The sequence below is a fragment of the Anastrepha ludens genome, chromosome 2 (assembly GCF_028408465.1).
Source record: "Anastrepha ludens isolate Willacy chromosome 2, idAnaLude1.1, whole genome shotgun sequence".
Taxonomy (NCBI): Eukaryota; Metazoa; Arthropoda; class Insecta; order Diptera; family Tephritidae; genus Anastrepha; species Anastrepha ludens.
The window spans coordinates 24,859,243-25,099,973 of record NC_071498.1 but is presented as its reverse complement, the minus strand read 5'-3'; the positions used below and the strand labels follow the sequence as shown (position 1 = coordinate 25,099,973).

General features: G+C 36.9%; 9 protein-coding genes across 33 annotated transcripts; 4 read left to right on the top strand and 5 right to left on the bottom strand.

The window, feature by feature from the left end:
- Window positions 1-8,493: 8,493 nt before the first annotated feature.
- Window positions 8,494-14,846, bottom strand: LOC128865745 (ER membrane protein complex subunit 1). Of its 2 annotated transcripts, XM_054106065.1 has the most exons (13): window positions 14,529-14,846; window positions 13,809-14,460; window positions 13,596-13,742; window positions 13,237-13,537; window positions 13,036-13,056; window positions 12,401-12,735; window positions 12,132-12,326; window positions 11,983-12,060; window positions 11,718-11,919; window positions 11,333-11,485; window positions 11,088-11,258; window positions 10,777-11,010; window positions 8,494-8,987 (listed from the first exon to the last, which is right to left on the bottom strand). In XM_054106065.1, exons 1-13 carry the CDS (start codon window positions 14,633-14,635, stop codon window positions 8,827-8,829), a joined length of 2,757 nt encoding a protein of 918 aa, XP_053962040.1. In that variant the 5' UTR covers window positions 14,636-14,846; the 3' UTR covers window positions 8,494-8,826. The 2 variants fall into 2 exon arrangements, with proteins under 2 accessions (XP_053962040.1, XP_053962047.1); XM_054106072.1 differs by lacking the exon at window positions 13,036-13,056.
- Window positions 14,847-15,745: 899 nt separating this feature from the next.
- On the top strand, window positions 15,746-17,794 carry LOC128856867 (transcription initiation factor TFIID subunit 7). The gene is made up of 3 exons (XM_054092285.1): window positions 15,746-15,941; window positions 16,016-16,225; window positions 16,291-17,794. Exons 1-3 carry the CDS (start codon window positions 15,846-15,848, stop codon window positions 17,359-17,361), a joined length of 1,377 nt encoding a protein of 458 aa, XP_053948260.1. The 5' UTR covers window positions 15,746-15,845; the 3' UTR covers window positions 17,362-17,794.
- Window positions 17,795-19,371: 1,577 nt separating this feature from the next.
- Window positions 19,372-76,060, top strand: LOC128865736 (28S ribosomal protein S9, mitochondrial). 2 transcript variants are annotated; one of them, XM_054106053.1, is made up of 8 exons: window positions 19,372-19,510; window positions 19,594-19,809; window positions 19,868-20,041; window positions 20,097-20,182; window positions 20,251-20,495; window positions 20,572-20,687; window positions 75,546-75,708; window positions 75,799-76,060. In XM_054106053.1, the coding sequence occupies exons 1-8, from the start codon at window positions 19,412-19,414 to the stop codon at window positions 75,888-75,890; spliced, it is 1,191 nt and encodes a 396-aa protein (XP_053962028.1). In that variant the 5' UTR covers window positions 19,372-19,411; the 3' UTR covers window positions 75,891-76,060. The 2 variants fall into 2 exon arrangements, with proteins under 2 accessions (XP_053962028.1, XP_053962020.1); XM_054106045.1 differs by having other exon boundaries at window positions 19,591-19,809.
- On the bottom strand, window positions 23,015-61,641 carry LOC128865703 (transient receptor potential channel pyrexia). 5 transcript variants are annotated; one of them, XM_054105985.1, is made up of 3 exons: window positions 61,205-61,641; window positions 35,602-35,882; window positions 23,015-28,932 (listed from the first exon to the last, which is right to left on the bottom strand). In XM_054105985.1, exons 2-3 carry the CDS (start codon window positions 35,712-35,714, stop codon window positions 26,100-26,102), a joined length of 2,946 nt encoding a protein of 981 aa, XP_053961960.1. In that variant the 5' UTR covers window positions 35,715-35,882; window positions 61,205-61,641; the 3' UTR covers window positions 23,015-26,099. The 5 variants fall into 5 exon arrangements, with proteins under 5 accessions (XP_053961960.1, XP_053961968.1, XP_053961976.1 ...); XM_054105993.1 differs by lacking the exon at window positions 61,205-61,641 and having other exon boundaries at window positions 35,602-36,353; XM_054106001.1 differs by lacking the exons at window positions 35,602-35,882; window positions 61,205-61,641 and adding an exon at window positions 34,124-34,652.
- On the bottom strand, window positions 75,925-78,066 carry LOC128865730 (probable arginine--tRNA ligase, mitochondrial). Its single transcript, XM_054106033.1, has 4 exons — window positions 78,006-78,066; window positions 76,758-77,913; window positions 76,302-76,671; window positions 75,925-76,240 (listed from the first exon to the last, which is right to left on the bottom strand). The coding sequence occupies exons 1-4, from the start codon at window positions 78,039-78,041 to the stop codon at window positions 76,087-76,089; spliced, it is 1,716 nt and encodes a 571-aa protein (XP_053962008.1). The 5' UTR covers window positions 78,042-78,066; the 3' UTR covers window positions 75,925-76,086.
- Window positions 78,067-80,377: 2,311 nt separating this feature from the next.
- LOC128865583 (phosphatidylinositol-binding clathrin assembly protein LAP) lies at window positions 80,378-187,445 on the top strand. Of its 19 annotated transcripts, XM_054105864.1 has the most exons (18): window positions 80,382-80,490; window positions 80,584-80,707; window positions 87,007-87,367; window positions 107,666-107,808; window positions 118,700-118,775; window positions 125,890-125,919; window positions 132,339-132,441; window positions 137,115-137,236; window positions 137,385-137,578; window positions 137,661-137,797; window positions 145,065-145,227; window positions 145,323-145,665; window positions 145,865-145,957; window positions 151,305-151,532; window positions 155,754-156,021; window positions 163,747-163,846; window positions 169,477-169,569; window positions 174,197-187,445. In XM_054105864.1, the coding sequence occupies exons 3-18, from the start codon at window positions 87,232-87,234 to the stop codon at window positions 174,392-174,394; spliced, it is 2,427 nt and encodes an 808-aa protein (XP_053961839.1). In that variant the 5' UTR covers window positions 80,382-80,490; window positions 80,584-80,707; window positions 87,007-87,231; the 3' UTR covers window positions 174,395-187,445. The 19 variants fall into 19 exon arrangements, with proteins under 19 accessions (XP_053961896.1, XP_053961913.1, XP_053961949.1 ...); XM_054105974.1 differs by having other exon boundaries at window positions 80,379-80,707; window positions 145,323-145,623; window positions 174,200-187,445; XM_054105882.1 differs by having other exon boundaries at window positions 80,379-80,707; window positions 174,200-187,445.
- Window positions 187,446-199,973: 12,528 nt separating this feature from the next.
- On the top strand, window positions 199,974-214,772 carry LOC128856859 (uncharacterized). Its single transcript, XM_054092274.1, has 8 exons — window positions 199,974-200,321; window positions 200,397-200,704; window positions 204,958-205,263; window positions 206,646-206,896; window positions 209,211-209,357; window positions 209,422-209,532; window positions 214,201-214,358; window positions 214,435-214,772. Exons 1-8 carry the CDS (start codon window positions 200,111-200,113, stop codon window positions 214,719-214,721), a joined length of 1,779 nt encoding a protein of 592 aa, XP_053948249.1. The 5' UTR covers window positions 199,974-200,110; the 3' UTR covers window positions 214,722-214,772.
- A 4,243-nt stretch (window positions 214,773-219,015) lies between these two features.
- Window positions 219,016-220,158, bottom strand: LOC128854914 (uncharacterized). The gene has a single exon (XM_054089417.1). It carries the CDS (start codon window positions 220,156-220,158, stop codon window positions 219,016-219,018), a length of 1,143 nt encoding a protein of 380 aa, XP_053945392.1.
- Window positions 220,159-222,934: 2,776 nt separating this feature from the next.
- On the bottom strand, window positions 222,935-227,725 carry LOC128856851 (monocarboxylate transporter 9). The gene is made up of 5 exons (XM_054092262.1): window positions 227,542-227,725; window positions 226,420-227,475; window positions 226,195-226,339; window positions 223,278-223,398; window positions 222,935-223,183 (listed from the first exon to the last, which is right to left on the bottom strand). Exons 1-5 carry the CDS (start codon window positions 227,623-227,625, stop codon window positions 222,970-222,972), a joined length of 1,620 nt encoding a protein of 539 aa, XP_053948237.1. The 5' UTR covers window positions 227,626-227,725; the 3' UTR covers window positions 222,935-222,969.
- Window positions 227,726-240,731: the final 13,006 nt, after the last annotated feature.

The window sequence follows — 240,731 nt, the reverse complement described above, 5'->3', positions numbered from 1 at the left end:
AACTGACTTTCGTGGTAACTTATTTTATTCTTATCCGTATTAATATGAACAGCAAAGGAAGGAGAATATATCCTGTTCAAGGTAAGTTGGTACAGAAATCGATTCAATAATCACGCTCACCTCTCATATAACGATAATTGTAAAGAAAGAAAAAAATGTGATATCCCTTATAAATAAAGCAAAACAATAAATGGTGAACCCGAAAAAAATATGACGCAAGTAAAATTTTGGTAAATGGGCGATAGGGCATGGTAGGGCTTTCGTGTAAATGATAATTGATAACTCGCTCCAACTTGGTACACATTTTGCCTCCACCTCATTTAGATCGGACATAAATATTATTGTACAAAGCCTAGTAAAACTTTTGATCAAACAGCTTTAAAAGATGCGGCATTTTATTTCCCGAGAAAATTGCATTTGCCTTGAAATTCAGCAATATGATTCTTGAATAGCTAGCTGTATGGCACACTTAAATAAACACAACTCGGAAATGGCGATTCTCTGACTGTGTGTCTGCTATGAAAAGACTCATCATAAGAAACCATCTACCGTTCGGAGACAGAATAAAACCGTAGGCCCATCTATTTATGGAAAAACATCAAGACGCATTAACAAATTGGAGAAGAAGCTCAGTTAAATTCCCAACAAAGGGTTGGCGCCGTATTTGAATTGTTATGTTTATTTAGTATTAAAAAATATTTCAATTTTCTTTGCTTAGTATTTATATTGGTTTTACATTTTGGAAAATAAATTCTGCATTTCTATTATTCCAAGGACAGACGTAGAGACAATTGACTTACTGATATTCATTTCTCTGTTTCCTTTTATTTCACATCTTTTTGCGGTCGTACTTTGCTTTTAACGAGAAGGACGTTTTTCTTAATGTTCGGTTAATTATTTCGAGTTTATAAGTGTAAATTTTTAAACACAAACGCAACTATGAAAGTACTTTGAAAAAAAGCCGATCACAATTAAAAAGATAAAGAAATACTTGAAAAGCTGCCAGATATAGGATAACTAAGAAGCAGTCGAATAAAATGTTGGCCTTATCTTTTGTGAATGAAATCAATTTTCGGTTCGCTTTACGTAAATAAAATATCGATTTTGCATAGAAACGTTGTTCGTATTAACCGGAAAAGTACGTTCACATATGCTGTGATTAGCAATAAATCCAGAAAAATTAATCGCCCTGGTCACATAAGGGGTTAAGGGTAGTTAGAATTAAAAAAAAAATTCAATTTTTTTTTTGCGTTTTCTTAACACGTTGGCTGCCACGTCGCACGTTTTCATGCGCCACCTAAATGTTACCCTAAGGCCACGTCGCACAATTTCATGCGACACGTAAATGTTACCCTGAGGCCACGTCACACATTTTTGTACATTTTAATATGGAATTTTACATAGAATTTGGATTCTCTGGCCTATGGTGAGCATTTTGGTGTATTTCCCATGGCCGTTGTGTATTTTTAATGGTATTTTTTTGGATAATAAAAAGTTGTAAATTAATTCATTTATGAACAAAACAAATATAAAAATATATATCTATGTAAATTCAAATGGAAATCAGTAGAAAAACAATAAACTTAAAATTAAAAACTCAATTTTTTAATGGAGATCAGTGCAAAAATTAATTCTTCTGGTGGGAATATTTAGGAAAACATTCTACACATAGTTGCGATTTATTGGGGCATATAGGGCAGTAGGTGGTGGTCCTTTTCAAGCTCTTTCTGGCTGTTACTCTATCAGCAGATTTTTTTGACCTGGCATAACACAATACACAAACACGCCTTATTGTTTTTCCGTTGTTGTCCTTTCTTTTTTTCTATAAAATGTTTTCCTTTTGTTATGGGTTCTGGAGACATGAAGGCCAACAAAGCATACCGAAACTTGGTTATTGAAATTTGTTTGTTTGTAGCCTTTTTATATACAATATTATAAAGGCATTTACGACAGACATTCCTAGTAACAGTTCAAAAGCCATTTTGCGGTACCACTTAACACCTCTTCTGAGAGTGGTGGCGTAGACGGTCATTTGATCGGATATATCAACACCTAATTTGGCTTTGTTGTAATCAATAACAGCAAGAGGTTTTTCAAAAGCTCGTTGCCTTCGCTTTCTGGTGGATGGTGGGTTGTTGGTACTGGTGGATGGTTCATTACTGTCTACATTTTGATGGCTCGACGTGGCTACAATTACAGGGGAAATTGGAAACCTAAGTAAAATAAACCAAAAATATCAAATACAACTCAAAAACTACAAAAAATTACTGTCGCAAATTTTCGTGCGACGTGGCCCCACAACATGTTTTATGATCTCCCAGGCCATGTCGCACGAAAATGTGCGACACAAAAAAACCATTATAACTGCATAATTAGCGACCAAAATAAAGTCGCGAGTAGTCAAAACTTATTTTTAGGCACTAAGAAACAAAAAATAACATAAATAAGTTGTTGGCCTCAGGTGACCAAAATTGTTAAATGACACTGCTACTGAACGATCAAAATTCTAAAAAGGCTTTGGCAGCCAACGTGTTAAAGTATAATATCTTAAAAATATTGTGCGAAAATTTGAAGTGAATCCGAGTTATTCAACAATTAACAAAGGACGCCCGGGCAAAAACAAACAAAAACTTTAATTGCGTTTTTCTCAAAACTATTGTATGTTTTTCGAACTAGTGATCACTGTAACTTAAAAACCGCTTGGTAGATTTCAATAAAATTTATACTGCTTTTGAAAAACATAAAAATCTCGTGCCTGATCGATGGATTTTTTCTTTCAAAAATTTCGATTTTTTTTACAATAAATTGTCGGTTTTTTCTCGAAAATCTGAAAAAATATTTCCATATTGTTAATTTTGAAAAAAAAGCTTCGGCCAGGAACAAGATTATCTTTCTTTCTCTTGTCCGATTGATTTTAGATTTTTCTCCAAGGACTTGTGATGATCACCGCAAAGGCCTTCTGGAGAAACGGGGTCCACACAAACAGCGACAACTTTTACAATTATTAATGTTCAAAGGTGCAATGTCGTTCCCACGAAGTCGGTTCTACGTTACCGGAAGGACCCGGATTTATATTCTGCCAAGAACTGTCACTCCAGCAGCATTCTTCGTACGTATATGTGGAATGTTTATGATGTTACAACAACAACAATTATTAATTTTTTTTTTTTTAATTTTGCTAAAGTCAAGCCGAAACCTGATGAATTAATGCTATGTTTTAATTTTTGTAAAATAAAGCAACTGACTAGCAATCATAATTTTTTCGACCCTCTGACTACCCCTAACCCCATAGGGTAGATAAGCTGCAAAATTGACAATCAGCCAAGACTGTTTTAAAAGGTTTTTCTTCATAGAAATTGGTTTTGTGGATTATTTTATTGTTTTTGGTTTGTTTAATTATTATTAATGATATAAAGAAAAGGCAAAGAGAAGCAATAGTTAATTTAAATGCGTAATTTGCTGCTAGTAATAAACAGTTGGAGGAAATCTGTAAACGACGTCTACTGAGGTTGCAAAAAATTATGACAGCAATACGCATGCGTAATTCGATATTACATTCTATAATAGGCATTAACAGGCCAAAGCGTCGATGGACACACGCTTTATTCTGTAACATGAAAGCATAATTAATAATATATAGCAAAAAATGTTATAAGAATTATGTCTGAAAAGCTCTTTTCCTTGCCGCCGTCCATTTTATTTAGTTTTCACATTGACGTTTCACCTTATATTCGTAATAATAATTATCGATAACACAGAAAACACATGGTTGTACCGAAAAATATATATTTATTGTATAATCTAAGATTATTTTATAATCTCGGATTTCGGGAGGGAAATTTTGTATGGGTAATCTCGTTTTTTAATTTCGGATTGGAAGTTAAGCTCGAAAAAGCAGATAATCTAGTTATATGTGAACCTTTTATAAGTCTCGTTTTAAGCGACGAAATAGTAAACTACTGCAACAACAACAATGTATGTTTTCTCAAAATTTGGCCCGTACTTTTTGATTTGGTTTGCCGTCGCTGCAAGTTTTTCTCAACCCGAGTACGTTTTAAGCGGAAAGTACTGTAAATATAATTAAATATATATTTATATATATTCCTTTATGTTTATTTAATAAAGCTTACATATCAACTGTGGCATAAGATTTTTTTCTTGTGATTTGCTTCTTTGAATTATAGATCCGCCCAGATTAGCGAAGTAGTACTGTGCTTCATTTGAATGTGGCACATTTTTCCCATGAGTGTGTACGTATGTGTGTATGCACACAATGGTATGATTTACGACTTCGCATTCATCGAACTTGAAACTGGATTTAATTAACGCGATGCGAAATTGTTTACTGAATAATAAGAAACTAAAGAGAGGCTGTAGTGTAAAAGGAAATATACTTGATTGGACTTCTGTGTAAACATTATTTATCATTCGAAGAACTACTGACAATTTCTGCAAATATGTTTTTTTTTTTTTGGTATTTAACATATCGTTTGTATCTTTGTAGAAACCAAAACAAACCAGTTAGCGAAAGACAAGTGCTAAGCTTGAGACTGCAAATGGTCAAAAATTTCCCCGAATAGAGGCAAAAAAAATAATAATAATAACAAACATTTTTCATATCTGTTTAATACAAATAGAGTGTAAATTTACTTTTTTCAGAAACCGCAAAATACACACAACAGGAATGAAGCTTTTTGAAAAATACATTTATATATGTATGTATATATATTTGTGTATTTCAAGCTAGACAACTGACGAAATAATGATTTTTTTTTTGGTTGTTTACATTAATCTAATTTAACTCTTAAGTTTTTGTTTACAAATCCCCGCGATTTTGATACTTTCTTTTAAGGCTTGTCACCAACCTCATCTAGAATTACGTAACGGCAAAGTTGGACTCATTTTGCCACTTCACACTGGATAATCTTTTATTCTATCATTCTTGAAATAGTTTCGAATGTTCTTTGCCGTTAACTACTTCCGCCAATCCCTTTGGAAATAGTGTGCAAGACTACTACCACCAAACTAATTTAAAGGAGACAGAAGAGTACAACTGGATGTGCTATGGAGATTCGCCCTGCACATACCGTAAGCTGTGAAGGCGCGTTTGGATGTCAGTAAAAAGTCAAGGGAAAGGAAAACTAACGATTTTCTTAATTTCCGTGACGAATTTTTTACATCACCTTCGTAGAAAGTTGCACTTGAATTATTATTAATTAATTTTTCACCACCACCAGCACGGTGGTATGGGTATGAAAGGTCTAATTTTCCGTTACTCTGCTGCATACATAGATACGACAGAATTTAAACAATTACCTCGGTTGTTTTGACTTTGAAAGCTTCGGTCGATTGTGGCTTATTGACTTATAGACCCTTGCCTTCAAAAAACCACTGAAGAAAAAATGTTGCGGGATCAAATTGCTCTGTCGCATCGCCTCTGACATAACCTCAAATTGTTCGCGAAATACTCTCACGGTTGTCGTAATCTTGTAATCTATCATTCTTGGTCAGGACCCATGGTGGAATAACAGCTGCGCGAAATGCCCTACTCAAACTCAATCTTTTTTAAGGGCGAAATATACTACATAAGCGCCTTGCAAAATCTTTTTTAAACCTTTCTTTATTTCCTCGCACACGACAAAAGCTTGACTCCTTCAAACACAAATCTTTTGTTTACTTCTGGTAAGCGTTGATTGCGCACAGCGACTGTGCAGTGGAAGTCGCTGGCTTTCTTTCGCTAAATTCTTATTTCACGTTCATAATTTAAAAGACTTTTCGGTATTAAAGGCCCTTAAAATATTATTATCCTTCATAAAATATTTCTTAAGTTCGCCGTTCGCCTTTTCAGTTCTGATTAATCCGTAACCTCATACCATTCTTGTCTATTGCTCATAATTCTTAAATCATATTTCTATGGCTCGATCTATTCATGAGTTCAATGCAATTAGTTGTACAGCCTCTCTCGATTTTTCTGTTTCTAGGCCAGTTTTTTGAATCTTTCGAATTCTGCTATTTAGTTTTTGAAATTCTTGCATATACATAATTAGTTTGAAGTCATTTTTTTATTCGCAGTAATTACTTACCTTTTTAACACACTTTTATTAGGTCGGGTTGTATGTATGTATGTAACGGAATCTTTGAGCTTAATTTTCTAAAAATCTGATCGACTTGAAATTTTGCACACCTATCAAGGACCGATGACAATGCAATAATTTGATAAAAGTTTTCCATTATCCTTATTAGGATTGCCAGGATTGATATTTTCTTTTTTTACCTGTCGGCAAAAAGTAAGGTGAATTTGGTTGTAAAATGAAAAATCTTTATTTATTCTTGTAAATCAATTTCATCCCCTTCAAAACAATCCCCTCTCGATGAAATACACTTATGCCAACGATTTTTCCAATCCCCGAAACATGCCAAATAGTCCATTTCCGGTATAGCCATCAGCACCTTCTTCGAATCAGCTATTAGCTCCTCAATCGACTCGAAACGCGTTCCCCGGAGTGGTCTCTTGAGTTTTGGGAATAGCCAGAAGTCACACGGAGCCAAATCAGGCGAATACGGTGGTTGCGCAACGATATGCGTGCAATTTTTGGCGAAATGGTCACGAAGAACGAGTGCAGTGTGAGACGGTGCATTATCGTGATGCAAAAACCAAGAGTTGTTGGCCCATAATTCTGGTCTTTTTAGACGAATTTCTTCACGTAACGCATAACGCTCAAATAATATTCCTTATTAACAGTTTGGCCAGGTGGAAGGAATTCATAGTGCACCACACCACGAAAATCGAAAAAAACTGACCAATGGAGTTGGGTAGCCGTTTCTCAGGCTCCCTCCACGAAATAAATTCTTCATCCCGATTACTTCTTTATCACGGCCGATAACTGCATAGCTTTAGACTCACAGTCGATAAGAAAGGAATGAAATATAACACGAACTGACTGCAATGATAACAATAATTTTCATTCATAATAAAAAATAGTTTAAAAAAAACTAAAAAACATGCTTTTTTGCTAATCGAACTAAAAAGTAGAAAATAAAAAATGGTTTAAAAAAACTAAAAAACACGCTTTTATTGCCAATCGAACTAAAAAGTAGAAAATAAATTTTAATGACAAAGAGACCTATAATGAAGTAATAGCAAATCGAACGATCAGTCATAGTCAACTACCTCAGAACAGAATTATAACAAAAATTAAGATACAAATAGAGTAATTCAAATTAGAGTTAAAAGCGTGGGATGCTTGATATAGTAAATATTACAATCATTCTGTTGGCAACTACCTATGTACAGAGGGTTATGAAAGTGAAGCAAAATGCATCCCACGCTTTTAACTCTAATTTGAATTACTCTATTTGTATCTTAATTTTTGTTATAATTCTGTTCTGAGGTAGTTGACTATGACTGATCGTTCGATTTGCTATTACTTCATTATAGGTCTCTTTGTCATTAAAATTTATTTTCTACTTTTTACTTCGATTGGCAATAAAAGCGTGTTTTTTTAGTTTTTTTAAACTATTTTTTATTTTGGCTTCTGCTGCGGCATGTACCTTGACGCGGTGCAGAGGCTTAATAGAATCTCAAACCGGATCCAGGCACCGGGAGGAATCGGCGTTTTGTTGGGTGATGCCTCACCATGATATTGTTATTGTAGCAACTTACTAAACCCTGTGAGTGCAGTGTAGTCATCGGTCATCTTCGTCTAACTCACCTAACGGTAGGCCCAGAAAATGTGCTCTTTCAACAGGTTGGGTCCAGAGGGAGAGTGGTGTTAGGTGAGTACGTTTGTTAGGGCATGTGAATAGGTGGCTAGCGTCGTGCGGTGTGCCTTCACATGCTGGACATATATTGGGTATGTCGGGGTCGATTCTGGATAAGTAGTAGTTTCATATAAACTTTAACCAGTTTATACGTTCATCCCATTGGACGATTTTTAGCCAGGAGACTAATTCGGCTGCATTAGAACGGCGCTTCCTCAACACCGGGCCAACTTGAGGCGTAACGGTGGCCTTACCACTCTTTACTATGAGAACGTGGAGACAAAAGACTACCGGAACAAAGTAATACAGCCGGAGGCCATGCTTAGTAAGGATGGCAAGGATATCGGTGGTCCAAATGATCCCAGCGTCAACCATGCCCTCTATTGTAGCAATCTCTGCAGACGGCGAACCCAGACAGGTTGTTGTTATTGTTGCAGCAGCATAAGCATTCCCCATGCATATACGAGGAATGCTGCTGAAGTGACAGTCCTTGGCCATATATAACTCCGGGTCGTTCCGGTTACTTAGAACCGACTGTTGTGGGAACTGGTCAGACGGGTCACTGGGTCTACATAATCAGCGCAAGTTACAGGTGTATATGAATACGTACCTGCATAGGTATTCTTAACCGTTTGTATGTCTAGCTCTGATACACAAACTCTGGTAGCATTTTAAGAAAAAAATTGAGCTCCCAAAAGTAGAGAAGCACATTCAAAATCATAATTGTTCCGCTTTTTCTATTATAGGAAATACAATTAAATACTTTATTTATTTGTGTACTATTCACCCGCTTTATACATATTAAATTTTTCGCTTTAGAGTATAAAAACAGAATAAATATAACTAAAGTCAATGAAATAAACATACTAAGCAAGAAACAAGAATATAACAGTAGTCATCACTTCATTTTTAGATTTTGTATTATTTCACTAAATTTGTTTTTGGTATATCATTAATGCTATACCTTCAATTGTCTATAGATATTAAATTTGATTGATTAAAGTCGCTAACTTATTACGATGCAGCATTGTTGCATTTAGATCCCTGCACGCTAAACAACTTAATTTATTTCCAGGCCTGCTTCAAGAGTTTGCGTGAAGCCAAATGTTTCACCACTAATGAACCGCTTGTTAGGGCCAATAACACAACAGTAATTAAAATATAGTCAAAATCTTCTTTAAGCAAATCAAATGTTTTCGATGGAGCAACGCGGGTAACGAACATATCTGAAAAGGAAATGGATGTTGACATTTTTAGATACTTCTAAATATATTCCTCATTTACTTCAATAGTATCATAGCCAAAAAACCACAAAATGTAGAGAAAACGGATTGCAGGTTTCCAATTTGCTATGCCTCCTAAAGTAAAAGTAAGCACATACGAGTATTTTCATCTCATACTATTAATAGACATCGCCGCACATTTCACACATTTTTTACACAGCATAAAAGACGAGCTTGTGATTTTTCGGATTATGACACTGTTGAACTAAATGATCGATATTGTAATTCTTTAATTTAACAATAGGTCTGTTCATGTAAAAATTATCCAGTAACTTGTCAGTAATTTAATTTTCAAGAATTCACTCTTAAAGAAAAAATTTCAAAAAAACTACATGAACGTAAAACTAGTACTAATTTGCAAATTTACGAACACCTGATTAAATTGTTGGATGGGGTTGGCACCTCGTATTAAATTAAAAAAAAAATAAAAATAAATAAAACAAATAAAATGACTTACTACCCAGATGTTTTTTTTTATTTACAAGAAAAATTACCTGCCTACTTAAAATTCGACAGAACTTTCCCTCCAACCTAATATATTGCCAAATTAGATAATAAGTACATATACAGTAGATTCTGTTTTTATGCGGTAGATACGTTTCGCAAGAAACAGCATAAAAAAAGCTACCAGTTCTATAGTAAAACTATAGATCCGTTTCAAAAGTGCTAAGAACCGCATAAATCCGAAATAATGTAATAAAATCGCATAAAAAGGGCACTAGTCCCATATTATAACTATAGATACGTTCCATAGACCGCATGAATCTGAAATAATTAAATAAAATCGCATAAACAAAAAATTGTATTTTTGAAAATTATATCTTTATTTAAGAAACGTCAGAATCGAAAAATAAATTTACGTCTGAAATAGAATCAGACAATACCCACATGTTGCGCATTCGTTTAGGATTTGGCATAAAATCACTTTCGTCACTTGAGGAAATGTACACGTCTGATCAAGATGGTGATGCAGGCGGTTCCATACTTGTAGGGTTAGCATTTCTGATGTAATCTGTGATGAGTTTTTGCTTAGCTGGTCTAGAATCTTGTTTATATGTACAATTCCCGATAGGTCGACATGCATTTTTTAATTAAAAAAAAAACCGCATTATTTCAAAACCGCATAAAAACAGAACCTACTGTATACCATTGGTCGATTCCTATTTAATAACATATATGACTTCAAATAAACTTTATAAATTTTACCTAAAATGTATTTACTTACATTCTTCATTTTTATCACCATTTTTATTTAAACTTATAACTTTGACTCAATTCGCAAATTTTAATTCGTGTTTATTTTTACATTGCGATCACCTCTTTTTCTCACTTGCAAATTCTTCTTCCTCTTTCATAGCGTTACAACGCGGGGTGCGTCAAAGCTTCCTTCAAAATGATCCTCCAAAGCGGTCTATCTTGAGCTGTTGCTTCGTAGTTACGTATTCCCAGTTTCTTAAGATCGTGTTCCACTGCGTCTATCCAACAGTTCCTCGGTCTGCCTTTGGCCTTCCTGCACTTGCAAATTCTTACAAGTAAAAATTTATCCAGTAAAAACTTGCAACTTCCCCTCAAAACGAAATGTCATTTTTCTTTCTCACTTTCCCCTACATTGCAATTTTTGTGCATCGATGCACACCAAAACTTGATAATTTGTACCAATTGTTCATGAACAGACCTAATAGCTACCTCTTAAGTCTATTAAAATTTAACGAAATTGTGTACGTGCACTCACCTAAACCAGTCGCCAAAACCAAGCATGTGCTTTCCAATCCGCTAGGTGCAGTGAAGATATTACTTAAGCGTGCAATTGTCTGATTGTAGTTGATAATATTTTCTGTTGGCAATGGCAATTCCGGTATGTAAGGTATTGCACCCTCTTCACGGCCCTGTGTGTTCGATGTGATCGGGCGACGTGGATCGAGTAGAATCCAAGGCATTTCAACAATGGCACCACTCGCCGTACCGACTATAGAAGACAAAAGCAATTTTTTTTAGTGTTCAATAAATAGTTGAATGCCAGCTGATAGCGAACTATGTACATACTCAACACATGCTTATTTGTAATGCCACGCTCGGTAATAGTTTCACGCATCGACTCCACAATAGTGGGCACAATGTAGGATTGACGTTCAACCATAGGCATTGGTGGTGCATTCAGTGAGCTCCAGACAGTGCTGTTGGCCTGCGTTTTACCTTCATATAATTCAATTGTTGCTATACAAAAAAAATAAAAATGATTGAAAAACATTAGCCTCACAGTGCATATATACATAAACACAAATATTTACTTAATTCAGTGCGTCGCACTTTGTCGTTATAGTACGAATATACGAGCCAATTTTCCGAATGGACAATGTGCAGCGGCACGCGCGCCCGGCGATGTGTCATGGAGAAAACAATCAAGCCAGAAACAGCATCGATAAGATAGATGTTCAGCAGGTCTGTGAAAGCGGAACACGGAGACAAATAATTTAATTAGTGTATGTATATTATTCCACCAATTCAGCCAGCGTAGCTGAATGAGGTTGTGCATGACAACCATTCGGTAGACCACGGATTCTAAACCCAAATAACGCAACACCAAATGAAAGCGAAGATTTTTCTACTAGCAACCACACCACAAATACGAGGAGGAACTCGGCTAAATTATATGTATATAGCATCAACACTTACATTTGTGCACAGGATCGGGGGCTTGTGTTACTACAGCCACCAAATTTGGATTGATATACTTGTAAAGCACCGAACGATCACCCAGCACACGTCCTTGTGAGTGCACATGCTCTAAGGGGTTTTTGGCAGCTACAGCAATTAGCTGGTGGTCTTCGTTATGGCCATCAAGGCGTACATTCCAAATCGGTAGACAACTCAAAGCCTATAAAAGCAACCAGTTAAAAACTACAATGGTAACCAAAGCAGTATAAGGTTTGGAGCTTACGCCATCAATAAATTGTACATAGAAACCATCAAGTGTTGCAGTCGCTTTGTCCGCTGTAAACAAGTACATTCCATGTGCCTAGAAAGTTAAATTTACCAAGTAGTTTAGATGGCATTTTAATGTTAAACTAAAATTATGTAATATTTTACCATTTCTTGCACGTATTGCGGATACACGGCGACATTGTTTTGAGAATCGAGTAGCAATAATCCTTTTATAGAGTCCTTTTCCGATTCAGCGAGCAACGTTAATTGCTTAATTTTGTAATTTAGCTTCAGTAGGCCACCTTCGGAATGTTTACCATTAATAGGATTGAAGCGAAAGAGCATGCCATTGCCCGTTGACTGAATCAGGGAGAGAAAAAAGACACTTAACTCTAAATCAAAAACTAAAAAATATATATCATAGTTTCACTTACCTTATCCTTAGCAACAACAGTGCAGAGTGGCTGCAGTGGGAAGTGTTTGGATGTGCGCTGTACTAGCAAACGCATTGGCTCCTGATTTACAAAATTTTCCACATCTCGCAAATACTGTTGCCAATGATGTTTACCATTTATGTTGTCTATGCCAAAGATTTTGCCACTACGTGTCAACACAACCATCATTTTGTGCAATCCAAAGGAGTCTCGTACTAGACCGGCTTTTTGCGAGTCACTAGGTGGTTGACCCAAACCGATGACATGCAGGAAAATGCTTTTCATCTGCATTGCTTGTGTAGCGATGCGGCGCAAAAGGGCGCCGGTAATATCACCTTATGAATAAAATTCAAATTATTTTGTTATAGATACTTATTAACAAATGCACACCAATAATATTGCGTAAAGAAACAAAATTCAATGAAAAGCTTAACGGCACACAAACCAGTTCAAATCGTATTTGAGCATGTAGATAAAAATTGGATAAAAAATAAAGACCAAAAAATAAGCAAGCAAAGGGTAAAAACAAACAGCTTCAGAATTAAAAAAAAGAAATAAGATTACAGCCAAATGAAAAGCACGAAAATCATTAAATTGCGAATATTTAAATTTTTTTGATAGTTATGCTTACTCACTTTCAAATCCCCTTGCATCCTCTTATAATCCCAAATGACAGCGGAAAAATGTTTGATAATTAATCAAAAATTTAATTAACTAAAGTGTTATTAAATAGGACTATTAAATACCCACACTTACAACTCTGAATCTCTATACTTAAACACCTTAAAACCGTTTTTCTTTTTGTATAATTGTTTTAATTATATTATTTAACTCACCAGTATTGCCTTTCATTTCATTCTCCAAGGTGCCTTCCGCATCAGCCAGCGGTAAATCAATGAATTCGCTTGCCACTATGTTCGCCAAGGACTCCTGACGCACCCAGCGTAGTTTCCCCTGTTGCACAGCCAAAATAGCCTCATCTTCTGTGGCCAGCACATACAAGCAACCTTCATCTTTCGATGTACAGGCGAAAGTTTTCAGCGTTGGAGTGCCATAGTAATCTGGATAGACCATATTGATTGTCATCTTTGGCACTGGCTCACAGCTATCCACATAGTGTCCCCGAATTTGTAAAACCTTCAAAAATTTTTTAATCATTTTTACTTTAATGTTTGCTTATATTTGTCTCACATACACCGTTAACGACATCAGCTTGTGCTAAAACGCGTCGCTGTTGGAATTTTCCTAATAAGAAGCTATTGCTTCTGTAATTATTACAAACAGCAGTGGCTTCATGTATGCTGACTAGTGTGTTATCAATCACATATGCGCCGCTTATAGCCTAAACAATAATAATAAAAAAAATTCAATGCATTTACAAAAACAAAAGAAAACATGTATTTCCCACCTCGACAGCGCGTAGTTTGTCTTTCGGAATTTCCGCTAGAGTTTTTCGCAGTACCTGCGGTTGGCTTGCTGTCAAATCTAGCCCAATTAACTGGTTGCCATCCAAACAGGTGTAATAAACACCACTTAGTACACATTTGTCGGCATTAATCCATGCAGCGGATATTCTACCGGTTGTCTCTGTAGCATGGCCAGTAGTTGCAAAATAAGGAGTCACTTCAATGTGACTGCGCCATGTGGGGATAACATGATACAGTAAACCGTTCTTATAAAACCAAAATGCCGACTCTGCACGATCTGACTGTAAGGGCATCAAGGACCACTCCCACTCTAAATTTCCGTTGGCTACATTCCAGCCACGCACCAAAGCAGGTGCATGACCTTGCACGGTGAGTGCATCGAAGCCATGCTTTGAATTGGTGGGCGCTGCAGCTGTGCTCTCTGGTTCATTTATATTCACCGAGGAAGTTCCCACTTGCATTAATTTCAACTCACCGCGCGGGGAGTTCTCGAGCACTTGCCGCCACAATATTTTTCCTGTTTTTGGCTCCAATACAGCCACAACATTTTCATGCGTACTAACCAACAAACGCGGGCTAAGCGAATTCAATTCCAATTGGGCCTGTCGAAGAGCTCCAATGTGTTGAACTCTCCTAAAGAAAGTATTTATTAAACATTAATTACGATAACTGAATAAATCTTACGTGTTTCACACACTTACCAATCAAATTTCTTTATTTGGTCCTCATATAGGGCATTGACACAATTTGACAGGAACAACAAAACCGCAATTAGGGCTACAGAGCAGATAGCGCTTCGCGAACGCATTGTGTACCGAATATCGTGTGCACTTTGATCAATAACTTTGTCTTTTATTAACGCCTAATTGAAGCTAAGTTGATAGAGATGTTCAATTGCGAATATGTAACAAATTCGCACTCATTACCGGCCAAAGCTGGGCGAAAAAAGAAAAAGGTATAATTGACTAAATAAGAAAAATCAAGTGACAGACAAATTTTTTAGACTTCTTCTTCTTCGTCATCACATTGTAAATAGACATGGTGAAGAGATAAGGTTACGATAAATTTTATACGTGAAAAAAGAAACGAAGGAATAGGTGATTCTTCTGAGGTCATCCGTACCAATCATGATCCGTACCATCCGTAAAAATTATCTGTTACTGAATATCTCCTCTTCAACGAGGGTGGATGAATTCAAATAGTGGTATGTTATAATACAAACCAGAACTCCTTGTGAAAATAAAATCATTGAGGTTATTTCTGCACGTATACAGTAAATACACAGTATGCAAAAACGACTAAATTGAAACGCATTTACACATAACTTCAAATATATTTATGTCTACAGATGATTTTAATTCAAATGATATTGAGCTTTAGCAAGAATGGGTTAATCTGCTCAAAGGATTAATCTGCTTATTTATACTTTTTTGACATAATAGTCAGGTATAACAGAGCTCGACTGTGTTGCCACTTCTACGATGTACAGAAGGCAAAGGCCCAGTTTGCTATGTCTTAACAATGAAATTCTTAGTCTCAACATGACATTTCTGTTTTAACATTAGCGACATGTGCTATCCAGTTAAGTACCAGCAGTGATATAAAATTGTGCTGCTTGGAACATTACAGCACAAATTACTTTGTTGTTGCCTTGTTTGTGCGCCTACCGAAATGTCATGACGTCAGTACAGAAAATAAACAAAAGAAAAGAGAGGAAGATTGAGCAAAAATGTGTAGAAAGCACCGTGCAAATATACAACTGCATCTACATACATTTGTACACGAAGCTTTGTGTATTTTCGATACTGACGTGACCAATTGTGAAATTCGTCAAAAGTAAAAGCGGTTTTCGGAAGGCACTGCCTCCTGTGTTCTCTGTATTGTTATATTTCACGACAGCAGCAGCCCTGTTTGCTACTACTATTGTGACTGCGTAGTGACAAGAAGAAGCGTAAATAAAATAAAATACATTATTTATGTACATTTTAATTTTTTACAATAAAAATTAAGAGGAAAGTATGATTGAAAAGAAAGCGGAGAAGGTGAAACATGAAACAAAACCTCGCGATGATGGCGTAGATTTGGAAAATCAATTTATACTTCGATTACCAGAGGTGAGACTTATTTAAAGCATTCCGTAGAATGTGTTTATTCTAAAAAGTTACCTTCTCGTTGTTGTACATTACAGGAGCCTGCAAAAGCATTACACGAAGCACTGCAAACGGGTAATCTTAAGGATCGGATGACAATTAAATTGGACAACGAGCTTCGCTATGGCGAGTTACGTTTTGATCATTGGCTATTACATGCGAAAGTGGTGGATTTGCCAACAATCATTGAATGCCTCAAGACCATAGATAACAAGAACTTCTACAAATCTGCTGATATTTGTCAACTGGTACCAAAGTACAATTATAACTTTTCTTATTTATTAAGATTTTATGTTCTCCCCATTTCATACAGGTGATATGTAAAGAAGAGCCTGATGCTTTAGATACAGAAAAAGAATCGCCCAACAAGGGCAAAAAGAAGGATCCTAATAAGGTGGACAAGAAATATTTGTGGCCTCATGGTATTACGCCACCATGCAAAAATGTAAGGAAACGACGTTTTCGTAAAACGTTAAAAAAGAAGAATGTTGAGGCACCTGAAATTGAGAAGGAAGTAAAACGACTTTTACGCATAGATAATGATGCCGTAAAAGTGGACTTCGAAATTATTAATGAAGATTTAGACAAACGATCTTTAGAGCAACAATCCAAGGAATATAATGAAGGCGAGGAAGAATACAACGACGAAACTATGATTGAAGGTGATAAGAACAACGACTCTTCTTCACAAAAAGACATAAACGTGGAATCGGATGGTGATTATGAAGATGGACCTTCTGGTTCAGCACCTATTGGTGGTGTAGGTGAACATGATATCTTTGGTGAAGAGGTATCTTCATCCGATGATGACGAAGATATGCGACGCGACACATCTCGTATGCGAGAGCTCGAGGAAATATCAAGACTATCGGCGGATGACTCGCGTATGTCTGACTTTTCGATTGGTGGCAATGGAGGTGGCGATATTGCTGGCACCTCAACCAGTATAATTGGTGGAGCTGGTGCCGATAATGCGAACAGTATAAATAACTTGAAAGAAAACTCAAATGTATTCGACAAATCTATGTTTGGTAGTCCAACGGCCGATGCAGAGGACATAGTATCGAAATTCAGTGGTTCCAATTCGAATTTAGCAGCAACAAGCGGTTATTATGAAGAACAAAAGCGTAACGACTACGATGACGACTACTCAAGTGAAACTAATACAACACCACATATGAGCGCGGAACAAATTCAGAGTAGAATATCGGAATTGCGTAGGCAATACGAAGATTTCAAAACTCAACACACACAGAAAGCTCAAGAAATTTCATCCATACAAAATCCTACATTGAAACAACGCTTGCAAGAGACCTTGGACAATTTGCAAAATCAAATGGACGAAAAGGACGCGGAAATTAAGGACTATGAAAGCATGTTGTAGGGGAGAGTAAAAAGAAGAAATGATGATCATTTAAAATATGAAATTAATTTTAGAAGAATATGTAGGCTTATTTGATTTGATTGAAAATACATATGTAGGTATATGTGCATACACATGTTTAACAAAACAAAGGTTTTTATTTCTTTAGAAGCGGGCGTAGTAAATCTTTTGGAAATATTTATTGACGTGATAACGTCTTATAATTCGATTTAACAGGCTGCACGCACGAAAAAATGTGTCGTTACCTTGCTCATTAGTGTTACCTTGCTCATTGCCGTTAAATTGCTCATTTGTCGTTACCTTGCTCATTGCCGGTACCTTGAATGAACTGCAAGCGAAAGCGCGGAACGAACGACAAAGCAAACAAAGCAAACGTGCGGCAACGTTCGACATCTTGCTCTCTCCTACTTAAGTGAGCATATATGTGTATGTATACGCGCGTATGTACATATATAAATTCACGTACTTGTATTTGCATATGCTTTCTTATTGATTATTATTAATTTGATTTACTTGAAGAATTTAAAATAAAACCAAGTTTGTTAATAATACCTGTTGTCTTAATGTTATTATTATTACTTAACTTGAGTGAGCACATATATGTATGTATATGTATCTATATGCGCATTTGTATATAAATTCATATTTGTATTTGCATATGCCTTCTTCCTGTGTGCATGGTAATGAACCATTTCTCTGTTGAGAATAGGACGATGATAGAAAAAGTAGGAAATGAAAGGGAGTGTTTCGAGTGTAAAGTGTCTTGAAAGTGTCTCTTAGTGTTGTTGACTTATTAACGTCTGATGCACAATCGAAATTGAACATATCTTTCATGAATTTGATAAATATTTCGTCATTTTTCACGTTTGTGTAAATGTAACTGGACCTATTCCATTGCAATTCCATTTACCTCCTCCTCAATATCCATACAAAATATATATCAAACAAATAAAATTAAAATTTTGTTTTGAAAATTGCAACCATTCCATCAATATTTTCTTATGACGTTGTCACGTTAAACTATCGTCAGTAAACCGACTTTACAGACAACCTCTTTTTTTTAGTGAGTTTTGTATTCTTGAAGCCTCTGTTATGTTATTGATGCGTTTGTCTAAAATGGCCAAAACATTACTCAATCCTACAAAGTTTTAACTTTTTCCCCCTTTCAATATTTGCAATTTTTTGTTATACCTGGGAATGTTTAATTCAAATACAGATTTTTCGCATGTACTTCGAGATTTATTTTTATTGATGAAATGCATATTTTAGAATTTCTAACAAAAACCAAATTAATTAATTTATAACTAAATTTTTACCCAAACAGTTATTTTCCTTTAATCTTGAAGAAGATTGAGATCTCTTTCCATATCATTTAATTCACATTGAAAAAATGGTCCACGTGTTGAAGTATTTTCTACAGCTTCTTGAGGTCGTGCTCATGCCCGTAACTGTTACGGTTATTGATTATTACGGCATTGATGTGTTGTAAAATCACAAAACGAACCCTAGGCTACGATAATTCCTTTTCACTTTTAGTTTTAAAGAGTTTTATGTTTGTAGAGAAAAGTAACAATCGTCTGTATGAATTGCGTTTATACCTAAACCATTGAAGTTTTCACAATAACAAAATATTTTTCTCTCCGTAACCAATTACGTAGTGAACGAGTTTCTTTCATGACATTGTTTCTTATTTTCATTTAAAGTACTCTTCGTACAATTATGCGATATGTTTATTGCCAGTTCATCAATACCAGTTTAACTGCGCTTTCCAGTTACACTAAGCTTAAAAGTCCAATTAAACTAAGCTTAAACTTCCCCATATGTAACAGTTGTTATCTAGAGAACTAATAAATTTTCAATAAGCCTATTGCCTTATTTATTACCACATAAAAATATATAATTCTTGCATCTTGCAAAAGTTTGTAAGACATAGAGAACCCTCCTAATGTAAATAACAGCTCTGGTTTTCTTCGCATGTTTTTCTCTACTTGCAATCAGCTGTTTACAAACTAGCCTGTCAATTTATTATTCATATTGCAATAAGTTCGATATGGCTGCGAGCTTACGTTTTGGTGTTAATTTATTAAAAATTAACAGAAATTCTCTGCAAAGTGTTTGCCGAATTGCCGACAGCTATGGAACTCAAATGGTAAATACCGTAAAAAGTGGATAACACATCTTTTTGTGCATTGTGTGCTAGTTGTAACCTAACCTCCATCTGATTTGTAGCAGCCAAGTAGTGGCTATTGCACCCAGGTGACAATTAAAGCCGCACCATTGGCTGTAAAAAAACAAAAAGTAAGTAAAGCTATGAAGGCATATTTGGAACGGGCGCGGGAGCACGATGAATTTATGAAAACCCAAAAACTAGAGTACCAAATTGGGAAACGGCATTTAGCGAATATGATGGGAGAAGATCCAGAAACGTTTACGCAAGAGGATATCGATGTAACTAAAAATATTTTGTTTGCTTAGTCATAAAAAATTTAAATTATCTTCATTTCAGAATGCCATCGAATACTTATTTCCCTCGGGTTTGTTTGACGAACGTGCGCGCCCGCTAATGAAAAGTCCCGAAGAGGTGTTTCCAATGCGTAAAGCTGCGGAATTTGATGAGACTGGTCGGCCATTCCACAGTATGTTCTATACAGGACGACCAAATTTCTTTAAGTTATTACACGTAAGTACAAATTGTGCTTAATTACTAGGTTTTATGAATTATTATTTCTATTTAGGACATTGTCGAAGAGGTGAACAAATTAAATGACCTCGAAGAGCGTATGTTGCGTCGCGGCACACGCGCTGATCCAAATCAGAAAGTGTAAGTTTTAAATTTCGCTAATATTTTGTATAATTTATTAAAGAAAATTAAAATCTGTTTCCATTAAGTGACTTCACCGGCTTCGAGTGGTTGCCCAAGGATCAACTTGAAAAAATATTAGTCGAACAGATTAATGATTTAGAGTATATAAATTTCACAAATGCCATGGATCGCTTAGTATCGCTGCCGTTTTCATATAAAAGCCGTGATTTTATAAACAAATTCGCTAAGCCATTGATGGATCAAACAAATCAATTAGAAATACCTAAACCCAAATTCGATACAGATGGTCGTCAATTTGTTACCACATACGGTATGTGTTTTTTATGTAGTTGAGCTGACGTCTGGATTTGAATAGCTAATTATTTTTACTTCTTCTTTTCACATAGAGTGTTTACGTAAGACTGCTCGTGGCGATGTCACTGTACGCCTGCCTGGTTCAGGAAAAATTACAATTAATGGCCAGGATATAACATATTTCGAAGAATTACAGAGTCGAGAGCAGGTGAGTTTTCAAGCAAAAACTTTTTTTTTAATTTTCTTGAAAAGCTTAAAACAATGCCTCAATGCCAGAGAATTTTTTGAAATGAAAACGATTCTGTCCGGATATGTGGAAATATCTAAGTTGTGATACTAAAAGTTTCGCATTTTTAAAATTAACTAATTCTAACAGGACCGATTAGGTTAGGTTATAATGGTTGCCCAGAAAACGAGCATGACCGGTACTGATGCTTAAATTTTATCATTGGCACCATTTACGAATTTCGTCACGAAGAGTCTCCATATTTTGATATTTTCTCGGCAGGCAATGGCAAATCGCCAAGTGTATTTCTTCCATGAAAGGCTCCTCATAAAAAAATATCTGCCTTTCGGAGTTGGCTTAAAACTGTAGGCCCTCCATTTGTGGATCAACATCCAAACGCACGCCACAAATAGCAGGATGACTTGACTCAGTTTTTGAAGATCACAGAGATAAATTCTCATGTTTATTAATCTCAATGGAGCTGGGATCTGATCCTGGATTTGGTTATGAAGAACATCAGTGCCAAAATGGCAACACGAGTTTCTGGTAAAATGGCGAGGAGTTCGCCTTTGGCGATAGTAAACCCTTCTGCCAGGAAAACACTCGGAAAATCAGGCAGACAGAGGGACATTTTTTTTTGGAGGTAGTAAGAGAAAATGCTAACTCTAAGCATTCGATCCATCATTTGGTCGTATTAGTAAATATATCGTAGTTCTAGACAGACATGCCCAATTCCCTGTCCCGGTTAGATCTCAACGGGGGAAAAACACCAAAATGGTCTGCGCAATTCTGTTTCTGGAGGAAGAAAAAAATAAAAAAAGAATTTTACCATTCAAACTTAAACTCAAACTTTGACTTGTGTCTTGATGAAGCCTATGTGACATACTCTCTTCATTGTCGGATCTGCACTACTGGAATGAAAGAACTTTTAACCGACCAAAATACTCTTATTTCGACAGAATTTCCCGCAAGTTGTTTGGCAAATGTTGTTTTTATTGTCACACAACCAACAATTCACGCTAATACATTTATTCTCTTAAAAATACGCAGTAATGATTCCAGGGTACGATATTATAGATGAAATTTGATTTGGAAGACCAGATTTAGAAGTTGTTTTAGAATTTTGCAAAAATCCCAAACAAATTTGCTTTGTAGCATAGAGTTTTTCATTGACTGAAACAGTATTTCGTACCATTTTTGAAGTTGTTGTTGCATCAGAATAAACATTCCCTATGCGATTGCGCTGAACAACAGCTTCACAACGAGGCTTCCATGCTCTCGGTCAAGGAGCACAGTCAAATGCAAGCAATTTCTGCTTGGGTCTACCGTAGGAATAAACCCTGCAGACATTTGCTAGAGTCTGAGCCATCTCCTAGGAGAGTCAGGAGTCTTCGACTAAACCGACGAGTCCCAGAAAGAAACACAACTGTAACTACTGAACCGGACAGTATATAGATAGATATTAAGTGACATTCATCGGAAGACTCTTACCACCTTCCTAAACTCCCGACCCCCGAATGGCGTTATCGGAGTCCAACCACCATCCATTGCAGACGAAAAGCTCCAGCTGCCTTTTGAGACCCGCGTAACTATGGCACAATTACGTTATGGATATTATGGCAAGTTAAACGACCATTTATCCTGTGACACAACTACCTTCTGGATACTGTAGCAGGTTAAACTCCTACATATCCAGAATCGACCCCGACATACCAAACACATGTCCGGTATGTGAAGGTACCCCGCACGACACTAACCACCTCTTCACATGCCCCCTTAAACCGACTCATCTAACCCCCCTCTCCCTCTGGACCCAACCTGTCGAAACAGCATATTTCCTGGGCCTACCCCTAGATGAGCTAGACGAAGACGACCGATGATATGCCTACACTGACAGGGCTACCTATGCTGTTAACAACAACAACAACCACTTATCCTGAATTGACCCCGACTGACCACCTATTCACATGTCCTCCTAAACCCACTAGCCTAACACCCCTCTCTCTCTGAACCCAACCTGTCGAAACAGCACATTTTCTGAGCTTATCGTTAGATGAGTTAGACTATGACGAACAGTAACTGCACCGCACTGGCAGGGCGTAGTTAACTGCTACAACAACAACAACAACATGCAATTACGGGCAATGCTGCTGGAGTGACAGTATGTGGCCGATTATAAATTCGAGTCTTTTCGGTAACTTCCGTAGAAACCGTTTTTGGAAGTTGCCTTTAGACATCCTTTTAAAAATTTTATCACTTACCTGCGTTGTTGAAGTAAACAAATTTTTCAACCAATAAAATTTGTATATAAACTTTATTAAGAATACCTAAATATACAAATAATTATGTATGCATGCGTCTATATTAAAATTTTCAGTTTGTTATTGGCAATTGCAATTCTACTAGTTAACTATTTCATTTTTATTGACAAATATACTTATACGAATAATATAGCAATCCATATTGCAAACACATTTTGTGAAAATATGCACGTACACAGTTCTGATATGTTCGATTTTGGCTAATACACGTTTTATTCTTCTTCTGTTGCCTATCCTTCCTTGCCGACCGCCATAGTAATTCAATATTTGGTTAAAGAGAGAAACTAATGAAAAAATAATAATATTTATTGTTTTTCCGAGCTAGCAATTCAAATATTTAAACTAATTACTATTTATGGGTCGCTGTCAGCTTTTTGTTTAATTTTTTAAACAACTAATTAACATATAATTATCTGCGAGTTGATACAATTTTATTAGATCAAATCACTTAGATATGAATAAAGCAAAATTTTTGCGCACGTTAATTATTTTGCGGAAATGCGTAACCAAAATCGCTGCAGTCATTACAAACTAAATATAAGTGATTTTGCGAGTTTACTCAATCTAATTTGGATAAATAAAAATATACTCGTCTCGTTCATTCACCATATCAGCAGCATCTGCGCTCAGCTTTGTTGTTTTTCGCATTCCGCTTCGTGGTGTTGGTTGTTCGGGTAAACAGATTTGCATATAATTCCATTTTCTTTGATGTGATGGGAGTTGCGGTTCGTTAAAGTAATCTAAATACTACTGGACCCATAATACGTTTAGGTATTCTACTAAATTTAAATATTGAAATTAAGAATTAAAATATAGAAAAAATGCTTAAGACAAAATGTTTAATACATATATGAGATATCATCACTTAATTGGTTTCAATAGTTTTGTTGGGTCTTCGTACTACTTTGTCTTATTTGTCTTGATTTCACTTTTGTATAAAATATTCTATATGTTTAAATGTACATATATACTTTTTTATTAAATTATTATATATTTTATTAATAGTCGTATGCTTTTAAACCGAATTATTCATACCTACTGTCTGGTTTTAATACATATTATGCCGTTTAAAATTCGGGTCTTACTCATTATTTGAAACTGAAATGGTTGAGTGTTTTTTGTTAGCTAAATGCATCTAAAATTTTAATGTTATAAAAAAATAGTTAGGTAAAGTTCTCTCTTAAAATCAGCTTCAAAATAAAATTTGGCAAAAACTTAACTGCTACTACTTCCACCGAGAGCTTAACTAAAGTTGTGAGCTCTGTTGAGTTGCAGAGGTATATAACATAGATGGAAGGAGAGCACTTCTATTGCAAAAGAGTTAACATAGGCAACTGATTTTTGTCATGACTACCAGAGCTGTTGGCTGTATTGCTATGTAAAGAAGATTCCTTGTGTAAGTTTCATACAGTGAACTTTGTTGCGCTCCTTCCCAATAGTGTTTAGTTAATTTCATTTCCTAACAAAACAAAAAAACAAGGTGTTGTAATTTGCAAAGTAGAAAAGACTTTTAGAAACGAGTTTTTTTAATAATAGTTTCGTAGGTTTTTGGCATAAATATAGTTTTTCAATATTATTTTAAAATCACAATAAAATTTTTAACTAATTTTAATACGTATTTTTGTTTAACTAAAAACTACTAACATTAAAGTTTGCATATTTTCAACAGTATTTCATATAGCCAGGTGATTTCAAATTACACTTAAACTGAAATTAAACTACATTTGTTTCAAGGTATTAGAATTATGTATATTAATGTAATGTGAAATGAGAATGTGAAATCTGCCTCCTTAAAATTCTGAATTTCAACTGTTGTTGCTGTTTTAGCTTAAAATACTCCCTAAAAACTTTTGGGAACCCCGTTTGATGTATCAGCCTTTTATTCAAATACAAATCCAGAATATTTCGGTTAAAAAAATTTTTTGGTTAACTTTTTGTTTTTAAGCTTGTCAGAAAATAATTGTAATTTGACATACAATTTCTTTTGCTAATTTTTTTTAACTCATATTTGTCTTTTGGGCCCATACCAGCGACTAATTTTAATAATAAAAACTATTAAATAAAAATTAAATTAAATTTAAATCAAAGCTAAAAAATTAAAATCGAAATTAAAAAAAAAAAAATGAAAGGAAATTGAAAAAATTGTACAACAGAAATCCTGCAACAGTGAATTTTATGAAGTTTAGTAAAACACGCTAAAAAACAAAACATGATTTTTATTTATTAGTTTTTCGAGATTTTTCAGTTTGGCAATTTTAGAATATTTTTTTCAATAAAAAATTATTTAAATTACCAAATTATAATACAAAAATGACCTCTAACTCTTAGTTTATTTCGAATTTTAAACTTTGTCATAGACTTCATGTCGCCATCACATATTTAATATTAAAAATGGACTTGAAAAAGAAAATGGCGAGCTTATAAAAGGGATAATCAGCTTTTAATTTATTTTTAATAAGATTTTAATTTATTTGTAAATGTACATATGTATGAGGAAAATAGTTAACCTAAAGACAATTTTCACTTGACATCAAATAATGCAAGCTTTGAATCCACTAGAGAACTTTGCCGTTTAGATCGTTTAGATTTTTTGTTTTACCACTTTTCATTAAATACTGAATTGGTATATGTTTTTAGTGAGAATACAATTTTATCAGTAATAGAAGTTAAATTTCTTAAGAGGCATTATTGTATTGAAGCTTTACACAAATTTTGTAAGAAAATAAATAAATCAAAATAAAATATATTTGTCTCATAAATTTTATATATAAATAATATTTACTATACTACCAAATATGCGGCTCACTTTGTATGCAACAGCGAACTAACTTAACTTTAAAAGCGAAATAAATTCAATACGAGTTTCTCCCCAAACTTTCCTTTATAAATTTTCGATTTTTTGCTTAAAATAAGGCGATTATTTGCTATTTATAGTATACTGATCCTTTTTTAAAGCCCACAACATCTCACCTAACACTAGCATACTTTTACATACATATACAATATTCATCTAAATAATACTTCATATTTTTTTTTTTTTTTGTTTGTGTTATGAAAGTTTTTCCATCGTTACTCATTTTCTTAAATTATTCTTTTGTTGATTTGAAATCACTATCAATAGCTTATCGATCACTTTGCTCGCCTGTTGCTGTTGTGTAATCAACACCTGCTTTAGCTCTTGAATTTCCTGCGTGAGGAACTCAATGCGCTCCGCATTGTCGTCGATCTTTGACGTTAGCGTATTAAAATGTGCTGTTTCCAAATCATCTGTCGCATAGCTTTGCGTCTGATTGTCATTGTATTTGTTTTTGTATTGCAAATAGGTAGCTGCAGTGCCCTTTGCCGATATGGTATGACCAAAATGTTTACGCATTTTTCCAACTTCGTAGGCCTTCATGAGTATCTCGCGTGGTAAACGTTTTTCGCTGGGATTTAGTGGTTTTACACACAATACAACTCGATAGGCTTGTGGCGAGACTAGTGCCGTGTAGTGTAAGAGATTACGTAGCCAAGGTGGTAGATAACCGTTAAAGAGTGCCGACTCTATATAAGATATGAGTTTGGTTTGACGCACCAATTTCGATAGACCTGCAGTCTTCTTCAAGCCCTGTATGTCGTGTACGGCAATACCGACTAGCAGGTTCATCAGTATGATGGTGACGAAGAGCAGAAAAAGCACAAAAGTGATTTGCGCGCTCACCTCCAACAAGAAGGGTGGATCTTTGCCGTCTGGGTCGTTGATTAGTAGCGAAAGATCTTGCTCGCCGATCATCATTACCAGCACAGTGATGAAACCCATGAAGGGATTTGCGAAAGACGAAGATGATGGAAAGATCACACAAAAGCTGATGGTGAAACCAATTAACATGCACGAGTAGGCCATGAAAAGTTTCGCGAATTCACCTTGCACACGTGTATACATTGCCACATAGACATCGAAGACTGGCAACTGACCGATCATCAACATTAAATTTGTCCAACCCAGCAGCACCGCAAATGCGCCTATATGATTTTGAAAAGTGTATGTCTGTTTTGTGTATATGTAGGAGATTATAAAGACACTCGTGATCACGAACCACTCCATAATGTTTTCCACCTGCGTCACATAATGCTTGAATGTTGAATAGCCGGTAATGCCATAGAGCTTGCGAAATATCTCGACGATTGTAATGGCGACCAACACCCACCACTGCATCTCCATTACGAATGGATTATTGCGTAGCATGTCGCCGAGTATGGATTGCTTTTGGCACAGCTCCTGCGCCTGTATGGTCGTATTGTCGTCCTTGCTGCCGTTGTAGCAGTTGTGCGCGAGTGCCGTCAGTACGTAGAGTGTGAGAAAGAGCACGAAGGTGAAACAGAAAATAAGGCGTCCTATATAGTATTTGCGTATCTTGCCCCACTTGATGTAGAGAAAGGAAGAGCACAATGGATGCTCGAGTATTTCTTTTTGTCCTTCGTCCACGAATGTATTCAGATAGCTAATCTCACGTGGATGACAGTGTTGCAGCAGTTGACGAAAGTCCAATTCCAATTCCACCTCACGATTGACCGGGTCCTGTGAGTGATGTAATGTGATGGCGGCATCCAGTTTTTGCCTAATCATCGCTACTGAAGCGGGTGTCTTACGCGTGATCACATTCAATGCTGAAGTGCCCTTTTTCGATTTCGTAGTCACATCTGCGCCGTGAAAGATCAGCATTTCAACGCATTGCGCCAAACCGTCAAGCGCGGCCAAATGCAGTGCTGTGAAGCCGTAAATGTCCTTATGATTGACATTGGCGCCCCACTGTATGAGCGTCTCGAGTATGTCAAAAGCATTTTCTGACTTGCCGATCGCCGCATGCAATGGCGTGCGATGATCAAAGTCTTCGGCATTCGGATCAGCATTGCCGTTGCGCAGCAGCGACTCCACACATTCTAAACTGGAGGTGCGCGCCGCCAAATGCAAAGCTGTAAAGCCACGATGATTCTTCAGTTTTGCGTCGGCACCCTTTGCCAGCAGCAAATCGACGCACTCCACATTGCCTTCATCCGCGGCCAAATGCAACGCTGTCGATTCCTTCTCCCGTATGCAAATGCGCACATTCGGATCGGCGCCAGGCGCGTTCAGCAGTGCTTCCAAGCACTGCGCATTACCCAGATCTGCGGCAAGGTGTATCGCATTGGTGCCATTTGGTTTTAGCGAATTCACATCTGCACCTTCAACTATGAACAGCTGCACGCACTCGAGCGCATTTGCACGCACTGCACAGTGCAGTAGACTCTCCTCGCAGTTGGGTTTGGTGGTGTCGATTGTGATGAGTGCGTTATTGTTGATTAGAAATTTGGCCGCTTCGGCCGAATTGCCAAATGCCGCACAGTGCAATGGCGTATAGCATTTCGGTTGCAAGTTCACATTCATACACTTACCGACTAGAAAGCTCAACGTCGATAGGCAACCGCTAAAGGCGCCCAAATGCAACGCTGAAATGCCATTCTGATCACAGAAATTCAATTCGGCGCCAATATCTAGAAAACTTTGTAATAAGTCCCAACGTTTTAAGAATGCCGCCCACAAGTAACTGAGATTCTTTTCGATTTTCGATGCTGATTCGAAATGTGTTTTCATATTATCCGCAATCACATTGCCTTGTTCGATATCCTCTAGAAAACGCACACGTCCGGCGGCGCTCTTCATTTGATCGATCAGACTGATGCGTAAAGTGTCGTTACATATTTGTACACTCAGCTCGCTTGTGGGCTCCTCGAAGCTATCATACATGCTGGGTGCACTTTCAGCGGGCGGCGAGGGTCCACATTCCATGTACTCGAATTCACCGGGTGTCGGATATTGTGCCTCAATCATGGCGTCCGCATTATTGTTGCGCCATCGTACCATTAAATTTGGTGGTATCGATTTGAATCTGTGGGGGTACCAAAAAAATATAATAATTGAAAAATATAAGAAAATGAAGGGGAGGTAAAACAGGCATATGGTTAAGCATTTGAAAAGTAAAAACATAAAAAAGTGCAAAAGTGTTATGAAACAAATAAATGAAAAAATTCAAATGGTTGCAAATGTGGCAGATAATAATAATTTTGTAACAGTAGTGTGCCAAATGGCCGACACTTCGGCCTAAAAGATATTTTGTGCTCTAAAACAGAAATGTGGCAAATGAGGCAACATTGAATAAAGCAAAAAATATGGTGGTAGTAACCCTGTGCTAAATTTGCAAAAAAAAAAAACAAAAATTAATTGTTTCAAGTTCCATTTCGATTGCCGCGGAAACTAAAGATTGGCTGTATTCACAGTGAACTGGTTTGTTTGTCAAACACTTTTAATTATGAATGCCTTTTTTCATGCCGCCTGCTTTAGCCTGACAAGTGGCATTTTATAACAGCTGATACCACTTGGCACTTGTACGCTTCGGTTAATGCTTTATGCTTTTTCTGCATTTTTTAGATATTGTAGAGGGCTTTTCAGTTTTCAAAGGATTACAAAATTTCTGTGATACTTGAATGTAGGTACTTGAATGCAAATACTTTATAAAATATTACAAATCTATTATAAATACGCTTTAATGTTTTTTTTTTGTAATTTAATTTCTGCTGCAGAAACATTGCGAATTTTGCAGCAGACCTTCAGTGACCAGGTTATGAAAAAAAATTTTTTTTAAGTTAGTATTTTTGATTATTTCTTTGCCATAGGAGTTTAATTTATTTTATAAAGCTATTAAAATCAAGTCTCGGATTTTCAAAAAACAAAAAAAAAAAATAAAGGGTTTTCCAATAAAAGGCGTTATTTTGAATAGCTGTCATTTTTTGATATTTGACAAGTAGAAACTACGCCATTAATAAAAATGGAACGATACACGCTTAAACAACGCATTGAAATTATTAAAATTCACTATAAAAATGGTGAAAATTTGGCAGAGACGGTTCGTAAAACTCGAATATTTTTGGGTCATCGTGAAGCACCTTGTCGGGCCGCAATACAGAAATTGGTGAACAATTCGAGCTGTTGGGAGAAGTTAGTGATGTGAAGAATAAAGCCCGTGCACGTCGCTCAAGAACAGCCGAAAATATTGCTGTTGTAGCCGAAAGTGTTGCAGAACACCCAGGTTTGTTCATTCCTCGTCGTTCTTTGGAATTAGGCATTCCACAAACGTCATTAAACCGTATTTTGCATAAACATTTGGGCTTATAAAGTCCAGTTAACAGAAGAACTCAAGCCGGCCGATCATCAACAACGTCGTGTCTTTGCTGATTGGGTCGGCGAAATGCATGAAAATGATCCGGAATTCCATGGAATTCCTCGGTAGCTTCGTCAACAAGCAAAATTGTCGGATATGGAGCTCAGAAAATCCAAGAGTTATTGTTGAAAAGCCTCTCTATCCTCAACGTGTGACTGTTTGGTGCGGTTTATGGTCCGGCGGAGTCATTGGACCTTACTTTTTCGAAAATGAAGCTGGAGCAACAGTTACGATGAATGGAGTGCGCTATCGAGAGATAATTAAAGATGATAGCGATGGCCGGAATTGGATGGTATTGATCTGGACCACGTTTATTTTCAACAAGACGGCGCTAGGTGCCACACAAGAAATGAAACAATTGATCTGTTATCAAAATAACACCTCTTATTGGAAAACCCATTATTTTTGAAGTTTGTTTGAAAATAGAAAAAAGTAGCGATTTCTAAAAACTTACACTCGAATTTTGCAGAAAACATTCATAGTATTTTACAGTTTGAAAAAAATCTAAGTTTGCAACAAAAACAAATTACAAGTTTTCTATGCTTTCAATTTTTATAAATTTTATTCAAATCCATCGACTGATCCTTGAATTTCGAGAACAGAGGTTCAAGAAAAACGCATATAAAGTTTTTATCTTAGACTCTCGGCGAGCTTCCCATTAATTGTCGGATATCTCAAGAGCCACTCATTCGATTGACTTGAAATTTCCAGAGAATATTTTCGAAATATACGTACTACAAGAAACTTTTTTTAATAACAAAATATTTGACGTCAATTTAAATATCTCTATTTTCACTATTTTCTTAGGAGAGAAGTGTTTCAAATAATAACTTTTTAAAATCCAATTAGATGTGTTGTTGCATTAATTTACACTTTATCAACGAAGTATCGGAAATTAGTGAATAAAAAACCAAATATTTATTATTCATTACACATTTTCCGGAATCGACTTCAATTCTTGCCGCGAATTCTCTTTTATGTTTTCTATCGACTGGAAGCAGATGCTTCGTAGTGACGATTTGAGTTTTATAAAGTGAAAAAAGTCGGGTGATTAGCTGTGGTTGTTTCGATAATTTTTTTGAATTTTCCTGACCTGAATATGTTCACAATGATAGCCTTGTGAGAGGTTGCAAAGTCCATTAGCCCACAAATCTGGTCTTTTACAACGAATTTACTCTTCCAAATGCTTTTAAACGGTACTTTTCAACGTTTCTAGCACTTTTTTGACAGAATGTATTTTTAGTTTCAGAAATAGCAAATCCTCCGCCTTGTTCACTGATTAATTTCATATACGAGTCTGCCCATTAGGACGAATCCATGAGGTCATTAACGAAATATGGACAAATGATTATTTTATTTTTATTTTTTTATAAACAAAGAAGTACAAAACTGTATAGAAACAAGATTTTTAACGTTATGCCTAAATATTTTTTCAACGGAATATGCCTAAATTGAGGATGACAAAATCTCATCTCTCAAATTTCGTGGGCATCCTCACGGGGCACTGTCCGCGGGGTATACATGCCGTGAGACTCGGAATTACTTGGAGTCCTTTTTGCGTCAGCTGTATGGAGGATAAGGTGGAATCATCTCAGCACCTGCTCCTCAGCTGCCCAGCTCTCGCGGGACTAACATTCAAGCATCTTGGGTCTTACTTCTTTTTTTCTGCGCCTGCTGATATAGCAGGTATTGAAAAGAAAAATCTAATGAACTTCATCAGCAGCATAAAGAGGTTAACACAACCGCAGACTAGTCACCGTTCGTAGTCCACAAACACTCAACGTTCCCCATTCCTTTCCCTTTCGTCCTCTGGTTTCCTTCACCTCTTTTCCCCCTCTTGCAATGGTATCACAAAGGATGAACCAAACTTCTTCGGCCAAGAGGGCCCACTCTCTGGGCAACCATCACTACCTACCTATGCCTAAATCAAAACTTTTGTGAAACGTACCGAAAGTTGCAGAAATTTTTAAAATCCAACAATTGAATTGAAAATACTAAGTTAAGTTGTATTCTATTTCTATATGGTTTTGGTTTTCCTAATTGTTTGTCAAACTACGAGCTTTTGGATTTGATTTATTCAGCTTTCTAAAACCAGAAAAAGGTCAAAGAAAATTTGGGAAACATTACTTAATTAGTCATTGCCATAAACTTCAGAAATCGAAGTATTTAAGAGATTTGCCAATTATAAAATATTGCCCGTAAAAGTTTACTTGTAGGAAGAACAAGCAAAACTACTGATTTGAAAAGATTGGGTTGCAAAAATCGTTGTTGAGAAAAGAATCAGCTCTTGATTTTTTCTTTTCAATTGAAAAACTCATGTTGCGCAACGCAGCCAATTTTATTATCTGCTAATTTTTTTTCTTTCGCCGGTTACATCCCGATGTCAGCATAAAAGGAAATGACCAAAAGCCATTCCATTTGCTCCATCGTCGTATGCTTCTAACCTCAACTTCATGTCGGCTGTGCAACATAGTTCGTCCTTTTCTTCTTCTTTCTGCTCGTGTAATTTCTAATGTACAAAACGTTGTTGTTGGTCTAGTGCCGCCACCACATTCAACCCTTTTGCATCACCGTTCGAAATGCGCGATGTACTCAAAATATTTTGCGTCCATAATAGCTCGCGTCGGCAAGTATTTTATTGTTAGTTTTTAGTTGTAATGAAAAAGAATGTTACAGGATTACCAAAATTATTTATTTTCCGCAAACTTTAACAAAAAAAAAAAAAATAATTTATTGCGGATTGTTCCATTGCTGGTGATAAGAGAGAGCTTTTGTTCGCGGATTATGCCGTCGAATGATGCAAAAGGGTGAATGAATGCGCCTTTCGAGAGTTTTTTTTTCAAGTGGGTATGACAAGATGGAATATCAGGATCGTTTTTCATGCTTCCATTTTTATTATTTCTTTGGTTGAACGTTGTTCAGCGCTTTAAAACACTCATATGCACACAAAAAAAAGGAATAAAAAAACAAATGGAACAAAATGTCTGCCTAGTTAGCAGCTGTTTTCTTTTTCCTTCTTGTCATCTCAAAAATGCGCTTATTGCTCCACTAATGCGTGTGTTTTGCCAGTAAAATGCTATACTACAATAAATAATTTTGCCGCTTCATAAATTATTTTAATAGGAATTTCCGTCAGTAAAAAACTTGAGCAGCCCACTCAAACGCGTAATTTTTTGTAACGTTTGTTAATGAGTTATTTTTAATATTTTTAAGAATACATTTTTATACATGACAGATTCAGACAAATTCAATTAGTTGCGACACATTCCAAGTGTTTTGTTTTTTTGTCCACACTTTCTTTTGTTTCTATTAATTGAAGAGCGCAAGTCATAAAATAATATTTTCGCTCATAAACAGAATTTTGCGCTACATAATTTATTTTCAATATTTGTTTCAACTAAACTTTATTTTTTGTTATATTTCTGTTATTATTTAATTAATTTGCTCTAAAAGTAAATTCGATTAATTTTACACACACACATATAGATATTTAGTATAAACTCAACCTCTAACACCACAACACTAAAGCTGAAAAAACATAAAGCAGAAAAATTTCCAAAGCGTTCATGTTGATTAATCACTTTTTTTGTCCATTTCTCGTTTTCTACTTTGATATTTCTATGCCACTTTGTCACTGCTGCTTTCTGCTTAAAGCAAAGCCAAGTAAATTCAAAGCCTTGAAATTTGCACAATTTTGATTTATTAGCGGCGAAATAGCGAGAAGTACTTTTTTTATTAGCGTATCAACTAAACACTAATTGAATTGAAGCTTTTGCTTAATCTGAGTTTAGTAGCAACTACAAAAGAATTGGCATGAAATGAACAAATAAAAAGAAAAATAAGATTTTGAAGAAAACTCTACACTTTACGTAGCCAGATCCACGCATGCCGCCAGCTTGTGTGTAAATTTTCAAATCGCATTTCAACTCGACATAAATTTTTCCACGCCAAAGACTTTACATCGATGAAAATACACGAATAGCATATAATGTACGAGTATTAGTAAGCCTGTGTCCTGTAAGAGTGTATGTGTGTGGGTCGCTGTAATGCGCACACTTCCTTCCAGGCGCGTGCTCGCAAACCGGCGAACGCGACTTGCCGAACGTTTGTGTTAAAGCGTGGAATTTACGCGAAGCTGCACAACTCGCTTTGTTTCGTTTCGCTACGGATAGAACAATTTTGACGACGAAAATAGTTCGAACTAAACGCTTTTCCGTGATTATACGCATGCAAATATTTCGTGTGCTCGTGTTTTCTATTAATTTCTTCTGTGGTTGCTGTTAATAGATTTATTTTTGCATTTTACTGTATTGAAGTAATGCGCGCTACCGGCTCCAACGCCACTCGCTCACCGACTAACTGACTGTTGCTGCTGCTGCTACTAAGTCCAGATTGTGGAAATAAACTGAAAACGAGCGCCGCCACATCGATGTTATTATATGTACGTAGCGGGCACGAGTGCTGGACCTGTCCACGGTGCGATTGTATGGTTGTTGACTAGTTGGCGCAGGTGAGCAAGCGGCCAAGAGGGCCGGTTGTCGAGTGGTTGATCGGCATGTCTACTAGTTGGGCTTGTTTCGTGTAGTGCGGAGTCTGCGGAAGAATGGCTTGGCACTTGACGCTGGCTACAGGTGATGATGACGTTTAATTTAAAACGCTGGCTTTATCACAGCGACTGCCAACCACCGCAACTACCGGCTTGGCGGAGTGGTGGGTGAGCGAAGAGCTGTTGTTTGACGCTGATTTGTAATTTCGCCGGCGGGCCTTTTAGTGCCGTAGAGTGTTTTTGTTTTGTTTTGTTGCTGGCTGAAAGCATTAGCGTGAATTTTTGTGTAAGCAAACGCAAAATTAACTTTTCCTAATAAATATTTTTTTTTATCACAATTTTTTATTTATTGCATGAGTTGGCTAAATTAACAAGTAAAACAAAACAAAAAAAAATCCTATTTTGCTGGTACTTTCAATGCCCTTATGAAATTGATTTGTCAATATACAGAGCAGCCAGCAGTGCAAAGTTTAGGGTCACCTATTTATTGCTGGGTGATTAAAAAAAAATGTTCATTGAACGAATTTTTAAGTTATCCCAATATGTTGGCTGCATACTGTATGCTCGATTCTGCAGTCAAAAACTTTGAAAATGTTCTTTAACGCGTAATTTAATGCTGAAATGTTTGTGTAAAAACGGTAAAAAAGTCTACAGGGGTTTGTGATTACAGATACATATATATCTACATACGCACATATATGCATATAAAATATTTTAATAAGTTTCCATAAATTCATAAAACTCAAATGTACACATTATTTATGTCTTCTCTTCCATCCACTATACACACTTACCTCGCATTGTTACCCGTCAATGGTTGTTCCAGCTCACTCTTTGTCACCACGCTGATGGAGCGTGCCATACGTCGCGGCTTTGCAGTGCCTTCCTTGTAACCGAGATTCTCCATCTTTGTTTTGTTTTTGCTTTTTGCTTTTTTCAATGGCTATTTGTTGTTTAATAATTCACGAAAAGCTGTTATTTTTGTAAATCTTCTTTACGCTTTTTGCCCTGTTTCGTTTCTGTTTCTCGGGAACTCATTCAGTTCTGTTTTTTTTTGTGTGTTTATTTCACTTGTCTGTTCAAAAAATGTTGTATTAATGGTATTGTTTTGTTCTCGACGCCAAATAAATTGAGATATATTCGTTAGCGTTTTTTTTTTACTATTTTTTGCACAATTATTATTATTCTATTTTTTTATAACAGCTCAGTGTTTGGAATATGCACTGGCTTACAATTAGGTAGTAAGCAGTGGTTTGGCAATTACTGCTTATTAAGTTTGCCGTTTAACGTGTGGCAAATTTTCCATTTTACTTTTGAGTCAATATTAGGGGTGCTTTTTATATTTTAAGATCGATCAGGGCTGCCTTATACAAGTACATATATGTAGTTTGGGGAAAAAGAAATCCATTATTTTCTCGGTAGAAGATGGCTGTAGTGATCGATATCTCGTGACGTATCGACCAAACAATTTAAAGTTTATGTTCTTTGGCAAGGTGAACAACAATTATTTTGCTGTTTTTGGTTTGTTCCATCAATAGAAGTCAACAAAGAGAAAATTCGGTAAATTTTACAGTTTTTCTTTGATCAAGGCGAAAATGCGACCCAGTGCAAGGCCGCTGAAATTGTGAGTGGTGTTTATGGAGCCGATACTGCAACAGCTAATTACGTAATTACAATTTTGGTTTCCTCGATTCCGTTCAGGCATTTTTGATGTTAAAGGAAATGTCGATAAAATCACAGAAATAATCGAATTGCAGTTACTAGTCGTAGCATCGCACAGGAGCTAAAGATCGACCATAACATAGTTTTAAACCATTTACGCAAAAATTATGGTTTTCTTTTTCCCCAAACTATCAGGTCAGTTCATAAGTTCGTGCGTATTTTACCCAGAATTTCACTTTTACTATTCACTATTTATATTTTCTTGGATATATTGTGCACTCAACAAGTGATTTTAATGGCGGATAGAAGCCCGTGTTGTTAAAAAATAAAATGGAATCTTCGAACGCGTATAAGAGGCATATTTTGTATTTTTTTTATAAAAGTGGTAAAAATGCAACAAGTGCTGCTGCAGAAATAAACACTGTTCACGGAGAGGATACCGTGAGTGTAAGGACTGCGCAAAAGTGGTTTTCAAAATTCCGAAGTGGTAACTGCGACGTGGAGGATGCCCCGCGCGCTGGTCGTCCTGAAGTCTTTAACTCCGACGCCTTGCTCGTACTTGTGGAAGCTGAGCCAAATTTGACAGTCGATATGATAGCTCAGAGGTTAAATTCATCGCATGGAACAGTTCACAGGCACCTGGATCAGTTGGGAAAGGTTTCACTGCTGGGAAAATGGGTTCCGCATAGACTTTCCGTCGCCAACCTTCAGCAGAGAGTGAATGTGTGTTCTCAGCTGCTGCAACGGCTTGAATATGAAAGTTTTTTGAACCGTATCGTTACTGGTGATGAAAATGGGTCCTTTACAATAATCCTGTTCGCAAACGCCAATGGTTAGATAAAGATGAAACACCAGAACCGACCCCTAGAGATGGTCTTCATCCCAAGAAGATTCTTCTGTCTATTTGGTGGGATATGGCCGGTATTGTTTATTATGAACTTCTGGAACCAAACCGGACGATAACTGCTGATTATTATTCTCATCAGCTATCAAACCTGAATAAGGCACTTAACAAAAATCGACCGTCTTTAGTGAATAGACGCAAAGTTTTGTTTCACCACGCCAACGCAAGACCTCATACCGCAAGGCAAATATTAGGCAAGCTGAACGAGCTCGGATGGGAGCTAATGCTGCATCCACTTCCGGATATTGCACCTTGTGATTATCACCTTTTCCTTGGACTTCAATCCCATATGAGTAACAAGAACTACTGCTCAAAAGAAGCTATAAAAAGGGATATCGAAGCGTATTTTGGCTCCAAGAACAAACAATTTTTTGAACAGGGAATTAAAAATTTGCCTAAATGTTACGAAGACATTGTAAATAATGAAGGAAAATATATTATTGATTAATAAATAATTTAAACATCTTTTTTATTGATTTTAAAACCACCTTTAAAAAACGCCCGAACTTACGGACTGACCGATAATAATTATAATTTGACTTCTGTCACGCCGTTTTGGCTATTTTGTTAGAGTAAACGCGCCGAGTATTGTGTTTCTTAACACGTTGGCTGCCACGTCGCACGTTTTCATACGACACCTAAATGTTACCCTGAGGCCACGTCGCACAATTTCATGCGACACGTAAATGTTACCCTGAGGCCACGTCACACATTTTTGTATATTTTAATATGGAATTTTACATAGAATTTGGATTCTCTGGCCTGTGGTGAACATTTTGGTGTATTTCCCATGGTTGTTGTGTATTTTTAATGGTATTTTTTTGGATAATAAAAAAGTTGTTAATTAAAATTTGTCTTATTATTAATTCTTTTAAATTTTAATGAACAAAACAAATATAAAAATATATATGTATGTAAATTCAAATGGAAATCAGTAGAAAAACAATAAACTTAAAATTAAAAATTCAATTTTTTAATGGAGATCAGAGCAAAAATTAATTTTTCTGGTGGGAATATTTAGGAAAGCATTCTACACATAGTTGCGGTTTATTAGGTGGTGGCCCTTTTCAAGCTCTTTCTGGCTGTTACTCTATCAGCAGATTTTTTTGACCTGGCATAACACAATACACAAGCACGCCTTATTGTTTTTCCGTTGTTGTCCTTTCTTTTTTTCTATAAAATGTTTTCCTTTTGTTATGGGTTCTGGAGACATGAAGGCCAACAAAGCATGCCGAAACTTGGTTATTGAAATTTGTTTGTTTGTAGCCTTTTTATATACAATATTATAAAGGCATTTACGAAAGACATTCCTAGTAACAGTTCAAAAGCCACTTTGCGGTACCACTTAACACCTCTTCTGAGAGTGGTGGCGTAGGCGGTCATTTGATCGGATATATCAACACCTAATTTGGCTTTGTTGTAATCAATAACAGCAAGAGGTTTTTCAAAAGCTCGTTGCCTTCGCTTCCTGGTGGAAAACTAAGTAAAATAAACCAAAAATATCAAATACAATTCAAAAACTACAAAACATGTTTTATGATTTCCCAGGCCATGTCGCACGAAAATGTGCGACACAAAAAAACCATTATAACTGCAAAATTAGCGACCAAAATAAAGTCGCGAGTAGTCAAAACTTATTTTTAGGTACTAAGAAACAAAAAAGAACATGAATAAGTTGTTGGCCTCAGGTGACCAAAATTGTTAAATGACACTGCTACTGAACGATCAAAATTCTAATATAAAAAGACTTTGGCAGCCAACGTGTTAAATTGACTGGAAAAATAAATAGTGAGCAAAATTTTATATAAAATGAATTTTCTTAAAACAAATTATTTAATTTTGCAATTAAAATGTTTTTCAAAAAATCAAAATCTGTGTATGTAGGTATGTATTTATGAGTTGGACGTACAGACCGACTACCACCATAGCCTAACCTAACCTATAACAGCCTGTTGACGTGCTCATGGTGGACATTTAAATGATGTAATTTTTCACCACAAAGCAAGCATGAGAACGTGTTGTTGTATCCAGATCCACGCACACGGTTCACAAATTGAAGCACAAATTGCAGGAAGGCGCTTGTATACTCGTAATTTCAAATATTACATGACCAACCCTTTTTATCGAAATTGCTGTCAGACCTATGGCACAATTCCAGTGTCAACAAAAATAAAGTTGGCCGATGGCTGAAAAATATACAATGATTTTAGTGTGAGCTGGATGTGGACTGTTGATGCAATTCGTTTGTTTGTTTTTTACATATCGTGCCGGCTATTTTGAAGAATGCAATTTTGATAAAAACGGATTCGAAAGCTAAAGTATGAATGCTTATTTGAAAGTGTCGGCAATATCTACATTTGCAATACGAATAGCCAAAAACCATTTCACACCCAAAGTGTGGGAGTGCATTTTTTGGAAGTGTTTTGGGAGCGATTTATAAAAAAAAAAATTGTTAAAAAATGTTGAAAGGGTTTTGAGAGCGATTATGGAAAAACAAAATTGTTTAAATTTTTTGGAATTTTGCGATTTATGGAAAAAAATGTTTTAAATTTTTTTGGAAGTGTTTCGGGAGCAATTTACAAAAAAAGGTTTTTATATTTTTTGGAAGTGGTTTGGAAGTTATTTATGAAAAAAAATGTTGGTGTTTTTTTTTTTACTATGTTCATGAGAAATTTTAATATTCTAGCTTCGGTTAATGAAAGTTATTGTATACTCAAATGAATGCCTACACATATAATACAATATACAATAATATATAAATATTTTTTTTGTTAGTGATCGGGCTTTACTCGGTTTTTTTAGAGGTTATCGCAGAGTGCAAAACTATATCTAAATAACTACTTTCGCTAAAATAAATTCGATATTGCACTACAAATGAAGGACCTTAAAAATATATGCCGGCTGTGGCAGCAATGCACTCAGATCTTTATGTCTCTGCCTGAGAGGGGCAACTACTATTTAAAGAAAACGTTTTCTAATTTTTTTTTGTTTCAGCCATCCAAAAACACACTCGCAATGAATTCAAACTAATTTATTTACCTAACTCATGTTTATTTGCAAATTTGCTGTGAAAACGCCTTACGCTAACAAAAAGTTGCTCATACGCCCAGTGGAGTCCAAAGCGAAGGCACTGGCCCATACTTTTGCATTTGCGCTCAAGCATAAATAAATAAAACTTTCATCTTACAAATCTCAAATTCATTTCTGATATTTATATAGATCAAAATCTTTCTGAACAACTTTAATCGTAGAATGGAGCGCTAACGCATTTGATTCGATATGCGGCGAGCAATCGTTTTGCATTTTCACTCATATTCACTTTATTGTACTGAGCTGTACTGCGATTTGTTAACGTCTTCACATAAGCCAAACAAGTAAGCCTATAAACAAACATCAGATGTGCTCACGTTACATATATACAGAGGTATGCTTACGATGACTTGAAAACAGATGTTTACACCGATCAGCGAATCAATTTACTGTATGTGTGTTTGTTTCACATACTTCAAATGCGTCTACAAAATGAAATTGCAGCAATAGCTTGGGAGTGGAAACCCTTTTGTATTTTTTTCCACCACGTAATAATCAGTTTATTATTTCTTGTAATTTATATGGCGTCGCGTTGTTTGGTTATTCATTTCCTACTAAATTCGATTAAGTTGAGTGCGCCTTGGGAGCACTGCTCTATTCTTACTAGAAATTCGTCTGGCCAACTACGAAAGTACTGCAAACTTGTATAAGTAAGAACCTTCAGCTATAAACTGAATAAGACAGCATTGTGTGTTGAATTTATACTCATTAAAAATATATATTAAAACCTATTTTGCTTATCAGTTAGCAGTAGCTGGAGTTATAAAAAAAGTTACGTCACTTTTTATCAGAAGTCGGATGCAAAAACAAAATTAGCGACAGCATCGCTGAAATTCCAACTCTTGCTCATCCCACATCTAAACATTTCTGTGTTGATCAACAAACCAATAACAAATGTGAGGAGCGGCGTTTATACAGAGTCGTTCCAGCTTGAGTTTCCTTTGTCAGGTTGTCAGTGTTTTGATATAGTCTCTTTTAATAGATGTTAAAGTGAAATTTTTGATGTTAAAGAAAATGTCAATAATGTCGATAAAGTCACAGAAATAATCAAAGTGGACCGGTATGTTAGTAGTCGTAGCTTCGTCCAGAAGCTAAAGATTGACCATAAAATAGTTTTAAACCATTTGCACAAAGATTTTCCACAAAATTAATGGACTTATTTTTCCCCAAACTAATATTGTAATATATAAAGTATTGTGCAAAACTTAAGTAGCTCCATTTGATACGCCACAGATGCCAATTTAATACACTCAGTTAAAAAAGGGATTTTTTTACATATTACAATGTTTTTCAAGCTAAATTTTTTTCATTAATTTTGTATGAAAATGTCGTTTTAAGTATATTAAATTGCACTGAAGTTTCAAATTGTGTTTAAAATTCAAAAAAATTCATAAAATTGTCATCAGAATTTTTAATTTTTACTAAAAAGAATATCATAGCTTCTTCATTTTGAGTACAACAAATTCGGCGAATTCCTCAGCTGAATGAGTTGGTGTGTGATTACCATTCGGCAGTGCGTAGGATCGAATCTCCGTGCATGCAGATCGAATAGCAGAAAAGGCTTTTTCTAATAGCGGTCGCCACTCCTCAGGCAGTGGCAAACATCCGAGTGTATTTCTGTCAAGAAAAGCTTCTCATAAAAACCATTTGCCGTTCGGAGTCGGCTTAAAACCGTAAATCCCTCCATTTGTGGAACAACTAGGAGGAGGAACTCGGCGAAACACAACAGCAGTGTACGCTTCAATTATTATTATTTTTTTTGTAAACAAAGTACAAGTCTTAAATTGCTGGAAATTTCTGTTGGTGGTTAATAATGTTTTTACTCTCTGCGCTCTTTGCATTTTCTTCCCTTCAAGAGTTCAAGCGTTATATGAAGGAATATGGACAAAAGCATCAGAAAAAACAAATATTAAAAATCCACGAGAATTCTCAGCAACTTAAAACTTGAATGCTCCACCTAGGAACCATAGAAAAATATGTAATATATATATATAAAACTTGCCCTTGGTTGGCTGGTTGGTTGTTGGTTTAAGGGTGACCCCGCATCGGAGTGCCACATAGACCGCAAGTTGGGTCCGTTGTGTTGCCCTAGAGCTCATTATATTGTATGATTTTCCCACCTAACCGAGATTTTTATCATAGATTTTGGTCAAAGATATTAATTCGTTTCGAGAATTTGATGACTGTTTTTCTTTGGAGTTAAAAAAAATTACACCAGCAAAAAAAATTACAAATTTTGAGTAAAAAGTTCGACATTTTGAAATTAATTTTTTATTTTTTTTCTAAATATTCATTCCATGTTGATCAATACACTTTTGCATTTGTGTGAACCAATTTGAAGAACTTTGCACAGTTGCGTTTCCAGGGCGTTATTTAAATTGTGAGGGATCCAACGCGAGCACACCTTTTTGATGGTCATGGAAACACTTATTGATGCTCATCATACCAATACCCAAGGATGCCTCGATCTGTCGCTATGTGACATGACGATCTTCCTCAATTGTTTCGTGCAATTTATCGACATTTTCTGCGACAACTGATTTTCAACGAACTTCACGAAATGCGTCGGTGAGCAAACAGCGATCACGAGAAAATTCTTTGTACCAGTTTTTTTTGGTGCTAAAGATTAGTGCTTCCTCGCCATATAATGATTTTAGTTCATCGATGCATTCTTGACTTGTTAACTCACGTCGAAAATTGTGAAAAATAATCGCACGAAATGTTCACGTTTTGAATTTATTTTTTTGCTGAGTTGCATTTTTAAAGCTGCTGTAAAAAACATTAATATGGCTCAAACATTAAAACGTTAGAGTGCGTTTATGGTGAAATTTGTCAAACTTTCCAATGGAAAGGTCAGATAACGCCTGACAATACTAGAAGTGCCCAAGACCAGAAATATAAATAGCAACCCTCGTATGGTAATATATATTTTGCGTATTTTTTCGCTCACGTCTATGGATTAAACATTTAAAATACCACAGTTTTGCTTTGCAATAGCTAAAGGACCAGTTACTCGAAAAATGCTTGCGCAAAATATAGTCAATTTTTCCTTGTAATAAAATTCCTCACACTATAACCGTATTTTCGCGTACTAGATCTCGCTCTTCGAATTTAGAATCTTTTCCGAACTAGCAAATAATGGTTGCATATGTGGAAAATAGACGAAATGTAAACTTCTTTCGAATTCGCAGAAAATCGCGTTACACCTCAATTGCCGTACCCCTACGTCATTAAAACATCAGACTGCTGTTGCCTTTATCCATACTCTACTGTACTTGAGTACCTGTGTTATTTTAGCAAAAATCAACGATATGCCTACCGTTTTATTACCTGTCTGGTGTCTCAATTGATGTGCTCGTAATCTTCATTATTCATACCTGTGTACATATCTATATATTCGTATGTTTCTATAGTTGTTGTTTGTATGTACATACATACGAGTAGATATGCCGTTAAGTTCATACGTAAGCGTGCATGTGTTTTGGCCAACTGTGGCGTAGCATTAATGCGTCTTTAATTTATCTCAACCGCATTGGCATCGCATATTTGCTCAGCATATTTGCGCATCCGTCAACCAACTTAAATCAGTGTTGTGGTGGCTGGTTTTGTGGGCTCACAAATGTGTTTGTAAGTTTAGTTAAAAATTATGAGCCTATCTACAATAAATACTTGGTAAGGGATGTCCCAAAACTCATTTAAGAAGTGGTTTCGGTAGAAAGTATATAGAGACCTGCATTAAAAATTTATAACTTTTATATTGAAATACAAAGTTTACTGTATATGTAGGAATACACGTGGAAAAGAATATCAATTCTGCTAGAATTGAACGAAATCCAGGAAATATTCAAACATTTCGCGTTGCGTAATTTACGCTTGTCGTATTCTATCCCTACTTATGAAACGCGATGCTTAGTGATCAGCTTAAAATCATTGCAGAAGAGGATAATAATCTTATATTTGTCTGTCATTTCGATTTGATCCGTGGTGCTGTTCACTTCTTAATGAGAGGATTTTCTTTAATATTCCAGCGAGAGCTCTTCATAGTTCGGAATTTTTCTATGCTGGTCTCTCAAAATCTTGTTTATGCTCGAAATGCTACTCTTTCTAGAGCCCTAATTGAGTTTAATAAAATCTCTAAATTTATTGAGATAGATTTTTCATGTTCAAAAGATCGCCTACTAAATTCTTTGTTGTTGTTTCTTTGAGTATTTATTATAAATAGTTTATTTGCCTATTAAACTTAAAATATCTCTACTTAGCCTATCAAAATAAATTTTTATTCATTGGCTTAATAAATGAATAAAATACCTCCAGTGCTTTGCTGCCAATTAGCACTTTCTGGGGTACTTAATAGGACTATGAATAAGTTCGTGCGGTTTTTTTCGAAATTTGAAACTTTATTGACGTAAAATGGTTAATGGTAAAATGGTAATTTAATATTCAAAATATTGTCCATCGCTTACTACTACTTTTTCCCATCTTTCTGGCAATTCACGGATTCCCTTTGTGAAAAATTCGGTCGGTTTTGCCGCAATCCACGAATCGATCCATTTTTTGACTTCATCGTAATTACGGAAGTGCTGGTCAGCCAGGCCATGTTGCATCGATCGGAAGAGATAGTAATCGGATGGCGCAAGGTCTGGACTATACGGCGGGTGGGGTAGGACATCCCATTTGAGCGTTTCTAAGTATGTTTTGACCACTTGTGCAACATGTGGCCGAGCATTGTCATGTTGCAAAATAACTTTGTCGTGTCTATCGGCGTATTGCGGCCGTTTTTCTCGCAGTGCTCGGCTCAAACGCATCAATTGTCGTCGGTAGACATCCCCCGTAATCGTTTCATTCGGTTTCAGTAGCTCATAATACACAACACCCAGCTGGTCCCACCAGATACACAGCATAACCTTCAGGCCATGAATATTCTGCGCCGACGTCGATGTTGAAGCATGGCCAGGGTATCCATACGTTGCCCGACGTTTTGGATTGTCGTAATGGACCCACTTTTCATCGCCAGTCACAATTCGATGCAAAAAACCCTTTCTTTTGTGCCGTTGAAGCAGTTGTTCGCATGCCATAAAACGGCGTTCAACGTCTCTTGGCTTCAATTCATACGGCACCCAATGGCCTACCTTTCGGATCATTCCCATGGCTTTTAAACGTTTGGAAATGGTTGATTGATCAACTCCCAAAGTTTTTGCAACCTCTTCTTGCGTTTGAGCCGGATCTTGATCGAGCAATTCCTCCAATTCGGTATCCATGAACTTTGGCGGCGCACCCTCGCGTTCTTCGTCTTCCAAGCCAAAATCACCACTTTTAAAGCGTGCAAACCACTTCTGGCACGTTCGCTCAGATAGAGCATGCTCACCATAAACTTCCACCAAGATACGATGACTTTCGGCTGCTTTTTTCTTCATATTAAAATAATGAAGAAGAATTCCCCGCAAAAACACATTATTTGGCACGAAATTCGACATTTTCAAGTGTGGTAAAAATATTGTTGTTTACGCTTCAAATAAAAAACTTATAGACGTTTGTGCCTTACGACAGTAGCTCTCCAATGAATGTTTGGAAATGTGGATCGATGGAATAATAATCAAGTTACGCCATCTGTTGTAAAACCGCACGAACTTATAAATAGACCTATTAGTTTTCTCATTGAAGCCGTGAGTAGTTTCGAGCTTATTGGCACACAGCTTAGATCTCAAAATGCTTTGAAAAAAATCTTCAATGTCGCTAAATCATATGAGCTGGTTGGACATTTCTGATTACTAGATTGGAAATTTATTCCGCCTAGACTTATTATTCGGCTTGACTTAGTCAGTAATTGAAATGCAAATTCAGAGGCTCCGTTGGTTACGTCATATCGTACGAATTGGTGCAAACTATCAACTCAATCGGCCAGACACAGCCATTAGCTTCTGAAGATAACTACTAATTGAGGTCAATAATACAACAACGACTGCCGTAGCCGAATGGGTTGGTGCACCATTCAGAATTCAGAGAGAACGTAGGTTCGAATCTCGTTGGAAGATCAAAATAAAGAAAAACGTGTTTTCTAATAGCGGTCGCTACTCGGCTGGCAATGGCAACCTCCTCATAAAAAAATATCTGCTGTTCGGAGTCGGCTTGAAACTGTAGGACCCTCCATTTCTGGAACAACATCAAGACGCACACCACAATTAGGAGGAGGAGCTCGGCCAAACACCCAAAATGGGTGTATGCGCCAATTATATATATATATATAAAACAACAAAAAATAAATATACCAATAATTTAATTCATTTTTTTATTGGTAAATTGGCTTTGAGACTACCAAAACTGGTAAATATTAGAAGGCTATTAAAAAATTTAAAGCAATTTAGAAAATATTCAATACGGTACTTGCTGGTGATGGCATTTGAAGAGGAAGATCTCATTTGCGTAGAAAACCTTAGCTTGTGTATTTTATCGCCTTGTTAAATCGCTTATTATTGTAAATGCAATTCTAATGCACCTTGATCGCTACTTCCTGAACAACCGCATTTTCAAATTTACATACATTCCTAAGAACTCTGAATGATTAGCTGTCACGCAGTCCTTTTCCTTGACAACGTTTTATCACTCGAATAGCGCGTACTTATTGGGGCACCCTTTATACACATAGATGTTTACTTATACCGAGCTGCTTCATTAAGCCTGTAGGATTTATCTAATAAAGTAACTACTATAGTTTCTAAATGTGTGAAGTACATCGAGGTACGGAAATATATATAAAAAAAAATATTTGGTTGCAAGAAAGTACCATTCACTTCAAACACTCTTGAAAAATGTCGCATGTCTGAGCTGTTCCTATATTTCATTTTCTATGATGTCGTGACATGTACGTATTTTCTACATCATGCAATACACTATCTTCTTCTCTTCTTGACTGGCGCGATAACCGTTTACGCGATTCTGGCCGCGTTTAGCAAAGCGCACCAGTCGTTTCTTTCTCGTGCTAACCGGCGCCAGTTGAAACCAGGACCTTCTCCGACTGATATTTCCAACGCAGAGGTGGTCTTCTTCTTCCTCTGCTACCACAAGTTGGTACCGCATCGAATACTTTCAGAGTCGGAGCGTTTGTATCCACTCGAACGACATAACCCCGCCAACGGAGTTGCTGGATTTTTATTCGCTGCGCAATGTCTATGTCGCCGTACAGTTCATACAGCTCAATGTTTTATCGCCTACGATACTCGCCGTAACCAACGTGCAAAGGTCCAAAAATCTTTCGCAGAATCTTTCTCTTAAACACTTTAAGGGACACCTCATCGGATATTGTTAGCGTCCACGTTTCTGCGCCGTACGTTAGAACGGGCATGATGAGAGTCTTGTAGAGTGTTTGTTTTGTTCGTCGAGAGAGGACTTTCTACTCAATTGCTTATTTAGTCCAAAGTAGCACTTGTTGGCAAGAGGGAGAATCTCTCTTGGATTTCAAAGCCAACATTGTTATCGGTGTTAATGTTGGTCCCTAAATCAACGAAGTTTTTTACAACCTCGCAAACATAACTGTCAACAGTGACGGGAGTGCCGATACGCGAGTGCGCCAACTATTTGTTTGATGACAGGAGGTACCTCGTTTTGCCCTCATTCACCACCAGACTCATTCGCTTTGCCTTTCGTGGCATATAGGTCCAATCAGTTGGTTGATGGTTGGTTTATTATAAATATTCTCATAAAAGAGCCTTTGAATTCTTCCATTCTCATGCCATTCATAGCCAATTTCCATGGTATTCTACTACACGCCAGTAAAATGAGTGAGAATTCGTGTTTACCTTTATTGAGGTTATATTGAACAATGCTGTGCAACGGAGCGTAATTTGCAAATACAAGTATATTGACACATTGCGCACGTTTGAGCTGTCGTCATTGTTATTTATTTATTGATTTTTTATTTCTTTTTCAAAAGCATTCATCGCGACATGCTAATCAATCAAATTATTAAAATTATCTGTTTGCCAAGTGCTTTGTTTGGATTTGCTGTTTTTGGTTTAATGCAATTATTTATAAATCATAAAAATAAAACAACAAATTTGACCATAATTTCACAAATAAATTTTAAATGCGGCTATTTTAACCGAAATAAACGGCAGAGAGAAATGCCACACATTTAGCCCAGTTCCCTTTCCTTTAAATACAGCTGCCCTAAGGAAGGCCTTAAGTTCAACGCTTGCCACGCTATTATGTTGTTGGAATAGATAAAATGAGTTATAATTTAATTCTATAAATTAGTTGAACCAATTTTTCATCGTTCTCGTGAATCTTTCTGCTTTTTTAATATTTAAAAAAATGCGAATAAACTAGCCGTTACACGTGTCGTGTGATCATGGAATCATGGAGATGTTCACCTCTACTTAAGATGCACACCTACCATATGTCATGCGATTTTCTTCAATCTCTTTTCTTCTGCGTTTACCTAAATTTTTGATATGTTTATGTTTTCATCTTTAACGAAATTTCACACAACGAGTTTTTACTCTAAGCTAAATGAGGTCTATTCGATGAAGACACTGCCTGTGGCACTAGACGACTATATAACACAAGTTTATAGGTTGCTTATTATACTATTTATTTATTTAATACATAGACTACAAAGTCCCGGGCCTAACACATAGATGACACCAGTTTTATTGCATTTCAGTTCGTACTAACCTTAAAATGCAGCTGTCAAAATTTCATGATATTCCATTCATTAGAGTGACGCTACTTTTGTTATTTTCAAAAGGGTTGGGTACGTAATGCTGTATGATACAATATTCTGTTTACAAAATGCTGTATACAAAATTCTGTATTTCAGAATTCTGTATTTCAAAATTCTGTAAAAAATATTCTGTATTGCCGAAATGCTGTATTGACGAAATTCTGTATTGACGAAATTTTGTATTGACAAAATTCTGTATTGACGAAATGCTGTAAGTAAATGATAAGAAATTCAACAAATTTTATAAAAAAGTGCGCACTTTTTTTCTTCAGTTTCGATAGAATCCACTGTATTTTTGCGTAGAACTCCTTTTCGCGTGGGCGGCCTTCGGCCTCGCTTCAAAAAAATAACCCTCATCAGTCCAACTCCGGCTACGCAATCCACCGTATCTTTGCGTAAAACTCCTTTTTGCGTGGGCGGCCTTCGGCCGCGCTTCAAAAAAATAACCTTCATCAGTCCAACTCCGGCTACGCAATCCACCGTATTTTTGCGTAGAACTCCTTTTCGCATGGGCGGCCTTCGGCCGCGCTTCAAAAAAATAACCCTCATTAGTTCAACTCCGGCTACGCAATCCACCGTATTTTTACGTAGAACTCCTTTTCGCGTGGGCGGCCTTCGGTCGCGCTTCAAAAAAATAACCCTCATCAGTCCGACTCCGGCTACACAATCCACCGTATTTTTACGTAGAACTCCTTTTTTCGTTGACTTTTGTCAACACAAAATTTTTTCAATACAGAATTTTGTTCATACAGAATTTCGCCAGTACAGAATTTTGTCAGTACGGAATTTCGTCAATACACAATTTTGTCAATACATAATTTTTTTAAGACAGTACAGAATTTTGTTTTTACAGAATTTTGTAAATACAGAATTTTGTCACTGCAGAATTTTGTTACGTTAATTTACAGTATTTCGTACGAAAAGAATTTTGATATACAAAAAAAGAAATAAAATAAAATGATTTTGTAGGGATCCCTTTTCAAAACAATGGATCAAAAAGAATTTTGTGTTTTAATTTTACACTACTTCTTGGTGGGAAAAAATACCGTTCAAGCGAAGCAATGGCTTGAAAAGTGTTATGGGGACTCCACTCCATCAGAAACAACAAAGAGAGAGGTTGTGGTCGTAGAGACACCGATGATGCGCCACGCAGTCGACGTCGAAATGAGGCTGTAACGCCAGAAAACATAAAAAAAGTGCGTGTAGCGGACCGCACATAACAGAAGTAAAACTTTCAAGGCAGAAAGGAAGAGGGAGAGACCCGAGAGAGAATGAGAGAGAGAGAGAGAGAAAGAATATATATCTAAATAAATTCACAACATTTGCAGAGAATACAAATAGGCAAAATTAAAAAAAAAACGGAGAAGGGTCGACCGGTGTAGGTAAACGCCGGACACAAACCGTGGCAACAACGCGCACTACTCCGAGCGTTTATCACCCGCACAAACGCAGCGATTCCAGGACCGCAGCAACGGCACAAATTACCGCAAGGCAATACCAATAAATCCGACGCCGGAATGACGCCAAAAAAATAGGACCATACCAAACTTTAGGCTCCAAGGAAATATAACGCCAAAAAGTAGGGACCAAAAATATATTTTCTACAAGTTTGCCCAACAAACAAGCGCCAAAAAAAAAGCCAGTGTTATTTCTCACTAGAAAAATAGCCTAAAGTGAATCTAAGATATATATAAGATACAGGTTATATCTTTTTTCTCTCTCGCAGAACGAAAAAGCCCAAAACGTTGCATGGCCTTGAAATTTTACTCTCCATTCTCGCTCGTCCATCGACGCCTAAAAAGCTTCACTTCAAAAATCCACAAAAGTGTTTTGAATGATCGAATAGTGAGATTGTGTGAGTTAGCTGACATCGTAAAGATATCAAAAGAACGTCTTGGCTTTATATTGCATGAGCATTTGTCTATGAGAAAGCTTTCTTCAAAGGGGGTGCCGCGTTTGCTCACTGTTGGCCAAAAATAAGAACGTGTTGATGATTCTGAACAGTGTTTGGCCATGTTGTTGCCATCGATCTGTGACAATGGATGAAATATGAATCCATCACTTCACTCCGGAATCAAAAAGATCGTCATCTGAGTGGACAGCAACTGGTGAACTTCGTCCAAAGCGCCCGAAAGCACAACAATCGGCTAGAAAGGTTATGCCTTCGGTATTTTCAGATGTGCGTAGTGTAATGATTATCTTGAGGAGGGAAATACCATCAACAGTGAATATTATATAGCGTTACTGGAGCGTTTGAAGGTCGAAATTACAAAGTGTAACGTCCACGTGTGGCAAAGAAAAAAATTGTGTTTCATCAAGACAACGCACCGTGTCACAAGTCAATCGAAACAATGGAAAAACCACATGAATTGAACTTCAAATTGCTCCCACATCGACCGTGTTCGCCAGATTTGACTCCCAGCGACTACTGGCTGTTGTGGCAGATCTAAAAATGCTCGCCGGTAAGAAATTTTGCTCGAATGAAGAGGTTATCGCTGAAACGAAGGCCTGTTTTGAGGCAAAAGATAAATCGCTCTAAAAAAGTGGTATTGAACTGTTAGAGCGGCGCTGAAGTGATTACGTTGTTCTTGATGGAAATTACTCTGATGAATAAAGTTAATTTTGAACAATTTTTTTGTTGGGCCCGGGACTTTTCAGCCCATGTGTGAACTATTTTGCCGTTCGAAGGTGCAGTAATTTATTTCTATGAAAATACAATTTTAAATGTTTTTTTCTAAGTACATGAGAAGTTAATAAAGATATCAATTGTTATTTTTTCGAAATAAACAAAATCAATAAAATGGTTTAGAATGAATTGAATATTTGTGTACTGATTTTTCTTTAAAGTTATTTTTCTTAAATTTATTTTAGTTGTTGGCGTAGCAACGCGCGCCGGGTACAGCTAGTTTTTTATAAAAATGTCTCTCCAAGTTTTAAAAACTATCCACTTAATTTTATTGCTTACTATGTTTTCGAATTAATATGAAAAAATCGTAAGGATCACATGAAATATTGCAAAAGGTATAAAAGTCTGCATAAAAATGGGTTTACAAATAACTCGGCGAAAAATTTTAATTAGCGCAAATGCTTTCGTGACAATATTGCACAACCCGGTTAGCCATTAAAATCAGCAAAAAAATCTAAAAGCAAACTTTTGGTGGCCCACCTGGGAAAACTTTACTCATATTAAAAAATGCTTTACTTTTAATGCATTAAAACTGTTGCATAGTAAAATTTGTGTAGGTAAATTGTTTGAAACTTATCTGCTGCTATATACATACATCCGTACATAGACACGCCTGTACACCAACAATCACCGGCTTCAAACATGATCAATTCGCATTAGAAATATACTATTTGTAATACAAAATTTTTTCCCTACAATTTTCATTCATTGTTTCAAAAAGTATTGCAATTTTCCCAAATAACAACAATTCCTCTCTAAATTCAATAAAACGATCACTTCAATGGCAACACAAGTGTAGTTCGGCAACAAATGAGTGGCTTTATGATCAAAGTAGTAGTCAGAACCGTTATTATTTTATATACTAGAGGCTTCATTATTTATTTATTTACAGTAGACGTACGTATGCGTCAATGCCTTTCGGCAACGAAAGCCGTGAGAGTGTGTGCATACACATATATGCATACGATATAAGTATGTGCATGTGTGGAGCTCTGCGAACAACCGAGGCTCGAGTGAAATGTTTTTTTTTGCGCAAAATCTTCTGCGCCGAATAAAGCGTAGAGTATATTTTAACTAAATTAAATCACGGCAAACTTCTGGCAGATCCGAGTTCATACTCGTAATAAATAAATTTGTTAAAAGTGCACGAAAGCGTCGTCAACCATGCCACTTCATCAATGGTCGTGATCTTTCTCGTGTCAGTTCGCGCACAAACACAATTGTCACATCAATCTTCATCTAAATCAGTTTTTCGTCTTACATTTCATTTAAACTGTGTATTTGTTTTTTGTTATTTTTTCCTTCCATATGCATACAACAGCAATGTAAATTCTGCAAATTATAGCAGGCGCTTAAATGCAAACTGTAAGTAAGCGCAGCTGCAAATGCAACTCTGCTGACCGTATGCGAAATGGTGTGAGTATCGCCGCGTGTAGCAGAACAGTGCTTAGCTACTTAAGTCACCGTTATTTTTATCTGCTCTTCCTCAGAAATATTAGCAGACATCACCATTTCTGAATGCATTTTCATTTATTAGCAGAACTAGGTTTTATTCAACTCTTTTCATTAACTGAAAAAATAAATAAAACATTAAAACAAAGAAAAAAACTATATATATAGCCCGAAAAATGTTGTCTTTGGTATCTGCTTCTGCAGCGTGATCACTCCTCGAACGCATGAATGGCGGCAGCGAGTGGCAAAGTATTTGTAGCGACCGGTACGCGTATATGGCGGCTTGTTTTCAGCAAATGCTTTTAACTATTAATTATTTCTAGTGATCGACATTTAAGTACGCAAGGCTTGCTTTAACGAAGCGTGTGAACTAATTATTATATATCGCTCGCTCTCTCTCTCTCTCTTTCTCTTACTCCTCCTCGGCGCTTTTGCAGTTGTTGATCTTAGAATTTCGTTGGCGCCGGAAGTGTCGGCATTTTCCACTTATACACGAACTAACAGTATAAGAGGCATGCCACATAATTTGTTGCTACTCTGAAATTGTTGTTTGACTCTTAGGTATACATACGAGGGGCGTTCAATATATTCTCGGCATCAGTATGAGAAACAACTCGTATTAAATTGCATATACAATATTTTTGTTTTCCAATATAATCCGCCATAACCTCAATATATTCGTTAGATCTGAAAATTAGGTTTTGAATGCTCTCTAAAAAATAGTTATCCTCGTACGAAATGTGTGCGTTTACTGCAACCTTGAGTTTTTCATTGTTAGAAGAATTTTTCCAGGAAGTATTTTTTTTTTTCAAATTTGGGAGCAAAATGTAATCACCAGTAAACTAAATTTGGGCTTCAAAGCCACAAATTTTCGCATCAGTCATTACAATCTTTTTTCACCGAGAATCACTACATAACTAGTGATCGTAATTCCGTTGAGGCGAGTAAAGTAGGCGTTGAGTCAATTCGCTTTACGACGACGTAGACATAGTACAGCAATTAAAGGTCAAGCAGCTTCGTTGTCTGGGTCATGTCGTCCGAATGGATGCAAATTCTCGGGCTCTGAAAGCATTCGATGCGGTACCAGCTGGAAGAGGAAAGCCTCCTCTGCGTTGGAAAGATCAGGTGTAGTAAAATTTGGCATAATTTAGTGTGTCCAACCGGCGCCGGTTAGCACGAGAAAGAAACGGCTGGTGCGCTTTGTTAAACTCCGCCAAAATCGCGTAAGCCAATCAAGAAGCAGAAAAAGAATGACCGTAATTATATGAAATTTTGTATTTCAAGTAAATTTATTGCATTTATTAAATTACCCACCTCCCTATAACGAGAATTTATTGCACACTTCTCGTAGTTACCCTGACTTTGACATTCAGCCCATTTTTTAACTTTACACCCTTCATTGCTTCAGAAGAATGTGGCTGCCCATCTGAATATCTTCGCATACATTTTATGCAGCTACTTTGCGCCGACAAAGCGTTTACGTTTTTATTTTGCTCTTTCCTGCTTGTTTATCCATTTGCGTCAGTTTGCCATTTTGTTGTTGTATGCACCTTAGCTATTGTTATTTTCTTTTGTAGTTGTTGTTACGGCCACTTATTGCTCCTATTCAATTATAATTTAAATCAATTGTAGCCTTTTTGAACCACGCACGCACACATATGCACATACATCTACATACACAATGTGTGGCTTCTTGCCTTTCGGCGCGTCTCTACTTAAATATGTTGATATTTTTATAGTCGCATTTGTTATTTGCCGCCAAGTTTAGTTAGTTTAAGCTCTACATACATCGGAAACTATGATCGCTCCGCGCTGTTCTGGCAACTTCTTTAATATGCGTTTAGCCATTGACTTATTTTATCAATTTGTGCTCCCCAGCCTTTCTTTCTCACTTCCGCAATTTGCTGCTGATGTCGCCGCCCTTGAACCTGAGTCATTAGGCGCATGGGTTTGGAAGAGTAGAGCCAACTATAAACATATCATCGGGTCTATTTTGAATAATCATACTTATTTATATATGTGTGTATGTATGTACCCTCAGCTAGTTTTATCCATAAGATTTGTATTTGTAACGACTATCTGCTTTTCCTTCAATCCTCCATGGCCCGCAACGCACCTCAATCGGACTCAATTGCACCCTATTATACTTCGATAGCCTCGTAACTAAAATTTTTCACACTTCAACACACATCAACCACTCGCGCCAAATTAAAGGATAATGCAATTGCATGGAATTCCAACTCATTGCTCTTCTGCCGACTTGATTGTAGTTGTCGAGAACTATCTTTGTATTGTATTGTGATTCTAGAATAGGTTTATTGGGTTAAAATCTCACCCAATTGTATTTGTATTTGCCTTCGCGTAGCTCTTTTCAAATGGGTCAAAATGTTGCATTTATTTAAACTGCCTGCACTCATTCGTGTATTGTTATTTGTTTTGCTGGCGATGCAACTTGTGGTCTATGAACCAATTCAATGACGAACCTATTTGCCGTTAGATGGCAACAGTCGAATAATGTCGATTAATAGAGTATGCGACTGGGACTAATATGCAATTGCAGTGCAAAAAATGTATACATTTTTTCTGGGTGATTTAAGTCTGAACTATTTAGATCTTCAATGAGCAGAATTTAGGCAAACGGCTTGAACAGATTGAATAGCGTTCCCATGACAGTCGGTTTTATGTTATGGGGACGGCCCGGACTTATGTCCTGCCAAGGACTGTCACTCCAGCAACACTCCCCGTGCATGTATGGGGAATGTTTACGCTGCTACAACAACAACAACAACAGATTGTGATAGTGAGTGACATTTCTCATCTTTCACGCATTTCCTGTATACTGTAAACAAAACAACAAAAAAATGTTTTTAATCGGAATTACTCGACAGGAAACCACACTCAGAATAGATACTCTCCATTTTATTTTTTTGTGCTCATTTTGATGTCTTCTAATAAAGGGTGATCAGATTGGAGACAGTTTTTCCAATAGGGGTATTTTGACAGATCACGAGTGACAACTGTCAAACTAAATACATAATTTATTTCAGCATTCATTGACATTTCCTCATGAAAAGACTTACGTCTCTGCAATGTTTGCAAATCGTACAATCGTCAAGAAGCAAAATGGCCGTATTTGGGCTAAGGAGCAACTCGAAGCCATTCAAGAACGGCCATTACATCCATTGAAAACAACAAAGAAACGTTTGGTGCGGTCTATGGGCTGGCGGAATCATCGGCCCATATTTCTTCAAAGACGAGGCTAGCGCCAATGTAAAAGTGATTGGCGAACGCTATCGCGCCATGACTGGCTGTTGAGCCACCGACTTTGCTGTACATTAAAGCCCGTGATCTCCACAAATGCTTTGTGAACAATCCCCCTTGGAAGCCAACATTACTAAAGTTATTCACGAGCTTCCAATCGAAGTCCTCCAACGAGTCATTCAAAATTGCTGTTAACGGATGGCCAAATTACGGCGCAGTTGCAACCAACATTTGAAAGGGTTTATCTTTAAAAAATAAATGTCATTGCCCAATCAATTTGAATTTTCGTTTTTTCGTATTTCAATTTAAAATTCGATACCTCTAAATGGATCACCCTTTATATGCCCTTTTTTAAATAGGCTAGACGAGCTGTTGTCTAAGAATTTACTCGACAACCACGGATATCCATTGCGATAGATAGAAAATAAAGATTTTCTTTCAGAAAGTGACATTGTCCAAGTCTTCAAAGAAGTTTTCTCACAAAAATCTAAAAGGCAATCTTGGCACAGGAATTGCTGAACGAATTCTGTATTTTCTTCAACTCAACTGCTTCTATGGCAATCTTTACATGTAGCTCTTTGGTACATTTGAACGCACTTTCGGCTAATCCTTTGAACCTAAGGAGCTTTATCGTGATCTAAAATGCTATAACGAAGAAGAGAAATCTATCACATCATACTCACTAGCCTTGGTTCCATATCAGCTGCGTAGATCTCGGCTTGAAAAACGTTACTATGATCGAGATGTATTTCAATTTCTATCAGTGCTAGGAGATGATGGCAGCCCTTCTGTGTGCCAATTATATCAGCAAAGTGTACCACAGTCTCGATCTCTGTGATATGATCAGTTTTTATATCTCGTGGCCGTTCTGTTAAAGATGTATGCACAGATTATCGGATACCCCAGCAAAATTTTTTCAAAAGCTCTACACTTTATTCTAGCAAAGGCAGAGCAGACGCGCACGAAAAGTATTTCGACGTCTCTTGATTCTGAAAGCTGATAGGACAAATGGAGTTTTAGTTATTTGAACTATGAAAAAAGTCTGTCCATAATCCCATTATTTGTCTTTGACCCTACCTCTTCAATGATGTTAGATACCTACTATATGTGGAATTAAGCTCAACCTAACTACAACTAATCACGGCATAAACTTCAATAGAATGGTGAATTCTTACCCCACTACCTTTCACTTTGACTACGGATCCTGACATAGAGCCAGTTTAATCGTCGTCACAACAAGGTCTTATGAGATCTACAACACATTGTTAGGTAACTCAAATCTGTGATATTTTATATTGTCGTATTTTTATGGATCATTAAGAAAATACAAGTTTCTAAGTGGCTTTCCGAATACTTAGAACTTGCGTTTCCTCTTATCCATCGTCCTGTTTAAGTCTTCTGCCTCGACATATCTAAGGTGACTATGTGCTGAGGAAGATGAAATCGTATACGATGCATAATTGATAGTTTGGGCGAGTAATCATTGCATATCATTTTTACTGGCTAATTTATGTCGAGACGAACTTTTGGGTGAATCACCTGAAGAAATTTCCATTATCCGCTATAGGTATGTATGCCAATTTACTAGTCCACGCCAATAACCCAGCTACGATAGATCATTTTTAAGCGATCTACCAGCCTTGGTTATGTTGAACAAAGTAGTGGAATATTTAACCGACCGCCTGGTATTCAATCTAAAAACCACATAACAAAAAACTGCAAGATAGTGAAGTCAAAATATTTCCCCAATTTTTTGTGTGTTTATTAAAAAAGTTCTATAATTCTAAAAGAACTCCTTTAAAATGTATGGAACTTCTAAAAAAATAAACTAGAAGAGCCATTAACATTGTTTTGTGTTCTCATTAAAAATATTATTAATGATTTCAGCTTTCTATTTTTTTTCATAATTTTTTGCTTACTACCACAGCTAATAAATAAACAAAAAGTCAAACTTGTTGAAGGGGAATTTTATCGGAATAATTTTTTCCCCTCATTCTTAGCTGTGAGCATTTTTTATTCGATAAGTTGTTGTGGAATTTGTGGGGGTCTTTTTTTTATGTTCGAAATGGTGGTGACGGTTTGTGTTATTGTCTTTTGAGTTATTGTGTATTTACTATTTTCACAGACATGATACGAGTTTTGGACATGATACGCTCTTTAACTTTTGCTGCCCTTCACCTTTCGAATAAGTATTTCGCTTTCTAAAAAAAATAATTGGCGCGCACACTTCTGGTGTTAGGTGTTTGACCGAGCTCCTCCTCCTATTTGTGGCGCGCGTCTTAATGTTGTTCCACAAATGCAGGGACCTACAGTTTTAAGCCGACTCCAAACAGCAAATGGTTTTTATGAGGAGCTTTTTCATGGCAGAAATACGCTCGAAGGTTTGCCATTGCCTGCCTAGGGGCAACCGCTATTAGAAAGACTTTTTCTATTATTTGACGTTCATGCAAGTTCTATAGCCAAATTTATTTAATTTCGTTTGATTTTGTTTCATACTTATTTTATTTATTTGTATTTGCTTTACTTTATTTTATCTTGTTTATTTCTATTTACTGTAGTTTAGTTTATGTTGTGTGGGTTTTAATTTTGTTTTTTATATATATATTTTTTTCTTTTATTTCTTTCTATATAATAAAGTTTAATTTATTTTTATAATTTCAGAAATAATAAATATTACATTTTATTTATTTCTAATACACTAATTTAATTTAATTTTTTTATTTTATAGGTTTTTTAAGTTTTGTTTATTTTACTTCATTTTATTTTAATATTTTATTTTATTTATTTTTATCTATATTTTCTGATTTATTTTGTTATCAGAATATAATAAATTTGATTTTATTATCGGAAACTGAAAGCCGGAGCAGCCAAAGCTTTCAAGTTAAATGAATTGTTTTATTTTATTTTGATGTATTTTTTATTGTTTGTTTTTTAATTTTTTGACTTTATTTAATTTATGTTATTTGAGTTTTATTTTACTTTATTATTTAATTTAATTTTTTTTCAGTTTATTATTTTATTTATTCCTATTTTATTTTATTTTATTTCCTTTACAAGGGTTGCTATTAATATTTTGGGCTTTGGGTACTTCTAGTATTTTCAGGAAAACGCTTTGATGTCTGAGCTTTATTAGTGTGGCTTACAGTGACTTGAAAAATTAATCTCGGCACAAAAAGAAAAGCAAAAAATGAAAAAATGGTTAACTTCATGAAACCGTGAATATTTTCGTGCAATTATTTTTAATAATTTTGGATTAATACGACAAAAATTCATCGATGAACTAAACTTATTATGTGGTGAGCAAGCAACATCCTTTACCACCATAAAAAACTGGTACAATGAATTTGCCCGTGGTTGCTGTTCGCTGACCAACAAACTCCGTGAAGGTCGTCCGAAATCAGTTGTTGTGCCAGAAACTATCGATGTTGTGCTCGAAATGATTGATCAAGATCGTGGTGTCGCCTACCGTAAGGTCGAGGTATCCTTGGGCATTAGTATGACAAGCATCAATGAGATTTTGCACGATCACCTTGTGGGAAAAAGGTGTGTGCGTGTTGTATCGCACACATTTTAAAAAATGTCCTGGAAAGGTGACTGGACAAAACCGTAAAGCCTTTTTTAACCATCAATATTCATTTTTCCACTGTTGGGCCAGAAATATAAAAAGCAGCCCTCGTATAATAAGTTTTTTTTTATCAAAACTGAAGAGTTTTTAAACTTAGCTTATAATTTATAATTGCACGCTTATTAATTTTTTTAAATTCCTTTTTTTTATGTTAATATTTTTTTTGTTTATTTTTTAACCCTATTTCATTTTATTTTGTTTAATTTCTGTTCATATTTTTTTCTAGAACAATTTTTAAAATTATTTTATTTTATTTTTTCTTTTAATTTATTTTGTTCTATCTTATTTCTTTTTTAATATTTATTTATTTGATTTTGTTTTATTTTTTCTTAATATTATAAAATTTTATTTCTTTTTAATATTTTTTTGATTTATTTTTATATTAATATTTTTTGCTTTTTTTAATTTATATTATTTCATTTCATTTTCTATCCATATGTTAACTAATTAATTTATTTTATTGTTTTCGTATTATGTAATATTTTTTCTTTATTTTTTAACCTTATTCCAATTTTCTTTATTTAATTTCTGCTCAAATGTTTTTTGTTGTATTTTTTTTATTATTAATATTATTATATTTTATTTTTTCATATTAATATTCTTTCATATTATATAATTTTCATATTATTTATTTAATTTAAGTTTTTGTTAATATTAAATTATTTAATTTTTTTAATATTATTTTATTTTATTTTTTCATATTAATATTTTTTCTTCATTTTTCAACCTTGTTTCGTTTTATTTTATATTATTTAATGTTTCTTTTTTTTAATATTATTTTATTTTATTTTTTCATGTTAAGATTTTTCCTTTATTTTTTAAACCTTTTTCCTTTTATTTTTTTTAATATCTGTTCATGTTATTGTAATTTATTTTGTTTTATTTTATTTTATTTAATTTATTTTTTAACTTAATTAAGTTTCCAACTTGGACAAATTTTTTTAAATTATACCATACGAGCATATTTATTCTAAACAAAACAAAAAAAGATAATTTACAAATATTTGTTCGTCTCAGCACGTAATCGCTCACATAATTTGTAAACAATTTTCACAGTTGTGTTGCATGTAATTTGCTGACGTTTACAGATTACAGATAATTTATAAATCACTTTGACGTTGTAGTACAAAATTACGCATTGTTGTGAAGCGACTGCGTTTATTTGCGACGAATTATCAAGCATTTTTTGTTTACAATCGAAAAGTTTTTTTTTTATTCGATGGTAGTATGCACTTTATTGTCCATACGATCACTAATCAAGACATTAAGCGAACCATTCGCACGCGCACCATTGTCCTTTCCTTTGTTGACATTCAAAGGATTTCGCTCCCTTTAATTTCTGGTAATCGCTCTCGTTTGTTGTACACGCCACGACTTGTCACTTCAGATAGTGACCTAACGTTTTGAGGCGTTTATCCGCAAGTCTACAATCAAGACGGTGATGATCCTCGTCGTCGATCAGCTCGTGTATCTTTCTTAGCTAACTAACTAACTACAAACACCAGCGCGTACAGCCACCCACTCACCGCCACACTAGTCGTCATTTACTAGTAGTAGATGTGTGTACTCATTCGCACGCATATATATACATACATATGTACTTAAGTATGTATAATATAAAGCATTTATTCTTTATCTTGTTGAATGTGTCAGCGTTGACTTATAACGGGCAACGCCGCCGCCATCGCTATCGTTTTTATCTCTAGTACCATCTTAAATGTGTGCGCTTTACTCTTTAGAAACCAATACTCATGCGATGTCGTGCAGTTGGTGGTAGCACTTAAAAACATTCATTTACTCGCAGGCGATCTTTTACTAAACTATATCATGTATTATTCGGAGCTTCGGCAAATCTGTACGCCTACCCCTGATAAAACAAAAAAATTTACTTTTACAACGCGCACGACAGTTACGGAAAATGTGGAGAATCAATCGTTTACCCCTCTTTAAACTGTTGGGTAGGTTATGAATTCACTTCCGAGTGAATTTCATTGACATTTTCTGGCGACTACTTTGAAATGCATTAGGAAGTGAATTACAGAGCCAGCCCGAGTATTTAATTTACCAAAAATTTAATTTTACAAGCTAAGTAATTGTTCCGACTTGTTAAAGTGATGCGAGACTGTTACTTATTGCTGAACCTAGTACACATGTCTACAATTTTCGACCGGGTTATGAAATACTTAATTTTCATACAGGGTGAACGAAACACCATAACTTTTTTGTGTGAAATTAGTTTTTATTGATTTCAAAGACAAAATTGTTCAAAAATGATTACAATTTTAACATATCGCACCCTAAATACAAAGGGGGTACAACTCAAAATTTTCCACACTCGAGCTTGACTTGTTTACAGTAGCACAGAAAACAAACTATGTGACATATCACGCTGAAATTTGCCATATAAGCTTATAACAGTCCTACCAAAAAACAAAAAATTATTTTTGCCATATGTCATCCGCGGACCGTTTTATTGATAACGTCTCGTTCATATTTGAGCAGAAGTACATTTTGAGTTGTGACCCTTTTGTATTTAGGGTGCGATATATTCACTTTAGCTCGATATAACCATCTTTTGTCTTGACTATAGCCTTCAAACGGTCAAAAAATGACTTGCATGAATAACTTGCATGCTGAACGAATGTGATCTTGAGGTATTTTGGTCGTTTTTTTCAGCGCATCCATACTAGCATATTTTTTAGATCTCACCTTGCTCTCCAAAATGGACCAGATGGAATAGTCCATCGGATTTGCGTCTGGCGAATTCGAAAGCCATTGTGTGGACGAAATGAAGTGTGGAACATGATTTTTTAACCATTCTTGGTTCACACGAGCTTTATGAGACGGTGCCGAGTTCTGTTGGAACGTCCATAGTCTACGACCGAAATGTTTGCGTGTCCCCGGCTCTAAAGCAGCTTCTAAAACATTTTCCCGATAATAAGTCGCATTCACTTCGACACCAGGCTCGATAAAAACGATTGGAGAGCGTCCATCAGCGGTCACTGCGGCCCAAACCATTACTTACGATGGAAATTGCTTCGCGTGGCCATACGTAGGCTCAAATTCTCGTATGAGCATTCGGTCAAGTAAACACGATCGTTTTGAGTGTTTCTGAACTGCTCAATTGGGAAATTTTTTTCATCAGAAAACAATTTTAGGAAATACGCCACGTTCGTGCAAGCGCAACAACTCCTTTGCTCTTTCGCACCGAACTTTTTTTGCTGGGGTGAAAGATCGAGTGCTTTTTGCAACTTGTAAGGCTGACCCTGAGCTCACTTTTCAATATGCGTCGAATGCTGTCTTGCGATATTCTCAGTTCTTTGGCCATTTTTCTTCCACTTCGACGTGGATTTCGTTCAAGTCGAGCCTTCACTTTCCGAACCATTTCTGGCGTTTTTGCGGTTTTTTTGGTCCACCTCCATAGCGTTTTTCAATGCTGCCAGTATCATTGTAGCGTTTTATGGTGCGATACACAAACACTTTATTCACTTTGAGGTGACTGAGTTCACGAACAATGGCTGGTTGTGATTTCCCAGCCAAATATAACGCAATCACACTATTACGTTTGAATTCCATCACAGAAAAAAAAAATTTAACAAAACTGAGACGCAAATGCTTTTGATGGCTTATAAACAATATATTGAACTGTCATTACAACAATTTTGAGCTGTTTTACAGATACAAGCAGTGTGAAGTTGGTAACACTTCATATCGTTCACCCTGTAGTATTGAGTAGTTTTTTAAGTGCTTGAGAACTTGAAATCATAATACAAAACAGGAATATTGTTGATAGATAATTTCGGGGCATTTATTTTTTGATTGTGATATGCGGCATATGTGCGCCCCGGCTACGAGTTGTATGGTCCATTCGATTAGTCTAATTTTTGACTACTTTTTCCAATAAATCTGGCCGTATGGCGTCAATGGTGGCTTGAATATTGCAATAAATCGATTGTCAAGCGCGCTATTTGGCAAGTTGCGCCGTCTTGTTGGAACCATCGACGTTTAGCTGATTATTTTTTAGCGATAATCGATAGCGATAGCGTTTGCCATTCACCGTAACGGCAGCTCCTTCTTCGTTTCGAAAGGTCCTTATTTCTTTTCCTCGAAAGAAATTCGCGAACAAATTTATTTATTTATTTTTAAGTAAATTTCCACAATTTGAAGGCGTTGTTCTGGTGTTAAACGGTTTATGATGACTTGCTAAACTTCACTGAACAAAAATGTCAACACAGTTTGCCATTCTCAGCTGTCAAACCATAGTTATCGATATCGATAGTTCTAATGCAGCTAAAAAACACCTGATATAAGTTTGTGACTCAAAACAGGCTTTTATCCCATTGACCTCCAACAATAGAGAGCATCACAATGAATAAATTGTTAACTAATAGGGGGCGCCGTAGCCGAATGGGTTGGTGCGTGACTATCATTCGGAATTCAGAGAGAATGTAGGTTCGAATCTCGGCGAAACACCAAAATGAAAAAAAAAGTTTTTTCGGTCGCCCCTCGGCAGGTAATGACTAACCTCCGAGTGTATTTCTGTCATGGAAAAGCTCCTCATAAAAAATATTTGCCGTTCGGAGTCGGCTTGAAACATCAAGACGCACACCACAAATAGGAGGAAGAGCTCGGCCAAACACCCAAAAAGGGTGTACGCGCCAATTATATATACATATATACATATATATATGTATAATAGGCGGTAAAATGCGCTTCAGTTTTATTTGCCAGCCGTTTTCTCTACAACCCTCATTAGGTTTATGAAACATGCGCATGTACAGCATACCTGGGCAAAACTTAAATTGAGTTCAAAAAGCGCTACATGAATAAACCCTGTGAACATGAACTCATCTAAGTTCAGCTTCCATGCATTTGCTCCAACACAAAAATTGTTTGTAAAAATTTTCTCACCTCTATTGGGCACAAAACTGTCATAGATGGTCCGATCGTAAAATATAAATTGCCTCCCTCGTATTTCCGCAAAAATAGCTATAGCTTTTGTTTATGCCTTACAGTGGCCACAAACATTTTTATGACTTTATTTATTGACTATTGAAGCGCATGAATTTATAAATCCTGTTTCTGCATACGACTTGGTTGGTTACCTATGACGTTTGTATCATACAACAACATTACTTGTAGAAAGCGATAAGCCATGGAGCTCTGAAATTTGTATCTTGCTCATCTCTTATAACGTTTATACGTATTTACATATTTCTTTATCTCCATACAATTTGTATGTGTGAATGTAGGAGTTACAGCTTTACAGCAGGGGAGTATTCACTTTTATAGCTTGGTGATTAGCTACCAAACACTTTGCGGCTGCACAACATAATCATTGAGTTTCTTAGCAGTATTGACAGCATCTGGAAGTCCAAAGTCCAACATTCAACCAGCTACAATTTATTCAATTTATGACCCAGGCAGGCGAAATTTATGTTTCAGTTACTATACAGATTTTTGCTATTCCTCTCGAATTTTTTTGCAAGCTCTTTGCTCTTTTTCTTTTTCTAGCTTCTTGTCATTGATTAATTATCTTTATAAGGTTTGGCTATGAATACATATGTATGTATATATTGTAGTATTTTGTTATCTGCTTTTTGTCGCTTATGGGTTTTTATCCAAATTTGAGTGGTCAGCCACTTTGACAAATTTTACAGCCAAATGTGCGCTGTATTTCAGTGTTTTTTTGATTAACTTTTTTGTATTTTGTGTTTTTTAATTTATTTTTTTGTATTTGTTTTTTATTTATTTTTTTTTCTTTATATATTTTTTTGTTTTTTATTTATTTTTTTTATTACTGGTACATATTCGTAATGCAATCGATAGATCAATGACTGCTTAGCACGTTCGCAGGTATGAGTATTTTCACGCTTGTTGATTAAGATAATTAAGCCAAAAAAAAATCTATTGATTAGTAGTTAATTAAATCGTATTGCACCTCACAGGTAAATTTTTGTTGTTGTTTTTTTAACAGAAATCATCGAAAGCCTTATTCCGCCAGTGTGTGACTTTAACCCGAACTACACCTCTTACTGCCTTGAGTGTCGATCCCCTCTCGGTTCTACCGTTAAGTGAATCGTCGGGAGGCGGTTTGACCAATAGGCTCTACGTTAGTTACTGTTCACATGACATCATCTTCCCACTGTTTTGTTTATTTTCAGAAACCACTCCAGTTGGGCCAGTCCGCCCCTCCCAACCTTACGGGTAGATGTGTACCTTGGTTTGGTTGTTGCTGCACCGCACTCTTAGGCCAAAAATAAACTTTCATTCTGATGCCAAAGTATAAGTCATAAGTGTCCTTTAAGAATTGCATTAGACATTTTAAATCGATGCCCGTAGGTCAGCTACTTACTTATAAAGGGCGACCACACATACCTGCTTCTGCATAGCGCAGAATATTTATGGAGGATATGGGTAGTCGGTTCTGTTACTTTCTACTTCTTCCAATGCCCTGATAAAGCTCCGCCGGCGATCGAAATATCCTTGTATATCCACACTTCTCAATTATTACCATTGCATTTCGTCCACGTTTATTTGTGGTCCATCTTTCTAGGGTTATCTATAGGGCAGACATATTCGCAATAAGTGAATTGCTATTCTGAGTCACAGACAGGCTGCACTTAAGAGCTTGAATGCGTAGAGAGACTAACCTACCATCTACAAAATGCGCAATCACATTCGACTCATATGGCTGCCGGGGCATATAATCATACCTGGCAACGAGCCAGAGAGGCTATCGCTTCGAAATTTATAGAATCCAAGCCCTTTCTTGCCATGTAAGGAGGAGTTTGGAGCGAAGGGCTAAGTCTGCGAGGCGTGAGCTGAGACGGAATTGTGGGGCTATGCCGAGCAAAGTGCTTATTAGTATAATATTATATAATCTTACAATGTTTTAAAAACGCGTAAACCTTCCTGAATATAAACTCATATTGCTTACAAGCATTCTTACTGGTGAATGCTAATTGCGAGGCCTTCTGCGCAGGTCGGCATATGGTCTAACCACTCCTGCCGCTTCTGCGAGCTACGGCCGGGTGGTGTTCCCGGATGATTCTCGAATGCGATGTCATAGCGAGAAGAAGGGTAGAGATCTCAGCCCGAAGAAAAACACATACCTTCTGCTCAAATATGAACGAGACGTTATCAATAAAACGGTCCGCGGATGACATATGGCAAAAATAAATTTTTTGTTTTTTGGTAGGACTGTTATAAGCTTACATGACAAATTTCAGCGTGATATGTCACATATTTTGTTTTCTGTGCTACTGTAAACAAGTCAAGCTCGAGTGTGTTCTTCGAATTCTCTTTTATGACTTCAATTGTCTCAAAATGTTTTCCACGGAGCGGCAACTTGAGCTTGGGAAACAGGAAAAAGTCACATGGAGCCATATTAGGCGAATACGGTGCTTGCGGAACGATATTAACATTATTTTTGTTCAAATAATCGCGAACAAGACGTGATGTGTGAGCTGGTGCATAATCGTGATGCAAGAACCATGACTTGTTGCCCCACAATTCCTTCCTTTTAAGACGAATGTTCTCGCGCAAACGGTTTAAAACGTCTAAATAATATTCAGCGTTAACCGATTTTGCGATTTGTGCGATTTGTGCGATTTTCAAGCACAATTTCCTTTACTTTTCCGATGTTTTCGTCGTTTACTGATGTTGCTAGACGACGTTCATGAGGCAAGTTTTCAACCGATGTACGGCCCTCTTTGAACGATTTGTACCACTGGAAAACACGTGCACGCGATAGAGGAGAGTCCCCATAGGTTGTCTGCAACATTTTTAAGGCGTCTGAAGCCGAAATTTTATTGGAATAACAAAATTTCAAACAAATTCTTTGTTCAACTTGAATTTCCATCGTTAAATTCGAAGAACACACTCGAGCTTGACTTGTTTACAGTAGCACAGAAAACAAACTATGTGGCATATCACGCTGAAATTTGCCATGTAAGCTTATAACAGTCCTACCAAAAAACAAAAAATTTATTTTTGCCATATGTCATCCGCGGACCGTTTTATTGATAACGTCTCGTTCATATTTGAGCAGAAGGTACGTTCAGTCCAACCCAGCTCCATTCTAGATTTACTGAAGGAACTGAGTTTGGATGAATTATTGTGATGAGTAGAAAGAACGAAAGTTCCTATCATTTCTTGCCACAAAATCGGAGTTTCGTATGGAATTTTGATAAAATTGGTTGTGTCTGTTTAATAATTTTCAGTAGAATTTTTTGCTCAACATTTTTGATGCCGTTGTAGGACGGGTTTTTTGGCTAGATTAATAACATCATTCGAGTGAGAATAGAACACTATGACTCGGATAAAATTTCCTTCTAATAACATATTGTTACACGGAACACAAATACTACTTGTCATAAAACATATGATTCTTCATAAAAATAATTATTAATTAAAAATCTGAATCTGAAACTGAAACTGAAACATGTAAAATTGTTTTATTTATTTCGAATTAATAATTAATACTCCTCCAAAGCACATTCCAATTTGCTGCCCTACATACAGTTTTACTTTACTATACTTCACTCAACTGGAGTATATTACCTGGTTTCCACAACAGTCGGGTCTACGTTACTGAATCGAGCCGGATTTATATTCGGCCAAGGACTGTCACTTCAGCAACATTCCCCGTATACCTGGCTTATGTTATTGCTTTACATCTACATGTAATTTGTTTTATCACTCAGTACCTAACGAATGCAGCTAATAATAATACGTAAGAATATTTCCTTGAAACTTCTCTTCCTTTAGTGTGTGAAGCGATCAAGAATAACGACAAAAGCTGTGCTGTTTCTCAGTAAGTCAGAATTACCAGTTTGCTCATTTGCATATTCCGCACATGAACGCAACATAAAAAACTCTAACTAACTGAATACCTGCGTCCCGCCCCCTGCTATGCAAGCAGTTATCTAATATTTTATTACGATGCTGAAAGCTAAAATTGACAATTGATTAAGTAAGTCTTCAGTGCGCTGTTAAGAGAATGTAAAGAATGCTGTCTGACAACTGCTGAGCTGCTTGTGCTCTGCTGGCAGAGCAAGCACTCACATATATGTACATATCCCAATATATGTATGTATGCACGACATATGTTATGTTATGCTCTGGTATCATTCTGGTAAATTCCAAGAATAAACTTACAAGTAATTATAAACTAAGTCCAGCTTGGCTGTTCGCATCAAGGGGAATAAAAAAGTGGAAATGTGCACGCCGCTGCTATTTTACATAAGACTAGCAGATTTTTTACATTTTATTTATACATTCATTTCACGCTGAGTGCATTACTCAATAACCGCTTCATTACTTCGTGTGCATCAGCTCCACGGTACGTATGAGCAACATTTAATTGTCGGCTGTCAATTCAATGCAAACACTTTCCATTAAATACGAAGATAATTGCTGACAAACACTGGCATTTAACAATGTACTACAGGCTTGTACATGTAAACATAGAATGGGAGTACATTTATTTCCTCTAAATTGTATATGACTTTTTTTAACTGTATTCAAATTCCCATCTAAAGGCATTAAAGTACAAATATGTACATATATACACTTTCTCACATGCACTGACGGACCTTTTGGGGAGACTTTGCGGCCAAAGCACCGCAAAACCTATAGAATAAGTAAAAAAGGAAGGAACTTTTAAGCATTTCAATTGGTGGCTAAACTTTAATGCTTTAAAGAAAATGCGAATACTGGTAGCATTTGAATACGAATCTCTACAGAATCTTCCCGACCATATCCTCTGCAGTCAACTCATCTTTTATCACCTGTGATGTTTGGTTTTAATACACTCTTTCGAAGTACTTCCCGACCTAATAATACAGTTTTTTCGTTCAATAGAGTAAGCTTTACTAGCCGATAAACTATACCTTACTTTAAAGTGCACTTTAACTTTTTTCGTTTCCGCAACTGCCGAATCGACATAGATTTGCTAGTTCCAGAAGCAATGCCAAGGGCGTAAAAGTTCATTTTTTTTGTTTGACTGCTTTCAGAGCTGCTAATTTTGGTAAACAACACCAGCCCTTCTTTTGCAACGAGTTAAATAATTTAACTCTCTCTTGGAAACCGACTACAAATTTTAAAAGGTCCATAAACTAACCGTTAAATATGTCGGCCGGACAGTTTACCAAGTTTTTGAGAGAACAAAAGTATGTTGACCGGCATGATACAGGCAGCTGTGTTGTTGTTGTTGTTTTAGCATCATAAAAATTTCACATACATATACGGGGAATGCTGCTGAAGTGACAACCTTTTGCCGGACATACATCCGGGTCATTCCGTTAGCGTAGAACCGCATGTTGTGCAAATGAGTGAGCTGTAAACTTAGAGGTTAGTTGAAAAGGGAGTTCTCAAAATATGAAGTTCATGGATATGATACAAGACTACTTTATACACATGTAAAGGGTCTTTCAAAAGACGCGCCTGTTCTTTTAAAATAAAAAAATGTAAAAATTTAGATTTTTCAATTTTTGTTCAAAATACAACTATAGGGTTATCTAATAAGAGTTGTTATTTTGATATTCAAAGAAAAATGCTATTTTTAAATATAAATGATGTTTAGTTCATTATAAAGAGGAAGGTATGCCGTTAATAGTGGAAAATAACATCAGGCAAATGACCACCACGACCACGCTTACCGGACAATATCCTGTTCCATAACCGAATTGCAAAGTGGCTGCCCTATGTCCTCGATAGCCTCACGAATCCCATCTTTGAGGTCTTGAATCGACCCTGGGCGGTTGGTGTCACGTAGCTCCAAAGAAAAAAGTCACAAGGTGTTAAATCACAAGATCTCGGTGGCCAATTGTGATCACCTCTTTGAGAGATTACATTGTCCAGAAACTTTTATCGTAAAAGATCTATGGTTTCGTTGCTTGTGCGGCACGTAGCGCCGTCTTGTTGAAAATAAACGTTGTCCAGATCAATACCATCCAAGTCCGGCCATAAAAAATCATTAATCACCTCTCGCCTTTTATATATTTAAATAACACCTGCTATTGAAAAACTCTATATATGTGAAAATTACATCATTTAAATGTCCACCTAGAACGCATCTACAGCTAAAATACGCCAAACAGTCGCATGAATGCCTAACTGTTAAGAACGTCAAGCGGTCGATGTTGAAAGTTGTTCAGCAACACTTTGCGCTAAAGCAGCAATAATCTCAACAGAATGTCCAATTTTTGATCCGCCAATCTATCTATCTTTTTCTATCCTCGACAGAACCAGTTTCTTGAAATTTTTTCACCAACCTTCGAATTGTCGACTCATTCGGACGATTATTTCCACCAAAAAAATCACAAATTGGTCCCTCCGCGCCAATTATTTTTTACTTTTATCTAGGAATTATTCACTACTGCCATCTGGACGTACCCTTTATATATTTTGTTTATGGTTTTTATAATCGCAGACATTTTTTTTCGAACATAACACAAAACCTTAAATTGGTTTTGATAGTATTTAATATATTAATTATATTAGTAATATTTTTCTTAGTCCAGGCCCCCTCCCCTCATTGAGTATTTAGATCCGCCAGTGCATACTTTTGTATGTATGTCCTCATGTAAATATTTGCACAGGAAATCGCATTTGAAGTGCAGCTTTTTCCAATTTTCACATTGCCATGAAATTGAAATTTCGATTGTTTTCGGGATTCAACTACTATTAATGCTGTTCAAGTCGAAATGCTCTCTCGAATTTCGACTAAGCTATTGTTCAATGTCAACCAAAAATATACTGCCAAGCATTGTTGTTGTTGGTGTGGAGCGTCAACGTGTGGATGATTTGTAGGTTATTTGCAACACTTGACTGGCTGTCTATATTTGCTATATATATTATACATATCTGTACGAGGGTATGTGTATGTATATATGTGTGTATGTGTATGCGTATGTAATCTAGTGTTGCTATTTGTGGCGCTTTGGAATTTTTAGTATTGCCGTTGTAATTATGTGACTGGCTTCTTTTGTTCCAAAATATACTAGACTAGACGAATTTTACAAATGCTCAATAGTTCTCGTGATTTTTTGTTTTTTGTTTTGATTTTACCTTATTTTACTTTTGTGTTTTTTTTTCCTTTTTTTTAATTTTTGATTGCATCAGTTCACTTTTTTCATTACTCTCCCACATTTAATTTGCAATAACAATTGAAGTAGTTGTACAGGTAAATTTTTTCAATTCCTATTGTTGTTACAAACACTTTACTTAGGTTTGCAATTTATTGTGGTTTTGAATTGTGCGAAAAATTAAGTCTACTTTATATTCATAAAAAATTTTCCTTTGCTATTTGATTATGTAAAAATAGAGAAGTGAGTTAATGAATGAATGCATTTTAATGCATCTTAAAATTGCGTTTTAGTAAATTGATTTTTTTTTTAATTTTTTTTATTCAGATTATGTCTGGTTGTTTTCAATATCCAACATATGCATTAATTTCTCCTGCTTCTCAATAGGCACCATAACCTTGTCATTGCTTTTTTTTCTCGTGCTAACACAAGCCTAGAAAGCTTACTTTTACCCTATTTGTTCTCCCAACGCGAAGGAGGCCACTTTTTATCTAATCGAGCTATACCGATAACTTCGTAAAGCTCAGCCTACAGCTGAGTGCTGCAGAAATTATTTGATCTAAAACCTAAACAAGCACAAGTTCCACTACTTTCTTTGATTTTTAATTAAGTTAGGCTAAGGATATGGAGAACATACTAATGATGTAAGTCCGTTGAGATAAGTATATTAGTAGAAAAGAGAAACATAATAACGCGAGAAAAAGAGATTGCAAACAGTAACGATTTAAGGCTAATTGGGGAAAATGCTAACTGGGGAAATGCTAATTGCGTAGCCGCCTGATATCCACTGTTGTTACATTAATAAGAGTGTTGCTGAAGTGAGAGCAAAGATGTTTACATGTGAGTTACAAAAAAGCCCGGCAACTAAGCAGAAAGACAATGCCACACCAATATCAACTGTAAATAACTTGAACGTTTTATGGTTATTTCCATTAATTTGCTCTTCCTCTCATCGCAAATTTATTATTAATTTTGATGTAATTATCTTCGATGTGAACTAAGAAACACATAAAATTCGAATTTTTGGGGAAGGTAGAAAAAAAAGTGGTTTTTCAAGGAAAAAAAAAACTCTTCAACTGGGTAAAAAAGTCGCTTAAAAAAGTTTTTGGATGTTTTCTAGTTCACAAAGAAGATAATTACATCAAAATTAATAATCTTTTTTTTTTTTTGTTTTCAGATGAAAATTGCAAGTTGTATCTTGTACAGAAGTTGGATACAGGCGCTCTGGGAATCTATTGATAACTCGGCTTACAATATATTGTTGGAGATTGTACAATTTTTTTTTTTTAGTTCAAATATATATTAAACTATCCCCAAAACTTCATTTGGCTAATTGTTTTTTTTCTCATCCTACAACGCTTCGCGAAAACTACTGAATTTAGGACATCTAATTGGCCCGCCGGCCTTAAATTGGCCTGTATTAAACTTTACGACACAAATCGGGTTGCTGGGTACTATTAGAGTTCAGTAGATGAAGGCCATACAGCAACGTGCTCAGGACAAACATGGGGTGTCTTCTGATATCGTCTGAACACTAACCCAAGAGAAATGCGCTTTTACTCCCTCACAACTATCATAATATTATATAACTCTCTGCCAGCTGACACTGGGTTACTGCGAAAGGTAGCCTATCAGACTCTTGATTTGTTGATATTCTATACTTTTACAGACTACTGCCCCATGAATGTCCTTATCGGAGACCAGACACCAGGGGATGGTGTTGAGGGACCTTCGGTGAGTGCCATTTAGGACATCGTCAATTTTTAGCAGATGTCTACTGCTACTTCTTCTTCTACTGTTACTACTATACTGTCTACTGCTACTACTATAGGGTGGGACATGTAAAATTTGCTTTGTGAATCGGCTATAAAAAAAAACTAATCAATATTTTTTCAAACTTTTTTTTTATTTTGAAGATTGAACATTGTCATTTATGAATGAAAAATAATGTTGTTCAAATGACTGCCACGACTGGCTTTACAGTAGGCCATTCGATCAACCCAATTTTTAAGCACATTTTCGATGGTTTGGGCTCCAATTTCATGAATGGCAACTTTGATTTCGTGTTTTTAAGCATCAATCGTCTCTGGGTGGTTCGCATAGCATTTGTCCTTAACGGCTCCCCACAAAAAATAGTCCAACGGGCTTAAATCACAGCTCCGAAGCGGCCAATTGATATCGGAATTTCGGCTGATTATTCGGTTTTCAAAAACGGTAGCCAAAAATTCGAGTGTAACTTTGGCAGTGTGACAAGTTGCACCGTCCTGTTGAAATCAAATGTCGTCCATGTCATCCTCTTCAATTTTTGGAAACAACTCGTTGAGCATGTCACGGTAACGCTCGCCATTTACTGTAACCGCGGCTCCTCGCGCATTTTCGAAAAACAAATGGCTCGATGATGCCGCCAGACCAAAAACCGCACCAAACAGTAACGTGTGGATTTTCTGAGTCCCAAATCCGACAATTTTGCTTATTGACGTAGCCACCGATGTGAAAATGAGCTTCATCAGAAAAGAAGAAGAAAACTCACCACTTTGGAAATAGGTTTTCAATATTTCCCAATTTTGTTCAAGCGTATAGCGTCCCATTTCGTAAATGTCAAACCTTTAAGTAAATTATGAACACTTTTGACATGTCATTTGTGTTACCATTCTCAAAAACATAGGTGGTTCAAAAAGCAAACGCAATATGGCCCACCCTGTACTTCCGTCTACTGCTACTACTATAAGATTATTGAGAGGGAAGAGAAAGTTCATTACTACTTTGTTTGCATTCGGCTTTCCGACCAGGGAATGTCACTTCAGCAGCAGTCCCTAAAAACAGGTTGAATTTTGTTTATGTTGCTACAACAACAAAAAGGCAGTGACCTGCTTCGTAGCATCGACTGAGTCACACTTTGTTTAAAAAATAAAGATGGTTTTTTATGAGAAACTTTTTTATGGCAGAAATTCACCTAGTGGTTTACCATTGCCTGCCGAGGGGCGACCGCCATTAGAAAAAACATTCTCCATCATTTGGTGTTTCATGTCCACAGCGGATTTTGAACCAGGGCATAAAAATAAAAAAACTTAAAAATATAAATTTTTTTTGGACGTGAAAATAAAAAGAGAATTAAATATATTACATTAAAAAAGAAACTATTTCGATTTGCTCTTGATTTTCTTTTTGGAAATAAAATTATATACTTATTATTTAAATTTACTTTCGATTTGATATCATAACTGAGTCCCTTTATCTCTTTTTTTAGGTGTTATTCCCCCTCATTTTCACCGAAATGCTTGGCAAAGTCGATATCGAGGCTAACGTGGAGGGCGGTGGTTCATCTGGACAAGCAGGCGCCATTCGCTGGGGTATAGCAATGAGTTTGCGTAGTTTCGTTGATCAGGAAATGATAGAATCGATGCGCTTAGGTATGTACAAATAATTTATTCCAGCATTTTCTAGACTTATACTAATTTACATTTTCTTTTTGTTTTTTTTTCTTGCATTAAAACGTACAGCCGGTCTGCTGCAACGTGACTATCGTCGTCGCGAACGCAAGAAGTTTGGACAAGAAGGCGCACGTCGCAAGTACACATGGAAGAAGCGTTAAAGTTTTTCAATTTTCTGTATTAAAAAAAAACAACTTTATAAGCATAAAATCTAATGTTATTCGTATTGTTATTCTAAATCGAGTTTGTATTTGCCAGTCACTTTTGTTGTACAAATTTTGTAGCGCAAACACGGAAATATATATTTACATAGATACGAACAAAAAATAAATTATGATTTTACAACTTAGTAAACGACTACATTTGGTCCAGCGGTCGTAGGCCGAGTATACGCATGCCTGTGTTTAAATTTCTCTTGGCGGCAGTGAAAAGGAGCAAGCGATTTTGTTGTCTGGCAAGGCACGCTTCATTCTTAACATTCAAACGTTTCAGAGCGCGACTGGTAGAGTTGCTGAAATGAATTAATGGTTGTAAAATACATATTTTCTTCAAACTTAGCCTAAATCTCTTACCATAATGCGAATAGATGATTCACCAAGATACACGCCTCTAGTTGCTGCTTGGATAGCCACACCATCTGCTCGAAGCGTGCTATTTCGTGAAGTAAATCTTGCGCTTCCGATTCTGCCAACTGCGCTACGTCCACTTTACTGTTACTAATATCAACGTGCGCCATATTTTTTAGCAAACTGTGCAGCCGGCAGTGTGTGTACTGCAATTTGATACCTGTGTCACCATTCACTTGCAATGCCTTCTGCCAATCGAAGTCATAGTCACGTTGGCGACGTTGCTTCAGATCATTTATAATAACCGCTGATACACCCAATACATCGGCAACGGTTTTGTAATCATTGGATGTGCTTGATAGTTCGACTTTAGTGGCTGCCAATAGATGCAAGTAAAGTGGTTTTTAGTTAATGGTAAAAGCAACTGACTTACATTATGAATTGAATATTTTACCAACTTACTTGTAGTGTTCAACTGCTTTTCCAGCATTATATTCCGCGCCTCGTCGAGTACATCGCGCAAGAAAACTACTTTGCCGCTACGCGTACTCATGCCATGTATGCGCCCGAATTTAACATGTACCATCCGGTCCAACGGTATATCAGCTGTCAGCGCTGCTGTCGTCTTAAAGAGCGCATTAAAATGATCTGCTTGACCATTTTCCACTACATAGTACATGCGCTCGAAGTTATACCGCCTAAAGCGATCCAGCACAGCTGCAATATCACGCGTCAAATACAAACTTGAGCCATCACTTTTCACAACCGGCACACGTCTCCCGTCCACATTTACCACCTTGCGTCCATCACTTTCGCCCAGTAAAAGCCCACGTTGCTGCAAATTATCCAGCACATCCCCGATTTGCCGTTGTGAGTACTGGGATTCCCAATCGTATTGGTCGTAGCACACCCCTAATCGCGCATATACTTGCTCCAACTCGGCAACGGTGTAATTGCGATAATGTTGCCATTGTCGCGCCATATCGGCATCAGTGCCTGCCTCGAGCTGTGTAAAGCACTCCCGCGCCTTTTCAACAACACTGGCATCCGTTTTAGCAGCTGTGTTGGCAGCGACATAAGCTCTGTAGAGAGTTTCAATGGGCTGGGCACGTATCTGTTCATCGGTGATGCCAAGCATTTGAACACCCACATGCAACATGCCAAATTGCGTACCCCAATCACCAAGATAGTTTATACGGGTTACACGATAACCTAAATGCTGGTGCAAATTAGCAAGTGTATTACCAATGATAGTGGAACGCAGATGGCCGACATGAAACGGCTTGGCGATGTTGGGTGAACTAAAATCGAATACCATATGCGCGTCCAGTTGTGGAGCAAGGTCGGCATTCTGCTGTAACAGTGACTCTGCAAACGATTGTGTTTGCAATTGAAATTCTAGACGTGCGGGAATTCTACCAGTGGCTGGCAGCAGTTTCACTTTTTCGATAATAGATTTATCGAATTGTAGGCGTGGTATTAGTTGAAGCAGCTCTTTGGCGACATTGTCTGGGAAGGGTGTCCAGTGTAGTATTGAAAGTGCTGGGCTTGTTTGCCGTTTTATAGGCACCTCCAACTCATGGTAGACATTGTGACCCAATTGTGTCGCCTGTGAAATCTGCAAGGCAGAGTAATTATTAAGAAATTTTATGCATTAAATTGTGATGTCACTTTCAGTCAAATAAAATAATTTAAGTTTAATTTACTTACTTTTTCACAAATCGCCCGACGAATTCGTGCACTCATTTTGACAGATCATCTTCGGAGTAATTCTTATCATTTCGAACAGGTAAACAGCTGCTTGACAGGGTTACTACGATGCGGAATTTTGATTGAAATTTGAGTGGCAGGTATTAACAAAAAGTATATATTTTTATAAAGTTTTGTTAGAGCTATGGTAAGAGCTATTTACAGAGCAGGCATGAAGAATGATAGAATACAAGATGTGCCTTTCTAATTCGTTGTGTCGTCAATATGTAAAAACAGTGAGAGAAATTACTTATTTGTGAATATTAAGTGAATGGATTGGTAATGATGTGCTTTTAAGATTTTAAATTCAATTACAAATTTTCCAAAACATCAATAATGAAGTAGCGGTTTTCGGAAGGTGCCACTTTCTGTATTCTGTACACCGTGATAGCATTCAAGACATTACTATTCTCTGCTAGCGGATCTTCAACTTAGAACTCGACAAAACAATTAAATTACTAATTAAGTGCTTGAAATTAGCAATTCGGTGTATGAAATTTAGCGATCTATAATTTATTCAAGCAGTGTAATATCTCCTAACGTTTAAAAAGCAAGTGAGTGCAGTCCCTGTGAAAAGTGTCATGCATACAAGTCTTTTATTCAGTTCAAATTAACAAATCATTTCAAATATTATTTATGATTAAACTAATAAAACTTGTATTTCAGTGTTGTTCAATTCAATTAAAACTAGTTATTTATTGTTTGTAGTTGTTATTTGTGGAATACCCTCTTCATTGCTGTAGTGAGTTTTAATAAACTACCTTAGGTGGGGCGATTTACTTATCAAAATTCCTCCTCCTCACATATATCTTTCTCCTTGATGTTGGGAGTCTGAAAGTGTAGCTTATGGAAGATGTATCCTGCAATATTTCTTAATGTGACCTAGAGCTACCTAGCCGGAAATAATAGGGTGCAAAACTATTCTCGACGTAACAGGTGCAGTTAGATTTATTTCACGTAGTACATAAAAAAAAAACTATTAAATAAATAGGCCAATAGTCGAAAATGTTGATCATGGAAAGCATTCGGTCGCGCCGGCATAGAAACACTTTTCCGTGGCTTGAAATATTTCCAAATTCAGCGGCGAAATAAAACTACGATATCAAGTAAAAATAATATATCATTGTTAATAAAAGTAAATTATTTTCAATACCTTAGTAATAGCATCATGATTTTATGTTGGTATGTTTTTGGGGATTATCGAAGTTTTATAATTCGAAAATTAAGTTTTGCTTTTGATAATTCTTTAACTTCATTTCAGTTTCCCAATGTAAGTATGCTTCTAATAAGCATAGAGGGAACTATCAAATTTCATCTGTGGTTTCCATAAATTCTATACAAGGTAGTTTTTACTTCAACGATTAGAAAATTAATTAAACATAATTTTATTTTAAAAAATGCTTACAAATGTGACAAAAAATATAAAAGATATAATCAAACATTCTTATTTATGTCGCCAACTTCTTGATTACATTATCTGTATGACTTGAGATATGAAGTTGCGATGTAATTTCTTAAATGATGTAAAGAAATGGAATATTTGTTTCTTATGAACACAATTCAGAGAACGTTAATGTATAGAGAAGTCTCGCGAGCCACGAATAGTGTGAATTGTCAAAAATGAAGTCTAACCACCGCCGGGGTATGGTGAAACTTTTAACAGAGCTGATAGCAGTGAATTCTCTCTTCCTATATTGGCTCTGCACAGTGGAAGAAGTTCCGCCCTGGCAATATGCACATTCTGCCTCCATTTTTCTGCTACTATGGTGTCCTGTAGAAAAGAAAAACAACTTCACTTAACTATTCCTCAAATTGCACCCGCGCACACGACACGTTCTACTCGTTTTGAATAAAATAAAGTTTAAAAAAATTCGGAAAATCGACAACGAATGAAAATTGTGCGACGCCAATCAAAAGTTTTTCTCAAACTAAAGTTCATTTGACTCCTTTTGTTTGACATTGACATTTTGGTGCAAATTACGCAAAATCAATTCAAATTCAAAAATTTCCATGCAAATAAAGCACCTGTAACCTAATTTTGCGCACAAAAGGGAAACTTTCCAAAGAAATGCTCTTAATTCTCAAAGGCTGTTAAATTACACCAGTTGAGCATATATCTGTTAACTTTGGTGAAATATGTGACTGTGGTGTACCTCGCGCGCAAAACGAGTACCCCTGAAAATTCCATACGTTCCTGTCATTGAGACTTCTCACAATTGCTCTTTTAGTAAAACGCACTGATCTGGCACCTTTAAAAAGCCAGAAATATCATGTGGCAGTACCGTCTAGCGCAAATGTCGTGCAAAACAGAAATCCAATTAGAAGTGGCAGCAGCGGCCAAAGCAGAGGCACCAAAATCGACGGCCAGAAAGTTTTTTTCTCCCAAACGATTGACACGAATCACACATACACAGCATACACGCCAAAAGAAAAGTGCGGAGAGAAGGTGAAACACAAATTGGGAAAATCGAAAGAGGAAAATTGTATCGCATGCAGAAGAATTCTGAAGAATAAATTTTGATTGCAATTGCTTTTGCAGGCAAACAAGTAATTCTAAACGAAAAAATTACGTGAATTTTGTGTGAAGAGCTTTTCGGCGAAAAGAAAAAACCAATTGTGCCGCTGTGCAAAAGCCGAAACCAGTTGGTTGGCAAAGATAAAAAGTGAGTGCAAAAGTGGATTAACAAGCAGTAAAGAAAGAATGTAGAAACGTCTTTGAAAAAAAGCATTAAAAAGAATTTTGTGACAAGAAAATTTATGTGCAAATACAAATTTAAGAATAAGAATAATTTCGGTTTGCTTTGGTGGCACTAAAGTTTTTGTCTGTCCGAAGCTAGCTGGTGTCGTATGAAGATGGACGATGAGGCAAGTGCGTTTAGTACGTGGCTGTAACTATTCAAACATTGTAGTCAAATAGAGACTGGAAATACTTCAACAACTATGTCGGTTAATATGCTCAACCACATTGAACTCGATAATTGGTATTTTGTCTCGTTGGCAAATTTGATTGCAGTGGACATTTGGCTGGACTTGGAGCTTAAGCAAAAAAAAAAAAATACACTCCAAATATACTGTTTTCCATGCCATCTCTTGGCTCTTGTGAACTCAGCACAGGTGCAGCTGACAAGCATTGATTTTTGTGGCGCCACTGCCACTGTCAACGTCAGCATCGACGCTTTCAGCAACGTCAACGCTGCGCTTTGAACTGCGCCAGTTACTCACGCGCCGTGTAGTATTGTCACTGTGAAAGTGTTTTCCAACAAAAAGGGGGTATTGTGGGGGAGTTTACTTGAACAATTGCTAGAGGGAAGAACCTACTCGAACGCTTGTAGCTTTTGGGGCGGTTGTAATATCGTAGCTACGCATCTGCTGCTAAATATGTGGTTTGGTTATGCGAATTTCGAGCAAAAGCAACATTTTGCCGTTTTCGTTCTTTTCAAGGATAATATACAATTCATACTATCCTTATGCTCGTTGACTGCCGCTTAGACCAAGTAGTGGTGGTGTTGGCCTTTGGTTCGGGCGTCAGTCAGGCAGGCGTCGAGTAGCTGTTAACATAAATCGATTTCATAGTGGGTTGGCATAGATTTCAAATGTTGTTAGTAAAGATTACGAGTTAATTTCCTGGTAATTTTAAGTACTTTTTAATTTCAATTTTGGCCGTTCTGCATAGTTGAACATTTAAAGAGGTCACGTAAATGTGAGGCGTTATTATTACAGCTGTAAATTTGGAACTGAATAAATTAATATGGTTTAATTAAAAACAAAAAAAAAAAATTAAATTCTTTAATTAATGTAAAAATTAACTCCATACTAGTCACCTAAATTTTCTGTATTTAATTCTTCAGTTTAAAAATACTTTGATGTTTTCAGCCATATATGTACATTTATTAAAGTGTTCGAAAAAATAGCAACTTCTTGGCTTAGAACTAGCCGATTTTTCGCATCTTGTCATAAAGCATTATTGGTAGACGTTTGTCGAAAGATTTAAGTATATTATGTATTTTCTCAAATCACAGGAAAACTTTTTCGAAATCTGTATTTTATTTAATTATCGGTATGAGCGTTCCGTTCGATAGCATTTTACAAATTGTATACAACATTCATATGTTGGTATGTGTGTGTACCATATGTATGTATCATATACATGAATGTACAAACCTTTTTTATCTACAATAGCAAAGAATATAATATCTTCTATTTCCTCTTACGCTTGAAAGAACAAGTCAGCTAAGCAAATACGTGATAAATAGTACAATGCGGTTGTCGTTTTCAATATTTTTACCTTTTCAGTTTGGTTTTAGTGCACGTCTGTTTAAATTTTTAGACTTTCCAATTCCATTTTTATACTTCAGAATACTTGCCCGAACGTGGCTAATCTGCAAATGCTATAAAAAATTAACGCCAACCAATTGGTCTTGGTGAATATAAGAATTCAACTAAGACATTAAGTTTATTAAATAAAAGTAACGCCCAAAAGTATGATAAACTTGAATATCAACTAACAAAGAATATTTAGTGAAGCTGGTTGAATATTCTTCAGCACTGACCAAGTGTTGTTGTTATACACTGAGCGGTGTAGAACCGATCGCCCAGGCTAATCGTTTATTCTAATGCCAAGTCCAAGAATTGCCTTAAACTTTTGTCAAGGGTCTGTGAAGAGATTTGAGGTGTTGTGTGGTAGTTTTTCCGTCTGCTGGAGAGAGCTTAGTTTCATAGGAGTTGAACTTACTGCCGCATCCGGATAGAACTTGAGCTGTGGTAGACTTTGTTTCTCGAAGAAGATCTGTTTCATTAGCTTCAAAATAGAAGCAATTATATATGTACATACGTGTGTGTAAAAATGTGATGTGTGCCAGAGCCGGCTCACAAACGCCCCTTTTTATTGACACATTTTCCACTAAACACAAAAACAATGAAAACAAAACACCAACAGCTCTTCATGCACAAGTACAAACGCCCCTCTCATACGTCACTCGCTGCCTTCAAAATATTATGCACCAGAACCGAAATGCGCGAAAATTAACTATTGCCTATTATCGAATTAAAAAAAAAAAGCTAAAAATATTAAAAATTAAAATTTATGAGTGATGTGATAAATTCTAAAATTCACAGTGCATTGAAAAATAGTACATAAAAAATAAAAAACGGAAAAAGAAAAAAAAAAACGGCAAAAATAAAAAAGTGTAGAGATGGTAGAATGAAAATAGGTGTGCAATAAGTGATAACTTCTCTCAACTACCTTTCGCAATAATTATAAATTGTATAAAAATGTATAAGTACATAAAACGGCACACAAAAGGAAATTATAAAAGAGTGTTTATAAAATATTTAAAAATTAAATTATGAAACTACAACAAACAAATAAACAATAATATTAATATAAAGTTTTTATATTAACGAACAAAAAAATTGTTGGAAAAATACCGTCTAAAAAAATATTATAAAAAGAATATTCTGAGTAGTCTGATTGCTTTCAAGGCAAAAGTAGTAGCCTGAATCGGGTTACATTCTACTTTCTAGGGTGGTTAGTTAGAATTTTTGATACCAAAAAATCAACTCAATGGGTTTAAAGATAACTTTTACACATAACTGTGCTTTCTGGCAAAAATTTATATCTTTGACTTTGAAATTACTGTAAATAATAAAATACACACTTGTGTACATATCATATGTATGTATGCTTGAACGCTAAATAATAAAATATGTGCCTACATGTATGTGTGCTTATGTATACGCACAGTGTAGGACACAACTTAAGTACATATGAGCTCCATGGAATACATAGACATTTAGTACGATTAAGGGAATTTGATATTTTTCACACTAAGAGTAGCTGAAAAATTATTTAGAAAATCTTTGCAACTTTTATCCAACTAAATTCATATAAAGTGGATTACGAGCTTTTAGGTTGACCGACACTGTGTATTTATACTCGTGTATATACATATGTATGTATATATGTTTGCGCATATGTACCATTGAATCTACATACATCATTCGTTTCAGTATACTCCCATAAGGTCTCCCTTTTTTAATGAATTTGTATTCCATAATTAATTCGAATACTAGTTTTTTCTATAAAGTCCTATATTACAAAAAAAAGTAGAGCGTTGTTAATGTTATTTAATTTGTAAAACTATTCTTGATAAATTCAGATCTAGCGTAGTTTTCTCAACACATTAAAATAAAATAAATAATTGGCGGTTACACCACTTCTGGTGGGTGTTTGGCCGAGCTCCTCCTCCCATTTGTGGCGCGTGTCTTGATGTTTTCCCACAAATGCAGGCGCCTACTGTTTTAAGCCCACTCCGAACAGCAAATTGTTTTTTAAGAGGAGCTGTTTCATGCACGGAGATTCTCACCTACGTGCTCTCGACTGGTAGTCACGCACCAACGCATTCGGCTATAGTAGACGCCGCCTTATCATGCCGCTTGTTTAACTGCTCGGGCCGATATACAGTTGTGTTCATAATAATAGTAAGCGGCAGCTGAAGTAGAGGACACGACCTCTCTGAAACTGAATTAAACTTGAAAAGGTCATCACTTTTTAATTGCTTGATAAAGTCAACATGAACTCAAAAAACAAAGGTAAAGCATTTTGGTTATATAGAGCTTATTCCGAATGGCTGTGACACATCCACACTGCATAGAGTTCACTAAAATACTTGCATCTTTCGTATGTGCGTCGTTATACTGTTGAAAGACCCATTTCAGCAACATTTCCCCTTCTGCATATGGCAGGATAACGTCTTCTATGATTTCAAACGACTTTTACTGATAATTTCTGAAGGCTGATCAATTTAGAGGTATTGGATTTTAAATTGAAATAAAACAACGAAAATTCAAATTGAGTGGACAATAATATTATTTTTGTGTAGAACCATCCATGACATTTATTTTTTAAAGATAATATCTGCGCCGTAATTAGGCCATCCGTTAACACCAATTTTGAATGATTTTAGTAATATTGGCTTTCAATACCTTAATCGAAGCTGGCTTATCCGCAAAGCATTTAGACTTTACATGCCTCCACAAATAAAAGTCCAACAGTGTGATATCACACCATCTTGGTGGCCAATCCACTTGCCCCACACGAGAGATAAATTGCTCACCGAAACAACGACGCAGTAAGTCCATTGTTTCACGGGCTATATAGCAAGTAGCGCCGTCTTGTTGGCACCAAATGTTGTGGAGATCACGGACTCAATTTCCGGCATCAAAAAGTCGTTTATCATGGCGTGTTAGCGTTCGCAATTCACTGTTACATTGGCGCCAGCCTCATATTTGAAGAAATATGGGCCAATGTTTCCTCCAGCCCATAGCCCGCACCAAACGGTTCTTTGTTGTTTTCAATGGATGTAATGGCTGTTCTTGAATGGCTGCGGGCTGCTCTTCAGCACAGATACGGCAAATTAGCTTATTAACGTAGCCATTAACCCAAGAAATGGGCCTCATCACTGAACACCATAAGTTGGCCTGAGCGCGATGAACACTTTTGATAGATCGTCGATATTCGTAATACAGTTGTACGATTTGCAAACGTTTTTGAGGCGTAAGTCTTTGTCAATGAATACTGAAAAAAGTTGTGTATTTAGTTTGACAGTAGTAACGCGTGAGCTGTCAAAACAACCCTATTGGAAAAAGTACTTCCAATTTAATTACCTTTCATATATTGGTCCTGTATCATTATTTTAGGCCCTCCATGCTTAATGGTCTTGATGGTGTATTTAGTAGATTACAAGCATTTTGCGGCTTTCTTCTGACGCTGAATTTTCGAGTCCAAAAGGACCGTTTTACTGCCGTTCATCCATAAAATATTTTACCATTTCGATAGCCTATTCTTGTGGTTCCTTTCATGTATTGTGGGCTTTCAGATTTACGCGCACTGTTACTACGTTATGTTTTATATTTTCCGAAATCTACTAGGCACTAATATCGGCTGTCATATCACTAAATGAACTATCTTGAAAATCCTTTTGGACGCCGAGTTTCAGAGCGATTCTTGGATTTTAAAGTCTTGGACAACAGGTTCGCTGAACAGCCAATTATTTTTTGTGTTTCATAGCAGGTTTTGTTTTCCTTCCGCAATTTTTCGATCAAGGCTCATTTCAATCACTCGAGAACCGTTAACTTACCAAAAACCATAAATAGTTTTTGTGCACAAATATTTCCGCTCGCTGGTTAATCAATGGCAGCACTGCTTTAATATGAACAAGTCAAATTCGAATTCAAATTCGCACTCATTTACTATATCGTTACCTTAAGCCAAAAACAAAATTTAAAAGGAAATTTCTTTTAAGGTTTGAGCAGAGTATTACGTTAGCGCGTTCCGCAGCTGGCAGTGCTATTATTATGAACACAAGTGTACAAAGGTGCATCTATTTAATGTTTAGTTGAAGTGCCCTTTAAAGTTTGTACTTACGGTTAAATTGAAGAGAAGTGACACGAAATTAATTAAGCTGATGCAAATTAAGATCAGCTTGCTTTGTTTACCTCCGTAAAAAATAGTACAATAAAATAACGGAATTTTGCTCTGACCTTGCCGTAGTTTTGATACTGACACATTTATACTTTCTTAGGCAGTTGAAAAAGGAAAAGAGGTTAATTAATAGTTTATATGCTCTATTACAGTGGGTGCATGTTTTTTTGTCTCGTTATAAATTTCTAAATCTGAAAAGCCTTCAACATTTAAAAAAAAATTATAAATTTATGAATAAGCTAAAAAAAAAGCTTCATAAAAACCCCAAAATTTCGCTAAGAATATCACTTTTCACTCTGCTCCGTATAGTTATTTAACTAAAAAATTTAAATCAAAATACGGGTTGTGTGATCTCAATACGAAATAACCCCACGAATAACAACAATAATTGCCAACAAACATTTACTCAATCATTCAATCAAGTCAATCGCAAAATAAATCAAACCACATTTAATTAAATTCACTTCCCATCTTCACCAGAATAGCATAAAAGTAAACCAAAAGGCAAATTGAAGAAAGGGAGAGAACTGCTATTGAGAAAACGGAATTTTAGACATACTGTAATAATAGCTATCGATCAGTGAGCACCAATACGAGAACGTTTTACAGCTCCAACCTCAAAGACGCAAACTCCAATTTCAGTTCCCCAACTTCGGCTAAGACAGCACCACCAAAGCGCACAGCAAATTAAAAACCGGCAGCATCATGACTATGGCTGGGCAGACCATCAACGATCGGCTATTGGCGGCGCGGCATAGCTTGGCCGGTCAAGGCCTGGCTAAGTCGGTGTGCAAGGCCACCACAGAGGAGTGCATCGGGCCTAAGAAGAAACATTTGGATTGTAAGTACATACTTAAAAATTTACTACTTTATATGCATTGAATACCCATATGTATGAATGTATATACATACTAAGCATATATGTATGTGTGTACGTAGTTATGTATCAACATGCAAAGCTGAATAAAAATTCATATCCACATGTAAATGCTGGCTACGCAAACACAGTCACATGCTGCTCTTGCTCAACTCGTTAACTGTATGTATGTATGTATGCAATGAGTGTTTCTTGACGTTTTATGCTCTTACCTACTCGCTTTGTATGCATATTTTCTATTTTGTTTTAGGTCTGATAATACGCCTCGGAATTTTTGTCAGCATGATTCATTCACATTTAACAGTGTTTTTTTTTGCTGTTGCTACGGCTGTTTTACTTTGTATTTTCTTGTGTTTGTATGCACAAGTGTTGTTGCCAGCTGTCAGCAAGCAACATGAATGCTGCTACAGCAGTTTTACTGTGATGTCGCGGATGAGCCGCGTTCTCTTTTTATTACATTTTGTCAACCAAAAACTGGTTACGGTTGCATGCACGAGTGCGTTCTATTTATTTATTTATTGAGTGCCTATAATTGAATTTGCTTGCTCTGAGTGATTTTTTGAAACGGATAGTCAGAAGTTGGCTTGGAAAAAGTACGTGCACTTACTTCTGCACGATCACATTTAACTCACATAAACAATACGTCAAACACTCACTAAATTCGTATGGTCCATTTTCTCCTTAATGCATTGTCCCGAATATCCACTAGAAGTTGTTGTAACAGTATATACATAAATATCGCAAATATCACGTACAAAGAAGGTGGCTTTCAATTGAATTTATTAAAATCCCAAGGGATGTACATATGTACATATATGTATATACTAATCTCGGTGACTCCATACATGTGCACATACATATTCAAACATATGTATGTATGGATGCGTAAAAGCCCTCAAAAAAGTCACAGTTATGTCAACGAGTTTTGTACTAAAATTGAAAATAATGCCGTACTTCATTAAGCTCAAGTTAGTGTTTATAGTTCAATGTCAGGGACTTGCTTTATTTTTAACAATAACAATAAGCATACAAAATTACTTTTCCGCTTTAAATTGGAATAAAGCCATTTCAATTTAATTTCCTAATGGGTGTTTACAGTTATTTGTCGCACTTTCAAGCGTATGCGTAGTCGTGCCTAATGAAAAACAATAACAGTGAACTCGCAAAACAAGAAATAATGGAGGAGAAATAGTGTAAAAAGGCCACTTGGGTGCATTGTGTTGTTGTCTTACGTACATAAGTACATATGTACAAATTTTCACTTTTCAAATCACTTTATGTATGTATTGCTACTGTTGCTGTTGTTGTTAATGTTGATGGTTTTGTTGCTTCTCTACATTGCAACTGCACAAGTTAGAAATTACAGTTGCCTGCGATACACTTTGTCAATTGTGTTTTTATTTTATTTTATTTTTTTTTTTTCTGGTTTTGCCTTTGATGCTGCAAATGTGACAGTTGCTGTGATTGTTATGACTCTTGTTGCTAGTGCATGTTGCGCTTTTACTACTTTTACTACATATGTATGTATTAAGAGGAGAGAATTATTACGTACGAAAACAACATTTAAAAGATTAAACGAAGTGGAATTGATAACGGACTACAAAATAGAAACAACAAATAAGAAATGCATTGAACCGAAACACTAGAGATATAAAAAAATAAAACAGAAAGTAAAATAAAATAATAAGAATAAAAAATAGTATAATAAAATTAAATTAAAATAATTAAAAGAATGGAATAAAATAAAGAAAAGGAAATGAAATGAAATCAGATGAAATTAAATCAAACTAAATAAAATAAAATAAATTAAAATAATAAATAAAAGTAATAAATAAAACTAGTAAATAAAACTAATAAATAAAAAATAATGAATTAAAATATGATAATATAAAACAAAAAATTTAATTAAATGAAATATGAAGTAATTTAATGCAATTTCTCTCTCTAAGGGGGGAGCCTCATGTAGAAGCCTCAAAATCGGTAATTTTTTAAACATATTTTTAAAGGTGTTAAAATAATTATATTATTTTGAAGCTTTAACACAACTTTATTTGACCTTTCGAGAGTACAAAAAAAATTTTTTTTTTCCAAAATGGCGGCGAGGTCGCAAACTGCTCTATTTATTACTCTTAATCTATCGATCTGAAACAAAAAAATGAATGAAAAAATGAAAGGATGAACCTATAAAATTAAAAAACAAGTATAAAATTAATTATAAAATAAGCCTTTGAAAAAAAGTCAGAATTTAGGGCTATTTTATTGAAACTTTTAACCCCCAAAAAGAAATTTATCAACGCGAAATATCTGAAATTTTAGATTTATCCTTTCGATAGTAATGTACAGAAAGGCCTCACCAAACTTCAAACAAATTGGTCGATAACTTTTTGAGTTACAACACGAGCAGTTTCTAAAAATATAGTTTTGAGATAAATGAGTTTAAAGGTTGAGGTACAGGAGCGCGCGGACCGCTCTCTACCTAGTTAGCGGGCTGTATAAGCTATAATCAGAATTTCGGCATGAAAATTTCACAGTATATTCATAAGATACTATATTTTCAGATTATAGAAAAAAATCGATTTTTTGAGGCTTCTACATGAAGCTCTTAATATAAAGTAAAATGAAATTAAAACAGAAAAAAATAATTATAACTGCGATAAATTTAAACTTTCTCAGACCTGTGTTTTTAATTTTTTGCTATCACGTCAGGATCTTCTTAAAGGATCTCAAAGTTTTAGTTTTTCTTAACAATCGTTGTTTGAATTCTCTTGAAATCTCTTAACATTCTGTTTTCAATTGATACCCATAAATATGTCGTATGTCCTACAGGAATACCGGGAAAGACGTTCTAGATACTTAATTATTATTATTTAGGTCATTTCAGGTCAATTTAATGATTTCAAAATTTAACCGTTTTAGATATGTTTGATTTTGAAGATTATTAAAAAAAAGTTTCTTTGCGTACGCCCACTTTTTTTAAATGTTCAAGGGTGCAATTTTTTCTGTTTTGTTTTTTAAGTGCATGGGTGTTTTCAGTGTGATTTTTGATATACTTGAAACTTGCATTTTATTATACAAGAATTCTATAAAGGTCTATAAAACTGCATACCCGGATTTAAAAAAAAAATATGAGTTAATAAAGTTTGCAATTTTGATGAAGATTTGGTGAATTTTTACAAATTTTATACAAAGTTCGAAACTTTACTTTATATGGTTGTTGTTGTAGTATGAGCTTCGTTGTATATGAACCAGAAAATAATTGAAATTACAAAATAATTAAATAGTCGAACTTTATCAATATGGGGTGTACACTCTCATTTGACCCTGACAACAATAAAAAAATAGGATAATAAAAACATATTAGGTGCGCAACTAAGTTCTCGTTTTTTGTTTTTATGAAAATACAACTTTATTCTGAAAAAATGGTTACAAGTAAATAATTGAAAGTATTGCCCATCGCTGGCTACTACTCTTTCCCATCTCAAATACCGTCACGATAAAACTGTTCATCTTTTGAGGCTAGCCACGGATCAAGCCATTTTTTGATGCCTTCATATGAATGGAACTGCAGGTCAGCTAGACCATGTGCCATCGATCGGAACAGGTGATAATCGGACAGCGCAATATCTGGAGAATATGGCGGGTGGGGTAGAATTTCCCATTTCAGTGTTTCCAGGTAGGTTTCAACGGATTTGGCAACGTGAGGCCGAGCGTTGTCATGCTGTAGAATCAGTTTTTCATGCCTCTCCGCGTATTGCGACCGCTTCTCGGCTCAATCGCATCAATTGAAGTCGATACCGATCCCCAGTGATGGTTTCGCTTGGTTTTAACAGTTCAAAATAAATAACACCAACCTGGTCCCACCAAATGCATAGCATAACCTTCGCAGCGTGAATATTCGTCCGAGCAGATGACGTAGAAGCATGACCGGACAGTCCTCATGACTTTCTTTTCTTTGGATTGCAGCAATGAATCCATTTTTCATCACCCGTCACGATGCGATGAAGAAAACCCTTCCGTTTTTGCCACTGGAGCAGTTGTTCTTCTTCTTCTTCTTCTTAATTGGCGCTATAACCGCTTACGCGATTTTGGCCGAGTTTAACAAGTGAAGCCAAGTCCTTCTCCACCTGATCTTTCCAACGCAGAGGAGGCCGCCCTCTTCCTCTGCTACCACCAGCTGGTACCGCATCGAATACTTTCAAAGCCGGAGCGTTTGTATCCATTCGGACGACATGTCCGAGCCAACGTAGCCGTTGGATCTTTATTCGCTCCGCTATGTCGATGTCGTCGTAAAGCTCATACAGCTCATCGTTCCATCGTCTGCGATATTCGCCATTGCCAACGTGCAAAGGTCCAAAAATCTTACGCAGAATCTTTCTCTCGAACACTCCAAGCGTCGCTTCATCGGATGTTGTCATCGTCCAAGCTTCTGCGCCATACGTTAGGACGGGCATGATGAGAGTCTTGTAGAGTGTTAGTTTTGTTCGTCGAGAGAGGAGGAGGAGGAGCAGTTGTTCACAGGCGAGAAAAAGACGTTCAACATCCCTTGGTTTTAACTCATAAGGAACCCAAGTCCCCTGTTTCTGAATCGTTCTTAACCCTTTGCACTCGGAGACCATTTTCACATTTCCTTCCAACAACTCGATAATGATATATGTATATATTTTATCATCAAAAATGTTGCTGTTGTTGTTGTTATCATCGAATGCGTTTTTAGTTAAAAAATGAAACATTAAAATATATAATTTTTACATGAATTTATTGAGAAAATTTATAAAATTTCACATCTTATAGTTTTCTAGAGTGTGCATTTCGAATTACTGAAATAAATGCTCATGCCAGCAGTGCTGGCATTCCGAGTTGCTGGAATAAAACTTCATGGCAGCAGTGCTGGCATTCCGAGTGCAAAGGGTTAAAGCATGCAATCGCTTGCAAATAGATTGGCGGGCAACAAATACTGAAGCAAGCTCTTCCTGCATTTGACACGGATGCTCATTGAGCAATGCCTCCAATTCAGCGTCTTCGAAGGTTTTTAGCCTTCCTTCACGCGGATGGTCGGCAACATTAAAATCACCGTCTTTGATGCGACGGAACCAATCTCGGCTCGTTGTTTCACTTAAAGCAGCATCTCCACTTTTTGTAGCTCTCGATGAGCTTTAGCCGGCGTTTTTTTCCAATTGAAAGAGCAAAATCAACACTTCCCGCAAATGACGATTATTCGGCACAAAATGAGACATTTTCACAAAACCAAAAGTATATGATACCAAAACAAAATCACTAATGTGTCGAGCAGTTTGTTTACTATATGTCTAAGCTTGGCTTTTGTCGTTTAGGTTATGTTAGAATCGACTAGCACACACTGCTGGCTGCATCTATTGACAAACAGCGGGAACTTAGTTGCGCACCTAATAATATAATAAAAAAATATTACAATAAAAAAATAAAATTAATAAAAAAATAGTATAATAAAAAATAGGATAATAAAAAAATAATACAAAAGTATAATAAAGCAAAATTAAGTGAAATTAAATAAGAATTAAAGTAAGGTAAATAAGCATGGAAAAATCGTGCCTTTACACAACAACACCAATAGCAAAAAAATTTTATAACCTTTCGCTGTTCTTTTCTGTTTTTTTCTCAGGTATAATACTTACACTCTCATGCTCTCTATTTCTCACCATCACCTCAATAACTATGTTTTCAATTCCTCTGTATATTTTTGTGAGCGCTCCAACATTTCTTCGCAATGGACTTTGTACATATGTTTGTTGTTATGTACTGGAATTAGAGCTGAAATTTCGCACACTTATAACTTAGTGCACTTGTTGTTGCTGTTCCAGTTAGGCATTACGTCACAATAAGCGATTGCATTAGAGATTGAATTAGGTGTTGTTAGTGGTGCTTTTATTGCGGTTTTTGTTGTTGCCGTTGGCGACGGTTGGCGTTTGGGGGTGTACAATAGTTTGCTCATAATACTTACTCACATACACACATACATACATTCATATAAACAAAAAGCAATGTGCGCAAGCTCGCTTTTCATTGTTCGTTGCTCATTATTTACGAAGAAGAGTGTTGGCCAACCTCGAATATACATACTTATACGTATATGTAAGAACATCCAGTGGCGTATCCAGAAACCCCCTTTGTGGAGGAGGGATTAATTTCGTTTTCATTTATATTAAATTATTTGAAACTGACCTCACTACTTCCAAAGGGATGCACATCTTTCATAGCTTTTGTTGTAGGCTGATTGAGTTCTCGCTATCGGCTCATTTAGCAAAATATTTTTTATGTGCTCGGTCGAATCAAATCACCTTTCTTGGTATGGTGTAGCTTCGGCAAGGGGAAAAAGTTAGTCGAAGCCATATCAGTACGATTTGCCTCTACGAATGGAATTCGTCGTACCACCACCGTAATCGAACAGAGCTATGATCTTCTTCGAGTTGTGAATTTTTTTTTCGGTTTTTGAGTTTGGTCTCGTTCCTGAGGCTTACTTACATGCCGGGGTCACAGAGAAATATCGCGTCACGCGCTCCCTTTCCTTAAAATAAATACATATGTATATGGACATAAACTCATAAGTACTTCTTGAAAAAATCCTCCCGAATGTCTCATCCCTATTACTGTGTTTTTATTACTGTTTTTACAGCCTCAAGACCAGAAATTCAAATATTTTTGTGAAAAATACCCCGAAAGATTAATTTATCTTTGAAGAAATCAGTGTGGTATGAAATTAGTGGTTTGAAGTTTGCAATAAAGTACACATTTTTTCACGAACTTCCCGGTAAAAATATAGTTTTATCAGCACTTGCAAAATTTGAGGTTAACTCTTTATTGAAGATACCATTTGATTTTGCGAAAACAGCAACGGAAGAAAGAATAGGAGTTGTCAATCCTAATGTGTCAAACTTAAAATATAGTTAGTCTAACCAAAAAAGAACTAAATAAATGGATGCCAAAGCGAGTTTTGAGTTTGTTGCCTATTTAAGGGTTAAGCATTGCGAAATTACTAAATCTTGACGCCATTTATGCAAATTTTAGTGCTCCAGGTTTACTAACTTTGCCGAAAACGTGACACACGTGCCCAGGTGCTTCTTATCAGTAGCAGCACTTACAGACTCACTCACTATGTGTAAAAATCGTTACGTGTTACTATATTAAAATGGCAAAGAAATTTTGCAAAAATGACCTAACGGTATTATAAACAAATTAAAATTTAGCTTCGAGATGTTTTCTGAAAATTGGTACTCTACAAGTTGACTCTCTGTGTAGAACTGCTTAAAAGTAGTTTCTATAATTTTAGATTTACTCCAATCCCTATCAAAGCTAATTACCCCATAGGTGGGTAAATTTTAAAGAAACCATTTTTACGTGCCTCTAATAAATGTTAGATGAGTTGGTTTAAGAGGGCATGTGAATAGGTGGTAAGTATCGTGTGGGGCACCTTCAGATGCCGGACATATATTGATGAGTATCGACCTCGACGATTCTGAATAGGTAAAAGTTTAACCTGCTATAATATCCAGAACGAAATTGAGCCAAAGTTACGCGGGCCTCTCAAGGCGGCTGAAGCTCTTCATCTGCGATGGGTGGTGGTAGCACTCCGATGACGATATTTGGGGTTCGGCAGTTTGGGAAGGTGATAAGAGACTCCCGGTGAATGTTGTTAATGGCTGTGTGTAAACTTTTGCTGGTTCTACGTACCGTAATGACTCGGATTTTTCTCGATCAAGGGTTGCCGCCCCAGTAATCTAGTCATGTCTAGTGCGCTGAACCCCACCCCTGTATTTGATAAGTCAACTTAGATGGTTATTATTTGGGACCAGAGAGATGCGTAGCTGTTGTTGTTGTAGCAGCATATACATTCCCCATACATGTACGGGAAATACTGCTGGAGTGACAGTCCTTGGCGGATATATGTATGTAAATCTGGGTCGTTCCGGTAATGTAAAACCGATCGTCGTGGGAACGCGTAGCCAATTTTATTTAGTGAAACTTTCCCTTTGAAACTGGTTACAATCTTGGCAATAAGAGGGCTAGTTCGCTTAATACAGATCCTCAATAGAGTGCTCCTTATCGCAAAAGTTTCTTGCATAACTTTACTTTATTAATCGTCCTCCTCTTGTTGCTCTGATGCAATTCAACTGTATCATTCATTCATTTCTTACTTCTTTAAGTCTTTTGTGAGGCTGTCACTTTTACTGCATTACAAGCGCCATCAGCATTCAATCCGTTCCTCTATACCGGCTCCCTAAATTCCCCAAACGGTCGCAATATGTTCACACTAACTTACATTCATTCATACCGAGAGTGCATTCCATTACATTATTCCAAAAATTTATGTACGTATGTATGTATTTCCGTGTTGAACTTACTTTCATTCACACCAGTTGATCTTTCTCCCTGGGGATGCAGATTTTATTTATTTTATTGTTTGGCGCCGCTGTTGCTTTTGGTTTTACTTTTTGGTCTTTTCCTTGGCTGGGTGTTATTTGGGGTTGCGGGGACATCGCTTGTAAATTTAATTTGTGTGCTGGGTTGTAAATATTACGAGTATTTTTATGCTTTCTAACGGTTTAATTGACTACTTGCCAAATTTATAGCTTAAGGATTATTCAATTGGAACACATTTTTTTTGTGGCGTTAGTGACATTCTGTGTACTCGTAAAGGGTTTTCCAATAGAATATGTTATTTTGATACTCAAAAAAAACGAAGTTATTTTTTAATATAAATGAACGGATCTTTATTTCATTATAAAGAGGAAGATATGCCGTTAATAGTGAACATAACATCAAACAAAGACCACCACGACCACGCTTACCGGACAATATCCTTTTAATGTAATTTTTCATAACTGAATTGCGAAGTGGCTGCCCTATGTCCTCGATAGTCTCACGAGTTCCATTTTTGAGGTCTTGAATCGACCCTGGGCTGTTGGCGTAAACCTTCTCTTTCACGTGGCTCCAAAGAAAAAAGTCACAAGGTGTTAAATTACAAGATCTCGGTGGCAAATTGTGATCACCTCTTCCAGAGATAACACGGTCCGGAAACTTTTCCCGTTAAAGATCAATGGTTTCGTTGCTTGTGTGGCACGTATCGCCGTCTTGTTGAAAATAAACGTTGTCCAGATCACCTGTTATTGGAAAACCCTATATAACAATCTATTGATTCTTAAATTTAATAAATATTAGTTTCGGGCAAAAGAAATCCATTATTTTTTCGGTAGATGGGTGTAGTGATCGATATCTCGTGAAGTGTCGACCGAGCGATTTAAATTTTATGTTCGTTGGCAAGGTGACATTTCACACTAAATAAATGCTTTTGATGTTTTTTATAAGTTTCATTCAGTTGGGAGTTACAGGGTGTTGAAAATGGAAGCCAACAAAGAAACAACTCGGTAAATTTTACAGTTTTTCTTTGATAGAGGCGAAAATGCAAGCCAGTGCAAGGCCGCTGAATTGGTAAGTGGTGTTTATGATCTTTATGGTGCTGATACGGTACGAGGGGTGCCTTTTATTTGGCAGGATTTGGCTGCTAGTGTTGCAATCTGGCAACTGACAGCTGTATCGCAAAGTTTGACATTTTTTGGCTTTTCCGTACTCAGAACGTTTTGAAATACCAGCGCTATTTGTGTTGTTTACAGTAACTTAAAAGATTCATCTTGGTCCAAAAGTGGAATTAAATCGTGAACATTTTCGTGCGATTATTTTTTACAACTTTCGACGTGGATTAACTCAGCAACATTGCATGGATGAACTTAATTCATTTTTTGGCGATAAAGCTCCATCAAGGACCAGTGTTTATCGATGGTATGGTGAAGTCAATCCTGGTCTTAGTTCACTCCAAGACGAATTTCGTGAAGGTCGTCCAAAATCAGTTGTTGTTCCGAAAACCATTGATGCTGTGCGCGAACTGATATTGCAAGATCGTCATGTGACCTATCGTGAGATTAAGACAATCTTAGGCATTAGTGGGACCAGCATACATTCAATTTTGCATAAACATTTGACTATCACACAAATTTGTTCGCGTTGGATCCCACACAATTTGTCAATCGCTCAAACAAAGGCTCGAGTCGATTGGTCGAAGGAAATGCTCAAAAAATACGATCGCGGGGCTTCGAAACACGTCTATGACATCGTGACAGGTGATGAATCATGGATTTACGCGTATGAGCCCGAAAGTAAACAGCAGTCGACTGTATGGGTGTTTCAAGATGAGCCAAACCCAACAAAAGTTGTTCGCGCACGAAGCACTTCCAAGCAAATGGTCGCCTGTTTTTTCGAAAAAACTGGACATGTCGCAACTAGAACAACGCAGAACAGTAAATTCTGAGTGATACACAACCATTTGTTTGCCAGTTGTCTTCCAAGAAATTAGGAAAACCAATCACCAAAGACGGATCACTCTTCACCAGGAAAATGCGAGCTCACACACATCGGCTCAAACAACTGCATTTTTGAGCACCCAAAACATCGAATTAATGGGTCATCCGCCGTATAGACCTGACTTGGCACCGAATGACTTCTTTTTATTCCCGTACGTAAAAAACAAACTGAGAGGTCAACGTTTTTCGACACCTGAAGAAGCGGTTGCGGCATTCAGAATGCATGTTTTGGAGGTACCTCATTCAGAGTGGCAAAAGTGCTTCGACAATTGGTTCAAACGCATGCAAAAGTGTATAGATCTTCATGGAGAATATTTTGAAAAACAATAAAGTGATTTTCGATGATTAAAATTTGTTTTTGTTCTCTAATCCCGAAATATAAAAGGCACCCCTCGTAACAGCTCATTAAGAGAAATTTTTCGTTCCCATGAAAATCGGTTCTACGTTACCGGAACGACCTGGATTTATATCCGGCCAAGGACTGTCGCTCCAGAAGCATTCCCCGTCATTGTCTGGGGAATGTTTATGATTCAGTTGAGTTTCAGTGATTCCGTTCTGGCGTTTTTGATGCTGAAGAAAAAATCAATAATGTCGATAAAATCATAGAATTAATCGAAGTTAACTGGCATCTTAGTAGTCGAAGTATCATCGAAGAGCTAAAGATCGATAAACCAGTTTTAAACCATTTGCGCAAAATTTCTATGGAAAAATAATCGATTTATTTTTCGCCAAACTAAAAACTATTAGAATGTTACAAAGCCTTGCCTTGGAAAACTCTTTTCCTAATCCATTAGAATGATATTATACCTAAGGTCTCAGGTACGCTAAAAATTTGAATGATTTTTCGAAATTTTCAATCTGGCGACAGCCAAGTAACCAAATATTCTATAGACTTTTGGTATTCCTGTGAATGGGAAAACTTGGCGAGTCTTACTAGATTACTTCACTTTACTAAAAAAAAAAGAAATTAAAAAAAAAAGAACTCCATCTCTTGATTTCCAAGCCTTTTTCGTTGAGTGTAATTATCCTGTTCTCTTTGCCCATCATAGAATTCCTCTGTGCATAAGCAATAAATTTATATTTGCATATTCGTATTACTTCATTTCTACAAATGCATTACATTTTTATGACATCAATTCGCTATTTGCATTTTCTGCATAAAAACAATTTTTCCACGTTTTCTTCATTTCATAACGCAGTAAAACTTTCTAGGAACTATGCGCATAATTGAAGCTATTCTCGGCACTCAACACTTTGCTTGGCTTTGTGGCATTGACTGCCATTGAACTTTTGATTGTTTTGTGTGGTAGTTATTATTGTTGTTTGTTGTTGCAGATCTATGTTTTGTACAAAAATGTTGTCCATATCGTGAAGCAATCGGCATATGACGCTTATATTCGTTGAAGTTATTATTTTTTTTTAAGTGACACAACTCAAAATTTTTATGCACGCGGACTTGCGGCCAAGGGTGTTGTAGTTTTGTTCGCATAATTATTGTACGTAACAGCATAAGGGAATCGTGATAGATATAGCCACATACATACATACGTATATACCAAATTGCTCTGTTCCCACGACAGTCGGTTTTACGTTATATCCGCTCAAGGACTGTCAGTCTAGCAGCTTTCCCCGTACATGCATGGGGAATGTTTATGCTGCTACAACAGCAACAACTATTCCCACAACAGTCGGTTCTGTGCGGCGACCGGGATTTATTTCCGGCTAAGGACTGCCCCTCCAGCAGCATTTCTCATACATGCATGGGGAATGTTCGTGTGGCTACAATAACAACAACAGGTGTGGCACTTTCTTGGCATTTTCTGCTTAAAGAAGTTCAAGTGAGTACCAGCTTGGCTTTGCTTGAGGAATCATTGATTGGAATCATTTTGCTTATGAAAATAATAGAAAAACTGCCGCATCAGTCCACATATCTGAACTTTACCCACTGGCTATCGCGTGCTCATGACAAAGAAATCTACGATATTAGCTAAGACCCAAAACTAGAGTGAATGAAGCTCTCATAGAAATATTGCATCGTATCTGTATTTGCGTAAACAGTTGTCTACTTCTGCTTCTCCTCAGATTTGAAAATTTTTGTGTCGTGACACCTTAGAGGTTAGCGCACGTTTTGTGTGTAGTTGTTTGTGGTTGGTGTCATTGCCTTCTAAATTTATGCAGATTCTCTTAATAATATTTGATTTGCTTCGTCAATGCCTCAACCTGCCCTCTGCTTTACTCTCCTGCCCCTCTGCTTCTTCTTCTTTTTCGCCAATTCAAGCTATTACCATAAAAACGGTTTGCATACGTATTTATTTTTCACTCAACTTTTTCCAATTTCCTTTTACATCGAGTTTTGCTTGGCCGTTGTATTTATCAATGGTTTTCATGTTTGCTGAAATTTGCATTTCACTTCACTTTACTATTCACGATCGAACGTGAAATGCTTTATGACAGTCATCACTCGCATTTTTACATTTCGAGCGCCAGTTGTCGTGCACGTTCAAACAAAAAATTTGATTCCCATCTCCACCTTCCACACGCAAAATACATACATATGTATGCGTGTACGAGTGTGTAGCTTTGTGGGTAAGGGGTGGAGTCCTTTTTTGTGGCATTTAGACTTGCAAGCATTACAATGCTGTATTCTATTGTTTGCACGTTTGCTGTCGCCCAGCAGAAATTGTCAATAGTTTGTAGCTCGCTGGAATGTTGGAATGGTATTGAGGTAGTGGCGCGGGTGTAAAGTATGGTGGCTTAGTCGCTCTGGCGTCGTTTGGCACAAAATATTATATGTGCGATTTTTCTTATCATTGATTTTTTCCGCTTTAGGTACGTTGCTGTTTGTACTACTCCATGCTTGTTGTTGCTGTTGTTTCGCTCTTATTGATTTTACAAACGTTGCGATTTTTGTCGATTTCTATGATTTCCGTATATTTCTAAGCAAAAATACCTTCATATGTATGCTTCTGTTGCCACTTGCCACTGGCTGTAGTTTGTCTTTTTTGAGTTCTTTGCCACCTCCGTTTGTAGTGGTTTCGAGCATCCATACATTCATTTATTCGCGCATAGGTATATACACACGTATGTATATACGATTCTCTGCATGTAGTTCGGACGACTACACAACTGTTTATAACCCCAAAGTATGGTTTCTCAACTTCATTAATATTTAATTGGATGTTTTACTGCCACCTGTTCGCGCTGAATGTTGATTTTTTACTATCCATTCATACATATGTGCATACATATATACAGGCAGATATACACATATACATATAAACGTTTATAAAACTTGTGTTATAGCTATACAATTTTGAATCAATGAAATTCTTGACGCCCATAGTCGCAGACGTCATTTGTACGTCGAGCAACGGCGGTTGGTCTGAAAGTTCTGGTTTCGGTCTCAACTGAAATATTGCATCAAAACTTACAGAAACCCAATTTTTCTAATGGCACTGCACGTTCTTAATAAAATTATAATAATATATATGGTGTTGACAGCTAAGTAATTGCGGATTTCACTAATAGATGGCTTCAGTTGAATTTTTAGGTTTGCAGACGTAGTACAAGTCCAAAACACATTTTGTTATTTAATAGCCATTCAGCTGTCAATCAGTAAAAAAAAGTTTTTTGATGGGTTGCGTAGTGTTCGTTTGGCGTTCGTTGAAAAATTGAAAAAAGCAAAAGGAACATTTTCGTCATATTTTGCTTTTTTATTTCCGCAAAGGAAAAACCGCATCGCAAGCTCATAAAAAGTTATGTGCTGTTTATGTTGACGAAGCCTTAAAAGAACGGCAGTGTCAAAATTGGTTTGCCAAATTTCGTTCTGGTGATTTTTCACTCAAAGATGAAAAACGCTCGGGTCGTCCAGTTGAAGTTGATGACGCCCTAATCAAAGCAATAATCGATTCGGATCGTCACAGTACAACACGTGAGATTGCAGAGAAGCTTCAGGGGTGACATACATGCATTGAAAATCACTTAAAACAACTTGACTATGTTCAAATACTCGATACATGGGTTCCTCACGAACCGAAAGATCGCATTAACAGCTGCGATTTGCTAAAAGAAACGTAATAAAAATGAATGAAAAAAAGAAAAAAATGATAAAACCATTGCTAACCGGCGTTGAAAAAGGGGTTGGTTTCAACAATACCAAGTGGAAAAGATCGTGGAGCAAATCAGGTGAACCAACCCAAACAACATCAAAAGCTGATATTCATCAAAAGAAGATTTTGTTATCAGTTTGGTGAGATTACAAAGGAATTGTCTACTTTGAACTCTTACCACCCAGCCGAACGATCAATTCTGATGTCTACATTGAACAACTAACGAAATTAAACAATGCAGTTGAAGAAAAGCGTCCCGAATTGACAAATCGATAAAGTATTGTATTTCATCATGACAATGCAAGGCCACACACATCTTTGGCCACTCGGCAAAAACTATTGGAGCTTGGTTGGGATGTTTTGCCACATCCACCATATAGTCCTGACCTTGCACCATCTGATTACTTTTTGTTTCGATCTTTACAGAACTCCTTGAATGGGAAAAATTTCAATAATGATGATGATGTCAAATCGTACCCGAGTCAGTATTTTGCTAATAAAAACCAAAAGTTTGATGATCGTGGGATTATGATGCTGCCTGAAAGATGGCAAAAGGTCATTGATCTAAATGGGCAATACATTACAGAATAAAGTTATTAAGTTCCATGAAAAAATTGTCTTTGATTTTCTAAAATTCGCAATTACTTAGTTGCCAACCCAATACATACACATCTATGGTAAATCTCAAGCGGTCGTAAGCGCCACATTATTCTAAAGAAATTTTAGGCGCATATGTTTTATAATAAATCTTTCCTCAACTCTTGTAGTGCGTATCAAAATTAAAATAAAAATAATTTAACCTTCCGTTGGACACCTTTTTTAAAACCTTCGGTTGGACACTCGGGTCTGGCCATTCTTCATCCTGTTCGGGGATCCTTTTTAAAAGGTTATATTCACAAATCGTTAGAAAATTACATTTTAGTAAGCTACCTGGAAGCTCAAGTCGTTAGCTATAATAGAAGTATGTTAAATTCACGTCCTAAGTCGAAAAAGTCTGGCCAGACCCGGCTGCTCAACGGCGGGCTAAGTAGCAAAGCGTATTCATAGAAGCAGTCTATAAAGTAGCCTAACCAAAAATTTGAGTTTGAAGAAGGTTACTACGCAATGGGGAATGAGAATGCAACCGAAGAACACAAGCAGAAACTACTTCATATTTCATTCGTACTGACTAAAGGCTGCCTGACTAATGTCACTGGAGCAGCGCTTGCCAAAAACGGCGCCACCCGAACTCCGTTTCGGTTAGATGTGATCAGTGCAACAGGTGGTTTCATCTTAAGACATGCCTAGACCTTAAGACCCACAGGGAGTGATCAACAAGGTTTGGGGTACTGTACAATAGACAAGGCTAGTTTAGACGAAGAGCTCCAACTTCCGCGAGAGTCCCGCGTAATTACGTTCTGTAGGTTAAACGCCTACCTATCCAGAATCGACCCCGACATACTCATCAATATATGCCCGACATGTGAAGGCACCCCGCACGACACTAACCACCTTTTCACATGCCCCATCAAACCCACTCATCTAACACCCCTCTCCCTCTGGACCCAACCTGTCGAAACAGTAAGTTTCCTAGGCCTACAATTAGATGAGCTACACTACACTGACAAAGCAAAGTTACTGCTATAACAACATCAACAAGGTTTGTGGCCAAGGTTGCGATACCTGCATTTTATTTCCATCCCCTGACTAAGTTGTTTGCAGCACTTAGGTCTTTTTAAGACGCTAATTAGTCCCTCCAGTGAGACACTTTGCACATTTCCCAGGTCTTCAAAGAAATAATCGCCGAGATATTTGGCATGGCTCTTTTGAAGTGCAAGACATTCACAGAAGAGTTGTTTTACCGACTCAATTTCTTCTTCATCTCCACAACTCCTGGCGACGCCTTTGTGAGGTACACCCATTCTACTGGCTAGGGCGCTAATATTGCGGTGGCTCGTTACAACACCTGTGAGGACGCTGGTGGTTGATCTGTTGAATCCAAGCAGACGTTTGTGCTTCTAAGATTCAGTTTTGGCTAGAGCGCTTTGGAGACCCTGCAGGAAGTAGTCAGGACCATTTTTATTGGTTTCTGCGATCATGCTCAAGTCAATCGCAGTGTACAATTCGTTTAGAGAAATGCTCTATATTTCTTCGAAATTTCCTATTTTAAATACCGCTTTTGCGGAAATGCAGTACTTAGGTCCTTGTGAAGATGTCTCTGTCTTCAAATGCTGCCAGAAAGATGGTGATGGCCATATAGGAGCTCGTAATGGAGAATTCGTTCAATGGTAAGTTGTGCATTAATTGTTTTTCTCGTGGAAAACAAGTAAAACAATAACAATATAGGAAGAACTCAGTCAAGCCGCTGGTAGCTTTTTATTGTGGAAAGTTTTCATTAATTAGCAATTCACAAGCTAAAAAGGCAACTGTAGTGCTCACTTTATCCTCTGCAGTTATAATGCGACTGTTTTTGTGACTTCCAATCGATGCATACATAATTTTTCTTTATTCCTTGAATAAATCCTATAATTTTTATATATTAAAATTGCATTTGCTCACTCGTCATCCCAGCCCCGAATGCACAGATTGTCCAAGGGTATGATAACAACGAAGTATACATACATACATGCATTTTAATTAATTAAAATATGTGCAGCTACTTAAATCGATTTGTGACAGTCGGCTGACTTAAAAATAAAACATCTGCAAACATTGGCGTCATTATGCTAATGAGCAACGCCCCTTAAAAGAGGAATCAGCGCAGCGTAGATTTCATGTTAGCAACGGAGCAGGGAGTTTCAATATTAATGCATTTATTTATATCACAGGCACATACCCTGTAGGAACAGAAATAGTACAGGAACGAAACAATTTAGGAAGCGATTTTCTGTTAGATATTTTTTCTAACTAATTGAACGTAGAGGCAAAACACTTTATGTATAAAACATTCATATGTGAGATCTGTTAGAGGAATGAATCAAAACTGGTGTTGGTGCATTGGGGCTTTTCCACACTTTTTCGAGAAAATACTCATGTATAGAAATTTGTTTTTGCGATGCTAATCTTACATAATGCCGGACGGCAAGGCATCTGCCGACGAGCCACCTCCCAGGCGAGCTAGGATACATCTCTTCGACTATACTGACGAGATCTAGGATTGAATACAATTACAGTTACTGGATCAGACAGTTCACTGACAAACACTAAACGACATTCATCGGAAGTCTCTTACCATCTTCGTAAACTCCCGGTGCCCAAATGCCGTCATTGGATTCCAACCATCACCCGTCGCAAACGAAGAGCTTCAACTGCCTCGTGAGACCCGCGCACCTTTTTACGAGGGGTGCCTTTTATATGTCGGGATTTGGCAACCCTGGTGTTGCAATCTGGCAACTGACAGCTGTATCGCTATTTGTGCTGTTTACAGTAACTTAAAAGATTCATCTTGGTCCAAAAGTGGAATTAAATCGTGAACATTTTCGTGCGATTATTTTTTACAACTTTCGACGTGGATTAACTCAGCAACATTGCATGGATGAACTTAATTCATTTTTTGGCGATAAAGCTCCATCAAGGACCAGTGTTTATCGATGGTATGGTGAAGTCAATCCTGGTCTTAGTTCACTCCAAGACGAATTTCGTGAAGGTCGTCCAAAATCAGTTGTTGTTCCGAAAACCATTGATGCTGTGCGCGAACTGATATTGCAAGATCGTCATGTGACCTATCGTGAGATTAAGACAATCTTAGGCATTAGTGGGACCAGCATACATTCAATTTTGCATAAACATTTGACTGTCAAAAAAATTTGTTCGCGTTGAATCCCACACAATTTGTCAATCGCTCAAACAAAGGCTCGAGTCGATTGGTCGAAGGAAATGTTCAAAAAATACGATCATGCGGGGCTTCGAAACACGTCTATGACATCGTGACAGGTGATGAATCATGGATTTACGCGTATGAGCCCGAAAGTAAACAGCAGTCGACTGTATGGGTGTTTCAAGATGAGCCAAACCCAACAAAAGTTGTTCGCGCACGAAGCGCTTCCAAGCAAATGGTCGCCTGTTTTTTCGGAAAAACTGGACATGTCGCAACCGTACCACTAGAACAACGCAGAACAGTAAATTCTGAGTGGTACACAACCATTTGTTTGCCAGTTGTCTTCCAAGAAATTAGGAAAACCAATCGCCAAAGACGGATCACTCTTCACCCGGACAATGCCAGCTCTCACACATCGGCTCAAACAACTGCATTTTTGAGCACCCAAAACATCGAATTAATGGGTCATCCGCCGTATAGTCCTGACTTGGCACCGAATGACTTCTTTTTATTCCCGTACGTAAAAAACAAACTGATAGGTCAACGTTTTTCGACACCTGAAGAAGCGGTTGCGGCATTCAGAATGCATGTTTTGGAGGTACCTCATTCAGAGTGGCAAAAATGCTTCGACAATTGGTTCAAACGCATGCAAAAGTGTATAGATCTTCATGGAGAATATTTTGAAAAACAACAAAGTGATTTTCGATGATTAAAATTTGTTTTTGTTCTCTAATCCCGACACATAAAAGGCACCCCTCGTATATATATATATATATATATAATTGGAGCGTACACTCTTTTTGGGTGTTTGGCCGAGCTCCTCCTCCTATTTATGGTGTGCGTCTTGATGTTGTTCCACAATGGAGGGAACGTTTAAGTGTACTATATAGAATTTATAGAATATAAACAGGCGAAAAAATTTATTATTCTATCCGTGAGACACTGTTGAGTCTGCTTCCGCCGCAGTAAACTGGGTCTTTCATAAATAATATAAGAAATAAGTTTCTGCCATTTTGTGAGATGGGCAATGAATTGCTGGAACACATTATCTTTGAATACCTCACTCTCGCTACGTGAATACGTTAATATGTACATAAAAATGTATGTGCATATGCAGCAAATGTGTACCCTGCTTAAGCATACAAATGTAGGCGAGTATTATCAATTTGTATAATATGTAGCTGCTTGTTTTCTTTTCGGTTGCTTGTTTTTTCTTTTATATTATTATTTTGCAAATATTTTTCTTACTAACGAAACACTGGGAGGCGTATTCTAGTTGACACGTTTTATTAGACTATATTGAATATGCATTTTCAGAGCGTAAGTCAAAGCTGTTGAGCTTACTTAGCACCTTTGGACGTTTTTATTAGTTGAACTTAAATATTCTGCTCAAGTACAGAAAACAGAAATTTAACTTTTTGATATTTATTTAAGGTTTAATGACTTGCCATATTAAGCTGGTAACTACAAATAAATTAAATGCATATTCACATAAGCGCCCGCAAGCACAAAGAAATTGATAAGCACTTAAAATACAACAAACACAAAATGGTTAAAAAATAATAATAAATGAATTGAGTGAAAGGAAGCTGTTGAAAAACACTTTTGCACTTTTATCAAATTCGTGTTGATAAGCTGGCAGTAAAGCATTACACAGTGGCCGCTTTATGATTTCAATTTTAAGAAATGAAATTCTTATGTTTTAAATGTACTAACATACAATTCTCTATATTTACTTAAAATATGTTTTTACCCGCGAACCAAAAAAAAAATAATTTTTAGTACTTTAAATGATTTACTTAAATGATAAGCGACAAAACGTTCGCTGGGTATCACTAGCCATTCTGCTGTGAATTCTTTGCCGAATTGCTATAAAAATTATATCTATGGAGTACATAACTTTTAGCTCATGACATTTAAAAATATTTATTAATTCTTTGTTTCCATTTTATTCTTTATTGCCTTGCAGATTTAGTACACTGCACAAACGAACCGAATGTCTCCATACCACATTTGGCCAATTTACTTATCGAACGCTCACAGAATACCAATTGGGTGGTGGTCTATAAAGCGCTGATAACCACTCATCACTTGATGGCATATGGCAATGAGGTGAGTACCGAAATAGCACATACCGTTTTTTTGCTAAAATTTTCAATTATTTCCACAGTTGCGTAAATAAAAATCCGGACACCAAAAATCTTTTTTACTTTTATGTTTATACAGAAATTGACAGAATTAGCTGTTGAGTTGAAGATATTCTAGAGTTTTTTTTTGCAAATAACTTTTCCTCCTTTTAATTTTTTTTATCTTCCTCGGTTAGATTAACTTACCCGGCCACTTTGACACTTTTCTTAATCACGCATCTCGTCTGCATTTACGTCACAGCAAAGTTACGCTCATTTTTCCAACTCAATCTGCGTAATCTTGTATCCTTTTATCGCTGAATAGCTTATTGGAAGAGATATTGTGTAATAAATATTTATGTATATATAGTTAAATATTTTGAAGTCTTTTCGAACGAGTTATTGAAATATTAAAAAGTCTTCGGCCTCCTCGTTGTTATCTTCATTTTTACGCTGGTCGTTCTTTATGTGGTTAAGGTGGGTGCTGTTACCACGTCAGTTGGCTGTGGAGAAAAATATTTCAGAGAAATAATTTTTTAATAGAAAAAGAAATACCATCTCGATGAAAAAGGTCCAGGAACAACTCTCAGGTGATACTCTAATTCAACTGATTTGAGTTCTGTTTTTGAAGTGAAACTTCTTAGGCGTCGGTCGACGAGCGAGAATGGAGAGTAAAATTTCAAGGCCATACAATGTTTTGGGCATTTTCGTTCCGCGAGAGAGAAAAAAGATATAACGTAGAGGAAAAGGAGAGAGAGAGCTGTATATATCTTGTGTGTATATCTTACATACACTTTAGGCTATTTTTCCTGAGTTTTTCCTTGTGGTTGCTAATTTCTAATGAGAAATAACACTGGCTTCTTTTTGGCGCTTATTTGATGGTGCAAACTTGTAGGATATATATTTTTGGTGCCTACTGTTTGGAGCGTTTTTTTGGTCTCAATTTTTGTGGCGTTTTTCTTTGGTGCCTTTATATTAAATGTTGCGTTAAAAATGAATTCAATGATGCGAAAACCTTAGAAATATTGGGAAACTGTTTCGGTAATGATACTTTAAGGGGTTATACGCAGTTATGAAGCAAATAAAAGACGGGTTGTCAAGGATTTATCCTGAAGAAACTTCAGAATATTTTAATTTGAAAATTTTTGGCGGTTATAAAAGCATCCTTCAAGAACGTAACAAAATTTTTTATTTATGAAAATGTTGATTATAGAGCGCGCTGCAGGCGATTTCTGGAACCTCCTTTAAAAAAAGACGATTTACGGTGTACATCGTAACTCAGGATTGGATTATCTGAAATCAAAAAACCAAACAAATTTTGTTATTGTAATATATTAGATTATCTAGTAATTAATCGTTCGGCTAATCAAAATAGTGAATTTTCACAAAATGACAGCTTTTAAAAGAAACGATTTCGATTTTTACGTTAAAATTTGGCCGTAAATTGATTATAAAATGGAAAATAAGTATCAGATTTACAAAAGGAACGATTAATTACTAGAAAATGTATCTTTAAAGATTGAGTTAAAACGGTTGACCGATCAAACAAGCCGTTTTCGAGATATCGTGTACACCGACTTGAAAAATGCCGTTTTGAAAAAAACACGTTTAAAGTTTCAATACCTACCTTAAAACGTGCCGAGGCATCTCTACATATTTAGGTATAACTCCGAAAGTATTGCTTAGATCTACTTCAAATTTCGTGCGTATACTTTTGAATATATGTACATTACAAAAATGCAATAAAAAAAATCGATTTTTTTGAAAGTCATAACTGCGTATAACCCCTTAAACAAAGCGGACGTTTACGAGTGGCATGGACGCTCCAGAAGAGATCGTGAGTCCATCCAGGATGAAGAAAACTGTTAAAATCAGCAATAAAATGAGAGAAAGTTGATCAAAAACCATCAGAGAATTGGCAGAGGACTTGAAAATAGCTTACGGGTCCATTCAGGACATTGTAGTTAATGATTCGAGCTTGCCCCGTGTTGCTGCAAAGTTGATCCCAAAGCAACTGAATTTCATACAAAAAAGGGACCGCGCTGACATCGCTAAAGAAATGATTTCCAAGGCTGAATCCAACTCAACATTTATGAAACGTGTCTTTACTGGAGACGAGACTTGGATTTATGTGTACGACATGCAAACCAGACATCAGGCGAGTAAGTGGAGAGCTCCGAATGAACCAAGTACAAAAAAAAACATGTCGTTTTTAGTCAAAAAAAAAAAAAAGCTTCGCTTACGGCTTTTATGGAATAAACAACGAGTATTGTACAGCACAAATTTTTGCCAAAATATTAGACAATTAATAAGAACTATTATTTATACGTTATGAGACGTTTGAGGAGGAAAAGGAAAGAATTTGTCGGAAAACAGCTCGTGGATAACGCACCGTCGCACAGTGCCTACATTATTCGTGAATTTTTGACCCAGAACGATACGAACACCATCCGACAGCCATCTAATTCACCTGATATGGCTACTTGCGATTTTTTCTCTCTGATCGAGTCGAAAAACCATTACGGGGAACGCGTTGCGTTTTAACAGCCGAAAGGAAGTACTGGAAAAATCCAAGACGGCTCTGATGGCTTTACCCCAAATAGAGTTCAAGCAATGTTTCGCGAGCTGGAACAAACGCTGGCATACGTGAATTGCTCTGGCTGGGGAGTACTTCGAAGGCGATAATATCACTTTTGAGGAAAAAAAACTTGTCTCTTGAATTATTTTAATATATTCCGCGAACTTTTTGATCAAGATATTCACTATATTCACTGCTACATACCATTTTGCCAAGATAATAGGGTGCAGAATTGTTTAGAAAGATAAGGTCAGTCATCTATTTATAGCACTCTTCAATCGATGGGGTCAAACTTTCCTCAAGCACCCGTCGATACTTCATGGCGTTCAGTGTTCGATCTATTAGGATCTGCTTTCTAACAATACGATCATTCAGCCACTACCACAGCCTACATTCGTCGCTATGGCGTTCCCCGGTTATATACAACAAACTCTCGGAAGCAAAAACAAATTCAATTAAATTAAATTTCTCTGTATGGTGGCGATTTTGGTACTCTTTCGTTGCCAGCAGTGGAGATATGATAGGATGCTGAGTGGTTAAAAAATATCTTGAAGACTTCGGCAAACTTTTCGCATACAAATTTCGGTATCGGCGTTTTTTATGAACTCTCTCCTAATGCCTTTGGCGGTTTTGAAACTTTTTTTGAAGTCTTTTGTTCCAAACAGCGATTCTCTGTCGAACTAATCTTCCTAACGCACACCTTGTCCTTTCATAATTATACGAATATTGCATGGTTTTATACCATTATTGTTGACTGATTCTAACTCTTATACCTGGACACCAGGATAATAGACGACGCGGTAACATGAGCGGAGACTGTCTTAATTTTTTCGTATATCACCAACACAATCTTAGTTTTTTTGTAAACGAACCGCTGTCGTGTTAAGTCGACCAATCAACTCATTCCTTCAAAATCGTTGAGAGCCGGTTAACGGCCTGATGTTGTGCACACCTCTGAATTCTTTTCACCATGCAAACTCACCACCTCTTCTAATTTCTATGCCCGCAACTGTACATATAAGTATATATACCTATGTACATATGCAAATATATTTATGTATATCAAAAACTTATTTATTTTATTTATTGCTTACAACCCTCAATCGACAATCGCTGTCATTTCTCCGCTTGATTGTTTTATTTGTGCTCATAGCTCATGGCATTGTGCGCGTAATTGTATATTATTGATGGCATGGAATTGGTATAGAAACAGGCGCTTCATATGTGAAAATACTGGGCGTTTCTATTGACGTCTGTATTATTCTATTTTTGTGGTTTCATTTTAGGTTATTTGCTATATTTCATTAGATTCCAATAAGCATTTACGGGTATGTTTGAGTGCAATTAAAGGTTAAGTTGACAACTAGCTGAAGAGAGTACCAACTTATCAGATCACCAACATTCAATCTGTGCTTAGGGTTCCAATTCAACAAATTCTCAATATAAACGACAATTGTTAGGCTGACAATAATTACGTTTATCCAGTGAAAAAAAGTTAGTTCTCAACGCGAACTTAAATATCATTCTGGAGCTGGACTCAAACTATACTCTTAATTTAGTCATGTTTCCCAATTTTGCTATGATTGTTTTCACGTTTTACAAAGATGAATATCCTAAATCCAAAAGCCCGTCGTTTGGCAAAAATTGCGATACCAAAACCATACAGAAATACATAAAATAGAACTTAACTCAGTATTTCCAACTTAATTGTTGTATCATATTTTACCCGCTTCTGTACTTTCGGTACGTCTCACCAAGGCTTTGACAACCTATAACTGAAAATTAGAAGTTTCCCACAAAAAAGATCTATGTCAAGACATGTTTTTTTTGTAATATGCTCCTCAGAAAGTATTTGACTAACAATGGATTTTAATTGATCCAGTTTCGCAAGTCGTTCTTTAAGATGGGCTCATTCTTTTCCCAGGAGAACTCATGGCACTCAATACTTACTTAGATGGCACTACAACCGTATGTCGGTTTTGGCCGAATCTAAAACATCGGTTCGCTGCTTGCTGCCACCAGTTGGGGCTGCCAGTTTATGCCTCGCTTGATCTTCCCAACGTAGATTTGGTCTTCCTCTTTCTCGTCGTTCCCTCCCGAAGGACAACAGTGTCGGAGCACTTTCGTTCATCCTCGAGACATGACCAGGACAATGTTCCATCGGATACGGAACTCATTCTTGCCTACGCGAAGAGGACCAACGATTTTTCGGAGAAATGCTGCCAATTCTCCCTCATTAGTTGTCGTCATTGCGCAAGCTTCTGCGCCATATACAACGACGGGGATGATTAGACTTTTGTACAACTATATTTTCGTTTTTTCTGAGAGAGCTCTACTTATCAATTGTCTACTGATCCCAAAGTAACGCCTTTTTGCCAAGAGTTATACTTCGTTTAATCTCTAGGCTGATGTCGTTCTGGCTGTTAACACTGGTACCTCGATAAACAAAGCCCTTCACCACTTCAAGTTCGCTGCTGCCAACAGTGACGAGTTGTCTAAGGCGCAGGAGTTTTTGCTTTACCCACTTTTTCTGCTTCCTTCTTCAAACTGGATTATCCTGTTCAAGCCGACAATATCAATACCGCCGCACCGTTCAATTAGTCCAATTTTTGACTACTTTTTTCAATAAATCTGATTGAGCCCAATTAGGAAAAATGCAACACAAAAGAAGGTCATTTGGCTTAAATTCTTGCACGAGATGTATTTTATAGGCACGTAAGCCAAGATCCTTGCGTAAAATTTTCCACGCAGTCAAAGGACAAAGGCCAACAAATTGAGAACGACGACGAATCGACATTTCGGCGTCTTCTTCTATGCTTTGGGAACATATTTTAATTTTTATTTTTTCAAAGTAAATTTTCACAATTTGAAAGCGTCGTTAAAGGATTATGAAGTTCTGCCAAACCTTACTGAACAAAAATGTCAACACAGTTGGACATTCTCAGCTGTCAAACCATAGTTATCGATATCGCAGCTAAAAAAACACCCGATAACTGATTTATACATTGTGAGATATGTCTTACTAACGATATGATGTAACTTTTAATTAGATCATATGGGTCAATCTCTGAGTTCCGCCTTGTACTTCACATTACGGACCGCCATATGGCAATGGTAATCTGGTTTATCACTACTAGTTTTAATGGGACATTAACTGCTTTCAGCAGCGCAATTGGGGTCTCAGTCCAGCACTAAAAAGCAAAAAGCTACCACCCACCACTTTACTCCACAATCCACACCCAACTCTCCACAAGGAAAATTCTCTCGAAATTTTGTCCATAAAGCTCTTAAACGCTTTGCTCAAAAGTTTCTCAGCCTCTTTATTTTTATTTATTTAATATTTAGGTCCCATATTTTCTTCGTGCTTAAATGTAGCAAATTTCAATGGAATTTAAATTAGAATATTGCCTTGCAAGGCAAGGTTACTTTGGTCTCTCCTCTCTTTGGTGTTTGGTCTTTCGTCTTCGTATATGAGTTTGTCACTGGCAGTTCTCTCACGAATAGTCGTTCACGTTTCATACGCGTTTTGTTAACAGCAGAAGATTGATGACTCTCTTCTGGTTCACTGGCTGTTGCCTAGCAATTTATTTGCCTATTCACATGTACATATGCACACACATATGTATGTACCTAACAATGCATAACTACATACATATTTATGTTACATATGTCGGTTGCCGTGGCTCAGCTTTCGTTGCGCGTGGCATATTGCTTGTTGGCTAAAAGGCCTTAGACTCGGTTCCACCTGGCCAGGAAAGAAATACAAAAAAACAATGGTAGCGATTGCCTTTGAGAGCACTTTTACCATGAAATAGCTTCTCTCAATGTCGGTATGCAACTTTGAACAAATCCGGATGCACATCACAAATTGGTACAGAAGTGCGCACTAAGGTTCAATATATTCTTATGTTATAGTCGCCAACTCAGTTTCGTGCTCACTTTCTATTACTTATTCCCTGAAAGTATTTTGTTTTTTACATTCCTTACTGCCTCAGTTGCCTGACATTTGCTGGCGTCAAATTGCTTTAGTCAACCCGATCGCATCGTTCGCTCTGTTTTTCCCTATGGAGGAGCGTGCCAGCACAACCTAATAAAAAGCCGCAAGGCCATTTGTTTGCAGCTCTGTTGCCCTTCGCTCTCCAATCAAGGATACGCAGTGAAAATGGCATTCTGTTTCAGCCACATGCGTACGCAATTTTCGTCTTTACTTTCTTTGATGCATATGCTACATAAGTATGTAGCTTGTTTCTGTATGTGTGTGTGACTGTTTTTCGGTTTCAAGTACCGCAATTAATTAAGCATTAAGCTTCTAAGATGGATCGGCTTGTTTGGTCCTCTTTTGTGAGTTGTTTTTTTTATTGGCCCCATTGGGCGGTGGGGAAATTTTCAGCTGCTCTGCACATTTCACCGTTACATCTATCAGAGCACTTTCGCTTTGCCTTGAAATGCAATAAATAAGCGAACTAACGTGCTTACTCATCCGTCATTGTTGTCACATCTTTTAACGGTTGTGTTCATACTTCTGGATTGTTGCTCTTTGTTTTCATTCTCCGTGTGAATACTTTGCGGTTTTTAATAATCACTCAAGCGCTGGGAGTAAACACATCTAATCTGCCACTTAGAATTGCTTGGGGGAAAATACCTCTACTTTTGCGGTTTTTCAATTAAGAATTTTTCGGTGTTTAGCTGAGTGGTTTTGGGATTGATGAAATTTTGGCAGGTAGTGATTACTAAAACTAGAGGTAGGAGTTAGCTATGCCTTTTTCAAATTCAATTATATGCTAGGATGATATTGCTTTCAACTACTATGGGGTGTATAATGGAAGGGATAAGGGAAGGGATTTCTGTAGTGACAAACTCACAAATATTGGTTATGTACAACACTGCAATCGTCACTCGAAATTACCTGTGCTAAAGGACACCACAACTGAGAAATTTGTGCCATACTACCATTCATTTGGTTCTGGGTTCCATGCTTAATCTGAGCATGAGTTTTTATTTTTTTTCCTTATTCACTCCTCTCGGGAGCATGGGGTCTCGACAAGATTCAGTCTTGCGTTGGTTTCGTTAATCTATTTGATTTCTGACAGGGTAGATGATTAGCCTGCTGCTACCAGTCCTAAATAGTGGGAATACCCACCTGTCGTTGCTTAGGAACAACGCCTTCGTGCTGCTTAGAGCGCCATCTGTGTGTCACATTTTTCTGCCAGAAGGATCGCACAGATGATTGAGGACTTCGCTAAATTTGGTCTGCTTGCGCTATTACCGCGATTGCCCACTTCCTCTTGCTGGCGTCACTAATGCAATGTGTAACTGTGTGTTTTTCTTTGCTTTTGCTTGTTTTAGCAGCCACAATGCAAATAATGCGCTGACTATTGTGCGGGAGTAAGGATGGAATGGATACGATTTTGAGGTTGAGGAGTGAGATTTTTTTAGAAACAGGGAAAGTAGGTAAATTTGGAAAAGTGCTAGGACCGTGCTTTACGTGTGATTCGAACCCGCAACCTCTTACCTCTTAATAACCCGTACGCGAACTAAGACTGTGGACGTACCGACTGTTTACAGAAGCGAGAGGTAACAGCTTCACAGTAAACAGCTGGGGAGTTTGTCACATGTTTACTTTTTCTACAGCAGCGTCAGTCTCGTTATTGTGGGACGTCGTATAGTGTCCTTTTGTTACTCATCATCTTTGGATGCATAGGAAGGGAATAGCACTAAAACGCCGTGATGATACCATTAGGAGACCTCCTTGGATGCATACTATACATTGAACTCTGTGCTGGGCCAGAACATATGTAAAGAAAGCAGCGCTATCATCGGGAGACGATCAAATTTCTAAATTGGTAGATTATGCCGCATCATATTTTCGCTCTTGCCAAAAATCGTTGGATTTGGATTTGGAAAGGGTTTTGCCCGTTCATAAAAGTAGAATGCAGGACTTGACGAGTATATTCGCCGTAGCCTAATGGGTTAGTGCGTGACTACCATTCGGAGGTCAGAGAGAACATAGGTTCGGATCTCGGTGAAAGACCAAAATGAAGAAAAACCTTTTTCTAATAGCGGTCGGTCCTCGGCAGGCAATGGCAAACTCCTCATAAAAAATATCTGACGTTTGGAGTCGGCTTGAAACTGTAGGTCCCTCCATTTGGGAAACAACATCAAGACGCACGCCACAAATAGGAGGAGGAGCTCGGCCAAACTACCAAAAAGGGTTTACGCCCCTAATTATATATAAATATAGGTATGTTTGGATAGTCAAACTGCAACAACCTCTAAACTGGCTGAACAAAACAGAAACAGCCTTAAGCGTAAACCATAACGTTGCCTTAATCTGCCTCGCGGGACCTCGGAACATTGAAGGAAACGAAAAAGCGGACGAACTGGCAAGAGATCCTCATCTGCCATGAATAACATACATGCAGAATCGATATTCACACCACAGGGTGCAATTAAGAATGCAATCTTCTCAAAATATCTGCGAATCGCGAATTTTAGATGAAGGGATCGGACAACCTGCAAAGTTAGCAGAACGTTATGGCCCACCTACAACCACAAACAAATGGCAACATTGACAAATATGAAATGAAGGGTTGCTTGTCGACTCACCACGCAGTGATAAGTGGCTTCTGGCCCATCGGAGAGCAGGCAGCCGAAATGGGCATCCCTTACAATATATACACACACGCCCATAGTTGTAATCAACCGGAGAAAAACCGAACTATCCTCCAATTCCTTTGTGAATGCCCTGCCGAGGGGATTAATCCTTGGCAAACCACTTTTGGAAAACCTCGAAGAGCTGGCCGATATAGACGTAAACAACTTTATAAGATTTCTCCACTTCAATCAACCAAACAACATGGAGCCAATAGCCGAACTACTTTTGATATTTATCGATGCTGTTTGAATTTCTCTCTGCTTCAAAATTCTATATGACCATCAGCTAGGTAGGAAGGTAGGTAGGGTGGCTGTCGCAATGATACACTTAGACCTTTCGTAGGTCCATTGTGATACCACTGGAACTTATCCTTACCCTATGTGTTCCTTTTCAAACCATCCGGTAGCTTTAACAAACAAGCAAAGCTTCGTTAGTTTTAGATGCGCTATGTCCGCTACATCAATTAAAAATGCCATGTCAGGAGTGAGGATCCTCCTTGTCGCTAAGCTTTCACACTCACCTAAAAGGTGTCTGACTGTTTCCTCTTCTTCTGTATTAAGACAGCTTCTACCGAAATCGAACTATGGGAGTCCTTACCTTCTAGCGTGGCTGCCTATCAGACAATACCCCTATCATTTTTCTTATATGTATGTACTTTCTCTCCTCAATCTTAACAAGCTGTTTGATCGACCGCTGTTCCATTTCGGCCATGTCTGTCTCCTTAGTTCGCATGTTGAGAGGTTTTGTCAACTTGAATTTACATTTTTGATGAATTCCCTGTCTATCAGTAGTTTACAAGTGGTTATAGGCATAGGTATCCGCGTCTTATCCATTTGTGGGTCGGGTGTTGTACCGGTTCAAACAAGTTAATCTGCCTTGCAGTTCTTTGCTATATTCCTGTGGCCTGTCACCCAAATAAGGTGTACTTTGTGGTATTTACATACGTCATTTAGAAGTTTATAACATTCTATGACTGTTTTTGACGATTGTGTTTTAGATTCTAGCGCTTTTATTGCTGCTTGACTGTCCGAGTATATGAAGACTTCATTTGTGGGCTAATACTCTCGTTTTTATTACTCTAAGTCCCTCTTTTATGGCAGTGACTTCCGCCTGAAATACACTGCAATGATCAGGTAGGCGAAAAGATTGGCTAACTCCGAGTTTATCGGAGTAAACCCCTTCACCTACGCGTTGTCTAGTTTGACCACCAGCTAACAGGGACGAATATCAATAGCACCGAACTTTAGTTCACCCAAAGCTCTTCGACAGAATCCATTTCTTGCAAGCGTTCATAATGATCAGCAATTGGATCGCATCGCTGCAATTCGATAGAACTCTGATCTTGGCTTACCCAGCAAATCACAGGTTCTCGTCCTAGAATAATAATAACTTAGTATCTGTAGTGTGCTAATGGCCGACGCTTCGACATAAAATATCTTTAGTGCCCCTCGTCCTACAATAGTGGGAAAAGATTATCGGATAAAGTAACTTCTCTATTTTTCTTAAAATGAGTCTCATGTTTTGTTTCATGTCGAGTTTTCGTAGAATATTTTTGAAATAATTTAAGCATTTTTCAATGTTCCACATTTTGCAATTCTAATAATTAAATTTTCTAAAATTTTCTCTCTCCCCTCTCTTCCACAGCGATTCATGCAGTATTTAGCATCCAGTAATTCAACATTTAATCTCAGCAATTTTCTGGACAAAGGCGGCGTACAAGGTAAACAAATTCATAAACAAAAACAAACAAGAAAAGAAGCATTTTTAATGAAAAATAAACAATTTTTGCAATTGTTCACGCACACGAGCAGACAATTATTACACTAACCTTATTGATTAAAAAAACAAAACGAAAAAAAAATGTAAATGCAAAGGAAAGAATCGCCTATGCATACATATACATACATACATATATACATAAATTCACACATCCATATATGCAAATTATATTCGTTGATTCGCTTTGTTTCAAATATTCATACGATTCCTTTCATATTCGCACTTTTAGTTGGCATTTTCCCACACACTTGCACATAAATACAATAAAATAGAATTAATTATTTCATATTCATAATTGCACAAATCCACACATACATGCATAAAAATAATTAGTGTGCACACTTACAATATCAAATAGAAATAATAATCGTAATCGGAAAATATTCAACAATATTAACACATTTTTCATGCATACGCACATGCATACAGTTGCGAACACGAAAAAAGCAGTACCAAAAATTATTAGATTTAAAAAAAAATATTAGATGAAAAAAAAAAATGGAATCTATGATGTGATTAGAAAGTTTTTATTATTATTTTGTAATTTTATTCTATTCTTTAACTCAACAAATCTATAACTGAACCTCGACGATGCGTAGATTAGTCTCTGGAGGTGAAATTGAAATTTGAACAGGTCGAGCCAAGGAGCACCAGGAGATTTGGTGGCTCTCAGGCTAAAACGCCCATTGCATTTAGAGCTCTGGAAAGGGGGTGGATAGTTAAGGAGGGAGGGAGAAAAGTATCAGAGAAAGAGATAGAAAAGAATAGAGACAGAGATAGAGATAGTTAGTCCTGTGAAAATTTTCCAGATTCTTTGGCAAATCTGTAAATATTCTCCTTACTCATTCTCACGACATTGGAACCCAAAACTCGTAGCCGTGCTCTAGCAAAAGCAGGACACTCACAGAGAAAGTGCTCAGTGCTATCCGCCTCCTCCAAGCACGACAGGCATACCGGGTCCTCGATGATTCCAATGGTGGTCATATGCTGACCCCATGGGTTGTGTCCTGTAATGATGCCGACCATCAACCGAATGTCTTTGCTTCTAAGTTTTAGTAGAAAGTTTGACAGTTTTCTGTTCGGACTTGTCACAAAACACTTTGCAGTTCTGCAGCGTTCTAGACCGGACCATCGCTCTTTATGTAGATTGCCTACATAATCGTTGATCCAGTTCTTGATTCCTGCGGGACTGATTCCGATTATTGGCTCTGGTCCCTGTGGGGGCACCGCTGATCCACGGTTGGCCAATTCGTCGGCAATTTCGTTTCCTTGAACACCGGAGTGTCCTGGAACCCATATAAGTACAAGCCTGTTCTGTCTTGCTACAGAATTCAGCTTCTTGAACAATCTTTGAGGTTTGCTTCGCGTTCTCCACGGTCTTCAGTGCAGCCTGACTGTCACTGAAAACTCCAATCTGTTTCCCGCTCCTTCTCCTCTTGATTATCCATTCGGCTACTTTCAAGATGGCAAAAACTTCTGTTTGGGAAACAGTTCCCATTTTCCTCATAGCATAGTGATACTTATTACTATCGTTTAAGTAACATCCGGCTCTCTGGAGGTACTCCTCAAGGTGGTGTGCTTTCCCCTCTATGGTGGAATATGATGATGAACGAGTTGTTGTTAGATCTAGAGAAGAGGAGGATTGAAGCTGTGCCCCACGATGTTGCTATATTATTGAGAGGGAAGTTTCCAGATACTCTCTGAAGTCTAATACGAGGTATTCTAAAAGTTCTATATACTTGGGCTTGTGGTTTCTTGTTCGCAAGAAACTGTAAAATTTCTACCTTGCGACCTCCGATATTGAACGGTACAGTTCTGTCAGTCGGTGATAGTGCTAGATACCTCAATTTAATCCTAGATAAGAAACTTTCTTAGAAGCTGATCGTTTAGGATAGGGCTGCAACAGTGGTTTACTCCTACAAAAGAACGGTCGGCTTAAAGTGTCGTCTATACGATTTTGGCGATAAAAGAAGACCTTTTAGCGCTAAATAAAGACTCAATTACACTCAGAAATATCTATATATATTCCGATCTAGGTCAGCTCTGGGTGCCGAGGCACAGTAACATTGAGGGTAGCTGTAAGGTGGACGAGTTAGTTAGACTGGGCACTACTATTACTCGAAGACAAAGTTGATATGCCTATGCCCTTGGCAACATCCATATAAGCTGCACTTTAAGTATCGCTCTAACAATCGCTGGAGCCAGTTACATCCCTGTGGCATTAGTAGGCAGGCCTGGCCAGAATGGAATATGGGTCGCACTAATATTCTACTTTAATTTAATAGGAAAGACTTAAGAATATTAGTAGGAGTCCTATCTGGCCACCGTTTTATAGGAAAGCATGCCAGTATAATTGGGACACCATATCTCGACTTTCGCAGAAGCTGTCAGCATGTAGAAGAGAAAGAGACAGTTGAACATCTTCTATGCGGGTGCATGGCTCTGTGCGAATGTCGGGATTGGCTCTTTTCTTTAATTCAGCTTCCCGTAGTCTTCTATGTACAGTCATGCCAGAAACATTTAAGTTCATATCTTTTTTAATTTGTCATATTTCATGGGATTCTCTTTGGAGAACTTAACAAGCTTTGAAGAAGCTTTTCCATCGATCGTCCAATGACAGGTGAACACAGCTACGAGTTTGGAAATTGAATAGCGTAGAGTTTCCAGGACTTTCTGCGTCCTCCGTCTGTTGCATTGGCGCCACAGCGTTTTCAAAATAGCACATGAAGAAATTGAGCTTCATCTCTTCTGCGCTTTCTTGATAGTGCAATTGCCCTTTAATATCAGTCAAGGGGATGCCGATGACCGGTTAGCAGGTCTCTGAGGCCAAACCAGTCTTCTTCCTGGCAAGCTCATGAGAAATTTCATTCCCCTCTATGTTGCTATGTGCTGGAACCCAGATCAAAGAAGCGCTACCTGCACATCCAAGAGATTTGATATCTTTCTTACAGGAGCTGACCAGTTTGGATCTGCACCATAGCGACGCCCGAGCCTTGATCGCGGCAGGATTATCGAAAAAAATGTTAATATCTCCCTAGCTCCCACGTTCTCTAAGCAATTTGCATGCTTGCAGGATCGCAAAGACTTTTGGCTGAAATACACTAGCAGTATGTGGCAATTTTAAATAAATAGATAAATTGGTTGATTTGGAGAAAACCCCTGCTCGACTCCTGATTCGATCTTGAAGCAGTTAGTGAAGACAGAGGTACGAGCTTCGATGCAGATTTTCCCCTCGTTCCAATCCTGCCCATTTGCAAAGATTGCTCTGGCCTCAAACTCCAGTTTGCGGATCTGTCCGAAGTTCGGTATGCGGTATTAACTGCAGTATTGCGGTATTAACTGCACAAAAATGCTATCATGTCCTTTGAGAGATTGCCTCCAGAGGCTAATCTCCCTTAACCTGATTGCACTTTGAGCTGTACTGAAAATAACATAAAAGTCGATGGAAAGTAACGATACAAAACGACATTCAGGTCAGCATTGGGGCAAGTTCTACTTACTACTTTGATGCCAATACAATCAGTCCTTTGCACCCTCCCCAGTTTAGAGATATTATAGTCCTTCCCTCCAAACCAGGCAACTATATGCTAAAATTGGTAGGACAACTACGTTGTACATCCAAAGCACGACCTGTGGCTTGAACCCCCATTTTCTGCCGAACATAGATTTGCAGGAGTAGAAAACTCGACTGGCCTTTACCCGATTTTCACTGTGTGGCTTCCAATGGAGTTTGGAGTCAAATATATTGTAGCTAACCTCCGATGAAAGCGGAAGAACTTGGTTGATTAATTTGGGAAGCCTAAGGTGCGGAGTTTTATATTTTCTGGCAAATAACACCAGCTCCCGCTGTAGTCAAAGCATAAGAAATATATGCATGATACTCCCCAAAATTAAAAAAAAATATGTATATATATGTATATTCCAATCTTCAAAAGGATCTCAAACTTCTTCAAGATTGGTGTACCATGAACCACCTACACTTGAATACCGACAAATGCTGCGTGGTTTCATACAGGAAGAAATCTAATCCGTTCATCTATAATTACTTTTTGAACAATACTATACTTAGTAGGAAAGAGGAAATCAAAGACTTGGGCATAATCTTCGATTCAGGACTTACGTTCTCGAAACATATTGATTATATTATTTCTAAAGCTTTTTCTATGATTGGATTTTTACGTTGTAATACGGAAGACTTTTCAGATCCCTTGACTTTGAAAGCACTCTACGTCTCCTTAATTCGAAGCCGACTAGTTTATTGTTCTCTAATATGGAACCCATTCTACCAATGTCATATAAATAAGATTGAAAGAGTCCAAAAAGTCTTTACCAAATATGCGTTGTGTAAGCTGCGCTGGCCTAAAGGGCTCCCTAGTTATATAGGCAGACGCAAATTAATTGAACTGCAAAGCCTTGAGGACAGACGAATCTACTTTTCGATTCTCTTCGTGTATAATCTTTTAAATTTCAATATAAATTGTTGTGAGTTACAGAGTTTAATTACATATCAAACTAAGCACCATGATTTAAGGCAGGTTCGTTTATTTGTAGATCAACGGTATAGAACTAACTATGCCCTCAATCAACAAATGGTGAGATGCATTCGATTCTGCAACAATTATCCTAGCCTCGACTTTCGACTAAGTTTATATAATTTTAGGCAACAATTGTTTATAATCTTTAACTAATAATTAAAAATTATCTAATATAGTCTGTAAGAATTATTTGTAGACTGAATAAATAAAAAAATAAATAAAAAGAGGTTGTCTGTAAAGTCGGTTTACTGACGATAGTTTAACGTGACAACGTCATAAGAAAATATTGATGGAATGGTTGCAATTTTCAAAACAAAATTTTAATTTTATTTGTTTGATAGATATTTTGTATGGATATAGAGGAGGAGGTAAATGGAATCGCAATGGAATAGGTCAAGTTACATTTACACAAACGTGAAAAATGACGAAACACTTATCAAATTCATGAAAGATATCTTCAATTTCGATTGTGCATCAGACGTTAATAAGTCAACAACACTAAGAGGCACCATCATCGATTTGCCTTTTTCAAGACACTTTAAACTCGAAACACTCCCTTTCATTTCCTACTTTTTCTATCATCGTCCTATTCTCAACAGAGAAATGGTTCATTACCATGCACACAGGAAGAAGCCATATGCAAATACAAGTGTGTGAATTTATATACAAATGCGCATATAAATACATACATATACATACATATATATGCTCAGTCAAGTAGGACAGAGCCAGATGTCGAACGTTGCCGAACGCGGGGGCCGATTGTGCTCTTTGTCGTTCGTTCCGCGCTCTCGCTTGCAGTTCAAGCACATTAGCTTACATTTGCTTGCGTACGGAATACATAGATTCGTATATTTGAAATGTCCATATGACTTGTATGCATCTTTACATACAGATTTGTTCTTTTTGAAAATTGCGCGAAATTGTATATGTATATGCATGTTTATATATAATACATATATTAGTATACAACATATCTTATAAGGTATGTGGTAAATATTACCATACATTTTTTCCTTCATATGTAATAAAAAAATTAATAATAATAACATTAAAACAACAGGTATTATTAACAAACTTGGTTTTATTTTAAATTCTTCAAGTGAATTAAATTAATAATAATCAATAAGAAGGCATATGCAAATACAAATATGTGAATTTATATATGTACATATGCGCAAATATTAGGCCGGGCCGATTTGTGGGGAGGCAAAAAAATCGCCCATTGCTCTGTGAAAATCATATTTTAGGGATCAAAATAAGAAAGTTTGCCGAAGGAACCATACCTCTAAAACGAATTCTGATGCCCCCCTATTTGGGTCGAACTTTTTAGTTTATTTTCTCATGTAAAGGCCAAAAATGGTGATATTTTGAAATGATTGTATGGGGAACCCCCCAGGGGAGTTCCAGGGGGTGTGCCACTGGCATGGGTGGGTCGGCCGTCCAAAGTTAGTGGGGGTCGGTCATACATTTGGACTCGATTGGACCACTCTAAATGGGTCAAAGTGGGATTTTTCGTTCGACCCAAATTGGGGGACATCAGAATTCGTTTTAGAGGTATGGTTCCTTCGGCAAAGTTTCTTATTTTGATCCCTAGAATACGATTTTCACAGAGCAATGAGCGATTTTTAAATCGACCCGCCCTAATGTATATATAAATAAAAAACGTACTTTTGTCTAAATCTGTGCAAAATTTTATTAGAATTTATTTTATAACCTCAAAAAACGGAAGGCATCGTTATTTCTATGATACGCTTAAAACGAACGACGCCAATAAAGCACCGTCATTTATGTAATTGCCAGATCTATTCAAAGAAATTCTGAACATCTGAAATCCCTTAACCTTTCGTAGATATTTTGAATTGAAATTTTTATTTGTATGATTTGTAGGGGAAAAATTGAATAAATAAATAAAAAAAAAATAATTTTAAGGGTACTGCTATTTCCATGTTCACAGCTGTACATTTATGAAAAATATTTTTTTTATAAAAATATCAAAACATGAATTTATTTACGTCAATAAGAAATTTATTAAAATCTGCATTTGGCTTGCGAGACTTTTCTGTTTGTGCTCACTTGCTAATGTTCAACTAAAAATACACACAATCACACACACATGCATATTAATTTCATAATTACTTATACTTACTATTGTTGAATTGAAAATAAAATTATTTATTAACACCAAACATGAAACTAATAACAAATCAACAAAGCAAAAAAAATAGTAACCTGTACTCTTTTCTTCTCTCTTCTCTTCATCTCTCTTTTTCTCCAACATAATTAATAACAAAATTGGTACTTTCCACAACTAAATACTGAATAACTGAAAAATATGCTAACTTTTCAAATGCCGGCTCTTATGTTTCATGAAAAATTGTATTTAATATCAAAAAACCAAAAAAAAAAAATTAACAAAATTCCGCAAATAACGCAAATAAAAAACGTTTTTCACACACGCACAATTGGTTCTTTGTTGTTGTAAAATAAATAAAAATAATTAAATGTTAATTTGTTAAGATGGCTTATCGGCACCGGGTGGCAGAATGGGTGAGTACATCGCTGTTTATAATTAGCTTTTAATATCTCTAATTGTTCATAATTGGTAGAGTTGCTTGGTAATATTCGTAGATAAAGAAATTAATTTTTGGTTTTTCGCTTTAATCTCTGTAAATATTTTTTCAGATACGTAGTATATTTTGAAGCTTGATTTTTACACTAATCTGAGTTCTTTCTTGTAAATACGAGCAATTTTCCTTAACTTACTTTATTTTAGAGTTGAGTGCCCAGCGCACTCTCATTTTCTCTTAACTTCTCGGTAGTGCTCTTATGGAATTCGCTGTCACTTAACTTTCTCTCTCTCTCTCTCAAAGCTCGAGGGTAGTGTGGCCGAACATCTGGAGATCTCTTTCAGTTTTCGGCTCCCCGACTACTGTAGTGTCTTTCAGGCTGAACTGATGGCAATAAGGAAAGCCGCGACACTGATACAGTCTGATGCGATATCCGGAAATGATATCTACATTTTCACTGATAGCCAAGCGACGATAAAATCCTTTACAAAACAGTCGACAACCTCCAAGGTAGCCATGAAATGCCGCACATCTCTTAACGAGATGGCTGAGTCATTTCACCTAAAGGTAACATGAGTTCCTGGCCATCGCGGCATTGAGGGTAACTGTAGAGCCGATGAACTAGCGAGACTCGGCACCAAATTGACCGATGAGTACATAGACAATGGCATAGGGATAGCCTTACAAACATGTAAGCTACTCATCCTTGAAGAAATTGTAAGGAAAGCAAACGAAGATGGCGTAATGAAGTCACCTGCAAAATCGCCCGTCAACTGGGGCCGTGGACTCTAAATGCTAAACACACAGAGTCTCTGCTAAGCCAAAATAAACACAGTCTTAGCACACTGATCGCAGTCATAACGGGGAACTGCCTAATAGGTAGGCACGCCCAAAGCATGGGTGTGCAAACACATGACTTCTGTAGAAGTTGTCTAGATGAGGATGAGGAAGAGACAATCTCGCACCTACTGTGCCACTGTCCTGCTCTATCCAGACGCAGGTTTACTATTCTGGGTAAACAATTTTTTAATGAGTTGGAAGATCTCAGTTCTGCAGAAATCAGAGATATTTTAAAATTTTTGAAAAGCACAAACTGGTTTAGGAGAGATAGGGCTTCCCAGCATCCCAGCTCCCCACGTGGCATCACAATGGGTCATGAGCCTGAGTGTATCCCACAGGACAACCGCTTCAACCTAACCTAATCCAACTTTCCAACTCTCCCTTTAAATATAGTAAAAAAAGGGCAGTTCGAAATATAGGATGCCTTTATTTTTCTTCTAACGGGTATATTCTATATAGAAAGGTCTGCCTTTTATGCGTATATCGTCGAAAAACACTAACAGTTCGTGCACCGATTTCCATTAATCGCTACGACAGCGCCATCTGTGTTGTTTGTCAACACAAAACAGCTGTTTTATTGCTTCACATTTTTTTTGCCAGAGTTTTAATATAGCGAATTCTGATGGCATCTCTTTATGCTCCTAAACTAAATCCGGTTCACTCAAGGCTGGCTAAACTTCGCTAATTGCCGGTGAAAGGATGTGCAATCGTGCAGACTATCTTGGAGCCTATGACCTCACTGCTGCGCCAACCGATCTCCGATAGACATTACAATGAACAGAAATAATATACTCCTACGGTTACGCTCTTCTCCTAGGGCACTGGCCATGCAACCAGACTGGGGCTCTATCACATAATCTGTGGGAATTGCAACTCTCTTGGGGCGGAAGCAACCTGGCGCATACCTCTGCATGTTTACCGCGTTGTGTAGACCTATCTTGAGATGTTTGCCAAAAACAGAGTTTGTGTTGGTGATATAAGAAAAGAATGAACGTGGTGAATTTGATAGTTTTTCTCTATAATTCTCAGCGGTGCTGCCACGTGTTGATATCGAACGAAAATTATATTGAATTTATCGCTTCAGAAATTGATCTGCCCGATTAATAAAACCCATCATGATTTATGTCGAGAACTGGGAACTAAAGTATATTAGTTCATGTACTTTGCGCTCATCTGGTCTAATGATAACTAGATTTTTATTTCTATCAAATGTAAGAACTTTTATTTAGCAGTCCTCAAGCGCCGCTGTCGAGCTTTGAATATTTTAATCTCTATACGCCAATTATTAAAAAAAGTACGCAGATAGCTGAATTGTGAGCACTACCACGAGACGATAAGAGTATTTATTCGCATTCTATTGAAAATGAAAGTAAAATTAGTTGCGCTGTAAATAAAAAAGCCGGTTTTCATTTCGCATCATTACTAAAAAAATTTCGCTAAAAAGTATCATAAAATGCCTCAAATTTCCACATTTGAAATCTATTAATAAATTTAGTGTAGTATCGCTATGTAGCGCTTTAAAATATGATATGAGTTTCTTAATATAAAATATAAGTATTTAGCTATTCTTCTTATTTCTATTTTTATTTCATTTTTTCTGTTTTCCTATTGCAAAGAATTGCATTGTAGAGTAAGAATTTGCTTATATGCTGCCTATTGGTATTTTTACGAGTATTTATAGAACGAAATCTTTATAAAACTAGTCGCTTTAGGTCTAAAAAACGTTGGGAAATATGAAAAAGTTATATCACAATTTAATGCCAAAAAAGTGAGTTTATTGAAAATAAGTTTTTAATTTTCCACTTAGTTCTCGGACTAATCATTTATAAGACTCAGTTGACACAACCTTTAAAGGGGAATAACAATTCACTTGACCTCCCTACTAAGCCCTTAAACCACTCGAATTTGACGAATCGCCCTTCATTCGCAAATCGTTAGTGGGTAGCGAAGTGTTGAAGCTACTGCTAAACGAGTACTTTAACATATGCTGACAGCACTGGAGAACAGCTGCCAAAAGTTACATTTGTTTGGAAGCACTTAATAAGTATTAGCAAATCCGCGGTCATACAGGAAAACATTTGTTGCTTCAACTCGTCACTTGTGATGCTCGTACTCCGTCAACACCCTTGGCGTACTCGTTCTTCTCAATATTGTTATTGACTGTAGACCATACACTAACAAAATGCAAGGTGTGTGAACACGACGGGCACACCAAAAGAGAACTTGAAAAAGTTGAGGCGAAAAAACCCGAAAGCATCGATGCATAAACGCGGTTTAATGAAACTTGCCATATATCAGTAAATATAATAGAATTGGGAGCATAGGAAATAGTGAGTTAACCAGTTTTATGAAGCATAAAACTGAAACGAACTTTGATTTCAGCAGAATGAGTTTCCTTGTTCCACGACCTATTAAACAATAGATTTTTAGCGCGTCAAATTCGTAAATAATATGAAATATCATAATATGATTCTGCGGCGCCCCGACTCTGGGGCCTACGTAGAATCCAGCGGGACAAAACTGCACTTTGCTCTTGGAATGCATACATCTGTGTTTCAAGCGGAGGTGTATGCTGTTCAAGAAGTGAGGAACTTTGTTGTGGAAAACAGATGAAGAGGCAGATCTATATGTTCCGCAGCGACTGCCAAGCTGCGCTCATGGCCTTAGACAGCTCCCCAACCACATCAGAGGTAGTCGAGTCCTGTAAATCCAGCCTGAACTATGTCGGTAGACATAATAGCCTGATGCTAACATGGGTCCAGGGACACGTGGGTATCGTGGGTAACGAAACCATTGACTCCTTAGCTAGGATGAGCTCTGAAGCCTACTTCTTTCGCCAGTAGCCCGTTCTGCCACACTCTTGGCAGGCTAAGAGAGGCTGCATATGGACTAAACTGATGTTATCTGTCATGTCCTACCGGCTGTCACAAATCCTCCTGTCATATAGCAGAAGGGACTGTAGACAGCTGGTTGGACTGATGATGTCCTACTTTCTGTGGGCGAAGCACATGGAAAAGGTAGGCATTTCAGACAGTGTACTCTGCCTAGCTTGTGAATAGGAGGATGAGACGGCGGACCACTTCCAGTGCGTCGCTTGAGGTCTTTTTCACTGATGTGTTGATGCGACCACCTTGGCTCCTTGGCACCACAAGATCTACTCAAATTTCTTCGGAGTTCGAGTAGATTTAAAGAAAATTAAAAGGGAATCCGAGTGCAGTACCATACACTTAATTGTGTCTGAGAGCTGTACTTGCTAGTTGTCCCGACAAAAAAAAAGAAACAGAAGCACTATCTAGCGTCTCAATGCAGCTAATTTTATAAACAAGGTTTCAATCACATCGATAGATATTCACTAATACACTAAGTCGTGGAAAAGGCCCATGAAAGGAGAATCGACAAATAGAAGGGTCGATCTTAAAGCTGGATTCGACAGTACGAAAAGTAGTTTCCTATATGCCGCGATGTTTAAATTTGGTATCTCCGCAAAACTAATGCGGCTATGCAAAATGAATCATCAGATTCACAGTTATCAAGCCAATCAAGAAGAAGAAGAATCAGAAAATTGAGTTTCGTGTCTTTATTAAGTTCCTTACTTAGGACTTAAGAAAGAAAACGCACCAGAGGTCATTATGGGAGAGATACTGTTAGTTTTCGGAGACTCTTGACCAGGAAAAATTATGATCATAAACAGTCTATTTTACTTAAGCAATATCGAAAATCAATTGAAGAAGATTAGCGCCCAGGTCGATCGATTCAGTTAACGTCCTTAGACATTGGTGAAAGAGTCTGAAAACTTATTCTAGACGATGCACGTTTGAAAAGGAAATAAACCGCAAAAATGGTTTAGGTTTGATGCGGTGAGTTTCTGAATCTTTAAAACTTGGGCTCATGATTGTGTACCTAAATGGATACAAGAGTTTATGGAGTGGGACATGAAATGTGCATTACCGGTGAAAAAGGTCATGGAGTCATACTCGGGTGGTAATACTCTAATATTTCTTCCGATTCGTAGTGGTCTAGTATAAAGAAAAAATGCCAATATTAAGGGAGAATGTCGCGCTACATTTTTAGAAAGAAAAAAAGAATGACGTTGAGCAAAGAATAAGAGAAAAATGTGCTCGAGGTGGAATTGGGTTAATAACTACGAACCTGGGTAGGTAGTATACGAGGTTTGTTAAAAAAATAGGGTGAATTTTCAAATTTCGCGGGCTACGTTCATTCGGTTTTCGATTATTACTTTTTTTATATTGGTTCACTCGTCTCAAAGATATGTTCACGGTTTTGGCAATATAGCATGTTTAGTTTGATTGTGAGAGGTATAAATAAGGCAAGTGTCTTGCGTGTTCGGTGATTTTCTGATTTTATTTTTTTAACAAACCTCGTAAACACAAAATAATTGCACCCGAGCAGGAGAAGTCCAATTTGCTATAATCGACTGAAGTGATGATGAATGTTTAGGATTAAGCAGGCATCTCATTGGCTGTGGTTAGAAAAAGCGTGTAAATATTACAACTTAATCTTAACCGTCCTTCCTTTAGTCCAGATTTAGACCCTTCAGATTACTATTTATTTCTAAATATGATGAAAGAGGTTCAAGAAAAAAACTCAAGTGGAAAGAGCTATTTTCGTGTATTTTGTAGAGCTAGAGCTAATCCGAGAAAATTTTTATACTGAAAGGAGAATATATCAAAAAATAAAAACATTTTCATATATTATTCGCATACTTTTCTTTTGACTACGCCCACTTTTCGGCTTCTCTACTGACTTTTTTATGCAGATTGACATTTTTCAATTAATTGTAAAAAAATGATAGCTCAGCATTTGTTTTCTTTTTGTAAGTACAGTGTACTCTCTTTTAATGGACATCTCTCTTAGACGTACGCGTTAGCGGACAATTTTTTGAGTTCATACGACAAATCCTTAAGAATTTTTTAAATTGGTTTCTCTTGAGCGGACAGCCCTTCCCTAACACGTGAATGCTCCCATAACATATTATTAACTTCTTTTACACTTTTCTTATAAGCGTAAGCCTTCCATAAGCGGACACTTCTTTCAGTCCCTGAAGTATCCGCTTAAGAGAGAGGTCGCTGTACAATTAATATAAAATAATAAAGTCTTTTAGTCGGTCAAATTGTACAGATTTTTTTATATATATAATATTTTTATATACCATCATAAATTTTCGCTTACAAATCACTTTAGTAAATGAAATTTAAAAGCATCATATAAACAAACTCTCCCGTAGGCTCTAACAGTACTTTAACTTTTTATATTATTATTAGTGCTATTAATAATTTTATAGTATTATTAATTTTACATTGTATTTAACCTAAATGAGTAAATACATTATTATTATATGATATTTGTACATTTTTATTTATTTCAATAAAATAATAAACTTCACTTAACACAGAAAATCGATTTTCAAGTAGAAATTCTATGACATTTCCACTTCCGTATGCTAGTTTTTAGTTCAGTAATTATTTCAGTAATAATGTAATTATCTCACATTCACTTAATAATTAAGTGTTTATTCTCTTTGCTCCGCCCTCCCCACAGGCTACGATATGTCGCCGTTCATACGACGCTATGCCAAATACTTGAATGAAAAGTCGCTCTCATATCGTGCAATGGCTTTTGATTTTTGCAAAGTAAAACGCGGGTAAGTCCGATATGAATTATCAATGAATGTATGAAGTATTGCGTGCACACATGCATATACGTACAGTGGTGGCAGAAATATTTAATAGAAACAATAAACGGGTACGGTTTATTTTGAAAATTTTAATTCTAAGAAAATTGTATACCGTAATTGGTAGCAAATATTTTATTTATTAACGCATTTTCGCATTTTCAAATTCATAACAAGGATGGTTATTCAAGTTTTGAGCTAAAAAGTAAAAATAAATGCATGTACCATTCATAATAGAAAACGGCTTTATTGTTATTATTACAATATTTAAACCATTTTTTGAAGTACCCATTCTTCCGCTTCGATTGAAGTATGACTCTAAAATATTTGAATGCATCAAATGCTTCGTCAGGCACGAAAAGGGTTGGCCTCGACCAAGGCGAATTAAATACAGAAGGTGACGTCTTCTCAAAACCGTTACTTTATTTTGCGATTTTGACAAGTGTGGCGTCAAGCACCTTAATAATACAAAACAAACAAACAAAGGCAGGAGAAATTACATGTGTGAGAAAATTCAGTGAATGGCTTGGTAATATTTGGATTTGTGACATTTAAACTAAACAAACTAATGGAAACGAAGTGCCGTGTGTTAAATTGTGAGAGCACGACTTACAAAAATACATCCAAAAGCAGTTTTCCGGCGTTTGTAAGCGGAGGACACCGTGGCAAGAAAGTGTGTATAATTTCTTGTGTTTCTATTGCTTTCGCCTACTCTTCCTCTTGACAAACAAGTAATTCCTCTTCCTTTTGCTTGTATGTTCTCGGAGCCGGACGTCACACAGCGCATTTGGAAGGCGAAATCTCTTATTCTAGCATTCTTGTTCCCCGACTTTTATTTTGTTCTGCGGGAATACGAAGATGCCAGCCATACCAGTACCTACTGTACGGCGCATGAGCCGATGTATGAGAGCTTACATTGTCGTGGTGGATATGAGTTGGGCTTTTACGATGTTTGTTTTTCGAAGAAATGTTGGTGCACTATTTATAATTGAAGGTTCTATTGGGCATATATTTTCCATTTTCAAGTTTTGCAGAGTGCTGCTAAAGTTACGGTGCTTGGTCGGATATGAATATGGGTTGATAGAACCGGATATAAATATGGGTAATTTAGAATCGACTGCCGTGGTTTTTACGTCGCTCCAATGCCATGATGGCGACAGGTCCAATTATTCTGAAGGGACAGGCGTCCATATTCCGCGAAGTGCATCGCTCGCGAAATATTTTTGATGAATTTGTCTCATTTTGAAAGATCCATACAGTCGATTGTGTGATTTTGTTTAGGGTTCATATGCGAACTAATGCCTAAGCTGGTGGCGTAAATCTCATGATCTTGGCTATTGCAGTTCATATTTTTTTCTGTCAACAGCAACTTCCCGACATTCATCCTGTAGCGAAGTGCGACCACAACTAACACTCCGTTGGGCGCCTGGGTGTGGCCAGACTTTTTCGACTTTGGACGTGAATTTAATGTATTTCTATTATAGCTAACGTCTTGAGTTTCTAGGTAGCTTCCTAAAATTTAATTTTCTTTTTATTTATGGATATAACTTTTTAAAAAAGATCGTCGATCAGGACGAAAAAAGGCCAGACCCGGGTGTCTAACCGAATGTTTTAAAAAAGGTGCCCAAGTCGGAAAGCTGATGAAACATGGTTGTTGTTGTTGAGCATCATGAACATCCCTCACATCTATGGAGTGACAGTCTTTGGTCGGATATACCTAAATTCGAGTCGTTCCGGTAAAGTAGACCCGATTATTGTATATTAGGAACGAGTTCTCTGCAACATCGAAGTTCAAGGTGGTGGTTCATCAATAATAGTCGAAGCCAGTTGGTCGGCGAGCCGCCGTAGCCGAATGGGTTGGTGCGTGACTACCATTCGCAATTCACAGAGAGGTCGTTGGTTCGAATCTCGGTGAAAGCAAAATTAATAAAAACATTTTTTTAAAAGCGATCGCCCCTCGGCAGGCAATGGCAAACCTCCGAGTGTATTTCTGCCATGAAAAAGCTCCTCATAAAAATATCTGCCGTTCGGAGTCGGCTTGAAACTGTAGGTCCCTCCATTTGTGGAACAACATCAAGACGCACACCACAAATAACAAATAGGAGGAGGAGCTCGGCCAAACACCCAAAGAGGGTGTACACGCCAATTATATATATATAGCACTGTGCGACAATTTTGGGGTCATCAAAATCAAACCACACCGGACCTTTTTTTTCTGAAAATATACCTATTCAATAGCAAAACCCTCGCTGTGTTTTTAAAAGTTAGCTCGATTTTTTTTTTATAGCGTTTTGAAGTTTTCTATTTTCATGAGATTTTGGAGTTTTACCTGTACGCTAAATTTGACTTATAAATCGACCTTTGTTTGATTTAATCGATTTATTTTGTCATAGCTTGATGCAGAAATTTCGTACATGTACAAATAAACTTATTTTGAGAAGAACCTATATCTCAATACGCAATTTTGAATACCAAAATTTCGAAAAATTTTATGTTTTTACCATTTTTTACTGTAATTATGAAAATAATTAAAATTTCTCACTATTTCTTCTAGCAAAAATGTTGCAAAATGTACTAAAAAAGTCATTTATAAGATAAAAACATAAAACTGAACTTTAAGTTTGTTATTTTCTAAAAAAATAAATTTTTAACAAGATTTTTCTTCATAAAAATAATTTTTTTATACTCTGCTTTAAATTTTTTTTTAAATATCTAAAAACTCTGTAGGTAAAAATATTAAATAGATTAAGTAAAAAGAATTATAGACTTGAATTCTTATAATTTTTTTTTTTTTTTTAATAAAATAGAGAATTTTTACGTACTAAAACCTTAGAGACGAGCTCTTTTCGACAATGATTGAATTGTTCTTTCCTTTTTCGATACGCCGTAACTTTCGTACCTCTTTCTAACAAGTTATTTGATTTTAACATTGATGCTAATATTTCTGATTTCCGCTGTGTTAGTTCCAATTTAGCAACAATTTCATCTAATTTACTTTGCGTTATTAGAATCGGCTGGTCTGACGTTGATGGTTCGGTAACATACTCGGAATGTATATCAAATAATGATGGCTGTGTCATAACAGAAAAAGATTCACTTAATTAAAGCATCAAAATTCGGACATTTTGGCACTGGAATATTTTCATTATGATCAAGCGGTAATTGTACACACTGGACTGAAACGCATTTTTTGTTTTTCGCTTTCTTTTTGTTCAATCCGATCACAATATTTGCACAACTATAACAATTTCTATGTACTTAACAGGCTAAAAGTCTTGTGAGACCAATCTTGCTTTTCACTACTCACGATCACATTTTGTTACATCCAATATTCATTGGAAAACCGTATCTGGAAAAAATACTAGCAAAAATAGAAAAATCTGAAAATGTGTATAACGGGTGGTTACGTATAAAATTATTTTCATAATTACAGTAAAAAATGGTAAAAACATACAATTTTTCGAAATTTTGGTATTCAAAATTGCGTATTGAGATATAGGTTTTTCTCAAAATAAGTTTATTTGTACATGTACGAAATTTCTGCGTCAAGCTATGACAAAATAAATCGATTAAATCAAACAAAGGTCGATTTATAAGTCAAATTTAGCGTACAGGTAAAACTCCAAATCGCATGAAAATAGAAAACTTCAAAACGCAATAAAAAAAAAATCGAGCTAACTTTTAAAAACCCAGCGAGGGTTTTGCTATTGAATAGGTATATTTTCAGAAAAAAAAAAGGTCCGGTGCGGTTTGATTTTTGATGTCGCACTGTGTAGTTGGTCGACACATTGTTGTTGGTTGAATATAACGTTCAGGACAATTGTGTCGATTTTTTGACCAACAATCGGTCCATGATGTTGGCTTGGCGCAGCGTGAATATCGACATCGATTTCCGAATCGTGTCGTGCCAACTGGGCAAACGTTCTGGCGCTTAGCTACTCGACTCGAATAGACTGGAACCACATGAGATTTGCAGCGCGTGACCGCCACCGAACTTGTCGTTCAGCTGAAAATATGGCGGCGGTGGCTGCCGATGTTTTAAGAAAATTAAAAAAAAAGGAAAAATCTTTGCTATTTTGGAACGTCTGTGAAGTTCTTACCTTTCTTGGAAGCTGCATACCAGCATTAAAGAAGGTGTCTAAAAGTATATTCGAGTAAAAGTGGGGCAAAAATTAAGTTTTTATGTTGTATTGCGCTTACTCCACAAAGGCACAGAATATCGAATGGAGCAACACAAAGTGATTTTCCCCACATCACACCGAGCAAAGCATACCAAGTAAATGGTCTAGGCAACCACTACTGGGAAGCACTGTCCCATGCGACTTATTCAACGACTTGGCAACCTCCGAACACTTGTATTACTTGTGCACACTTGCAGAGTGGCACTTCGTTTCCTACGAAAAAAATAATTATCTATGGCTGGTTAATTTTTCATAATGTTTACATTATTTTCTCCACCACTGTATTATGCCACTGTAGCTGTCTTGCCTAATTGCGCAGATTGCTTAGTCATGCAACATGAAACAGCAGTGAGGGTATTCACGAAGAAAATTTGTGCTTTGGGGTTTTTGTAATAAAAAAATTTTTAGAGAATTCAATTAATATATGTTTTTTTATATCTTCTGTTTTTTTTTATACCACAGCAAGGAGGAAGGCTCTCTACGCACCATGAATGCCGACAAGCTGCTAAAGACATTACCTGTACTGCAAGGACAGTTGGATGGCCTACTGGAATTCGATTGCCAGGCCAATGACTTATCTAATGGTTTGTTTTTAGCTTTTTTTTGCCAATTTGTACTATGCATTTATTTACCACTTCTTATTTTCCCTTTCAATCGCGCATTTTTCCACCATGAATGGTGCTGCTCACATTCGTTCCAATCATTCACTTTTCACAAACACGACGACAACAGGTGTCATCAACATGAGTTTCATGCTGCTCTTCCGCGATCTGATACGGTTGTTTGCGTGCTATAATGATGGCATTATTAATTTGCTCGAGAAGTATTTCGATATGAATAAGAAACACGCACGCGATGCTTTGGATTTGTACAAAAAGTTTTTGGTGCGCATGGATCGCGTTGGTGAATTTTTGAAAGTCGCTGAGGTGAGTGAAAATGAAAAGCAAACAAACCAAAAAAAAAAAAACGAAATGTTGTTTACTTGTTTATTGGTTTACCTTCTCACAGAATGTTGGCATTGACAAAGGTGATATTCCCGATTTGACAAAGGCTCCGAGCTCTCTGTTGGATGCCTTGGAACAACATTTAGCCACTTTGGAGGGACGCAAGGTTTCTGCTGCTAATACACCAACTCAAACGGCAAGGTATTTTTTCATTTTGAAATTTGTACCAACTATTTTTTGGATTTCGCAGGATTATTTGATTACTTGAAGCTATGTACATACAACTCTCGTAATAGGAGTCTAAAAAGGGCTTGGAAAAAGGGGGCTATAAGTGTTGGGAAATAATTGCGAGCGAATTTGTGTTATTGAAAACGAAGAAAATTGTCAACATGGCATAAAAAAAAAAATTGAAGAAAAAATTACGCGAGTTTTGAGTGAATTCAAATTTACACTTCCTTATACTAAAATTAAATGGGCTATAAAATGCATACCCAGAATTTTTCTAAAGTTTCTAATTAGAAAGCGGAAAATGTTGATGACAATTTCTTGAAATTTGTCAAATGTTTGTGTATCGTAGGTATGAACTATCGTAGGTATACTGACAGGCCACAATTTGTTAGCGGCACACGCATACAAGATGGGAATTACAAACAATGATAGCTGCAGATTTTGCAATGAACCAGAACAAAGGGAAACTTTTGAACATCTTTTACGTTCTTGCCCTGCATTAGCTAGAACCCGAATGAAATGCTTAGGAGCTCTACAATATGAGAGGTTAGAAAGTCTCTCGGAGTTAGAGCGTCAGAGCTTACTTAGATTCGCAAAACACAAAGTCTACTACAAGGAAACGTTAGGGTCAACCTCCATCTGATACCACTAAGGACCAATAGGTCTATGTGATGACTTTCAGCCAGCCAGGACAACGTAATCTTGTGTATTTCGTACAAGTTCGGTACTTTGATTTATGAGGTTAGCAAGAAAAATATTGCAAATATTGTAAAAAGATGAAGTGATATAATTATGTATGCACAATTGTATAAGGTGGCGCAAAACTAATCACCCTATCGTAAAATTTTTCGTTTTTGCAAATGGCGTTGTCTTTACAAATTAGACAGCTGAAGTATACAAACAGACGAGAAATAGAACGCTATACGGCCCAAATAAAGATTTCCATTACTTGATTTTTTTTTTTATTTAGTAAAAATGTTATTTAAACATAATATTGGATGATAAATTTTACGCTATTTTGTAAAAAACAGGCCGTCGAAGACCCGATATATTTTAACAGGAAGCTGTGAATTGAAATTTGCAATTTGTTTTTTTTTCGTTTTGTTACAAAAAATGAAATACTTCCTATCTATAAACAACACCTGGTATATTCATTGACAATATTTTTCTTATAACAGATTAAATGAGATAATGTTTTTTTTATTTTGCTGTTAAATTTTTTTCAATTATCTATGTAATTTGGAAGAGTTTTAAAAATATAGGCACATAAAGTCCTTCCCAGCGAAAATTATTTTGTGTTAAATTTTTCGTAGTTTAATAATTTTTGACACACACAAATTTGCGTTACGCGTGATTGGTTGCGTAGTTTTAGTTTGTTGCCTTGGTATTTTTGTGCTTAAAGTAGACTTTTAATTGCCGTAAACTTCAGTTTCTTCGGGCTGTTTTCTCAACTAACCTCTAACTTCGCCGCCTACTTTATGGTGGCGTTAAACCCATTCCCCTTACCTCAAGCGCATATTAAATTATCGGGCCGATATATATAAAATTCAAATGATATTCTCTTAAAAATTTTGTAGCTATGTTCAAACTGATTCAGTTCAATTGGAACTTTCAAATAAAAGACGCGTGTGCTGCCGTAGTTTCGCAATTAACAAATTTTTGCTTGACGAATTGTTGAGAAATAAAAAGTGAGGGGCAATTTAGTAAAATGAATCGCCTCGCTTAGTAAAGTGACTCTATTGGTAAGACGAGAAAACGGCTCTTAGATGTTTTCCAAAACAAAAAAATGTAATAATTCAAATTAAAAAAAAAAGAAATAAAAATAAATGATATGGTTGAAGGTTTTTCCACAAACAACTTAAAACAAAGGAGTAGTTTTTCAAAAACAAAAACAAAAAAAAACAATTAATAAATGTGATCTATTATTAAAGACTTCTAAATCAAACAATTGCACTTATGGAGTTTAAAGTTTTTCAAAACAAAAAAAATCAATTTTGTTATAATACAGTTAAAAGTTTTCAAAGAGAAAAAACAAAATGTAATAAGAAATTTTAAAGTTTTCAAAAAAAAAAAAAAATATTTCTAATAATAAATTTTCAACTTTTCAAAAATTAAAAAATTTAAGAATAGAGTTTTTCACAAAAACAAAAAGAAAATGAAATTTGTTATAATAAAGTTAAAAGTGTTGAAAACAAAAAAAATCTAATAATAAATTTTAATGTTTTCAAAAAAAAAAATGTAATAATACAGTTTAAAGTTTTTCACCAAAACAAAAAAAAAACAAATTTGTTGTAGTACAGTTAAAAGTTTTTTAAAAAATCGAATAATAGAGTTTAAAGTTAAAAAAAAAAAATCTTAAAAAATAAAAATAAAAATAAAAAACATTTAAGAATAGATTTTAAAGTTTTTCACAAATACAAAAAACAAATTAAATTTGTTATAATAAAGTTATAAGTTAAACAAAAAAATCTAATAACAAATTTTAAAGTTTTAAAAAAAAAAAATGTAATAATACAGTTTAAAGTTTTTCACCAAAACAAAAAAAAAAACAAATTTGTTGTAGTACAGTTAAAAGTTTTTTAAAAAATCGAATAATAGAGTTTAAGGTTTAAAAAAAAATCTTATATAAATTTTTAAAGTTTAAAAAAAAAATCTAATAATAAATTTTCAACTTAAAAAAAAAAAACAAAAAAATAATGTTATAATACAGTTAAAAGTTTTTCACAAAAACAAAAAAAAAAAAATGAAATTTGTTATAATAAAGTTAAAAGTGTTGAAAACAAAAAAAAATCTAATAATAAATTTTAAAGTTTAAAAAAAAAAAAAAAAATTATTAATAATAAATTTTCAACTTTTCAAAAAACAAAAAAAATTTAATAATACAGCTTAAAGTTTTTCACAAAAACACAACAAAAAAAACCAATTTGTTGTAATACAGTTAAAAGTTTTCCAAAAAAATCGAACAATAGAGTTTAGAGTGTTCAAAAAAAAAAAAAAAAAACACATTGTAATACTAGAGTTGGTGTCATGTAAGCACTTTTTGCAACAGTTGTTGGTTTGAGTTGTTAAAAAATTTGTAGAACTAGTTTTCTTACCGTCTTGTTTTGCTCTTGCTTCCTAGTTTTTAAAATCAAATCATCGAGAAGTTCATTTCAAACATCGCGGAGTTCAACAAGAGCGTGAAGATGGTAAAATTGACTAATAGTTTGAACGCCAGGAACCCATTGGATGTGCACAGATAAAACCAGATTACAAAATATTTGGTATTTCCATCGCTTGTTGAAGTGAAAGGGCGAGTCATCTTCAACGTCCTCTCCGCTTATATCTTATAAACGCTTGTGAGAGCCAACTTCTCATTTGCCATACACTTCTTTCAATGAATTATAAAATTTAGTAGCAGTTTATCCAAGTTTCATGTAAAATTTCACTACAATTTGTGTGCTATACGAGGGTTGGCTTTTATATTTTGCGCCGAATAATGAAAACACTGTGAAATAATAATAAAAATGATTTTATTGTTTTTCAAAATATGTTCCTAGGAAGTCAATGCAATTCTCCTTTCGCTTGAACAAATTTTCAAAGCACTTTCGCCACTCAGAAGTGGATAGCTTCAAAACGAGCTGTTTAAGGGCCGTTAAGGCATTGAAAAACATTGATCTCGCATTTTATTTTTGATGTTCGGGATCAAAAAGACCTCATTAGATGCCAAATCAGGGCTCTAAGGTGGATGACACTTTATTTCGCTCTTTTGAGTGCTCAAAAACTCTTGTGTGAGCCGATACGTGAGAGCTCGCATTGTTTTTGGTGAAGGATGATTCGTATTCGGGGGCTGGGTTTCCTTAATTCTCCGAAAACAACCACAAAATTTTCTGTACTACTCAGAGTTACCTGTTTTAAGCTTCTCTAATGGCACAGTTGCGACATGACCAGGTTTTCCGAAAAACAGACGACCATTTGCTTTGAGTTGCTTCTTCCGCAAACACCTTTTGTTGGGTTACGCTTGCCTTGAAACACCCACTTTGCCGATTGCGGCCTTATTTCCGTCTCATATGCTTAGATCCAAGCTTCGTCAGCTGTTGCAATTAAATAGATGTGCTTTGAGTCTGGATATCCTCAACACTTCGTTTGATTATATTAGATTTTCTACGAAGTTTGCACTTCGACCTCATGGTCTTTTGTGCCCTCTACTCATCACAGTACCTCATCCAGACCTGGTTCCCTTGTTGCACTCATGATAGAGCGGGGTTGGATTGACGTCTTAAACTTCTCTGCGCTACAGCTCAACATTCAAGGAGAAGGTGCATTGGGGTCTCACTTCTTTACACCAACCGATACGACTCTTTTATTTATCATTAAATTATGCAGTGTCCAACGAGACAAAAATCTTCTTGACGACCAAATCCTCATGCAATATTGAATGTGCGCTGGTCAAACTATTGCTGAAGGATGCTTTTATCTCGCGATATGTCACATGACGATCTGGCGGTATCAATTAACGCATAGCATTGGGCACTAACCATTCTGGCCCAACAATCGTTTTTGAACGGCCTTCATAAAATTCACCCTGCAAGGCTCGACGGCCACGTTTCACAGTGGCCAAGTGTGGTGCTCCAAAGCCAAAAGTCGAAATAAGTTGATCCTATCTCGACAATTCACGTCGAAAAGCGTAATAAATCATAGCACGAATAGGCGACGAGTTAATTCCATATTTTGGGCGAGATGAAGTTTTCAACTCACTGAAAACAGAACATATACAGCTCGTAAGGAAAAAATGTTATATGTAAGTTTATGCTAAAAAATTACAGCTCATCAGACGTAGTTTTGCAAAGGCGCAATATATAAAAGATAATCTTCGTATTTTCACAGTTAAAATTTTTTCGGGCGATACACGAAAAAAAATACAGTTATATACAAGGTGAAGTCCAAAATAAACAAGACTGGCGTCATAAAAACATTTTTGATGGCGCCATCTTTGGGTTAGTGCGTTGGAAGTTACATCTCTAGCTGACTTTCAGTGAAAGCTTGGTGACATTCGGTTCAGTGGAAGCGAAGTTATGGCGTCTAAAGTGTCAGTATGTTTGTGACATCGGTACAAAATTGAGTTTCGAACAGAGAGCTAATATCAAATTTTGTTTTAAAATCGGTAAAATGTTTATGACGATGGAATCCGGAATCCATCTCGTGCCAGAGTTCATGAGTGGTTACATGTTTCAGAGATGGTTGTGAGGACATAAATTACAGTGAACATACGGACCACCCAACATCAGTAATCACCGAAAACTCCATCGAAATTGATCCAATTTATCCAAAATGAAATGAAATCATCCTTGAAATTCATGGAATCGGAGTTGAATATCTTCAAAACATCGATTTATCGCATTTTAACTAATCATTTGGGTTTACGAAAGGTCTGTGCACGTTTCATTCCGCACAAGTTAACTGAGGAATAAAAATTGCTCAGAATTCAACATTCGAAAGGCCTCATAAAAGAGGCGAGAAAAAACGACAAAAACGTTACAACATTGTAACTGGTGATGAAACGTAGTGTTGCCAACACGAACCTAAAACTAAGCGTCAAAGTGCCGAATTGAAGACCCCAGACGAGCCACCATCCAAAAAATCGCGTTTGGTGAAGTTAAAAATCAAGTCAATACTCATTTGTTTTTACGATTCCAAGTGAATTGTCCACAAGGAGTTCGTGCCAATGGGTCAAACCGTCAATGCGATTTTCTATCTTGGCGTTTTGAAGCGTTTGTTGCATCGCATTCGTCGAATTCGCCCTGAATACCGCGAAGGAGGAAGCTGGTACTTATTGCATGATAAGGCACCATCTTATCGATCCACTCCTGTGACTGATTTTTTGACTAGAAATCGCATTTTAACCATCAATCACTCACCGTATTTGCCTGATATGGCTAACTGTGACTTCTGCCTATTCGGAAAATTGCATATTTCCATGAAATGAAAACATTTTGCGTCCGACATACATTTTTTGTACCGACATTCTGAATGACATTTCGGTCAATGACCTGAAACACCCTTTCGAAAAGCTTTTAGATCGCGCAAAACAGTGTATTGAGCCCAGAGGGGACTATTTTGAATAAACAAACTCGAAGTTATCAGAACAAATCACCGGTCGTTTCTTAAGGGTGATTAAGTTTCAAGGGCCGGTGTTGATTTTGAATAAAATACAATTGTTTTAGGAAATTATTGTAATTTTTCTTTATTATGATAATATTGGTATGGCTCAATTACGTATGGAACAAAATATCGGCCAAATGGCTGCCGCGGCCTCGGCGGCACACGTCCATCCAATGTTCAAAATTCTATGCCGTTAATAAGCCGAATTATCTCATCCTTTAGCTCTTGAATTGTTGCTGGCTTATTGACGTACACCTTTTCTTTCAAATAACCCCAAAGAAAGAAGTCCAACGGTGTCGTTGACGTTTAGGTGTGGTTCACGTTCAACATCGGCCCTTAAAATTTAACCACCGTTTATTTTAGCTCAATCTTGTTTATTTTGGACTTCATCTTGTATAATGCCAACGAAGGCCATGGCTAACTGATTTGTTTGCAGAAGTGACTTAGCGAGGCACTAGCGCTTGGCGCGTGCGCACTTCTTTCATATGTAGTGGTTTCAGTTAGGCTATTTAATAGTCCATCCTCGTATTTAAATTTGGGGGCGCTTTTCTTGTGTCTAAGAGCGTTAAAGTAATAAGTAACGAAGTAATTTGAATTCCCTAATTCCTAAATTTGTAATTTTGTTGTATAAATTTGCGTGAACGAAGACTTGCCCTGTAGTAGCTAACTGTAGTTTAGTTTACAAACTTTTTGTATTTGTTTATTTATTTATTAGTTTATTGTTTATTAGTTAATTTAGTTTTTGTAATTTATTTGCAATTTTATGTGTTTGTTTATCTTTCTTATTTAATTTCATATGTTTTAATTGCTTCTTCGTCGTCATCGCCGTCGTTGTCGTCATTATTGCCATTGCCGTTGCTGTTGTTGTATACAATAATTTGGTTGCCATTTATTTGCTTGTTTCATAAAAACCAAAAATCTATTTATTTCGTTGGCTAAACGTTGTTGGTCGATGCAATTTTATTGGCTTCCTATGCCGAGTGCATTGAATTTGTTGGCACGTCGTATCAAAAAACAAACAAATAATCAAACAAAAAACAAAACAAAAAAATTAATTCTATTCTACACCACCACCACCTTGGTTTGAGCACATTTATAGCAATCAAAAGAATGTAAAATCCGCTGTCACTGCCTTATCTTCCACCAGCTCATCATTCGGCACAGCTGCCGCATCCAGCAAATTCGACACAACCAATGGCATCGATGAGCAATTGAAGGCGCAGGTATTGGCCGAAGAGGAGGCGGCTATGAATCAGTACAAAGTAAGTAATCTAATATTGATGCTGATTACTATTTAATTGATTACAATTACAACAAAAAAATACGTAATCGCTTCTTCACTTCTTCACGTTTACAGCAATCGAAGGTCTCTTCACCCACTGCAGGCGGTGGTGGCGCCGGTGCTGGTGCTGCATTAACAAATCCATTCTTATCGTCACCGCCAGCCAGTGGCGCTGGTGCACCGATAGTCGATCTGTTTGGTGCAGCTCCGGCAACGGCTGCCGGTACGGCTGCTGCCACCGCAAGTGGTGGTGCTGCAGGCGGCACCACCACCAAAGCATCCGATGACTTACTACAACTGGGCAATCCATTTGCTGATATGTTCGATGCGCCCGTAGGCGGCGTGGGCGCTGGTGGCGGCGCAGCAGCGGCAACAGGTGGTGCACAAAATGCCAATAATATTTGGATGCATAATAATGGTAGAATGTGTTTGATTTGATTTTTGTTTATTTTCTGTATTTATTTTTAGTACCTACTTAGTATTGTGTCTTATGTAATATTTTGACGGTTATTCTCTCTCGTACCCGCTGCATTTGCGTAGTTATGAATTGTTTATTTTTAATTGGATATTCTAATTGTTGTACTATACTAATTTGCACATCTCCTCGTCACATCCAGGTTTTAATGGTGCTGCAGCGCCTTCAGCGGCTGCAAATGCTTTCGTCTCGGACAGCAATTTCTCGTCCGTTTTTGGTAATACTGAACCAACGGGTAAGTGGAATTTGTTTACTTTCTAAAGAGCCAATGCAATTTTGCGCGTGTGCGATCACTCTGTGCGCGCTAAGCGAAAAGAAACCCCCATCCTTTAGTACCTTAAATTCCTATGTTCGATTTTAAATGCTCCTACCCCATCCGAAAACGCTTTCTCGAAACCTCCTATTTATTGTTTTCGAACTACTAATTATTTATTTAACAAATTAAATGGTTACTGTTAAAACTTTTCTCCCAAACTAATTTTGTAAATACAAATTGTGTAATTAATTTTAATTTTTTTATATGTTTAACAAAATATTTGAAAAAAGGGCTATCTCTATTAACCATTGGTGTAGATATCTCAGTGTTTTTTAAACTAATTTTTCTATGTTTGAAGTTATTGAATGTCGATGGTGTATTTCACTAATTAACAACTGCAATTACTCATACATATTTATAAGTATTTGGCACTTGCCAACTTTTTGGTGTTAAATTACTCTGGCGAACTGGAATTCAGCGCTTAAGATTGTTTTTATATATTTACATGCTTTTAAGTTTCATATTTTCATCTTAGCTATTTCGAAAATTCGAATTTCCATCACATAAAAGCATTTTTTTTTATTACAATCGAACCCATCAGCGGTTAGTGGCTTAGAAAAAGGTTCAATAATTCTTTTATTAGCGATTTCCATTGCGCTTAGTCTAGTTCCACAAACATACATATATTTATAGGCATATATTTCTATATAACTGTATATTTAATATACAACCGTATTGACGTAATTTTTTTTTTGCATTTTTATACTTTTTTGGAATGTATGCTTTAGAGGCGTGTTTGTGTAGGAAAAAAGTCTAAGTTAAGAAAAAAAAGTTAGGTTTACGAGCCATCCAACAAATTGGTAGTCAAATGTTTGTGTATATTTATTGATTGCATTAATTGATCTCTAATTCCGAGCGCCATTTCAACTATCAAACACTGCTAATGGATATCGAAATCCGCAAAATTTGTAGGTTATGGGTTTTTGGCACAAAGGCATGAAGCCTGGCCATAGAACTTTTCACATCTATACGGACGGCTCTAAAACTTTAGATGGAGTGGGAGAGGGTATTTACTGCTCAAAACTAGGGATAAGACAGCCTATCAAGCTGCCAGACCACAGCAGTATTTTCCAAGCGGAAGTTTTTGCTGTGGGAAAGCCGCGGAGCTAGCCTACACTAGAACAGAAAGAATTCAACAATTAATATATACGTGGACAGTCAAGCAGCAATAAAAGCAATAAGCTCACATTGTATTAAGTCCAGAAATGTTCGACGGAGCAGGGAAGCTATAGAAAGGCTGGGTACCTGGCCACAAAGGGATTATGGAGAACGAAATAGTAGATGAGATAGCAAAAAGTGCTGTTAGACTACCTTTTGAATAAGAGAACGACATACCAAAACCGCTAAATACAAAATACAATGAAATGGACGTCTAATGAAAAGGCGAGTGGAAGCTAAGTGGACTAATCTGACCACATGCAAAACAGCAAAGGTCATGTGTAGAACTAACGACAAAAAACTGACTCAATTCGTACTTACGCTCTCGCGAAAGGACTGCAGAACTATCATAGGTATGCTAACAGGTCATAATCTATTGGCTGCACATGCGTGCAAGATAGGGATTGCTAGCACGGACAAATGCAGGAAATACAGAGAGGATGTGGAGGAAACTGTAGAACACCTTCTTTGCGTTTGTCCGGCATTATTAAAAATGCGTTTAAAATGCCTGGGAGCCCCACTGTTTGAGGGGAGCCCCTACATGATGTCTACTTTCGGTATTCGTAGAGGTCGGTCTCCATCTGGTATCGCTACGAACTAAAAGGTCTATGCGTGGCTTATTGCTAACCAGGCTAACCTAACCTATGGTTTTATACATTTTTGAATTAATTTTAGTTATTTTTGAGTTTCAGTAGCAAATAATGAATAAAACTCTTAGTGAAATAACGCCTTATTCCTACCATCGTACGGTGGGTTGGTGAAACGTCACTGGAAATACAGCCTGTGAGCATTATACGAAGTTGGTATGTACGAGGTGTGTTCAAAAAGTATCGCGAATTTTGAATTTTCGCAGGTTACGTACATTCGAATTTCGATTTTTTTGTGGCGATATTTTGGTACTCATGTCTCTCACTCATTCCGACGAGTTCGGCCATTTTGAATGTTCGTTTAATTGTTGCCAGCTGCTTTGCTTGCACGTGTTTCGGCTCGTCTTCGATTTTTACCTATTCAAAAAGATGGATCAAAGAATCTGTATCAAATTTTGTGTGAAAAACGAAATTAAGAGCGCGAATGCATTCCGAATGTTGAATGTGGGTAAGACTCCGTCAGAAAATATGAGATTTGCAAGTGGTCTTTCGATTTCTTTGAAACTTTGGGAAATATTAGTTCTAGGTAAGATACATTCGAGCCTAAAAGGATTTTGAAAAATTTTCAAAATTGAGTCATCTACGTCATGTTGAAAATCGGGACCGTGTTTTTTTCAAAAATCAATATTTCTTGAACCGTTGGATGGATTTCAATGCAATTTACAGACAATATAGAAACAAATAAGTAGTTTAAATTAGTATTATGTTAAAAAAAAAATTTCGAAATTTTGACCAAAAAAAAGTAAAAAAAATTTTTTGAATCAATTTTTAGTTGATTTGGCCAGTTTTTTAGATTTTCTGTTATACACGTAACGATTCCTTATGATTTAACCTTTATTTTGAAAAAAAAAAATTGTATGGTGTCTATAATAGTTCTCGAGATATTGCGATTTTAGTGGAAGCGCGCACGCACGGTTTAGGTAACAGGTGTGCAATGCGCGCTGCGTTATGTGTTCCTGTATGAAGTGACTGGAGCAGACTGCTGCAGGTCTGTGCGCGTTTTTCTACTCCCGCGCTGCGTAACCGCGAACTTCACGGTGCGCGCTTCCACTAAAATCGCAATATCTCGAGAACTATTATAGACACCATAAAATTTTTTTTTTCAAAATAAAGGTTAAATCATAAGGAATCGTTACGTGTATAACAGAAAATCTAAAAAACTGGCCAAATCAACTAAAAATTGATTCAAAAAATTTTTTTCACTTTTTTTGGTAAAAATTTCGAAATTTTTTTTTTAACATAATACTAATTTAAACTACTTATTTGTTTCTATATTGTCTGTAAATTGCATTGAAATCCATCCAACGGTTCAAGAAATATTGATTTTTGAAAAAAACACGGTCCCGATTTTCAACATGGCGTAGATGACTCAATTTTGAAAATTTTTCAAAATCCTTTTAGGCTCGAATGTATCTTACCTAGAACTAATATTTCCCAAAGTTTCAAAGAAATCGAAAGACCACTTGCAAATCTCATATTTTCTGATGGAGTCTTACCCATGTGTCATAATTTGGACCAAAGCAACGTTTATCGGTGGTACAAAATGTTCTCAGAAGGCCGAGAAGATGTGAACGACGGAAAGGGTGCTGGAAGCCCGAGCACATCAACAACAGACGAAAAAATTGATGAAGTGAAGAAAATGGTATTGGCCAAACGTCGAATCACCGTTAGAGAAGTTGCTGAGGACGTAGACATATCGATTGGCTCGTGCCATTCGGTTTTTTTCAATGATTTGGGCATGAGACGGGTCGCCGCAAACTCGTACCAAAACTCCTTAATTTCGACCAAAAGCAGCATCGCATGAACATTGCTAATGAGATGTTGGACTCCGCGACGACCCATATTGGCTCCAGAAGGTCATAACTGGTGACGAATCGTGGGTTTATGGTTATGACGTGGAAACCAAAGCTCAATCATCTCAATGGAAGCTGCCGCACGAACCAAGACCGAAAAAAGCGTGCCAAGTTCGGCCGAATGTAAAAGCTTTGCTTACCGTTTTCTTCGATTGCAGTGATAGCAGGGGCGTTGTGCATCATGAGTTCTTGCCGCAAGGTAAAACGGTTAATGAGGAATATTACCTGCAAGTTATGCGCAGAAACGCTCGGATTTGTGGAAGAACAAAAATTGGCTCTTGCATCGCGATAACGGCCCTGCTCACACATCGTTGCTTGTGGCCAAAAACAACACATTAATGATGCCACAGCCACAGCCACTGTATTCCTCAGATCTGGCCCCCCCTGTGACTTTTTCTTGTTCCCGAAATTGAAGAGGCCCATGAAAGGACGCTACGCTACGATTGATGAGATAAAGACGGCATCGAAGGAGGAGCAGAACAAGATAAAAAAAAAAAAGATTTCTTGAAGTGCTTCGAAGATTGGAAAAAACGTTGGCACAAGTGCATAATATCTCAGGGGGACTACTTTGAAAGGGACAAAGTAGATATTAATGCATAAATAAATAATTCAAAAAAACACAAAATTCGCGATACTTTTTGAACACACCTCGTATATGCAAAGATCAGCGATTTCATGCACTTAACAAGCTTAATAAAGGCATTGTTCTACAGGAATGGTCTGACAAGTTGACGACTTTAAATATCAGGTTGATTAAAATTTTTCCGCAAATGGTTTACAACTGTTTTACTCGTATGGTCGATCTCTAGCGCCTGGGCGATGTTACGGCCAACTTCGATTATTTCTGTGATTTTATCGACGTTTTTGATATTATCGACATTTTCTTTAACTTCAAAAAGGCTTGACGAATTAATTAGTAATTAGCTGTCACAGTATTGGCACCATAAACACCATTCACAATTTCATCGGCTTGCACTGGCTTGCGCCTTCATCAAAGAAAAACTGTAAAATTACCGAATTTCTCTTTGTTGACCTCCTCCGAGAAAATAACGTTTTCTTTTCCCCTTAATATTACTCAGGCCGATCCGAAACGGGGAAAGAAACACGTTCTATTTTTTTTTAATTTCTCTTATTACTCATTGATAAGACTATATTGCCTTAGGTTAGTTTGGTTTGGTTTAATTTGCGCTGTCTGTGCTACACTAAACTAGGCAATTAAAGGCGTTAAAAAAACACATTGGCAGTCATAAACAATTTATTTTATTTTAGTATAAGTTCGAAATAAAATTTACATCGAAATAATGGCTGCGTTAATTTGACTACCAATAATTGTGGCTTGTGGTCAGCAAAATCCAATATTAGTTTACATAAGTAACATTACATTAAATATTTATTTACATTTTCCTTATTTAAGTACTTCAGTAATTCTATTTTACGTTTTTTTTATGTAAAAAAAAAAAATAATGTACGCGAACAAAATTGTGTTGAAACGCCTATACTGCCCAAAAATTTTTAAAACCAATCACGCAACCCGCATCAAAATAATAAAAATAAATGAAATAAATGCAAAAAAAAACTGCTGGAAATCTTCTTTATCCATTGCTGCAGCCTCATCCGCCGCCGCCGCCGCAGCCTTACCAAATCCGTTCTTCGACACCATGGATGCGCCGTTATTTGGCGCATCCCCACAATCGCAACTTCAACAACAGTCGGCATTCTCCACCACATCAGCTCTCGGCGATACCGCTTATATGCCCCAGGGAGCGCCAGCCTCGCAACAGTTCTTTATGAATACAACAGCCGCGGTGGCGCCGGCGCCACAACAATTCCCTCCAGGTGAAGAGAAATGTCTATTGTACATGTATACTTAATGCCCGTACATACATACATATGTACATGTGAAATGAACATTCAATTAAATAAGAGAGCAATTGTGACCCGTTGCAGTGTCTTTTCCTTCCATGTTCACAGTTGTTTGCTTACCTTCTGCATAAATATGTATTTATTCGTATTTGTATAGTTTGTACGTATGTATGTATGTACATATATGTGTGTGTGCGCGTCGTTTTTAATACAGTTTACGCTTTCTGTGCTCGCTTTCCGAGATTACCTTGCATTGCAGTACATTGTTACACCAAATTGTCACTTAAAGACTTTTTAATACCAACAACAATAACAACAATAGAAGTAATATACCATAAAGCCAAAGCATTGCAGTGAAAAGATTCTGCCGTTCACTCACTCGCTAATTTTTCTCCTAGTTGTTATTGTTGTTCTCATTCTTGCAAATGTTACCTCTTACTGTTTGTATGTAATATTCCACTGTCTGATACATGCACACCCATACACGCAAACACGCCGCCGTCGCTCTGCTTCATTTAACTACACTATTCCCCTCCACGTCAGCTCATTGCAATGCTTTTCGTAAATCCACCTGCTTCCTTGCCGTGCTTTGTTGCTTTTTACGAGTACGCATACACGTGTTTTTCATTGTGTACTCTATCGGCGTGTCAATTTTCCGTTTGTTCGCTTGTCAATCAATGTCAATGCAAAATCACACAAGCCAGAAAGCCAGCGACACACAGCCCTGCAGCCGCAGATCTACTGATACGGCATCTGAAACCAATGTGAAGTGGCCAGATGTGGTCAGATGCAGGCATTGGTTTTTCTTCTTGTTGTTTTTCTATAGTTCTTACTGATTGGCTTATTGTTGTTTTTAGTATCGTACATTTGCTTTCGTCCTTTTTTTAAGTTTATGTATTTAATTGCGAGGTAGCTGCTTTGGTTTCTTACTTTTGTTAGTTTTTTATGTTTAATTTGGCTTTAGAAAATGTACTTTTCAAAATATTGAATTTGTTGGCGTGTGCCAGTGTGAACGTGTCATAGTTGTAAGATTTATTTTTAATACTACTTTTTTGTGTTAAATCAAACAATCGTTGGCTTATTTAAATCTGTATTTAGTTGAATTAAGTTTATATCTAAAAACATATTGTATAATATATTTTAAAATTTATCTACATTTAAAATTAGTAAAGTATCAGCCATGGATATACTGTTACTATTGTTTAACAATCATGAAAAATTAGTGATTTTTCTTGAAATTGCGCTAGCACCATGCATTAGGATTGCCGTGAAATGTTGCTAGCAACATTTTTTGTCAAATGAGAAGAAACGTCAAATTTATGAGTATCGCCTGTGTATCGTGTACGAGTAATTGTCAAATTTTGGTAAGAAAAGTGTTTTTAAACAAATTAATACACATTAATATTGGCACAAAAAATATAAAGAAGATTAATTACACTCGTTGCGAGGACGTTTCGCTTAAAACTGCCATATCTTTGGAGTATTCGAACTCAGGCACTTTACTTGCAAAGGAACCGTCAGTTTTCGCTCAATTGGCATGTGCATTTTAAATAGGTGTATAAAAATGTTGCTGGCATCATGTTGCTAGCATGTTGCGCGGTGTTTTCTCGGAGTGAACTGAGAACTAATTTACCGTGATATAAGTACCCACATACAAAATTTCACGGCAATGCAATTTGTATAGATTTTGACAACCATGTGAAGCGCGAATATAGTACTATGCTTAAAGCTTGGACTTTGATGTTTAGGATGCAAACTATAGTTCCGACTTACACAGGTAAACATTTGGAAGGGAAACATTTGTTCGTGGGAGAAGAGGGAGGGGTTTTTGTTTACCGTATTGGAAACACGCTTTATGCTTCTTATTCGTATTGTCAAACTTTAAGAAGTAGAAAGGAAAAAAAGGAAAAAAGGAAAAAAGAAAAAAAGAAAAAAAGGAAAAAAAGGAAAAAAAGAAAAAAGAAAAAAAGGAAAAAAAGAAAAAAAGAAAAAAAAGAAAAAAAGAAAAAAAAGAAAAAAAGAAAAAAAAGAAAAAAAGAAAAAAAAGAAAAAAAGAAAAAAGGGGGAAAAGAAAAGAAAAAGACAAAAATGATAAAAAGGAAACTAAAAGATAAAAAAGGAAAAAAGAAAAGTAAGAAAAAAATAAAAGGAAGGAAAGAAGGAAAAAAGAAAACATGAAGAAAAGAAACCAATTTTACCCGTAAGAGCGCGAATGAAGCATCATGAGTGTTGTCCCTTCCAGGTGCCGCACTGTGTAAATCGGGACATGCAAAAAAAATTAAAAAAAAAATATCACTGAACGATTTTCACTTACTCTTAGTTTAAGAGTTCGGTATATTTCCATTTCACATCCTTAGTTTGCCTGAAATAGATTCACTTTATGTTTTGTCTGGCTTTTTTAGTTCAATATTTCTTATGATTTTTATGCCATTTAATTTAAAAAAATAGTTTATAACTTTTAATATTATCTTATTATTATTTATTTTTATACTATTATTACGTTTTTTTATTATTACTTGTATTATAATTTAATATTCTTTATTATATTTATTTTAAAAAAATATTAGTTGTTGTTATGTTCGTACAAAGTGGCGCAAAATTAATCATCCAATTTTGTTTTCGGATAAGTTTTTTAACTACAAAAAAAAATTAGGGTTTAAGTGTTGGACATCTTTATTTTGACCTCTACGCACGCCGTTGCTTGTCTGTTTGTTACGGCAGCTGTCTAGTTTACAGGAGTCAAATATGACATACGACGCCATTTGCAGAAACTGTGAATCTTCCGATAGGGTGATTAATTTTGCGCCACCTTGTCTACATACTACAACCTTGTTATTACTTCAAAAATTATTCTAAAACTTAACTCAAACGCATATTAACTGGTAAATTTTTTGTAAATTAAACTACTCTAAAAGCTTCAAAGCTTTTTTGGTTCAGGGATATACTATCTACAATATAAAATAATATAAGTTTAACTGCTTTTGGAGTTCTTTGTATATGGATGTATGTTTGTACATTATCTTGTATGTGAAATTTTGCATGTTTGGTCTCATTTTTAGTAACTAAAAACTCTCGCTCAGTAACTACAACTCTCAGCAAAAGTCGCAAACTATCATTTCATAATACACTAGACACACACACGCATGCACAATACCGTTTACACGGCGAGCTACAATAATATTTTACTTATATATTCATAGCTATGTATGTCTTTGTCCTGCACACCATACTCCACTCCACAAACAACTTACATACACACATATGTATGCACATGTATAAATAATCCAATGAATTTAACATATTTTTTTTACATTTTTTGTTTCATTTGATTTGTACAAATGTTTTGTTTTTTATTTCTCTGTAATTATCGCTCACCTCGTTTTCTTGTACTTCTCTCTCACCAAATGAAAAAAAGTCAAAATTTTTAAAAATATATATGTATACATAGTATGTATATTTAACACAAAAATCGTCATAATTATTTATTTTGTAAATGTATTTTTTCTCTTTCTCTTTTTTGTGTTTATCTTTTTTATGTAAATTCACAAAACATATTTTGTATCATAATTACGGCAAAAAAAAATATTAAAAAAAATATATAAAATAAAAATGGAAAAATGGTGGCACATACTAAAATATTTCAAAAAAAAAAAAAATTATTTAATTACAACAACAATCAAACATTGGTAAACACATTAAAAACTGGCAACTTCGTGTGTTCTTCATGCTGCAAAATATCGAATAAAAAATCGTGCAAACATTGTAAAAAAATCAATAAAAATTAATTAAACATTTTGGTGTGGTGTGGTGCACAAAAACCAAACTAACTTTACAAAATATTGCTTTTTTATGTAAAAAATAAAAAAAATGTTTACAAACATCATCTGAAAAACCCATTTTCTGTGTTCGGGGTTCATTACATATAAAAACTATGGTTCTTAAAAACACACATACACATATTCTGGGTTCCCTCATTGTAAACGTTCTCATGCAACAACAAAAAATAAAAAAATTATAATAAATAAACTACTATAAATGAAAAACCATCAAATGGAATCTGGTGAATTTTGCACTTTTGTCCTCTAAAACGTACACCACTGACTAATCAACCAACTTCTTATATAAAATCAAATTTGTAATTAACAAAAAATATAACCAAATCGCAAATCGCAATCGCAAATTTGAAAATAAAAGGCTTTGATGCTCTGGGTGATGTACTCAAGCCAGGCATCACATCCACACATCCAGCCGCAGCCAATCAAACGAATATTGTCACTGCAGGTGCTCTGGGTCTGGCCGGCAGTCAGCAACAGCAATTACTCAACCAACAGCAGCAACAACAACTCCAACAACAACAGCAAACACAACCTGCTAGTACTGGCAAAATACTCACCGGCGATTTGGATAGCTCACTTATGTCACTTGTAGATAATCTGAATATAAATAAATCGAGCAGTGCAAAGTGAGTAGTAAAAACCGAAAAAAAAATTAACAAAAATCATAAACAAATAATTAGTGAATGTAACTAAGAGACTGAAAGAAAAATTTTTGAAAACCTAAAGTTGACGTACAAATAAACAGCAAAACGTTTAAATTTTAACAGAACATGAACAGTTTCTCATCAAAATGTAGTAGCACAAATCAGTGTAAAGCAAATCCAAAAGTCAAAAGTAAAAAAAAATCATATATGTATATGATTTTCGAACACTTATTGAATTTGAAAATGCCAGATATGCACGCCTGAACTCAAGGCGCATCTATTAAAGGTGGTGTTGGTAGATCAGCCGATTTGTTTCTTTTCTTTCGCCGTGTCCATGAAGCTGTCAGCTCAGACTGAAACAAGGCGAATTCATTATTTATTTTCTAGCTTCCCAATACTTTGCTTTGACAATCAAACATACAGAGCATTGTTGTTGGTCTATTGCCACCACCTTTAATGGATGCGCCTTGCCTAAACTCATTGTATGAATATAAAAATACAAAGTGTTTTAATCTGCAAATGTTTTAAATGATATGCTAGTTAAGGACTTCCGATCCTCTCTTCACTTAAAAAAAATAAATGAATAGGCTAGCCGCTCAAAAGAAAACACAAGTTTTTAAGTATCCATTCTTAAACTTTATTTAGAATTGTGGTCTTAAACCTAATTTCCAGCAAACCGTCCCTATCGTTGTGACCGTTGCTTGCTTGAAATTTGAAAAGGTCGAGCCAAGGAACACCAGGAGATTTGGTGGCTCCTAAAACACTCAGGCTAAAAGGCCCATTGTATTTAAAACTCTGGAAAGGGGGTGGATAGTCAAGGAGGGAAGGAGAAAAGTATCAGAGAAAGAGATTGGAAAGAATATAGACAGAGACAGAGATAGTTAGTCCTGTGAGAACTTTCCAGATTCTTTGGCAAATCTGTAAATATCCTCCAGTTTTAGAGAACGAATATTACTCATTTTCATGACATCGGAACCCAAAACTCGTAGCCGTGCTCTAACAAAGGCAGGACACCCACAGAGAAAGTGCTCAGTGCTATCCATCTCCTCCAAGCAAGGCAAGCACATCGGGTCCTCAATGCTTCCAATGGTGGTCATATGCTGACCGCATGGGTTGTGTCGTGTAATAATACCGGCTGATGAATTTTGCTACATCAAGAAACTCAAATAACTTTTTTTTTAGTGTATGGAATTCATTTATTTATTTTTTTCAAGTTGAAGGTCATTAAATTTTATTAAATGTAGCTTAACTAGTTTTAAAAATAATTGAATTTAAATGCCCCCCATGCTCGTTGACACAAGTGCGGCATCTTAGTAAAAAGTTGTCCATTGCTGCTTTGAGAGTTGCGACAGGAATAGCCGCAATTGTTGCCCGAATGGATTGTTTTAGTTCATCCAAATTTGTTGGCTTTGTTTTATAAACTTCTTGTTTACATAAACCCCACAAGAAAAAGTCAGGTGCAGTAAGGCCAGGCGACCTGGGGGACCAACGAAATTCGGAGTTTCTTGAAATCAGTTTATTGGGAAATTTTCGTCGCAACTCTGTCATAACAGTCTGGGCTATGTGAGACGTTGCCCCCTCTTGTTGAAACCACACAGAGTTGAAAGGAATTCTCTTTCGGCGTAGTTCTGGATAGAAAAATTCTTTCAGCATTTTCAAATAACTGTCTCCAGTAACCGTAACGGTGTGACCATTTTCTTCAAAAAAATAAGGCCCGACAATACAGCGTGAAGAAACCGCACACCACACTGTCACGCGAAGAGGATGCAATTCCGTCTCGTGGAGTATCTGTGGGTTAGAAGTACTCCATATTCGACAATTTTGTTTGTTCACATTGCCGTTTAAATCGAAATGGGCCTCATCAGACATGAAAAGGCAGTTTAACATGTTTTGGTCTTCTTCTACAATTTGCAGGATCTTCTGGCAAAATTCCAAGCGAATCGGCAAGTCTGCTGCATTCAGTTTGTTAACCATTTGAATTTTGTAGGGAAATAAGTCTAAATCTTTGTGCATTATTGTTTGCAAAGACTGTCGGCTGACACCAAGTTGAGCAAATAAGCTTCTTGTTGAAACCCTTGGATTGCTTTGTATAGCTGCAGCTACAGCAAAATTATTCACCAGTCTCATTATGGTCCATCTGCTCGGGGGATCGCCGCCAAACATCCGCCTGTACTCTCTCTGTACCAAAACTACGGACTCCAGTGCGTGATAGCGGCGGACTATCCAAATTCTTGTTTGCGTGTCCCAGTTATCCATTTTAATAAATTTTAAAGATCAATCTGCAAATTAAAACAAAAATGGAACAGATAACTTAAAAAGAAAAAAAGTTATTCAATTTTTTTTTGGTAGCGGCTTTCATCAGCCACCCTGTAGAAAGTTTTCTGTTCGGACTTGTCACAAAACACTTTGCAGTTCTGCAGCGTTCTAGACCAGACCATCGCTCTTTATGTAGATTGCATACATAATCGCTGATCCAATTCATGATTCTTGCGAAACTGATTCCGATTATTGGCTCTGGCCCTTGTGGGGTAACCGCTGATCCACGGTTGGCCAATTCATCGGCAATTTCGTTTCCTTGACCACCGGAGTGTTCTTGAACCCATATAAGTACAAGCCTGTTTTGTCTTGCGACAGAATTAAGCTTCTTCTTACATTCGATACTTGCTTGCTTGCCATCTTCGTTCGCCGGCAGTAGCGCAGTTCCTGCATAACTTGTTTACAACCTGTTGTCTAAGATCGGCTTTGGTCTTGACTTCCCATGGGTGCTTTATAGAAGACATTTCCCGTTGCATTATGTGATGAAATTATATGTCTCCCGTTACGTGGGAGCGTCGTAGCAAAGACTTACATACTGCTTGCTGTCAGATCTAGTTTTCTTTAGGCGCTAAGTTATAATATGCCTGTAGGGTAATCTACTCCTAGCAAAAAGCTGCGCTACTTGTGAATTTAGAATCAGAACTACTTCGAGCTGCTTCTCTTTTTTGTAGCAGCAGTTTATAAATTTTTCTCGACATTGTCTTCGATTTTAATTTTCCGCTGGTCCAACACTTTTTCGATATTCTGAAACTATAAAGATTTAGTTCAAGAGATCAGATCAGCACGCTCTGAATCACTTTACGAAGCAAAGTTTAAGTCGGCAAATTATCTCTCACAAGTTATTAAGCTCGCATTCGGGAGGTCCAGCTTTGCAGTTTATTATTTTTGTTATTTTTTTCTACATAACATTACTCAAATTTAATAAATTGATTTTTTTATAAAAATAGTTCTTCAATTCAATACGCAAACTCAGGCAGTAGCTCATATTTATTGTATTCAAAAAACCACCGTCATCGCCTTTTCCGACAACTTGAATCAGCAATTGAGATCCAAAGATGATAGATTTACCAGGTTCGTCTAATAACTATGGTGAAAAAGAAAATTGTGAGGGGAACTTCGGATGCTACGTCTCAGAAGTAGTTGGCAGCCGAATTTTACCTGCTCATTTTACGCATCGTAGTTCAGATGACAACGAAGTGACTTTGTGCCGATTTTTTTCGTATATCACTAGTACAATCTCAGTTTTTTCGTAAATGAACCGATTCGTAACCCCGGCTACGTAAGAGCATCTGCTGATTTTGTCAAATTCGCTGAGAGCCGGATTACGGCCTCACTTTCTCAATTCTTTTCTCCATGATTCAGATCATATCTATGTTAACTCCCGGATGCACGCTCTTATGCAAGTATGATAGATTACCAGGTTTGGCCTGCAGCTATGGTAAAAAACGAAATTGAGTAAGTAACTTCGGTTGCCACGTCACCGGGGACTCAGCAGCAGAATTCTACCTGCCCATTCTACACGTAATCATACGACTTTATTTTTCACAATTAACTGACACTGCCACACTTGGGAGCTGATGTCGCTGCACGCGACATGAGAAGTTCGAAATTGGCTAAACATTGCAGCACTGTTGCTAAGCCAGAGATTTGTTTCATTAGTTAGTTTTTTCCTTCAGGAGCGAAAATTGTGTGGTGTATGTAACCTGAAGAGGCGTAGACCGGGCTTCACCTCAAATTTTTTATGCGAGTTTATGCGACGTCCTTCAATACTACACCACCTTCGAATAGTAGATACCTGGTGTGTATATTAGGTAACTACTAGGTAATCTTTTATTTTTCAAAAAAAGAAGCTCTATGCGAATAAATTACTGATAAAATAGCTTAGAAAGACTAGGAGACCCGACAAAAATCAACTGGCTTTGATATGTTGCCTATTTGAACCAGGTAGCGGAATTGACCGGGATTGTTCCCATTATAGGCTCTTTCTATTGACCAATTCTGATTCCAAGTATACCTGTTAGAACTACTTTTCATATCAATTAAAGGAATCTAGCATTCGTCACAGCCGTCGCCAATGAACTTGTTTGAAATACTTAGTCCTGCCATAAGTTCTGGTATAAGTGAAGTCAATTATTTCAATTTCATTCGAAATGGTCACCATTTGCTTTTACACAACCATTCAAACGATTAGGCCATTCAGCCATTGCAGCACGCACGGTTTTCATGGATACTGACGCCACTGCTCGAACCAAAGGTTATTTGAAACTCTCCAAATTTCTGTAAGGCCTTCGATAGGCCATTTTCTTCAATTCTGACCATAAACTGCAGTCCAATGGATTCAGATCTGGACTTCCTAAATACATGAAACAAATTGCGGCTATGAACCCAGGAATATCGTGGTTTAGCCACTGTATTTTTTGCTCTATGGGCTTAAGCGGAATCTTGCTGGAAGATAAGCAAGCAACGCTCTCCATTGAAGAAAGTACTGCTTAACTGCTTCGCCACGTCTTCTAAGATATCCTCATGGTACACTTTTACTCTGAACCTCTTTATCGCAGAAATAAAGAGATGTGACGATTTTACAAGACACTCCCCAGCAATCCATTACAGGGGCTGTATTGTGGCCACGCTGAATCCTTGGGATAACATTTTTTTTGTCTTGAGATGTTTTATCATAGATTTAGTCGTTTTGATTATTAAAAACTTCTTCAGCAGTGGACATTTTCTCAACTGTGAAAATAATATTTTCATGGCCGTTGACCGCGTGCCACCGAAGAAGCTGCTTGCATCTATTGATTAAAATTTTATTCAAGCGCGTTGTCAGAGCATGACAAGTGGGACGCCGGAAGGCTTTCTTGCGGAAATCATCTCTAACTAGTCTTGATATGGATCTGGTCGATACATACATTTCGCAGGACATGATTTTCTGCTTTCTAGGGGGACTTCTGCGAATTCTTTCTCGAGCAGCTTTTATGGCTGCACTGGTTCGAACCACGCGAGGACGACCGCTTCGTTTTCTATCTGTCACTTCAGAATTTGAGAAAAGCGATTGATTGTGTGGTAAACAAACATTCTCGAAATATTATTATGAGTTTTTCAGCAATTCGTATTTTGTAAATTTGCCACTAAACTGAGTATAATTTATGAGTAGGCTAAAAAAAATAACGGAACTTTTTTCGGCGAATTTGTTCTCGCCGTATGCATTGTAAAATTTGTCATAGAATTTATGGCAAGACTAAGTATATTGGCCACCGTAGCCGAATGCGTTGGGGCGTGACTAACATTCGAAAGGGCGTAAGTTCGAATCTTCCGTGCACGAGACACAAAAATGATAGAAAATCTTTTTTCTAATAGAGGTCGTCCCTCCCTCGGCAGTTAATGGCAAACCTTCAAGTGTATTTCTGCCATGAAAAGCTCCTCATAACAAAATATCTGCCGTTCGGAGTCGGCTTAAAACTGTAGGTCCCTCCATTTGTGGAACAACATCAATACGCACGCCAGAAATAGTAGGAGGAGCTCGGCCAAACAACCAAAAAAGGTGTAATGTATGATTTTCGCTCGTACCCGGCATTATTGCAAACACTTTTTTTATTGATGCGATGTAATCAACAGTAGAATCACTTCTAACTACCTGACCCATCAACTTAGTTCGGTTCAGCAGCAACCAAAAATATATATGAAAAAAAAAATGGTATACCGTTAAGTTTCTGGTCTTTGTTTATGTTTCTTCGAGTTGTGAAAACAATTTTGATGCATTGCAAAATATGACGAATTTTTGTTTGCGTTGTTGTTTTTGCATATTGCGCATATTCAGATAACTATTTATTAGGCCGGGTCGATTTGTGGGGAGGCAAAAAAATCCCCCATTGCTCTGTGAAAATCATATTCTAGGGATCAAAATAAGAAACTTTGCCGAAGGAACCATACCTCTAAAACGAATTCTGATGTCCCCCAATTTGGGTCGAACTTTTTAGTTTCTTTTCTCATGTAAAGGCCAAAAATGGTGATATTTTGAAATCATTGTATGGGGAACCCCCCAGGGGAGTTCCATGGGGTGTGCCACTGGCATGGGTGGATCGGCCGTCCAAAGTTAGTGGGGGTCGGCCATACATTTCGACTCGATTGGAGCACTCTAAATGGGTCAAAGTGGGATTTTTCGTTCGACCCAAATTGGGGGACATCAGAATTCGTTTTAGAGGTATGGTTCCTTCGGCAAAGTTTCTAATTTTGATCCTTAGAATACGATTTTCACAGAGCAATGAGCGATTTTTAAATCGACCCGCCCTACTATTTATGTTTGGAGGAGGCGTTCGAAAAATGTTTTGCTATAAAAAAGGAATTCAATTATAGTCCGGGAGCCAGGGCTCATTTTGACCTCATCATTTCATGCCGACTGATTTTAATACTGAAGGCAGTCTGCCATCCAATGGATGATGAAACCAACCGTCACCTGGTCCACTAGCGGTGGGTACGTATGTACGTGGGTTGCCGCGAAACGTGTCGAAAAAAAATTTGAACAAATCATTTTATACCGGCTGAAATTTGTTTCATGTATTTTTGACATTTAGTAGAATAAAAAAAAAAATAGTCAGCTGCGCGGTAGAGGGGGGAAAACACGTCAGCTGAACAGGCGAACTTGTAAAATAAATTAAAAAGTAAAACTACTTATGCCAATTGAAATTTTTTTATATTACATATTTTGGACACATATGAAAATATAATAATGATGGTCAGCTGCGTTTATAGCGGTGGGAAGAACGTCAGCCGAAGCAAGAATGTATCATCGAGTTCAGCTGACGTATTTTCTCCCTTCTACTAAATGTCAAAAATACATGAAACAAATTTCAGCCGGTATAAAATGAGTTGGTAGAAATTTTTTTCGACACGTTTCGTACCCTCCCACAATCACACCCACCGCGGGTGCGCCAGCTGACGTTCACTTTCGTTATTCATGAAAGCTAAATCACAAGTATGTATAATCAAGAATTTAACGGTATAAAAACGTAGTCCAAAATCGACCTCTGGCTCCCGGACTATCGACACCACTAAGAAAATAATGACACTGTACAATAGTAAATTGTGCCTCATAGGCATACTGTACTTTGAAGGCGGTGCAATAAATTTGCATGAATAATAAATATTTGGTGTTTCATCAATCAACGCTCGCTACTTTTTTGAGAGATTGCACAACTTTGGCATTTCTGGCATTTTCAGAAGCAGCAACAAATTAATATAAATTAAAAGAACAAAAAAAAAAAAACCAGGCACATTTGTAGTTTACACTCATACACACACACACACATCAACTGAAACAAACACCACTACACGACCAACACAATTTAATTCATAATATCAAAATGCCATATACCATATTTACTTACTACCGTATAGACCCGTGCAATGGAACTCGCCGAAAAATACAGCGAAACCCGGTGCTAATTGGACACCTCAACCAATGGCGGCTACAACTGGTGCTGGCTATCGTCCAATGGTGAGTCTCAATCGCTTCTACTACAGTACTAAAAAGCAAAAAAAATCTTTTATTTCACGTTTAGCTCAGATAAAACAGTACTACTACTACTCTACTACTACAACCACTACTACTACTACTACTCCTACTACTATTTGTACAATTCGTACTACAAATATACATACGATACCAATTTGTATATTATGTATTTATCAAACTACTTATAAATATACCTACCAATCCAAAAGCAAATATTTGTCAATAAAAAACTCCAAAAAGTATACTACAAAAAAACGACAAGTTTCAAAAACGAACAAAATTGTGCCAAACTAAATATTTGTTGTAATGCCAAACAACATATAAACTTCAGCAATATATACTTATACATATATACGAAATGTATAAGAACAACCAAAATTAAGAAAAAAAATTTTTTTTTTTATTTTAGTTTTTATTTACACAATATATTTGCTTATATTTTCGTATATTTTTCCAGTACTCCTACTTATTGTTCAACACCTTTTTTTTCTAAACTAGACTACTTTTCCATTTTTCGAATACTTTTTTTCTCTCCTTTTTTCGCTGTTCTACAGAAAATTTGTTTTGAATAGTTCAAATTAATTTATAAGTATTTTCGATAATTTCACTTAAATGTCGTAAATCGCATAGTGCATTTTCACTGATTTTCATTTAAATATTTATTAGTTCATTCTTTTTTATTTTGTATTCAAAAATACACTACTTACATATAGCCAAAAACTTTACTAAACATTTTAGTTTAAAATCGAGGCGAAATTCGTAAGGCAACCTAAATTTCGTATTAGTTTTTGTAAAAGTAGGTAAGTTGTTGATAGATATTTTTGGGTTTCAAAAGATTTGCAATTAATTATTAGGCAATTCTTAGTGGCCTTAGCCTTTATTGATAGTCTAATCTAATGAGTACTACAATCCCTAGGTAGATCTAAAGTAGAGATACACCCGAGGGGACTAACAAAAGTTCGCTAAATTGAATTGAAAAAAAAGGATACAGTTTTTGTGTTTTTAGTTTTTATGTTTAATCTTCATTGTCTTCTCCACATAACCACCATTAATTTCAGTAAATTTTTTGAAACTGTAAATCCTGTAACTGTGCTCAAAATCGCGTTTGTGCAGCTTCTTAAGTTCAGCGGTTATTATCGCTTCATAGCAACCAAAGAATTTTCCTTTATAATTACAAAAAAAATTTTGGGAAATAAACAGAAACAACTCCTGGCAAGATCCGCAGAATATGGCGATGTACGAATTTCTTCAATGCCAGAAAGCGCAAAGAAGTTACTTGTCCATTCAGCAGTGGGTGTTGGCGCATTAACGGAAAGAAGTAGCGGCGCAATTCCTTGTTTTTCCTATTCTCAAGTAATTTTTTTAACGCGTTTGGTAAGCAGTTTTCAGCATATCATTTGGCAGTTAGTGTCTGAGAAAAACAACAACAACAACGGCATAGCAACTACATACAAGTTTTGCTTTGGTGAAGTAAACCGAGATCATCACTTTTGTTCTTGACTTTTGCTGCCTGACTTTCAGAGGTGGATTTGTTACTTTCGGGCTTCATACCATGAAGCACTGTTTGGTTTCCGGGTCATACCTAAAAAACAAAACAAGCTTCATCACCTGTTACGGCCACATTAAAGTTGCTAGACTCTCCGTTTTCGATTTTTCTTAAAAAATATTGTGCGAAATTTACTCGTGCTTCTTTTTGACGCTCATTCAAAACCCACTCCTGGAACCCATCAAGCAGATTTCTTTATGTATTGCAAATTATTATGCAGTATACGCATACTGGGGGTGGGTCTCTGGAAATTTTTCGCTGCACAAGGGCCACATTTATCTCGTCAGTCGACGATTTGGGCGGTCTTTCTCGAGGCTCATCCTCCACAGAAAAATGTCCAGTCTGGAATCTTACAAACAGTCTTAATAAATGGAATGCCCATTTTACATGCATTTTGGAACTCATTGAAAATTTCCACAGGCTTAAGTTGACGTCGAAAACCGCAAAATGTTCAGTAACGAATTTTCTTGCTGCGTCGCTGGCGGAATTTCCATTATTTTACGTTTTCTCGTTTCCATTTTAACCGTTTTTTCTAAATATTTAAATGAAACGTCGTAAGACTCTAACAAACCTAATGACATTTTAAAATTTTCCAAAGAAAAAAAAAGAAATGCATCGACTTACCGAACTTTTGTTAGACCCCGCGTAAATCGCTGAATTTCGAAGAAGAAAATCCTTAAAATGACAAGAAATTTGCTTGGATAATGGCAATTAGCCCAACTAAACTGTATCTACATTTTATTGTGGTACGAGGGTGACTATTTACATCGTAAGTCCAAAGAAGTCTAAGCGCTGTTGGAGGCTAGCTGACATTTCTAATGCAAAGTTCGTCACTTTTGATACTCATTCAGAAAATTTTGTCATTTGAACGTGAAGAAATTAACTTTCGAGTGTTTTCGTGCGACGACTTTGTTAATTTCCGATGTGAATAATAAAGTTAAGGTTGCATTGCATTGATAAAGTTAGTTCCACTTTTTGTTGTGAGAGCATAAAACATTTTCCAACATTTTTTGAAATTCTGTTAATTTAAGGGGACCGTCCAGATGATGCGCTAAAAAAAAGCTATTTTTCGGATTTATTTTTGAGTATGTAATGAAAGATACAGATATAGATATTGTTAGATATAATAAATAAAGTCTTAAATTGTGTAACACAATTTTTTTTTATTCATTTTATGTATTAATGTACAAAATGGTGGCCGCGCGTAAACGCCTTAAAATCGAAGTGCAAAACGGTGCCAAGCAGATCTCGGGAACGGCTAATCTGAAACACAAAAATCAAAATGGGTTAGATTCAGTATAACAAATACTAGTTAATGCACCTATAAAAATCAATATTTATCGAAAAATATCAAAATGGCGCAGAAAAGTTGAAAAAAATGCACTTTTTTTCGCTGTTTTTTTTTTAAATAAACACTTAGTAACAATGCAAAATTTTTATATTTAGTATGTGTAGATTATGTGGTTTAAATTTCAGAAGAATCGGTCTAACAGTTTTTGTAAACTCCTTGGTAAAGTTTTTAAAACGTTGTTTTGAGAAAAACGCGTTTAAAGTTTTTTTAATATAAAATTGAAAAAAATCTTACCTCGACTCAAATAAAAAATATATTTACACTGCTCCGAACTCTCTGAAATTTAAACACAATATTTCTACATACATATACTTTCGAAAAATGTAAAAAAAAAAAAAAATTGATTTTTTGAAAGTGCTAAACTAGACGGTCCCCTTAAATTCATGTCGTTCCGCTAATATAGAAGATGAAGCTTAGTTAGCCAATAATAATTGATAAGCCAAAAAACCGTGTTTGCATATCATCAATAATAGCGGCTCGTCTTCCTTATCAGTGTAGCGTATTTTAAGCTGAAATTCTAGCCATGCATGAGACAGCTGTCTGGTTAGGCTAAAATGTGATTAACTTTAGGAAATCTATATTTATTCTGATAGCCAAACGGCGATTAAATCTCTTGGTATGGTTCAAGGGAATTGTAAGGCAGACAAATTAGCTCGCCTCCCTCTTTATATGGAGATTGTAGGTTTATCTCTTTCAACCTACCTGAACTTCGTATTAAAAGCAGCACTGGTACTTCAGCCAACATGAGATGGGTTGATAGTCTACATGTCGCTACAAAAATAATTTGGCTAAAATGGGACGTTAGGCGCTACGTAATCGGTCAAGGAAAAACGTCTCCATGTTAGTTAGTTGCTTTGATCACAGGCCACTGTCTCCTAGGTCGACATGCTGAAAGATTGAATGTACCGTATTTCAACTATTACAGAAGCTGTAAGAATGAGGAGAAGAACGCGTCTACCAGACATTTTATTTGTCACTTTCCTCGTGGTATGCCAGTAGGTTTAGATACTTTGTCTCTTCGTGCTTGAATGATACTAACGGTTGTAGGGATATAAGTGTCAGCCAGGTCAATGAGTTTGCACTTAAGTTGAAGTAGTTTTCGATAGGCTATACTGGTATACCTTGAGGCTTTTGTTTGCATAACTTGCCATATTTTTACGTCTCATGTCTTGCAGGTCAGTGGAAGTTAAATGGGGAATTCCTATAAAATCTCTAAAATTATAAAAATGTCTATGTCGTTGTAAAGCTCATACTGCTAATTGTTTTATCGCCTACGATACTCGCCCTCGCCAACGTGCAAAGGTCCAAAAATCTCCCGCAGAATGTTTCTCCAAAACACTCCAGGGGACTCCGCATCGGGTATTGAGAGCCTCAATTGCCCAGCTAGTCCAAAGTAGCACTTGTTGGCAAGAGAGATTCCCCCATTGGATTTCAAGGCTTCCCACTGTTAAGCGCACTTAATAGGGACCCTCGTAAATTTCGAAAATATTGTTATAAATGTGTTGGCAAGTTAAGTAAGGCCAACTGCGTATATTATTTTTGATGTTTCATGCGCTCGAAAAGTTGAATTTGAAAAATTTTCGGATAATATGCCAAGCGCAGGCGTACTCAGCTATGGCGCTCAACGGATGCTAAGATTTAATTTTTTTTATTAATATGTTTTTTGTTTTTTGTGTTGTAATTCACTACATGCTGCCATACTAAAGTTTTTGTGTGAAAATTTTATATATTTTTTTTTGTAATTTCCCCATTGCTACTTTTTTACGAAAGAAAAGGCGTTTTGGAATCATTTTGTACACATAATCAAGTGCAGTAAGCTAAAGCAACAACAACAATTGCACAACTTTTCTCTGATACTTCAACTCGTACTTCGCACTGCGACCACGACCACGTCACTCACAACCATACATACAAAAATACGAAAATTCATACACTATCGTCCATTTACAGTGTAAAACCACAACCTAGGACACAAACCCAAATTAGCTGAAGGAACAAATTTTCGCTAATTGCTTTTTAAACTCTGCGCTGCTTCTTACTGCTCTTCTCTTACTTATTTACAACTTTTGAAGATTTACAATTTTTTTACGATTGTCTTTTGTTTTTAATTTAAGCTATTTTCTAATTTTAATTATTATTAATTTATTATTTTTTCTCTTTTTTATCTTTTCTTTACATATATATTCTATTTGTTCACTCATTCGATGCGTTCATTCGTTTAACTACATACACACGAATATATTCACGTTATCGTGCAACTCTATATCACGACAAAAAACATACATACATACATATGTACATGCAATAACAAATAATACGAAATTCATAACAATCAATTTAATGTACCCCTGTTATTTCTAAAATACCGATTCGGAATTACAAAAATACAAAAAAAAAAAAAACAAATACAAACAATGAACATTACTTTTTATTCTACGCCCTTAATTTTGCTCTGCTCACTACATTCACTGCTAATTAATAAATGAAAATTAACTGAATTAAATAAATAAATTAAAATCAAACAAATTCCATTTACCATTCATTGCCGATTTTTGATTCTCGTGCGATTTTCACGAATTCTCGAAACGAATGAATCTCTGTGTGTGTGTATGTACTGCCTTGTTTATTCGTACCACCACTACTACTACTACTACTACCACAACCACCACCACTACCACCACTACTACTACTACTACTACTACTGTGTTATCTTAGGCACATGGCATGACAGTAAGTCCTGCGCCAATCACAATCCAAAACCATCCGTATATACACGCTAGTTATCCTGTTATACCAAATTATATGCAGGTAAGCTGTCTCTTATGTTTTTTATTTTTCAATTATTTTGATTAATTTTATATTTTTATTTTTAATTTTGATTTATTTTTTATTTTTGACAACTTATTTGTTAATTTTGTTGGTTTTTTACCCATTTGCGTTATTTTGCTTAGTTTACCTTACCCCTTATATCGGATTGATTTAACCTCCTATGCGCTGGCTACTTATTTATGCGTAAATAACTATTAGTTTTGTTGATAGTCAGGTTGTTTGACCCTAATGTTGGCTCATACTCATTTTGAAAGCATGTTTTCCCACCTAACCCTAACCGCTGCTATGCATCTCTGTATATTTTCATGACCCTAACAAACTTCATGAGTTTTGAACAAAAAACAAAAAAAAAACCTTTCCTTTTGTTGTAGACTTACATATAATCGAATCTATTATAGTTTATAACCTCATTTCTGAATCATTAGTTTTGTTAACCTGAGTAAGGCTTCTGCCTCTTCCTCTTCCACTCTTCTGAAGCCAGTTATGAAAGGAGAATGTGCTTACTATTATGGGATTTTCGATAAATCGTAGGTTTTCGTAAAACGTTTTTGAAACATTTTACTACGTTTTTAAACAATTTACTACTTTTGTTTTAAATATAATATTTTGTTTTTAAATTTAGTACTTTTTTAAATTTACTACTATTTTAAATTTACTACTTTTTTTAATTTACTATTGCACTATTTTAAATTTACTACTTTTTTAAATTTAGTACTATTTTAAATTTACTATGTCTTTTAATTTAAAACTGTTACTTTAATTTACTACTGTTTTTTTAAAATTAGTACTTTTTTAAATTTACTATTTCTTTTAATTTAGTACTTTTTTAAATTTACTATTTTTTTTATTTAATACTTTTTCAAATTTATTATTTTTGTAACTGAGAACTTTTAAAAATTTACTACTTTTTTAAAATTTACTACTTTTTCTTTCATTTCTGTTTTCATTCCTTTATTTTAAATTTACTACTTTTTTAAATTTGGAACTGTTACAACGCTTTTTTTTCGTTTACTACTTTGTTTCTAATTTACTACTATTTTTTAAATTTACTATTTGGTTTTTAAATTTACTATTTGGTTTTTAAATTTACTACTTTTTTAAATTTACTACTTTTGTTTTAAATTTACTATTTTGTTTTTAAATTTACTACTTTTTTTAATCTTAAATTTACTATTTCTTTTCATTTAAAACTGTTTTTGATTTACTACTGTTTTTAAAATTTACTAGTTTTTTTAAATTAGTACTTTTTTAAATTTACTATTTTTTTAAATTTACTATTTTTTTTAAATTTAGTGCGTTTTTAAATTTACTATTTTTTTTAAATTTAGTGCGTTTTTAAATTTACTATTTTTTTTAAATTTAGTACTTTTTTAAATTTTTTATTATTTTTTTAATTTATAACTTTTGTAAATTTACTACTTTTTTTAAATTTATTGCTTTTTCTTTAGTTAACTATTTTTTTCTATATTAATTTACTCCTTTATTTTAAATTGACTACTTTTTTAAATTTGGAATTGTTACAACTGTTAATTTACAACTTTTTTTCATTTACTACTTTTCTAATATACTACTGTTTTTTAAATTTACTATTTTTTTTTAATTTAGTAATGTTTTAAATTTATTATTTTTTTTAATTTAGCACTTTTTAATATACTATTGTTTTAATTTACTACTATTTTTATTTACCATTTTTAAATTTACTACTTTTTAGTTATGTTGAATCAATTAACTACTTCTTTTCTTAAATTTATTACTTTTTGGAAAAAATGTACTGCTTTTTTTAAATGTACTATTTTTGGGGAACAAATTTAATACTTTTTTGAAACAATTCAGTTCCTTTTTTTAAACTTGCTACTTTATTTGAAACAACTGACTCCTTTTTTGAAAAAAATTACTACTTTTTGAAACAAATGACTACTTTTTTTAAATAAATTATAATTTTTTGAAATAATTTACTACTTTTAGAAACAACTTATTACTTTTGTTAAACAATTTGGGACTTTTTTGAAGCAATTTACTACTTCTTTGAAAAACTACACACTCTTTTAGCCTACAATTAAGCTGCTTTTTTTTAAACTATCATTTCTACAAAACTGAATTTGTGCTCTCAACTTAAGGCTTAAAAATATAATAACGAGGGATAGACATTTTAGGGTCCGCATTTATTCTGAGTATAAAAGGTGTGTTGCCAATATTAAAGTAAAAGCTCAGCCTAATTTTAAATCTCAAGGGAAATAACTTATAGATAGTTGTGTAAGAGAGCCCTCATAACGACTTATGTAGGTATACTATCTTAGGGATTTATGCTACCTTTTAGATTTAATAATGCGGGCTTGAAGCCTCATTAGTTGAGGAACTAGTTTTCATCTTGTGCCCAGTAGCATCCAGTAGGTATGCCTTACTTTCAAGTGGTAACCTGTTAGTATCCTTATCCATGTGCATAGAGATATTTTCCACCTGTACAAGAATAAATAAATATTGATCCTGATTGTTAAACTTAGTTTGACTTGTAAAACTGGTCCTAAATGCTGGCACTGGAAAGCCTCATTCTAGCCTTCGATTTAGGTTTTTAAATTTTTTTTCCGTGCCTAAAAATATGCAACGATTAATTGAGAATTTGAATCGCATTAGGACTCGAATTCGAGGTACGTGATTCGGTGGTTAGGTGCTTGACATTCTGAGCTAAATTTGGATATCAAAAGTTGCTTTAAGTCCGTTCATGAATAAATAAATCTTGACGTTGTTTATTAAACTTAGTTTGACTGGTAAAATTGGTTCTAAAAGCTGGTACTGGAAAGTCTTATTATAGATTTTTGAATAAATAGGTAGGTAGGTGTGGACCATTACTTGCGAAAAAGTTTAGGGAAGAGAAATCATCTACAGCCGTCCAGTGCTGTTGATGTAGTGGAGGAGAGAAAAGGGATCTAGGCTGGAGAATTGCTTCCAGCCATCCCTAAAGGGCACGCTAAGGAATCTCAAGCGCCTAGCCGCCAGAGCCGGGCATTTGCAGAGAAAGTACTTACAGTCTCTTGCTCTGCAGTATCCCCACAGCTTCTGCAATAGAGTTTGAACGAAATTCCAAGCCTCTCCGCATGAATACCGATCACCCAGTGGGGAGATTTCGAATAAGTTCTTAAATTTTTTTCAGTATCTAAGATTATGCCCTTAATATGGAGAGGGAAATGTAGCTCAGCCCCCGCGGTTCACAACGGACCATTTCGTGGTCTAAGTGGCATCGTTGTCTCTATGTGCGATGCGGCTGCCAAACCTAACCTAACCTAAGATTATGCCCACTAGGCTCATTTTTTTTTTGTATATAAATCTATCAAGTCTTTGACTCTCCCAAAGTGGATTTTGTGTAAAGTTAGTTGCGTATTTTTTTTACTTACCTGTTTTCACTTCAATTTAATTAATTATTAAACTTTTGAATTTATATTAATTTTTTCATGCTTGCATTTAGTCAAATTAAAACTCCTTTGTTTTTAATTTGCTCTTTTGATACCTTCTTATTTTCATTAATTTTCTTTAAGCATTGGTTTTTATTGCATTTAATTTCGATTAGCGAAAATTAGTTGCGTACAAACTATTGATACTACTACTACTGCTACTACTACTAACTCCCTTGTAATCACCTAAATATTAAATTATTTAGTATAGATGCAGTTGCGACAGCATTTTTCATTTACAGAAATATTCTGGAATTTGATATTTCATTTAGTTAGTCGACAACCCTCACCTCTTTCTTTCTGTTTTGTGTCCTCTCTCATTTCTTCTAAATGCGCTTATTTACACCATTTCATTTTTGTTGCCCTAACCTCACTTTTACTTTCTTTTAAATATACTCGATTTTCGTTAAGTTCTTTCGATTTTCTTGCTCTATTTGATACCCAATTACTTGAACGTAGCTCTGACAGTGTTGCCCTTTTTCTGTGCGCGAAAACGAAACGGAATTCTCTTCTTTAAATGCATGTGTTCCTTTCGATTTTCCTTTTAGCGAAAATGTTTCATAATTGATTAACATACAAATTTTAAAATTTTACTAATAAATCATTTTTCTATATTTTTTATTTACTCCACCTCGTTGCTGGGCTTCAACGTTTCAACTTGAATACTTTTGGCTGATTAACAAAAATCTCCAATGATCTGTGCTGATGCTCGGCTTTGCTGCGGGCTGTACGGCTTTTGCGCACTTCCAAAATCAATTCATGTTTCAACACCATACAATTGGATGCCTTGAAACTACCGCCTTGAAATTATGACGAATGCTGGTGACGATTCCTGCCACTATCGGCGAATTCATTTTGATATATTTACCGTTGATCTGATTGATCTTTCATTTGATTTGATCTTCGCAATGCTTACGTCGAATTTCAATGGTACTTAAATATTTGCGTACATATATGGATGTTGTTGTCGTCCTACCCTCATTGTATATGTCAACGATCAACTTTATTTACGCGCGTCTATTCGTTGTCATTGGAAATGTGGAAACTTGCCGGCCGTTAACGACGCACAATTACACAAAAATCGGCAATTGTTCGAATGGATGAACGATCCATTTCGATTTTCACGAACTCATGACGCGTCTTCAACTCTGTACTTGTAGCAGGGAATGCCGGTGATGGGACAACCTATGATGGGTCAAGCCCCTTTGACTGGCGTACAACCGACGATGGCGCCAATGATGGCGGCGGCGCCGCAAGCGCTTCACAGTAGTGCGATAACAATGCAACCGCAATCACTCCAGCAACAGCCCAACGGTGGCAATAAGGCGGCGCCACTCGATCCATTCGGTGTGTTATAAGATGGCTGGCGTGGTTAGCAGCCATGAGCAACAACTACAACAATAACAACAACATTATCATAATAACCCAAACCAATAAGCAGCAGTAAAGCGCCACTGCTGCTGTAGCGGAGTAAAACGTCATCAAACTACAGCATAACAGCATAACCAATCAACTAGTTGGACGATGGGGGGAAATACAAAAACAAAAAAATGCAGAGGAGAAAAAACAGCAAAATGTTTGGCTGAATGGGCGGGGCTGATAGGGGGTGGATGTGTCAGATTTGCCGCTGTTTTCCTTTGTGGGGGCGCGGATGCGTACGCTAAGCGTGTAGTGCAAGTTGTGAATGAGAAATTCAAAAAACAAGAATTATAAAAATCAGTTTCAAATTATAAATAAATTAATTAAATACAATTAAAATAACATTATGATTATATTACATTATATATATTATATGCATAAAAAAAATCAAGAAAAAATGCAAAAGTAAAAGAAAAGAAAATAAATGCAATGAAGACGCGTTGAAGTTAGAAAATAAACCAAGAGAGTAAATTATATAAAAATGATTATTGTATTGTACTATTTCTTATAATTATAATTATTGTATTGTATTGTATAACTGCAAATACCATTACCGATCACAAAAAACGATTTTTGAAATGAATAAAAAAATAGCAAAAATGAAGGAATTACAGAAAAAAAAACAAAAACACATAAATTACACGCCACATACTTACTATTATTATAAATAAAAGAGATATTATATAAATAAAACAGACACATATGCACACACGTGCATGTACATGAATAATGCAGAAAATTCTATATATTAGTGATGTAAGTGATACACAAAACAGGCATGAACATGGAAAATAATAAAATAAGGCCAACAGAAAAATATACGAGTAAAAAATAGCATGGAATGTAGAAAGAAAAATTATGAAAATTGAAAAAGAAGCTGAAAATGCTAGACAACCGGTTCGTGGTAGTGTGTGTAATATAAGCAAATGTTCGCGTCAAATATATGTTTGTAAAACAGTTGATATGCAAAATTATATAAAAAGCAAAAAAATTATGTAAAAAACAGCAGAAAATATATATAAAAAACAGATGAAAACCACAAAACAAAGCAAATAATTATATGAAAATGTTGAAAATATGCAGATTATATTTAATATATAAATATATGTATGTGAAAATATATATATGTACATATATATATATTTATAAAGCGAAACACAAGACAAAGAGCGAGCGGAAGAGGCAGAGAAAGTTGACGTTGCCGTTGCCGTTGAAATTGAAGCTAAGGAGTATAAAAATACTTATTACTGTTGCAAGGCGAAAGCTAATACGCTTACAAGCGTACATGAAAATCTTTGTTCAAGCTTTTGAGTGCAAAAGAAAAACTGTCACCGCATTTTAGATATAGACAGCCATACTTTATATTTGTGCTACACTGCATTTTTAGAGAAACAGCAAATTATGGGAAAGAGACGATATTTTTTACTGTGTTCAAAAGTAATTTCTATGCTTAACCCTTTGGGTACACAATGCAATTAACCCTTTTGCAACACCGCTCGAAAAGCGCGACGTACTCAAAATACCTTGCGGCGACAAGACTTTTACTGTTTGTTCTAATGGAAAATAATGTTACGGGATTACCAAAATTATTTATTTTCCTCAAGGTTAGGTTAGCCTGGTTGACAACAAGCCACGCATAGACCTTTTGGTCTCTAGCGATACCAGATGGAGACCTCAAACTTTAACAAAAAAATAATTTATTGCGGATTACTTCGTTTTTCGTGATAAAAGAGAGCTTTGGCTCGCGGATTATTTCATTCCTGGTGGTAAGCGATGCCTTTGGTAGCGCGCGGATTATTCCGTTGAATAATGAAAAGGGTTAACAGAGGTGTGTTTTATGCCAGAATTTATTTATTTGTATTCATGATATCCCTGCGCTCCTAGATTATGTTAAGGTAACTTTAGGCAATTCATATTCCAAAAAAAAAAAAGTCCAATTTATAACAAAAGGCAAATTATTTATAATTTTGTAGCGTGTAATATTTTTTACAAAATTTTTCACCAAAAAGTTCTTCAACACATCGATCAAAATCACTACTTTCTTCGAGACTGTCGCTATCTTACTTACTTACTTTGCTGGCAGCTATATACAACCGATGTCGTCGGTCTTGGCCGCTACCAAAATGTTGCGTCAATCGGTTCTGCATTGCGTGCCTTGACGCCAGTTAGAAATACCAAGGACGATTTCCTGGGCCTACCGTTAGACGAGCTAGACGAAGTCGTCGGTGAATAACACTACACTGACAGGGTTAAGTATACTGCTACAACAACAACAACCAAGAGCAGTCTGGCCTTCGTCGACTTGGTCTTCGCAACGAAGAAGAGGACGACCTGTTTTGCGAACATTTCGAAAAGAGCACTTCTTTTGGTAGAAGATTCCATTCCAGATTCCATTCGCTCAACGTAACAGCCGCTAAATTTTAATGCGCTTCACTGCGTTGATGTCGGCGTACAGTTCGTACAGCTTGGGACTCCATTTTATTGATAATTGAACTCTTACTTATTGCAAAGAATTTTTCGCTCGAAAACTCCTATCGATGTTCGTCAATGTCCAGAATTCGGTGTCATACAGTAAGACTGGGGAGATGGGGGTGATTGATAGATCGTTTTTTTTCGTCGCTTTCATTTTGGTAAAATGTACCCTCTATTTCTGCCATTATGGTGCTGTCGATCCCAAATAAGGTTCAACACAATACTGAAATTATTTGTTCTGTTGCAATTGATTCATTTTACTCGCAAATAAACAAGAATGAGCAAGTCAAACATTGCCTCCATTTCAATGACGTATCAGAACGTTGAATTTGCGAATTTGTCCAAATGCACCCAAAGGGTTAAGCGAGCAAAAAGTTTGCGTTTGTAAGAGCAAATGAAGTACATAATTTTATATGCATAGATACATACATACATTATAAACTTACAAGTGTCTACAGACCATCAGCTGACCAACAGTGGTGGAGTATTTTGTCCTCATTTCCACCATTGCAAGGATAATATGAAAAATGTGACGTATTTTTTATATACTTGGCATTTTTTCGCTCTTCCAACATAGGAATGAATTTTAACATGTGAAATGTACAGCTTAATAAAGTAAATTATTCAGCTCGATCATAGAATCCATCGCAGAAAAACCTTCGGAATACGAATGTCTACTACGAATATGAAAAAATTGTAATCGTGGGTTTCATGTGAACTCGAAAAAAGTGCTCCCAAACTGAAATGTAAAATTTTGATATTTCCACAGCAGCTGGTTCAATGTAAACAAGAAAATTGAGCAAAGAACCTTTAAGTTTTTTATCAATTCCATTGAATTTCCAGATTAAAATGTATTTGTTGATATGTGCGATTATTTAAATAGAGGAGAAAAGTGAGAGAAGCAAACGGAATCTCAGTATTCAGCGAAAAATATTGAGAGATGCAAGCCACACTCTCTAAAGCAGTGAGTTAGTGATTCAGTAAAAACAGTCAGTGATTCCCCCGACAGTCGTTGCCCCGACAATCGGTTCTACGTTACCGATATGAAAAAGAAATCCATGATTTAGGGGAGTCCATTAGAAAATACACCGAGAAAATAATGGATTTTTTTCCCCCAAACTAATATTTGAAAGCACGCAAATGGAAGGTTCTGCTTCATCCACTGTATTGAGCAGGTATTACACCTTTCTATTACAGGTTGTTTCGCCACGTCCAGAAAGCTTTGGTTGGCCATCCTTCCATTCAAACTCAATATATTCAAATGGAAAGTTCGCTCAATTCGTGAAGTACCTCAAAACAAAAAAAAATCTTTTTTCTTGCGAAGAAGACGTCTCATAATTAGCGACGGACAATGTCTAGAATGAAAGAATTCTACAAACAGTTCTTAAGTTGAGCTCAGAATAGTTAATACTGGAAACAGTCACCGTGTGACAGCGCAGCCCCCTGTCAGCTGTTACGATCAAACTAATGAGAACCCCATGTAAATGAAAAATTACTTCCTTGCGTATCGTAGAATCGTAGATTTGATTGCAGGAGTTTTGAAAATTCCCGTAGAACCCTGTCAGCTGATTGCTCTCTCACCACACAGTGTTGCCAAGCAGTACATTTCGAAATCATTTATTTTAAAATAACTTAACTCATTTTTTATTAAAATAACTTAAAAACACTGTTGAATAATGTTAATTATAGATAAATGAACTATTTGCATGTGCTGGTTTTGGGCTTTGGTTTATTAAACAATGAAAAATTGTAACTGATAACGCGGATGTGTGAAAAAGTGTGTCAGCAAAAGTATCAATGGTAACATTGTGTAGATACAACCAAACACATACACACACAAACCGATGTCTTGTGTAAATATATAACTAAAAGAACGCAGTTGTTCTCTACGGGATGAGTTTTGCTCAGTTTTGTGCTCGTTAGGGGCTGCGGTAAGGGACTACGATACGTCGGTCACTGTTTTCAGCATAACAAAGTAAAGTTTGAAGTATTTTTTTGAATAAAATATTGCATTAAAATTCCGAAATTCAGTGCTCGATAGGTAAAATCTGATCTGCGGACTCATTACACTCGTTTTTTTCTCTTGGTATCTGTACCATTTTTGTAAAACACTTTTCTACTAATACTTAAAAATTGTTGAAAAAATTTGGTTGTAAAAACTTTGTACAGGGTGAACGATATGAAGTGTTACCTATTCAAAACAACATAACTTTTTTGTGTGAAATTAGTTTTTATTGATTTCAAAGACAACATTTTTCAAAAAGATTACAATTTTAACATGCATTCACTTTATCTCGATATGACCACCTTTTGCCTTGACTATAGCCTTCAAACGGTCAAAAAATGAGTTACATGCTGCACGAATGTGATCTGGAGGTATTTTAGCCCATTCTCGTATAATCGCTTTTTTCAGCGCATCCATACTGGCATATTTTTTAGTCCTCACCTTGCTCTCCAAAATGGACCAGATGTAATAGTCCATCGGATTTGCGTCTGGCGAATTCGAAAGCCATTGTGTGGACGAAATGAAGGGTGGAACATGATTTTTTAACCATTCTTGGTTCACACGAGCTTTATGAAACGGTGCCGAACGTCCATGGCCTACGACCGAAATGTTTGCGTGCCCACGGCTCTAAAGCGGCTTCTAAAACATTTTCCCGATAATAAGTCGCATTCACTTCGACACCAGGCTCGATAAAAACGATTGGAGAGCTCCCATCAGCGGTCATTGCGGCCCAAACCATTACTTGCGATGGGAAATTGCTTCGCGTGACCATACGTAGGCTCAAATTCTCGTAGGAGCGTTCGGTCAAGTAAACACGATCGTTTTGAGTGTTTATGAACTACTCAATTGGGAAATTTTTTTCATCAGAAAACACAATGTTGGGAAGTTCGCCACGTTCGTGCAAGCGCAACAACTCCTTTGCTCTTTCGCACCGAACTTTTTTTGCTGGGGTGAAAGATCGAGTGCTTTTTGGAACTTGTAAGTCTTGACCTTGAGCTCATTTTTCAATATGCGTCGAATGCTGTCTTGCGATATTTTCAGTTATTTGGCCATTTTTCTTACACATCGACGTGGATTTCGTACAAGTCGAGCCTTCACTTTCCGAATCATCTCTGGCGTTGTTGCGGTTTGTTTTGGTCCACCTCCATAGCGTTTTGCAATGCCACCAGTATCATTGTAACGTTTTATAGTGCGATACACATTTTATTCACTTTGAGGTGACTGAGCTCTCGAACAATGGCTGGTTGTGATTTTCCAGCCAAATATAACGCAATCACACTATTACATTTGAATTCCATCACAGAAAAAAAAAAATTCAACAAAACAGAGACGCAAATGCTTTTGATGGCTTATAAACAATATATTGAACTGTCATTAGAACAATTTTGACGTTGATGTCATGAGCTGTTTTACAGATACAAGCAGTGTGAAGTTGGTAACACTTCATATCGTTCACCCTGTATACTCCGTTTTTGGAATTGTCGTATACGTTAAAAAATGTCAATAAATCAGAGACGTCTGCCTAGTAAAATGCAGCGTGAATAATATATGTATGTATGTATGCATGCTTACCTATATCCAAAACCCACAATAAGCTGTCATTTTCCTTTCTTTACTTAGGATGGAGGAGTGGTATCACAAATGACGAAATCATGGAAAAAACAATAATGCTAATACAATCGCTTTCTTATGCACATACGCGTAAATACATATGTAAACATTTAAGGATACTTGTATGTGCACTCTAATACTAAGAAAAAAATGAATGCCAATTATAATTGTAAATGCTCTGAAACTGAATTCCTGGCGTACTTTGTTGCAATTTGCGATACGATTTCTTTTATTTATTTTTTAATTTTTTTTTATATTTTTCTAATATTTTTAAAATTTTTTTTTAATATCTATTTTAATATTTTCACATTTTATTTATTTTCTTACTATGAAAATGACAACTTTTGATAATTTTTTTGAAGTGTTCATCAATTCTACTTTTGTAAACGTGAGTTTGCTGCATGATTCAATTATTAAAGGTTTGCTCACTTGTGACATTAGAATTCTGACACTCCCTTAAATGCGACCTTTTGTAAGGCTCACATCGCAGCCTATATTTGGCAGCCATCGGCCTCAGATTGTCAAAATGTCCATCTTTCACGCGCATTGCCCCCTCTATGATAACCTGATTTAAGCGGTATATCCGGATGTACTCCATATCGTGGTCCATATTGGTCCTGGATGTACCTAGCAAGTTCTTGCTCATAAGCACATCCTTCTGAAAGTGAAATGTTTTTCCTACATATTTTACTTTTCCTCCACTTTTACTCTAAATTTCTAGAGTTAGCAACCCTGTGTCTTGCTAAGGGCGCCGCTTTGTCAAGAGGAAACGAGAAAGCTGCTTACTGAGCAAACCTTTTATTATTGAATCATGAGTTTTATGGGCTTACTTTGCATAGACCGTTACTCAGCGATGGATTGAGGCAACATTATTTGATACGGATAGTGGAGTAGAGTATCACAATTATTCTGTATGATGACTTGGTTCAATTTATGTACACAGTCTTGGCCAAAAGTATTAGGCACCCCATTAATTACTGATTTTTTCGTTTTAAAAAGTGAAGTAATGATCTTTTATTAATAAATCAGTACAAGTAAAAGAAATTAGTGATAAAAAATAATTATAAAAAAAATACCGAGAATTGTTCGATAAAACGCAAAATAATTGTTTAATCATCAAAATTTATTTTGTGGCCTTCAAAAGAGGCTCCATTCGAAGCAATGCACAAATGCCAACGATTAGGCCAGTCATCAGAGCACCTTTTAAACGCGTTTGAAGAGATGTTCTTCAGCTCCGTTTAGCGAATTCTCCTTAATGGCCTCTATCGACTCAACGCGGAGTCCGCAAAGTGGCAATTTAAGTTTTGGGAAAAGGAAAAAGTTACAGGGAGCTAAATCCGGTGAATACGGTGGTTTAGGGTCAAAAAGTGTTCACAATATGAACCTTGAGAGACGGTGCGTTGTCATGGCGCAAGGTCCATGAGTTTTATACCCACAAATTGAGCTGCTTCCTACGCACATTCTCTCTCAAACGTCGCATAACTTCCAAATAATATTCTTTATTTACCGTAGCACCATTTGGAATGAATTCCGAGTGCACGACACCATGATAATCAAAGAAAACGAGTAGCATGACTTTCACTTTTGACCGACTTCGATGTGGCCTTTTGTGTTTCGGCTCATGTGGATAGCGCCATTCAGCCGCCTGTTGACTGGTTTGCATGTCAAACTCATATACCCACGTCTCATCTCCTGTTATGATGCGCTGGATAAATGTTGGGTCCGCATTCACTTGCTCAAGCATGCTTTCAGCCACCTTCTTCCGATGAACTTTTTGAAAGAAATTCAACTCTCTTGGAACGAGTCGAGCAGCCACGCGTCTCATGCCCAATTGGCGGTGTAAAATGTTGCGAATTTATTCGTGAGACACGCTAAGGTCACGAGCTACCTCCCTCAAACTTAAATGATGATTTTCCAGCACCATTTTCTTGTCTTTGTTGACGTATTCATCCGTTGAAGACTTTGATGGGCGACCAGATCGGGGTAAATCTTCCACGACTTCTCGGCCCTCTGCAAAAGCCTTATACCACTTTCTGCAACATTTCCAACAATTCGGCACACGAAATCCCGTTCAAAACACAAAATTTAGGACAAATTCTTCGTTTGATATTTCATCCATAGTTGATTGATATAATTAAATGCCAAAAACAAATTAATTAACAGATCTCGCTCAAACTCTGCGACACTGTAGAGGCCCGTTGTATCAACATTCCAGCAAAAAAAAAATGAATAATTCCCGATATTTAGTCGACAGAATGTAAATAAATAATTTAATAATATTTGGTAGGTTCAGCCTTTGCTTTGATAACAGCAGCACTCCTCTGGGGCATGCGGGGTACAAGCTTTGCATGTTCGGCTTTACTTGTGGCGCTCCACTCATGAATTAAGGCATTTTTCAGCGCTGTTTACGTTGTTATGGTGTGTTCCTTTATTTTAGGTTTTAAAATAGCCCACAAGATCTGGAGACTGTGCTGGCCTATCTAACAAAATAAAGTTATTGCCTTCAAACCCACGCAACGTAGTCGCTGATTTGTGTCGACCAACATTGTCTTGTCTTAGGAGGGAAGTGCGTTCCAGTGATGGAAAATAACCTTTTTGAAAATCATTCGACTTTCTCGATTCAAACAAATGCCAAATACAAAGAAATATGCCGACCTGTCTGAAACTTGTTGTGTGTTTTTCCAAGAGAAGCTATTAACTAATCATAACCTCGATATGTGCTAGTAGTGCTATCTCTCTCTGACTTTTCACGGACTTTGAAATGATCCTCTTAAGGGGGGACACCGGTTTAGGAGGCCGCAATTTTTGTGTTTTTCGTGAATTTTTTTAACAAGGAAGGAATAATCAGAAATTGTTCAAACTTAGAGGGTATTTTATTCATATTTTTAAGTACACTTTCAAATTTTTTCAAGCTATTTGCCGGAAATAGTGGCGTTAGGGCGTGCTGTTCATGGACGATCGCCATGCGAGTATCTGGCTGGTGGGCATTCCTGAAGTTGTAATTTTTCTCAGTAATCAACAACAATTTTTTTTTCATTCACAACATGTTTCCTAAGAATATGAACCTAATTTTGATAAAATAATATTGAAAATTGCATGTTTTTGAGGCGCTTGAACACAATGCCATTTTTTCATCTATTTTGCTTAAAGAAAATATTTTTAATGATAATATAATCCAAGAATTAGGTTCATATAAATTAGAATTGAATAAAGAATACTCCCCAAAAATTTCATAACGATTGGTCTATAACTTTTTGAGCTAGAGTGCCCACCAGTTGAAAAAAGTTGTTTCGAGAAAAACCCCGTTCTAACTACCGCGCGCTGCGGTGCCGAACCGACGGGCGGTCACTTAAGTGCTCATAGAATCGGGAATAAGGCGAATTTCCTTTTAAAAGTTTTACCACATATTCTTGAGTAGTTATACTAACATTTTATGCAATAAAAAAATTTCGATTTTTTGATCAGTCTAAACTGGTTTCCCCTCTTAACTCTTTTCTTCTATTGAAGAGTGCTTCATGAGTGCTTGGTTGAGTTCTCCTCCAATTTTTGGTGCGTAGCCTAGTGTTGTTTTAGAAATGGACGAGCCTACAGTTTTATGCCGCCTCCGCAGGGCACTTGGTGTTTTAGGAGACGCTTATTCATGACATTCAGAGTTTACATTTTGATAATTCAATATTAGTTCTTACGGAAAAAATTCCCCAAACCTAATTGAGTTTGCTGCGCAAGTAACCTTCAGCTGCTTTCAGATCATTTCATCCGGCGCCTAAGCTTTAACAATTTTCGCAAATGTGGCTCAGAAAATAAGTTTTGGACTCGTTAATTCGCAGCAGTTTAGTGTTTTGTGCGTTAGAAGGTTAAATTGCATTTTTTTGTTTCCGTTATTTGCACAAATCAGTTTTCCAATATATTTCGCGAACACTGTTTTACAGCCGTTCACGTATTAAATTTTATTGCAGTCACAATTTTACGCTTTTTGATGCTAATGTGACGTTGCATGTACGAACGTCTTTTAAAATTGTGCCAATACCGCAAGCATGAAAATGCTTTGTTTTTTAATGTTTTTTATACATTTTTTTTTTGTTTTTTTTTTTTTAATTTATTTTTTAATGTAGTAAAAATTTATATTTTTTAAATGTGACTTCTCCGCTGTAAAATAATATATCTCGATTATGGAGAACCAACTTATTTGGCGTCAGCAGTTAAAAAAAATATTAGATTTTATTAAATTTTTATTGAGTTGGTTTTTAGGCTTTTCCACACATGAATGTTCAGTAATTTAGTAATTTAAATATTGCATTAGAATTCAAAAACGTAGTGCTTGACAGGTAGAAAGTGCTATGTTGACTTAAGTTGTTTTGTCAAAAGTCCATAAATGTGTATGTAGGTATTACTTTATGTTCTCAAAATATAATATTAAGCATTCCAAATTTAAAAATTAATATGTATTTATTTTTCACCATTGTGTCTGAAACGATAACGTTTTAAATATTTTCGAAATTTTTAATTCTTTTTTTTTTATCATAAAATATTGAAAAAAAAAACGTGCAGTCTGCGTCAAAAAAAAGTGTACACCACATATCGTTAGGTTTTGATTATTTACTTATTTATTTTTAAATTTTAAATATGTTTTTATAAAAATACAGTTCATACTGCAATATGAAGCAAAATTTTGAACTTTGTGTAAAATTTGTAAAAATTCGGGAAAATTTCACTAAAATTTTAAAATTTTTACTTAGAATTTTAAGAAAAAGTTCCGGTATGCAGTTTTATAGATCATTGAATTTTGGTATCATAAAGTGCAAGTCTTAAGTAGATTAAATATCTCACTGATTTTTGAGAATTTTTTTACGGTGACGGTATGGAAACAAACACCCAACACCGTCAGCAGAAAAAAATTTCAAAAATCAAAGCGATTTTTGAACCACTTGAGACTTGCACTTTATTGCCAAAAAATTTAATGATCTATAAAACTGCATACCGGAAATTTTTCTAAAAGTTCTCAGTTTGACATTTGGATAAAATTTTGCCGAAATTTTACAAATTTTATACAAAGGCCGAAACTTTGCTTCATATCGTAGTAGTTGTGTATAGTATGAGCTGTATTTTTATAAAAAAAGTAAAGTAGCTTTCCGAGCAGGCAAGATTGGAAAGAGGGGAGAGTCGGTACGAATATGGATACCTCTGTTTTCACTGACGGATCCAAAATGGAGTCTGGAGTGGGAGCGGGGTTTACTCTAAATCAGCCAGCATTTCGGTCTCCTTCAAACTGCCGGAAACAAGCAGCGTTTTTCAAGCAGAGGTCTTCGCGATCCTGCAGGCATGCAAAATGCTTCGGGATCGCTGTTAGGAGGGAGATATTAATATTTTTTCAGATAATCAAGCTGCGATCAAGGCCCTGTCGTCGCCGTATTGCAGCTCTCTTCTGGTGAACTCCTGTAAGGAGGAACTCAAACGTCTCGAACGTGCAGGAAACATTTCCCTAATCTGGGTTCCTGTGCACAAGAATATAGAGGGAAATGAAATTGCCGATGAGCTTGCCAGGAAGGGGTCGGCAGAACGGGTTACAGTTGTCACCGTCTCTTTGTCCGTCGTTAAAGGGAAACTACAAAATTTCTTTCTAAGAAAAGCGCAAGACAGTTGGAGGTCTGTCTCATTGTGTGCTATTTCGAAAACACTATGGCCTCAATACGATAGAAACAGAACGCTTAAGGCGATGGGAATCCCCCGCCATTCAATTTCCAAACTCATTGCGGTGTTCACTGTTTACTGGGTGATCGGTACTGATGCGGAGAAGCTTGGACTTCCGTACAGCCCCTATTGCAGTAGCTGTGGGGATCCTGCAGAGAAAGAGACTGTAAGTACTTTCTCTGCAAATGCCCGGCTCTGCCGACTAGGCGCTTGAGATTCCTTAGCGTGCCCTTTGGGGATGGTTGAAAGAAATTATCCAGCCTAGATCCCTTTTCTCTCCTCCACTACATCAACAGCACCGGATGGTTGTAGATGGTTTTCTCTTTCCTAATTTTTTTTTCGCAGGTAGTGGTCCACATTATGGTATCAAAACGGCATATAAGTGCTACTTGAAGTGTACCTGAGGTACTCTTGCCATCTTACCTACCTACCTACCTACCTATCTAAAGTAAATGAAATTACAAAATAAATAAATAAATATTCAAAACGTATCAATATCTGGTTTATATTTGATTTTAACGCTGCCAGTATGTTTTTCCTACATTTTTTATTGCTATTTGTCACTGATGTGGAATTTCTCTTTTTGCGAATTTATTTGGTCTTATTTTTCGTATAATTTGACTATAATTCACATCTTTGCGAATTATAAAATTATTATTTATATATTTTTATTTTTCAATTTTTATATTTTCATATTTTTTAAATTTTTGTTTTCCAAAATTTTTTTTATACAATTTTGACTTCCACAGGCGTTTAAGGTTTTTCGCGATCCCTTTTTTAATTTATAAAATCTTTGTTATTTATTTTTATCCAGCTTTTCTGTGTGTTCCTTTTTATATAGTTTCAACAATAACATATTTTTTTTTCAAAATTTTTTTTTTTAACTTTTCAAAATTAAATTTGGTTGACTCGAAAAGTCGTTTTTAAAAACTTGTATTTGTAATCAAATAATTTTGTATCTGTTTAAATTAAATTATTTTCTCCTATTTACACCACACAGAACGCCCAACTCATAATCGCATACATATAAAATATTATTATTTATAGTTTATATATAATGTTCGATGATATATACACACACATATACAATTATGTTAAATATTATGTACCCATAGGTATCTGCTTATGTCTTCATCTGCCTAAAACTACAAAATTTGTTTGTAAATACAGCTGAAAAAAAAAACGCTAAAATTAAATAGAAGAAAATGGCAGAAAGTGTGCAAAAGAATAAGGAATATTATTATAAAATACCAATACCGATAAAATGAACTGTTTTGTGTAAGTTAAATGATAATAATAACGAATCATACCTAGCTTATGATTATAATGATGACGATGATGATAATAAAAATAAAGAATTATTAAATGGATGCGTTGTGTTACTTGACTTTTTCAATTCCTGTTTATAATAGGCGCTTATGTTTGTAATAGCAATCTCGGGTAAACACCTTCCAACATTGTTTGCTCTTCAACAAAGATCTCTCAACAGACTAATACACTTTCACTGTGGTAACTCTGGACGTTAGAAATGCTTTTAAGACAGCTAGCTGGCAGCGTATACTAGAAACCCTCGCAAAAATAGGGTCGCCTTGTTATATAATCAAAATAATTAAGAGCTATTTCAGGGACCGTAAACTGAGGTTTAGAAGTGACAAAGGCGTTGAGAAGTATATCGTATCAGCATGGGACCTCAAGGATCAGTTCTCGACCCACTGCTGTGGAACCTTATGTATGACGGGGCTCTAAGACTGGATATGCCCCCAAGAATTAAAGTCAAGGGATTCGCGGATGACATAGCGGTGGTAATGGTAGCAAAACATATCCACGAAATTGAGAGGTTCGCCAGCGAATCAGTAAGCAGGATCAAGACTTGGCCAAAGTCTATGAAGATGGAATTAGCTGAGCATAAGACCGATGTAATCCTAATAAGCAGCAGAAAAATAGTATAAACTATAAATGTAAATGTTGGCAGTGTAATTATTAGTTCAAAACCCGCTACTAAATACCTAGGAGTGATGGTTGACAGTCGTTTAAACTACAAAACGCACCTGGAATATGGTGTGAAGAAGGTATCCAGTATGCAGTCCTGTCTGTCGCGAATAATGCCAAACAATGGCGGACCTAGTCACAGCAAAAGATTTCTCTATAACAGGGTAGTCAGCTCGATTATTTTATATACCGCATCGATTTGGGCTGATGCACTGAACTTAAATAGCTTCACAAAAAAAAAAAAAACTGACAGCCGTTTATCGGCTAAGCGTTTTGCGGACTATCTGCGGCTTCCGTACAATTTCAGATGATGCTTCCTTCGTTATAGCACCACTAATCCCCGTGGACATTTTGGCGAAAGAAAAGCAGAGTGTGTATATAAGACTATGTGAACACGATGGTAGCGCAAGTCGTAAAACTATTCCAGAAGAAGAAAGGCATCATTCGATCGCCTACTGGCAAGACCGGTGGAACAGATCACCGAAAGGTAGATGGACGTATGGGCTAACACCCATCCATGGATAGAAAGGAACCATGAGGAAATAAACCTCCACCTAACCCAATTCCTTTCAAGGCACGGAGTATTTCGAAAATACCTCCATAGATTCGGCCATGAGAGTTCCCCAAACAGCCCAATATGCACGGAGAGGGAAGAAGACGCTGATCACGTCTTGTTCCAATGCTCACGCTATGCTCCCGAAACCTGTGATATATTAAACGGAGAAAACACTATAGATTTTATGCTAAAATCGGGTGATAACTGGAAACGTATCTGCACGCATGCAAAATATATCCACAATGATCTAAGACGCGCAGAGATTCGCAGACGAAATAACTAGCCGCCTATGAGCTAACCAGTACCGTGAGGCAATTCCCTTTTTGGACAATTCCGCGGGTAGAGTGGTAGCTAGTGGAGAGGTGTTTAGTATGTAGGGGTAGCTGTGAGACTACAAGTCGTGCACACTGCTATTCCGGTATAGCAGTACTCTTGAGAGTTTCCTCTTCACGAGCGTCATCCCGAAAAAAAGACTAACACTTTGGTGTAATGGTCGAGGGCTAGAAGTACATAAATGCGGGGAAAAACGGACCTGATACTGTTTAGCAAGAGACATAAAACACCTGCTCTTAAACCAACGATAACGATGCGTAAGCACTTTGTCATGCTTTCGGTTCAAAGAAGTGCCGAAGTTGAATTTAAAAACTATACAATAAGGCTAGGAAGCCAGTTGAAAATATTTAAAAAAGCCAGGCTTACTGAAAATATCGTTCATTCGCCCTAGGTGGTAGTCAGAGGTCCAAAAAAATGATGATTTTCACTAATTTTTTTTTTTTTGCAATTGACTTATTTTACAAAAATAAAAACATAGCATTAACACATCATGTTTCGACTTAACTTTAGCAAAATTTCAAAAAAAAAAAAATAATAATAATAATTGTAAAAGTTATCGCTGTTTGTGTGGAGCCCGTTCCTCCAGTAGTCCTTTCCGGTGATCATCACAAGTCGTTGGAGATTTATCTGAAATCAATCGGACAAGATAAATGAGTTTTATTAATAGATAATCTTCTGCCTGATCCAAGCTTTTGTTTTCAAAATTAACAACATGGTGACCTCAGGAAATATTTTTCAGATTAACGAGAAAAAACCCATAATTATTTGTTAAAAAAAATCGAAATTTTTGAAAGAAAAAATCCATCGATCGGCACGAGATTTTTGTGTTTTTCAAAAGCAATATAAATTTTATTTAAGTCTATCAAGCGGTTTATAAGTTACAGTGATCACCAGTTCAAAAAAACATAATTAGTTTTGAGAAAAACGCATTTAAAGTTTTGCTATCGAGCTCCGGAGCGTCCGAGCGCCCTTTGTTAATTGTTGAATAACTCAAAAAGTATTTGTCGGATTCACTTCAAATTTTCACACAATATTTTTAAGATGTTATACTTTAGGAAAAACAAATAAATAAAATTGTTTGAAAATTCCGGCTATCCTTAACTCCATAAAACACTAAGGTCTTTTATAAACTTTTCCGCTATAACACGCCCGTCTTGACGATAATGAAAAAATTAAAAATAAATTGAAAACATTTTGAAATTTTTTATAGCGATTACTTAAAAGCGGATTTTGAGGAAGTTCAGGTGGAATTAATTTTTTGACATAAAATAACTTGCAATATGGCGTAAGATGAAATACCAAAAGCAGAAGCTGTTGGGCACTATCGAATATAAATATATAATTTATTAACTCTTCTCACAACAAATTGGGAGAATAAGACTGGTATTGTCCCTTGCAAAGCGAATGAAAATATAGGCGAATTTAGCAGTCTTGAATTGTGAGATGCGAATCTCCGCCGAATTCGCCACAAAATGGCGCACGAGTGTGGCAAAGGAATTTTCTGTATTGCTATTGGCGAAAAAATTAAACTCGTTTCGCCATTACCGTAAAAATTTGGCTACTGCTTATTCTGTTCGTATTGGAAAGGATGTAAGTACATTTTAATCTTATGTATTGGGTATTGGAAATAAGTTTCCGCCCTCGTAAAAGAGGTTTTGCTGCTGATACTATTTTTGTGTTCGCTCTAGTCAAATACAGGTGATTTGAAGGTGTATGTATATGTGAGGTCTTGATCACAGTAGTTGACATTCGTTTGAAGCGTAAAGATCCTTTTTGATCTGACGTCAAAAATGTCTATGTTCGTCCCGAAAAAAAAAACATTTGCGGGAAGTCATGCTTCATTATTTATTTATTTATTTATTTATAACAAATTATACAATAATAAATTACAGTATAAATTAAGAAAAGCAACACTAGCTACGAGGCTTTCAGTCGTCTTTTTAATAGAAAAATTGTGAATTTATTTAAGTCCCGTAAATGCAGTGGGATGAAGTGAAATGTAAGAAATTATACTGATTAAAACTAAGCGGTTATTGTTACAGAAGAATAAAATAAAATAATACTTTAATCTGCGCTAAATTAAATTTCAGATATCCTGGTTCCTTAAGAAATTGTATATTGCCACGATATTGTCATAGCTAGGTGTAGATAATGCTCTACTTAGGTTAATGTTGTGAGCGGTTTCGTACTCCTTCGTTACTGGGCATTGGTTAATCAAGTGCTCCATTGTGTTTGGACCCCCGCACAAAGGGCAGCAGGACCGACTTTTCCTGGTTAGAAGGTGTGAGTGGGTAAAAATTGTATGGCCCAGTCTTAGACGAGTATACGACTTCAAAAAATTAGTGGTCAGACTCACCGGATAGGATGGCGTTAGTCTCTTTGGATTTAGTCTGTAATAGTGATGTCCTTGCGTTGTCCAGTCTGCTAAATCGACATTACGTCTTTCTTTCTTAATGGCGTTAAACAGATCCGTTTTGCTTATAACTTTAAGCATAAGTGTAGGAGATTTGTTGACATTTTTAGCAGCCGTATCAGCTGCTTCATTTCCTCAGATTCCAGCATGACCGGGCGTATTAGTTTGATTTTGTTTGGTGTTGCAACAAGTGAACTTTTAATCGATGAAATAATTTTGTTCAAATTAGACGGTGATTTGATTGCTGTGATGCATGATTTAGTATCAGAACAAATCATATATTTTCCTTTGTTTTTCTTTGCATACTCAACGGCTAGTTCGATTGCCAAGGCTTCAGCAGTGAATATTGTACACATTGGATAAAGAATCCATTGTGATATTGCGGCTCCATCTTGGTTGAATACGGCCAGAGAGGTGTAGTCCGAAGTCTTAGATCCATCATTGAAGCGTAAATATCCTTTTTGATCTGACGTCAAAAATGTCTACGTTCGTCCCGAAAAAAAGCATTTGCGGGAAGTCATGATTCATTATTACCTTTTAAAGAAAAGTGCAGCTGAAACGTAATCTGAAACGGTAATCAAATACTTCTTGTAAAGAGTGATTTCGACGCTTCCAAGGTGGCAATTTCGACGTGAGTGATAGAGATCGCGAAGCGGCGCCGAAAAAATTCGAAGATACTGAACTACAACAATTATTGGACGAAGACGCATTTCGAACCCTTGATGATATGTCCAAAGAGTTGGATGTTGACAGTTCAACCGTGGGTAAACGTTTGCCCCCGATGGGAATGGTCCAGGAAGTAGGTAACTGGTGGCAGGTGCCACATCTTTTGAAGTTGAGGGATATCGAGAGACGTTTGGTGACGTGTGAGATGCTTCTTGAACGGCAGAAAAGGTTTTCTGCATTAGCGATGAAAAATGGATCTAATATGGCAACCCTAAGTGTCGAAAATGTTGGAGCCTGCTATGTGAACCATGCCAATCGACAGCGAAAAAAAATATTAATACTTCAAAAGCTATGTTGTGCATCTGGTGTGATCAGAAGGATGCCATCTATTATGAACTCCTTAAACTGTCTTTAACCATCATTGGCGATCGTTACCGACTGCAGCCAATGCGTTTGAATCGGAATGGGGACGGTAGACATGGCCGGAATGGGACGGGAGACATGACAAACTGATTTTGCTGCATGAAAACGCCAGGCTACACGTTGCTAAATCGGTCCAGAGTATAATATTATAGTATATTTATTATTATTAGTATAATATTATGGATTAATATTAGAGGCTTAGTATTCGTTCTTTGCTTGCTGGTTCTCTTCTGCGGTCATTTCTCTTGTTAAGCACTACAAATTTCGCTTTCCAAAATAAGCGAAAGTGTGGGTTGACTAAGTTCTAATTGAAATTCAATAATTTACTTTTTTTTTAAATGGCAACGACATAAGCCCGGCGGCAACGCAAATTTTAGGTGTGTTCGCCAAACCGTTCACTTCGCTACATTTGTTCGCTTCGCAAGTGACAATATCAGACTTAAATATAAATTTCATCACTTCGTCGGCTCAAAACATAAGGTAGTAGTCCGGTGTAACGACCGAAATTTCGACGTTTTTTCATGAATCTTCTTTAAAAAGAAAATAAAATGCGATCGATTAAAAGTTTTTACATGTTTTTATTGCTGTTTTGAAGTATATAAAAAATTTTTTTTTTGAAGTTAATTTTATATTAATTTGTTTACAATTTTTGACGTCAAAGTGAAGTCCTTAGAAAAAGATGAGTTGGTTCGGGGAAGCACACAGCCTTCCAAAATCATCTGAAATTAAAAATTCGAAGAGATTATTATTCTGTAGACTTTATTTTAGGCCCCGAACCTAAAATATACATAAAAATAAAAAAACAAAAACAAAATGGCGGGCTTGTGAAAAGAGTTCTCAAAATCTAATTTTTTTTCTTCATAAATTGTTTAAATTAAATAGTTTATTATTAAAAAATTAAATGTTTTAAAGATGCGGGATCGGTTAAATAGTTTTGAGTCAGTGATTCCCGAAATTTTGAAAACATGGTTTTGAGAAAAACGTGTTTAAAGTTTCACAGCAGCTGCTGCTGGCGTGTCACACGCTTTCATACACACTACGGCGCGCTCTCTTATTTTAGCTATCACTTTAAAAATTATTAAAATTTCTGTTTGAAATTTTTATAGTACACTTTAAAGATGTATTTCTCCCGATTTTTTGAACCCGTGACAACGGGCTACTATCATAATTAAGAAAATCGAAAAAATAATAACACCCTTATATCTAGAGAAAGAAAAGAAAACCTTTTAGAAAAGATTGCTGAAAACAAGCGACGGGTCAAAATTAAAGTATACTTTTTTTCCTTCTCATGCTACTAAATGACTTTATTTTGCACCATTGTGATTTGAATTAAGGCTCTTGAGTTTGTTCGCACATTTTCGAACAGCCGGGGCGTATGAGCAACGTGTATATGCACACCTACGATATTCTATGCTCATCACACAAAAAGTTTCGAATGTGAGTTTGAGCATATCGAGAAATTTTAGCGATGCTTGTTTTGCTTGTCACTCGCTACTCGATGCAATTGAAAAATCAACTCACTATAAGAAATAGTGACAGAAAGACATTGAGTGTGCCTTCAATAACATATACACATGCTCCACAAAGTCTGCGTTCACCCTAAAATAACTTTTTAGTGAATGAAACACACAACCTGATTTTATAATTTTTATAAATTTGTATATATTTATGCGAGGGGTGCCTTTTATATGTCGGGATTAGAGAACAAAAACCAATTTTAATCATCGCAAATCACTTTATTGTTTTTCAAAATATTCTCCATGAAGATCTATACACTTTTGCATGCGTTTGAACCAATTGTCGAAGCACTTTTGCCACTCTGAATGAGGTACCTCCAAAACATGCATTCTGAACGCCGCAACCGCTTCTTCAGGTGTCGAAAAACGTTGACCTCTCAGTTTGTTTTTTACGTACGGGAATAAAAAGAAAGTCGCTGATATAATCCAAATTCTTGCAAGTAACCATGAAACCAGGCTGAAAGAGCACATAAACCCGGAGGCCGCAGATCTTACCAAAACAGTCTGCACAAGAAGACTTCGAAGAACTAAGCCACGAGATTTAGTCGCCAACGCTGTATAATTGTTTGTAAAATATTTATAATTGTTTTTAAATTTCAATGTTAAGGATAGAATAATGTTACTTGTTAGCTTATGCTAGGCGTAATACCATGAAATGTATACAAATTTTATAACGTTTCAATAAAAAAAAAAAAAAAAAAAAAAAAATCGGTGCCGAGTCAGGACTATACGGCGGATGACCCATTAATTCGATGATTTGGGTGCTCAAAAATGCAGTTGTTTGAGCCGATGTGTGAGAGCTCGCATTGTCCTGGTGAAGAGTGATCCGTCTTTGGTGATTGGTTTTCCTAATTTCTTGGAAGACAACTAGCAAACAAATGGTTGTGTACCACTCAGAATTTACTGTTCTTCGCTGTTCTAGTGGTACGGTTGCGACATGTCCAGTTTTTCCGAAAAAACAGGCGACCATTTGCTTGGAAGTGCTTCGTGCGCGAACAACTTTTGTTGGGTTTGGCTCATCTTGAAACACCCATACAGTCGACTGCTGTTTACTTTCGGGCTCATACGCATAAATCCATGATTCATCACCTGTCACGATGTCATAGACGTGTTTCGAAGCCCCGCGATCGTATTTTTTGAGCATTTCCTTCGACCAATCGACTCGAGCCTTTGTTTGAGCGATTGACAAATTGTGTGGGATCCAACGCGAACAAATTTTTTTGACAGTCAAATGTTTATGCAATATAGAATGTATGCTGGTCCCACTAATGCCTAAGATTGTCTTAATCTCACGATAGGTCACATGACGATCTTGCAATATCAGTTTGCGCACAGCATCAATAGTTTTCGGTACAACAACTGATTTTGAACGACCTTCACGAAATTCGTCTTGGAGTGAACTACGACCACGATTGAATTCACCATACCATCGATAAACACTGGTCCTTGATGGAGCTTCATCGCCAAAAAATGAATTAAGTTCATCCATGCAATGTTGCTGAGTTAATCCACGTCGAAAGTTGTAAAAAATAATCGCACGAAAATGTTCACAATTTAATTCCATTTTTGGACCGAGATGAATCTTTTAAGTTATTGTAAACAACACAAATAGCGCTGGTATTTCAAAACATTCTGAGTACGTGAAAGCCAAAAAATGTCAAACTTTGCGATACAGCTGTCAGTTGCCAGATTGCAACACCAGGGTTGCCAAATCCCGACATATAAAAGGCACCCCCCGTATGTTTATTATATGTTTAAGTTTCAAAAATCAAAATAAATTTCAAGATTCCTCACATAAGTTTTTAGATAACGCTGAATAATGGATGTAACAAGTAAATAAAGCGACCATAAAGTCTGCGTTCAGTCTTAAAGTCTAATACAAAAACATGATATCGTCCCCTTAGTATAACAATAGCCTATGTGCTCATAGGCTATTATTTTTTTATTGAATTTTTGGATTCTCCATCGTCGATTTTATATGTGGTCAAAATTTTGTCAAATTCTAGTTCCACAAAGTGGGTCAAAACGTCAGTCAAAAAATAATAAATATTTACAGACATAACGAGATTTGAGTGAGAGCTACTTTCGACAAAAAGTTTGAAATTCATTTTCTCAAAACATCAAAAAATTTATAGGCTATTTTAATACTAAGGGGACGATATGGTATATGCAAAAATTAAATCTAATATTTAGTTGGATATCCACATTGCTTCAGGATTTCACTCAGCCTATTTGGCATTGAACTTACTAGTTTCTCTGTTTCATCTGCTGTTATCTTCCTCCATTCTGTCTGCATGTCACTGCGCAAAACCTCTCTACTAGTAATCACTTCCTGACGAATTCTTTTTTCCAGTAGATCCCACAGATGCTCGATGGGGTTAAGAATATACAAAATTTACTTTCGTCTGAAAATATTACTTTTTTGCAGAACTCGGGAGGCTTATTTATGTACTCTTTAGCAAACTGAATGCGTTTCTGTCTGTTCACAAGAGAAATGAAAGGCTTTCTTCGGGCGACTCTACCATGGTATCCAGCTTGACGTACAAATTTTCTGGCAGTTTCAGCGCAAATATTTTTTTTAAATGTTTGATTTATGTTTTCAACTAATTTTGGGGATGTAATCCCGGGGTTAACCTTTGCCAAGTTGATTATAGAACGCTCTTCCCGGATCGATAATTTTTTCGGACGCCCTGACCTGGGCTTAGATGTAAAAATTCCAGTTTGCCGAACATTTGTTACAACTCGCTGAATAGAGGAATACGTTCCTCCCAATAGATTTTCCAATATTTCGGAAACTTTTTCCGTCTTTCCACATTTTTATAATTATTTTCCTCTCAGAAGCCCTTACTTATTTTCCCTTTCCTTCCATGTTCTTTAATTATCTCCAGTTATAAATAAAATGTTCAACTAAGCTTTGTTAACATTCAGTCGAAGTAATGCGCAATCAAAAATTAATATAAACAAGGAAAAATATCTTAAAATTAACGGTATCATTAAAATAAACAGGCTGAACGCAGACTTTTTGGTGCCACATTTACATGCTGCTGAAATTATTTTCCCGTTATCTGAAAAGTGAAGTGGGGAATCTTGTTTTTTTTTTGGCCTTGAAAGCTGGGAATGTAGTGAATAAACAAATTGTAAAGATTTCAATTTAATCATAATATTCTATTCTGTTTTTAATAAATTTAAGAAGGCTATTCGAGTGAACGCAGACTTTGTGGAGCATGTGTATTCGGAAGCAATTATTAAATCGCTAACGGAAATGGTGCGCTTGTCTCGTTCATAGAACGAATGCTAATCGGGCGGACTATAAAAGCAGATTTGGGCGAAACATCCATTAAGAAATTTCCGTTCAGTGGTGCATCCGAGGGTGGCGTCATCCCTCCACTTCTGTGGAACCTGACCGTCAATAATCTACTTCGGAAACTTGAAAACATGAAAGGTAAGATAATTTCATATGCCGTTGATATTGCAATAGCAATCTCGGGTAAACATTTTCCAACAATGTGTGTTCTGCAACGAAGATCTCTCACAAGATTACCACTTTGTTGTAAAAGTCGAAGGCTAGAAGTAAATGCGGAAAAAAACGGGTCTGATAATGTTTAGCGGAAGACATAAAGCACCTGCTCTTAACCTGGTATGCCTAGAGAGGAAACCCCTTAGAGTAACAGAAAGGACTAAATATCTGGGCCTTGTAGTGGATAGAAAGATAAAATGGGGGCTCACAGTCGCAAATAGAGTACGCAAAGCTATGACGGCATTGTACCCCTGTGGAAGGCTAAATGGGGGAAAATGGAGGTTGAAACCCAGAATGGTACATTGGTTCTACACCGCAGTAGTTTGACCAATTCCCTACTATGGTATTGTAATATGAGGGAATGCCCTTTAAAAGGGTGTGAACATTAAAAGAATTGACGAGGTTCAAAAACTCGCAGCTTTTCTCATAATCGGTCAACGTGAAGCACACCAACTGTCTCCTCCCGGTAGAACTGCAGGTAACATGTGAGTATATCGCTCGCAGTGCGGCAATATGGTTGAACACCTTAAGAAAGTGGTCAACCACGGACTATATCCGCTTTGAAATCCTATCTGGTATTTCAGAGCTTCCCTGACTTGTGGACTATGCACTGCCGCCTAAAATTACAGCAACTACCATTACAATGTTCACGATTTTCTTACTCTCAAGAGAAGAGTTGTAACGAGACGATGTAAGACAGGAAGAATCCGTCAAAGTACACACAGATGGCGCAAAGCTCGAGAACTGGGTGGATGAAGGTGTATATTTCGAACTTCTGGGGATCTCCTGTACTTTTTTGCTTCCTGATTACTGTAGTGTTTTTCAGGCTGTACTGATGGTAATAATAAAAGTCGTGACACTGGTGCAGTGTGATGCGATACTTGGAGATGTTATCTACTTTTTTTTGATAACCAGATGGCGATAAAATCTCTCAGAAGTTGACAACCTCCAAGGTAGCCATGAATTGCTGCATATCTCTTAATGAGTTGTCTGAGTAATTTTATGGCTTCCTGGCTATTGTGACATTGAGCGAAACTGCAGAGCCGATGAACTAGCGAAACTTGTTGCCAAGTTCACTGATGAGGTCACAGACAATGACGTGACGGGCATACCCTTACAGGCATGTTAGCTACTTATCTTTGAGGAAATTGTAAGAGCAACGAATGAAAGATGGCGTAATGAAATAACCTGCAGAAGCGCCCGATCATTGTGGCCGACTCACAAGGCTTGGCACACTGATTTCCGTTGTAACGGAGCACACATTCTAATAGGCAGACACGCCCAGAGGATGGGTAAGCAAACGGATGAATTCTGCAGAAGTTCTGTAGATGAGGAGGAGAAAAAGACGATCACGTATCTTCTGTGCCATTGTACTGCTTTATCCAGTCGTAGATTTACCATTTTAGGTGGACAATTTTTTAATGAATTTGAAGATCTCAGTACTGTGGAAATCAGGGTTTTTCTAAAATTGTTAAAGAGAGTTTTTTGTTTGGTTTTAAGAGAGTTTGTCAGGCGGCACCAGAGTGTGCTTTGAGCCAGAATCCGTTCTATCACTGTGCGTCAAACGCCCCGTGCGCCCTGACGCATATTCCAGCAAAACTGATTTGTTATGAAAAAGATGTTTTGTACAAGCGAAGAATTTTAGTTTGGTTATAATGTCTTTTGCGATAGCCGATTGGAAAGTTCTGGGTTGTTTTGACTAAAGTCAAGTAGGAGCAATAAAACATAATTATTAAAAAAAAAAATTTATTGAGTCTATTCGACTGAAATGACCTGATCGACATGGCCAAACTATACTGCTTCACGACAACGACAGGCTCCATGTTGCAGAAGTCATCAAAGCTGCCCTCCAAGAGCTCGATTGGAGGTCCTTCAGCATCCGCCGTGTTCTTCGTATTCTTCATCTTTTCCGCTCCCTGTCAAACCATAAAAAGGTTGTTACCTTCGATAACAAAGAGGTTCTAAAAAACTGGCTGAACAACTTCTTTGACAGCAGACTAGGCGATTTTTGGCAGAACGGCAACAACAAATTGGTCGAGAGGTGGGAAGAGATTGTTAACAGTAACGGCGATAATTGATTGACTTATTGATATAATTATTGTTTTTGTTTCAATAAAAGTCTTCGGTAAAAACGCTACGAAATTATTCCCCAACCTAAAAAAAAAATCTCTATTTTATATTCAGAATTAATTCTTACGTTATTTTTTGCATTTTACTTATCGAACGGATGACATTCTTTACTCAAGCCACAATTTTCGATTGAAAATATTTCTGTTGTTTTTAATAATCTATGGAAATTTCAAAACAATCTTAAGAGTTTGACGAATTGTCAAGCAACGAAATTTTTTTTATACATAATTTCGAGCTCGTGAATTTTTAAGCGAAAAATATATTAATAACGGGACAAAAATTTGTGAAGGAATAATACATAGAATTTCATAGTTAAGCGAAATTTCACAAACAAAATGACTAAATTAAATAAATTCGGCTCGAAAGAAAGGATGAAAACTCGTCAGCCGGCAAGCCTTATTATGGCGCCGAAACCGGTACATCCGCGAGCTGTACGCACACACGGCTTCTTCGGGGTATCATTCGTACGCCAGCACATGGTCATCGATGATCACTGGACACCAATGTCTCTAACAGAACAATTCAAGGGAATGGCAGATCTACTATGTAAGCTGCCCATTCGAGAGAAAGGGCGAACGAGTATGCAAATTTTTGTTAACATTTCTATTTTTCTGCTCGCAGCTAAACGATTGGTCTTCAAAAAACTCGAGGCAGCTGCTACCCACAAGCGCTACATACGCGAGAATCGCAACTTGAAACGCCAATGCCGCGATGGTCGCACGAAACTCTGCAATGTGCTCTATGCCGATAACACAAAGAAAATCAGAAATTTCCTAATCAATCACAAAGATATGCAGCGTTTGTATCAGAAAATGCCTGTTGAGTTGGTCGTGGACAATATCAATCAGCGTACGTTTGTGATGCGCAAGGAGCGAGATCGTTTGAAATCGCGCTTGGACCAGTTAAAGAATGTCTACAAGGAGAAATTGGTAAGTTTGGCAGTGAGAGACCATTGTACCATTTGCTCGGAGCAAATAAAGATACTCGCGATTATGCTATTGTATGATTAATGCATGATTTCGTCATGTCCATTCAATAATCGAAAAACTTAATACCTATTTTCTATTGGGTTGGGGAATAAGTTCGTAGCGTTTTTACCGAAGACTTTTATTTAAACAAAAGACTACTAGGTGCGCAACTAAGTTCTAGCTGGGTTTTTTATGGAAGTAAAACTTTATTCGGAAAAAATGGTTACAAATGAATCATTGAAAGTATTGCCCATCACTGGCTTCTACTTTTTCCCATCTTTCTGGTACATCTCGTATACCGTCGCGGTAAAACTGTTCATCTTTTGAGGCTATCCACGGATCAAGCCATTTTTTGATGTCTTCATATGAAGGGAACTGCTGGTCAGCTAGACCATGTGCCATCGATCGGAACAGGTGGTAATCGGACGGGGCAATATCTGGGGAATATGGCGGGTGGGGAGCGGAGGATTTCCCATTTCAGTGTTTCCAGGTAGGTTTTAACGGGTTTGGCAACGTGAGGCCGAGCGTTGTCATCAGTTTTTCATGCCTCTCCGCGTATTGTATTCATGCCGTCGCTTCTCGGCTCAATCGCATCAATTGATGTCGATACATCCCTTCGGTATCCCCAGTGATGGTTTCGCTTGGTTTTAACAGTTCATAATAAATAACACCAACTTGGTCCCACCAAATACATAGCATAACCTTTGCAGCGTGAATATTTTGCCAAGGCGACGACGTAGAAGCATGACCGGGCAGTCCCCATGATTTTCTTTTCTTTGGATTGCTGTAATGAATCCATTTTTCATCACCTGTCACGATACGATGAAGAAAATCCTTCCTTTTTTGCCGCTGGAGCAGTTGTTCACAGGCGAGAAAACGACGTTCAACATCCCTTGATTTTAACTCAGAAGGAACCCAAGTCCCCTGTTTCTGAATCATTCCCAAAGCAAGCAATCGCTTGGAAATTGATTGGCGGGTAACTCCTTAAACTCTTATTGTGTTTGACACGGATCCTCCTTGAGTAATGCCTCCAATTCAGCGTCTTCGAAGGTATTTGGCCTTCCTTCACGCGGACGGTCGTCAACATTAAAATCATCGTCTTTGAAGCGACGGAACCAATCTCGGCACGTTGTTTCACTTAAAGCAGCATCTCCATAAACGTTTTGTAGCTCTCGATGCGCTTCAGCCGCCGTTTTTCTCGCCTAAAAGAGGAAAATCAACACTTCTTGCAAATTACGATTATTCGGCACAAAATCAGACATTTTCACAAAACCAAAAGTATATTATACCAAAACAAAATCACTAGTGTGTCGAAGCAGTTTGTTTACCATGTGTCTAAGCTTGGTTTATGGCAACGGGAACATCGGGAACTTAGCATCTAATATAATTATGTATATCAATAAGTTGATTCAGAGCATACGGCGGATGCTGAAGGACCTCCCATTCGAGCTCTTGGAGTGCGGCTTTGACGACTTGTGTAACATGGGGCTTGACGTTGCCGTTAAGGAGTATGGTTTGGCCATGCCGATCAGATAATTTCTGTCGCTTAGTCTCATTGACGCGGTGTAGCTGGGCAATATAGAGCTCCTTGTTGACCGTGGCATTTTCTTCGAACATTTTTCAGTGCGCCATGCCCTCCCAGTCCCACCAAACACATATCATAATCTTCTTTGGATTAAAATCCGGCTTGACTCGCGGCTTTGGCGTTTCTCCTGGAGCCACCCACTCCTTTCTGTGCTTCATATTGATGTATAGGCAGCATTTCTCATCTCCCGTAACGATTCGGTACAAAAAGCCCTGTTTATGACCGATGGCGGGCGAGATGCTGAGAAGCAATTTGAAGGCGACTTTCTTTCGTTTTATGATCGCAGCTCATTGTTTCCGCCAACTCACGAGTGGTTTGGCGACCGTTCTGCTGCAAAAGTGATTTGGAACGTTCTTCATCGAATTCAGAAGGCCTTCCGCTGCGGAACGTATTACCGACGTCAAAGTCACCAGTTTTGAACTTTTCTAACCATTTCCATGCTGTAGTCTCGCTTATGATACCTTCACCATACACGTCCCAAATGTCCTGGGCTGCTTCCGCAGCTTTTTGACTTCGATGAAAGCAAAGAAGAGAAGGTGTCGAAAATGTTGATTTTTGCCTACTGGGTATTCCAGGTTTAGAACCCCAGAACTTAATATATAAAAAATTAAATAACTCAAAAATACAATCAACATAGTTTTGTAGAGCAGAAAGAGTTCTATCAAATGAATAGTTACCCTTTGCCAAACAACAAACAAATCGTTGTAAAATAAAATAAAAGAAAAAATGCTATGAACTTATTTCCCAACCCAATAGGCGACCGCCGTAGCCGAATGGGTTGGTGTGTGACTACCATTCGGAATTCACAGAGAGAACGTAGGTTCAAGTCTCGGTGAAACACCAAAATTAAAAAAAAAGAGAAAAACAATTTTCTAATAGCGGTCGCCCCTCGGCAGGCAATGGCAAACCTGCGAGTGTATTTCCGCCGTGAAAAAGCTCCTCATAAAAAATATTTGCCGTTCGGAGTCGGCTTAAAACTGTAGGACCCTCCATTTGTGGAACAACATCAAGACACACACCACAAATAAGAGGAGGAGCTCGGCCAAACACCCAAAAAAGATGTACGCGCCAATTATATATATATATATATATAATATTATTTAGTATCTTTTATCGTTTATCTATTATTTATTTATCATCTGCAATATTGGCAAAAAAGTCTTGCGGTATTTTTATTGAATTTTTAATTGTTCATTAAATTGGTTATAATAATGCGATTTAAGTCAAATATGCGCCGTTTTGTTCGATGACGAGTTCCCAACGAGATGCCAACTTCATAATGCCCCTCTTATAGAAGCTCGCTTCCCTATTGTCAAAAAACTCGGAGAGCCAATTTTCACAGGACTCTCTTGTGGACAACTTCCGACTACCAAGCTCGTTCGTCATGGACAGAAATAGGTGGTAATCACTTGGTGCGAGATCCGGACTATACGGTGGATGCAAAAGAACCTCCCATCCGAGCTCTCGGAGCTTCTGGCGCGTCACCAAAGATGTGTGTGGCCTGGCGTTGTCCTGATGGAAGACAATTCGGCCTCTGTTGATCAAAGATGGCCTCTTCTGCATGAGTGCTGCATTCAAGCGGTCCAGTTGTTGGCGGTACAGATCCGAATTGAGCGTTTGGCCATAGGGGAGCAGCTCATAGTGGATGATTCCCTGCCAATCCCACCAAACACACAGAAGAACCTTCCTGGCCGTCAATCCAGGCTTGGCCACCGTCTGGGCAGCTTCACCGCTTTTCGACCACGACCGTTTGCACTTCACATTGTCGTAAGTGACCCACTTTTCATCGCCAGTCACCATCCGCTTCAAAAACGGGTCGATTTTGTTGCGATTCAGAAGCGATTCGCATGCATCCATACGGGCAAGAATGTTTTTTTGCGTCAAGTCGTGTGGCACCCATACATCGAGCTTCTTTTTCATAACGGTTTGATGACTCATGCCCAGCTCTTGGCCGATGCTACGGCTGCTACTATGCCGGTCACTTTCGATCAATTCAGCGATTCTATCGCAATTTTTGACGACAGGCCTTCCGTACCGTGGCGCATCTTCGATGAACTCTGCACCAGAACGAAAACGTTGAAACCATCGTTGTGCGGTGGAAATGGAAACTGTATCGGGTCCATAAACTGCACAAATTTTATTGGCAGCATGAGATGCATTTTTGCCTTTATCGTAGTAGTACTGTAAAATATGCCGTATTTTCTCTTTATTTTGCTCCATGTTTGCGACGCTATAACTAACGAACGACTAAAAGCAAACAACAATTAATCAAACACGTGTTAGCACGTGAAAAGAGCTTTCCAAAAAGCTCTAGCGTGAACCGATGCGACGAATACAACTAGAACTTCGCGCTTGCAAAGACAAGCTTGCGGAAATACCGCAAGACTTTTTTGCCAACCTATATATATTATTACCAAAAATCCCACATTTTACCCCATGTTCCATATACATATCGCATTTCAAACCCCATACCATATCTCCTTTCTTCTTTCAAATCGCTATACCCTTTCTCTTATCTCTAAACTCTTAGTTCTCATGGCTTGTTTTATCTTTTATCATTTATATCTTATCTCGCATGTACTTTGCTTTATCCCACATTCTTTACCACTCATATCCGTCTCCCTTTCAGCTTGAGCGCGCCGTTTTACAGAATCGCATCAAGTACGAGAATGAATTTGTGTTGGAGGAGGAGCTGAAATCCCGCGTTTTTCGCAAGAAAATCGAAAACTCCAATGTGCGGTTGAAGGCGATAAAAACCATAAATGGTACCTATAGGAAAATGATTCAGGTGCTGCGTCACGATGGCATATTTTATGAACCCATCTTGCGCTCGCTGAGTCAAGACATTGAAGATCAGTCGAACTTTATTAAGCATATCCTGTATTTAGGGATACCGGCTATTTCTAAATTCAAGGAACTCAGTGAAGAGTATAGGGTGAGTGCAGTTAGTAGTAAAAAAATGTATTTATAATCTAGGAATTGTATTGGGCAAGTGCTCAGAATACGAATATCATACACCTCATTGTTAGTTTCTTAAAGAGCGCAACCGCAATGTGCAGCGTAAATCTCACTCTAATTTCCACTTCAATCCGAGCTCATCTTTTTGCAGGCACTCTTCTGGTTATTCCCTCTTCATTCTCTCGTTCCGAACAAGAGTCGTACCAGAGGAATATTTAAATGCTACTGTCTATGGGGCTCATTTAGATCGCGCAACGTAAGTTTCGTGGCGTAATATCGTGAGTGGAAGAGATAAAATACATATTATTTTTAAAACGAATCTATGCGTAGTATTGTGCTAGTTCAAATAGCGTCAAAACACATCCAACAGTCAATAGAAGCGTGGACTTGTGTGTCTGAACTCGAAATCCACTGTAGGAATGAAACAGCAAATTGTATAATAGATTTTTTCTAATTGTTTTATGTTTCTGCCATTAAAAACTCCTCATAAAAAACAATCTGCTGTTCGGAGGCGACGTAAAATTAGGAGGACGTGGTCCTCCATTTGTGAAACAATATCAAGTACTTCCGAGTCTCACAGCATGTATACCTCGAGGCCAATGTCCTGTAAGGAAATCAACGAAATTTGAGGAGATCCTAACAAGTTTGTGTACTTATCCAGCGTTCGCTGAGTTGACGCGAAGCCCACTTCTCCACGAGCAGACCGCAAGGTAGTCAATGGGATCTCACCCCTCTCGTTTCGCGGGGTAACTACTTCACAGGTTCCTGTCTAGCCCGGCTCATCTGCATCGCAGTTTCCTGTAATGTCGCGATGACCAGGTACCCAGGTGAGCCTTATGTCGAAGAGTTCGGATGCAATCGAAAGTCAAGTCAAAAATTCCCTAACCAGTTTCGAGAGTACCATGATCGAGGTACCATAATTTGTTTGAGTTGTCGCCCTATGGTGCGCCGCAAAGGCATGAGCTTCGTCAATGGTAAAAGCCAACTTTTAGAGTTCTCGAAAGATTATCAAAACTTTGGTTGTTTCTAATGGTGCATATGAAAAAATTAACTATGCGATATACTCGTATGAATGCATGTCGATTTTTCAATTTGCCAGAGGCATCTTTTTGAAGCCATTTATAGAGCCAAAAAATAAGTTGTAAGTCCCGATTTTATTTTAAAATTAATTCAAGCATAAAACCTGCTTCCCTTCCCTGAACAAATATGCAAATGTGTAGCAGATAATAATAAAAAAATTGTAAAGGGTTGCAAATTAAGGTCAAAGCTATTTTGAATATTGAGGTCCCGTTATCGGTATTAGAACGATTCCTTCCTTTTCCTTTTCATATCTCTTGCACTCGTTTCGTTTTACTTTAGCAAATGGAGGATAAGTCGCGCAAAAATATGCAAGCAAAATTACAAACGATGTCTCAATACCGGAAAGATACGAAAGTAAGTGCACCGAAAGTTTCGTCAAAACCTCCAGATCCCATATCGAAGTCTAAACGTTATGTGCGTGAAACGATGAGCATGATCGTTCTTAAAAAGGAGTTGCAAGTGATTGAGGCTGCAATAAAACGAGTGAAATTCGCAACGCTCTGCTCGCAAGCCAAAGAGATCTATCCAAGGTTAGTAAAATTATGGAACTAAAGAAATAACAGCAAAAATGATTACGGGCCTTTTTTATCCTTGTTCACTCTGCTCGGGAGCATAGGGCCTCGAAAAGACTTGCCTTGTGCTGGTTACATTAAAAAGGTATATTACTTTCAAGGTAGGTGGTTAGCCTGCCGCTAACAGTCCTAATGGGGCCACAGAATGTTAATGAAGTGAGAAGGCGCAAATGTTAAATAACATTTTTGGAGCATTAACATTCTCTGGTAGGGCTGCCCATTTGTCGCTGCTTAGAAACAGCGCTTTCCGGTGACTTTAGCGCCATCTCTGTTTGTTGTCTGTCAGAAGGACCGCTCAGATGGTTGGGGACTTCGCTAAAGTTGAGTTATTCTGCATTGTTTAGCGCTACTGCCCGCTTCCTGTTGCTGGCGCCGTTGGTGCATTATGCGATTTTGCAGCCACACTGTAAAAGCAGAGAATGTTAATGCAATTGCAATTGCAAAAGGCTGCCCTCCGGTGGGATTGATATTAGTAGGGTTATTTCCTTTTGTGTCTGGGGGGTCAGTTGGAAATGTTGCTGTGGCTAGAACATTTTTTGAGACAAGGAAAAGTTGGATAATTTGGAAAATTGCGTGGATCGTGCTTTATGTGGGGTGCGCACCCACAACCTCTGGAATGGCAGGCTAGTCCACTTACGCTGATCTACCGAGGGCGCATTGTTCAATATTTTTAGCACGGCTACACATTGATTTTCCGAGTTCCAAGTATGGCAGGTTAGCTTGTTAGGCAACTGGGGAGTCCAAAGCATGCCTCAGCCGAAAATAGCCGTCACTTTCCAATCGCTCCAAAGTCGATACAAAGAGTGATCAATTTAGAGGTATCGGATTTTAAATTGAAATAAAGCAAATAAAATTCAAACTGATTGGACAATCTTTATTATTTTTGTATAGAAGCATTCATGACATTTATTTTTCAAAGATAGTCCCTTTAAAATATTCACCGCAACTGCGCTGTACTTCGATCATCTGTAAACACTAATTTTTAAAGACTGGCTGGAGGACTTCGGTCGGTATCTCGTGAATAACTTTAGTAATGTTGGCTTCCAATGCCTCAATCGAAGCTGGTTTATCCACAAACCATTTAGACTTTGCATATCCCCACGCCCCCACCAATAAAAGTCCCAAGGTGCGATATCATGCGATCTTGGTGGCCTATCTACTGATCCGAGACGCGAGACAAATTGCTCACCGACACGACGACGCAGTAAATCCATTGTTTCACGGGCTGTATGGCAAGTAGCGCCATCTTGTGCGAACCACCTGCTGTGGAGATCACTGGCTTCAATTCAAAATCGAAATTTTTTTTCTTCACTCATCTTATAGTAAATCATTTCAAGAATGTTGTGTCAAAATTTTAAGTGGATCGGAGCAGAACTCTCAAAGTTATAGCCTTTGTAGGCACTCTACCTCGAATGCGGAGCATCGATAATTTCTCAGAGTCATTTTTTCAAACGCGTTTTTCCCGAAACGACTTCTTAAAAGTCGGTGCCAATCACAACTCCGAAACTATTCAACCGATTCTTTTCAAATTTGGCACACGTTTTCTAAATCAAAAATACCTCCCCCCTACACTGTTTGTTTTTTATTTTTTTTTTTTTAAGGTTGGTTTTCACTTACAAATATGGCGAAATTTTTCGCCAAAAATGCTCGTTTTACGTTTTTTTGCCACCAAAACTACAAAAATGAAAAAAAAAAATTTTTATTAATGTAGGGGGGAGCATTACGTCATACTTTAACTGAAAAATTCGACTTTTTTAGTTTCAGATGATTCTACGACGAATGCCGATTGGCACCGCAGATCACCTCTCGAAAAACATATCTCCAAAAAAACTCTGTCATGGGCTTATTTGTCAATATTTTATTATTAATATTTTTTAAAAACTTATTGAAAAGATGTACAATAACATGCAACTGATTTTATTAAAGTATCTTAAGCCATATTTCTGTAAAAAATTCAAAAAAAAAGTGTTTTTTTTTTAGCGCGAAACCCTACCCCCCCCTTAATAAAACCCTACTGGAAAAAGTACCCCCAATCTGATCACCCTTTAGAAAGACGTTTTCGAAGCGGATCGGGAAATAGCTGTCCGTGTCCAAATAACAGTCGTATTATTGTAAAACAATCTAGTCATTGGTCCAATTGGTCTGAATATTCCTAACAATTTTCCAATTTTAGTCCGTAAGGCCCACAAATTTTTAAATTCATTCACGACCATGTCTATGCAACACTTTTTTATCATTTTTCAATTTTCAAATAATTTGTTTCTTTCAACAGAATAAAAACTCAAGTGGAAAACAATTTCAAGCTGAAGAAAATGATCGATAGAAATATGTACATTCATTACATGATGCTTGTAAAAATGAGGCGTGCTGACGTGTTGGCGGGAATATTGGTGAATAACTTGTCGGAGCAGGAAATAGCGTGAGCTTCCTAATTGTTGATACAAATTTGCATATACAACTATAACAAATGAAAAATAATTTAGGCGCCTGGAGCGTATAGCCGAACTAAAGGAAGCCATTAACGAAGAGGATAAAGAGGAGGAGAAAATTATTGCCTATCTCAAGAATCGTGCTGATGCCTACGTAATGCTGCGGTATGTGCTACAAGAAAAAATATTTCTATTGTAGACCAAAGGTTTTAGTGACCTCGTTAGCTTGCCTTATGTAGATCTCGTTGGTGATGCGGTTAAGTGAAACTCGAAATCCGAGAAGAGTTCCATGGCTACATAAACACTTTAGGCCCTCGCCTCATTTGAAATGGTGTTTTTTAAGTGTTTCTTTAAAAGCGTGTAAAACGGAAACGAAAAAAGATTTTTTATTTTTGTTTTACGTATTTTATTTTTTGATCCGTTGTTAAAACACAAACAATCTTTTCTTTTCCATACGAGGTTCGTTCAAAAAGTTGTCAGCCTTCAAAAAAAAAGTCTTCCAAAAAAAGAGATATGCCGCTGGCGATTCTGGGACTGGTGTTCGAAAACAAAAAGACAAAAAGCTTCTTGTTCAATATAAATGTCGTTATCGTGTGAAGTACGATCTTAAAAACAAAAATAAAATTTGACAAAATGGCGGACGTTCAAAGATGAAAATCCGTTTTTTTGACCCTTTTTTAACTTTCAAGGCCCGAAAAAAATACTACAATTTTTTCCGAACGATCGTAATTCACGTGATAAAAACATCAATTCTACGTGATTTAAATTTTATTTCATCAAAATCGGTTCAGTAGAACCGGCTAAATCTGTGTCCATTGTCCATGTGAAGACCAGTTTTTTGAAGGCAGACAACTATTTGAACCAACTTCGTATGGCCAAAAACAAAAAATTTGTATTTTTTAACAATGGATCAAAAAAATAAAATACCGAAAACAAAAACAAAATCTTTTTGCGTTTTCGTTTTACACGCTTTTAAAGAAACACTCAAAAAAAAAAACACCATGTCAAATGAGGCGAAGGCCTTTAGTTTCGATTTATGTTGGTTCATAGCAGCTCAGACTGCTCATTGCTTCATGCCACAAACGTTTCTTCATATAACTAAGTACTCGCAAGAGCACTGCCAGGTTGCAATAGATAAACTAGCGTTTACATGGATGACGGAAAGCTTTGAAAGAAAGACGGTGGAGAAAGTTTTTCGGACGGTTGCCTTCTATGCTCTTCTTAAATTTATATTGTAGCGTATCGCTGGGTTTGGTGGTGGTGGGGGAGATGTTGTCTGGGTGACACAGCCCAGACCCAATTAGTACACAAGATGCCATTTCGATACACTACTTGTGGAACCACTGCTTTTATTAGCCGAGCCATCTTGATTTGACTATTAATCTGCCTATGTCGTCTATAGTATTATATTTTCTTTTCTGCAATTTTAAAGTTAACCCCATCGAGGACTCCCCCCGCATTCTATGTCGTAGAGCACCCTGTCTTGGGCACTCACACATATAGTGAAAGACTGTTTACTTAGATTATTCTTGATTGCAGCTTCTACATCTATGGCTGTATGGCCACCTGATCTTTGTGGCATGCTCTCACAAAGGCCAGTGGCCGGCTATTGTTGACGTAATTCTGAATATGTCTTCTCATGGCATTCTTAACAACTCGTTAGTTCTGAAATTTGTTGAAATTTGGCCACGTATGTTTAGTTATTTTGCAGGTATCCGTATTAGTTCATCTGTCAACGGCCTGCTTCTGGAATAGCGAGAAGATCTCCCTTTCGCTGGGCGTAGACTCAGTGAATCCATCAAATAATATAGCGGTTGGGAATCCGCCGGTTGCAGAAACTGCTGCTGTATAGGCTTAGTGATAATTTTGGGCTCTTCTTCCCACTCATATAAACTCTTAATTGAAATTTGCATGAAAATAACGTTAAAAGGAACACTAAATCTTTTTCACCGGCATCCCACGACAAGTCCGAACTAAAACTAGAATTACAATGGTGTTCAAATTTCACATACTAAGGACAAGGGGAACCTTGCTCACGTATTCCTTAACGCATGCTATTTGATTGGTAAAGAGAGGCAGCAATACCGAAGTATAGGAAGAACCAGTGTTAGACCCATTACACAAATTGCACCTTTTTCTCAGAAGCTTTCTTCTGGTAGATCTATAGGGAAGGCCATGTAAAATTTACTTTTTGAATCGGCTATAAAAAAAAACTAATCAATATTTTACCAAACTTTTTTTTTATTTTGGAGATTGAACATTGTCATTTATGAATGAAAAATAACATCGTTCAAATGACTGCCACGACTGGCTTTACAGTAGGCCATTCGATGAACCCAATTTTTAAGCACATTTTCGATTGTTTGGGCTCCAATTTCATGAATGGCAACTTCGATTCCGTGTTTTAAAGCATCAATCGTCTCTGGATGGTTCGCATAGCATTTGTCCTTAACGGCTCCCCACAAAAAATAGTCCAACGGGCTTAAATCACAGCTCCGAGACGGCCAATTGATATCGGAATTTCGGCTGATTATTCGGCTTTCAAAAACGGTAGCCAAAAGTTCGAGTGTAACTTTGGCAGTGTGACAAGTTGCACCGTCCTGTTGAAACCAAATGTCGTCCATGTCATCCTTTTCATCCTCGTTGAGCATGTCACGGTAACGCTCGCCATTTATTATAACCGCGGCTCTTCGCTCATTTTCGAAAAAAAATGGCCCGATAATGCCGCCAGACCAAAAACCGCACCAAACAGTGACTCGTTGTGGATGCATTTGCTTCTCTACAGTAACGTGTGGATTTTCTGAGTCCCAAATCCGACAATTTTGCTTATTGACGTAGCCACCGATGTGAAAATGGGCTTCATCAGAAAAGATGATTTTTCGGTAAAAATGCTCATCTTCGGTCAAACGATTTTCTGTCCATTGAGCGAACCGAAATCGCATTGGATGGTCATTAGGCTTCAGTTCTTGCACCATATAGCGTCCCATTTCGTAAATATCAAACCTTTAAGTAAATTATGAACACATTTGACATGCCATTTGTGTTACCATTCTCAAAAACATAGGTGGTTCAAAAAGCAAACGCTATATGGTCCACCCTGTACAACCAGAGACATAATGCAACTACTTATAATCACCTCCAAAGAGAGAAACACCGCCTATACACCTGAAAAAATGTTGGCACATGTAGAGCCCTGAAGCTATTCATCTCAACCGATAAACTACCGATAGTTTTAAATATTATTTGATTTCATTATTTTAATGCACATGAGGGCCCTGTGTATCTTCTCTGTCAATATCCAGGGTTTTGTAAAATTTGGAAAAAAGATTTAGTTTAGAGAAAGTTTTCTTGAGAATATCACATGGAAAATATTCAAGGCATTGAGTAGGGCAAAGTTTTACATTAGTTTGCGTAATAGGTGAAAGCAGGAGCTCCGGGCATTTGTCATTTGTCAGCCTTCTTTACTATATACTTCAAAATTAGTGCAGTCTCGGACTTGTTTAACTCTGGTTGTTAGATGAGAGTGAGATAAGAATTTGAGCAGAGTGAGTCAGAGTGAGCTTTAACTAGATTTTCCTTTGCCCAAAAACAGTTTTTGCACTCCCTCTTTCAGCCACGGATCCACCGGCAACGAATAAATTGGCCAGGCCAACAAGTAAATGGGCCCCCAGAGAAAGATCTGATGTTGTCATCCGGGGTTAATAGAGGTTGCCGTCTCATAAATCTGTGTTTCAAGCGGAGGTGTATGCTGTTCAAGAAGCAGTGAACTTTGTTGTGGAAAACAGATGGAGAGGCAGATCTATATGTGTCTGCAGCGACAGCCAAGCTGCGCTTATGGCCTTAGACAACCCCCAACCACTTTAAGGGTAGTCGAGTCCTGTAAATCCAGACTGAACTATGTCGGTAGACATAATAGCCAGGTGGGTCCAGGTACACCGGGTATCGTGGGTAACGAGATCTCTGACTCTTTAGGCAGAATGCGCTATGAGGCCAACTTCCTTAGCCTGGAGCCCGTTCTGATAGCCATCAAAGCCACGGTCAGCAAACGGGTTACTACAACGCATAAGTGAGCTTGGTAGGCTGAGAGAGGTTGCAGATAGACAAAACTGTTGTTACCTGTCATGTCCGACCGACTGTCGCAGTTGGTCCTCTCACTAAGCAGGCGGGACTGTAGGCGGCTAGTTGGACTGATGACGGGTCACTTTCTGTGGGCAAAGCACATGGAAAAAATGAGCATCTCAGACAGTGCACTCTGCCCAGCATGTGGAGAGGAGGATGAGACGGCGGACTGTGCGTCTGCACAGACTTCGCTCGAATCAGACTTGAGGTCTTTGGCACTGATATGTCAAGAAGCGACCACCTCGGCTCCTTGGCACCACAAGATCTACTCAGATTTCTTCGGAGGTCGAGTAGATTTAAAGGAAATTAAAAGGGAACCCAAGTGCAACTCAATGGACTTAATTGTGTCTAAGTGCTGTAGTTGCTAGTCTGTCCCGACAAAAAAGTGTAGGAGGCATGTCAGAGACGAAATGGACGAAATGCGATAGGCACCAAGCAGAAACAGAATGAGATATATGGGACAGAGGATAGGCAGAGGGGAAGTGGGTGAAATGTGAATGATGCCAAGCAGAGACGTGAAGAACAGAAAATGCTAGAAATGGAATGGATGAATAAATCATTTAGTCATGAGTTCACTGAACCCTACGTACCTAAATACATCCCAGTGTTCAAATAAGAAGCATTTAAATGTTTTTCAAATTTAGCGATTTTCTATTGACAATCGTAACTTTATATAAAATTACACAATTTTGTTTCTAATCCGTCACTTTGTAGCATGTCCTTGTGGAACTTGAACGAGATTCTTCGCCATGTCGACCGTCCCGATAAGATGACGCGTGTGAAATATCCAAGTTCGTATTTACGTTTGCCATTATTGAAATTTGACATGCTCACAATGCGCGCATGTGCGCCGGAGGGTTACGAGGAGAATAGTATGTCGATTGAAATATTTTACAAATCTCTAAATCAATAACAAAATCTTTATTTTTCCTCTCGATCGCCCTTTAGTCGAAGCAATTTTGCATACGGTGATCCGTAAGGTCTACAAGCTAATGCGCGCCTACAAGGAAGAAGTATCACCTACCACAATGGAGCAATATCTCAATAACTATCAGAACATATTCCTCGAAAGCATGGAAATGGAAGATACCAGTGATAGCAATGAGCCGGAGCAAGACGATGACGAAGAGGATCTCTTGCAGGAATCGAAACCTTTGCGCAATGTGCCAAATCGCAAACAGATCAAGACACAGAGTGCAAAATTGGTCGAGGAGTTGTCGAAAAGGGAAGATTAGTAACAGTAACCCACACCGGAGGGTGTTGGTTTCTTGTGAGCCGGCTGCGGATGGCAGCTGTGTACTCTTTTTTACAATACTTCATTACACGGATATGCTAAATAAATTTATAGTAAAAATTCTTTATATAAAAACTTTAAGCTTTCTTTAGGCTACACCCAAGGCCTAACCTAAGTTAAACTCGCCTACCGTTTCTGGCCACTGCAAGCGTTAAGGCCGTTCACCATTTTTATTGACGAACAGTAAACGCTTCGTTCTTTTAGCCGCTTAGCCGTTTAACGGATCAACTTTTTCACCCTTAAACATAATTCTCAAAATTTCTTTCTAGCCAAAACAGGACGCTATTGAGCCACCACGCATTGATTGTCGTAGTTTCTCGGTGCCCGTCCTAAGGTATGGACGCAGAAGTTTGGACGTTGACCATATCCGATGAGACACCACTTGGGGTGGTTGAGAGAAAAAATATTTTTGGACCTTTGCACTTTGGGGACGTCGAGCATCGTAGACGATGGAATAATGAGCTGTATGAGCTTTACGACGATATAAACATAGTTCACCGAATAAAGATCCAGCGGCTCCGTTGGTTGCGCCATGTCGTCCGAATGGATACAAACGCTCCGGCTCTGAAAGTATTCGATGCGGTACCAGCTGGTGGTAGAAGAGGAAGAGTAAGGCCTCCTCTGCGTTGGAAAGTTTAGGTGGAGGAGGACTTGGCTTCATTTGGTGTTTCCAACTGACGCCGGTAAGTACGAGAAAAAAACAACTGGCGTGGTTCATTAAACTCGCCCAAAATCGCGTAAGCGGTTATCGCGCCAGTGTGCTGCCAGCTTAAGGGGGAAGTCTACTGTGAATTTTTCAAAAAATCGATTTTTTTTTATTAGCTTAAAAAATACTTTGAACCCTCTTAAATAAGGTACAATATGTGTTACAGCTGGCTAAATTTTTTTTCGTTGAAATTTCGACCTTTTCCCGAAGCGCTCCAAAGCGCGTACCTGCTATACTGAAACTTTAAACGCATTTTTCTCGAAACTAAGTTTTTGTATACGGTGTACACGATATCTCGAGTTCTGATAAATGCATCAGCTTAAAAATTTAATTATATATTCTCTGTAATAGTGTCTCTCGTCTGACATAGGATTTTTTTGATATCGTTATTTGTTAAATTGTTATAAACAATAGTAACATCAATTTTAGGCAAAAAAAAAGAAAAAAATTTCAAGAATTTTTTTTTCAACGCCAAAATTTTTTATCGACATAATCCTACGTCAGACGAGAGTCAATATTATGTATATGATAACAATATTTTGTTTTTTTGTTTTAGATCACCGAAACGTAAGATTTCATGTACACCGTTTAGGCACCTAAGAAAAGCGGACCTGCGCTTGCAGAAGTGCCACAGCGGCCATTTTGAATATTTTGACTTAAAATTTTTTTTCAAAAACTTAAATATATAATAAAGATAAGAGTTTAAATAGATTTTATGTACGAGCAATATTTTGTTAGAAATAAAATCCGGAAAATAAGCCTGTTTTTTCCCTTGTCACAGTAGACTTCCCCCTTAAGTTGCGTGGCCTTTGTTCTGCTTTGAAATCTTTATAATTTTTGCGTAGAACCAGTCAATACATTTATTTTTTAAAGATAATCCCTTCCAAATGTTGGCCCCAACTGCGCCGTAATTTGGCCATCCGTAAACACCAATTCTGAATCACTCGCTGGAGGACTTCGGTCGGTATCTCGTGAATAACTTTAGTAATACTGGCTTCTAGTGCCTCAATCGAAGTTGGCTTATCTGCAAATCATTTAGACTTTACATACCCCCAAAAATAAAAGTCTAAAGGTCTCGAATGGCTTCGGGTTTCTCTTCAGTCCGAATATGGCGATTTTGCTTCGCTAAATAAAATTCGGGTCACAAAATGCGGATCGTCGGCAAGTTTTTCCAGAGCCCAACGACTGAAATGATGACATTTTGGCAGATCGGCCGGCTTCAAATCTTGGACTAGCTGTATTTTATACGTTTTCCAATCGCCCAAGTAGTGCCATAAGATAGGCCGAGTTATTGAGATCAGCACCGAATCGATTCTTCGGGGCTTCGGCAAAACTCTTATTTACAGCCGCAATATTCTCTTCACTTATGGTCGCGCTTGGTCTAATCGGTCGAGTATCATCCACCATCTACCATAAACCGAAATACTGTTTGTTACTTTCCTTTATCTTTAACTGCAGAATCGAAATTGAAGCCGTGTGCCTGATTTTCCGGGGCATTTTATGGGGGCGGTCCTAAATTCTGCATTACATTAATCTTTTGGGTAGAAATGCTGGGGAAATGCCAAAGAAATTCTAAATAGTCTAAATTCCTAGAATTTTGTAATAAAGAATTTTATCAAGCGGATTTTTGAATAACGAATGTTGTTCCATAAAAATTTTGTACCCAATCCGAATTTCGTATGAGAAAAGATGTGGCCAGTTTTCCACCCTGACAACTTAATAAAAGTATCAAATTTCGTTTTGAATAACTTTTTTATAAATAGAATATTGGGAATGGGAATAAGTTTCCGTCCTTTTTTAGCCCAGTTACGAAGTATTTAAACAATTAAATAATACCTGATATTATGTGAAGTGTGTGCCATTGGAAGCTAAAACTTTACTCTATCTTTCAGGTAGCATACGGATTCCTCTGACGAAAAATTCGAGTTCTTTTGACTTGATCTATTCATTGAACCAGTTTGTGACGCTCTCGTAAAAAGCGAACCGCTCTCTAATAAGGCTTCTCTTTCAATTGATAAGGCACCCAGTGACCTACTTTCTGGACCATTCCCATCGCGTGCAAACGTTTACCGACGGTTGATCTGTCAACATCCAACTCTTTAGACATATCACCAAGGGTTCGACATGCGTCTTCAATCCCATCACGTCGAAATTGCCACCTTGGAAGCGTCGAAACCACTCTTTTCAAGTTGTGTTTGATGGGGCGTGATTACGGTAAATGTTGATCAATATTTGACAAACCTGTGCTGCTTTATGGCCGTGAAACGTGTTTGGTTTCTAAAGAATCATCGAACAGACGGCAGACCATTCTAAACATTCGCACAATTTTGCGGATATGGTGGCCAGAGTAGCAAGCAAAAAATCGGCCAATGTGAAAATTAGAGAAAGAAAGTGCTGATGGCTGGGGTATACCCTTCAAAAGCCAGATTATTCTCTTAGCGGGATGGCGCTAGAATGGAATGCGCAAAGCTCACGCGGACGAGGACGACCTAAAGGATCTTTGCGCAGATCTATACACTCTGGGCTTCTAGCAGTTGGTAGTTCTTTATACCGGAATCAGCTAAAGGCAAGGCGTGTTCATTAAAGGTGGTGGCACTAGACCAACAACAATGCTTTGTACGTTTGATTGTCAAAGCAAACTATTGGCAAAGTAGTAAACAAGGAATGGATTCGCCTTGTTTCATTCTGGGCGGATAGCCACATGGACACGGCGACAGAAAAAAAAAAACAAATCAGCAGATTTACCGATAACACCCAAGAATGATAGACTACACGATTGCGCCTTTCGAATTCGCCGTGTCATAAGAGCCCATGAATAAATAAGCCAAAGGAAGGGGAATTACTTGTTTGTGAAGAAGAAGAATATGCGAAAGCAATGGAAACAACCAAAAACAAGAAATTATACGCACACCCACATACTTTCTAACCCCGGCGTCTTCCGCATAAAAACGCAAACAAACTGCATTCGGAGGCTTTATATTAATTTGTGCTTCCACAATTTAACACAGGGCACTTCTTTTTTGATTAGTTTTATTAGTTAAATCTCACAAATCGCAATACTTTCAAGCCATTCACTGAATTTTCACAAACATGTAATTTTTTCTACTTTCGTTTGTTTTGTATTGCGAAGGAAGCTGACGTCAGACTTGTCGAAATCGCGAAAAATAAAGTAAATGTTTTTAAATGGCGCCACCTTAGATACTCAATTCGCCTTGGATACCACCTTTAATAGATTCGCCTTGGCTAAAGGCAATAGCGAGAAATCGTTAGCAATGGAAATCTCTTAACGAACACTACGCTCCCAGTGTTTAAATACAAGTTTAACTCTTTCCAATAAAAAACCAAAATATAATTGAAAAATATTAGTGCATCCTTTATTTATAAAAGATTTATAACCCCATATTATTATTATGTATTAGTATTTTTCTAGAGGAAGTACAACATAAATGTTCGCGATTGATAAAAATTGAAATAGAAATAAAATTTTGTCAGATAAAAAGGGGTGTTTCGAGGATACAATCAAATTGGTTTAAAACATTACAGGATTTTTTGCGTTTGGCACGAAAGGCGAGCCCCAGCGTCTTCCCCAAAAAGGTAATATACTACCTTTTTTAGCCAGTCCTGCTATTACTGGATTGACTGGTAGTGTTGGGTTTCCTTTTGGTGCTTGATTTGCAGATTTGTCCTTTTTCACTTCTTCTGATGACTCCTGACTTTGTCGCCGATGTCCACGACGTCGATTTGAATTTCTTTGATGGTGCTGATTACTAGCTGCTCTATCCTTATCTTGTGTCCTATTTCTACGATCTCCTCGCTTACCAGGATGTTGTCCAGCTGCAGTTCGTGCTCCATTCTTTGATTGCGTTGCGTTGAGAGGCGCCGCAGCTGGCGCTGCATTTGTTCCATTCGTTGATTGCTGTCCATTCTCAACTCCTGTTCCATTCACTGATTGCGCTCCGTTGATAGGCGCAGCTGGTGCTCCATTTGTTCCATTCGCTGATTGCGTTCCGTTGATAGGCGCAGCTGGTGCTCCATTTGTTCCATTCAATGATTGCGTTGCGTTGAGAGGCGTGGCAGCTGGCGCTGCGTTTGTTCCATTCGTTGATTGCTGTCCATTCTCAACTCCTGTTCCATTCACTGATTGCGCTCCGTTGATAGGCGCAGCTGGTGCTCCATTTGTTCCATTCGCTGATTGCGTTCCGTTGATAGGCGCAGCTGGTGCTCCATTTGTTCCATTCAATGATTGCGTTGCGTTGAGAGGCGTGGCAGCTGGCGCTGCGTTTGTTCCATTCGTTGATTGCTGTCCATTCTCAACTCCTGTTCCATTCACTGATTGCGCTCCGTTGATAGGCGCAGCTGGTGCTCCATTTGTTCCATTCAATGATTGCGTTGCGTTGAGAGGCGTGGCAGCTGGCGCTGCGTTTGTTCCATTCGTTGATTGCTGTCCATTCTCAACTCCTGTTCCATTCACTGATTGCGCTCCGTTGATAGGCGCAGCTGGTGCTCCATTTGTTCCATTCAATGATTGCGTTGCGTTGAGAGGCTGTTCTGGAACCGCAGCTGGTACTTGATTCGCAGGTTGCTCAGCGTCCTTAGCAGCGGACCAATTCTGGTCTTCAACTGCATTGGTCGTCGCAACGATTCCTATCAAAAAAATAATTAAATACTTCATTGCTTTTCACTTTATAGAATCTAGTTGATCAGATGCAGAAAGTGAACTGTGCAATTTGTAAAACACGACCTTGGTTTTATACCAAAACTCAAAGCTCCATCAAATGCATTGCATGACTCATATGTATCTGAAAATGTACACACATACAGTGTGGTGCAACTTTTCAAGACCTCTTTTTAAATAAATACAGTATTGCATTTCCATATTTTATGTTTTGCATTTTTTGGCAAATCAATTCCCGCCACAGCACGACTTTCAGAGCTGTCTGTGTCATGCGAAGCTTTTGGAGCGGAGTTTTCTTTCCCAGATTTCGTTGCAAATCTATTCTAGATTTTAGTGCATGAAGCAGGTCTACTCTTTCACAATATGCAAAATCTATAAATTGCGGTTATCCTAATCATAAATTCAGTCCTAATGCTTGAACAATCTTTTCCAACATCAGTCTGATTGAAAGTTCCTTTGATATTACACGGCTTGGAGACGTCTTTCTCAATTCTCACATAGTTGGCAATATTTTTCAAGGCTTGTTTACTCATATAAAATCGGATACGAGGTTATCAAACTAAACTAACGCGGCTAAAGGCAATTCCTATTCGTGTCGCTTTTGGAGTCTCTTTTTATTATCTGCTTTACGTAAGTTTTACTTACTTTACAAACTAAAACCAAAATTCTTAAATTTTCTCTGGATTGTGTTCAAAAATGCAGCCACTTTAATGAATTTCCGAACCTAAATTTAGCATGAATTTCACAAGCGTTTCAGTACATTTTCTAGTGCTGGGATTTTTCAAACAAGTTTTTATAAAGAAGAACTGCAAATGCATAAAAACTTTACTTGATTTAATATTTTTAGCTGAGCTGTCGTAGTCTTGAATATTCGCATAAAACTGTGTGTACTCAGCCATTCTAAATATTTGCGTCTGCCCGCTTTTTGGTTCGAAAAACGATTTTTTTATTATATTTACACAGATTGAATGGAAATTTTAAATATTTACAATAAGCCGTTAGTATTTGCCCTACGTAGAGATGTGTGTCTCAGTGTATGAACAACTGGAGTTCAGATGTGTGAACAATAATTATTGTTAAACAAAAAGTACATTTTAAAACACGAATATTTACATTTTTTTTTTCGCTGATAAGCCATTGTTTTCTTAATGATTACAAGGCCATCGGTTTTCAAAAATTATTTTAAGCACTTTTTACGTATCAATTGACTCTGATCTCTCAATCATTTGTCCGCTCTTAACTTGAATCATTTTACTTTTGCTCGATATGACCACCTTCTGCCTTGAGATGGTCCAGAAACGAATTGCAAGCTGCCCAAATGTGACTTGCAGGTATTTCGGCCACTCGCGGACAATGGCTTTTTCAGCGCCTCGAGACTGGTAAATCTTTTACTCTACAAACTGGCCCAAAGAGAATAATCCATCGGATTCGCGTCTGGTGAATTTCGGAAAGTTGTTTTTTAGCCGTTCTTGGTTCACTCGAATTTTGTGAGACGGTGCCGAGTGCTGTTGAAACTTCCCTGGTCTGCCACCGAAATGTTTGTCTGTCCGCGGCTTCAAGTACCTTTCAGAATACTTTCCCGACAATATTTCGCATTTACCTTGAAGCCAGGCTCGATGAAAATGATTGGAGAGCGCTCATCTGCGGTTACAACGGGCCAAACCATTACCTGTGGCGGGTGCTGCTTCCTGGTGGCCAATCGATGACTCAATTTTTGGTATGAATGGTCGGTCAAATAAACCCTATCGTTTTGGGAGATTACGAACTGCTCAATTTGAAAAATTTTCTAGTCAGAAAACTCAATGTTCGGAAATTGACCGCTTTCGGCCAAGTGAAGCCACTCCCTTCGCTTTCTCAAGACTTGTTGCTGCTTTGGTGTGAGATCATGCGCCTTTTGGATCTTGTAAGGCTTGACTTTGAGATTATTTTTCAGTACGCGGCGGATGCTATGGCCAGATATTTTCAGTTCTTTCACCATTTTATTGGCTCTTCGTCGGGGATTTCGCTCAAGTCGCTTCTTCACTTTTTGAACCATTTCACGGGACGTTGCAGTCATTCGATGACCACCTCCATGACGTTTCGCGATGCTACCAGTATCATTGTAACGAGTAATGGTGCGATAAACAAAAATTTTATTTACTTTAAAGCGCTCGAGCTCACGAACAATCGCTGGTTATGATTTTCCAGCCAAATATAGTGCAATCCCTCTTTTACTTGTACGTTTGAAATCCATAACTGATTTTCTTTTTTCGTTTTTACTCTCGGCAAAATGCTTCCCGAAATATTATCGGGAAAGTATTTTGGAGGTTGCTTTGAAGACCATAGACGTTTCCACGAAAGCCATTGTCCGCGAGTGGGCCAAAATACCTGCAAGTCACATTTGGGCAGCTTGCAATTCTTTTCTGGGCCGTCTCAAGGCAGAAGGTGGTCATATCGGGCAAAAGTAAATAGATTCTTAATTTTGTATTATTTTCACACATTTTTTACTTTGAATTGTATAAAAATAATTTTCCAAACTAAATTTATGGCCTTTTTAAGTGGTTACACTTCGAGTGCCGGACCATGTACAAATTGCTACATACCTTTTGTTATTTTGTTACTTAAACTTCTTTTTATTCAAAAAGCAAGTTATTTGACACATTCTTTAGAATACGTCAAAAACCATAGATAATTTTGGCCGTTCAGATCATTCAAATGCCCGTATGGGCGGCGGCTGCGCTCCATATTCGCTTTATGATACATAAATACTTAAATTTAAATTTCACATTTTGTAAAAAAAAAAACAGTATGCTTTTTTTGCATTACTATTTATTTCACACTGGCAAGAGACTTTTTCATTCGAAACTTTACAAAGACTATCTCTAGAAGCCAGGGTACCGCACAAAGTGCCATAAAAAAGTTTAGGCAGTGAAATGTCAGTATGTAATCCCGTGTACGGTCGCGCAAATATCCAACCAGCGGCCCAATGACAAACATTATATTGCCCTGCAGAAACATGAACAAACCATAGCCAGTGGCGAACCTGCAAATACATATACATATACATATGTCCATAAATATTACAAATCAGCGAAACTTATTCCATCTACACTTCTTCATCACTTCGCCAGTCTCACCTCTCCTTTGGCAAATATTCAGCAAAGACGAGTGGCAATGGCACATGAATCCAGGTGCGCAAGAAACCCATCACAGCTGTGGTGCAAGCCATGTCACTAAAGTTGAAAACGTTCAGAAAAGCTAAAATAAAAATAAAAAAAAAACTCAAAACAAAAACAAAAACAAAAGCATCATTATAACACATTCAATTGCCAAACACAAATAACTACGTATGCGCTCTCACCCACTTTGCCCCGTTATAGTGCCATATATCACATTTGCTTATCTGCGCTTTTGTAAATATTGAAATATATTGCGATAAAAGTTCGCATCTCTTAAATAAAGAGTTCAGCGCACCATAGTTTTAGTTGTGTTTCGTGTAACAACTAAATATAAATAAGGGAAGCGTCATTCTCTGCCAAGTTTCACATACGAGTACGACGAGTGTGATTGTATGAGTATGATGCTGATAAGCGCTGTGTCATTGTAAATCAATGCATTAATCTCAGAGAGATACAAACATACCTGCTTATATTTGTTGCTTTCTCAATACATCAACAAAGTTTCGTGAGTACGTCAATTATAAAAACAACGTTAAAAACTATGTGCAATCGAGTGTGGTATGTTAAGTGGGTTAAGGCTGAATGTAGGGGGTTTTCCGTTATCCAGCGTGAGTTGAATATCTGATTAGTATAGTTGGTGTGTGCGTAATCGTCGTTTGTTCCTCAACATTAGTAAATGTCACTTTAGTTGAGTGAATTAAAGGACCTGAGTGTCTATTTTTATTTCGAGCTGAATTTCATCACTTCATCACTGGCCTTTATTTATCGAAACAGTTCTTTGTTTTCTCATCCCTATAATCTCAAACTTTTGTACTCGTCCCTAGTTTGGTCCAGGCTAGAATATGCTATATTTCTTTGGAGGTAATTTCATTTAGTCTGTTTAGATAGCTTTTGTGCGCTTTCCTTTGCGTTCGATATAATTCGTTGATCCCATTACGACCTATCGCTTTCGCTGCTTATTAATAAATCGCATGTCCTTAGAGTCTATTCGTATGCTGTCTTCGACGTGTTTTGTCTTTGTCTATTTGTGCGGGCTCAAAATCTATTGAATCTGTATTTGCTTAATAAAATTCATTTTAAAGCTTATTTGCATATTCCTGTATAGACCAAAAAGTAAAATCGCCTAATTTTGGGATCTGAAAATCCGAGAATGATTGTTGAAAAGCCTTTACCTTTTGCAATGAATCTGGAGAGGTAATGGTGGCTTGAATATTGGAACAAATTGATTGTTAAACGCGCTGTATCGCAAGATGCGTTGTTTTGTCGGAACCAAACGTCGTCGATGTTTGGCTGATTAACTTTTAGAAACAAATTCAGTCAGCATGGCTCGATATCGCTTGTCATCAACCGTAATGGCAGGTCCTTTCTCATTTCGAAAGACCGAATCGATGATGCCGCTAGTCCTATTGTAATTTTTTTTTTTCAAATTTAATTACCACAATTTGGAAGCGTCACCGAATAAAAATGTCAAAACATGTTTGTCATTCTCAGCTGTCAAACCATAGTTGTCGAGATCGATAGTTCTCAAGCAGCTAAAAAAAAACACCCAGTACATATATCAAGCGATTCAACACAATTGGATTATTTTTTTGTGGGGCTGTATTAAAGATACTGAAGAAACCCCATAAGGACTAAGTCAACACACACCACCTATTCGTCGACTACACGGTAGCCTTAAATACCCCGATTCGCGACCAACTATATCGCATAATGTCTGAGTTCGGTATCCCTTCTAAGCGCATAAAGCTCTGCCAAGATAGGAAAGGACCTCTCCGAACCTTTTGATACCGTTCGAGGTTTCATCCAAGGTGATCCATTGTCATGCAATATCTTCATCTTTGCTATGGAGAGTGTGATTTGCAGGGCGGGTGTAAAACGAAACGGAACTTTTTTCTATAAAAGTATCCAGCTTCTTGCGTATGCTGATGACATCGTCATCATCGGTCATACTAAGCAGGATGTCGCTACCGCTTTTACGGCTATTGAAAAGAAGTCCGCACGATTGGGTCTGACGGTAAACGAGCGCAAAACCAAGTATATGCTGGTATCGTGCAGGGAGTCGCGACGTTTTGAACCACAGATCGAAGTTAACAACTATAAATTCGGTGTGGTCTAGGACTTCTATTATCTTGTTTCCGCTATTACCAGCAACAACGATGTTAGCCTTGAAATTAAGAAAAGGATAACTCTTGCCAACAGGTGCTGCTTTAGGCCAAGTGCGCCCTACAAGACGCTCATCATCCCGGTGCTTCTCTATGACGCTGAAGCCTGGACAGTCAAACAATCAGATGGACCCGCTGCTCTGGGAGTTTTCGAGAGAAAAGTGCTTCGTAAGGCTTTTGGCCGTGCACGCATAGATGTGGGCTACCTCATTGAAATGAACCACGAGCCGTAGAAACTTTTTAGAGATATTGACATAGTCATACAAGTCACCCTGCAGCAACTAGGATGGTTTTGTCATTTCGTCCGCATGGAAAAACTGCTTCAGTGAAGAAGGTGTTGGGAACGGTAATTGGCGATCGACGACGAAGAGGACGTCTTCGTGTTCGGTGGAAGGACCAAATTGAAAATAACCTGCTGTGCGGAAAACAGTGATATCTGACGAGACGAGACGTTATTCGGCAGGCTGTAACTCGGTAACGGGCTGTTACGACCAATTAAGGAAGTAAGTAAGTATATTAAAGCTAAAGGCTGCCTTAAAACTCATAGTCCGTGACGTGATTAACGAAATAGGCCCATAATTTAGCCGTCATCTGTTCGATCAACATTTTTCATTTATAATTGTCACTCTAAATATTTGAATAACCGCCATCTGAGCTCTTTGTTCGATTTTGTTTCGAAAAGAAAAGTTCTTGTCGGAAAACCCTTTACTTACCAAAGCGGGCAATCACTGTAAAGAAGGAACCGGCCAGGTAGATATGACGCGAAGGCATTTGAATGAAAACAGCAGAAAATGCCAGAACTATGCGCGAAATCAAGTCTGCTGCAGCGCCAATGGCTATAATACTTGCGGTATCTGGCTGAAAATATAAAAATAAATATTTTTTTCATTTACAATCGAGGAAAAGAAGGTGCCCAAAGATGGACTAATCGAAATCACCTTTGTGAAGCCCAACTCAAACAAATAAAGTGGCTGTAATGTGAAGAATGCAATATCCGAATAGAGCGCAAAAGAAATACCCAGCACAATGTTAACATAAATTGGCTGCTTCAACAAAGTTAGGTCCAAGAAGTCAACTAGAACTTGACAATAACTACGTCCCCGCTGACTTTCGGCTGCTTCTGTTTCTGTGTTGATCACCAGCGTTGAGTGCACGCGCGTCATTTCCGGCGAAGCATCGCGCACGACCACCGGTCCAGTCCAATTGCCCAGACTTGTGATGCTTGACGAGCGACTTGAGTGCATTTTCAAATCTTCGCTTGAGTGGCTTTGTGAACCTTCTCTGCTGTACTTGCATACAAGAGGCGATAAATGATTGAGCTCTGCTGCTTCCAAAGCGCTTCCACAGGCAAATTTAACTATTGTCTCGTTATTATTTATTGCTGTTACAGTAGTTGCTTGCGCATTTGCAGCCTCTATTCCCTTTTCGCTTGGTGGTATTGCACTCATTTGCTGATCCCCTGGGACGTGTGAGTTGCGCATATGCCACTCCACCGGCTGCATCAGCAACATGCCCAGAATTGCGTGCGAATTGATAGCAGCCAGCACCAGTAGACAACCACGAAATCCATATAGGTCCATTAGCTTTTGCATGCCTACCGGATAGAACATGGTGCCCAAGCCGATGAGCGACTGCGCAAAACTCATCCACATAACCCGCTTCTTGACGAAATAATTATTGAAAGTCGTATATGAGGTGGGCACAATCAGGCCGAAACCAATGCCTTGAATGACGCTGAAAGCGAACAACAGATCCAGTGTGGAGCGTGTGAATACCTGCAGCAACGAACCGAAAAAGTACAAGAAGCCTCCCAGCAAACCTACGGCGCGTAGTCCGACGCGCCTAAATAGCGAGCCAGAGAAAAGTCCAGCAAAACTGAACGCACAAAAGAAGGCGCTGGTTATAAAGGCCACAGCGCTTGTTTCGGCTCCAATACTTTTTAGGAAGTCACCAAATATCAAACCAAATGAAGGCAGTGCCGCCAAGCCACTGATCTGTGGAAGGTTATTGCCGCCAGTTGAGTGAATGTTTAAAAATTCTGTAATAGAAGAATAACTCACAAATGGCAGCGCCATGCCAATGCACACTAAAACGCCCCAGCCTCCATCCGGTGCTTTCTGTTGAATCTGTGCCTTTTGTGTCATTTTGAAACCTTTCACTTAAACTTCTAAGATTTGACTGATTTCCAGTGGTATTCTCAGCATCACGTCTTCAGCATCGTTCAGCTTATTTTAATCAGAAGAACAGCAGTTAGTCAAGTGATAAGATAGCAAATGTTGCTCGTCAAATGCGTGGCGGAAAGAGGTTTTCCGCTTTTTATGATTTAAATGCACCTGTCCGTTAGTTTGGTTAATGCAGAAGCCGCTTTTTTAATTTAATTACCCAGGATTATAATGAACCTGTAAGTTATACGGCGGCTACTTCACCCGTTGGCAAACAAAATTGTAAATCAAGTGCCGGTAAATTTGCATTTGCTTCGTGTCCATGAGAAGCACAGACACCTGCGCTAACAATAATAGCAGCGCGATATACCTATTGCAAATTTTAGACTATTTAATTAATTTTTCCTTTTTGCATCATATACTGTTTTTTTTTTATAAAAATACAGTTTATAATAACAAAAATGGTATAGAATAGTATTTTTTAGTTTTATTATATTGTAAAATCTTACAAAATTCAATAAATTTTCACCAAAATTTTAAACCTTTTAAACATTTAATAAATATAGGAAAAAAAATTGAGTATGTGGTTTTATAGTCCATGTTGTGTATATAGTCGATGTTGATATAATATACACTTAAAAAAATTTATTTAATTAAATAAAATAGATTTTTAGTTAAATAAATTATGTTTTTTGGACAATGTACGTTTAAAAAAATTTTAATTAAATTTCAGTTTTTTCATGTTGTTAGACAATATGAACTTAAACAAATTTTTTTAACTTACATGTTTTGTTTAAAGTTTGCTTAGGCAACATATTAAAAAATGTATTAGGTTGTATTTTTTAGGCAACATTTTACACTTTTGAAATTTCTTTTTATTAAATATTATTTTTTTTTACAATTTTTTAGACAATATACACTTAAAAAAAATTTAAATAAATAATAATAATATATATTTTTTTCTTTTTTATATTAAATAATGTTTTCGTTTAATTTTTTTAGAAAATATGCTAGTAACGAAAAAAACAAATAATTAAAATAGTTTTTTTTTAATTTTTTGTAGACTACAGAAACTTAAATTTTTTTTTAGATTAAATTAAATTGTTTAAAAAATATGCACTACAATATGCACTTAAAATAAATTTTAATTCAAATACATTTTTTTAATTTTTTTAGACTAAATACACTTTTAAAACTTTTCTATTAAAATAAATTTTTTAATCTGTTTTAGACAATATACACATTTGAAAGAAAAAAATTTTAATTAAGTTACAAAAAAAGTTCAATAAAGGGTGGTTAAGTTTCAGGAGCCGGTGTTGATTTTGAATAAAATACAATTTTTTTAGGAAATTATGGTAATTGGTATGGCGCAATTACGTATGGAACAAAATATCGCCCAAATGGCCCCCGCGGCCTCGTCGACACACCTCCATCCGATGGTTCAAGTTTTCGATGACGCTGAGGCATAATTGAGGCCGTACACCTTTTCTTTCAAATAACCCCTAAAAAAGAAGTCCAACGGTGTCAAATCACATGATCTTGGCGACCAATTCCGCCATCAATTTTTTCGCGCAAAAGAGCCATTATTTCGCTAGCTGTGTGACAAGTGGCACCGTCATCTTGAAACCACATATCGTCCACATCCATATCTTCTAATTCGGGCCATAAAAAGTTCATTCCCATCTCACGATAGCGAACACTATTCACAGTAACTGCGTGACTGGCCTCCTTTTGGAAAAAATACGGCCCAATGATGCCGCCGGCCCATAAACCGCACCAAACAGTCACTCTTTGTGAGCGCATTGGTTTTTCAGCAATCACTCTTGAATTATCATTCGCCCAAATGCGGCAATTCTGCTTATTGACGAATCCACTGAGGTGAAAATGTGCCTCATCACTGAAGATGATTTTCTTCTCGAAGTGCGCGATATGCATTTTGATTTGAACGCCCGTTTTCATAATAAGCCTGAATAACTTTAACGTGTTGCTTGATTGTGTATCTTTCCGTGGTTTAAATTGAATTAGTCTGGAATTGAAAAATGTCAAATGAAATGCAGAAAAAAGCTTGACGTTTAGGTGTGCTTCACATTCAACATCGGCCTGTGGAATTGAACCTATTATTATTTTTTTAGACAATGCATATACATTTTAAAAATTATTTTAAATTATATCACAATTTTTTAAATTTTTTTTTCAGCACATTTTTTAAATTTTTTTTTAACCATTTACACCTTCAAAAAAATGTTTTTAAATTAAATAACCTTTTATTTTCTTAGACAATACTTAGATAGATAGATGTATGAATGAGGTTCGCATTTCGACCTTATAGTCTTTTGTGTCCACTACCTATCACAGTACCTCAGTTCCCTTATTAAACTCAGGACAGAGCTGGGTTGGATTGAGGGTATGTGCCTTTCTTCTGGCTGAAAGCCAAGATGTCTCAACCTTCCCCGCGCTATAGCGCTGCATTCCAGGAGAAGTTGCATTGGAGTCTCCTGGGATTGGTCGCAGAAGCGGCAAGAGTCCGTAGACCAAATCCCGATCATGTGCAGATGCCTTGGTAGTCTGCAGTGGCCAGTGAGGATGTCCGTGAGCAACGTCAGATTATCCTTGGGGAGGGTTATGACAATACATACACTTCTGTTAAAAAATACTGTGTTTAAATTAAATAAAAAATTTTATAGAGTTTTTTAGATAATATAATATACATATAAAAAAATTGTTTCAATTAAATTATATATGTTTTTTTATTATTTTTTTTTAATATTTGTTTATTTTTATTTGAAATTTTTTTTTCATACATTCATATCTACCCACATAACAAAAAAAATTATGGCAAATAGCCGGTCTTATCGAGCCAAATAGTTTATTGAAAAACATAGTAATAAAGTGGAAGCTTTAAATGCGTGATGCGTGACTACCATTCGGAAGTGCATAGGTTCGAATCTCCGTGCATGAAACAGCAAAATCATAGGAAAACTTTTTTCTAATAGTGCTCACCCATTGGCAGGCAATGGCAAACCTCCGAGTGTATTTTTGCCATGAGAAAACTTTTCATAAAAAATTATTTGTCGGAGTCGACTTGAAACTATAAGTCCCGCCATATGTGGAACAACATCAAGACGCACCCCACAAATAGGAGGAGGAGATTGACCAAACACCTAACAGAAGTGTAGGCGCCAATTATTTATTTATTTTTTTTTTACTTTTTTCGCTGCACATATAAAAGTGCTCGCAAATGCCCTACTTTAGTACCATAAATATTTGTAAGTAGCTATATTTTTATTTCGTGGTACCAAGTGTAACCCCATTTGGAGTTGTTAGTGAACATTAACGTTACGAGCGCAATTCATTTCATAAATTAGCTTTATAAATCAGATAAAGAAGTTTGGTCATAAAAGTCGATGCACGCATTCATTGGACGAGCCCCTATTCCATTGCCAACATACTTATCTTGAGTCTCTACATTTATCACTGCCGCAAATTTTGTAATAATAACTTTTCGCTCAGTTACTCTGGTTAACTTTTAAATGGTTATGACGAGCACAAGCAAACACGATCATATATTTTTTCAGAAGATATGCACAAGAAATTTTCGTTTTGAGTGATTTTTTTTATTTATTGAAAAATTTCTTTGTATGAAGAACTCCTACTTTATTTAAATAGGAGATATACACTTACGAGGTGTGGCAATTAAGTTCCGATAATTTAGCTATAACTCGGGAATCGGCAGCGTATGTCTGGAAAGCGCGAACTTTCCTTTTGTCCAAGTCGAAACTTAAAGTGGATGGCAAGAAAGTAACTTGTCCGGCATTCAGAGCTACATCAGTGGTTGGATGAATCTAGTTGTCACTAGAGGTGAGACCTATGCACTTGACATAGATGAGCACTTTGCAGTAGCAGTAAAAATTAAGTAAATATAACAGTTTTTTGCTGATACTGGAATTTAGTTTGCATTGCATGTAAAATTTTACTGATTACTGCAAAAAATTCTAGAAAATATATTGGTAATATAATTGGAAAACTGATGCTGCATCTGCAGCAAAAGAACATTGCACCAGCTCATCAGTTCGGTTTTCGTGAGAAAGATGGCACAATTGAGCAAGTGCAGCAGGAATACTTTTTGAACGACGGGAATATTGCTCAGCCATATTTCTAAATGTAGCTCAAGCGTTCGACAGAGTATGACACTAGGGGATTGTCTACAAAATCCAACGCACACTTCCACAATGCTCACACAAAATATTAGAATGTTATCTTACAAATCGGATGTTTATGGTAAGATATAAAAGCTACCTAACTGATGAAGTCGATATTAAAGCCGGCGTACCACAAGACAGTGTACTGGGTCCGCTTTTATATGTAATACCTATACACGGCTGACCTTCCAACAAACCCGCTAATATTTACATCCACGTCTGCTGACGACACTGCAATCCTTTGTCGGTCCGAGTGTCCAATAAGAGCGTCGGGTGAACTCAACAGTCATTTGAAATACATAGTAAAGTGGTTGGCACACTGGCGCATCAAAGTGAATGAGCCAAAGTGTAAGCATTTGACTTTTACGCTAAATAGAAGCGATAGCTCCTGTGTATAACTAAACTCCTCAATCATACCTCACTCTAAAGAAGTTACATACCTTTGTGTTCGTATGGACCGGCCCCTGACATGGGAAATGCACATTGTGACCAAAAGTGGACAGATGAAGCTAAAAACGAAAGATCTTCATTGGCTAATCAATTCTCATTCCGGGCCTAGCCTTCATCACAATATAATCATCAAGCCAATCTGGGCGTATGCGTCACAACTGTGGGGTAATGCAATATTGCAATTATATTTACAACGAATGTAATCTAAAATATTAAGAATGGTTAGTGGAGCGCCGTGGTACATAACCAACGAAAATAATCCTCGAGACCTAAATGTTCCATTAGTAGCAGTAGAAATAGCAGGATTATTGGCTCGGTCGCTGTTGCATACCGTCAATTCGTCACGTCTCAGAAGAATTGACCTTTAAACTTTGTGACGCATTTAGGATCTTGTAAGGCTTGACTTTGGGATCATTTTTCAGTACGCGGTGGATATTTTCAGTTCTTTCGCCATTTGATTGGCAATTCGTCGGGGATTTCGCTCAAGTTGCTTCTTCACTTTTTGAACCATTACACGGGACGTCGCAGTCTTTCGATGACCACCTCTATAACGTTTCGCGATACTACCAGTATCATTGAAACGAGTAATGGTGCAATAAACAAAAACTTTATTTACTTCAAGGTGCTCGAGCTCACATAGAATCGCTGGTTGGGATTTAGTGCAATCGCACTATTCCGTTCCAAATAGGCAGAATTGGGTCGAGGGAAAAATCTTCACCGAATTTGCACCTCTGTCTTCACAGACGGTTCCAAGATGAAATCGCGAGTCGGAGCAGGGGTTTTCTCTAAATCAGCCAATTTATCTATCTCCTTTAAATTGCCCAACACTGCTAGTGTTTTTCAAGCAGAAATCTTTGCGATCCATGCTTAGGGAACGAGGGAGCGAGGGAGATATTAACATTTTCTCCGTTAGTCAAGCTGCGATTAAGGGTCTGACGACACCATGGTGCAGAACCAAATTAATAAACTCCTGTAAAGAGGAGATCAAATCTCTTGGATGTGCAGGTAACATTTCTCTGATCTGGGTTCCAGGGCATAGGAACATAGAGGGAAATGAAATTGCTGATGAGCTTGCCAGGAAGGAGACTGAATTGGCCTCAGAGACCTCCTAGCTGGTCATCGGCATCCCCTTAACAGTTGTTAAAGGGGAACTGCACAAATTATTTCTCAGGAAAGCGCATAAAAGATGGAGCTCCATTTCTTGATGTGCTACATATTTCGAAAACTCTTTGGCCCCAATACGATATACGAAGGACTCAGAAAGTCCTTTGGACTCCTTGCCATTCAATTTCCAAACTCGTAGCTGTGCTTACCGGTCATTGGACGATTGGCACACACGCGGTAAAGCTAGGACTACCATTTAACCCCTATTACAGAAGCAGTGGGGACTTTTCAGAGAAGGAAACTGTAGAGCATTTTCTCTGTAAATGTCTGGGTTTGGCAGCTTGAGGACTAAGTCACTGGGCGCCCCTTTCTTCGACAGCTTGGGACAGTGTGCCATAATGATATCAAAACAGCGCTTTAGTGCTACTTGAGGAGTGCTAGACCGGCACTTCAACCATTTCACCTACCTACCTACCTATTCCGCTTGAAATCCATTACTGATTTTCTTTTTTCGCGTTTACTCTCGGGAAACTGTTTCAGCGCGCTTGTTGCCAACTTACAGTCAGTTGATGCCCGTGCATCAGCTACGCGAGCGATCTGAAGTTGGTTTCTCTTCGAGTGCCGGACTTTGTATATCAGATATACGTATTTATTACCAATTAAAGATTTTCAATTCGTATTGGAAGATCGTTGAGTGGGTGAAAGAGATTTAGTAGAAGCCCTAGCCATCTCACTGGGCTGTGTAAGCAATACTTTTACTGAAGTATTGGGTTTCAGAAAGCAGTTGTCCCATTCACTAACAATGGACAAACACACTCGAATGCGACTTTCTCAGAAACACTTAGAGCGTTTTCGAAAAGATAAAGTGGATATTGTGCGTCAATTCATCAGTATGAATGAGACTTGCGTCTATCGCCGTGATTCTTAATGAAAACAAGAGGCTAAGGAGCAGTGTGGACCTGATTCCTCGGCTCCGAAACGAGTTGGTTTCCAGAAACCAATCAAATCGGCCAAGAAGATGTCAGCATCAGTGTTTTGGGATGCGTAAGGATGCATTTGTGGTTTTTGCAAACTAGTAAAATAATAAATTCTGAATATTATTGTAACCTTTTCGACCAGCTGAAGGAAAAAATCCGTGAAAAAAGACACAGTTTGCAAAAGAAAAAAAATCCTTTTCATCAAGTCAATGCACCGTGTCACAAGAACGTTTTGATAATGGCTAAAATCCATGAATTGCTGGCGTATCCCTTAGCGCCTTTCATCTGCATGGAAAGCATTTTTCATGAAATGATGAGTTCATAACAGCTGTGGGAGCGAATTTTGTAACCCTTACAGATTCTCACTTCAGGTATGGAATTCATAAATTGGAATCTCGTTGGAGAAGATGTATTGATATTCAGGGATACTATACTGATTGATAAAGTGTATTTCAAGCCATAATATTGTGTGTTTCTTAGCAAACCTCAGAACTTATTGACTGGGTTGTTCAAAAAGATTTGAGAAGTGTTTCTTGATTCCACATGACGCTTGGGATGCTGTTATTGCCTGCCTCTCTGTCCTTTACAATAAATTGTGATTTGTAAAAGCCCCTTTATAAACAGCAACAACGCAAGCAGAAGAAGAAAACAAAAATAAACATCAGGGTATTGAAAAGGTTTTTCTAAAATAAAATGCCCCATTTCGTCATCTGCACCTGTAGAGAGGCTGTTTTCATTCGTTGGGCTTGCTAATCGGTGCAGAAGGCGAAAACTCAGCAAAGCAAACTTCCAAGTGCTTATTTTAAGAAATGCCAATAGCGAATAACAAGTATAATACCATACCCTTAGAACGGGTTCATTTCGGAGGCTTACCAAGAGTTCTTTCAATCGTGGGCGGAAATTGGAATCATTAGTTATGCGAGGATATTGACATCATCGGCCTTAACAACCGCGCTGTTAGTTCTGCCTTTTCCAAACCGAATAAAGAGGCAAAGCGAATGGGTCTGGTGGTGATCGAGGACAAAAGAAAAAGAAGTACCTCCTGCCTTCAAACGAATAGTCGATTAGCACGAGAAAGAAACGACTGGCGCGCTTTGTTAAACTCGGCCGAAATCGCGTAAGCGGTTATCGCGTCAATTAAGAAGAAGAAGAAGTTACGGGAAGACTATCATGAAGATGGATATTAAAAATGCTGTTCGTTACTTAATTTGCTTGTGTTTTAATGACAAATTCGGAGATGAAAATTTTTTGAGTGATGTCATCCAACAGCCATCGAGTTCACCTTGTATGGCTGCCTGCGATTTTCTTTTGTTTCATCGGGACAAAAAACGACGACATGAGAGTGATAATATCACTTGTGAGTAATAAATTTAATTTTCGAATTTTTTGAATATATTCCAGCAAATTTTTGTTCAAGGTATTAATCCTCCGTTGAACACCTTTTTAAAACCTTTGGTTAGACACCCGGGCCTTTTCGTTCTGTTCGAGGATCTTTTTTAAAAGGTTATATCCATAAATCGATAGAAAATTAAGTTTTAGAAAGCTGAAGTCATTAGCTGTAATAAAAATATGTGAAATTTACGTCCAAAGTCGAAAACGCCAGTCTGGCCAACCCGGGTGCTCAAGGGAGGGTTAAAATTTAACCAAAATACTCATTCTTATTTTCTAAAATATAAAAGATTTCACGATGTCTGCTTTTTTTTTTTGTTTTTTTTGTTTTGTTTTTTTCTTATTATAAATTACGATCTGTTAATATTAACAATAAGTAATTGGTGTTAGGGTTTGGAATTAAAATGTCCCTTCCCCTTGAAAGAGAACATTATTGTCTTCGGTGGTATTTAGTTACAATTTTACTAATACATAGTTTTCTAATTATATTATTATATTTTATTTAATATTTCAGTACGAGCAAGATCTGTGGGTGTTTTGCGCTTTAGTCCTCTTGGTTTAAGTTCCATTTCCGGTATTAGTCTCATCTCATGGTTTTTGTGCTCTAATAGTCGCAAGATGTGCTTACTGCTGCTCCTTTTTACTGCTTCAGTGACAGTGTCTATGCCGAGGTCGCGGTGAATGTCGTCATTTTTTATGTACCAATTATGCATTTGTGATTGTCCTTAGCATCTTAGATTGACTTCTTTGAATGATTTGTAGGTTTGATTTACTGGCAGTCCCCCAAATTTCTAGTCCGTAGGTCATGTCGGTCTGATTATTGATTTGTATATCATTTGTTTATTAAGAGAGCTTAGGGTTGATTGTTTTCCTAGTAGCCTGTAGAGTTGTCGGAATTTGTTTTTCATTTCGTTTCTCTTGTTCAGTATGTGTTTTTTCCATGTGAGTTTTGAGTCAATCGTTATGCCTAAGTATTTTGCACTTGAATGTATTTTTATGTCTTCCCCGTTAATTTGGATTGGATATCTTGCAGATTTTTTCTTCGCGTATATTACATGTTGTGTTTTGTCTTTATTGACCTCAATGCCCCATTTTTCAAACCAATGTGTTGTAGCTGTTAGCGTATCTTGCAGTGTTTTTGTTGCTGCTTCTTCATTGTGGTTAGCTGACATTAAAACTGTGTCGTCTGCAAATGTAGCTATCAGTGATCCTCGAGTAGTTGGCGTTGGTATATCTGCTGTGTATACTAAGTATAGTATGGGGCCCAGTACGCTTCCTTGAGGTACTCCAGCAGACGCCGTCAAGATAACAGAGCACTCATCGTCATATTTTATGAAGAAGTGTCTATCAGCCATGTAACTTTTAAGGATATTAAATATGTTTTTAGCTTATATAGAAGTCCTTTGTGTCATACTCTGTCAAAAGCTTTCGCGGTGTCCAAATACACGGCTATGCAATATTTCTTCTTATCGAAGTCGTCTGTAATTTTGTTTACTACTCTGTGAATCTGTTGCACAGTTGAATGTTGTTTTCGGAAACCGAACTTATGTGAGGGGATAGCGTCCTTTTGTTTTAGAATCGGGTCAATTCTGTGAAGCAGTAATTTCTCAAACAATTTAGAGAGGATGGGCAGCAAGCTAATTGGTCTGTACGAGCTAGCAACAGTGGCGTTCTTGTTTGGCTTGGGGATCGCTATGCACAAGTTATAGTTACTTTCCATGCTTTTGGGAAGTATTGTAACCTAATTATTCCGTTGAAGAGGTCTCGTATGTATTTTATTATAGTATCGGGTAGCTCCTTTAGTATTTTTCCATTTATTTGGTCATTCCCGGTGTCTTTTTGTCTTTAAGTTTCTTTATATAATATTTGATTTCTTCTTTTGTCGTGTTTTGTATTGTGTGGTCTGCATTCTCAATTGTGTTCGGCAGCTCAATGTCTTTATTATCCATGCTATTTGTAAATATTGTTTTAAAGTGGTCAGCTAATGTTTCAGCCTTTTCTTTGCTTGTTCTAGCCCATGTGTTGGAATTTGTTTTTATTGGAGGCCTGTGTATGGTTGTTTTAGTCAGTTTTTAGTTGCTTTCCATGGGGAATAGTTGGTAGCTGTAGTTGTTTCGAGGCTGCTAAGGTACTTCTTCAGTTGATTGTCATTATGTTCTTGGAGAATTTTTTTGAGTTCATTTGATGATTTGTTTAATAATTTAATAATAATCATTTTTGTTTATGTGGAGATTAACGAACGAGGAAATCATCCTTAGGCAAATCAAACGTAGAAAGTGGCGATGGATAGGTCAGACGTTGAGAAAACCACTAGATAGTATCACGAGAATGGCACTGGGCTGGAACCCGCAAGGGAGCAGAGGTTGCGGTCGACCAAAAAACACTTGCAGAAGGTCGATGCTGCGCGAACTAGCAGATGCCAGCAACTCATGGGACGGTGCAAAAACAACGGCGCAGAACCGTGTACGATGGAAGAGTCTTGTCAAGGCCCAATGCTCCCGAGAGGAGTGAACAAGGAAAAAAAAATTTTTTTGTTTATTAGGCTGTGAAAAGTTACCATTAATTTAATAGAAATATTTGTTTATATTTTATTTTTAAGAAATGCTGTTGAAATAAACTACCAATTTTTCAGAGAAATATAGAAAGTTGTAAGTTCATTTCCGAATACTGTAATTGGCATGAATTTAGACTCGTTTAATTTAATAAGTAATCATTTTAATATTGACAAAAACGTCTTATTAATTGAAAAACAGAAAATGGTATAACATTTACTGCCACCTCTACGCATACGTGAAAAAAGTCACTCCCAAGTTAAAGGCTAATACGATTTGGTAGGAGGAAAACAAAGGATAAGAATTACTAAAACTTATTAAAAGATTAGAAATGGTAATGGAATCGACAAACCTCATTAAAGGCATACCCGCTCGGTTTGAACTCTGCACATTAGCCTCGAATTTGGCAAAGTTTGCGAATTTCGAAATGCCATAAATATCATATCAGTTCCCGATTATCACCAAATTACTCAGCCCCAGAGGCTTTTCCAACATTGAGCGCATTGTGTAATCGCGCCACAAAGTGCGTTGCTTCGTTTGTGTATGTATGGGTGTGTGTGTGTGTGCAAACAAGCGCATCAGTTTGTTGGCAAAACTTTTACACTGAAATTCCAATTACCACGCACACATATACAGATATGCCACACACATACATACACAGCTATACGCACTTATTTGCTAGAAAGTAGCAAACGGCAAATTCCATTCCCTGGGCGCTTCGCAATGCCTCCGTGCGTATGTTGAATGCCCAAATTGATGCCATTGTTGTAGTTGTTGTCTATTGCGTGCAATGAGAAGCGAATGAATACCAACTGCAGTCAAATAAAAATTAATTACATCGGGGCATGCCAAATGATAGCAAAATAGCTGCTATTCGTAGTTTTACACCAAACTTTATTCACAATTTTTGTGTTGGTGGCAAACGAACCGGTTTTAATTGAAATTGCAGAAAAACAATGCATTGTCGAATTTACTTGTTACGCAAATGCTGCCGAAAGTAAATAATTATTGTAGCCACATAAATAAAAGCAGAGCTTAGCACAAAGTGAATGCAGCTGGTTGCGGGGGGATGGTAATATGCGCACATTTACATACATATATATTTAATATACAGAAGGTGGCGCAAAATAAACCGCCCTAACGAAATATTTACTATTTTTGCAAATGGCATCGTACGTCAGTGACAGACAAGCACTGAAGCGCTTAAAGGCCAAAATAAATATTTGCATCACTGAAAATAGTTTTTTAAATAAATAAACAAACAAATAAATAAATAAAACTGTTATTCAAAAACAAATTTGAATGACTAATTTTGCGCCACTTTGTAAGGGGTGGTTAAGTTTCAAGGGCCGGTGTTGATTTTTAGGAAATTATTGTCATTTCTTATGATAATATTGGTACGGCTCAATTACGTATGGAACAAAATATCGGCCAAATGGCCGCCGCGGCCTCGGCGGCACACCTCCATCCGATGGTCCAAATTTTCGATGACACTGAGCCATAATTGAGGTTCTATGCCGTTATTGTGCCGAATTATCTCATCCTTTAGCTCTTGAATTGTTGCTGGCTTATCGACGTACACCTTTTCTTTCAAATAACCCCAAAAAAAGAAGTCCAACGGTGTCAAATCACATGATCTTGGCGGCCAATTGACATCGCCGCGACGTGAGATTATTCGGCCATCAAATTTTTAGCGCAAAATAGCCATTGTTCCGTTAGCTGTGTGTCAAGTGGCACCGTCCTGTTGAAACCACATATCGTCCACATCCATATCTTCCAATTCGGGCCATAAAAAGTTCGGTATCATCCCACAATAGCGAACACTATTCACAGTAACTGCCTGACCGACCTCCTTTTGGAAAAAATACGGCCCAATGATGCCGCCGACCCATAAACCGCACCAAACAGTCACTCTTTGTAGGTGCATTGGTTTTTCGCCTTATTGACGAATCCACTGAGGTGAAAATGTGCCTCATCACTGAAGATGATTTTCTTCACGAAGTGCGCGATATGCATTTTGATTTGAATGGCCGTTTTCATAATAAGCCTGAATAACTTCAACGCGTTGCTCGATTATGTATCTTTCCATGGTTCAAATTGAGTTAACATAGTTTGGAATTGAAAAATGTCAAATGAAATGCAAAAAAAGACTTGATTTACATTCAACATCGGCCCTTAAAATTTAACCACCCTTTATATATTGTATATACAGCTATGGACAGAGAAATAGCGCACTTCCACACAATAGCATATAACGATTTTTTCTAGATGAGGTCCAACAGCTGACACAAGTCTGGCATTAGTGCAACACTGGAGCTAATAGACGAAATACAACTCGGAAATATTACTCTACAGGGCCCGGCACTCGAAGTGTAAGCAATTAAAAAGGCCATAAATTTAGTTAGAAAAATTACTTT

Bases quoted from the DNA above. Each gene is read 5' to 3' on its own strand.
- LOC128865745 (XM_054106065.1), bottom strand. From the start codon at position 14,635: ATGCGTTCGCGAAGCGCTATCTGCTCTGTAGCCCTAATTGCGGTTTTG. The intron at 12,061-12,131 runs GTAAAATATTAC...TTAACTTTCTAG, and splicing joins CGCAATACGTGCAAGAAATG to GCACATGGAATGTACTTGTT. The intron at 11,920-11,982 runs GTAAGCTCCAAA...TTGCTTTTATAG, and splicing joins ATGTACAATTTATTGATGGC to GCTTTGAGTTGTCTACCGAT.
- LOC128856867 (XM_054092285.1), top strand. From the start codon at position 15,846: ATGATTGAAAAGAAAGCGGAGAAGGTGAAACATGAAACAAAACCTCGC. The intron at 15,942-16,015 runs GTGAGACTTATT...TGTACATTACAG, and splicing joins TTATACTTCGATTACCAGAG to GAGCCTGCAAAAGCATTACA. The intron at 16,226-16,290 runs GTACCAAAGTAC...CATTTCATACAG, and splicing joins CTGCTGATATTTGTCAACTG to GTGATATGTAAAGAAGAGCC.
- LOC128865736 (XM_054106045.1), top strand. From the start codon at position 19,412: ATGGCTGCGAGCTTACGTTTTGGTGTTAATTTATTAAAAATTAACAGA. The intron at 19,511-19,590 runs GTAAATACCGTA...TCTGATTTGTAG, and splicing joins ACAGCTATGGAACTCAAATG to CAGCCAAGTAGTGGCTATTG. The intron at 75,709-75,798 runs GTATGTACAAAT...TAAAACGTACAG, and splicing joins GATAGAATCGATGCGCTTAG to CCGGTCTGCTGCAACGTGAC.
- LOC128865703 (XM_054105985.1), bottom strand. From the start codon at position 35,714: ATGGAGAATCTCGGTTACAAGGAAGGCACTGCAAAGCCGCGACGTATG. The intron at 28,933-35,601 runs GTAAGTGTGTAT...GTACCCCCACAG, and splicing joins TTGACGGGTAACAATGCGAG to ATTCAAATCGATACCACCAA.
- LOC128865730 (XM_054106033.1), bottom strand. From the start codon at position 78,041: ATGAGTGCACGAATTCGTCGGGCGATTTGTGAAAAA. The intron at 76,672-76,757 runs GTAAGTTGGTAA...ATCTATTGGCAG, and splicing joins AAAGCAGTTGAACACTACAA to CCACTAAAGTCGAACTATCA. The intron at 76,241-76,301 runs GTAAGAGATTTA...AATTCATTTCAG, and splicing joins AATCATCTATTCGCATTATG to CAACTCTACCAGTCGCGCTC.
- LOC128865583 (XM_054105866.1), top strand. From the start codon at position 87,232: ATGACTATGGCTGGGCAGACCATCAACGATCGGCTATTGGCGGCGCGG. The intron at 118,776-125,889 runs GTAAACAAATTC...TAATTTGTTAAG, and splicing joins GGACAAAGGCGGCGTACAAG to ATGGCTTATCGGCACCGGGT. The intron at 163,847-169,476 runs GTGAGTCTCAAT...GTGTTATCTTAG, and splicing joins GTGCTGGCTATCGTCCAATG to GCACATGGCATGACAGTAAG.
- LOC128856859 (XM_054092274.1), top strand. From the start codon at position 200,111: ATGACTAAATTAAATAAATTCGGCTCGAAAGAAAGGATGAAAACTCGT. The intron at 205,264-206,645 runs GTGAGTGCAGTT...GTTTTACTTTAG, and splicing joins AACTCAGTGAAGAGTATAGG to CAAATGGAGGATAAGTCGCG. The intron at 209,533-214,200 runs GTATGTGCTACA...GTCACTTTGTAG, and splicing joins GATGCCTACGTAATGCTGCG to CATGTCCTTGTGGAACTTGA.
- LOC128854914 (XM_054089417.1), bottom strand. From the start codon at position 220,158: ATGAAGTATTTAATTATTTTTTTGATAGGAATCGTTGCGACGACCAAT.
- LOC128856851 (XM_054092262.1), bottom strand. From the start codon at position 227,625: ATGACACAAAAGGCACAGATTCAACAGAAAGCACCGGATGGAGGCTGG. The intron at 226,340-226,419 runs GTGATTTCGATT...TTATATTTTCAG, and splicing joins TTGAGTTGGGCTTCACAAAG to CCAGATACCGCAAGTATTAT. The intron at 223,184-223,277 runs GTGAGACTGGCG...ATGTATTTGCAG, and splicing joins GAATATTTGCCAAAGGAGAG to GTTCGCCACTGGCTATGGTT.